Consider the following 207,008-nt stretch of genomic DNA (forward strand, 5'->3'; position numbering starts at 1 on the left):
GAAAAATAAATATACTTATTTACACAGTATGACTATTGTGCATGCTCTCTACATCAGTGGATCCCAAACCCTTCATGTGGGTTTCAAACACCACACAAAAAAGTTTAGGGAATAGCTCAGTTTAGTTTTTGATCTTTCTAACACTCTTTAAATCCATATGTCCATAGTATCCAGAGATTGGGCCATTTTCTACATGGTTGTAGCTGAACTAGTGATGTAGTCCCTATTCTGGGTCTGACATGGCAGCCCAAACAAAGACTGCAAACTCTGGTCTTAGCCAGTGAGGCTGGAAGTCAAGACAGACAGTACTGTGCAGAAGTTTTGAGCCACCATCGATAAATGTCAAATGTTATGAAATTCCAGGCAAAAGGGACCCAAATGCATGCAAGACAACAAAATTAACAAACCTTTATTCAGGCTGATTAGACAGTCCAGAAATTAAAAATGCAACTAACTACAACATATCATAAACAATCAGGGAACAACAGCACGTAAAACTGCTTATAATTCAAACACATTGAGGTCTAATGAGAGGAGTGGAAACACCTGGGTAACAAGACACAGGTGGAAACCGTCGAGACAATCAGGACTATCAAAGTAAAACAAGAAATGAACACAACAGAAACACCTAACACAGAGATCACCACTGGACAATGTGAAAAAAAATACAAGGGGACACTAGGAAGATAGGAGTCAACTGAAACAGAGAGAATAGAATATAAATTACAAGAAGCACTCAGAGAGGGCAGTCTTCTGCTAAAGGAGCCCACTCTAGGCAATATTTACTTGAATGTGCATGACCATACAACTAGACAACTAATTTTCACTATAGACGGTACCAGAGTTCACTTAATCTGATTGTTTTACATTTTAATTGATATCCAATGCCGCTAAATTGTTGTGTCCTAAATCCTATGCAGCCAACCGCCACCAGATCGACCATCTATCTTGAGAAACACCATAAATCTGTTAATCTATATATAATGTTAACACTATTATAATTAGTTCTTTTAAAGATCGTGGATACAAGTGGCAAAAATTAACTTTCTCTGAGGGGTGGATGGGCTTTCCCATTGGGTGAAAAGTTGAGTCATTTGAAAGGGGCGGACTAGGAAGAGTTGAGCCGCTGCTCTTCCACATCGAAAGGAGCCAGCTGATGTGGCTGGGGATGGTGTTCCGGCCGGGCACATCCTACTGGGAGGAGGACCCAGGATAGACCAAGACAAGATGGAAAGATGCTATCTCTCAACTGACCTGGGTACACCTTGATGTATCCCAGGATATGCTGGAAGGAATGTGCTGAGAGGGAAGTCTGGGCTGTTGCCCCTGTGACCCAACGTCAGATAAACAGAAGAAAAGGCTAGATGATGCGTAATTTTTTAACTGAACTTTTATTGAAGTGGTTCGAACAGTGTGCAGCATTCATAATGCATGGCACAATGTGCCACTCGTCAGTTGTAGTTTTAGTTTAGTTTTTCTAATTTGTCATATTTAATAATATATCTTTTCTAGTAGCATATTTTCATATCATATATAACTTTGGTTTATTTTAATTGTTTTCCTTCTTTATTGTCTGTTTGGATTATAACATGCAACATTAACAATGCATGGTGCGAGGTATTATAGGCAACATGATCAGTTTTTGACATCAATATGGTTCTTAAGTAAAACTTGATATCTGAGTGTTTCATAGTTTTAGACTAGTCGGTAAGTCTAATTTTTTTTTCCTCGTTTAGTCGACTAAGAAATTACTGGCCTGGAACATCTCTACCTACTATTAATGGAAGTGTTTATTACAGTGTTTTCTTTTTAAATGTATATTAAAATGTTTATAGTGCAGTAAAAGCTTTGGTTCTTTGCTCTGTTGAAACCCATTTTATTATACTTGACATAATTTTAAGTACAACTGTTTTCCATTATTTTTTTTAAATGTGGATATAGTCCATGTGTAGCATTCATTCCATTATTTAGTAAAATGTGCTTAAATGTTTACTGGAAAATATTAATTAGAAAAAGTTGTTGATCCTAAATTTAAAAAAAAAATATTCCATTCAATTCAATTTTATTTATATAGCACCAAATTACAACAACAGTTGCCTCAAGGCGCTTTATATTGTAAGGTATACCCTACAATAATACATACAGAGAAAAACCCAACAATCATATGACCCCCTTTGAGCAGGCACTTTGGCAACAGTGGGAAGGAAAAACTCCCTTTTAACAGGAAGAAACCTCCGGAACCAGGCTCAGGGTGGGGTGGCCATGTGCCGCGACCGGTTGGGGTGAGAGAAAGAAGACAGAATAAAAGACATGCTGTGGAAGAGAGACAGAGATTAATAACAAATGTGATTCAATGCAGAGGTCTGTTAACACATAATGAGTGAGAAACGTGACTGAAAAGGAAATACTCAACTCATAATGGGAATCAAGCAGCCTACGTCTATTGCAGCATAACTAAGGGAGGATTCAGGGTCACCTGGTCCAGCCCTAACTATATGCTTTAGAAAAAAGGAAAGTTTTAAGCCTAATCTTAAAAGTAGAGATAGTGTCTGTCTCCCGAATCCAAACTGGAAGCTGGTTCCACAGAAGAGGGACCTGAAAACTGAAGGCTCTCCCTCCCATTCTACTTTTAAATACTCTAGGAACAACAAGTAAGCCTGCAGTGCGAGAGCAAATTGCTCTAATGGGGTGATATGGTACTACTATTAAGATAAGATGGGGCCTGATTAAATAAGACCTTGTATGTGAGGAGCAGGATTTTGAATTCAATTCTGGATTTAACAGGAAGCCAATGAAGGGAAGCCAATATAGGAGAAATATGCTCTCTGTTTCTAGTCCCTGTCAGTACTCTTGCTGCAGCATTTTGAATTAACTGAAGGCTTTTCAGGGAGTTTTTAGGACATCCTAATAATAATGAATTACACTAGTCCAGCCTAGAAGTAATAAATGCATTAACTAGTTTTTCAGCATCACTGTGAGACAGGATATTTCTAATTAATATAGTTTTTAATTGGCCTTTATAGCATTATTGCCACTTTAGCCTTCAGATGAATCTATTGACCTTGAAGGAGAGGTCAGAGGTCAAGTATAAAAACTGTAGTTTAAATATTTTTTGGTACCTACTATTTGTTGACAATGCACACCACACTTGTAATAATCATAGTTTCTAAGGAATAAGGCTTTTTTCAACTTTCAACCAGTTGACCATGAAGACACTGGTGGACGTTTTGATGGATTGCTAACATGACCCCACTCTACAGTTTGTTCAAAATTCACTAGAATTCTTTTAAAACTATCCTGTCTACAGTCAGAATGACAAGCACACATGCAAATTCTACCAAAGGCAATGATGCTACACAGAAATTAGGATTCCAAAATATCAAGAACTAACTCTAGCTGCAATAAAAAAAAGAAAAAATCTCAAATATGAAAAAATGAGGACTAAAAACAACAACATTCACAGACCATGACATCACACAAGTTGCAGTTTGATTGATAAATAAAATTAATTAATTAAATCTGCATGTCTCAATAATTTGTGACTATAAACTAGACCAGCAAGTTTCATAGCTGATTAAAGGATGTCTGTCTTTTATTCCTTTAAAAAATAAAGTGTTTCACATGAATCAGATTCAGTGTGTCATTTCATGATTTCCCTGGTAAAAAAATAAATAAATAATGTGGCTGAACTGTTTCACACATCTTATAAACCTTCTGTAGAGCAGAGGCATATAGTCCTAACAGCACCATCTGACTGCCCAGCTTTCAGTGAGTAACCCTCTGATAGTACTAGCTGACCAGTCAACAGTAACAGCTGACTCCAACTGGCTGGCTAACAGGCACAGGCTGAGCGGCTAGCAAGGGTGACTGCAGCTCCTAGGATCTGAGAAAGGGGAAGACTGTGGGATTACAATTAAAAGCCTTTGTGCTATTTTTTTTTTTTTTGTATAAAGAAAAAAGCCTTTGTGCCTGAAGGTGGTCCTAAAGCCTGCCTGTAATTTTGTCCAACTTCGAATAAAATAATACTAGTTAACATATTTGGGAATTAATTGTGTCAGAAGCTAACATTAGCGCGCCAGATAATTGTTAATCCAAGTTTATTCCCATCATAGCTGCAAATGCTAAACTCTAAAGCTAAGCATGCCAAATGCAAAATAAATTCAAATATAGCCAGCTAAAGCTACAGATGGCAGTATTAAATGATACATATTGATATTTAGTCATATTTTGTTCAGTCAAACATAACGGTTGATACTAACAAGAATCTCTCCTGTGTCCTTACTGGCAAAAGTGGCAAAAGCATCAAAAAGTAAAAAATAATTAATTAATTAAAAACAAAAGCAATGCTTGATGTACATGTTGAGAAGTAAAAAAAATTAAAATGATACAAAAGCAGTGTCTGTCATTTGTCATCTGTGACCTCAGATAAGAAAATGAAACACTGACCTCTGCTGCATTAAGATCACATTTGGGCTTTTGTTCTGTTCCACATTAGTTTCTCTCCCTCTTTTTTTATTTGTTTTTTAAATCAAGTTGCACAGTTCTTTACTTCTCACAGCCCAAATGTCCTGGTACTTGTAATTTTTGTGTAATACCACAGTGTAGTCTGCCACAACTAGACTAAAAGCTAACAGACTTTCCAAAATAACAATATGTGTTTTGCTGTATTTATAGACAGGTGAGCAAAAGGACCCATCATGAGTAGAGCAAAGAAATATAGACTGCTCAGGGTGATCCTTGTCATTTTAAAATGACTATAAGAGACTTTAGAGAGCCTGGTTGGAGCTTTTCTGTTTTTATCCCATGTCCCACCACTGGGGCACACAAACCATGGAAACATATAGATTCAACATAACTATGTTAAGATGAAATGTAATTGACATTTAAAGCACAGCATGAAGAAAATATGTCCACCTAACAAAGCAAGGGTTCTAAATCCAGGATAAACACATGCAACCACTGTATTCTGCTGTTATCACCAGGATAGTTTGCATATTGGTGAAGCAGAAAATGTTAATACACTTTACTCCCAGCAATTAGCAAAAAAGGACATGAGTACAATCAAACTAGTTGATGTAACAACCCTGTTTCCCTGCTTTGTAACAGAGCTTAAATGAAAAACTTAAGATTAAAATAGAGTTTTTCCTCTGTTATAACTGATGCACTGTTATTGAATATTGTACTATAAAAGGCATTAATATGACACAATAATGAGTGAAAGAGTTCTTTTATTCTTACATTATTCTTATATTCACAGTTTAAAACTTTAAATATTACAAATGCACTTTGTAAAATTGAAATGAAAGTCCCAATTTTAATAGACTCACACTATTATGCACTGTTTGGATACAATATTGTGGTGATTAATGAGTGTTTTCATATTTTATAGATTTCAAACAATTTTAAAACAATGCTCAGGAGGAAATATCTCAGAGTTACCCCAGTGCGTGTGCTTCATGTGGTCCATGGTGAGTTAAACAGGAATTATTGGCGCCACCGGAGAAATCGGTTGGCCTCACTTCCTCTTTTGCTGCTGTGTCACATGACCTCTTAGTTTCTTGTTCCTTCATGTTGTTTCCTTGCACCATTAGTTTTATTTTGGTTTTGGTTTTGGTCATGTATTTACAACAATGTGAACTAGAAAGCACACTCTCCGGACACAATAAAATATTATCTGGAACTCAGCAGGTTCTAAAATTAGGTAAATAAAACCTCAGACAAAGGTTTTATGACACATGACATATTACAAGGTGGCATTATTCATTTAACAAAAACATGTAGGCAAAGTTCAAAAGGAGTGTGAAAAACTAAGTACATCCGTACTTATACCAAATGACGGTAAGCATCAGCCAGACAATGTTGCACTTGATAAACTGATCAACAGGAGGAAGACGTTTTGTCAGTTTGCTGGTCTGAAGCAGTCAGGTGAGTCTTAACACCTTGACAAGGATGAAAGACAAGAAAATGTTGCTGCTCATGAATCTGAGAAGGTATAAGTAATTTCCAAACAACTGCAAGTCCACAGTTTCCAGTCTTCCCAGGAGTGGATGACCCAACAACTCCACCCCAAGGTTAGACCGCAATGCTCAGAGAAACTGAGGCAGATGAGTAAATCTACAACAGAATGGCTGAAAAACAAAAGAACCAAAGTGTTGCAATGCCCCGGTCAAAGTCCATAAATGCTATGGTGGGACCTCAAGAGAGCAGTGCATAAACGAACGTCAGCAAACCTCAATAAACTGAAGCAATGCTGCCAGGCTTCCTCCACAACAATGTGAGAGACCAATCATTTTAGAACTTGCTAAGGACCAGCTGATTTTTTTTTTTACCTTATCCTGATAAAACAGGGGGGAAAAACCCTTAAAACCCTTTTTCTTTTTCACATAACTGTAAGTTGCTTTTGCTTTTGTATTAACTGATTATTGATAAAATACAGGAAAAACAATTTGTCTTGCCCTTTTGTTATAGCCTTATGAGCCACATTGTGACAGAAGGTAATAAACAAAATAGGGATTAGGATTAAAAACTGCATTTAATGAGAATTTTTACTGCTTAAAGACTGAAAAAAGGCTGTCAGTAAAATAGTCAGGTGACACCACTTGGTGTCTGGTAGAGTAGGACGTTCACATCATTACCATGATGCATTGTTTTTCCAAAATGTCCATTATAGCTCAGTCAATGAAAAGTTGATCTGGTGCTACCATGATCATAGTTTATTCGGTATTGCCTTTTTAGACTTTTAGACTGTAACTGATTGAGTTTTTGGAGGTTGTTTAAGGTGGAAGTTTTGTCCAGAGGTTAATTTCTGTGTCTGATTTTTTGTTGCAATAAATATAAATCAAGTAAAAGGCATAAAGCTAAGGCAGTGTGCCCATGCCGTGTTTTCCGTGGAGCAACAAAATGCTCCTAGTAGCATGTCTTGCCACTTGAGAGGCAACTTAATACTTACTTGTGTTGTTATTTTGAGACTTTTTTCTATATTAATTTTTATTTCATTGGTCACAGGGACATAAAAAGTCCATGTCTAGGATCACCTGTCAAATTTGATTTAAAGAAGGCATAAAAAGGTCTGCTAAAAAGCACATTTTTTCCACCTTAAAATACTCCCAGCACCACCTTTGCAGTTACATATTTCTCCCACAGATTTAAATTCATGATTCTTTGTGTGCCATGGCTCTCTACTATAAAATCTATGTAAAACGCTCTTAAAATGCGAAATATTGTTTTAGTAAGTGAAAACAAGAAATTACCCCTGAAGGGCTTTTTATGAAGGTCTTTGTTGCACCATCTGTGGTGAGCTGTATCCCACAGTGGGGTCACGGGGTCAGGGTAGGCTTTGTTTGTCTTACAACCTCACGGCTAGCCCATCCTCCCAAAGTCGGGGGTTATCGCAGTGGAGAGAAGGAAATCACGGCATTTTCACTTTTCTTTATGTGGTTAATGTCTTAGCAATGTGTTAAATGAGAAGAATGATAAAATGTGAGTTAAAGATGAGCTCATTTGGAGATTTCTTTGTGTATTCACTGTTTGCTGGGTCAAAACAAAGGAAGAGTGTTGATTATAACCGTTCCCACAAAAGGAGCAAAAAGTACCACAAACCCAACAAAAACTACTCAAATATTTCATGGGATGCATGATCAGAGGCGATAGATTTGCTAATCTGATCTAAGAGAAGCATGCTAACAGCAGCTCTTACCTAAATAACATTCCAGCATTTCTGTTTCTTCACACTGTTCCAGCTAATTTATTTTGGCCCTCAAAAGGAAAAAATGTCCCTGCTGCAACTGTTTCGTGACAAGAGTAATTGTAAAAAAGCAAAACAGCACATGTGGAAAAAAGAAGTGGTGTAGGAACAGAAGAAGAGAGGGATTGGTTATCGCTTTCAGCATAGGTTTTAATTTTTGAAAAGTATCTTTTACCCCATGAAAGCGCTCAGAGGTCAGAGACATGTTCCCTGACTTATTCTATTTTTTGTCCGAATAAAAAAAGGAAACTTCAGAATCCTGATTTGTTCGCTTTTCTACATTGCAGCCATCACATACTCCCTTAAAGGCTTATACACAACCTCACTCATTCATGTGTACACTTACACATGCAGACACACACACATGCACAAAAACATGAACACACACCAAATGTACCGCCTTCGATTAGATTGCATATACATCTTATTTTAATTTACACTGAACTTTGACTGTACTTGAGATTGTTCATATATTTTTGCATTTAAGAAAATGTTTTCTTTAAAAAATAACATTTTAATATGACATGTAAATGCAATCACAAAGTTTAGTTGTTTTTTATTTTAGTGTTGCTGTATGAAGAAAAACTTTAAAACACTTCAATTTCTAACATTTCTAAAATTCACATTTAATTTTCACTGGAAAACACAGCCAATGTTTATCTTCAGTCTATACATTGTAACCATATTCACACATATACGGAACATCATATCATATTAATGTCATTAATCATGTATATAGATTATTTTAGGGTGTTAAATAATTATCTTATATTTATTTTATTGCTTTAAAACACCTTTTACATTTACAAACATCATTATGTCCATAATCCTGTCATAGTAATGTTCAAATCTGTGACAAACTAGTTAAACTGCTGGACTGAATGATTTGAAGCCTTTGAACCCTGAAAAAAAAAAATCTAAATTCAGTCAGTAATAGCTGTGGGTCAAAGTGAATTTATCTCTTGGTTTATCCTACAGTAAAACATTTCTGCCCAATCAGTGCCAAAGATTACTGGAGCTGTTATGGCATATGGCAGCCCAGCACCTTACTAAAGCTTATTCACTGTAGCTATGAGTTTCAGACATTACCATTGCATTAAAGGGTCTTTAACCTGACTAATACAAAATCTGTAATGTAAGATTTGTCCCATGTGAGAAGAGTGCAGGTCATTGTTTGGAGAATTCAGAGCAAGCGAATGGGTGTCTTGTCTGGTCTGCTCTCTGTTTAACCCAGGCTGTACCCTAGCAGACTATTTAATGTAGTGAAAAAACATCTGAAGTAGATTATGTGTTGCTGCATGCTACATGTGAGGAAGGGCAGGACCTACTTGGAGTTAATGCCAAAACGAGCTAAGATTAAAATCAATAAGAATAACTTTAATCATCCCAGAAGGAAATTCATAAAGTTTTAGCTCCTCCCTTAAGCCAGCATTGCTCTGACTGTCTGGGATGAGCATATTAGGGATCTCGCTGACATCATGCAAAGTTAGAAGTAAAAAAAAAAAACTTTTTTAGAGGAGTCTGAAGTGTGAGCTTTTGGCTCATACCGATTATTTATATTCATAAGAGAAAAAATTATCACTTGTTAAATGATCCGGTTTTACAAAACAAAACAAAAAGAAAAAAAAGTGGAAATTGGACCGTTAATATACAGCACCATATTTGGTAAAACAACACAAAGCAACAACAAATAAAACACGGAGCAAATCATATGAGTACAAACACCTCGCACAAACTGTGAAGCACAGTGATTTGGGCTTGTTTTGGGCACCTTGCAGCCACTGAGTTGCCCGTGAACACCTCTGTGGACCGAAGTATTGTGGAATCAGATATAAGGTTGTCTGCCTGACACCTGAAGCTTGGCTCAAACTGGGCTCGGGGGTAAATCTGTAACACAATGGCTGAAAAGGAAAATAGTCAAGGTGTCAAAGTCCAAACCCTAACCCGACTGAAATGCAGTGGTGGGACCTTAAGATCAATACCTGCAAACCTCAGTGAACTGAAACAGCTGTAACAAAGTGGGAGACTGATAAAGTCATACAGAAAACAATTAGCTCAAGCATTTTTTTTTTTTGCCTTAGTTATTGTTAGAAAAATAACGGCATGGTGTAATGTATCTTATGTAGGTTAAACAATTTGAAGACTTCCAGATGACCAGATATTTTTTTAAATTTTGTCCTGATATGAAGAAACCCAGAATTAAAAAACGGTACACTTTCTTTTTCACATGACTCTACTATGCCACCTACATGATTTCAGATTTTGTCCATGAGCAGCCACCATCATAATCATATGCAGAAAAAAACAAGCAAGCTTATTGGTTGACTTTAAGCTAATTTATATTGGTTTTTTTTAACTGCAGTTTGTTAGCATCTGTAGTTAAATAGTTGAATTTCAATGTGAAAAACACAGTAGGTGAAGGAACTTCAGACACCATATTGTGATGATTTGCTCCGCAGAAATGGACTCCTGCTGTTTCGTGAATAAAATAGCAATACCGACAGAGCGCATGAACTATTACATGCAATCAACAGTCATTACAATAATAATCACTTAATATCAACATGTTTCAGGGGGGATGCTCAAAAGATCTCTCAGAAGAATGTGGGCAGAGAAGAGGGAGTAACAAGTGGTCTGAGAACGAGGAGGAAAAATCTGAAAAGGGGAAGAAAACAGAGACAAAGGTCAGCGGGAGCATTTAGGGGATAAGGCTTAAAAGGACAGAGCCTGACAGGTGCAATCAGATGTGCCACACAGCCGTTGTAAAGTGGATGTCAGTGGAGCTACAGGGGGCCGCCGTAAGCATGTCACAGCCAATCAAGAGGGCTGAATAAGAGCTGTGGAGTGTCTGGGCAACAGGGAGTGTTTGTGCCTCTCCACACTGAGCCTATTACAGCTGAGAAGTATCAGCGTGATCAAGGAACCAAATCCAGGTGGTGCTGATGGATCCCACACATGTTAGAGGGCAGTGGTTGAGTGCCTCGGCCACATGAAAATCGAGGTTTTTGACTGTTCAGATCACGCTTCGGGGGCTTTGCTGTGATGACTGTTGGCTTTTTGACACCCTGTGCTTGTTTATGGCTCGACTTGCAGACTTTGAAGCCACTTTGTTCGTGCCTGTCAATTTAGTAAGCAGATGTTGTGTCACAGATAAAGCTTTAGTTTATGAGCAGTGGTTAGGTCATGCACACAATGTGGCTTTGTGAGGTGATAACAGGCTTCCTCTGGGGCCCCTCGCAGCAGACAGGGAAGTCGCCTGAAAGGGAGGGACAGCGGGTACATAGCTTAAAGACTGTTGTGTAAAAGGGAGCAAGTCATAAATACACAGTTAACTTTTACTTCCTATTAACTGCCACATTTAAACCTGCAGTGAGAAGTTTTTGGGTGGGGCCACTTGGGGGCAGCAGAAACAAGAAAAGATTAATAACTCCAGAACAAACTCTTCTTTTAATCTGTTTTTGGTCTCAACCACCCCCTGATGAAATATCTGGCTCTTTAGCTGCTATGGGTGGTAGCATGTTGTAATGTGGTGGCCTGTGTGTAAAAATGGATATTCTTCCTAAACATTATTTATGCAGTGGCTTTGTTTACCCTCATTTAATGCTAACAGCCTGCATTCAGTCCCATCCTGACTGATCTACTGACAAAATTACAAAGAAACATTAAAAGCCCACTGTAATTGTCCAAAAACGTATGGGTCTATCTGGAAAAGACAATAAGTTTTGGTGCAGAACAAGAGTTTTCAATTCTCTGTTAGCCTGTTATTGATTATAGCTGTTTAAACACGAACACACACACACACACACACACACACACACACACACACACACACACACACACACACACACACACACACACACAGAGAGAGAGAGAGAGAAAAGGAAGTTTAATGGCTGCTACTCGCCTCATTTCTCCTCTCCTCGTGCAGTGTGCTCATCCACACCCCCTCATGGATTTGAACAGAAAATGACAGTGAGGAAAGTGTGGACACCCCCCACCCCGCTCCCCTCCAGCTCTCTAATTCCGTGTCAACCCGGCGCACGTGGGGAGGGAGCGAGCTCGCACTTCAGAGCAGAGAGGTCTGCAGAGAGCCAGGGCCCGTCATTGTCCCTCCCTCCTCCCCTCATGATTAGCCACAATCATCCACCCTGCATGGCCCATCGTTTCCTGTTACTTAGTTACCAGTTGCCATGATTTGCCGGGGCCGCTTGTGTTTCCATGGTGCCCGTTCTGCCGTCTCCTGGCTACCTCGCGGCTGCGCTGTCCCGATGGCCTGCCGCCACCCCGGACCCCCGACCCACTGCTCCCTGCCTCACCGCCTCATGGTCCCATAAGGACTGTCAGTGTGACCGTCACCACGCCAGGCTGGTAATGCAACTTCTGGCTTCTGTTCCATGTGGCGGCACACTGAGCAGACAAAGAGGGAATTGATATAATAGAGAGTACATGCAGACAGCCGGCTCCCTCTCTCCTTTACACAGCTTAATCTCATCCCATCTCAGCAGCGTATGAGAAGAATTAGAGACAAAACACTCAAAAAGTATAATGACTGAAGGAATAAATAAATCTTAGTCTTATCCGCTTTCAATAAAATCCCTTTTGAGATCCCTAATTTTTTGGTTTGAATAATACTTTTTATAGTAGCACTACTTGTCCCAGGAATCCATCTCAATGTAAAATATTGTGAGAAATTTGGATTAGGCTTTTTTGTTTGGTTATGTGATTTTTGTCATGCAGGTGTGTTTCCTGGATTCCCCCATCCCTCAAATAAATACACCCAAATAAATATTTTCTGGGTGTATTTATTTTTGATCATTCTTTTAGTCTAGGCTTTTTTTTCTCTTTTCTTTTCTTTTTTTGAAAAACGCAACCAATAGAAAGCATCAGAAATATCCAATCAGCTAATCACATGGAAGCAGCTCAGTCTATTTATGCCTGTCAAGATAACATTCTGATATTCAAACCGAGCATCAGGATGGGAAAGAAAGGTAATTTATGTGACTTTAAACATGAGATGGTTGTTAGTGATGCACAGGCTGGTCTGAGTATTTCAGTAAATACTGCCACTCACTGGAAAAAGCCCATGAGCATGTCTGAAAAAGCCAGAGGAGAATTGCCAGACTGCTTCAGGCTCATACTAAGGCAACAGTAACTCAAATAACCATTCATTAGACACAAGGTATGCATAAGAGCATCTCTGCACAACACTGAAAAAGATGCGGTACATCAGCAGAAGACCACACCAGGTACACGCCAAAATCACCAGTCTTGCCCAGGACATCTTTCTAGCACAGGGATTTTTTAATATTACCCTTTTACCTCAGTTGTGGTGAGAAGAATAAAAATGACAGTAGAGTTTCAACCCTACTTTTTACTTTTAAATCTACTCCATAAACAGTTTGCACCACAGGTTTATGATGCTAACACTGCAGGGGGGTAGAGCGCTGATGGCTGTGACATTTCAAACAATTACATTCAGCATGCAACACACAATGAGACTGAAGTTAAAATAGGTAAAGTAAAAAACTTTCTGTTTATTTAGGAAGCGACTGGTACGATCTGTGTATGTGGTGTCATGATCGGCTTATTTTGAGTTTTCCTTTATTCATTATTCTCTATGGTTTTGTACTGCCTGGTGTTTATTTGAGTTTCACCCTCCCATATCAAGTCGTTAGATGTTTCCCTGTTTAGTTACTTTGTGTTTTATTTTATTATATTTTATCATTTGCTTCTTGAATCTTGTGTTTAGTTTAACTTCGTTTTGTCATTGCATTGATTAATTTCAGCTGCATCTCGTTTCCCTGGTGTTTCCCTGATTGCCTCTTACGTGCATTTATAGCCTTACTTTCCCTTCAGTCTTTGTCAGAGTGTCTGTTATCCCTCCTTGTGTGTGTTACCAGCCAGTTTCTGGATTCTGTTTGTCTGCCCTTGTGTTTCCCAGTTTATGTCTTCGATTCAGTGGACTGTAGTTGCTTTCTTTGTGGATTTTTTTTCTCATCTTACAGATTTTGGTTTCCAGTTTAAATTAAAGATCAGTTATATGTTTACCTGTTCTGCCTGATAATCCTGCATCTGTGTCCTGTTTCTCACTGAACCATGACATGTAGAGAGGATATTACGTGGCTGTGTGGTCACAAGCATTGCGTAATCAAATAAGGTGTCAATTAAATGCATTAAAAATATGTGAGCAATTCACTTCTTGATTGTGATAATATTTCTTACTTTGTAAAGAGGGCCTGACCTGATCTCCGTGGTATGTGGAAAAAATGATGAACTGTGAAACAACATTGATGATTTAACCATGTTTACTAACATTAAAATTATTTTACAGTAAAAGTACACATATTGAGTATCATATTGAGTCGTCTTAAGAGAAAGTCCACCATTTTCCATTTCTAAGGTTTTACATTTAAGGGTATAATAAATTATATCATTAGTTATTTAACAAAAATTATAACTCAGAAGCAGTGTGTGAAAATCTTCATACACTTTTACTGCTACCATAGGAATTAAGCAGGTAAGTAGCAGCAAAGCGCTGCTAATAATTGATTAACTAATCATCAGCCAGCATGAGCACCTCTATAAAAGTAAAGTCTGGTAGTCGGGTCTGGAGCATTCAGGTGTGTGTTAACACAGCGCTGTGGAGTAAAGACATCAACAGCATCTTAAAGCAGCTGCTGCTGTCCATCAGTCTGGGAAGGGTTATAAGGTCACTTCCAAACAATTTGAAGTTCATCTTTCTAAAGGGAGAAATTATTCACAAGTGGAAAACACTCAAGACAGTTGCCAATCTTCCCAGAAGTGGACGTCCCAGCAAATTCACTCCAAGGTCAGACTGTGCAGTGGTCAGTGAAACTGCAAAAACCCCAGAGAGCAGCTGTTTATTTTAATGCAGATCAAAGTTATTGATTCATTAATGCATTGCTTTAATGTTGCTTTTGGAGATTATTTTGATTCTTTTATCGATTTATTTATAATAATAAAGTGTGCATAATAGTTAAAAAGATTTATATTTTAATAACGATGAAATTATAAGTAAGGATTCCCCTACGGTGTTTAATGCAGAAGTATAAATCCCCAAGTACATCATGTAAGTGGGCCTACTTACTTTAGAAGAAGTGTACAGACCACGATCCAAAAGCTTATGGAACCATTTTCAGCAGTAATAAATCTGAAGTCATTGTTTTCTGTATGATTTTTATCGCTCTCTCACATAATTTTGGCAGAGTTTTGGCCCACTCTTCTTTACAATGTTGCTTCAGTTCATTGGGGTTTGTAGGCGTTTGTTTATGTACAGCTCTCTTCAGGTCCCACCACAGCAATAACAGTCAGGTTGAGGTCTAGACTTTGACTTGATCACTGCGAGACTTAATTATTTTCTTTATGAGACATTCTGCTGTGTGCTGCCGTGCTTAGGATCGTTGTCCTGTTTTACAAGCTCAGTTTATGCCAGGCTTTAGCTGGATTATCAGAAATCAATCTTATGTTAGAGTAAAGGAAACTTTAATTAAGAAAGACAGTGATTTTCTTTTGGCTCAGGCTAAAAAAATCTTTGGTGGAGCTTTAAAAATATATCCATGCATGATATTCATAATACATTTAACAGAAAATATTTTTTACAATAACATACAATTACAAAACGATTATAGTGCAAATGTTTAAATCCAGAGGAATAAATGATCCAAACATTTGATTATCACATTTGTGCAGTTAGAGTCTTATAATTGTAAAGTTCATGGTATATGTTGTATTGTGGATCTCAAACAATTTAGGAAATATTCAATTTGATTTGATCATTCACACAATAATTTGGGACATTCTCACTTGCTGCTAATGTAAAAAGTGCAGTTTAATTGTTCCACCTCATTACAACAGACATGAGTTTTATCCTATTTTATTAGTTTTATTATTAAAGCTTCATCGTTGTGATTCCTCGTGTGCGTTTATCTCACTGTTCTTCTCATGCTGGCTTAATCTTAGTTTTTAATGCACTTTGAATCAGAGTTATTTTCTATTTTTCATCAAATTTCTTTCTATTTTGTTTTACAGTTAAGTTTCCTTTCTGGTTTAGTTTCTTTTTTTTTTTCTAGGGTGGGGTTTGTAATCACTTTAGCTCCAAACCAATCACCAATCTTGCTTTATATTACACTAACCTGTCTGCAAGGTGTGGTTAAAAACTCATTACAACCAGATGAGTTTCTGTGAGTGTGCAAACAGCCTACAGCAGCAGAAGACCGCACCGAGTGCCATCAGCTGAAAACAGGAAAGTGAGGCTACAATTCACAGGAGCTCATCAAAACTGGACAACAGAAGACTGAAAAAACTGATGACTTTGCGACATTCAGATGAATAACACCATATCACAAAGCTCAGTTAATCTCAAACTGGTATCCCGGACATGAAAATGAGTCCACTGGACTCAAATGGCCTTCACGGTCATCGGATCTGAGTCCAACAGAGCACCTTTGGGATATGGTGGAGCGGGAGATTCACATCATGGATGTGCAGCTGACAAATCTCCAGCAACTGTGTGAAGCAATCATGTCAATATGATCAAAATCTTAGAAGAATGTTGAATCTGCGCCATGAAAACTAAAGCGAGCTCTGAAGGATCAAGGGGTCCAACCCAGTACTAGCAAGGTTTGCCTAATAAGTAGGTGGTATAAACTAGTCCTGGTAAAACTGACTAAGCTATTTTCAGTACTTAAACCACCGAAAATAACGAAAACGAAATAACATTAATTATTTCCTTCAGTTTATTGTGCATGAGTGGAAACGCTAACCATTTATTCTGAAAGGGAACATAAAACATAAGAGTGATTCAATACAAAACAAAAACAATATATGATGATCAAGACACACAAATGAAGCAGTTGATCATTTGCGTGCATTTTTTTCTTTAACGTTTACATCTTATGTAGGACAGGTACGCTTCAGAATGGGGGACACAAAGAAGGTGCAGTTTTCAGCTCCTCCATCAGGAGGCACTAGCCATCAAATTGTCACTCAGACTTAATCACGCACGCAGATCAACACCGGCGGAGCAGGGTAAACTTGTCATCCTAACTGAGGCTGATTCACCATCACTCCCCCTCAGTGCGCCTGCCTCTCATCCTCTTATTCAGTCTCACACTCTCAGCTCTGTGCCGCTGTCTGTCTCCCCGTCTCTGTTTACTGTGAGGCCGCCCCCTGTATGTCCTCCCTTAAGCTCTGCTCAGGTTCATCCAAGACAGATTTTGTTTGTTTACGCTACAACTACACAAGAAATCTTGTTAGCAGTGCAAATACCCCCGAGGAGAAAACCTTGAATGTAGCATTCAGAGATACCATCAGTGCTTGCGATACCTCTGCTTACATGTTGTAGTGAATTAGAGTTTCCGTGTTCTCAACTTGAATATTTATATGAGTGGTGTAGCGTGAAAATCCGGGCTCCCTGAGTGGGCTCCCTTCTTTTTAAGTACATCTAGTGGCACATATGAAGAAGCTGTAACACCTCAACAGTCACATACCCCGTTTTTACTCAAGAAAAACCCAGATGAAGCATTTTGTTTTATGAAAACAACAGAAAAGATAAGAAATCCCTGGATACAGTAAACACACTTTTATTAAAAATAAGGATCTGTTTGTTGAAAGTCTAAAAGTGCTTACACCTGAAGCATGTCTGCTCTTTGAAAATCAATGGTCTCCTTTAAGACTGACATACCAGAAATAGCTTAACTAAGACTTTTTTTTTTTAAACCTTTTTATTTAAAATCTTCTTCTGCACAGACAAATTAAGGGAACACTCAATCCTCACAGTATAACACAAAGTCAGTAAAACTTTAGGTTTTATCTATCTGAGGAAGCAGAATTAGCTTCACGTGTTTTAGTGCAAATGAAAGTGACACCAGGTGCACTGGAGAGGCAACAAGGTGGTGGCTAAGGACAACTGCTCTCTCCTTATCCCGCTTGAGCAATTTGCCTTTAGTTTTACTTTTTGCTAGTGTCCTTATCTCAGGTAGCCCAGCTCCTCCATGATGGCACATCCACATGTGTCTTGCTGTGTCTTCCAGCACAGTCTCGAGAGTATGGAGGAGATATCACGAGAGGGGCCATTACACGAGGAGAGCTGGAAAGGTCATGAACCCAGCAGCAGGACCGGGATCTGCTCCTTTGTGTGAGAAGGAAGAGGAGGAGCATACTAAATGACCTCCAGCAGGCTATTCGTGCGTGTTTCTAGTCAAACTGTCAGGAACAGACTCCATGAGGGTGGAATAAGGGCCTGACGTACTTTAGTGGGACCTGTGCTCACAGACCAGTGCCATGCAGTTCTGTTTATGACATGATAAGATTACAATATAGACTGGATCTGTAGTGTTATGTTTTCTTATGAAAAACAAATGACTAGAACAATGACCCTCCAATAAATTCTGACAATCGTCTTCTAGGATGAGTTCTTACCACTTACAGCCATCTTGGTCACACAGCTGGATACATAAAAGCTGGATTTACGGAATCACCAGTCACATCAGATAAAAACTGCTTTAAATAGTTTGCTGACCTTGCTCCAGAATAAGGTTTTAAAAAGCTTTTCCCCTTGAAAATTAGAGGACCCCATCAAAAAAAGGTGTGTAAAAAACATGGATGCAATGGATTTCAAATGTCATAAACCTATATTTTATTCACAACAGAGGATAAAAGACATGCCAAATGTTTAAATCAAGACATTTTACTATTTAATGAAAAATGTTAGCTCATTATGAATTTCATGCCAGCAAAATCTTTTAAGAAAGTTAAGATAGGAGGCAAGAAAAGGCTGGAAAAGTAAGTGGTACTAAAGAGAAACCGCGGGAGAAGTTGGTAATATTGCTGGGTATAAAAACAGAATCTTAGAGAAGCACACTTTCTCAGAAGTAAAGTTGGGCAGAGGTTCACCAATCTGGAACAAAATGCACCTGCAAAGTGTGGAACAATTTTGGAATGCAAAGACTGAATATTTCATCACCTACAGTTCATGATATGATCAAAAGATTCAGACAATCTGGAGAAATCTCTGTGTGTGAGGGACAAGTGTGAAATTTAATACTGGATGCCTGTGATCTTCGGGCCCTAAGGTGGTCCTGCATGATAAACCATAATTTAATCACTGCATGGGCTCAGGAACACGTCCAGAAAGTGTCTGTGAACATGATTCATCCACAAATACAGATTAAAGCTCTGTGATGCAAAGAAAAATCAATATGTGAATATGATCCAGGCCAAAGCAAAGTGGAAAACTGTTCTGAGGTTCGATGACTCAAAATCGGACATTCTTTTGGAAAACATGGATGCTGCATCCAAATAAAGAGGACAGCAACCATTCAGATTGTTATCAGCGCTCAGTTCAAAAGCCTGCATCTTTGATTCTATGGAGGTGCATTAGTGCCCAAAAAAATCTTTAGCTTGCACATCTGGACTTGCACCAGAAAAGCAAGGTGCCAAAACGTATAAACAGGTTTCAGAGCGACATATGCTCCCATCCAGACAATGTCTTTTTCAGGGAAGGTGTCCCATGTTTGAGCAGAACAACGCTAAACTGCTGCTGTTACTACAGCATGGCTTCATATTAGAAGACTGCTGCTGAACTGGCCTGCCTGCAGTTAGTCCTCTTACCAACATTTGGAAACCAAAAACAGGACAAAGAAGACCCAGGACTGTTGAGAGGCTGGAAGTATCTATCAGACAATAATGGGACTACATTCCTCTCCCAAATGTCCAGCAGCTGGTCTCCTCAGTTCCCAGATGTCTGTGGACTGTTGTTAAAAGAAGAGGGAATTTTACTTGGTGTTGCTGCCACCAAATGTTTGGACTTGAATTCCACCACCGCCTTAGCAGTTACATACCTCTCACATAGATTTCAATTCATGGTCCTTTGAGTGCCATTTCTTTCTATTATAATGTCTCTGATTGTGAATCCTGCCTCCACCAGCGGATAGCACGCTGACAACATCGCAAGGGGCATTAGCAGGAAAGACTAATTTAATAGAGACAGCGCTGCGTGTGGACAGTGAGGTCGATAAAAGAGTCGAGTTGAAGCAGCAGTTATTGAGGTTCAAGCAAGGGTGTGAAAATGCTGTCATCCTGCCTGTGTGTCGAAAACTTGGGTTTTATTTTTGAACGTGAGGTATCTCAGCGCGAGACAGCCCTTGCTGTGGCCCCCCAGGACAGCAGCAGTCCACCTCATGGTGAACAGAAAGCGCTCAGTGGGAGATTGTGAGCATAATTACAGCAGTTTTGCCTCATTAGGAGTGAGGAGGCATGACCCTGCCCAGAGGTCCAACAGCTGACGCGCACGGATGGTGGCGCTGAGAGATGTTCTTGGCTCACAGGAAGCTACGAGGGCAATCTGAGTCCTGAATCCTTTAATATGTGCGAATTCTGCAGTCCTTTTTGTCACGCTGTAAAATTACAAGCTGTGCATTCATTATGTTACATATGAGTACAGATCTACCAACAGTTTTACCAAAAGAGCTCGAAATATAAACAGCAAGTACTCATTTGGACTTCCTGTGAGATAAAGCTACGTGTTTACCACTGTTTGCTCTTTCACACTTTCAGTTTCCAAGAATCTTTAAAGTATGTTACATACTAGATGATTTCAGCTCTCCAGGGCTCAAAACATCCTTCAGATAAGAAAAATCCAATATGGTAAAATCACAGGGTAATAACATGCCCTGTGTGGCTTAGCACAACACCGATGTGATTTATGGGTTAACAACCGGTCAGCTGTTTCTACAATAGAAGCTCGAGTTTAACCTCAAAACAATAAAAATGATGGTAAAGTTCTGCAAATATGTGCAGATGTGGAACTAAAACCTGTGAATGACACATAAGACAACATTCAGAGATAAAGCAGAGAATAACACACAGGCAAAGCAACCACATGTCCCTGTTTTTTATCCACAGGTGAACCAGCCTTGTTGCCTGAGCCCCTTTCGACCCAGGTTAATCTAATGCATGATAATATGAAAGGTTGGAACCAGTTATATTACTGGGATCAAGATGACCCAGATTCTTACTAATGTATGTACTAATGTACTAAAGCATCACATTTGATAGCATAAACAGAGACAAACACATGGCCTGCAGGGACAAATTGTGCCTCTGATGGTTTTGTAAAGTGTGATGAAAGGAAAGTGGGGAGAATTTTTTGTCTTTCGCTCAATTTTGCAGTTAAGGACAGTTTGTCTTCCAGTTTGTTCTTTTCATAAAAGCCAGAGATCTGAATTATTGTCAGTTTTACAGACATTACCTAAAGCCAGACATGTGAGACAGAAATAAAAGTTTTCTTTGTGATGACAGCACAGTGTGAGAATTTGTCTTTGCTTGTTGACATTAAATGAAGGGAAACATTTTGAAAGTGTTTTATCTCAACACCTCAGGTGAAATATAAAACATTACCATATTCAAAGTGGTGCAAAAAACATTAAGTTTAAATGAATCAAAAGAAAATAAATGCAGATATTTTGATAACTCAGTAATTGTTTTAGTAATTTTTAAGCAGATAAATAAAAAAATACCTGTGCTCATTTGTCTCACATGATAGGAAAAAATATTTCCTTTGTGACCTCTGATTCACCAGAATAAATATATTTGAAGATGTTCACCTAAACGGTGAAAATCTAGAAGTCTCACTGTTCTATAAAATATTTCTATTATTTTATTCTATAAAAAACTATTTTATAGACAGAATAATTAATTTAAAAAGAAAATCAGATTGTGGTAGATTAAAGTGACTGTTGCAGTCTCATGAAACAGCATAAAAATGGGGTGTAAGATAGTTTTCCACATTAAACTCACCTGTACAATACCAGCTGTTCATTGGTAACTGAAAAAAGCATACCTCTGCTATGCTTCTTTTCTTTTGTGTCTGTTTCGAGCAGGTTTAATAACATCACAGCCTGCTGATAAGATCATTTATAAAGATTTTACTCTCTCAGTTCTGATTAGGATGAAGTAAAAATTAAACTTTTTGCTGGAGTTTCTCAAAACGCACTCCTTGTGATGGGGACAGAGTGGCTTCACTCCTTTGTCCACTCTCACAACACCCTTTAATGTTGATGGATCTTTCCTTTGCAACATAAAGCACAATCAAGCCACTGTTGCTATGAATCTGTGCTATATATATACATATATATAAAAAACTGTGCTGAAGAAGTGCTGCAGAATTTCTCAGAAAGTTGCACATAAGAACCTCCACTCCCGGAGAACACCAATTTACTCCCTGGGTGCAAGTTTTAAGTAATAACAAACTGAATGTTTCTGTCCTAAACTCAGCATTTCAAAATAAAAGCCTGTGTTGAGACGTGGCGTCTCCCCTGAGGGATGGATGGGCAGCTCCCAGAGCGTATCCTGCATGCAGGCCAGTCCTGATAGAAGACACAGCACGAGACCACATGATGAAACGAAATGAAAGCTGGCGAAAGCCTCGGTCACTCAACACGCATGCATTCACACACACACACACACACACACACACACACACACACACACACAACATGTGAGTGAGCTCGTTTTTCTTTCTTTCCCTGTATCTGACAATCCGAGCTTCTCGTCATTCAGTCGTGGTGTGGCTTCTCGGCCCATGCAGCACACCGTTGTCTGAGTCAGGATGGAAAGATGAGGACGGGGCATCCCACTCACCCTCCGCACGGCCGGAGACACTGCTGCGCTGCTGTCATGGCAACAGCAGCAGTCACCACCGCCAGCATGGGCCTGTAATGCACAGGCCAGGAGGAGTCACACACAAGCGCGCGCGCGCGCGCGCACACACACACACACACACACACACACACACACACACACACACACACACACACACAAAGAGAGCACGACACACGGTAGAAAACTGCACCGAGGAGGAAACCACTGATCCTAAATGAGCCTGTTTTTCCTCTAACATCTGTAGACACGCGCAAGCTGGGTTGTTCAAACACTGTCACTAAACATAAAAGTCACAAATAATCTCATTATTCTTTGTTCGGAACACATTTTTCTTTCTTTTTATTGTTTTTGAAGATTTCATCGTGAATATAAATAATGTTCTTAAGCTGACTTCCAAAACATACATTGATATTTTATTCAGATTTAACGGCCATTTAAAAAAAAAAAAAAAAAGAACAAAAAAAAGCACTTTATACATTATTGGAATCTCACTCTGCGTAAAGTATTTCCTATTTAAAATCCTTCATCGGTGTTTTTTTAAAGAATGATTTCTGCCTCCACCCTCTTCCATCCTCCGTGTCTCCAAATCGGACATTTTCTCTGCGGCTGGGCAACATAAAGCTACTTGTAAACCGCAGGCTTTGCAGCAAATTACCAGTGTAATGCAGATTTGAGTGTGTGTTGTTTTTTCCCCCTTTACGTGGTAGAAAAAGCCCACAATGCAAAAGCTAATCCCATTCAAACAGGTGTTAGGAGCAGAAACAGTCCCAGGTGGCGCATGTTGATCGGATGCATGGCCATACAGGGGTACACTCTGAGCATCTTTGCGCTTTTTTCGAGGGGTTGAGCAACCCGCATCCGAAAATAGTGTTGTCTGTTAGAAAGTAGGTCGATAGGAACTGAGAGAGACGTTTGTTTCCACGCTTTTGTCTGTGTTCTTTGTTGTTTAGCGAGGACTGTGGGCTTTTTTTTCATAGCCTACCCTTGTGTGGAGCGTTTTACGCACAGGTGGGAGATACCCGCTCAGCATAGGACAGCCCCCCTTTCTGCTCCTCAGCGGATGATGTGAGGAAGTGACATTTTTCACTGCTGCGGTTCGGGACAGCACTGCTCCTCTGCAAACAGGTGTGCTGCTGTCCGGGTCAGTTTGACTGAGAAGCCACAGAGAGGTAGCGTCCCCAAACCTGAACCGAGCCTCCTGGACGCGGGACAGCGGGGACCAGAGGAGAAAGACATCCACCCGTTCAAGTCTGTTCTTTATTAGCCTGGGCTGTTTGAACGGTTTCAGACAGAGAGGGAGAGGGGGAGCAATGGCAACGAAAAAGGCGTGCGTGGAGGCACCCAAAAGGAGCCGGAGTCCGGTCGTTTTAGAGGCGGAGATGTTCAGTGAATTTCAGGACTGGTGTCTCCGGACTTATGGAGACTCCGGTAAAACAAAGACCGTCACCCGGCGAAAATACAACAAAATCATGCAGACACTGTTGCAGAACGACGAGTCGGATGGCGTTTATGTCGACAACAGCCACATCAACGCCAAATTCAAATTCTGGGTGAAGTCTAAAGGATTTCAGGTCGGGACCAACGTTTTGGGAGAGCACAACAAGAAAGGAGCTCCAGGGAAGCCCGTTTTATACGTCCCGGTCAAGTCAACGGTAAAGTGTGTATGTGTGTGTGTGTGTGTGTGTGTGTGTGTGTGTGTGTGTGTGTGTGTGTGTGTGTGTGTGTGTGTGTGCGTGCGTGTGCATGCTTGTGCATATGTGTGTGTGGCACAGAGAGGGAACGTGCGTGTACATGAGCATGAGGTGTCCCGTCGCCGCCTATAAGTTATCATTATATCAGGGTGCACACATGCACCTGTCACACGGATAAAACGCCAACTTGAAATGTTTTGTCGTCCCGTCTCGCCCTCATCCCTGCCGATGAAGCTTCACTTTGTCCACATCCCAACCAGAACAGCCCTACTGTCATCCCTTGCTGCCATAGCAACGCCGGTGCCTCCTGGCAATCGCATTTGAAAAAAAAAACAAAAAAAAAAAAACAGGGAGTCGAGGCTATCAAGCAAAAGCATCTCACCAGCGAGGTTTAAGTCCTGTCAGCGCTGCCGGGTGCAAAGCACGAGATAATTTACTTACTGACAGCATTTTGCGTGAACCTTGCAGTTCGGGTCTCGTGTAGCCCGGTATGGTGATGCTGTGCGCGCGCACGTGGATGCAGCGGCATGTTGGTGGGTCTGTGTCAGGTTGCTCTGGTGTTACCAGCTGAGAAGCTGCAGAAGCTTCTTCTTCTTTCTTTTTTTTAAATCCAAACTTAAGATGATCACGTTCAGCGTTTTTCATGCCGAGAAACTCAGCAGGTTTCATTGTCAGCGATTCATCAAAGGACACACGCACTCACTGTCCCATCTAAACCAAGAAGCACGCGCTGTGTCCGTGCGTCGACCTGGCTGATTTTTCTTTCTTCGGGAGGGCAAAGATGGGCTTCTAAAGTACTGAAAGAGGGGGCATTGTAACGAAATGGCACGGCGTGGCAAACAGCCCGAGTGTTTAGTCCCCACTTTTCATTGTCCTGGGCAGGATGCGGATCGGCTAACAGGCATTCGTTGCTCTGGCAACACCTGTGCAGCCCAGGACAGCCCGCCTCTGCCGCATTTTATTCTGTAGTCTACGATCCGACGTTAAGCTCTGTAAGCTCGTCTAAGATTATCTTCAAGAGAAACTCACTGCAGGTAATTTCCACATTTTAGCGGAGAGTATAAGCGGTGCGTAATTGGTGACCACGTGAGGGGCTGTGGCGGAAACAAAAGCGTCTGCTCTGGGCTGATAGCGACATACGCCCACAGTTAGTACTCAGACTTCACTTCTCCGTTCTCCTGGATGATGTGTGGCGATGTTTCGCTTGTAAAATGGAAGTCAGGTCAGTGAAGCTGCAGGTGCTTCAAGGGTTAAGTTTTATTAGGCCTATTTGTCGGACTGGCCAGATAAACATGTGCATGATGAACTGTCAGCCAGTGCCCCAGCAGCTTTTCCTGCACGCGGAAAACAAACACGCTGGCTGTGCTCACGCGCGCGCGCGCCCATGTCTATGTATGGTGTTTGGGCCTGCTGTGCCAGCACGGAGACAACCACCATTTTAAATAAGCGCCTTCAGGAATAATCTCCCCCACCCGGCCTGCTGGGACAGAGTCTCTCCGGACCTCAAAGAGCAGAAACACATTTCCTGCGAACAAACCGGAGAAGATTCTGGCTCCAGTCAGAGACAGAGTCCTTTGACTTTTAGCTGAATAGCACTGATCCCTCTACAGGTGTTTTACCTGTGTGAATGGACGATTTAGACTACAAAACTCCTCTAATCTCGGCTCAATATTGTGTTTCCCCCCTGAGCAGGAGGGCAGGTGTGATCTGACTCCGCAGGTGCAGATGGTGCCTGAAATGTGATGTTGATGAGCTTTTGTCTGTTTTTTTTTTTGGCCATTTCTAGTTGATACCAGTTTAATATATTGATCAATATAACCTGATCAGCTTTAAAAAAAAATCCATGTGAAAAGCAGATGAGCTGAAATAAAATCTGAACAAGGCCTTAAAAGTGTGGTTCTTTTTAAAAACAGGGTACCTTAATGTTTACTGGAGAGGAGTGTGCACACTTTTGTAGCTAATATCAGAAGGCAGGGGGAAACCTCCCCCTGACTCAGCTGCACTTGGGAAATTTAAACAACAAACAAAACATCAGCCAACAAAAGCTGCTTCTGATGATGAGTCAGAAGCCACAAATCAACCAATTCATGTGCATGTGACTGCTATAGAAAGCCCGATTTTTGATTCAGCTGGTCTTCGTGGGCTTTATAAATAGGCTGTCCGGTGCCACTGGAAAAGGAACACGCATACACATGTACAAACACGCACACACAATGGTCAGTGCCTGCTCGCAGGGCTGCAGGGCCGGGGACGTATCTCTGGAGCGCGAGCACTGGAAGCCCCTCTGCAGCTGCTCCCAGGGTGTGCCAAGTTTCTGTGTGGGAGCAGGCATGGGGCTAAATGACGGGAGGCTGGGTGGGGGTAGGGATGGTTGGTGGCTGATGTGCAGACAGAGAAGGTCTCTTCTGTGTGTCAGCAAAGCATACAAGGCGGCTTCAGTGTGTGGCAGGACAGAAAGACAGGGCACAGTAGCACAGACTCAGCGCTGATGCCTCTTTTCAAGCCGGGACACAGAATTATTTTCTGTCCTCCTGCTCCTGTTGTCTCGCCCTCTTTCTGCACATCTCAGAGCCCTGCAACTGCTCGGAGAATCCAGCAGCCCTCAGTGTGGAGATGCAACCTCGTTTAGCTCTCATTATGTCCTGATTAGAGGACGCTACAGAGGAGGAGGGGGATAGGACCAGAAACAGACACAGAGATGCACCACAGAATTTTACACAAAATGAGCACAAGCCTCTTCCTGAGTGAAGAAACGGGGCTTAATCGCCCTGTGCATTTCCTTTCAGCTGACATGAGCATTGTACTGAAGAAAATTTTTGAAAAACTGCGAGCTGTTGCTTTTTGTTGCCATGCCTACTGAAAGCTGTAAATATCTCTGTTCATGTCTCACGGCTTTGGTGGACATGCTCTCACACAGAGACACACAGAAGTACTTCACATGAAAGGGGCTCGAACTGTGCGCACAGGACATGCTGGCACAGACTGTGAACCAGACAAAATAAGTGTTCATTTAAGCCCATTTAACCGTTTAATAGACAAAAGAGAAACAAACGATGTAAAAACTAAGAGCCTATCAGCAGAAATCAGCATCTAAACAAGCAGAAAACAGTGAAACGTCATCATAGTCAGGATTGTTCTTTCTTTCTTTTTTTTTGTCCAAAGCAGTTGACTTCTGATCAATAAAGCTACAGATTATTGTCTGTCAATCAGCCTTTTCACCTTTTCTTTTAAAGAATTGAATACTTGTCTTTGTCTTTCTGCTTTGGGCTTCTTAAATGTGAGAATTTCCTGCTTTTGTTCTTTATTCCACTCATGTCGAGCTTTGCGCTGATAAAAGAAAGAATTTAAAAGGACACAACCTCGAGCCCCTTTCAAGATCTTCTGACATTTTATTGACAAAATCCCACATCAATCAATAGCTGACAATGACAATAAACATTAGTTACAGCCACAAAGTGACAGCACATGATCAAAGGAAGACATGATTACCACAGAAAGAGGTTTTCAGACTGAAGAACTGAATGAAGCTTTATTTCCTAAAATAAGGGTTTGTCTCGGGACGTCCCCACATTGTTAGTCCTTATCCATGTCTCGGAAAATGGGCACTAAATGTTTGCTCCTCGCCCACGTCAGATGGGATGAGGAACATCATCATTATTATCTGATTAATTAGTCCGCGTTTCCCCTGAGAGCCCGTCTTTTGTGGATGGGCCACAGAGTCAAAAGAATACTGGCCCTATTATTCAGCAGCATTTGCATTAATGCTATTTTTTGCATAGAGAGTCTCCAGCGCTTTTGTCCAGCCTTTTTTGTTTCATCCTTCTCTGGCAGCGCCTATTAGGAGCAACACATGGGCTCACGCTCGTGGGTTCAAATGGCAAAAGGCTCAGCAGCCCAAACAAGAATCAACGCAGTTGTTCACATCTCGTTCTTCATCAGAGCTGCAGAGAAATTACCCGAGCACAGTGATTTCCCTGTTCCTTTTATTTATTTATTTGTTTTAAAGGTTTTAAAGTGGCTGTTTACCCCCAAATCAAATATCATTATTTTTCCTCTGGCCTGTTTTGTTATTTATCCATCTAGAATGTTTTAGAGTCATCTACCCAGTATTGGAGATATCGAACAGTATAGATGTCTGCCTTGTCTTGAATATAATGAAAGGAAATGGCTCTGTGGTGTTCAAACAGTTTGAATATATATATATAAAACCAACAGCAATGTCTCTTTTCAGAAATCACAACCTGGTGACTAAGAAAAATCAAAAAAACAATAAAAAAAAATCAACAAACCTTTGTGAGGTGGGCAGTTTCACTTTGGGACTACTTTCTTTGTACTAAACTATCCCCACCAATCGTATCACTGCGCACTGATAACAGGCTCCTGCTTGTGACAGGAAGTGCAACATGTTCTTATCCCTGGGTGTAATATAATGCATTTTTGTCACATGTCACCCTGGGTCTTATTATTAAAAACAAGGTGTCCACGGAAATATTGGCAGAAGAGACACACAAAGTCTGCAATAGGAGGGTGGGAGCAGTCTCATAAGTCATTAGGAGACTGGGCTTCTTGTCTTATCGGGTCCTTTCTGTTTTGCACTTCTTCCTTTTTTTACTTGGTGATTGTTGTTCTGTTTTTCACAGCCTTTAACTTTCACTTTGACTCACAGGTTATGTTTAGAGACTGGAAACTGCTTGGTTACATTGAGTAAAAGATCCAAGTTTGGGGTAAAATGCATCTCTGCATGTTGAAAAATGACTAAATCGGAACACAAACGTCCAAGGACACCCTGTGTATTGAATGCCCATTAGCTGGCTGCAAACATCCTATTGTTTGTGGGTGCAATTCGAAAGAAAATAGTTCCTATATGAAACTGTTGGCTCAAACTAAGAGACAGGGAAGAAGTCCGAACAGGAGATTTTTGTAAATAAAAAATGATTTATTGCGAATAAACTAACAAAACACAAAGACCAAAGATGGTTGGTAGAAGGTGGAAGCAGGAGAGAGATCCTGGGACAGATTTTATCACTCCAGGAAGGCCTAGGCATTAGCTGCAATAGCTGACGACCCTCCGAGCATTTCATGTCACTGTTCTTTCCTGTTGGAGCGCCAAACGAGACGTCACAACTGCTGGCATGGTGCACTTTAGTGACATTTTGATTGTTGTGCACCAGGCTGGAGGCATTTCTATGATATATCAATCAGATGACGGAGAGGGAAATTGCTTGAACGTTTAGAAAAGATAACAAGGAAAAAAAGGAAGATTATAGTTATGGTGTCATAATGTGAACCAGAAATGACGAATGCATCAGCTGTAAACCCGCTTAAGTCAACTGTTGTACAAGATAGTCAAAGGGCTTTCACACTGGGTCATAATTTCTGGGAAGAGACGTTGCTGCTGAGTGTTTCGATTCCCATTTAGTACCGTTATAGCCAAGGAAACGCAGATCGTCTGCATGTATAAAATAACACAACAGGAGCTGAGGTGATTCTTCTTTTAGCAGCTGAGCATTTGAACTTCCGAGCCCATGCTTTGCTCCTAAGAGGGGCTGAACAAAAAAAACTGCCCTCAAAGCTGGAGATGTGTCTCATTGGGGTCTTCTTTGTTAAACAGGAGTCAATTAAAGATCCATAAAGAGTATATTTATGGCAGCATTTGTTCATGTGGTTATCTCAGACTTTGCTGCGTTACTGTGACTTACTGTAAACGGGTGACAAAATCCATACTGTGCGCGAGCGTGTGTGCTCGTACAAAGAGGGGGTCGCTGATCGCATGCTCTGTGTTTCCTCCCTTCAGCACCCTCTCTGTTGCCATGGAGAGACCGTTCTTTGCTTTCCCATAGGAGGAGAAATTAACACCATTTTTAACTGGCCCAGGGGCCTCCCCCCTGTGTGGGAGATAGTCTGAGTTGTGCTCCGCGCACACACACAGCCTTAAAGACGGCAATAATCTCCCTACCACACCGTTGCTGTCATTTTTAATACCTTTGCAAGGCCAACGTTTAACGAACTGGGACAGCATGATAATAGCCTGAAAACGGTTAAATGGACTCTGGGATGTGATGATGTATGTGCGAGTCATTTACATACCATTTTAAGTCAGTGACTGAAACGTCAACAGTGCCAGTCTGCTGGGGGCCAGAGGGACCGTCTGTGTCTCCGGCTCGGTGGGATATTGGGGATGTCACACACTCTATCAAATAATGTTCATCATGGGAGCAGCCGAGAGGGACGAGCACACACCGAGACACACACACACCCACACACACGGAGACGTCGGACAGAGGGGTTGAGCTCGGTGCACCTAATGTGGATTTAATGACGGGCCTTTATGAAATGAAGCAGACAGGAGAGGATGATAGTGAAAAGAAAAGAAATAGAAGGGGAGGGGGGCGTTTTATATTATAAAAATGGGGACAGTGTTGAGGTAAGAGTTTCTTTTATCCCAGTTTTTTTCCATGACAAACCTTTGTCTTGCGGTGTTGTCCCCATGACACACATACAGGCGCAGGAGGAACAAGGATTGGCCCATTTATGTACCCATTAGCCAGCTGATAGATTTACAGAGGGGAGATGGGACTTTAAAAGATGACCTGTTGTCACATCTGCCTTGAGATCATCTGAGTCATGAGTACTGTTGACACAGCCATCTCCCTGTGTTCTGGGTACACACACATGTAAACAGACACACACATAAAAGCACCTGAGCACATATCCCTGCACCATCAATTTACGCTACTAATTGTGCAACAATCCTGCAAAATAGAAGTTGCATTTCACTTTAAATGGGACCTATTATGCAGTTCCCTTTTTTGCCTGTCGCTAAAGTGGATTTCTTTTTTAAATAATGAGTTTTAAATAAGGAGGTCAGTGTATGTGCAACCATCCCGTGAGCCTAAAAGCTTATAACACTCGGGTTTAACACACCTGCTGTTTACACTGTAATATTCTGCTTGAGAGGGGCAGCCAATTAGAAGAAAGATGACTTAAAAGGAGTGGAGAGGCAAAAGCTGCAATTCTTCTGGTGGCCACTTGAGGCTTAATTCCAACAGTGAGTCAATATGCATAGACTTCAATGTTAAAACCATGTTTACAGCCTGGTGAAAAATATTTTGGACTTTGTGGATAGTTATCCCTATTTTTAAGAAAAGAGTCAGGCAGCTGGAGAGTCGTAAGCCTTAAAAATAGGGGCTGTTTGGCTGTTTTAACAGGTTTTAGCTAAGTTTACTCTCCAAATAGGACCTCTGAACCTCTTTTTTGTGCCTTTGGCGCCTTTTGAAGCATTTTAATCAAATTATAAATCAAATAGTATGACTTAGTGTGCAGTGTATACAATCCTCAAAGTCTCTTTTTGTATTTTATTAGTCTGTTGAATTAGCACCCCACCATTTTATCCAAGCAAGGTCACTTTTTGCTCAGAAAAACAACATGGTGGTTGCCAAAGTGATAACATGAGAGAAGAGAAAACAGTGGAGATCATCACAGCAGCTACATCTGTCTTTTATCTACAGTCTATTGTCTCAGGCAGTGGTTAAACCCAGCGACACCAGGACCCGGACTGAGAATAAGGCTTATTTTAAACTGTGAATCATGCAAAGCTGCACAGAGCTGGAAACCTGCAGGTTCACTTTAATTAGATTTCTGATTTTCAGATTTCGGCCTGTCCCACTCGTGTTTATCTGGTCGGCCATGGAGCTAATTTCTTGTGTGATACATCTCTTCTATCTTTGGCGGCCTGTCTTTGTGACCCAGCTGCTTCCCCTGAACCTCCCCCCACCTCCTCCTCTCTTCCTCCTCCTCCTGACCTGCCTGTGTGCAGGACTGCTCCTCTCTCCCCTCGGCGACTCTCGGCTACAGTTGGTGTGTGCGTGTGTGTGTGCGCGTGTGTATGTGTGCGCGCGACTGCCAGCGGGGGTGGGGGCAGTCGACTCAACCCCTCCAGTCTCCTAGCAACAGAGCGGTTTGGTGCGGGACAGGGGGAGGCGCAGGGGATGGGGGCTGGTTGTACAGTGACTGGGGAGAGCAAAGTCCTATGGGATTACAAAGATGGAGGGAAGGAGGAAAGGCGAAGAAGGAGGGTGAGAGTTTTGCTGTGTTGTTGCCGATTAGGGATGCTGACATGTCTCCTTTGCGCTTTAGAGCGGCATGTTGCTGAAGAGACCAAATATCTACAGCTCTGCTCAACAGCTGTTCTCCTCAGAGATGCTTCAGCTCTGCCCGGTAGACATATATACTGCGCTTAAACACACACTGAGAGCAGGCTGTGGTTAGAGGTGAATGTTTAACTCTCTGTTGACTAAGAAAAACCCAACTCATTGACGCAGGGAAGCCCCGAGAAGGGGCCTTCATGAAGCAGGAAATGCACTTTTAGCTCAGTGCTCTCACCAAAAACTGTATATAAAAGAGAGCTACAGCCACTGTGGGATCCTTTGGTTTCTGAAGCCCAGCTTTGAAGCCTCAGTTTTAGTACTTCGGCCAACGTTATGTTGTTTTTTTAAAACTCGAATGAGACACATTTGGGGAAGAAGGTGGAGTGCGCCGTTATCAGCTTGGTTAGTAATTAAACAGCTATAAACTGTAGGGATGCAAAACAGAGACGCAGATGCCTGCTAATAAACACTAAACAGCATAAAAAAAGAAAAAAAAAATCCAGCTTAACTCACCAAACTGGAGCACAGACTTCTTGGAATGGCTTTGGGGAAAATAAATAATAGAGGAGGCCAGATTATTTGACATATAAAGGCATCAACACCACAAAGATGGTAAACAAGTCCAGTTCAGGGATTTAGGTTAGTAGAAGTGACGCTGAGCAGGCTGATAAAACTGTCCGCAGCACTCACTAAGCAAACTTTACGTTTAAGGCAAGTCAAATGCAGGAGATATAAAAACAGTTACCTTACTTTATTTGTTATAAACTCAGTAATAGAACTGTGTAGACGCTTTGATACCAGGCTGTAAACTGGTTTATTTCGTTTTACCATGGGTCTGTTTGAAGGTTGAAACCAGCCTCAAGTGGCCACTACAGGAACTGCAGTTTTTTTTTATGTTGATTTCATTTATTCATTAATCTATTTTTTACCTTTTAACATTTAGTAGTTAAAGTTACTTTCAGCAGCTCTATTATTCGCAACAGCTCATCAAAGTGGATATCCCTGCAGGTCTCAGCCAGCAGATTTTTTTTTTTATCAAGTAATCTCTTTTTCCTCCTTCTGCCTAAATTTTGGCGTTTTGGCTGTCACCGTTTTGGTTCTTTGAAATCAGAGGTGATGACGAGGGCTGACGTAGTCCTGCCATCTAGCACAGCCGCTTTATTTCCCATTTGGACTCTAATGGACACCACTTTTTACAAGATGAACATTCACAGAACCTTAAACACGGGAAAGAATTAATAAACTCAAACTAAGCAACAGCCGAGATCATAGATCAAGTGAGGAGTCATTTATTTATTTTTTTAATACATGAGTCGCCCCCTGGTGGCCATTAGAAAGAATGTGTTTCACTTTGCAGACGATGTATTTTTGACATACAGTCGCCTAGTTTTTCATGATGAGGCTGACAGCACAGGCCCCCAGGTACAGTTTCTTACTTATCTATTTTTATATATAGACAGATAGACTTAATGTATGGGAATATTAAGTAAATTGCGACATTACAGCCGCTTTAAAATAGACACACTTTCAATAACAACAACAAAAGCTTGGAAAGTAAAAAGTAGAATATTTCAATAAAAGTGAAGAAACAAATAAAACTATCCCAACATATAATTTAAAATAAACACAACAAAATAATAATGTCTCCATATTTATTTAACAAGTTTAACAAACAGATCAGAAAGAGAGAAAATAATAGATGCAAAAAAACAAACAAACAAACAAACAAATGTTGGTTATGGTTCAGGCCCATGCAGCAGGTCTGACTGTGATGATCTGCAATATTTTCTGCGTGTGATTCTTTCAGGTCAGAGAAAACGCTCCCAGCAGAATATCCGGTGAGTGCTGTGGATATTTTGCAGTAGCAGAATTCAGTGCAGGATGCAGCAGTGGTGTGGGTGCACTGCACACCCCACAGTTGTGTGAGATTATCCAAATCCAGCGTGAATGGGCCGACACCATTGTCCCAAACAGCAGCAGCAGCAGCAGCAGCTTCAGTGGTGGCGGTGGCGGTGGTGGTGGTGATGTCACCAGGGGAAAGATGATGATACCTCCAAGTGCGATAGATTACAGCTGTGATGATGAGGCGGAGGATCGCTATTATTTCATTTATTATCATTACATTTAGCCCATGCTGACAGGGGAGAGTGGAGGGAGAGAGAAAGAGAGGGAGAGGAGGGCCGGATTAAAACAAACCCGCTCTGTGAGCTGGTTTTAGTTGCCATGGCAACGATCATTACCTCGCACTTGGGAGAGCAGGAGCAAGGAGAGAGAGGATGAGGAGGAGGGGAGACGGGACGGAGGTATGGGATGAAGAGATGCAAGCAGGAGAGAGGACGCAGTTGGGGGAAAACAAAAAAAAAAGAAGAAAAAAAAGGAAATGTCAGATCCCAGGAAGTGTGCAAAAATGTCACAGGAGAGAGAGAGGAGGAGGAGGAGGTGGGGTGTGCGGGGGAGTGTGATTCCTCGATGCCAGGGGGACAACTTTTTGAACTCGGGACCCTCCTCTCACTCAAACACGAAAAGATCACTCCCCAGCTAGAACCCAATCTCCAGGAAATGTCAGAGAGCCCGTCTCGTATTTGCCTGGAAGAGGTGGAGAAAAAAAAAAACTAATTAAACGTCCAGATCCATTTGTTCCATTTTACGCTCGCTGGAGGACTTTGCGTTCAAAAATATCAGCAGGTGCTCGGCTGTAACGACAAAATCTGGTGAAAATGCAAAGTGTTGAGTGTTCTGTATGAAGGTGTTGTTTAGAGGGGAAGATAAGGAGGAAGGGGTGGGGGTGTAGGTGGGGGGTGGGGGGGGGGAAGGAGAGGAAAGCCCCATGTGGTGCTGCGGATGGAGGCCGTTGTCCTGGCGATCCTACTTCTATGGTGTGTCACATGACCCTTTGCCCAGCACACCTGCCCGAGAGAAATCAGTGGCAGTTTCTATGGCGACAGGGTCAGCAGTACGGGAGGCAGGATGGCTGCCAGAGGTGGTGGTAGGAGGGACTGTTGGTCTTGTACAGTGTTATTTTTAAACATAGCAGAGATGAGGTGATGGTTGCAGACCCAGCCGGGGCCCAAACTTCTCCACCTAACGGAGACATTTAAAGACTGCAGGAGGTGAGCTGGACAGGGTTTTTTTTTTTTAATTTTAAACTGGGGACAGAAAGCAAGTCAGAGTGGGCCCATCAGAAATCTGAAATAAATAGCAAACCAACGTGCTTTACAAAATGGAATATTTGTAGGTTTGAATGATTTTTTCTTTACTTACAGTTATGTGGGAAAATAAGTAAAATCTGAAATGAAAATCCGTTAAGTGCTATTGCACATATTTCATAAGCCCATCTTTTTACAAACAGCCTATGTATCGCATTAAAACATAAAAACCCATGTATGCACACAATTTTATAGCCAACTTACCTAATTTATTATTTATTCAAACTATGACAAGAAGGAAAAATCCTTTTAATCCTAGTTTTCACCTTTGCTCAAAGCTTCCCACCCATGCTCATTAAATTAAATTCCTATGAATATTCTTTTCCAAAGCCCGACGACACTTCAAAAACATTTTAATTGTTCTGATGGTTTTAATTGTGGGCAGACCTCCTGCCTCCATAACCGTTTATTAGGAGACGTGGCTGCCTCGTTAACGATATCTTGGCTAAATTAAAGCACAGGATTTAACCCCGTAGCGATGGAGATGGCAGTGACTTAAAATCAGTGTCTCACACCTCCTTTGTTCTAAGTTCAGCTTTGCGAGGACTTAGAAAGTAGAGAATGTACTGAACTTTAAACTTTATGGATCTACTGTATTGGCGTCAGACCCGCCTTTTCTCCAACAATATCCATAATTGGTTGCTTTCATGCAAGAACACAAATTTATGGTGGGCCCTAGGTCGGCCTATCAAATTTCAGGCGGTGTAGAGCCAACCAAGTATCCCTGTTCATAGCCACACCTCTGCACACTTCCAGCTTTGTAGAAGACTCTCCAGAAGGAATGGGGCTGTATGGTGCTGCAGTTCATAAATGTAAATTTCTTGGGGTAAACATGGTTTGGCCAGCAATTCTCATCATGTGCTGTGTTTTCAACAGTGTGGATGGTTCATCTGAGGATGTAGATGGGCCATACTCACAGACTTTCAGCATCCTTCCTAAATCCACGAGGGCTTAGGCATGTCCTGCTATTAAACTGTCAAGTGGATTTTGAAGACTTGAAACACCTTTTTCTGTGACGTTAAACACAAGGGTGCAGTGCAGCTCTAGTTGTCCCTTGGACGATGCTCAAATCATTCTGTCGTTCATTTAAGTTCCTTGTGTGCCGTGAAGACAGTAAAATGTAAAATAAGAAGTCCTGAAGCTTGACTACATAATAAACTCCTGTCTCTCTGTGTTTTAGTGTTCTGATGGAAATTCAACCCAGGAGAACTCCTCCCTGAAGCGCGTAGCCGTGGTTGAAGACTTCTTTGACATAATCTACGCCATGCATGTGGAGATGGGCGCCGATCCCGGCAGAGCACCCAAACATGCAGGCCAAAAGAAGACCTACAAAGCGGTGAGTAAACACAACCAGGTGCCTGCAAGGTGCAAGTAATCATGCTGCTCCTTGCTGATAGTGTGTGGGCTGACAGTAACAGCAGCCAAATATTATATGAAGTCAATATAAACTCGGCAGTATTAACATCATATTTTATTTCCTCTTGTCTCCTCTGTTTCCTTACGACGAGCAGTAGTGCTGCTGCCTGTGGTGGGAAACAGGAGAGTGAGCATATTCAGCTCAGAAAAATGAGAGGTTGTTCACATGTTGAAGTTTGCAAGCTCCCAAAAATTTTATTAACAGAAATATGTTTATAAGATTCACCGTGCTTATCTTTAGAAGTATTTTAAAAGCTATAAAGACAAAGTGCAGCTGAGACCAATGTGTTTAGTTTTTATTTTAAATATTTGGTCAGTGAGTTTTGGATTATTCAAATTTTGACCACCAACATCAACAAAATTCGTCCTCTGGGGAAAAATTATGCTGAGACATGCAACATTCCTTTCACTAGCTGTAACAGGAGTAATAAGATTACATCTTCCAACATGTCCTGGAGCTGAAAGATCCCACGTCAACGAGCCTTACACCAAATACACAAACAGCAGAGTCTCATTGCAGCTGGTTCTTGTGCAAATTCATGAAGTGAGGAATTTGCCAGTTTTCAGAGCCAAAAAATCCCATTTTTAATGCTGAGGCTGGTGGAGGTGCATTCATTTAGACACTTTAACATGTAACTGATACACTGCTTCGTCTCTAATATACTTCAGTTTTTATTTATTGTTCGATCAGGATTAGGGTTTAAAAGGAATCTGTTCACTTAAAAAAAGAGTTCTTCTGCAGAATTAAACACACATTGAACAGCTCAATTTTCTGAGGGTTTCGACCCATCGCGAGATGACAACACTGCACATTTTACATGAATTTATTCACAACGCTGTCAGAGATAATTACCTTAACAAATTGTCTGTGTTTCCGTGGGTGGACATGTTAAAACGACCCTTTCATGTTGTTGTTTATGAACATATAAAACATAAAGAAGCTTATATGATATATACCTGAACATCTTCCCATCCAACGTCACTTTAATTCATGAAATTTTGTACAAGCATTTGTAGTTTCAGATACTCCTGTTTCTGCATCATTGTGCAGCACACTTGTTTGATGATTGACACATTCACTGGGACTGATGTACTACTTTGCCTTTTACATTCAAGATGAGTTATTTAACAGTAAAAAGATACTAAAAAAACCCCCAAATGTAGCATCAGTGCCTTCTAAAAACCTGCAGCTAGCAGGCATTGGCATAGCGATTGATATACAGTTGTGGTCAAAAGTTTACATACACTTGTAAAGAATATAATATAATGGCTCTACCGAGTGTCCCGTTATTTCTAAAACTCTGATTTTTCTCTGATAGAGTGATTGGAACAGATACTTCTTTGTCACAAAAAACATTCATGAAGTTTGGTTCTTTAATGACTTTATTATGGGTTAACAGAAAAAAGTGATCACATTTGCTGGGTCAAAAATATACATACAGCAACATGAATTAGCAATTTTGGTGACTTACAAAGTTGTCAGTGAACTGAGCTTCATAGCATGGCCTCTTAACTTCTTGTGAGTGATTATGAGTGACTACAGCTGCTGACTTCTCTTAGGCCAGTTAAATAGGGCTCATTGGATACAAACGCCCACAAACGCTACAATGGGAAAGTCAAAGGAGCTTAGCATGGATCTGAAAAAGCGAATTATTAACTTGAACAAGTCAGGAAAGTCACTTGGGGCCATTTCAAAGCAGCTGCATGTCCCAAGAGCAACAGTGCAAACAATTGTTTGTAAGTATAAAGTGCATGGCACTGTTTCGTCACTGCCAAGATCAGGAAGAAAACGCAAGCTATCACCTGCTGCTGAGAGAAAATTGGTCAGGAGGGTGAAGAGTCAACCAAGAATCACCAAAAAGCAGATCTGCCAAGAATTAGAAGCTGCTGGAACACAGGTGTTATTGTCCACAGTCATACGTGTTTTGCATCTCCATGGACTGAGAGGCTGCCGTGCAAGAAGGAAGCCCTAGTTCCAAAAGCGGCACCTTAAGGTTCGACTGAAGTTTGCTGCTGATCACATGGACAAAGATAAGACCTTCTGGAGGAAAGTTCTGTGGTCAGACTAAACAAAAATCGAGCTTTTTGGCCACAATGCCCAGCGATATGTTTGGAGGAGAAAAGGTGAGGCCTTTAACCCCAAGAACACCATGCCTACAATCAAGCATGGTGGTGGGAGTATTATGCTGTGGGGCTGTTTTGCTGCCAATGGAACTGGTGCTTTACAGAGAGTAAATGGGACAATGAAGAAGGAGGATTACCTTCACATTCTTCAACATAACCTAAAATCATCAGCACGAAGGTTGGGTCTTGGGCACAGTTGGGTGTTCCAACAGGACAATGATCCCAAACACACATCAAAAGTGGTAAAGGAATGGCTAAGTCAGGCTAGAATAAGGGTTTTAGAATGGCCTTCCCCAAAGTCCTGACTTAAACCCCATTGAAAACATGTGGACAATGCTGAAGAAACAAGTCCATGTCAGAAAGCCATCAAATTTAACTGAACTGCACTAATTCTGTCAAGAGGAGTGGTCAAAGATTCAACCAGAAGCTTGTGGATGGCTACCAAAAGCGCCTAATTGAAGTGAAAATGGCTAAGGGACATGTAACCAAATATTAGCACTGCTGTATGTATATTTTTGACCCAGCAGATGTGATCACTTTTTTCTGTTAACCCATAATAAAGTCATAAACGAACCAAACTTCATGAATGTTTTTTGTGACAAAGAAGTATCTGTTCCAATCACTCTATCAGAGAAAAATCAGAGTTTTAGAAATAACGGGACACTCGGTAGAGCCATTATATTATATTCTTTACAAGTATATGTAAACTTTTGACCACAACTGTACTCTCTAAACTGTAGCCGAGTAGGCGTCCGTAAAGCGTTACAAACGTGTTTTTTCTCTTATAGCATCGACGTACTCGTAATCCACTACACAGCCATGATTTCTGAATGGAAACGCACAAATTTTCACTCAAGCCTGCCTGCATTTAGTTTGCAATATCTGACTGTGATTGGTGTGCTTTTTAACATTTGAAACTCGTTGTGATTCTGAGAAAACAATACAAATAAAGATCTAAAATCTAGATATAATCTCCCTCCACTGGTGAAAAACTGTGAGGCCTGCAAGTGTAACTTTTCTACCACTGTGATTAAACTACTTGGGAAGATGTAGAGCACTTCATGTAGCTGTACTGGGTAATGTGAACTCATTTGTGCGTGAAAAGTATGAAAATGCACAATTCATAATAAAGTTTCTTCAAAGGAAAAAATAAATCCGTGCCTAATGCAGAAGTATTGTGCATTAGGCTAGCTCTAGCAGCTGTAATTTTTATCCAAAGTTAATAATCATCTGTCTGTTTCTCACCTGAATATTTGCCTGTGGAAGCTCTTGGAAATATTGCGTAACTAAAAACAGATTTTTTTTGGGAGACTATAAAAAGCGTGTTGACAACCTCTCTTTTCCTTTGTGTGAAATGTGGCCCACAGTTGCAGAGAGCTTAAAATAATCCCAATGTGATTAGTGGATTTGAAAAGAAGAGGCAACAAGTGAGGTCTTTGTAGGGGGTCCCAGACTCTGATCATCCACATGGCTAAAAGCAGGAGAATCAAAGAAGGCCAAATTTTGTGAGTCTGGGAATCATAATATATATATATATATATATTTTTTAGCTTTAAGTAAACAAAGTCGATGCGGGGATCAAACCACAAATGTTTTTTTCTGCCACATTATTCATCCTTTTAGAACAAAGAGCTTCTGTTAGTTTCTGCTGCAGACTGAGGTGTGGTCTCGGGCCGTGTAAGCTGTCCTGACAAAATGAGGGGCTTTGTCTGCAACCATAGAGGTGCAGCGGCAGCATTTATGGCTGGGTGGGTGGATGGGGGGGTTAGCAGGACACTGGTACCCCTCCTCTTCTGCCATCCCCCCCAGGAATAAAAAAAAAGTCATAAAGCCAGTTCCTCTTGCCCCGTAGAGAGGTCCTGTCATGTCTCATAGAGTGTACCCTTTTGAGCAGGCAGCATCACTGGGGCCGGGCATAATATGGAACTGTCACTGTGGCCTTCTGGGACGTGCACGCTCCTCTGGGTGGCCTTTCCCTCTCAGCTGCCTCTAGGGGCCGTGAGGGGTGGTGGGCACCCCCACTGCCTCTCCATGGTCACGTGAAGGTTGCATTTTACAGGGAAACGCCAGAGGGGGTGAGGAGGGGAGGGTGGCATGGCAGCAGTGGGGACAAACAGGGAAGGAAGGCTGAACATGAGAGGAGAGGTGTAGATATGAGTTAGCTGCTCCCCAGAGAACAGGAAGAGAAAGGGAATCGGAAAAGATGAGCACCACTTGTGTTTTACGGTATCAAAGCAGGAGTACGGAGGGGGGCTGCAGCTGGAATTAGGCCATCCAAAAGCACCAGCGATCGCCTAGAGGGAGGATTCCTCCTCATGCCATGTCGAGATAACACATAATCACTGACCCCATGCTTTCACACATGCATAGAGGAATTTAAAAAACAAACCAAAAAAAAAACACCTGCACACAGTTTGAGTTCAGCCACAGCCTGAGCCAAATCTGCTAACCCAGTGTCCTCCGCTTGCTACCCCGGCACAGATTGCAGAGACCTACGCCTTCCTGCCCAGAGAGGCGGTGACTCGGTTCCTAATGAGCTGTGGAGAGTGTCAGAAGAGGATGCACATTAACCCCAGCACTGCTGAGTTCAAAGGTAAAGGCACACACTAACCCAGAGACATCATTAACTGATGCACTATTTTTGAGATCAACCTTTAAGAGTTGTTAATGCTGAGATGCTTTGACACACTGACATGGAAAAGAGCTAATTACTATCACGTGATCATGATATTCTTAGATATACTGTGTTTTATCACATAGGACAGAGATAAGATAGAGGGGGTTGGCATCTGGATGACAGAAATTATGCTACATTGTCCTGTCAGACACTAAATATGAGCTGATATGATCTGAGGGATTTGTACTTTGAAGAGTTTTGAATCAAACCCTCATTAATAAAACATATGTGTGTATCCATCACTGACATGATGTAACAAAGACTCAAGAGGGCCGGCTCTCTGGGACCGTACACAGCCTCTAAAATGATCACAGAGTTCCTCTAGTGGTCGGTGTGGAGACTGCAGGCACCTTGCCAGACACATTGTTTGGTTTCTGGTGTTAACTACAGCAGAGACTTGGATTTCTTTTGCAGGGTATTGAAGCAACTCTGCTGTACACAAAGCATTTGTCTGCACGATTAACTGAGAGCTTTTAGAACTTCTCCACAGAGGGATTCAGCAAAGGGAGAAAAGCCAGTCCAGTCTTTGTGCTAGTTCTTCAAAACTATAAGAAAAAGAGATGATAGACAGATAAAAGAGGGGGGTTCACTGTATTAGACAATGTATAAAATGAAAAGACATTAAGAAGGGGTCAGAGTAAAAGGTGACAAATTATATTAAAAGAAACTGAACAAGACCCGAGGCTGTTTCTAGCCAGAATAGCAATACTGTAATGAAAATGGATATTAATAAACACCAATAAACTTTATTTTTTAAGCCCCAGAAAGCTGTCACTCACTAAGTATGACAAATGATGTTAAAACTAACTCGTGTACAGAAAGATAGTAGTTTTTCTGTTTTAAAATATTCCAAATTCCAGCAGGTGAGTTGTATTTTCGGAAACCGTGCACTTTTGTTGTGTTTTATTTTTCTTTCTCAAGTTTTATAGTTGTTTAGCTAAATAAATACTCTTTCAAGAGACAGACACTAATTGCTAGTACTGCAAACTGCAGTTGTTTATGTGCTGATCTCATTTCTGTTGTAGTTTTTGAGAATGTGGTAGTGTTACAGCTGACTGCATTACATCGTGAGGTTCTTCTGCTTTGACGTCCACGCTAGAGCATCACAGACAGAGATATAAAATCACAGAATCTGAGCTGACCCAGTGTAAATACAAGGATCTATCGCGCTTTTCTCTGATACAGTTAGAATGGTAGATGTTCATATTAAATATGGCCGAATTTTTAAATCTTAAGTATGCTGTATGCACAAGTAATCTCTGTGAGCCAGAAGCTAACGTTCTAGACTCCTCTAAACACTCTGTTACTCACAGTTTTTTCTACTCTTGGCTCTCTATGATGTAATTGAGAGGGAAGATCCCTAATATGGTCATCTCAGCGACACTTTCCAGTTGTAGCTTTGAACTGAAACACCCCTTAAGTCAGTCTTCCAATTCAGAAAGTCAGAGCAGTCCCACCAACCCGAACTTAAAAATGTAAGATGGCAGCAATTCACATAAACGGCGGTAAAACTCTAAAAGAAGTCATCTGTACAGCCACTGATGTGTGTTTGTGACTCGCTAAATAAGCCATACACAGAGCACTGATAAGGCTCTATCCATGAACGTACTTTATCTGTGTTTTTAAGCACAAAAAAACCCCCAAAACAACAGTGATGCTAGTGATGAATGAATGGCTGTACCTTGCTAAGCAGCATTTGCTTTTTCAAATTTGCTACTGGAACGCTCTCAACTAGAAGTAACGTCATTTCCAGCTCTGAAATTAAACCTCTGAGTGAAATGAAACACAACAACAAGTCTGCCCGTGAATGCAGAAGCTCCACCCACCCAGTGTTCAAACAAACTGCTGCGAGGGGCAACCAATCAGAAGAAAGCTAGTTAAAGGAGTGGAGAACTAAAATAGCAAAGTCAATATACTTCAAGTACCCCAAGAGTGATGTATTAACATGGGCTCAGTAGTAACTCATTAATGAATATTTTATAATGTGATCACATATTTTATATTTCAAAGTAGCAAGTAAGTAAATGTGGTGGAATAACTAATAATTAGTGTATAAATATTAAATAGTATAAATATTAAAGCACCTCAATATTATAATTACAGCAGCAACACAATTATAATAATGACTAGGTTACCTTAATTCATGCTTGTACTGTAATTACACAATAAACTGTATGTTTGTTATGCTTTCCTTCACCAGAGAACGACAGACCGACCTCGCTGGTCCCGGACCTCATCGATTACAACATGCCTCTAACTGCCACCTACCTGAAACAAATGAAACTGCAGTGCATGACTGCCACTGAAAGGGTAAGTGCCTCTCTCTCTAAGTGGATCTTTGTGAGGTGTGGGCAGAGATAAAAGCTTTTCCACCCCAGGTATAATTGCACCGACTGCACGAGTCACCTCGTTATTTTCTTTAGAGGCAGCAGGGAGACATGCTCTGTACGGGGAAAATAGGACGTAATACGAAACAATCAGAGGGGGGAGCAGCCCAGTGTGAAATGAGGATTAGTAAATCTGTGGTGACGTCATGTGAGAGACCACTCCCATGTGTAGCTGTGACAGAAACACTCGGGAACTGCTGCCACTAAAGTGCAGGGAGCGGCACTTGATGCTGATAATGTAGACCTCACTCACGCATAATTAGGATTATCCGGAACAATGACCCAGACTGTGATTCGCAGGTGAGTACAAATTAACAAACGCTCAGACTGTTGGTCGCATCTGTGCGCAGACAAGAGTGTGAGCAGGCCAATAATTTAATTATTAACCATCACAGAGGTTTATTTCAGCGTTGTAGTAATTTGTTCCATATCTGTGCAGCACTGGTTTTGGAGCTCAGAGCAGCAGCTGTTTCATAATGCAGCAGATCACAAGTAAATTCACGACTGTGTGTTTAGTCTGTTGGAGCTTCACTTCTCAGCTGCCTGCATGTTGTTTTGCAGAACTTTGTTGGCTGCTAACATTCATCTCTCACTTTCTGTCTGGTAAAGAAACAAACGGCAGATGTAATGAGTGAAAGAACATGCGGCAAAACCAAGTCTTTGATTTGTTTTCCACCCTTTTCATCTCACTGTTGTGCTCTTAAAGAGGCCATTTTGGTTTGTCACAGGCCTTCAAATATAAACAGAAAGTCAATGGTCTGCCATTAAATAGTATTCTAGGTGTGTTTCTTAATTGTTAAGTTGGTAAAATAGAAGATATTTTGGGTTGAGGTTGAGATATTTGCTCCAAAGACAAATAGATTTTTTTTTTGCAGATCTCTGCAGATTTCTGTCCATCTTAAGACAAACATCTGCAAGCTTTCATCTGCACTGTAAGCTTTACTATCTTCAAAGAGTGATGCATCTAACTTACAATGCATGAAGTGAGCCTGTTTTAAAAGTTAACCTTGCCTCTCTTTAAATTATGTATCTATTTCTAAGCACAGACATTAATGATGCTACACATTCAGCTACTTAGAAACATGTAATTAGGAACCCTCCCCTCTCTCTCTTTGATGCTCCACGGCTCACTTGGTGCCTAATAGAGCTGTCACTGAGCATTTTGGTCCTCCACGAACCCCCTAACAGAGTATTCCCAGGAGTTTAGGCCTATTTGTGTACTCGTGTGGGGGGGAATGAGATGACGAGATGCATTTCTGCTCCATTCACGACACACATTGGTAGTTGTGCTCCCTCTGAGTGAGACACATGACAGCGTGCATGCAGGTCATTTATGCGAACATGAATTAAATCGGCCTGGGTTGCACTTTGAAGCTCAGCTTTGGTATGAAATGTAAATAGGATTCATGCATTTAGTTTGGAGCCAACTCAGGACAGTCTGTGAATAGTTTGAGAGATTATTTAGCGCTCCTTCGCTTAATCCTCACCCTCGTGGCTTACTCATGTTTGTCTTACGCTAGAACAAGCTTCTTCAGGATTTCTGCATAACACAGTTAAAAATAGCAGTGCTCCAAGAAAAATATTAGTTAAAAGAGAGAGTCTCCTGCTTTATTCTGCTCTTTGATGTCATCACTTTTTAGCCAAAAAATATCCACCAAAAACATATGAACTGGAAGTTGGTGGCTGTGATGTTTCCTCTGAACATTCTGGGCTCAGTGAGACCTCGCTGGAAGAATTTAACCTTCAAGCCAGCAAATTTATGTATTTATATGTGCAATTCTGGTATTTTTAATCATAAAAATGCTTCCTACAGGAATGTTTACAGGAATTGGTGCAGCAGGTAATAATAAAAGGTTGTGTGGGGTCATTTATACATGTTGTACATATGTTTTATTTTAACATTATAGACTAATGTTATTGGAATTGGTAAAATGTTTGGTAATTATTTGATAATAAGACTTCCTAAGCAGTGTTGATATATTTCTGCAAAAAAATATTTGAAATTTTTCTGCAAAAAATATTTTGAATATAATAAGATGTTTGTTTAGATTTAGTTTGGAACAGAAACACGGAAGTAACAAATGACAAAAACAGTATGATGTAACATGATAACACCCATTTATCCCGTTAAATTGTACTGTGATAGACTCACACTATAAGCATCTTTTTTTCAGAGGATAGCTACTTTTAGCTGTTAGATTTCACAAAAAAAAAAAATTCCTAACGCCACCCTAATGGGAATTTTTTTCCTCCAGCTGGAAATGAACCCGAGACTTTTTTATTCCCAACTGAATGTGTTAACCTCTGCACTATGGAGACACTATAAGTACAGCTTTTATAATATTAAATAAAAAAACATTTGTTTTGTAAGCTCTTAGCATAATTTGCTTGTATAATTTTCCGCATTCAGTTCCCTTTTGCACAAGCATGTTTACAAACTATGACTAATGACGTTGGAATATTTTTGAATCTCTGTACTGGATAAAGGAAATGTTATAGGTATGATAAACACAAATAAAGCCATTAAAAGGTATTCCTGTATAAAATATAATGGGGTCATAAATTACTCCACTCAGTCATTTTCAGCGCTTGAAGCTTGAAGCAATTTAAATGGCCATCATTTTGCAAAAACAAGGATATTATCTGTGAAAAAAAATCCCCACCATCAATATAAAGCCTCACATTAGCTTCTTATAGAAACTGAAGGAAGGACTAACACAGGGCGAAGCACATATCGGTTTGTGATAAACTCGGTCGGTATCAACCTGTCCCTTAGCAGCAAAAACTGTAATCAAAGTTGTCAGAACTGTGAGGGACCACTCCACGCCCTCTTCCCTCCTGTTCACTTCTCTTTTCCACTCTCTCGCTGTCTTTCTTTCACGCCGCCTCCCTTCAGGATGACAGTTCGGTGAGCAGCGAGGACATGAACAACGCTGAGCCCACATGGGTCGCAGCTGAGCAGCCCCCAGTGCCTGAGTCGAGCCCACCGAATGGAGAGAGGGTCAGCAACCCGGCAGCCACCATTAAAGAAGAAGATGGTAAGTGGCTGCAAACCGCTGCAGCACAGTCCTCTCTTATCTCAGCATCATACTCCGCCCTGTGATTTTTTTTTCCCTTTTATCTTTATTTACATCTGGAAGGCTACAGATTGGTGTTATGCAGGAAACAGCTTGCCTTGTTCTTAGTGGACTAATCCACATAAATCCAGTCTTACAGAGGGTGGGACACCACCACAGCCCCAATCCACTCGTCACCCCGCTTAGAGAAGTAGGACAAAGGCCGATGTTAACCTTCACAGATTAGGAGAGAGAAAAAATTGGGGCAAGTCACTGAAAGGGATTGATTCTGTGTTTCGCCAAACCTAGGTGTGACACGTGCAGAGATCTTAGCAGTAACTGGCTTTAAAAGCTGCACACAGCAGGAAAAGAAGGCTCGCCCTCTCCCCATTGGTCCCTCCTCATCTCTTTCTGTTTTTTCCCCTGCAAAACTCTTAAGATTCCCTATTTTTACTCTAACTTTCATTTGTGGTGACAGTTGACCTCATTGCACACTTCCTTCACAATTTCATTATGCAGAGCACGAGGCAGGAAGTCCCCTCTCCTACTCCAACTCCCACTCTAAAATCTATTCCAGTAAACAGCCCCACATTAATGCTAAATTATGAAAACATCTGCACAGCTCATCTTCGTATCTGCGTCTGTGTCTCTTTCCCTCCCCTCTGCCAGATGACGACTCCTCAGAGAGTGGCAGCGCCAACGGGCTGCCGGCTCTGACCTCCCCGGAGGTGCTAGCCGTGGGTGGGAACGTCCCAGATGGTGGGGCATCGTACGGGGAGGTAGCAGAGAACGGGGTGAGCGCTCCCCTGGACTTCAGCACCACTTCATCTTCATCCTCCTCGGAGGATCAGCAGCCGGTGAATCTGAGCGACAGACTGCTGCCAGCGGGGAGCTCGCCACCAAACTCCTACCCTGCAGACCCCAACAGGAAGTACCCCATAAAAACCGAGTACACCAACAAGGTAACAGCAGAAACATGATGTGCACTGATCACGATAAACTCCCGTGTGTCTGTGTAATCCACAACAATGGATTTTTTTGTGTGTTTCTGTGTTTAGTCCCCTCCGTACAGCTCAGGAAGCTATGACTCTGTGAAAACTGAGCTGAGCATGAGCGCAGAGGACCTGACCTCTGCTCGAGCACAGATAATTGACGACGATGACGACGATCATGATGACCATGATGACAGCGACAAGATTAATGACGCTGAGGGGCTGGACCCTGAGAGACTTAAAGCCTTCAATGTAAGTAATATTTGCAGCAGACCTAAATTAATGTGGATGGAAAATACAGCGCAGAGCTGTTCATCAGCCTGTCAGCACAGATGTTAAATCATATGTATTATTACTCCGCGCACATGCTATTCTTCATTGCTTTGCTACATATTGAATCAGTCTCACAAGATGACAGCCTATGGTTTAATGATGTGTTTCCAGCACAACGGGGTCTAGTTTTTGTATTTTTTCAGTAGGTTTTATTTTTATTCAGTTTAATATTTTTTGCTTTCAGCTTAGTGTAGTTTGAAGTGAGGTAAATAATGTTTAGTTTTAATCATTTTCTTAATTTTTGTTTTTGCGATATGGGCGGTATTTGTCAGACAGAGATTTAAGAACATCACAAGAATAATTTTTTAATTTTATTTTCCACATTCAGGTTCGGTACCTTCTCTTCAATTTAAATTACAAGAATTTTAGTAATTAAATGAATTTTTCAGATATGGAACTTAAGTCACTTCACTGGTTAGTAGCAAATTTGTCTTTTGCAACAAAAATTCATTATGTCCATGCGCACTTTTTAAACCTCAAAGTCCGCCTCTTTGGACAAGACAGAGGACAAAACTCAGTAAAGATGCACTTGGAACAAACTGACCAGCAGTAAAACAGAACACCTTATTGCTTGACAATAACAGGAGACCTTACACAATAACTACACCATAAACTGTTCTCAGAATAAATAAAGATAAATATGAAATGATGTATTTAAAAAAATAGATATGAAATAAATAATTTGACTGTACTCGTCATATCAGGTATGTACAAACAACATAATGATAATTTGACCTGTTTAAATGTCACGTGATCTGATGTGTGTTTTCTGATTGGTGGTGTTATGGACACAGTGGCTTTCACTTTTAGGGGTTTTTGGCAGCAAATCAAGTTTTGGGAAAGGCTCTGTGCGGGACTTGGGGGGGGGGTGTAGATTATCTTCTACTACACGCTGAAAGCTTTCGCTTGAGATTGTTATCTCATTTGTGACAGAGGTGGAGTTTAGAGGATTTAGTTACCAATAATAACCTTGTTTTCAGCAATATACATTTATTTATAATATATCTTCTGCATTTGCTCTTTTTATTGTGAAAACAAACAAATAACAAAGGATGAATCATGGCAATCATGACCCAAAACATTTGTATTAGTACTCTTATTAAGTGGCTTCATGGTGTAGTAGTTTTTCACATTCTCTTAACAAGCAAAAGACCCCTGGTTTGATCTTGGGAGGAGACAAAAATCCCTAAAAACTCAAATATGTGGAGCTACCTGCTGTGGTAATGCCTCGTGAATAAGGGAGCAGCTAAAAGTAGCTTGTTAAGTAAATAATAATGTGGTGGTAGTAAGAAGGGTTGATAAAGGTATCAAAGAAGAAACAGACTGACAATTGATATTTTGAAATGTAGTTTTATGTGACACAGAGGGGTCTCTGCAGGGTTTGGCGCTCATTACACCACAGTTTCTACTGGTGCGGTGGAGGTGGGTGTGGGGCATGATATTTACAAGTTTTCTAGATGGGAAGAATTTGCATATACAAGCTTGTTCCAAACTATCCTATTTACTCTGTGAAATCCATTTTCTGTGCATTTCTGGTTTGAAAAGAAACCAGTAGAATAGCAAAAGTAGACTTCCAAATATGCCAACACAACCAGAAATATTGCCCTGGATTTGAGCAGTGACTCAATTTCCATCCCTCCTGTTGTCATCACCTCCCCCTCCCTCTTTATCCTCTCTTCTTCCACTCTACCTCTACTGCCCCCCCCAACCTCCTCCCCTGCCTTTCCTTCCCTCTTTTGTTTGACTCTCACACCCCTCTCTCTCTACCCTGCACCCCCACGATTTTTTCTGCTCTACATCCCTTCTCTCCCCTCCCCCTTCTCTCTCTCTCTCTCTCTCTGTCAGATGTTTGTGCGTCTGTTCGTGGATGAGAATCTGGACCGCATGGTGCCCATCTCCAAACAGCCCAAGGAGAAGATCCAGGCCATTATTGAGTCCTGTAGCCGCCAGTTCCCAGAATTCCAGGAGCGCTCCCGCAAGCGCATCCGCACCTACCTCAAATCCTGTCGCCGCATGAAAAAAGGCGGTTTTGAGGTACAAAGTGCCCCCAGATTAAGTGTTTTCTGCTCAGCTCATAACTATTCACATTCATAATGAAAACCTCTCACTCGCCCCACTGCCAGATACGACCAACACCTCCCCACCTCACCTCTGCCATGGCCGAGAACATCCTCGCTGCCGCCTGCGAGAGCGAAACCCGAAATGCTGCCAAGAGGATGCGGCTCGATGTCTACCAAGCGACGGTAAATGTCTTGGCAGTTGGTGTTCGTGAATCTGCCCAGCAGGGATTTGGGAATGTGCTCGGCTGGCCATGCGTCATTAACAGCAGACTGCACAACACAAAATCCAATGTTCTGCCTAAACTGAAAATATTTAATTTCTTGTAGGATGAGCCAGCCTCTATTGACAAACCCATCTTGAGGGACCCAGCCCCCGTGGCTCCTTCGGGATTTTCCATTTCCAGTGCAGCTTTTGCCCAAGACCAGCTCTACACCAACGGAGGCCTCAACTATAATCTGCGGGGATATGGGACGGTCGGCAGCACCCAGCAAAACTCTGATGTTGCGCAAACCAACGGTGAGTCGCTTTCATTGGATTGTATCATCTGCCTTCATAACTTGTAAAAGAAAGGGTCAAAAGGAAACCCACAGTATTTAAGAGACTGTATTTAATGAACTAGATATAAAAGCTAGTGTAAAAATACATGTATTCTTTTTTATGGCCAGCAGGGGGCATCACCTCTGGTTAGGAAACGGAAGCCACATTTTAAAGAGGCCTTTGGGGAAAAATGACCCTACTTCTCACTTTATTTATGACCCCTTGATCTGAAACTTGATCTTCATTTTGTAAACTGGGGTTTACTTTATAGTAAAATAGACAATAGATGTGTTTTGGGTGTGGCCTTCTTACAATCAAATGTTGCCATATAAGAGTTCATCGACTTTGGTTTCTCTCACCAAGTTACAAACAAACAAACAAACAAACATAGGTAGAGCCAAAAACAAATAAAAAAACCTTTTATATATGCTCCATGGCTGGTCTATTCACACTGAAAACACATATTCCACATTTTGTAGACTTTGCGCATGGTAATGAGGATGAATTTTTGTATGGCTATCTGTCATTAATGGAATCAGTGGTAATCAATGGCAAAAGGACTTCTACACATTTGCTAAGATTTACCAAAACTACCTAACATTTGTACATCTGTACCTTTGTGAAATAAGCTGCAGCTCAGAAGCCTGCTTTGTGACTTCTTTTAATGGTCACCACCCTGCCTGAAATAAACCAGTGTGACTTGGTAAGATTAGCATATAGATAATCTGAGACCTGGTGAGTTATTCTGGTGATGATGCCTTTCACCAGGAGCTTCCAGTTAGCCTGAGGATATACATATGAAGACTTCCTCTTCCAGTCACTGGTTAACGTTCATGGATTCAGATACATTTAAAAAAGCTAATAATAATAATAATCTGTGCATTGATACATAACATACTCCCACAATTTTCTCTTTAATTTCTCTGTTAAATACAATGAAGTGATTCCACCCTGATACTCTAAAGGTCACTTCTTCCTCCCTTAGACCAACGATGTCAAACTAATTTTACATTGTGGGCCACATATAACCCACTTCAACCTTAAGTGGGCCGGACCATTGAAGCTCCTGTTTTTGTCGCTATAAAGAACTTTAATCCCTCAGTTATCGACAAATAAGAAAAAAGTACTTCAACAGCATGTCTGAGTTTTTCTACATGATAGAGAAATACTTTTATAGTAAATATGAAATCTAGCAGCCTGACTTTTGGGACTAAATTGTAAGTAATAACTGCCCGATCGGATCTGTTAATGAAACAAAGTTTTTTTCTTGTTTTTTTACCCTCTGTTTTTTCTTTTTCTTATTAAATTGTGTGGAGCCACAAAATAGCAATTTCTATTGTAGATAGTGAAAAATATGAAACTTCTCGGTCATTTAAATGTTCATGTATTACTTCATTACTTTGATGTAGTATAAATGACGCTGGAGGTTTTCATCAGTAGGAAAAGCTGTAAAATTTATGAAAATACATGTAAAAGTCCAAAACCCATACCCTTCTTCACATTTCCAAAGTCATCCTGTTGGCCGTATTGGAGACTTTGGCTGTTCGATTCTGGCCCCTGAGCCTTATCTTTGACGCCCCTGCCTTAGATCTACAGGTATATATTGGGGCATAATGTGTCAGCATACACACAAAACTTACATTTACACCAAATGATGCAGGCTGTAATCTGCAGTATTTCCCTTTTGAGGACTCACTGTCAGCAGTTCTCAGGCCACACCTTCATCATTTCACTCATCCATTTCTTCTTATCTCCTTAATTGAGATTTCTTCTTCTTGCTTACATGTGACGTTCAACCAGCCCTCTGACTAAACAATTATATCTGGGGGAGGACGGCTACTTTACGTGTCCAAATCATCACAGGCTTCTTGACGCCCCCATCTCTCACTGTCCTTTACTTCGACGTCTTTACACTTTAACTGCCACTTCACCAGTTTCCATGGTTAGCCCATTTAAAGCATCATTTTTGCTTATATAATAGAATAGACTGATTTTTTTCAGTGATTTATATTAAGGTAAAGACCCCGCAGTAATACAGAGAAAACCCCACAGTCAGACGACCACCCTCCCACTGGTGACAGTGGGAAGGAAGAACTTTCTTTTAGCAAGAGGAAACCTCCAGCAGGCTCAGGGAGGGGCAGCTGTCTGTCATGAACAGTTGAGGGATTACAGATTTCTTTGGACTGTGAACCATCCAAAGCCACTTTAGTACGATCTAAAAATACAAAGATGAGGCTAGAAATGAACATAGAGCCACTTAAATGTATTTCCTGTATCGTCTGACTTCCCTAAAATATTCTGTTTGCCTCCGCAGGTCCCACAGATCTGAGTATGAAATCTGTCGGCCCAAACTCCTCCTCCTCCAGCTCCAACAGTCACGGTCAGGGAGGTGGCGGAGGCGGCGCTTCCGCTCAGCTCAGCCCTCCAGAGGTGACAGCGGTGAGGCAGCTCATCGCGGGGTACCGGGAGTCCGCGGCCTTCCTGCTCCGCTCAGCAGACGAGCTGGAAAACCTGATCCTGCAGCAGAACTGAGTCCGAGCCACACCGTGCCAGCTCCCTGCCCCCTCCTCGGCCTGTCCGTCTCGGGGCAGACTCTCACATACAAAGACACAGTTGTACACGAGTGATACTGCAGCGCACAGTGGGCCCTGTAGGTATGATACTTATCCCCACATGTTTATGTCTTTGGGCGGGCCAGAACATATCACAGGCTGAAAGATGTTTATTTATGCATTTGGTTCACTTTGACCTTATAGTGCCCTGTTATCTGTAGCCATTCATCCCATTCAATTCATCTTAGCACCTCAACCTCCATTTGTCTCAGGAAGCGATGATCTATGTGAAAAAAAAAATAGGAAAAATAGGAAAAATTGGTGCACAGACTGAGGTGTTGAATCAGCTTAACCACCGTAACGCCAAGTCAGCTCATTTGTGCAGACGTTTGGACAAATGAATAGTTTCCTAGCAGTGAATTAGCATCATTATTTCTTTCTATTTGTGTGTAAAATATGCTGTACAGTGGCGTGATTTGATTGGGTCATGTGAATCGAGTCGTTTCTAAATGATAACCGGATAACTGAAAGTCCACAGATGAATTGCTGCTAAAAGATGTGGCGATCTGCCACTTGACCTGTTAACCTCAACAGCTACTGTCGGATATGCTGACTTTCATATATATATAAATATATATATATATATACTCCAAAAAAATAATAAGATTGAAAAATGTTACAAAGTAGAGCACGAAAATATCAGCAGTGACAGTGTTTGACAGTTTTCACCTGTAAAGTTTGACCAAAACAAGCAGATCCATCAACGCGTGGTCAATATTATACCTCTGCTCTGCTCGGTTGGAGTGATTTCCAGACTACGAGACAAAGAGTCATTACCCAGCGCACCTTTTCGTTTTCACTTATCCTACTATGAATATTTCTATCACGGGCAGTTTCTCATTACTCAAAGGGAAGGAGGCTTTTTCGGAGGCCTGGGTATGCAAATTGAGGTCACAGACTCCTGTCAGGGAGAGAAAGGAGATGAATTTATTGTTTAGACTCTTGGTTTTATAACCAGAAAAGTGGAAAAAGGTGCAATATTGAAGATAATCGGTAATGGTTGCTGAAATGACTTGATGAGGCATTTTAAGAGGGTTAACTACCCTCCCCTCTTGCTGTTACTGTCAAGTTGTAAAAAGTAATGATATCCCATGCAGCATTGTAGCCAATTTCAATGTTGTTGTTTGTTGTGATTACTGATCTTTATCGCTAACCTCATAACTGAGGCACTTTCGTGTACTTGGATCAGTCAGTGACAAAAAAGGAAAAAAGGGACCTGGCAGAAAAAAACGGGACTTTATGTTGCACGTCTTTTTCAGGGGAGGGCGGGTTGTTTCGTGGAGGAAGTGTTTAGTGACTATTCTTACGTTTAGAAAAGGTACATAGAGCTCACATGCATCCATTAGAGACTGCGGCGGAGGCCGTGTGAGTGCGCGAGCGGGCGGGATGTTCAGACAAAAAGAAACTCCTTCGTCTGGGCGCGCGTCCGTCTGAATCGTCCCCTCTGACCCTGCATCACAGTCTCATTAAAAACACGTCTGAAAACACACAGTTTGAAAAGAAGCAAGAGACAATCTTTGAAAAAGATGTAATCACATCACAGTTTACTCTCCCAGCTCTCTGCTATGGTGTGTGTGTGTTTATGTTTGTGCATGTGTGTGGACTGAGGACACAAACGAGTACTCAAAGCCGATCAAGAGCACAGCCTCACAACTTTTAATGGTGAGTCACTCAGCACAAAGACAGTTCTGTATGTGTGTGTGTTTATGTGTGTTCTTTTAATCCTTTCTGTCGATGTTGACAGTGTGTTGATTTCCTGTTTGTGTATAAGTGGAGTGACGCAGTTTGTAAACAGCATCAATCTGTGACGATTTAATTCAGTAGGCTGAAACATTCCAGACAAAGACTCTTCGAGCAGCCGAAAGCGGCTCGCACCTTACTGATTTGTCAAAGTTTAGAGAGCTATATTTCTGTATGTATCACAAATCCTATCACATGTATCATTAATCAGTCTCTTCAGGGTCATTCACCTCTTTCTCGCCACCTGCAGGCCTGGCTAGTGAGTCGGGACCTGTGTTTTATTACCATGTCATGATTGGGCTGCATTCACATTTACATTCACATTTAAATTCTATTATCTATTGCAAGTTTGGAAGCACTTTATAGCTCAGGATTAAGGTAACACAATGATTTGAGTGTGTTTTTACCTCATTTGAATAATTAGCTTCAGTTCTGACAAATGATTATAACAAAGGATAATCTGACATAAGTCACAATCAGAGGTAGTTTTCATCAAGAAACAAAAAAACAAAAAACAAAACAGCAGACAGCTCCTTTATCGGAGTTTAAACTCATCAGTGTGTTCGGTCCATCTGAGTGGTGTTTCATAATAGAGGACAATGCTTGTTATGAAAGGCCTGAATAAGCCTTGTTGGAGACCATCCTTAAAGCTGATAATGACCAATCAGATTTCTTTCACTTATTCAGTTAAGGTCCCCAAGGGGCTGGAGCCTGTTTGAAGTGTCATACAGTGCTAACCACTGTGCCGCACCTAGTAATCTTAGCTTTGGTAAAGTCCGACTTCAAACTTTAGTTTGATTAGTTCATAGATAAGAAAACAGAAAAGTAGCTGTAACGTTCGTGGCTGAATAACCGTGAAAGATATATTAAAGAGATTTAAAAGAAAAATTTCAGCAAAGTTTAAAAAAAAAGGTTAGCAGTGGCCTCTGGGGCTGAACAATGAAGTCGCAGTTCAAGAGCTGTTCTGTCTTATGGCCTAGGTATAGTAAACACTTTAAAAAATGACTGAAAAAACATCAAAGCTAATCGCACTCAGCGGCCTGAAATTAGCAGAGAAATGTAAGAGTTAGTCTGAAATCTTTTCAGCTTTTATATACTTTAGTTATGATTTCCTTGACATGTAACCAAGGAGCCAAATTGCTTTCAGACTTAATTAGTTAGAGCTGGCCATAGCAATGAAATTTGTTATACAGCACTGAAACTGGGCTACAGCTTACAGGTGTGCCAGTCATCCTAATAAACCCGCTTTTTACAGAGTAGATGGTCATGATTGGCTAGAATGGGCAGAACTGGAAACATTTTAACCAAGTGCCAAAAACTGCAGTTCCTCTAGTGACCACTTGAGGCTGTAAAGCTCAAGGTTAGGGGATGTAATCAGAGTCTGCTAGGCCTCACCCTGGCTAATTTGTGTTATCGCCATGTTTTTGCTGTTCGTGCCTTTTGTAGAATTTTTTATGGGAAAATCTGAGACATTTTATTTTTTGCTGCGCAGTGCAAATATCCAGAAAGTTTGTGATTGGCACGTTAAAGTCTAGTGTTTTATTAACTAGATGAAAAGTGTCTATGCTTGGACTTATTTGGATGCAGTTTTTGTCCCAGGCTTTCTGATATCTCAGCAATCTGCCTTCTTATCCACATACGATCACTTCTGGCTCCAAAAATCCCAACATGTCTCAGTCAAAATGCTTAAACTGAGGCTTCACAAACCAATTAATCATATGAGAGCCATCTTTTATATGGAATTTATGGTTTAAGCCTCCTAAAGGTGAGTGAATTTGTGATGTTGCTGAAACAGCCTTGGTTTAACTGGTCATCTTACTTTATGAAACACCCCTCTGGCCTCACACAGACATAATCATAGATGTACACGGGACGTGAGTCCTCACACACGTCTTCCTCGTCTCCTCCAACCTGCTTGTTTGTTACTGTAGCCATAGCAGATCCTCCACATGTGACACCTTGTTGAACCTCGTCCCATCTTCACAACCAAACATTTGCTTGCAGATCGATATTTTGTCTCAAGTCTACGCTGAGCAACATTTTAGCTGTGCTAGAGTTACTGTGATCAACGACAACCATTAGTTGTCATGTTGTTGTTTTTGTTTTGTTCCGTTTTGGTTTCTTTTGATAATGCCCAATGGATTTTCTCTTTGTATTGACTGGACAATGTAATCTATTGGTGTTGATTAAAATGCCCTGGTAGCTTGTGGATTGCTAAAGTGGTCTGATAAATGTACTGTATAGCTGTACAAAGAGTGATAAAAGATGTTTTAAACCTTTTCTTTTTTCTGTGGGTACAGCGCTGTTTAAAAAAAAATCAAAGTGGTTTAGCCCTTGCCTGTTTTAACTTATCATTTGGTGGTGGTCTGTATTACTTCTATTGTTATTTATATTATTTCAATTGTTGCCTCTTCTGCACGGATAAGTGACTGTAGCTCTGTGCAGGAGGTTGTACTGTAAACCTGTGTGAAGCTTTGTATTTTTCCCCTCTGGTTTTGGACTCAGTGAAAGTGTGATGTTTACATGTACAGTTTTTCAGAATATTTTGCTTTTGTTTGTTTTTCGCGTTTTATTCCGACATATTTTTTGCCTCTCACACTTATTCCTCTCCTTCTAATCTGTGTACATTTGCCCAGGTATTTTCTTTTTGTTGTTTCATTGCATCAAGTGCAGACGTGACCTCTTTGACTACCTGGTCACATGGTCAGAGTGTGCCGTGACAACTGGCTGCTGTCGGCTCGGCGTTGTGGTGGCTTCCAGCATTTTAAAAGTTAATATTAAGTAAAACGGGAGCTTCGCAACTTCTCAAAGTGGACCAGCAAAGATTAATTAAGGATTTTGATTACTTTAATCAGCTGTTTTAAACGACTATTGTGGCCTAAACGGAGAACGATGGAGTGTAGGTACATTTATTTTCTACATGAAGTGCTCATAATCTTTTAATATCCCGGCCGCGTTGTCAGGGAAAACTCCTTGTCCTTAACCCGACAGGTGTCCTGAAAGGTACACTTTGACCTGTTGTAATATCTCCTCGGTAACATAAAAGCCATTCCCCTCTCCTGGCCTTTTAAGGGGAACCCATAAACCTCAGGTAATACTGAATCTCCAAGTTTAGTTTTTATCCGCTGATTTCCTCTGAAATGAGATTTAAATCTCTTAACGAAAACCATTAACATTTATATGAGATGTCTATTGTTTTGTACATTTATCATTGTGATTTAAAAGTGGAGCTTTTTCCAGTACCTGTGACTTAATTTTTTGGAGTGTTTATAGGTATGGATATTTATTATTATATGTGAAACTACAAAAAGACAAAAGAAAAAGGTTGAACCTGTTTCATTTGTATGTTTCATGCAAAACTGTCCAGGTGAGATTCTCTCTGCCTCTTACATATCACTAATGAGGGACCTGTGTTTGTTTGGAAATAGCGCTTTTTCAGTGTTGCATCAACGCTATGAAAAAAAAAAACACCAGTGGTTTACCAACAGCAGAGTTGCAAGGCTCTCCTCTTCTCCTGAGATGTCAGTAATTGAATAAAACAGTGCGATGAGCTATCAAACTGAGACCTCGGCTCGTGGTGTTTTACTTTTTTTCTTTAATTTCTGCAAAAATAAAGAGTCTCAGTTCAGTTCATTTATATAGCACCAAATCACAAGACCAGTTGCCTCAAGGGACTTTATATTGTAAATGTATTGTATTATATTTATATTGTGAGATTGTTGTAATCCTAACAATCAAAACACCTCCTATGAGCAAGCACCAGACAAGAGTGGCAAGGAAAAACTCCCCTTTAACAGGAAGGAACCTCCAGCGGAACCAGGGTCAGGGAGGAGGGCCATGCTATGGAAGAGAGCCAGAGATTATTAATAAGTAATTATTAAATGCGAAGTTGTGAATAAACACATAGCAAGCAAAAACAAAACAGTGCATCATGGGAAGCACCCAGCAGTCTGCACCTATTACAGCATAACTAAGGGTGGATTCATGCTGAACTGATCCAATCCTGAATATATGCTTTATCAAAAAGGAAAATTTGAAGCTATATCTTAAAAGCAGAGATGGTGTCTGTCTCTTGAGCTGGTTCCACAGACAAGGGACCTGAAAGCTGAGGGCTCTGCCTCCCATTCATCTTTTAATTACTCTAGGAACCACAAGCAAATGAGCAGTCTGACAGTGAAGTGCTCTATTGAGGTGATATAGTACTATGAGGTCATTAAGATAAGGCGAGGCCTGATTATTTAAGACCTTGTGGGTAAGGAGAAGAATTTTAAATTCTGAGTCAATGAAGAGAAGCCAGTATGGGAGAAATATGGTCTCTCTTTCTACTCCCTGGCAGTACTCTTGCTGCAGCATTTTGAATCAACTGAAGGCTCAAATAAAAAAAAAAATTAAACACAGAGCTGCTTCAACACTTACTCATTTTGTTCAGTATTAAGTATATTGTGCACAAGAGGGCAGCAGAGCCACAGAAAGCAGATGGAAAAGTAATGATTAACGTTTGCAAAGGAACCAAATAAATGCTGCATGTAGCACAGCCTTACAGACAGTAGTTCAATGTGTAAATGGTCATTTAAAGTTTCTTTATCACAAAAGTTTAAATACAATCTATAGGAAAATAGAAATAAAGCAAAACAGTTCAATAAAATGCACTACGACAAAACAAAATTATAAGTACTTAAAGTTTATTTAAGGTGCTTTTCATAGGTAAACAAATACAAATCTGCCCATGCCAAAGGCAAAGTGGACGGACAGAAGCCAAACATAAACATAGTAGTACAAAATTACAAACACTTAAATGCCTGTTTGAACAGATGAGTTTTGAGCTGCTTTTTAAACGATTCCAAGAGTCAAGTGAGCAAATACAGAGTGGTAAGCTAATCCATTGTTTTGGAGCTAATACTTAGAAGGCAGAATCCCTTTTTTAATTTTCTGATCATGAGAAGGCCTCTATCTGAGGACCTGAGAACCCCAGATTGAAGAAGAGGGGTGGAGCAGTTCCATGACACAGGTGGGGGCCTCAGTTTCTAAGGTTGTAAAAGTGACAAACCAGGACTTTTGAGATTTCTTTGAAATTGCAAACACTTTAATATTGGTTTATATGTGAGGACTGACGAGAATGATGAACAAACAAAAACCACAGAAGCAGGTGGATCAAGAGTCAAGCAGAAACAAGAGAAGGAAAGGACTTTAGATACTCAGAAGCTCATATTCTCCAGTCTAGTTGAGGACAACAAGACATGGTGGGAGGAAGGAAAACCAAAAAGTACACAAACAAAATTCTTTATCAAAATAAAAATGAAATGATCAGTCATCCTACACTGAAGCACAAACCCCCCCCAAATACTAAACTTGAGATAGGCCAGAGATAGGAGCAGATAAGCAGAAAAAGACTGCAAATCAGAAAACAGTGAAAGTACATTAACGAGAACATGGAGAAATAATCAGTGCTGTGACATCAGGATATCGTGAGTGTCAGAGACGTAGGGTGCTCACTGCTGGAAACAGTGTGCAGCAAGTGCTGCACAGGTAAAGCGTGAATGTTCCAATAATCAGCAATCACATGACAGACTATTGACACATGTTCTCTGTTATTGACTTTGTACTAGTGAGTACACTGACTCAGAACAAGTAAATATTCCCACAAAACAAAATAGAAGTCTGTTTACATCATTATACATGTCAGCTTATTCAACGGTTATTAGTATTTAAAGGCTTTACCTGGCTTAAAATGTTATTAGGAATTAAAAATAATCATTTGACAATCGAAAGCCAGTATTATGATGTAAATGTCTTCTATCACATGACAAACGCGCTCTATTGGATTGAGATCTGAAGACTGTGGAGTGAAGTGAACGCACCGTCATGTTGAAGACACCAGTTTAAGATGATTTTGTGACATAATAATAATAATGGATTTATATAGCGCTTTTCAAGGCACCCAAAGCGCTTTACAATGCCACTATTCATTCACTCTCACATTCACACACTGGTGGAGGCAGCTACAGTTGTAGCCACAGCTGCCCTGGGGCAGACTGACAGAAGCGAGGCTGCCATATTGCCAACAGCAGTAGGCGGTAGGGTAAAGTGTCTTGCCCAAGGACACGACGACCAGGACAGAGAGCCCGGGGATCGAAAACACTATGTGTTATCCAGCAGGATAACACATAGTGTTTTATCCTGCTGGAAGCAGTCATCAGAAGCTGGGTACACTGTGGTTATAAAGGGACGGGCATGGTCAGGCAGCAATACTCAGGTAGGCTGCAGGCTGCTGCAGTTGGGACCCAAAGTGTGCCAAGAAAATATCCCCCACATAATTAACCCACACACAGCAGCTTGATATAGGATGGATTGATGCATTCATTTTGTTTTATACTAATTGCTGACCCTTCCTACAGAACTCACAAGACCAGGAAACATTTTTCCAGTATCTGGCTTCCAATCAGCTTGAAGCAGTCGGATCATTTTTCTTTGACCTCTGACATCAACAAGAAATTTTCACCCAGACAACTGCTGCACACTTTTCTCTTTTTCAGACCATCCTCTGAAAATCCTACAGATGGTTGTTTTGGGGAAAATCCCAGTAAATCAGCAGTTTCTGAACTACTCAGATCAGCCTGTCCAACCAATAACTATGCCACATTTAAACTCACTTAAATCGTCTTTCCTCTGTGAGTTTCTGCTAGTAGCAGCTGAACTGGCGTATCTAAGTGCGTGAATGTTTTTTTGTTTGTTTTAATATTGAAAGTAACATGGTGGTCGTTGAGTCTATAACAATCAAACTGATCATTTGAACTATTTCAAATCATCGCCAGTAAAACAGTTAATGAGGCATTTAAATCTTCTAGTAAAGTCAAACATACATAATAGTATAGCCTCAAAGAGGCCATATGAAGTTCAAGTTACAATTTGACATGAGTGTTTTCGACCCAAGGTCTATTTTACCACCATTTTTTTTATGTTAATTTTATTTCCAAACACTTTATTGTTTTTTTTTTTTGTTACATAGAGTTAAGAATAAATTTCACTCAGACATTGTTGGATAAAAGACGCTACTGCAAAGCCTTTGAAATCATAGTGTTTCGAAATGCATTTTTCGGAGTGTCGCTTCAAATCAAAACAGATTTTTTTCAGTTTGCTAAACTTGATCCTGTGAAGAAATACTAACAAAAACACAGACAAACATCTGTGGCCTGTGGAGAAAATCAATCAGGATTGGATTTCAACATGAAATGTCCCTCAGTGACAGATGAACCCACGTTATAGGCCATGCTGCCAGTCAAACATAGACATAAAAAAGGATGCGAGCAGTGCCCCTGCAAACAGTATAAACCCTTTTACTTGAGAAGTCAAACAAAGCTGATTCCTGTTATTCCTGTTATCTTATCAAAGCAGTTTAAAGTTGTACATTTGTTGGGAGTCAGAGGCTGGACTTTGGGGAGGCATCGATTCATGAACCAGATACCTTTGCCCCACATTCCCCATTTATCTTTAGAGTGTCTGGTCTGGATGGGAGCTCTGCGGCCATGCCAGGCTCTTTCACTGCACAGAGTCAGCATTCAGAAAAGATATGATTTCCTAAACTATTTCACTGACATGCATCATATAGAGAAAAACATTCAGTCTGTCTAATAACAACATACTCTAAAGAATAACACAAACCTGAAGTAGTGTACTTCTGTAATAAATCCTTAGATGGAGGGACATCTGTAGGATTATATAAATGGGAAACCAAAAACCAGTTAGGCCTCTTAGGCCTTAGGCCATCTTTATAAATAGACATAATGATATAGTTTGATATTAAAAAGTGCAACTAAAAAGTCATATAATCAGAGATATTATAAGTGTTTTAAATCCATTTTTAAAAAAAGACAGCATATTTTATATTGTAAATTAGCCTGCTGTAGGATTTCTGCATGAAAAGAAGAGCTAGCATGATGATTTTGACCCATTTCAACAGACAGTTCTCACTCATCCTTCAAAGTTCACCTTTGCAAATTAAAGAAGTGAGAGAATGGTAGGCAGGGAACCAAACCACCACCACGAGGCATTTTCAAAACTTAAAGTAATTATTTTGCATCTATTTGCACAAAAGCTTTGGGTTTATGCTTTTATTGGTTAGTGGAGAAATGACCCAAGTTCAGTAAGCTCACGCTGGCAATGTTATCAACAATAAAACCAGCCTTTTTCAGCTGATCTAGAACTAAAGATGTGTAAAGTTCAATAGGCATAAACCAAACAGGGAATCCAGATAAGGGAAAATTGAGGTGAGGAAAACAATCACAAAGGAGGGAACTCAAGGCACAGCAGACATGGAGGGAAGTGTATTAACCAAAATAAAAAAGACAGTGGACATAAGGAGTACAAAGACACTAAAATAAAGACAAGACAGACAGAGGCAAAGTCTGAGAAACACTGGAGACAAATAGGAAAACAAAAACACCGAAAGAAGATTAATAAAGTGAATAAGCAACCAAAACTCATTAAATACTGCAGAAGAACATGGCGCTATGACAATAAAAGAGGATCTGGACACCCTGGTGTTTCTTGTATTTGCTGCTCCTGGATGCCCTCACGGGCTGTGTTGTTTTTGTTTAACCTCTTTAACCTGTATTTGTCCTTCACTCTGGTCTGTAAACTTTGTACAGAGAAACTCAAGATACCATGTGGAGTCACTAAAAAGACCAACACGAGGGGAAAGTCCCACGGTAGTGCATTGCCACAGGTTTGCTTGTGCTCAGCTGGGATCATGAGACATTTTTAGCCCTCCCTGACACACCGCCAGGAATAGGTCAGCTCTGGAGGGCATTGAGAACAGGTTGTACCAGTTCTGACTGCATGAATCATGTTTGACACGGCTGTAAATGATCAGCATAGAGTACTGGAACTGTTTGCATTTCTGGTTTGTCCAGATAGATTATCTTGTGAACAGGACAGTACTGCATGTAGACTTTGCTCAGTTTATTCTTAGTTGTCAGTCTATAGTTTACAAAAGCTTCTCTGACTTGTAGTTCAAGGAAACACCTATTGATCCTCCTGTTATCATTAATCTGTTACATAGTTATTTTATGACGATAGTCTTAATAAGAGAGCTACACAAGACTGGTTTTAAAGGAAATGTGCTATGGTGATAGTTCACAGTTCAATTAAAGTATGGTTGGATGTTGGCAACTGTTCTTCTCACTGTGTACCTGAATCCTTGTAAACAAGAGGAAAACAGGATGTATGATCGGTAAAGGCCTTATCAATCTTCCATGACTTGGTTGACTTAGTTCTGCATCTTTATGTTGCCAATTTGCAGCAGTAGCTCAGGTTGCATGAGCTGACCCCGATACTTAAATTAGTACCAAGAAGAATGTAACAATGCTCACGACAACCAATGAGGATCAGATTCAAAATTTTCCCCTCATTCTGTTTCAGAGAGCAGTTGCTAAATGCGGTGACTATGAAAGATACTCTACCAGGAATGATTTCTGTGATGATGATAATGCTGTGTAGCACTGCATGCATCAGCACAAGATGTCAAAGTAGCTCTTTTTAAAGCGTACAGTCCAGCACATTTATGGTTGAGCTGTGGAACAACATGTCATTGGGTAGATGATGAAAGCATTAAGGATTTTGTTTGTGACCAATAATGTTCGTCTCGTGATGCACAGAAAAATGTTGTGTATAAATTTAAGACCAAATTAATTAATTTCTGTAATATTCGCTTTCACTGAACACTCTAATGATTGTGGAAAAGCTGGAATAGACAACAGTCAATAAAATGCAGTAGTGACATATGAACCTGAAAGGAAAAGAAAAGAAATAAAAGGGAAGAGGAGAGTGGAGAATAAATATTGTGTGCATCACTGGATTTCTCCCAGCTGACTACATTTCTAAAGGATAGTTCAGAGTCACCCAGTCCAGCCCAAACTGTATGTTTTGTCAAAAAGGAAAGTTTAATCTTAACATCTTAAGAGGAGAGCAGGTCTGTCTCCATTCTAAGAACCACAAATAAGCCTGGACTCAGCATGAGTTCTCTGGTGGGAGGATGTGGTACAAAGAGGCCTGTCAATCCACTTTATGTGAGAAGCAGAATTTTAACCCAATTCTGGATTCAACAAGAACCAAAAACGAAAAGCTAGAACGCAGCTCATTACACCCTTTGACATGTGTTGCACTAAACTTCAAAACATTATTTTCTTAAATCCTTGCCGGCATATCAGGATCTAATCACCATCTTGAACTTCTTCTCTTACTAATCACATACTAATCCTACAATCACATTTCTAATAAAATGTGATTGTTAATTTAATTTGATTATAAGCACATCTCTTTGTCTTTTAATGTGGTATTTAGGTGCTTTCAAATATAAACGAAATCAACATTTATTCACAAACTGAGAACACATGTAGAATTTTAAGTCTTAAAGGATCACAGGGGAGCTTTAAAATCTCTCCGGTTGCAGCATTTAGAGAATGAACAGCTTGAATATTTTACAATAATGTGCCCGTCTCTGAAAACAATGGCAGCATGAGCTTTAATAGGAGTGCTGAGTGGGTTTTATGGTGGCAAACAGCAGCGGGTGCATGGCTGCTGTAGTAGGTGTCTAAACAGTGATTTGTTTTCAGTGAATTTATGCATCTACAGAACAAAACATGAATAAACCCGCTGCATTTTTATTTAACTGTTGATCATGCCCGACTGTCCTAACTTTTACTCTCTGCAGCAGTGTGTCTTCCAGGAGCTTGGTGACCCACATTCAAGCTAAGGTGAAGTGTTATATAAACTGTAATACCCCTTGTAATAATCATTTATAATCATAACGAAGTTAAAGAGATTAAGGTTGCTTGGTAAGCAGCGCGCCTCTCTCTCCCCCTACAGAAAAACATCCCATGAACCGCTGCAAATCTGAGGATTTGTCATAATGTTTCCTAAATAAAAGCTCAGTTTCTTTTGACAACCAGTCTGTAAATGTCAATAACAGAAAGAAAATGCGACACACAAGTGCTCACTGTAAGCATTTTATTAGTAGTACTGGTAATAGTATTAATGATAACACTGTCAAGTCATAAGAAGAACTATATGAAAAAACATTGTTTGTTTGTTTGTTTTTTTTTACTTTTGGTCATAACAAAAATGTAATAATTTATACAGGCAAACAGGAAAAGCAAACTCTACCGACTAAAAGTTAGAAAAAACACCCTCGTTGCCATCACCATTGTCATCTCCATCTCCATTGCTTGGACTATGGGGATGGACGGTCAAGCTGAGGGTGAGTAAGGTGCGAATGGGGTAACTGGAGGAGGGCTCATTGGTTCAGACTTCCCGTTTTCACTGCTCTCGCTGACCTGTCTGTTCAGCACCATTTGCCTGGCGATGCAGGTCACCTGGCCGTTGGCCACTGTGTAGGTACTGTTCCTGCAACACAGAAAAAGCCACAGTTTAAAAACCAACAACTACAAGAAAAAAAAAATCAAAGGTAACTGCCTTCCACAAATATTACAATGCTCACTTTTGATTTTCAGAGCTGTTCTGCATGCCGGGCTGGTTCTGTTTAGCAAAGAAAAACGAAGTCCACCAGTGGTCAGAGTCTTGCCGTGGAAGTGCTGCAAGGAGCAAAACTGAACGTTATCTGATGCGGAGAGAGGAAGATTTTCCTTTTTAAAAATTTTGCATATAAAATCAGGTCATGCTGAATACCTGGATGGTGTGGAATGGCCTCTCCTGTGTACTCAGCACTGCTGCAAGAGCTGTTACTCGATGTGGACCCGATGCGCCCTGGAGAAAACACAGTTTGGCTTTTTATTCAAGTCTTATTCTAGAAGAAAAAATTAATAGAAAAAATAAACTTACACAAAAATGAAATGTACATAAACCACATGGGACTCACTTCTGTAATAATCATGGGTGGCGATAAGGGAGCCACTTGATGGAATTGCTGCCATTGTTGCCGACCTTAGGTGGAAAACCGCTCAAAGATGGAAAATGGTAACCTAAAGGCAAACACAGAAAAAAAAAAGTTTATTTATAATTTTATTCCCTTCATGTTGTACCACAGAGATACTGCACATCTGTGCTGCACGTTTCCCTCTGTGCTTAGTTTAAGGGCCTCGAGTGCAGAGTGCTAAAACAGAAACAGCTGCTTCAGGGAGTATGGTTTCCCATGACTCAAATAACCAAAACATGTGTGAGGACATGTCAGCATGAGCTGGCTGCGTGACCACTGACACAGAAAAATCAGGTTGTTCTGTTAGGTCACAACAGAGGCCTGCATCCAGACTTATTATAGCTTCCTATATTAATTTTATATATATTTATTTAACTTTTATTTTTAGATGCCAGGTCAGCATACTGTTACTGGTTTCAGTTCATTTTTAGTGCTTTAAAAGGTTTAACTTTGTAAAAGTACTATTATATTATGACAAATGCAACACTTTCCCATTGATTGAGGCAGCTCAGTCACAATAAGCATCTGCAGGCTAACTAATGATATTTCTTCGCAATTAAGTTTATTTTGTAAGTGCATTTTTGTTTCTGTTTGTTTTATTCCACCAAATGAACTTACTATTAGTGGTAGTTAATTACTAAATATAGTATAGTAATAATATTTGTAGTTTTACATTTATTTATTTAAAATGACTCCTTTTGAAAAACACGTATTAACAGAGAACCAGCTGAAGGCTGTAGAGCTTAATACCAGGTGAGCAGCAGATGGCTGTAGGGATTTCATGAAGCAGGTACAGGTCTGCACCTGATAACCCAGATTAACATCTGAGCTGACGCACAGATACACCAGCAGTCCAGAAGGCAGTTTCACCTGCCTTCTTTAATATTTACTGCATTTGTAGACAAAAATGCACGAGATACAGATTTACATTAAAAAATACCACAAAAGTGTTTGTGTAACTGTGACCTTCACAGCCTTCTGCGGTAAGCGGGTATACCTTTAACAATAGTTTAGTTTGTTTTTCCTTTTCACTTTGGTGCATTAATGGCCATTATATTTGTGTTGCTTTGTACACAGAGAAAGCCAGAGTGTGCTCTCGGGTAATTAGAATAAAAATGTGCCTGTCCAGTGATGTGAGATGGTTTGTAGGCAACTTGAAAAGACTTGGAGAACACCTATGGGCAGAAATCTGTGCCATCAGAAACTGAATTTGAATGAGTTCAATTTGAATTTGAATTGCTCAGATTGAATCTGAATTGTAACTTGAATAAATGCTTTTGAAAACTGAATTTGAATTAGTCTAATTTGAAATTGAATTTATGGTTTGAAAATGATCATCACTAAACACCACCTTTAACTTACAAATAATGAACTAATATTCTATATTTTTCAATTAACATTTTTTGTTTTCACTAAGTTTACATATCAAGGTTACAATTAAACAAACAAATAATTAGCTGCTGATATTTTAACGCTTTTCTAGTGATGTTATTTGGACTTACCTGCAAGAGTGGGGTGGTGTCGTTGTCACCAGGTGCGGTTGTAAGGTGCGGATGGCTGGAACTAGAAAAGGTACTAGTTGTTTCTATGGCCCATTTGTAAAGGAACTATCGGTGATGACCTCGTCGGTCACTACTGCTGCGCTTCTGGTTCACGCAGAGTCACCGAGGGCCATTTTATACAAGCTGGGTTTGGCACGTGCCACTGTGGAACCACGGGGTGTGGCCTGTGGTAGCTCGAGGCCACTGAACGTGCGGAACCTTGTAATCGGTGACACCAGACTGAGGAGAAGGAGAAGCAGGCTTGGAGCGGCTTATGTTAACCCGCTGCTGGCACAGACTCGTGGGATAATCCACATTAGCCAGCCAGTTTAGAGGTGAAATGGGAACAGGCAGACAGTGCCAAGCCGTTTTCAATAACAGGTGAAATTTGAGTTAGTAACAAGGTAGCGGACGAGTGGTTTTTAAAGGGTTTTTCGGCCTTACGTTGAGCTGAAAGGCATTGTAAAAGCAGTTCGTTTGTAAAGACTCATTCATAAATTTCTTAACTCAGAGCATGTATCTAAGTAGAGATGGTAACCGAAATTATTACCCTTCCCGTACTGGAAACCACATGAGACAACAATGCAGCATTATTCTGTCTCAGTTAAAAACAACATTTCTTTGAGTTCGTAAAGCTGAAGGTCTCTTTTAAAGGGTCAGGATTCGCAAAAATGACTATCGCTCCCTGGTGGTCTAGTGGTTAGGATTCGGCGCTCTCACCGCCGCGGCCCGGGTTCGATTCCCGGTCAGGGAACAAGACATTTTGAGCTTTTAGTTAATCACAGCGAACATTTCTGGCACAACTTCACATGCTTACAAGGTGCGTGGGGAGGATGAAAAAATTCACAATGCAGGGACTCCAGCAACACTTCAAGGGAAGAGAAAGAACTTTATTGACTGACTAACGCGTTTCGGCTTGTGTCCTTCAACAGGGTCACAGTAACACATAGTAGAAGTGTGCTTAAATAAAAGGCAGGAAACAGAAAAAAATTAAAATTAACCAATCATGTCTTCATAGATAAACCAGCTGACTTAAAACAGGTTAGTATTGGTTAATTGGTTAAGCATCCCTGTAAGCCAACTGATTAGACTCAAACATATCTGTGAATTCCGGATGAATATAATAAGAGCAAAGAAAAGATGTTGAACAAATTTAAAGAAAGATAGTAGCCTACAAAGAGGACAGGTTAAGATCTGCAGAAGAGTAGGTGAATTCAATAAGCAGGGATTTCTATTTAGCAAGTAAGAAATCTCCAAAACTTAAACCTAAACTTGTCTTTTGTACAACCTTTGCACCAAAAACCAGGAACATTAAAGAAATGATTTTAAAACACTGGCATATCCTTTAAAATGACCCAAACTTATTAGGTACCTTTAGAGAACCACCAATGATAACCTATAGAAGAGGAAGAAATATTAAAAATAGGCTTGTTAGAGCTTCCCAGGACCCTATACTCCAGATAAAACCCTGATAAGCCATAACCTACAAGGTAATTTCATATGTGGGTAATGCATAAATTTTCAATATATCAAAAATGTTAAATAATTTAAAGATCCCATAAGTGACAAAACCACTGCCATTAAGTGCTTTATCACATGCAGAACTAAAAATGTAATTTACATGATACAGTGCCCATGCAATAAAATATATAGGAGAAACATCCCGCCCTCTGAAAGATCAAATTAATGAAGACAGAAGTTCAATCAAGAGGAATGATCTAACCAGCCCTGTTGCAAGACACTTCAATGATAAACATCCAAATTCACCTTTATTCTTTCTAGGCATTGAAGCCATTAAATTAAACCAAAGAGGTGGTAACATTAATTTTATCAGGAAAAAAGACAAGCATTTTGGATAGAGTCTGCACCCTAGAGGTATGAATGAGGATTTTTCTATCAATGAGATTTTGTGAACTGTACCCTTTTTACTGTTTTTATTCTTTTTTACCAGTTACTTTGTTTTGTCAATTATTCTCGCATGGGTAATGTTTATTTATTCATCAACAAAAGAAAGAGTAGCTTTCTAGACATCTCGTTTTAAGTCTACATTTTAAGTTTATATTTTAGAGATTTTACATGGACCTTACCACAAATGTGGTTCCATGTTATGATGTACTCTTGTTTTTTAATCTAACTGCTGCACTGACTCCTTTTTTCATGAAATACTTTCCTTTGTAATCATTTTATAGTTTTTTTGTATATTTGTAATATTTTTCTTATGTATTTCATACATGTATTATTTTAAGATGGTTTTTCTATGAAGACGTGATTGGTTAATTTGATTTTTTTCTGTTTCCTGCCTTTTATTTAAGCAAACTTCTATTATGTGTTACTGTGGCCCTGATGAAGGCCACAAGCCGAAAATGCATTGGTCAGTCAATAAAGCTTTTGGTTAATGTCATTAAGGCTTGCTAACATTCGTGGTTGTCACTTTTATGGCTTTTTATTTTCAACACTTTAATAAATGTTCCGTTATGATAAGCCAGGTATACATATTTATAATAACCTTTTGATCTATAAATGATAAATGATCTATAAATATTGGGTCCTTCTCTGTAGGATTTCATTTTTGGGATTGCAGCTTTTAGCTAAAGGCTGATTAAGTAAAGTAGAATGGACACAAAGTAGGTAGGCAGCATAGGTGTATCAATAAATTTGCTAAGTGTGAAAATTGCAGATAATAAATATAATTTAACTTTTTTTATGTTATTAGAAATATAAGATTAAAGTTTTAATAGTTTCTAAAACAAAGTCTGTCCCACTTGATTTCCATCTATGAGGATGTATGAGACCCTAGAATTAAAATGGCCTTGACACCCCTTGTGTATCTCTTGCACCACCAGAGGTTCATACCTATGAAGTGAAATCGTTTTATATTGTCCGTGATCAAACAATATGGACAATGTATTTTAACATCCATTTCAAAAGACTGCACACCATTCTATTAACTTTAATTGAAAAATGTTCAATTACAAAAATACTTATAATTTAAATTACAGCTGATTTCTGCATGAGTCTCTGCACACACATGTCAAAATAAATTACATCCATGAAACTGAGTATTGAATATTAAAAATGTTTTATGTCAAAATGAGCTTAAGTTAAAAATTTAACATATTCTATCAGACAATCGGTTTTAGATTACAGTCAAAAAACAAATTCATACAGACAGGGAGCAAAATTATTTTCTTTTATAGCTTTAGAAGTCATGAAAATAATTATTGACATTAGACTGGTTTTTCCTCATTGACTGTGGCGATGGGATCTTCTTTCAAACCCGGACGTGTTTCCATTAGTTGACGTGCTGCCAGTCACCTTATCCTATGAAACAAGTGACAGTATTCAAAACAAGAAGCACAGAGCTAACTGTTTTATCCACCTTCCTGCTGTTTACCTTCATATTGCCAACCATTTCCTCAAAAGATCTGAATGTAGAGGAATGCCTGAGGAAAGACAAAGGACATATTAAAAGATGAGCAAAGTTAATGTCTAAGCCATGCATATATGAAAAGATCTAAAGAGACAAAGAGACATGGTGTTTTACCTCATACTCGGCACACTTATGGTGTGGCTCAGTGTGCTGGGAAACAGAAAGCAGGACATTTAAGCATTAAAAAAGACAAATAAGCCTTAAAATTACAAAAAATAAATAAATACATTTTATTTTGCTGCAGATTTTGTAGATTTGTACAATAAGGGTTAAAACGTTTATAATAACAGTTTCAGATTAGTTCAGAAAGGAAGATCTATCTGTGATAATATATGTAATAATATAATCATGAATAATTCAACTCTTGTGGGATTAATTAGATGTTAGCGTCATGAAATTAAAATCAGATTATGTTTTCATAAAGTTTTGCAGGCTCATAGATGCCAGTGGGAAATTTTAGCCTGTTTGTAGGCGGTTGCTGGCCAATATGATGATGTCATATCTTATATAGATAAAAAGCACTTTTATTGCTCGGCTCTTGATTGTGTGGAAAGGGTTTTACACAAATCTTAATCTGTGTAACACAACTAAAAAAATATCTGAAGGGAGAAATGCATGTTTAGGCCATCATTGTGATGGCTACAGCACTATGGAGTCCACTTTGATAATAGAAAGTTTAACATATAGCAGATTAATAGCTTTCAAAAACTTTAAAAATAAAAAAGAAGACCAGTTTTAGTTTAATTTGAAAGCCCAGCTGTAGATGAAGTATAATGGTAAAACATCAGCGTGGGCAGTGAAAGCAAACAAATCTGTCCACGACACATTTTTGGAGTCAGTAGCTCAGTGGCTCCATATGTGTAGAGGATTGACCTTATATTAAAGATCTCTGGCTTAAGACTAGTAGAGGATCCAAACCCAGCCTCTGGGGCATCACAAGCATGCTGATTCTTCTCCTGTGGTGACTCGTTAGGAAATGGGAAGGAAGCTGGAGCACATTTTGAAAATGATGAGGTGTTTATGTGTCTGCATTCATGGAAACCACTGCTACTGATGTTCAGCAAAATTAACCAGATACGGCACCAGTTGATATCTAGATGTAGGCACATATTACACATTTTTATAACAGTATATTAATTATTTTATACTATTTATTTTTCTGTCAAAATCACAGGGAGTTGCTAAAGCTGGGCAACAGATCCACAGGCTCCAGACCTCTGGCCTAGACACTGGGTGGTGAAGTTACGGTCTCCTTTATCTGGGAATCTGCTCCATGATTTTGCCTCTTATCATAGAATAACTGCTAGAAATGCTTACATTTTACATGCAACAAATTTGTTCTTTTCTTTCAAACAATTTCTCCTTATTGAACTATAAATTAATTTAAGTCTTGTTCTCAAAATTCTTGAATTAGTCAAAAAATTGAGAGAAAAAAGGTGGAAAATAAGTTTTTGTTTAAAAAACACTTGACATGTCAAACATCTGGATCTAAAAAGATAGAAATGAAGAAAACCCCAAAACAATTTAACATCTTCTTTAAATCACGCTGATTATTTCAGTTCCATTACAGTGACTGCATGATGTGAAATGTGTGATGTTCTAACACTCTAAATCACCACTTTCCACTTTTCTTTCTTTATTCTTTTTAGGTCACACCCTCTCATGCAGCTCACTTCAGTCTTACCGCTCACAGATCTTACCGTGGTGGGCTTGGAAGAGGCAGAGCTCTGTTGAGTTTGCAGCATGAAGATAAACAGACAGACACAGATAACATCACATCAGCTTCTGTTTCCACAAGGATTACAACAACAGCTACTGCTGCTGATGGCCAGGTGCTCCACGGTGATTGGATTACAGCTGTTTAGTGGTTGAACATAAACACAAGAGGCACTTCAACCAAAATTTCGAGCCTGTCAGGAAGTTCTAAATCTACTTATTTGACATCTTTTAATAGTTTTCTTCAGGAACTGGCCCAGTGCTGTGGTATGGGGTCATAATATATAATTATTATATGTATTTTTTTTTAACATTACAGGCTTTGAATGTATTGTAACTATTTTGCATTGAGCCACGGTTACCAGACCTTGAATTTTAAGATCTACTACTGGAGAAGCTTTGGTTTGGAATTTTTCTGCATAAATCTTTCAAAAACAAGATGTTTGTAGAAATTCTGTTGGAAAAATAAGTTTGGAAGTAGCAAAGGATGAAAAAGCCCCACCCTGACTAGAATCCCTCAAGCAATCTCTTGTTCATCTAATCTGGGTTTTAAACCAATACCAGCACACTGTAAAGACATACCTCACTCAAACATACCATCACTTTAAAAGTTTTAATCTTCTTCTAGCATTGATAAAACAAGGAAAATTGATCTGGTAAGAAATAAAAATGCAAATGTAATTTTGTTTATATAATTTGTATTTTTGACTATTTTTTGCATTAAAATGATAATTAATACAATTATAAGATTTTTGAATATCTGCCACTGATGAAGGAAAATAAATAAGAAACACATATAGAGCCATTAAAAGGTATTTGGATATAAAATACAATTTACTCATAAATGAAACCACCATGAAACCATGACATACTCCCTACTGCACCCAGAGACTTGTAAGATAACTGATGAAAGACTCCCGGATTAGTGAAGGTCTAACTGACATTAACCTGTTAACAATCAGCTATTTTTATTGAATTTCTAAAAATCTGACAGACTCAAATGGAAATGTTAGTATCAGAAGAAATCCTTGTCATTTTTGAAAGGATGGTTATGAAAGCAAATTCTAGGGGTTACGACAGTGAAGGATTTTGTTAGTATTGATGTTTTTTTCCTGTGGAGTTTAGAGTAGCTATAATTGTGACTAATGCAGGATTACACGTTAGCAGCATGTATAAGGATTGCTTCCGTCTGAGTCTGTTCAGTCAGTACTCGGTACCATAATTTGAAACTTTACATGTGCGCTTAACATTATCAGTACCGATGTCGGATGTGAAATTATACAAGCTGTTTCAGTTGTGCAACATTAAACTCTAAACTAAGACAGAAAAGTGAATCCTAATGCGAGAGTTAGGATGTAAATACAGAAATAAAACTAACATAATCACAAATTAAGGAGCCCTTAACCTATCTTTGGGCTCATAGTTTCAGTTTGTATTAGTGTTTATTTTATTCCCTGTATCTTTCCTCTCCCATTCTCTTGTGTGAACTCCTGTATATCATGTTTCCGAAACAGGTCTCACTTACTTTTTTAATTTTGTAGAATTACTTTTCTCAAGTGTCTTTGATTATCTTCACCTTCATCTCGTTACCCCATTGTGTCCTATTTCCTTGTGTATTTCGGGTTGTGTATGCCCGCGGCACGATTTTGCCACTTTAACAATCAATTTTGTTTTGGACTTTTGGCATATTGGTGTGACTGAGTGGGTTGCCTTTGGTTCACTCATTCTATCTCCTGTTGATCTACATTAGGGGCCTAATTCCATGTTTCATGTTAGTGTTGATCTTTTTTTATGCCTTTTAATATCAGTTATATTTTATTTTCCAGTCCTACTTTTATTTATTGCTTTGATTGTTTTTAGCTGTGTTTTATTTGTTTCACATGTCCATCATTTCCCACTTATTTTTCATTCTCCTGTTTGCTCTCCTGTGTTTCCTCTCGAGTTTTACCCTGTGTTTTGAAAAGTGCTATACAAATAAAGTTATTATTATTTCTATGATTTTGTGTTTCTGCACAATCAGAGTAAGACTTGTTTTTCTGTTCACTATGTCTGCCTCAGTGTCCTGCATTTGCCTCCTCTCAACACCTAATTGCAATGCTTGTAACTTGCAGTCTTTGATAGTGTTTTCTAACATGTAAATCTGCCAAATCAAATATGCAGAGCCACCCGCTGTGGTGACATCTCGTGAATAAGGGAGCAGCTGAAAGAAAAAGCCACAGTTTACACTTCAAATCACCCTTTCGACATGCTGTCCACTTGTCATGCCTCTCTGTTGGCCTCCTATCCATCCATCTGTCCAGCTGAACTAGCCAAAGACAGCTTTTCCAACACCCCTATGATAGCCTTTGCACTGTGAACTCTTATCCAGCTGTCCAGCTGAACTAGCCAAAGACAGCTTTTCCAACACCCCTATGATAGCCTTTGCACTGTGAACTCTTAGTCCTCTTTCATTATGTGCAAGAAAAGCCTGGCATTTGATTTTTAAGCTAAAGGGAACTTAAAGGAAGTACAATCTTAACGACATTTATCCTATTACTTTTTACTCACTACCGAGTCATTTTTGAACAAAGCTAATTTAAAAAGTTTAAAAAAAAAAGCCTTTTATTATGAAGATTGAGTGGAGGAACTGACTATGGGTGTACCTCATCTGTGCCAGTCTCCTGGTGATGACCACGCCCACACTAGACATTGCAGCAGATGTCACCTGGCCTGCATGAGAGAGACTGTCCCGTGTCCTCACATATCTACAAGGAGAAATTAGCAGTAGAAGTCAGGATCTGAATTAAGAAAAGTCTCTCGCTATTGTAATATATTACATAACAGGCAGGTGCATACAGGGAGCACAAAGGTATTAACTCAGACGTCGTTAACAATAAGCTCATAGACGTCACTGGCGACAGTCCATCTGGCTGAAGCAGATCTCTCACTCTGTCTCTAATGAACGCTTCAGGCTGGTCCTCCTGTTTCCCGTTAATACTGCTGCTCCTTGTGCTAAGTCAGGCTGTGAGGCTATTAACGGGGCACCAATCCTATTTGACAAGGAAAATCCCATCCCTTGTTTCTTTGAAGAGATCCCTCTTTAGCATGTGAGTGCAGGACAAAACTTTGGAAAATCCCTGCGTCATAAAACATAGTAAGAACATTTATTATTTTGTGCATATAATGAGGAACACTCACACACTGGAGTGGCTGATGTCATCCAGAGTTGCAGAGGCTGTGAGATATCTGAATGGACAGAACATGCACAGGTTGACAGATTATTGCGCTGACACAATAGAGAGCCTACGACAGTCATTAGAGTACTTTCCATGGTTACGTAACAAAAGTGCACTAAGATATGTGTGGTAAGCGATCTATCACGACAGTGGTTTAGGTGTTTTCAATCAGTTAAACTATCAATAGTTTTCAAACAATTAGCAAACATTATTATGTTTATGGGGACCAAAGTGCACATACGGGGCTGAGGTCTGGACCTCTTGCCATCCTTTGGATATGCTCTGTTTGATGTTACCGAGCGGACTCATTCCTAGTTGCCTTCTGATGTCTGCTGCGTATTGTTCTTTGGCCAAAAGCACCTGCCTCAAGGCCTGAATTTCATCCTCTGTCTGCGAGAAAGAAAAAAAAAAGCTGATGTTACACATATCAATTTTTCTTTAGAGCAGGGTTTCTATCCCACATTGTCCCAAATACCCCCATGAATAACTTTACTTTTGTAAGTTCAAAACGTAGAGCATCTAAGTCCTCCTCTGTAAGATCTGTGGGTGAAGATCCATTTCCCAGTATGCTCGGAGAGAAGTGAACAGAAGCTCCACCAAAACCTTAGAAACAGCAAAGAGGAAAAGACCAGATAAATTAAAAAAATCATATAGATACTTTCCTGTTACCTTTGACTATTTTATTAACAAAATATTGGCTATTGTGGTGTAACTGAAGCCCAGGTTAACTTAGCTGGCTCTTATATATATAATGTATTTGTATCTGATTTAATATATGTTTTAATAGAAAAGGTATGCTGCATTAACCAAATCTACAAACCATAGTATTTAGTGCTTTGATTGTGAAGTAGACAGGCCTTTGAAAAACATGCAAATTAACAACAAAATGCGCACTGGATGAAGAGTTCACATTTAATTAAAAACACCTAAGAGAACATATTCAGTGAGAATAAAAAAACCCATCACGAACAATGAGGGCAATGAACTATAAGATAAAGCCATGTAAAATGGAAACACCTATTACATAACTGTTTAGTTCCTGTTTATTTGTACAGATAAATACATAGCACTCACCAGACATAAATATCATTAGCCTTCAGAACCTCATCTAACTTAGAAATGCCTTTAAAATGCATAAAACAACAACAAAATACACCAAATGTAGGTATAGATACAGAGTATAGCATATACACAGCTAACGATATAGCTAATATAGATGTTATGTACAAAAAGCCACAGAAAAGCCTTTTATAGATACATATGAAACTTCTGCATACTTTTAACACTTTTTGTAGACATATATAAACAGACACTGGAGCTGTCCTCAGTGCTGAACTCTCCTCCCCCTCTTCCTGTACTAAAAACTAGCTAATAAGTAGCTGCTCTGCTAACAGCTAACCTCACCTGTTGCACATTTGTTGCTGTTAGCTGATAACATGAACCTTTAAAGTAAATGCATGTCGGTGCTAATTTCACACATGGTCCCATACAGACATGGCGAGACGGTCTTACCTTGTCTGCTCATTGCTGCCAGTTTCACCTCGCAAGTGTTTGACTGGCTAGCTGCTGCCAACTGTCCCCACTGAGCTCAGCAGGAGGCAGGCAGCCAGGATCACCGAGGCTGTTAATGGGCTTACACCCACACACATACACACCACAGGAACAATGATGACCACGAGCAGGATTTTTTTTTAAAGAAACCTATAGCACAATTAAACCTTCCTTAAAACTCACGCAAAGGAAAAAGAAGTGTCCTATCTAATACGACTTTATTACATAAAGTAGCATTGAACGTTGTCTTGCAAATTGGTGACAAAAGTATTTAGAGTTTTTTAACTGAAGTCAAAGGTTTAACCATCAAAACATACTTAAAACAACAAAAGAGAAAGATAATTATTAGTACTTATGTTGTACAATAATATACATCCCCAATTCTAAAATAACTTGTGTCATTGTGTAAATGTCATAAACCCATATGTTATCAACAGATCATAGAAAGCATATCCTCCTGAGAGCCAGCCTATTCATTGTAGTGGACAACAGCTAAACTGAAATATATTTTTTTTCCCTTGGTTCTCAGGACGATATAAAATATTTAAACTGAGACAATGCTTCATTTTAAGAAAAGTAGTAGCTCATATTTAACTCATTTCATCAGTCAGATGATCTCAAAAAGATCATCAGTCTGCAAAAGCTGCATCTGCAAATTGTGGAACAATTTTGATAATATTCCTCAACATAAAATTGTGAAGACTTTAAATATATTTCCATTTACCCTTCATGATATCATCAAAAGATTCAGAGATCTTCAGGCCCACAGGTGGAACTGCATTAAAACAGGTATGATTCTATTAAGGAAATCATTGTCTGTGAACATGGTTGACCAGGCCACCCACACATGCAGATTAAAACCCATGCAAAGAAGAGGAGCAAGATGTTCACATATGCCTACTTTGTCCTTTAAATTAGTTTAACTAAAAACATGCTGCATCTAGCCTTATCCCCTGCACAGTATAGCTTCAAAAAACAAGGGTAAAATCACAAATAAAATCTATACTCATGTACATGAAATCAAAGTTTCAAATCAAATCAAATTGCTAGTTTGAACAGTTGAGAGATGTTTTAGTACAAGGATCCTGAGGTAAGTTGGAAGAATGACTTGTCTCCATCTGCTGGCTAAACAATCCACCACACTATGAAGGTAAGGGATGATTTATTTGGAAGTCAGATTACTTTGTTTTTTTTAATTAATATCCTTTTGCTTAAAAAAAATTGATTTTTAATTACAGTTAGATACATTTGTTTATCTAACAAATACCTTCACATGTGAGCAAAAATGTAATAACTGACAGCTGTTATGTTAGCATTTAGCATTAGCATTTCATTGTCAAAATTAATTATTAAATTTTTTTATTATTCTTTTTATATATGTGCAGTATATTTTAAATTAAAAGTAATAATATAATAATAATTTTAAAGACAAATTGGTGTAAAGGATTTCAACAGTGTTCATGCTTATTTTTTAATATTTAATATGACATTTATTTAGTTATTGTCATTTAGATGCTTACTTTTCTGCATGGTGATTGAAAATTTGACAGTACTTTCATATGTTACAGCAACTGTGAAAAACCAACAAGACACCGTCAGCTGAAATGCAGCTCCAAACTGATCGTGCAGAGTTTACAGTTGGCTGTAGACACTCACAGCTGTACCTCTTTCCTGACCGCCTTCATAAAGAAATGACAATGAACTGGGCCAAAGATTTTTTGATTTCATTGCTCCATAAGACCTGCTGCTGCTGATTTTCACTCCAGTTTGGCATACTTGAGCTTTTTCTTCTTGTTTTCCTTCCACTGACACTATTTCTGATGAGGCTAGATGGGCCAGTGGCCAAGTAGATGCATCTCTCATGTCCTGTATCAGGTTTAAAAAAACAAAAATCCTCTGAAAATGGTCATATATACGGAGCCCCGCAGGGGACATGGGAGAAAAAAAAATTAAGACGGACTTTTGCGAGATCTCACAAAACGAACTCGGGATCTCGCAAAGTCAGTCTTCATTTTTTTTCTCCCATGTCCCCTGCGGGGCTCCGTACATATACACCGACTGGACGGAAAAATTGGTGAAAAAGCAGCCATACCTTCAAAAGTCCAGACAACTATCACTCAAGACCTCTTAAAAAATTACAAATCTGGCTCCCTGGAAACAAAATATAAAGAAATGAAGGTTGGTTCAAGACTTGACATTAACTTGTTGGTTATTCGGCTTAAAACATTACCTGAGTAATATCATTACTACTACTGTAAATATCTGAAATCCGTGTCAAAACAAAAAACCTGTATGTAACTTAATTTGATAAAAACCCGAGTCAAAATGTTGAGGAACATTTATTCACCAAGAGCAAATGAGATCAATGATCCACTTGTTTTCTTCCAGACACACAGTTACCATGCTACAACATAAATGTTAAGGTTTATACTTTATATGGGCCAAGTGTATGTACAAGCGACCTTAACCATTAAACCATTCCTTGCAAAATTTAATGGCTACATTACAACACCATACCAGTTAAAATCATAATCGATCATCATCTGAAACATGACCAAGTATGAAATAAATAAAATTCCAAAAATGCATCATATAACCATTTCACTATAGTTACACTATATACTATATTGTCTTTTTATGGAGTCATTTCCTGATCATTGATCCATTACAATTTTTTTTTTAAACACACAGTGCATTCAACTTAGAACATTTACAGTAGCATTTTTCAGTATCTCAATGAAAAAGCCATGACAGGAACATTTACGTTTCATCAAGGGTTACAGGAAACATGATACAAGGGCCACAGAGGTCAACATCCATACCGTTAATAGCAGAGGGTGGGCAACGGGAGCTCACCAATTGTAAACCATTAAAAACACATCATTAGCAGTCATGAAACTGACAAAGTGGCGAAGATGTTCATGGCGATTTATGGCAAAAATGTGTGGCAATATATGCAAATTCAGCAGTATGTAAAAATCTTTTACTCTGAGCTGCCTGTAGCACTGGCTCACAGATGATATGCCTGATGAGCATGGATTCAGAAAAGTCGACAATGAGGAACGATCACACAGCATCGGACAAAATATCAAAGTCATCGGACAGTTCAAAACACAGGAATGAGTTGAAAATAGAAATCCTCCATGCTAATTATTTTTTTTATAATAATAACTCAAAAGAGTGTAACATGTTTTTTTCCCCTAAACCTTATCTAGAGTTAAAAACATGTCACCCTCCTAACCAGCACTGCTGCTGATAAATATCTGTTATTTCTACCTTTTAGCAGTTCTCATCAGAGCCAGCTGGATTACCTGGAGCTCCTTGGCTTCACGTAGCAGAAAAATAAAACTAACATAAAATAAAGGTCTCTCAGTCTTAGTGAGCTGCAGTAGCTCTAAAAAATAGTTTTACTATTAGTACAAATCTTAGGTAAGGACAGGAAAACAGAAGAGAAGAAGAGACTGGATGTGTCACCATAAAATAAATACAATCTATTGAAATGTTATTGTTTCATCTGCCCATTCTCATTAGTCGGGTGTCAGATAACGCTGTTTTGTCAAAGCCGAGGCTCATTTATGCACAAGGTGTCCTTTGGTGGCAGCTCACGATGCACCGGGTTATGGCACTGGTGACACAGAACTGTCACTTCCAACGTCATCAAGCAAGGCTGCTATTTTAAAGGGAGGCCAACCAAGTAGTTTTAGGGCTTAAACCTAACTGAGTGAAAGCAAAAATTAAAAGAGGAAAAACACAAAGTGCCATGGCCTCTCTCAGTCCCTGGTAGGATTCCGTGCACGAGCAAGCTAGAGGTGTGTCCTCTCCCCTGTTTGCTGAGCGGCAGGTTGGTGTACCTGTTTCCCATCAACTCATTACCTCCTGCACATAAAAGAGCCCATTTACTCATTGCCAAAGTGCTCTCTCCAGTCTGTGAACTCATCTCTACGAGATAAGCAGATGACTCCCTGTGCTCTAATCGCTGCTCTCTGTTGGACTGCTTACATTTATGTTAAAATTAAAGCTCTCTGAATCTGCTTTTTGGTTTTCAACTTGGTAAACCATGATGCATAAGTTCAAACAAGAACCAAACCAGGGTCTCCTCCATGACAAAACTACAACTTATGCACCTCCACCCCTTCAGCCTCCTAACAGAGACTTCATAGGTGTCTAAAACCAGACTATTAACTTTCACGGACTAACTATGGCCATTGCATTAAGGCACTGTCACCAAAGGACATTTTATCTTTAACCTGGAAACATTTATGGCATCTGACAAAACAACATTATATCACTCCTTGAGATAAGAACATGTTGGTTATGTATGATTTTTTTTTTTTTTTTTACTTTATGTATCCAGTGTCATCGTCAATTTGTAGCTGGTGATATGATGAAACAACAGTGAACTGTACCATGGGGTTGAAATGTGCCATATTTGATTTAAAATACATTAAAAGACAATATGCATTAATGTAAAGTAACAATTATAACAACCTGCTCAGTGCTGCTGGAAAAACAGGGGGAAGTAGTCTGTCCTGCGATGAGGGGCTTTCAGAAGGAAGGAAAATGCCAAAGCGAATTACTAACTAAAGCAGAAACTCTAACGTCAGCAGAAATCTATAGCAAACTGTCTGCAAATAAAGCTCTGTGCCTTAATAACCTCATGATTGACATTAAAAACACTCTGGTGGGGCGCACACTGCAGGTCTGACAACATCAGGTGGCATTTTCAACTGAAAGAATATCGATTGCGAATCACACGAGAAAAGTGTAAATATGTATGACAACTTAGTTCTTGGAGGTTTGATGATGGTACCGACCACCTAAGCCAGCAAGCACTTCTCCAACCAGCACCTCCCTGAGCCATGGCTCTCTGTTCCTTTAGCATAAAACATCTGGTAAACTTTATCCCCTCCTCATGTACTGTACTCATTTGAAAAAACTGCACCTGCATGATGGGCTTTGCAAAGTAAAAATGTTGCAAAGGATTAAAGAAAACGTGGAGACCTTTTTTTCCAAACAGTGCATGCTACACCATAATGCAAACTATGGGAAAGGTAAGGTAGGGCAGGCGACCTGTGTGAGTAAAGGCTGAGAGATACAAAAGAAGAAATAAAAGGGATTTCTTCTCGTACTGGCGGGGAAATACGTAGCGGACCGATCAGGGAGGGAGGTGTAAGGGATGCGAATTCATTAGTTCCTTTCATGGGCCATGCTTACTAGTCCCCTTCACCTCCGCATGGCTCTCTTTCTGAAGTGGAAAGATGTTTTGCCCCTTTCGTTCATCTCACTGAGGTGGAGCAGGGAAGCAGGCAGGACCGCAGGCCAGGATCGATGGGAACGGAGGGTTAGTTGAAGCCGGGGTCGGTGCGGTAGGAGTGGTGCCCATCTGATGTTAACTGGGTTGTCTCTGTCGCTGACGGCTGCAGCACTATAGGTTCACCACCAGCCTCTGTACGACAAACACAAGGACAAACACTACAATTCACACAAACTCACCAAGCTTGGACAATAGAAGACTGAAAAACATTGTCTGGTCCGATGAGTCTTAATTTCTGCTGCAGTTGGATGCTAGGGTCAGTATTTGGCATAAACAATGTAAAAGCGTAGCTCCATCCTGCCTTGTAGTTCAGCCTACCTGAGTGCTGCTGACTCTATGACCACAGTGAACTTGTCTTCAACTGGCTTAGTCCACCAGGAATCACAAAACCCAAATCATCTCAAAATATATGGTTTCTTGAATATAATAGTGTGTTTAGTGTACCCAGTGTGCAGCCAGCAAATCTCCAGCAACTATGTGATGCTATCATGTCAATATGGCCAAAAACCTCTAAGGAATGCTTCCGGCACCTTGTGGAATCTATACCAAAGAGAAATGAGGCAGTTCTGAAGGCAAAAGGGGTCCAATCAAACACTAGCAAGGTGTAAAATGTACAATGCTATTAATTAAAATACTTAAATAAAAATGATTCAATAGCCAGCAACAAGACTTCTTACAGGAAAAGCAAACATAATACACCAGCCTGAACGCCTTTGCACTGGCTTCCTCTTTGTTTTAGAAGAGATTTTAAGATTTTTCTTATTACATTTAAAGCTCTTTGCAGCCTGTATCCAGAAAACATATTGGAGCTGCTGTACCCATAACACCCCAAGTGTAGTCTGAGATCCTCAGGCAGGAGCCTGCAGACTGTTCCCACCCGTTTCCAGCAAGAGTTAGATTTTTTGGATTTTGAGTGTGTGTGATTTATGTGTTTTTGTGACACTCTTTGTAGCACTGTTATTTTTATAAGTGCTATACAAAAAAACGTACTTGTGAGAAGAAAAAAAACAAACAAAACGGTGCTCGTTCTCACCTCTCTCATCAGATTGCAGCTGAGCCTCCAGGTCCTCAGGGGACACATAAAAGTCCTGCTCCTGGCCCTCTCGAGGCCGTGGTTTACATCTTCCACAGCAGCAGTTACAGCAGCAACACAGGCAGCAACAGAAGTAACAGCCAGTGGCCAGGCCACACAATACAAACAGAGCCTGTAGGAAACAGATTCATGAAATAAAGGTTAAGACAACAGGTGTAAAAGGTTGTACAAGAGCAAACAGTAAACGATCCTGTCTTACCTTTGCCCACCAGCTAGAAAGGACAAAGTAAGTGTTAACATTCTCCTCTCCAAACTGCTCTGCCACATATAGGCCTAGAGAGCCATATTTATCGTAAATGTTACGCTTCGTGGGGTCATTCAGGATGGCGTGGGCGTTGTTTATCTCCTTGAACTTATCTGCGGCCTCTGGATTGTCGGGATTCTTGTCAGGGTGGAACTTTAACGCCAGTTTCCTGCAGAATGCATCACAGTCAGCTTTACAGGTTATCAGACCTTTCTGTGAGCTAAGCCAGGTGACCAGAGTAAAGCCTCACCTGTAAGATCTCTTTATATCGTCCGTCGTGGCCATCTTCTCAACTCCCAACACATGGTAGAGAGACTCACCCGCGGTGGACAGAGAGCGCTGCCTCTGCTGCTCACTCATGATGCCTCACGTCCACAGGCTGCACACAGAAATGCACAAAATTAAGAGGCACTGCTTGGACTGTTTTACCAGGATGTACATTCATTCAACTAAAGTGAGGCCCTTGTGATTCCATGCTCTCTGCTGCAGGCAGGCAACAGCTGGTCCTGTGCTGTCTGGATGAAATACAGATGTCCAGTACTTACTAGAAACACCCAGCTGTGTGGGAAATATATGGAAAAAAAAGTCCTGGAAAGGGGGAAAAAATAGTGAATTTTTCTCCTTTTTTTATTTTGATGATATAAATTTTAGATTTTCAGCAGGAGATAAATTCTCCTTATTGATTTTTGAAGGTGTGACATCTTGGCAGGACCCCTGATGCATATGCTGCTTTAAGTAAATCAGCAGCTGACACCCACAGAGACAACGCACTGCAACAGCACAGGCTTCATCAGGTGAAGACCAGAAAACACACTCTTTAAAGAAGACAGAAGCCTCCAAATGGGTGTCATCTCGACACAAATCAACATCTACTACGCTGTTTGAAGCCCTATAATGCCTAATTTCTTAAATTTTCATCAAAAACTACATGTTCAGTCAAACGGCTGTCAAATTTCCACTCGTCACGAATCGCATCCCGCTCCAAAAGATGTCTATAGGAAGGATTAGACTCTGGGTACGATGCTGAGAGCATAATCTCCGTGCAAGCATCAGCAGCAGCACTGCTATAGCGCACAGCATCCATGTTGGTTCGCTTCCCCGGCCTGCTCTTGATGCAAGACAGGGATGGATCGTCAGCAGTTATTTTCAAGGACAAGGACCAGAGTGTCGAGGAAGAAAGGAAATAATGGAAATGCAGGAGGAGGCTCACCTTTCAGTAGGCTCTAATGCGCTGCGAAGCTAACGATCCCAGCAGGTTATGATTTTAGACAGTGCAGCGTGACTATGGCCGCATCTCCTCGCACGTACCCGGACCTTCTCTGGCTCCCACTACACAACCATGGACAGTGCAGCAGTCCGCTGGCTCCGCCCCCCCCCACCACCCTACGACGACCCGACGTGCGCGTGCACGACGGGGAGGATGCTAGAGGAAAGATGTGCAGCTCCGCATTTGTCGTGAAAGCTAAAAACGGAGTTCCTTTAAAAAATATTACATTTAATTTACCCACTGGAAGTTGTATAAGAAAGATTTAAAATGGATACTGAGTTCTATGGAGGGCCAGGAGTGACTAAATGGATTAATTAAATACACCATCAAATAATTAGTTAAATGTGTAATTAAATTAAATTGGAATTAATTAATTAAATAAATATTTAATTAATTAATTATTGACACATTTAATTAATTATTTACCGATGTATTTAATTAATTCATTTTGGCAGTCCTGACCCCTGGCTGTTCATGAATTAGTTTTATCTTTCAGGGTGGCCCTCTGTATTTATATATATGTGTGTGTGTGTGTGTGTGTGTGTGTGTGTGTGTGTGTGTGTGTGTGTGTGTGTGTGTATATATATATAATATTCTGTAACTCTGTAACTTCTGTCGGTGCTGTGCTTTTTTGGAAATCGAATTTCCCAGAGGAACCCACCCGAGGGATTAATAAAGTTCTATCTTATCTTATCTTATCTTATCTTAAACTCAGGGGGCGGGGTTATCGCTGATCGAGTCAAAACTTTGGCCTGGTGGCCCCGTTTCTGCACACCAGCAACCCTGGCATGTAGAAACTAACTGAACTGTACTGAAAAAAACTGTTTGTGTGTCAGCAAACACGCTTTTAATATTTTTTTTTTAGCCGAGAATGTAGTGGTTTATTTTTTCAGATATCTGGTCGGATTGTCAAGATACAGCCTCTTTGCAAAATTGCTTTGATGATTTCGGATTGGGTGAATGAATGAATGAATGAATGTGATTGGTTGAACAGGTGTTCGTCATCTGTGTTCTGTGTTATCTGCATTTCCATCAGAGTAGGAGACTCAGCAGCAGATTAGAATCAAGTATAATAAAATTTTTACATTTAAGAAATCACCAAATTAATCATTTGGTGATTTTGTGAATAATCAATAACCAAATTGACAATGCAACACACTGTTTGTGCAGAGATTTACAGCACAATGCTCACTTACAACACATTCCCCCTTTTAAACACTTAAAACATGCAGCAAATAAAAGACTGAGTGAAAATGTGGCACTTCCTGCTGATTTTAAAAATCAAACCAGTTTAAGTTTGAATTCTCTCAGCTGCAGACTAGCTGCTGTTTAAATGTTTGAGAGTTAAGATTGGATATAAAACAAACGTCAAACATAAACTCAGTCTACATACACACTTGATATGAGGTCAGCAATTACAGTGTCTGTGTCCTGTTTTAAGATCATATATGTAAAATTGTTGTTTAAATTATAGTTTCGGAGTATCATACATAATGCCCACGTGAGGTGTGTGACTGTACACCACTATACAGAAATAAATCAGCTATTACTGAAATACACCTGCTATATAATAAACTATGATAAACATGTGAAGGTGTGATTAACATGTTTAGTTATAAAGGACAGCTTCCTGCCTTTAGTCTCATTCATGAGCAGTATTAGTTCTCTTCTAACATCCAGAAGTCTGCACAATGTGTTTCATAGTTTCTAACAAGCCTTTGAGAGTTAAAGGTAACATGACCGAAACACCAACATCAAAAAACAAAACAAAACACCTCACAAATCATATATTAACCTCATTTATTTTTATTTTACAGTTGAATAACTATTAACAAACAGATAATGTAATATTTCTGGACAGACAGGAGTCTTTCAGTATCCGAGGAGGAACCTTCTCGTTCCTCCTTGCATAAATTTTTTTTTTTTAATTCAAAAGTCACAGTTAAAAAAATCCAACACATATGAGCACCAGATGGTTCAGTCTAACATGTGCTCCAGTGAGACATTAAACTTCAGTAAAATTATGCAGTTATGAAACTTAACTGTAATCTGAGCCAAACTGATTTTCTCAGTTGTAAATAAAACAGTGAAGTAAATGTGACCCAACAGACAGAACCTGAGTGAATTATGTCCAGTGTTTAAACTCTACTGAGAGCTAAAACTCAGCGGAGGTTTTAAAGCTGTGTGCCGGTGATTGGATATCAGCCGCTCATAAAGTGGGTTCGCCTCTAAAGTGCTGTGCAGTTTTCTAAGTGTCCATCGCTCTCCGTTTAAATCCTGTTTGCCATCTTTAACCCAGGTCAGTCACTCTGAGGGAAACACAAGCTGCAGCAGCCCTGCGCGCAGGAAACAAACTACATTTTCTTAAATGGCTTAGAGAGCCATTTGAGCCTTAAATTAGAGTACTTTAAAATACAGGAACATGTTTAAAAGACAAAAATGAACATCCAACTTTGACTGTAGATATCTTTGACAGGATATCACTATTGGACTGTCTAACATGCCAACTTCCAGAAGGACTGAGACAAGTGACAAAAGAACAGAGCAGCATTCAGTGACCACCACACATGAGCATGTTCCTGCAACATTCAGCATCTGATTCTTGTTCATCTGTGTGCTTCTGCTATTGGTAAGTATACTTACCTAACTACAGTAACTATAAAGCAGTCACTCTAAACACATGCTGCCATCCAGTTCTAACTACCTGGTTACTTGGTATCAGTTATTTGGTTTGTTTGTTACTCACAAATATCACCAAACTCAGACATTTTGCATTCTGTATGTCTTTTCATCTTTACCAGCCACACTCTAACTGTAATTAAGAGTTTATTAAATATTAAAGGGGTGCAGATAGAGCCAGCTTTTGAATTTCTATGAATTACTATGAACACTTACCATATTCTACCTGCACAATAGCGAGCAGAACTAACACTGGAAAAATACACCATCACATAGTTCATCAAACTCACATAGATAAACCTTATTTATGATATAACAAGGTAACAAGGTGAACAATGAAACAGTAACAGTCTAAAAAAGTGGATTCTAAACTCCAATTCAGTCAATTCTATAATTCAGTAGAACTGCAGACCCCCAAGTCTTCATCATTAAACCTCTAGTTGCTTCATTTTTCTGTTTTATATCAGATATCAGGTTTTAGTAAAGCTGCATTACCATGGTGAGGCAAAGTGCTTTTGTGTGTGTGTTGTGAATGGCTATGAAAGGCCTTTTCTTAAAGACCAAAGTTGGGTTTGAATTCGAGTTACAGCAGACAGTCGCCACTTTGAAATGGAACGCAGCCCTCCAAAGGCAGACGGCTAACATGAGGAATTGAACGCGCCGTCCACCCTAGCCCACAGCAACCACCATAGCAACCGCCTAGTGTATGACCTTAAAAAACATGTCCTTTCTTCATAACTGTCAAAAATATGAAATAATTTACAAAGAGTGAAAGTGTTACAGCTGCAGAGGGCTTTGGCGGTATCTTTGGAATCTGTTTAATAATATACAATATAATGTAACCATGGAGACAGAGTCAGTCATGTGAACTAGCGTGCGTGTTTACTGCAGTGAATGAGGCGATTGTGTGCACAGCGTCCACACACTGCACAGGGTCAAGACATGACTTCAATATTGTTTTATACAAAATAAAGTTGTTTACAAAACATTCTGTGTCTCCCAAATAAGCACAGCTGTTCACGTTTGTCATTACATGTTTATTTGTAAGAAAAATGATGAACTTCACATTGTGCACCTAATCGAAGCACATTTGATAAGTCTGTTTCATTCCTTTGCATCATGAGAGCTGGAGTAAACATATATCCTGACAATTAAAGTTGAGCAAACTTCAGTGAAATCATAAAACAGTAGACACAGGTAGAAATGGGATCAGATTCATCTCTGCATAGTCAAAAGCAGATACCTCCTGTGTTCAGTCCATCATATGAAAAAGGAAACTGTAGCACAGTCCATGTGCTTTTGCATCCATGGCTAAAATGTTCTCAAGCAGGTCAGTCTCAGAAATGTCTCTAAAGTAGACATGTACAGTGTAGTGTAAGCACTGAAAGATCATAGAGGAAACTCTACCATTAATGTCAAACTAATGTTGGAGAAACAAAACACAAAGGCTATGTTTGGTTTTAAGTGAACTGTACATTAAGAGGGCGACAAAGACAACATTTATACAGGAGTGAAAAAAAATTAAGAAATGCAACATATGTGGAGACAAATTCAAAAATGAAAAATGCAACAAACATCTCAGTTACAGTTTGGATTTTGTGTTTCACTTAACATTTGTGTTTATACTCTTGTAAATGTGTTGCTCTCATATAACACTGTGCTTTTTATTTTCAAGGCAAAAGTGAAAGAATTTTTTGGCAAATATGTAAAGCAGTTTACAATGTCATGTGCAGAAATAGTTTTGTAAATAAAAATAATCATGCAGAGCAGCAGCCTATGGGAGGTTGTTTCTGCCACTGAGGAAGTATACATAACCCAAGGTTTTATTTTATGGATGTTGTTTTTCAGTGGCAGAAACAACCTTCCATATAGCATAATAGCTAATTGCATACAAGAGCGTGTATGTTTGATTGAAAGCTGATCTTTATGAAGTGTGAAAGTAATGGTGAAATACAACTTTAAAGCCACTACAAATGAAAGATTCCTCTCTACTTGAGTTTGCAGAATTTAGTGGTTTTGACACCTGAGAAAAGCCAAAATCCAGCATAGAGCGGCTGACTGAACGTAGTGTGGACTCTGTGGAGAAGGGTCATAGTTTCAGATACACTGTAGAAGGACAGGATGCCTGCACTGTGATCCAGGTACACTCCTATTTTGGAGAAGTGAGGACCTGAGGTGGAAGTGTGGCTGTTGTTGTGCCAAAATTCATATGCTTTTTTGTGACAACTCAAAGCCCAACTTTTCTCATTGCGTCCAAATTTACATTCATCCCCCCACCCTGCTCTGCCAATATTTTTGTAGGCGACTGCAATGTGAGATCCTATCCCTATCCACTCCACTTCCCAGTAACACCGTCCAGTCAGACTCTCTCTGCTCAGAACCTGAGACCATGCAGTGAATCGATGTGGATGATTAGAATAAGACTGCTGTTGGTTCATTAATGTTGCCTTTCTGTTCCCCTCTGATAAGAGCAGCCATTTGTTTGCTGTTTTTGGATCCAAGGTGATTGCACGTGAATAGTTTAAGAATCCAGCTCTGGTCGTTGGCTCTGGTTTTGGAACTGACAGTAAAACATCCACTTGAGTGACTATGAGTGAGAAGTTTGACCATGTCTCACTCAGGATATCCTGTAGCTTCTCTCTGGTTTCTGACACAGCTGCTTTCACATCCTCAAAGTACCTCAGAGGACGGATATTGATGCTAGATGAGTCTGTAGGCTGTCTGAGTGGTGACAGTAAAGGATGGTTGTGCAGAAACAGATTGTGATCCTCTGTGTCTATGAGCTGCTTCAGCTCAGCATCTTTCTTCTTCAACTCAGCGATCTCCTGCTCCAGCTTCTCCTGAAGCTCTTTGACTCGACTCACTTCAGTTTCTTGCTGGGATCTGATCTGCCGCTTTACATCAGAGCTTCTTTTCTGGATGAGACGAATCAGCTCAGTGAACGTCTTCTCACTGTCCTCTACCGCTTTATCGGCGGAGAAACTCATTGCCCTGACCTCCAGCTCAAGCACATTCACTTCTTTCTCTCGGTGCTGGATTCTTTGCTGGATTTGCAGTCGACTCACCTCGAGCGCTCTTTGCCTCTCAGACCTTTCTGCTACAGCTGAAACCGTTTCATGGCCTTTATGTTCATCTAAAGAGCAGACATAACAGATACTCTGCTGATCAGTACGGCAGAAAATTTTCATCACCTCACTGTGAAGAGAGCAGATGTTCTCCTGGAGCCTCTTGAAGGGGTCTGCCAGTTTGTGTTTCTTTAAAAGAGCCACATCATAATGAGGCTGAAGGTGCTGCTCACAGTAAGAGACCAGGCACACCAAACAGGACTTCACAGCTTTTAGTTTTCTTCCTGTGCAGAGATCGCAGGCTACGTCTTCAGGACCAGCACAGCCCTGATAAACAGAAGCAGCTTGGAGTGCGGTCTTCTTCAGCTCCTCCACTAACTCTGCTAACATTGTGCTTTTCACCAGGAGAGGTCTCGGTGTGAAGGCCTGCCTACACTGAGGGCAGCTGCAGATTCTCTTCTTCTCTTCATCCCAGTGGGTTTTAATGCAGTCCATGCAGTAGCTGTGTCCACAGGGAATTGTGACCGGATCCTTTAGTATATCCAAACAGATTGAACAAGAGAAGCTTTCTGGGTGCAGCTGAACTCCTTTCTGTGCCATTTTACCTCTCAGCATCTGTGCCTGTGTGAGTTTCGTTTCCTGAGAACTTAAACTGCTCTGACCACTGAATGTAAGAATCGTGTTTGCGCAATACACGTCACCACATTTTGGTTACGCCCATCTCTAAAGTGCAGGTCCAAAGGGGAGGGAACACACAAATGTTTAGACAGAGAGGAGCTCCGGTATTTAAAGAAGAAGTGTTAGAAGCTGTTTTTCATTCCAAGAAGAGGAACAGTACTCTGTGTTTAGGCTGTACTCAGTTAAATGTCATATATAGTCAAGTAAAGACAGCTATAACATTTAAAACAACAGCAATTGACCCAAAGTCAGATACAGACACATGAAATAAACTGCATTTCCCATACCAGTCACACAGAACGGGACACACAGAACACATATTCTTTTTTAAATTTTTGTTCCTATAGTTTCTTGTCATAACAGAATTTTATTATATTAGTACATATTAGTATTTTAATAAATATTAATAAAGTCCACAATTTACTAGCAGTTTACTATTGCTAAATTCTCAGTTGATTAAAAATGAGGTAGGGGCTTGATTTCACAAGTTAATATTTTTATATTATGACATGTATCTGTCCATCTTTTCTTTATTTTTGCCTGTATTGTTCCTCTAAATGTTTGTATAATTTCAAACTGAACCTATGGGCGCATTAAATAAGAAAATGCTGTCCGACTTTTAATTTAATCAGTAGTTCCGGTTGGTTCTTCCACTAGTAATGTGTCGGTCGCGAACGAAATGGCTCTTAGAGCCGACTCTTTGAAGTGAACGATGCGATCCAACTCCTTATTGGGAGCTGTGTTTTTTCTTTCTTTCTCTCACCCTCTCTCTCTCTCGCACTTTTTTTCCGCTTCGCTCCTCGCGAGCGCTGAGCAGAGGGGGGAGGGGCGGTAGTTATACTTGCAGTAGCACAGGAACAGTGTGGAGGGAAAGAGAGAGAAAGAGAGCCAAGGACAACAACATCATATTAGAAAGGTAGAGTAATCATCCACAACAATTTTTAGTTCAGGAAGTTTATTCATGCAGGCCTATATGACAGATCTTTCTTTTTGCATCTTCTTTTTGTTTTGTATATTTTAATTTATATTTAATTATGTTGTGGTTTTCAGTGTTTTGTGTTGTTTCACTTTAAATTTGTTTAAAAGGATAAGCTGAAAATTTTAATAGTTAAATTTAATTTAACAGTTAAAAGTTGAAATATAAATAGTTGTATGTAAATTGTTGTTTTTTGCATTATATGATTTATTTACTACATTTTATGTGGAGTGAATAAATACAAGTATATTTACGGTGGCCCATAGAGACAAAGCATGTACAAACTCCAAAACACATACAAACTCCGAAGCATGTACAAACTGCAAAACACGTACAAACTCAGAAGCACGTACAAACTCAGAAGCACGTACAAACTCTGAAGAATGTTGTTTTTTGCATTATATGATTTGTTTATTACATTTTATGTGGAGTGAATAAATAAAAGTATATTTATGGTGGCCCCTAGAGACAAAGCACGTACAAACTCCAAAACACATACAAACTCCGAAGCATCTACAAACTGCAATTGGATATTTACATGTAAACATATATAAATAACCACATTTTTTTTTTTTTTTTTTTTTTTTTTTACATTAGTACAGTGAAACCCCGACTTACAAAATTAATTTGTTCCAGAGGGTCTTTCGTAAGTCAAAATTTTCGTAAGTCGAAGCACCTTTTTCCATCACCTTTTGAGTGAGGCGATGCTGGCTGAAGACGAAGTTCTTGGTGGAGGAGGAGGTGGCGGAGGTTGAAGAAAGCATGCGTATAAATGCATACATACGTATGTGCACATGTACATAACATTATGGAATTTAATTTATTTTTTAAAATTTTTTGCATTTTATCTACTTCGTTACGCAGGCATTTTGCCGTACCACGGGCAGAAATATTGCTGTTAAGTGCCTTCGTAACTTGAATTTTTCGTTAAATGGGGTCTTCATAAGTTGGGGTTCCACTGTAATTCCTTTTGTGCATAACTTTATATTGTTCTTGATAATAAATTAAAGCAACAAAACAACCTGAAGAGTCGGTTGGGAGTCGAAAGACTCGACTCTTTTTAGTGAGACGAGCCGAAAGAGTCAGTTCTCTAAAAAGAGTCGGAATTCCCATCACTATCTCCCACTGCACTCACCGTTACTGTTCCTCGGCAACCGTGACGTCACACCTAGCGCCAATCGAAGAGCTCGCAAGACCGACGCATCTATCGCGAGGTTATCACATTAGCTTGGTTAGTTAGCTAGCTGCGGAAACCCTGAACGTGTGTCCGTTGTTTATGATTTTATTTTATTCTTCTAAAGCGCTGAGAGGGCTGAGCAGTGCTTATTGATTATTGATTCCTAACGCGTGCAGGAAAGCATAATCGCCGGACCTTGTGTTTGCACGGTAAGCCATGAAAACGCTCGCTGTCTGCTAACTGGTCAGGGCTGTTGCTCAGGAGGAAATGGGTTTGTTTTGAAAGCCTCGGAGAATTTTCCCGTTATGTTTTAGCAAGATTTTCAATCGTGTAAAACCAATTTAGGCATCAGAAATGTTGTGTTATTAATTTTACTTTTTAACCCGTTGCGTGTTTGATTTCTGTGCGTGTTCATTTTGTAATATTGGTCTTATTTGCACGGTTGTCCCGTCGATCTTCGTGTAGGTACAAACTGTGACCAAGCTGTGTCAGTCTTGCTCACGTTTACAGTATTTGTTTGTTTGTTTGTGTTTTGTTTTGTTTTTTGTTTTTTTAATACTTTTCAGGATCCAATGATGAGTTATGCCGAAAAGCCAGAGGACATCACAAAAGAAGAGTGGATGGACAAATTAAACAACGTTCACATACAGAGGGCGGATATGAATCGGCTCATTATGAATTACCTGGTGACAGGTGAGGCATAGATTGAAGATACAACCTGTAAGTTGAATTTACAAATTGTAAAGTCTTGTTTATCTCTTTGTGTCTGTCTGTGTTTGATTTAAGAGGGCTTCAAAGAGGCAGCAGAGAAGTTCCGGATGGAGTCTGGTATCGAGCCGAGTGTGGACCTGGATTCTTTGGATGAAAGGATAAAGATTAGAGAGATGATCCTGAAGGGCCAGATTCAGGAAGCTATTGCACTCATTAACAGCTTACACCCGGAGCTGCTCGACACCAATCGATACCTGTATTTTCATCTGCAGGTGCGTTTCCGAAAAGCTGTGCAGGGCTCTAATTTTAACGTTGGAAATAACAGTAAGACATCTGATGTAGGTCTGCTCTGCTTTGCAGTGCATTTTCTCTAATAACCTATCCTGCCATTGCCTGTGATGAGATTATGTTCTTTTTCTCCTCCCACAGGAAAAGGAAGTTATTGTGATATTAGATAAAGTTTGACAAGACAAAGCCTGAACGTCAACACTCACTGCTTCGTTTCCCCTCTTGCAGCAGCAACATTTGATTGAGTTAATCAGGCTAAGAGAAACTGAGTCAGCGCTGGAGTTTGCTCAGACACAGCTGGCAGAGCAGGGGGAGGAGAGCCGAGAGTGTCTGACAGAGATGGAGCGAACGCTAGCCCTTTTGGCATTTGACAACCCAGAAGAGTCACCCTTTGGAGATCTGCTCAACATGATGCAGCGGCAAAAGGTGGGCAGGCTTTAGTCTGACTGTAAAGCTGGCCATCTATTTGACATTTATGTTGCATGCATCCAGTATTGTAGACTCTTGTGGATCTGAAATTGGAATAAGAGATCCAGCAGCCAGATGATGATCATTTTATTTATATAGCACATTTCATCACTTGAAACTCATTGGGCTTAACACATAAATTAAAGAAATTTAATAACTGTAGGTTTACAATCCCTTAAGGCAATGAAACCAGCAAAACAGAACAAAACCATATGAAAGAAAAGAAAAATGCATATAAACTGTTAGCCTGTGTGAATAGAAAGGTTTTGAATCTATTTCTAGATGTACACACAGATATAATTGATCTCAAGTCAGCAGGCAGCTTTTATTAAAAAAACAGGACTGCAGTAACTGAATGCACACTCAGTAGACTGAGATCTGATTCTGGGACCAGTTAAAAGATCTGAAGCTGATGACCCGAGAGGTCTGACTGGGTTGGAGACACTGTCAGAGATGTACTGGGGGCCAAACCATTGAGAGCTTTGTGAACTAATAGAAGAATTTCAAAGGTGATTCTGTATTGTACTGGAAGCCAATGGAGGGTTTGTCCTGTCAGGATTCTGGCTGCTGCATTTTGGATAAGCTTAAGATGTCCTAGTGGTGATTTAGACAGGCCTGCAAATAGTGTTGCAATAATCTCACCTAGATGAATGCACGGTACATTTTCTCAGTGTTGGTTTGAGATGTGAAAATTCTAACCTTAGATGTATTTTTAAAGTGACAGAAGGCAATTCTGGTAACCTTAATGTTGTGGTTATCAAAACTGAGATCACTGTCCAAAATTATGCCACGGTTCCTGACTTGCTCACTGCGTTTCAGAGAAATGGATGAAAATATGAACAGTATTTTTGGTCTCTGACTTTTTGGAACAACAAGCTTCCTGGCTTATTTCTTTTAAGTTCTAAAACGTTTTGAGACATCCAACAGTTAATGCCATCACATTATTATTTTTTGAACAGAGGTTAGATAATCACAGCTGTGTTTCATCTGCATAAGAATGACAGGTTATATTATTATTCTTTATGACAGTACCAAGTGGGAGGTGGTAATAAACAAAAGATTGACTCTTGAGCAACTCCTCAAATACTTTGCTGAGAAATGAAACATAGAAATAGGTTATTATAATTATTAATTACCAGTGGATAGAAGTCATTTCTATGGTCATGGTGGGATTACAGTACATTTAAGCAATTAATAATATTTCCTAAATTATTTCTAAATGGTGAGACACAGATTTGAATAGTTTGATGGGGATGGGGTCAAATAAAGAGGTGCAAGGCTTTAACTCTTAAATAACTTCTTCCAGATCTTTAGAATTTACAGGTGACAAAGTGGACATTGATCTTGTGGCAGCAATTTGATCAGAAAGTGAGTCCATCCTAGAGCAGGGCGATATGACCAAAAATATTTATCACGATATACATTTGAAAATTTGCGATAACGATATAACTGACGATATAATTAACACTAGACAAAATACTTTACAACTCCACAACTTTATTAGTGCAAAAAAAAAAAAACAACAACCCATCAATGTATTTTTACTTAAACAAGCAGCTGTTTTTTGTGTGCATTAAAGTTATATAAAAATTTAACAGTACAAATGCAAATTCCTTGCTGACAGTTTAACCAAAAGGCATTTCCAGTGGAAATTGGCCGACATATCCTCAGCATAACCATGTAGAATATCCACAAAACTTAAAAAGAGGTTATACACACACAATATGGTAATATTATGTTGAAGCACAGTACGTATCACTCCGCGAGGCTCTTGCCTACGATAGCCGTAATGCTCCGACAATCCATCAAGCGGTGCGGGTTCATAGCTTAGCAAAGTCGTACTAAAACATTTGACAGATTTTCGAGCGCCGTGTACCACATAAAATCATTTCAAGGTCAGTAAACACAACCAGAATTCATACACAAGGCATACGGGATTATAAGGAGCACTGTCCATTTTCAGAAAACAAAGGATTGATTTTAAGTGTGCCGTATTTTCCAAAAAAACACGGTAATAACACGGTAATAACATTTTTGCTAGCATGCTTTAGCAAAAATAGTGCTTTGTTGTGTATCTGATGGACGAAAGCTAAGCCAGTTCCACACCACTGAAGTTGCAGCATTTTTACAAACCAATTCTGGTTCATCCGTTTCATTCAACGATCCGCTTTCGCTCTTCTCATTCTCCGTCGCCGCCATGCTTTTTCCGCCATGTGCGTATAAAAACAAAGGCACTGCGCATGCGCGTTTTACCCATATTCTATTGCGATATTTCATTTTCTTATTGTTGCCCAACATTATACCGGTATTACCGTGAACGGTATGATATGGCCCAGCCCTAGTCCATCCTAGATAAATTACTTTGAAAGGCTGAGATGTTACCTTTTCTTGTAGAAAGATGCAAATTCATCACATTTATTTGTTGAAACAAATTCAGTTGGTATGGTTTTGGGGATTAAATAGTTTATCAATGCATTAAAATGAAAAAGCAGAATTAGACTGGCTATTGTTGATCAGTTGGGATGTGAAGGGTTGTCTGGCTGATTTGGTTTCATTGGTGTAGCAGTAAAGGGCATTTTTATAGATTACAAAATTAATTTGTAATTGTCTTTTGTCTGTATTTTCTCTCAGATCTCCTGGAGATTCTTTTTGCCATCTTTACCTTTTAGCTGTTTCTCCAGGGTGCTTTTGACAGGAGCAAGGCAGTCAATAATTTAAGAAACTGTATTTTAGAAGTTGTCCATTTCATCACATGATGACATTTTTGGTAATGCACACTTTAAGAAAGTCACTAATAAATGTGTCAGTCATCCTGGCAATGACATGATGCTTATTAATAAATCAGCTTGTATTTGTTTTGACAGATAAACAAACTTCTGAAAATAAGCTGTAATGATCATAAACAGCAACATCCAGGACATTTGTGATAAATGTTGTTTATATTTTTACTCCTTTTTTCTTTGTCTTAAATTGTTTTCCCACGTCTTGGCATACAGGGAACAAAAAAAAATTCTAAATGGCAGATATAAAAAAAATTATTAACTTAAAAAATAGTCCTGACTTTCTTCAAAATATGGTTGGGGTTGCCAGGTATGCTGTCTCAGAGTGTTTTAATTCCTGTTTTGTGGAGTCATGTGAAGCTGAATATAAACATTAAGAGCGCAGTGAATGCCAGCAATAAAAATTTGTTTATTTCAATTTGACTATCGCACACATCTCGGTGCACAGGTGTGGAGTGAGGTGAACCAGGCTGTGCTGGACTATGAAAACAGGGAGTCGACACCCAAACTGGCCAAACTGCTGAAGTTGCTGCTGTGGGCTCAAAATGAGCTGGACCAGAAGAAGGTGAAATACCCCAAAATGACTGACCTTAGCACAGGCACCATCGAGGACCCCAAGTGAACACAACAGACAAGAACCACCACTTTCCACTTCCCCTTAATTTATGATCAGTCAGTGACTGTGTGACAACCAGGTAACATATATGTAAAAACAAATGCTACAGTGTTTCTTTTTTTTCATGTTTCATTCATGAGAGGTAAGACTTAACTCATTGTGCAAACTGTAAATTGCTGTATTTGCAAAGTGGCAGAAATTATTTAGTTTCAGTACAGAACCTGGATTTTTAGGTAGCTCTCAGAGACAACAAAATTTAAATTGCTGTTTTATATTTTGTCTTTTTAAGCTACGATGGTAGTATTATTTATCGTGAACATTTTCCCCACCAGACTTTACTTTGCCAGGAAAAGTTGATGGTGTGAATGAGCACTGTTGGTACTGTGCATAGAACGGGGAGGGAGGGGGGGATTGAGACTCTTGAGACTGGTGAAATGAGAAAAAGTGACTATTTTTCAAATAAATGGAAATCTACACTTTATCTAATTTTAACAATGTAATATTTATGATTTTATTTACTCTCATTTTTGTTTGCCTCTTTTTTTTGTCAGCTTTAAAATCAGCCACATGCTTTTTACGCCGTGAAGTTTGATTGTACCTTGTGTCTATGGGATGCCTTGTAAATTCATTATTTAAGTGTTTGAGAAGGTGAAGGGAGTCCAAACGGAGTTGGTTTCTTACTGAGTTGAGGCCTTTTCTGATATCTACAGTGTGCACTGCCTCCAACATGCTCCAAATGGTTTTTCCTGCTGCACAGGTTTAACGTTCTGGTTAAGTTCAGCCAATCCTGCATGATGATCATGCAGGATTGAGAGAAAGGGCTCCTGTATCTGGATGATGGAGCTGTCAGTTATGGCTACTGTCTAGTTCAACCCCCTCGCGTATGAAATTAATTCAGACGGGAGCAGTTTCCTTTAGTCAGTGGCTTTGTTTTAGTAACTTAAAATGACCCAAAGCTGATACTTTTGGTCCCTAAACAGGTATTTTGAAGAGTGCTATCATTTTTCCACTTTTCAAAGCCATTGGTACTTTCACTTTACCTGCATGTAAGTGTCCCTTTTTTTTTTTTTTTCCAAATGGGGGGGAAAGTACTTGTGCGTGTTTATTTTTGTTTGGTTTGTTTATTTTTATAAAAAGAAACAAACTTGCTGCTAGTTGTCCATCCTTAATTTCTTTTAAGGTTGTGTTGTCTTTATAGAAACTGGCTTTGACCCAGAAAGCTCACATCCCTTTTATTATTCCACATTTCTAAGCTCAGATTTGCAATTATTAAAATAAACTTTTGTGAACCATAAACTGGTTGTTTTGGCATTTTCTGAGTTTAGAGTGTACATGTATGTAAATTATAAAAAGATGCAATAATTAAAGTTAATTTAATCAGATAAAAGTTCATTGAAGATTTTAAATTACCTGGATTTTGATTTAAAATTCATATCGAAATTCATCTGCCCTTTATAGGGGAAACATGCAAATGTTGTATCCACTAAAACCACCAGAGACCTCTGCTGTCTGCACTGCAAATCACAACCAGGTGCATTTGAGTTTTCTTCAAACAAGTTTGACCTGTTAGGCTCATCTGCCTGAGGCTGTGAGGTTCAGCTAAATGACGCTTCTTTATTGCGGAAAGGCTGCAGAGATAACAGATACGGCAGCGTTCTCTGAATGGCTGACAAACACACATCAGGAGCCGACAAGAAGGACTCTAATGGTTCTTTATTGGATCCTAAGATTTGTGAGCCTGATGAATGTAAAGAAGAGGAGTCGGGAGACCGAAACCTATGGCCAAGGTGAGACGGCAAAAGATTTGACTAAGAAAACAGCTAATGACTAGATTGTAGTCTGTCAGGGTATTACTGAGAGCTCACTTGAAACATGTACTCATTTGATACACTAAATGGCTGTCTTAACTCACAATGCCTTTTTTTGTTTGTTTTTTATAAGAACAATGGCAACTGGATACTAAGTGACAAAAGAAATTACATGTGTACTGTAACTATTCACTAGAAATGTAAAGACCGATATGATACACAGTAGTAGTGAAAACAAAGGTACTGGTAGTTCTTTATCTTTTTTAGGTATGTTATTTAGTTTGGTGTGTTTTTACATGTTCATCTGGCTTTGTCCAGGCTCAAATGTCTCAGCAACTCCCAGATGAACTGAGATTACATTTTGCTAAAGACATCAGCTTAATTTTATCACCGACAAGTGAAATTTTTCACTTAGAAGTGGAGTTTCTCAGCATCTACCAACTAGATGTAGCACCAACAAATTGACATCAGTGTTTTTAAATATATTATTTAAACTTCTTGATTATTGCACAGACTGCTGTGAAGCCCTGTATAAAGAATTATGCTGCACCTGAGATGTAATGACTTTTGTCTTTGCTTTACTTGCAAAAATATTGAGATGTCCATGAGCCTCTGGAGTGTTTTGTGTTTAGTACTAATTAACAAATATTAGCACGTTAAAGCACTAAACCAACATTATCACACCAGCACGTCAAACACCATCTCTGTGAGGATATTTACTTGCCAGTATGAGCATTTGCATTTGTCCAAGTGCAGGTGCACACAGTGGCTATAGACTCTTTGTTTAGTGCTGCTGACATCACTAGACTGGTTTTCGCTCACCCAGTTCGCTGGAAGCAGTTTACTGCAAAATCTGACTATATAAGCAAGAGCTGTTTGCCTTACAGATCCCTGGCTCGAAAATGGATCGTGATGCTGTTTATGGGCACCTGCTTCCTCTATTGTGCGCGGATGGCCATGCCTGTCTGCGCCGTCTCAATGGCTGCTACGTTTCATTGGAGTAAAATTGATTCCGGGGTGGTTTTGGGTGGATTCTTCTGGGGTTACTGTCTCACACAGATCCTGGGAGGACACGCGAGTGACAGGTAAGGATGTGATGCGTTAAAGCACACATGACTTCGCTTAATGAGCAAATAACCTTCCAGGTCTGTTTACTGTGAAGTTAGATTTTGAGTTTCAGGATGTTGCTCTGTGAATGATTGTTGTTTATTAGAGTGGGAGGAGAGCGTGTCCTGTTCTTCTCTGCATCATCATGGGCTCTGATCACAGCTGGCACTCCTCTGCTGGCCCATCTTGGCTCTCACACCCTGGCTCTCATGACTGTGGCCAGGTTTCTCATGGGAATATCACAAGGTTAGTATTCTACCAGTGATTATGTTCTAGTAAGAATGTACAATTCATTTATACAGATCAAAATCCCAAAGCACTTTACATTAAAACACAAAAAATATACATAACGGTGCAAAGCAATACAATATAAAACAACACATTTATTAAAAACTTGTCTGTGCAAAAATGTCAATTCCAAAAACTGGCAGGTAATAAACCCGTGACGGGGGCCAAAGTGTGAAAAACGGTGTGGATCATTACTGTCACCGGATGAAACCTCGGTGAGACATTGTCCCACCCCACCATCCTGTGAGCTGTTGGGGTCACCAAGGTGCGAGTGGAAGAAACAATCTCAAGCATGGATTGTGGGTAGCCAAAACATAGTTGCCCCTGGTGATGATAATGACCCATGCCTTTTTTTCACGCACTGGCTCGTGTAAATCACATGATCAATAGTGGGTTAATGACCCAACCCTCAGGACCACCTCCAAAGGGGTCGGCCCCTACCAGGGATTTATTAAAGAAGCCTCTTTGGTGACAGAAGAAGTCCAGTTTGTCTTTTTCACACAGGCAACTGAATTAAACTAAACTAAAAAAGTGTAAATTTGCATGTGTACAGAGAAAAAATCGAGCCAGGGTTAAGAGTTTTACGCTGCTTTGCAGATAGTTAGGCTGAAAAGTCAGTGTCTTGATCTGTCTCCCCTTCTGTGGTGCACTGAAGAGTTGGACAGCCCAGCAGACAAAAGACTTCCTCGATCTCAAAGTAGTACAAGACAGCCACAGGAGTCTCTTACTGAGCAAGCTCATGACAGACAGCTGTCTATTTAGTTCTTTTTTTCAACCACTGATGCAAGGGCTTAAGCTGCATGCCATAACTGCAGAGCCCATTGTCCTAACCAGTCTTTCCTAGTCCCTCTTAATGCTTTCCAGCAAATCACTGCATTGAAGAGAACACTCACTGGAGATTACTGCAGTCCAAGCTTGTTGCCCATCTTCAGTCTCATGCTGAACATTGAATAAGACAAAAACACTCTGATGCCTGTTCAGTAAATACAAAGTAGTGAGAGAGACTGGAAACAGTCAGTTGGTGGACGGTGGATCTGATAACCCATAGCTGGTGATGTTATCATAACTTTGTAATCAATGGTAGTCCTGGGCCATCATGGGAAATGACCAATCATGTTACTGTGATGTCAAAAGTTTCCAACAAAAAAGAAGAAAAGCTTTCAGAAATGGGCACACTGCTACAGGTCACCTGGTTGAGCAGGCTACCTATGAGTCAAAAGTTAGTCATGCATCGTCGAGCTGAGTGTTTTTACCATCTTGGTGTTATGAACCCAAACTTGGTGAGCGAGCTGTGGCTCTAACAATAAAAGAGAAGACGTCGCATGTTAGAGTTCAGTGAGCATGCTCTGCAGAATCTTTTTTGACCATAATTAGCAAAACAGACCCAATCTTTTATCCTGTTTTGCCTAAATCCAGTGATCAAACCCATTAAGCAATCAAGAAAGTGTTTACCGAGGTCACAGCTTAATTCCACATTTATACTTCTGGTTTCCTCTGACACACAGAACTCAGTCCCATGGGTTAAAGCTCTTTGTGGTGGACAAAAGGATAAAACAATCGTATCTTTAAATATTATATTATAAAATGAGCCACACTTTAGTCTTGTTTTTCCAAGCTGCAACTATGAAATCACAACTCTGTGACTGGTCTGTTGAGATGAGCAGCATAAATAGTGTGATGAAAACAACTCCAAGTAGCGAAAAGCTGCAGCAATTAAGTTGTTTTATCCAGTTTGTTAGCTGCTCAAAACCAAAGTATAAAAATGGGAATTTGTGGTTTGTTTGTTCTCTTGACTGAGAGCAGTTGCTAGGCAACAAGCATAAATGTTAGGAAGTGAGTGTTCCCAGTCAGAAGTGCGAGCAGGCAGATTTTCAAACAGAATTTTTGACTTGTTGCTGGTTTCACTTTCAAAAAGTACAAAACATATCCAGCTGAGTGTTGTGCCATTTTAATGCCATTAACCTTCAAGTGTAGCCATGCCAACATACTGGTTTTGTCAGGCAGAGTAAAATCACACAAGTTCAACATGGTGTTTTTTCTTTTGCTTGCTTTGTTTTGTTTTTAGTAATTGCGTGGCTATGACCCGTTACAATGACAGATGCATGTTGAGCTTGCTCTAGTTTAAGGAAGCTGGTTCCTGGTACAGATTTCATGCTACCACTCGGGGAATGTGATTCATAATGTTTAGCATAAGTTTTCCAAAAGTAAGCGCAGCCATATCTGACCACAAGCTGAACTAGTCCTTCAAATAAAACCTTCAGTTCTCCAGGTTTATTAAACATATTGTAGATGGGGTAGCTCAGGCTCACAAGTTCCTCCCCCGAGTTCTGCAGGGTTCTGCAGGTGTCTTTTTTTGGCTAGCATACATGTATAATAGATCTGAAACGACAGCAGTCCTTTTTCTGACTGTAAATGTAGTGAACTTTTGTGTGCACAACTGTGGGTGCAACTTCACCAGCTTCCAGTCCAAGAGGAAGAGGACAAAGTCTGGAGAGGTTAATACTCCCACACTTACACTACTTTATTGTTTGACTGACATGTTTTGGCTTGTGGCCCTCACCACTATAACACCAGAGTTTTTCTTCATTTCCTGTATGTTGATATGTGCCGCATGCTATCAACACTAATCCTGGATATAAAGGATCCTGACCACCCTATGCCAAACACCAGAATTCACCTCAGAGGGGAAACGCCCAGTGGTCATGTGCTTTTAATGTTGTAGCTGATTGGTGAATACTCTGTGAATTTAAAGTGTCTTGTAATTTCTCACAGGTGTTTTTTTCCCATCTTTGGCCAGCCTGTGCTCACAGCGTGTTGTGGAAGGGGAGAGAGGGTTTTTAATGAGCACATTGCAAAGCGGTACACATCTTGGGTATGTTTTACACACATAACAGCTGACATATGAATATACATTTATCTCTGATGGCATGCTTTTGTCTTGATCTCTGTTTCTCTTTCAGAACATTGTTAGCTGGTGGGTTGGGGACCCTGATGCTCGACCGCTATGGCTGGGAAAGCATGTTCTACAGTATCGGTTTCCTGTCCGGACTCTGGGCTCTCATTGTTTGGCAGTGTTTACTAAAAGGTACAGCAGTGAATCATGTATTCTTAAATAACAAAGAGGCTTAATATACTGTTTTTCTTTGACAGATAGTTCAAATTTTTTCATTTATTTATTTATAATTTTCAATCACTTTTTAAAGAAAACAAAAGCAGTTTTGGTGTCACAGTTCCATCCCAGATTTTATGTTGTACCTGGCTGGTTGAATGTATTCCCTGAAACAGCACTTGCCTCTGAAAGCTGCCCATCATCCACACAGAGTGGTTTGCTCCGGTTTCTTGGATGTACTTCAGGAAGTGTCTGAATCTCACCCTAGGTCTGTTAGCAAGTCTGTTCACTGAAAAACATTCCAATGAGTGATTACAAGTGGAAAATTAGAAAATAAAATCAAAGCTCATATTAAAAACAGAAGATTAGGAGTAGATTCAAAAACATCATGATAGGAATCAGTTGCCCAAATGCTAAAGTGGTGCATGGAGAAGCTGTTTGTGGCAGCTGCTCATTTCCTGAGTTCACTGGCATAAAAGTTTATGTATAAATTCATGTCTAATGACTTTAAGTGTAATGACTTTGGGACTTTTAATCTGGCGTCTCTATGATAGGGATCCTTTTTTTGGATTGACATATATTTGTCTCCTGGTGATCCCTAGGAGATTTTTTTTAATCTAGAAGTTCCACAAACTGTCTGATTTGATATGTTTGATTTGATGGGCCTTTATGTTTATATGCACTTATGCAGATAAATGATACATCCCTGCAAGTTCCTTTATAAATGTAACCTTGTTTTTAAAGAGCTCGAGCTACTTTTCTTCAGTTCTTGTGTTTAAAAATACTTTAAAATCTTCCAAAATTACTGAAAGCTACAAACAGAATTTGAAGAAACGCCTGCTATGTCTTTGTCCCAAACATTTAAATATTGTGTTGAAGAGAGATATTAGGTGCAGTTGCACGTGAGGCCCCTCTGTGTCGGGTTTGCATGAACTCGCTGTGCCTGTGCTTCCTCTAACAGTCGACATTAATGTTAGGTTAACAGCTGAATCTAATTTGGCTGTAGCTGTGAAAGAAACCATGAATAGTTTTACGCCCCTCTGTGACAGTCCTGTAATAGACACACTACACTGCATTCATTCTTCTATTTATTATGGTGCGGAAGGTGATTGGCTGTAAGATTCCAGCCATTTCCTTAATAACACTGCTTCTTTTTGTCATAAAAATTTGCCTGATGAAGGTCTAGTAGTGAAACACTGAAAATAAATATTTCTGCAAGTTAGCCAGTTTATGGAAATCAGTCTTCAGCACTTGTTATGAAACACAGGTGCTGAAGACCGATGTGTTTTAAAGCGTTTTTGCTAGTTTTATTTACTGATATATTTATATCTCTATCAATCTCAAATGTAATGGAAGATGGTAGTTTAAGCTCATGCTCAGTGTATGTTTTAGGTGAACTTACCCCAAAGGTGATGGAAACAAAGAAGAACTCAGAGTGGAGTCTGTCAAGAATACCCTGGCTGAGCCTTTTTAAGAAGCCGCCTGTCTGGTACAGCTTATAAAGTCTTTTATTTTTTCATAATTACCACCTCATATTTGTGTGAGTCTCCCAGCCTCACCGCATCTCTCTCCTCTGCTCTCTCTCTGGTCGCTATCTTCTTCTCTCTCTAAGGGCCATGGTGTTTGCTCACATGTGTATGTGCAGCACATCCTACACACTGTTATCATGGCTGCCAACATACTTCAAAGAATCATTTCCTCATGCCACGGTATTTCCACCATTACTGCTACTTAGCTAATAAGCATGGTGCACTGTTTCCTGGACCTACATGACAACCCTCTGAAGCTGTCTGTTCCTGCAGGGATGGGTCTATAATGTTGTTCCATGGCTAACTGCAATCCCATCAGCACTCGTTGGAGGATACGTTTCAGATTTCCTCATTAACCGAGGTATCAAAAAAAGGTCGCTCTTCTACTGTGATGTTTGTTATGTTGCAGTTAGAATATGTTTTATTAAAGATGTATGAAATGTTCTGGTTTGGTATCTGTAGGATATGGTGTAGCATCTGTGAGAAAGATAATGCAGGTAAGTGTGAGAGCGTAGCTGTTGTTTGAACTGATAAAAGCGTGTGTGCGGTGAGAGATTTGTCCTGACTAGTTACTGAAGTGTTCTTTGGGAATTTATGCAGTCTGTTTTAAACATGTATTTACAAGCCTGGCAGCTTTCATAGAACTGTTTATATGCCAGTGCTCTAGATTACTGCTGCATTATCTGCTCTGTAAGTGTAAACTTGTGTAAAAACTACAAAAAAAATTCAAACGCTTGTTCTTTATGTGCACAGTTTTATTATTCTGACCATCTTGAAGTACAGCTATGAACATGTGCATTGCATTAAGTATTGACATAATCAAACCATTAGAAATTTGCTCACCCGGCTGTCACTTTTGTTCATCTTTAGCCTGTGGACTGTGCCTTTAAATACTCACCTGTATGTCTCTCTGTCTGATCCTCAGTTTTTTGCCATGGGAGTATCAAGTATGTTTATTTTACCTCTCTCTGGAGTTGTCACATTTCCTGCAGCTGTGATTTACATTTGTGCTGCTGTGGGTCTCACCACCTTCACCAGCGGGTAAAAATGTCCGATTTATACTAAATACTCAGACCAGCTACTAATAGGTTTCTCAGGCACTTTTTACATTTGATGACCTCATTCTCACATCAGATCCTGGCTTTCTCACCATCCTCATTCTCCTTGACCTCAGTGCTGCTTTTGACGCTAGATGAGAATAGGTTATAATATGGTCAGTAGACTCTGTGTGGAAAATGACTCCTGTTAATCCAAACCATCAACCAGGACTTATGTGCTGTGTTGAGAAAGAAAGGGGTGTGTTCTAGAAAGATTAGATAGTGGTCTCTTGGTTCATGCCCTGGTCACCTCATGCTTGGATTATTGTAACTTCTTATATGAATCTACGAGAGTATCAGAAGTAAACAAGTCACCATTACTGCAGTGGCTTCTTGCCAAAGAGTGGAGAGACATTTGTTAGAAAGGGTAAAAAATATTCAGAGAAAGTCATTTATTTTCAGTGCTAAAATTGGTTAAAAGATGAGTCATGACAACACTTTCTTCACACTCAACAGTTAACACAGCATATTTAATTGCCCTCAGTAGAAACACCTTTTAATACACAGCCCAAAGCCCATTACCAGCTTTAGACACTGAATCTTATGTGGGCCATGCTGTATATGCAGAGTGTCAGTAAAGAAAGAAAAAAAATAGATTTGTGGCTCTGTGAGTCAGCTGGGTTGTAGGTCTTCGGCAAATGGTCCTGAAAATTCAAAATGTATTTCTGTTTTCAGTAGCAAGGCACATTTGGTGCAACAGCATGACAGTGACTCAAAATAAACTACAGTGCCCACATTTATTACCATGTGACTCAGAACAACACTGCATCTCGCTGGTGTCTTATTTAAAAATATTGGTGCTTGACAGCAAAGCTTTGTGACACACAAAAACCAGATAATGTACCAGGTTGTATTTGTTAGTTTTTATTGTTTAGTTTCATGTTGGGTTTTAGTGCTTAGAATGAATTTGTAAAAGTTATGTCAAGAGAAGTCAATGAAAAGCCATAGTTAACCTATCAAAACACAGTATTTCATTGAAATAACACAAAAGACTCAAGTAAACCCCCCACAAATCTAATTTGTTCAGTAAGTTCAACTATAGATGATTGCTTAAAAACAATACTTGTGAGATTAGTTTTTATTTTTTAACATTAGTTCCCTCTAAGCAACAGATGTGGTAAATCCTATCATACTGGATAAGAAGCAAAAACCAAAAAATCACAATAGTTTGTTTTTAAACAGTAGCTGATGTGTTTGCTCCTGCTGTAAATCTTTGTTAAAATTCCTTCAAATTCGTCTGCTTCTTATTTTTCTGTTTTAGTGGTGTTTCTGTGAATGTACAGGATCTGACACCATCGTGTGCAGGCGCCCTGTTTGGTGAGTTTCTGTGGTTTTTAGGTTCTTCAAGCTGGCCCAGTGTCTGGCTTTTTCAATGTCTAATAAAATTTTCTTTCCTGCTTCAGGTTTTATGAATATGATGGGCTCTTTTGTGGGTATGTAGCCAAAGTCTGACCTTTACTGTAGAAGTGTACATTGCTGAGCACAGGGGGTGATATCTGATGGCTGATATCTTTCTGTTTTGCACAGGGGTGGTGCTGGTGTCTTTATCAGGATACCTGATTGAAGTCACACAGTCATGGTCCGTGGTCTTTGCCCTCATCACTTTAGTAAATGCCACGGGTCTCGGTGTCTTCCTCATCTTTGGAGGTGCTCGCCGTGTGGACCTAGTGGAGTATTCCAGGATTATTGAGATATGACCCAGAGTAATTTATGATAATTACGTTTTTCAGAACATGTTAGTCTTTATTTATTTATTTATTTATTTATTTATTTATTGATGAATCAGGTAATACACAATACATCGCACAAAAATGTTTATCTGTATGTATGTTTGGCCATGTTTAAAGTTCTACTTTTGGATAGTTGCAGTGCAGCCTTTGAATGGTGAGCACATGTCCTTAGTTATCGTGCAGTTTCCCCCCCACCCCCCCCCCAATTTTGTGTGCATATGAGTCGAAAACTTTGTCTATTTGACAAAATAACTTTAGCCACTCTTACCAAATAATATATTATATTATATTATTAAGCAGCAGATTTAGTGTATTAGAAAGTAGAGCATCAAGAGGGTATAGAGGTCATAATTTGTCACAATAACCTGTCAGGTTATTTAAACTTTTCTGAGAGGCAGCTGGACTCCTGGGCTGCTTTCAGGGTTTAATAGAAAATGTAATATGTGATGGGAGACTTCGGCCAATCACAGATCTTTTCAGAACAGGTAACAAAAAAGTGTATATAAAAACAGGTAGAGTATGCATCAGGTGAAGGACTTTTACCTGGAAGATCAGGGTTCAGGATCAGGGTCTTGTCTAGTGGGAGGAGCTTATAGGAGGAGTTTCAGGTTATCTGTAATTCCTTTGTTTTGTTTTGTTTAAATGTTGCATACTTTAGTTTTAACCAGCACTGAAGACCTAATGTTAAACTTTAGCAGGATTAATAAAACAACTCTTTTATATGTATTTATAATGACATTATAAACATCTTTATTCAGGTGTTTTCAATGGTGCTGTAAAGTTTGGGTCGTAAAAGTGTTTTAAATGTTTATACTTGATCTGTGCAGTTGTTGATATTTAACATCTACAAAAAGGTGTTTTGTTTTGTGGGTGTTTTTCCTTTAGTTTCTATTTAAATTAGGTTTTATTTAAAACATAATAGTGGCTTTTTACTTTCACCATTGGTTTACAATATTAGGAATGTGTATTCAGCTGATTTTAATAATGTGTCATTTGGTTTGTAAAAATGTTGCAGTACTTTTTTGAAAGCATAGGCTTGTATATGGCTTGTATAGGAACTTTTAGTCTTGTAAAAAAAGTAACATAAAAACTACTTTTTTAATGTGTCAGGCTTAAATTGGGAAAAGTGCACTACAAAAGTCCACTTCTATCGTGAAGAAAAAAAATTATTTTTTTTGTTCCATAAATAAAAATATAAATTTAATAAATAAAGGGGCATACATGTCTTTTTATTTTATTCTTCCTGTTTAAAGGGAGTCTTTCCTTCTCACTGTTCCCAAGTGCTCATAGGGCGTCCTCTGATTGATGGTGCCTCTCTCAAATATCGTAAGGGCCACAACACATTAAGGCAGCAGTTGTATTGGTCCTCCCGCTTTAAAGTCAGCTCTCTTCTGATTGGCTGTCCCACACAAACATGAGTTCAAAACAGCAGGTGTGTGGAACATGTTTTCACATCTTGTGTCTGAGATAATTGCTCTCTGTGACATCATAGAGAGCCAGTAGAACAAAACCTGTCTGAAACAGAGTGTTTTTGGTTCAGAAAGTTACCTTAACATTCAATAGCAAAGTAAATTTACCTTTTTATGCTTAAATTTGAGCGGGCACTCTGGACTTCTGGAGGTCAGGAATTAATAAAGCATAACATTCAAGAACTAAAGTTATTTTTAATTGTTCATGAATGCATGTAAATAACTGTAATTTGGCATCTTGATCATAACAGCTATGCACTTTATCATTTTCAGCTATAAATCAGCACTGTAAATCTGAAAATCCACGGATAACCACAATAAATATAACAATATAATATCATATAACTATTGTTTTTGTACCGACCATTGCAAAAATATAAAAATGATTTTGTTAATTACCAATACTGTTAATTTAAGGCAGCTCTGGCATAAACCTTACACTGGGTGGTGATCTAATACATTTAAGTACTGTATGTCAATAAAGAAGAAAGAAAATAAGGCAAAAGATCGTTGGTGACGCAAATATGAAAATCAATAATTCTTGTTGCTGATGAATGAGCTGCACATTATTCTGTTTCTTGTTTAGTGACGTATCTGTGAATGGATCTCACCCGGCGTGTTCAGGCGCCCTCTGCGGTGAGTTTATATATTTCAGCTTCATCGGAACTGGACCATTGTTGCGCTTTTTAATTTCTCTTCCATTTCAGGTTTCATAGATATGATGGACAGTTCTATCTGTCGGTCTGTATCCTGAAAGGGAATCAGACCCTTAAAAATACACATTGTTGAGTCACTGATAGCCGTTGTTCCTCATGTGTTGCACAAATGCTGCGAAACGGCATATTTTATGTTTTCATTTTTGTAATTTATGCATTTTCGTTATTTATCACAGTCGTGATATTTTCCATTATTTGCATAATTAGAAATGTTGCATTTGTCTATAGGATGTGTGAATGGTTGTCCTCAAGGAGCAGCTTCTTCTGTGATTTTAATGCGGTTACAGCGAAGAAAATACAACTTTATAAACTATTAGATTGAATATATTTAGGGGATGAAGCTGTATAGAGGCTCCTGTGCGGTTAACTGACTCCCAGCGGGTCCGCTTTCAGCACCCTGGTCAGCGCATGCGGATCTTTTCCTGCCCACAGAAATGAAAACATTGCAGTACCGCTCGGCATCGGGTCCATATATTTTATTAACACGCTCTGTAGACGCTTTAATGGGGTCAAACACTTTGCGTCTCATAGCGGATCCACGTCATGACGTTACTGCTTCAGCTGTGAACACCGGGATATGAAAGACGCACGCAAATCAGGACGGGGGCGGTTTTTGCTGTAGAGAAATGTGAAATATCCAGAAAACCGAAAATATCTGTCAGATACTTAAACCTCGGAGTCCGGAGGGCTGACGCAGGTTTTTATTTCCTCTGACTCAAAGCCTGGCTGAGCATCACCAGTGGGCTTGCCCGCCCGCCTCGGACTGTGGACGGCATTGTCTGGCCTGCTTCACCTCCACACATCCATCACTGAGAATAAAACAGGACAGGTGCTGTGTCACGGAATGAAGACGCGCCGGGGACGATGGACTGATAATTCACTGTCGCGCAGGAGGGAAAGAAGACGAAGGCGCGCATTGTGTGATGTGTTTTAATTTATGTTGATGGTTGGTGTGAAATTCAGGTCATATTTTCAAGACATGTAAACGGCGATGCAGAGTGATGGCGCTCAGGCCTGTCGGGTTATTTGTGTGTTTTTTCTGTCTGTGACGGTCAGAAGCTCCAACTTTCCTCGATAAGGGAGCCAGGGTTGCCGCTCCTCGTGTTCACGGCGGACCTTGATTTATTAGCCATACAATTAAGGCACGCGGTGAATGCCAAGAGAGGAATCAAACTCTGCACCATCCCCGCATCATTCACGGAGACGGAGGGCTGCTGAGACAGGAGGGAGCGCATCTGCTGCTTCTCATCCCATCGCTTTTGATCAAAAATTAACCACGAGTAATAGAAAATCATTTAATCTCATTTTCTATCGGTTTAGAAGTATTTTTTTAAGAACCCGTAACCACAAAATACTCATATTCAGCCTGTCGCTGCTTTCCTATCAGTGAGGATGAATCAGTTCATTACTTTATGTCAATAAAGTCCTCATATGTGTGTTTAACCGTGTTCAGGAGGAAAATAAACACAAACAGCATGACGCAAACTGGTATGAGCTTTGTATTTATTATGTTAAAGAGTACAACAGCTTTATCACTTGATACCTTAACTGAAAACTAATTTTTTAAAAACAACCAAGCAGATAATGAAATAAATTTGAATCACATTGTCCACATTAAGAAAAGATTTTAATGTAATTATACTTCCAGTATTACTATTTACGGGTACTTTCCTTTTCTGAACTACAGCTTAAATAAAAACACTGATTTTTGTATTTCAGACCATTCATTTTAGAGCTTTTATCACATTATTTCTTTTATTACTTAACGAAATAAAACTCTACTAAGATGTTAGGCTGTAATACTATAGATGACGTTACCTATAGAATGTAAGTATTATGAGTATGAGTATTATGCAAAGATTATAATCCAGTAATCACACATATGATACAGTGATTTAGATTTTTGTATTCTACTCATATAGGATTTACAAGAGTGGTAATAGTTGCCTCAGTAGACCCTGAAATTTGTGACTATTTCCTGCATCTGTATTTTCATCTGATTAAATATTGATTTCTTCATGTTGTTGTTTTTGGGTCCTCTCGTTAAAAAAAATCCTGGAAACACCTCTGCATTCCAGTGATCTTCATGGAGACATCAGATAAACAAGCAGCTGATATACTGTAAATAATGTATTTGCTGATTCAAACATGAACTTGTAAAGATCGGAGGTGTGTCTGAAGGAGAAGCTGGGAGTCTTTAGCCAATAAAGCACACCCCATGCAGTCATCCTTTCTGGCTGTAATAATAACCAGACAAAATCACCTTTATGTTGTGTTAAGTAAAACTGGTGCCGGAGGCCATAAACTCGTTAGGAAAGTGTTTACTGAGGTCACAAGTTAAATTTATAATTTTGCTAGACTTTTATGTAACCGGACCTTTTCAAACTACAGATGCTGCCCCCTGCTGTTCATTAGAAAGATGGAAGGTTGAAAGTATTTCTGCTGTGGCTTCAGTTTTGTGACCTGAAAGCTACGCTCATCTTTTACATACAGTCTATGGTCCTAATGGTTATTGAACCATGCTTTTCTGATTTCCCACAGCACCACCTATGGTTCCTCTGTGCCTCTGTTCTGGTCAGTAAAGCCACTAAGCTCTTTTCCTCGCTACCTGAAATCATGGGCTGAGTTAGAAGCAGGGAGCTAAAACACCTTGTTTCAGAGGGTGAACTGAAGAGCTAATGCTCAATATAAGATAAGGACTATTTAAAACTGAATGATGCAAAGCTAGCATCGAATAAATAAATATTTGCAATTAATTATTTTAATCAACATTTTATAAAATGGAATTCCTCCAGAAAACAATCAATGCAACAAGCAAGTCTCTACACTTGGAAGCTTCTTCTTAACACTTTTTTTGTTTTTGCTATTCCTAAGTCAAAACTTCGAGTTAGTAAAAATATCAGAGAAAGTTGAGATGTCAAAAATATAGTCAAAAATTTTAAATAATATAAGAAGTTTTCACTTAACTGTGCCAGGAGAAAAAGTTTTTGTTTTGGTGGAAACAAGCATCCATACTATACTTTCTGTTCTCAAACTTGTCACATGTGCCTGTTTCAGCTGGAGGTCACTTCCTGTTAAAGAAGAGTTCTTTCTTCCTACCGTCACCATGATCAGTGACTGAGAACCTCAACTGGAGACGTGCCGTATCGATCTCTGAGACGTTCTAATTTTGTCCGCGAAGCTTTTGTGGCAACTTTTTTTATTTTTCAGAAACAAACTTCCTTGAATGGTCATAAAAACAGAAACACAAACAACAGATAAGTATGTCTTTAATAATGAATATGATCAAATCTAAGAATGTGATAGTGACCTCTGATACAATAGATATTTAATTCAAGGGTGACTTAAAACTTTTTTTTGCATAAATTTTCTATATTCCAATACCATTATATAATTCTGATTGCTCCACAGTCCCTCTCTTTTTCTTCCACTCGCACACACACACACCCACGCACACACCCACATCCACACACAATACAGCAAGCAATTAAAAAAAGAAAATAACAAAAAAAAAGTCACAAACATATACCATATAGGCTAGTCTCTGCGTTTTCATACACTTGACAATAAATCAGTTAAGTATAATGCTACAGTTAAACATTTTGAGGCGATCTCAGTTAGAAATGCCAGTACATTAAAGCTTACATTTTCCGAGGATGAAGGTTATAGTGATGGAAATGATGAAAAGATTATTATAATGTTAAGAAAGAACAAATAAAACTAAACGACGGGCCTGGCTTGAGTTCTAAAAGCAGTGCATGCTACATTGCCCAGAATTTCATAAACAGAGAAAGGGGAAAGAAAGCAGATCCTGTGTTGATTTAAAAAAAAAAAAAAAATCAACTTAAACAGTATTATTTGAATTTCCATCGTTAAAGTGAGAGCAGGACCACCTTTACGAGCGTTTGATCTTCAGACTTATTTTCCCTGAATCTCTAGCTTGAAAAAATAAATAAATAAATTGAGGTACAGTACTGGAAATAAAAAATATTCCACACTACCGCTGCAAAGAAACGTTACGGCTCCACCCTGTAATGACAAAATCGCACATTTTCTCAACATTACGTTAAACCTGGTGATACATCCTTCAATATATTCTTATAATATTAATGCCTTCTAATGCCACCACCTTTGCACAATTATGTCTATGCATATAGAAACCTTCAGAGACCCCTCACATGAGGGGAAAAAAAAAAAAAAAAAAACAGAAGGAGGAGGAGGAGGGGGCATGATAGAAGTCATTATTTTGTCTTATGATAATACAAAATACAACTGGCCACATACAGATAGCAGACATTTGTCAATAAAGTTGTTGTTCACTCATTAAGATAAAGCAATACAAGCACTTAACATTTCTCCAACACACAAACCACAAAGTGAACAGTCACTGAATATCAGCAGCATGTTGTCGAGAGATTTTTCCAAACAGACGTGCAGATATTTAGAATTAGTTACCAATTTCAGATGTTCGAGGGTAGCGATAGAGATTTATAAGGCTAAAAAATACAGAAAAAACAAGAAAATAGATATTATTGAAGCGATTCATCTGGTGGAACGAGCTTCATCCCTGCACGCATATTGAAGACTGGAACCGGTGGCTCAAATAGTTTGGTCGCAAAAATTAAATAGAAAAAAAAAATATTCGTTTTCAGATATTTTTTTTTGTGTTTGTTGGTGTCCTTGTGTTTTCTTTTTAAACCTAGATTTCAGCATGTCCATTCAAACACAACCGTCGGCTGAGCTTTCAGAAGAGATTTCTATAGCTTACTTCTGACGGTCCTGAAAGAGAGAATTAAAAAACAAACAAAAAACAAACGAATCGTTATCCATGTTTCTACAGAATTCATATTCTCATTCCAACTTTACCCCCACCTGAGAGAGAAAGAAGTAAGATAAGCTTTACCTGATCGATTCGGGATCGACTCTGTATTGAGGCAGGCTCGTAGCTCTGTTAGAAAAAAAACACATGAAGACTTAATGAAGTTCTCAGCAGAGAATTATGCTAGGAAGCATCTCCTCAGTCACACTGGAGTAGAAATCTCCTCACGACTAGAAAAATTCAGTAGTTGCTTGGTGATTTACGGTCAGCAACCAGTTGCAAGTAGTCTGGATGCCCAGAGGTTCAGGATGATGAACCGCTGGGCAACCAATTTCAATCACAAGAAGTTCCCTTTACTTCATTAGAAGTGCTCATCTGGTGGCAGGCAGCCTGTCTCCAAACAATTGCAACCACTCAGAGAGATTGTTGAATGTTTGCAAACAATTGCTGTCTGTTTATAGACGCACACAGGTTGCCTACATGTTACAATCAATCTGAGTCTTGACTGCAACGTAGTTGTTTGCAGTAGAAGACTTTGAATCAGCTGGTTTAGCTCTGGTTGTATTCCTATAAAAATGCAAAGTCACCAAACACCTGTGTCATTATGCAGTTAAATCGCTGTGCTTGACCTCACCCAACTGAGACCAGCACCCCGACTCTCTCATTGATTTTTAAATCACCATCTCGAGGCACCAAAGTTGCTTTGAAGACAGCAGTTACTGTAAGTGCTGCAGACTTAGTGCGAGTCTTCAGAGTACGCTTATCGCAATGGGTGGCAATAATTTTGGTAGTGTTGGGATCTCCAACCACTGTTTTCACTAGTGGGACTGTAGCATAAATGCTATAAATTTTGCAACAAAACTTTTATTTAAAATATAATTACCACGCAATAGGTATTATGATCCACAATAAAAACCAGGAAAAACCATGAATCTTTACAGCATAATTTACGCAATACATAATAATAGGCTTGTGCGTGACTAGTTTATCAGTGGGCTGATAAACTAGTGACAAACTAACTGTGGACACAGGTGGAAGCCTCATGGCTGAGTAGTCGTTCCAGTTATACTTTTTTGAAGTACACCGCCTGAGGTGCATGCAAATCCCCATGGTCACACACAAAAAAAACCAAAACAAAAAAAAACATTGATATCCACATGAAATCTTGCGCTCACCATCTGATGATGAAATTTATATAAACTGGGACTCGGGTGAACAGGGAAGTATAAATGAGGTTTAACCAAGAGCAACAGGTCTCCATTCACACCCACAACCATTTCAGAATCACCACTTAACCTACTATACATGTCTTTTTGTATTTTTCTCATCTATGACACAACTCATGATGAGCTGCATCTGTAGCCACCAAAAGACAACATCAATCAGTATAGATAAATGCACCTGTGCTTCAAACCTTAATAGTTTATCAACCAACTCACAAATCAAGCTTGATTAGTGTTAGCTGATAACTCAGCATGCAACTTTCTAAATATGGTCACTTCTGACTTGTTCCTGATGACTTAATGGGCTCAGTTACTAGTTTCAGGTAATATTATGTGGCTATGTCCATCTTTATATAAAGTCTATGGTTAGTTAACATAAATAACTCCATATAAGGCAACATCATAAATCAGGTCAAGTACACGTTTTGTGCACCTTGTTGTAAGACATTAAGAGTCGGTTAAGGTGCACAAGGTTCAAGGTTCAAGGTCCTTGAACCTTGAGCACCTTGTTGTAAGACATTAAGAGTCGGTTTCGCAGTCGGTGATTGAACGCAGTCCTAATCTAAAAAGAAAATTCAATGTCGACTACAATAGGAAGTTGTATTTAGTCTAGGATTAGGCATAATCCATGTGTAAGAAAGTAAGTCTACAATAGGATTATGGTAGGGGTGTTGTAGTTTTTATCTGAAGCAGTTTTTACACCTGAACCTCAGACACCGTCACCAGAATCAGGTCTGAGCGTTGTGCAGAGCTGTCCTTTCTCACAAGCAGCACACAGCAGGAAATAACCTGCGTCAGATGGGTTCTCACTGCTGGAAATACTATTTTTGGTTTAGGCAAGAGAGCTGACTGAACAGAGCGTGCAGGAGGCAGAACACATGACGCCCACTCGCTTGTTGTGAATTCACAGGACAGTTACCTGCATTGTTCTCAAACAGGCACTATCAGACATCACGCAGACCTGGAACTATGAAGCTGGCAGGTTTAAAACCGTTTGATGCCTGATCTGACTGCAGTTGCACAGGTTCTACTGCTGCTCGATTATGGAAAAAAATCCCAAATTTTCTAGTCAATTTTTACACCCGTGAGGAACACCTGTCAAGAAAACTAAAGACAAAAACTGTATTTTTATAAAGAAAGAAATCCTGTTTCTCACTCACTGCATGTACCCACAGGCTCGAGTATGGTGATACTGTTTATGTGCGCGCTTCTTTGGCCACTTTGAGCCTTCTCACTCTGCACTGCATCACTGGGAGACAAAAGTGAGATGGTCTTCTTTAAATAGCAGATGACAGCAACAATGTCTGATGTTTCCATGCAAGGTTGTGCTGCAAAGATTACCTGGTCGCATGTGCTCTTTGTTTAAAACACAGCACTTGCAGTGCCCAGAGGGCAGTTAAATATTACCTGTACCCTTATTTTCACACAGATTATTTATATGTATCTGTCACAGCTATTGTAGGTGCTGTTCTTAATTTGCACATTAACGAATAATGTGTTGCTGTATCTGTCTGTCTTAAACTGTCTTGAACTAAATAATGTAACTCTTTTGTGCACCTCAATGAGAGAAGGTCTTTAAATAAAGGATTTATTAATGAGCACGGTGGCACGGTGGTTAGCACTGTTGCCGCACAGCAAGAAGGTCCTGAGTTCAATTCCACCATCAGGCCGGGGTCCTTCTGTGTGGAGTTTGCATGTTCTCCCCGTGTTTGCGTGGGTTCTCTCCGGGTACTCCGGCTTCCTCCCACCGTCCAAAGACATGCAACTTGTGGGGATAGGTTAATTGGATAATCCAAATTGCCACTAGGTGTGAATGTGCGAGTGAATGTGAGTGCGAATGGTTGTCTGTCCCTATGTGTTGGCCCTGCGACAGACTGGCGACCTGTCCAGGGTGTACCCCGCCTCTCGCCCTATGACAGCTGGGATAGGCTCCAGCGCCCCCCGCGACCCTGAAAAGGATAAGCGGAAGCGAATGGATGGATGGATTTATTAATGATAGTACTGAGATCGTGATTATTCATTATGATTTCCCACTTTGAAAACATGGATTTAAATAGCGGCTTTATTACCTTCTTGATTATCTTGATTTGCTAATCACAAGAAATTAAAATCGGATCAATTGCGAAGCTCTAGTAACACACAGGACATGCTGTAGAGCATGTGTGCAAACAAAAGTGAAAAGCAAGGGTCCAAAGAAGATATTTTAGTAGAAATGTGAACAAAACATTCTTCCCCCACATTAACTTTTTTCATACAGCAGCAGCAAAACCTTAACAGATTCATTCATTTGTATTTAATATCAAAGACATGTCTACCTTTTTCACCACCTCCTCTTCCTCTTGCTTCTTCTCGTAGTGGGAAAAGTCATCGAAGATGGAGGTGGTGTGTTTGTACTGGGCAATAATCTTGAGCACCTGCTTTGCTTTTTCCAGAGGAACCTCTTGAGTGTCACGTGAGTTGGTGACCGGCTTGTTGTCGTTGTTTTCCAGGCGGATGTGGCGCAGCTGGCTATTAGGCACGTCCTTAACAAACAACCAGTTCACATCAAACTTGCCCTTCCACTTGTCCTGCGCCCACACACCTGCGCTGGTGCCGTAGTCCACCGGCGAGCGCATCTCCGCCACGCCGCAGAAATGCCCGCTGCCATTGACGCTGAACAGCAAGTAGACGGGCCCTTTAGAGTTCATGGCTCTGTAGGCTGAGTCTAGGCGCTTGTTGCCGTGCTCTGTGCTGCACCAGATGGAGTACTTGATGGAGCGGTGGATGTCGTCCTCGGAGTAGCTTTTAATGATAAACACGCGGCCGTTTTTCAGGTTCCAGTCAAACTCCTTGGGGTTGTAGCTATGGGCCGCTCTCAGTTTCTCCAGCACAGGGTGGGACTCTGATCCCAGGTCTGGAGGCCCCACCCCACCCCCTCCATTACCAACACCACCGCCGTTGGAGGAGCCGCTGCTGTCCAAGCTTCCTCCACCGTAGCACAAGTTGCGGTTGCGTGGGGCTACCCAGCGGGTCTGAGGTGTGGGAGCAGAGTTGTGGTTCTGGTAAGAATGAGGCGGAGGCGGACCCTGCAGGGTCATCTGCTGCACCAGGGACTGGGCAGAATGCAGGGATTGCTGAAGGGGAGGCAAGAGACTGGGAGCATGGGAGTGAAGCTGGGGCTGGTGCTGTTGGTGGTGGTGGGGTAAAGGAGGGGCCATCTTGGTCACAGTCCCTTTATTGTCCCACGTATCAATGTCCATGCTGTGTTTGATGGGAGGTGGAGGCAGAGGTCCTCCGACTATAGGAGGCTTGTTCTTGGTCTTTTGTTGCTGCAGCTTGGCAGGTTTACTAGCGATTGCAGCCCACGATGTCGGCTTCGGAGGGGGCATTCCCATTGGTGTGCCACCGTTGCCTGTGGCAACAGCAGCCGCTACACTGCCGCTGCCACCGATCACGGAGCCTGCACTCTTCACACCTGAGCCACTTCCAGTCACGTCCCCGCCTATTTTGAGGCCCAACATGCCCTGCTCTATGCTGTTCATACCTGGGGCCTTGCTTAGGGTGTCACTATGGAAACCTGTCTGGCCATCAGGGACTAAGGTGCCTCCAAGTGAGCTTGGTGGGTAGCTGTAGCTCCCCCCGTAGGCTGAGCTCTGAGTCTGCTGTCCCTGAGAACCACTGGTGCCCCAGGCAGAGAACGCTGGATTCTCTGGGAAGAAGTTAAACCTGTGAGGGTAGATGCTGCTGCTGAGCCCGCCCGGCTGCCCAAACACCGTGTCGTGCATGAAGTGGTGGTCTCCATTGCTGAGCGGGGCATAGGGTGTCAAGTAGGGAATCGGTGGATCACCTCCTGTAGACCAAGGAGCCTCACTGAGAGGATAAGGAAATCCAATAGAGGGGGCATAGTAGCTGGACAGGTAAGGGTCTGTCATGGACTGATAACTGTTATTCTGCAAAAAGAAACAGAAAAAGATCCTTTTAACAAAATCAAAGTAAATGTTTTGCTCTTTCACCCTTTTCTCCACACTCCACTGTCCCCTACACCTTACACTCTGTTATACTGAACCGCTTTAATCACCTGATAATTGTCGTGCTGATTCCACTCCATTTAGTACGCCTTTTAGTAAGGTACTTTATTTTGCTTTGTTGAATTTGAGATATTTTACTTTCCTCTTCTCAACTTGACTCACGGATGCAATCATGACTCATACGTGATAATAGGAAACACCACTTATAAACCCACAGGTCACGCTGTTGAACAAAGCAAACATTATGTCACAAAACAAACCAGCATCCTCCTCTGTCACGCCAACTTTCTGCATGTCCTCCGTCACTACATTCTCTTTCTTTTACTGTCTTCTTCGTCTTTTCCTCCTGCTCCATATTCAGAACCCATCTATCCAGTCTACCCACAATCCCTCTACTGCACATGTCCAAAAACCATCTCAACTTTGCCTCTATAACTTTGTCTCTGAACCAATCAACCAGAGGTGTCCCTCTATTCAATTCCAATGAAAACCTTACTTAATGACACCACTGAACAGCATGATGGGAAGAAAATATGCTAATCAAGGCTAACTGGCGATTTTACCCAGAGACAGAACAATTTATGCCACAAAGTTGGGAAGAATAATTTCAAATGGTTTTTATTTGAAAGCTGCATTTAAACATTAATGCTAATGAGCTAAACAATCATTGTTTAAAGACAGCAGCCCAAAAAAATTATATTAGTTTTGACTGTATAGTCCAAATACTATTTTTAGGTATGAGAGTCTAAGATCAGACTTTTTGTTCCTTTGGTCGTGCTGTTTCATTTTATTTTATTTCTTTTTTAATGATGACATTAAAGAGTTTTATATTTTTTTATAATGTTAACAAAATTCACCAGATTTTTTGGTCATACTGCCCAGCGCTACACTGATTCAAAGTTATAAGAGGATAAACCTTAAAATCCTAAAATCATTTTATTTATAAGGTCTCCAAAAAGTTAAAAGAAACAGTGACCCCACTGTTTTCCCTTTCAACAGATCGAACATGCATATGTGCGCACATGTATATTTAACCAATGTGATCATATGTTAATTCTTTTACTTCCTAAAACTCAAAGACTAGTTTGGTTATATTACATTGTTATTATTCAGTGCTTTCCATCTCATCACTACTTTTGAGCTGCTGTAACAGGTGAATTCCCCCCTGTGGGATTCAATAAAGTTTTCCTACCTGACTGGACTGGCCGGTAAGATAGGGCTCAAAGTCATTATCATGGACAGCATCCTTCTGATGGAGGGAGCCATTCTGCACCGAAACTGAAAAGGCTGCAATAAATAGAATCAAAGCTGCACACGGGAACTTATACACACACTTTGAAAGAAAAAAAAAAACAAAGCTAAAAAAAAAGAAAAATACCCGTTTTTAATATTATGACACCTCATGATATATTCACATTGCAGTTAATAATGATACAAACTAAACACCAGCATGTATTCACTCTAAATGTACAAATAGGTTTCCAAAAGATGTGCACTTTGTGCTACACAGCTGTAGACAAATGAGAGGAGGTCAACGTGAATGATGAGTACCGAGAATTAAAATGGATTTTTCTGTCTTCCTGATTGATAAATATAGCATTTAGGAGCTGACCTTTTGAAATATGTGAGGTACCTTAATTTTAAAAGATTTTTGCAGTGGTTATCACTATTACAAACCGCTACAGAAACATGTTCCATATTAGGTGGTGATGCACTCAGTAATAAGCCTGCCAGGCCAGTTTGTCCCCCTCTAGATACAGAAAACATCTAGAGATCCATCATCTCTTACCTTTGCTTGCATCTTGTCCTTTCGATGTCTTATCAGTCGTTTTGGGAGGATGAAAAAAAAGAGAGAGAGAGCTTGTGTGGGTCACGACTGGAAAATTCAGAGCATTAAGACATCACCCTAGCCTCACACTGAGATGTATTCAGACATTTCCTCCGAAAAACCTCACTGACACATAAAAAGCATCAGCGCTCGGCGATGTGGTATGTTAGGGCCACTCTGATACCCACTGGGAGCTGTGGTCCAGGCCTTGGTTTGTTACCAGCAGTGAGTAGTTTTCCAGCTATCCTTAGCTTGCAGCGGGGGCATCGTCTCCAGAGAGGGGTGCACACCATGCTCATCTCTCCTTCCTGCAGAAATATAAACCCGAAGCTGAAGGTATCCCCCTGTTTGCTGCTTACCTGAGGGTCAATGCTAGCGGCAGACATCATTCATTCACCAGGTGCTGTGTTAGACTGGAGCTCCGATGAGACGTGCCGTGTGTAAGCTGCACACTCCGCGGTGTGGAGAGGCTATTAGCCGGAGAAGCTGGCTGCTTGCTCTGCGTTACTTTGCTGCTAACAGTTAAACAGAGTTAGCAGCAGCTTTTAGCCGGTGTCTCTACTCGACCCGGACTGTTTGCTCCTCGTAGCCCTGCTGGCACTCCGCGCTGCCCTGTCCACATTAATCCAGCGGGGCTGCGATCCGCTCCGACCCCCCTCTCTGCTAAATTAAAACCCAACCAGCCTCGGTGGCCCTGCTTCACTTGCCCCAAACGGCAGCTTCATCCGGGGTCTGCGGGGCGGAAATGACGCCGCTAATGTGAAAAACGCGTCCAAGGCTACCTAGCAGCAGAAGTAGCAGAGCGAGCTCATGTCATTAATTTCATTTTTTTTAATTAAAAATAAATTAATTGATTAAATCATTTCTTAAAGGTATGGAATCTAATTCTAATTACGGCTTTTTAAGAAAACATTTTTTCTAGGAATGGAAGTTTTTTTTCTGCCACCGATTTTTTTTAAAACTTACTAATCATAGGTCAAAAATTAAGTTAATTTAAATAAAAAAACTTCTCAGAAGTTATTTGGATTTTTCTCGGACGTTTTTAGTTAAGTCGAACCATTTGAGATAATGCTACGGAATCCTGAAATATGCATGACAAAAATGTTTCTGTAGGTCCAAATTTTGGGGATAAATAAATCAGTATATCTTATCTTTAAACACAAAATATATCAAAATAACCTAAATAAGTGGAACAGTATAAACTGTAGCTCAATAAAATACAATCCAGTATGACAAAAGAAATCTCTTAAGGGGAAAAAATATTTGAAAGCAAACAACAAATAAATAAATAAAAAATCAACTGAAAATGGTCCAAGAACACTATACTATAACACTATGTTTAATAATAATAATTTCCAAAATATGGGACGAATAATCAAATTACAGTCACTTACATTCATAATGCTTTTTTGTGCAGTAGTGGTACAAAATCATCTAAAGTAAATGACAACATTGCTATATTACTTTATTTTTTACTCTTTCTTTTATTACTGTTTGGTAGTTTGGTGATAAATGAAACATATTTTATAAGTTCACATAATTAATTTTAAATGTAGCTAGCATTTAAAGCTGTCAGTGTAACAAGTGCAACATTTTTTTTTAATCTAAACTGTACACGAGACAAAATTGCACACAAAGAAATGTAATCTTAAGTAATGTACAGTACTTGAGTAAATGTACTTACATTTCACTAATGGAGGTAAAACTGTATATGAATGAATAAACATTAGATGAACATTAGCAGTAATCCACTATAAGGCAAATTGTGGACACAGTTTATTCCACTGACTGATGACACACATTATACACGTCGGGGTCCTCCCTTCTTCTAATTGAAATTACACATAATAATAATTTGTACATTTTATGAAACATCAGAAAGAACACCAGCTGCATATGTACAAATTTAGAACCACAGTATTCTGTCAGACAGCCGAACCTACAAACAGTCTTTCACATACATGCTGAGAGGTAGCGTTACTACTGGATAAAACTAGAAAATATCAACATGCAATAGACTGGAGACTCCTCTTTTGAATCAGGCCACAGTGTGAGAAATGTACACAGTGAGATTCGGCATCTCTGTGTGAGTGTTATTGACCATGTCAGAGATGACGCACTATCAGACTCTGCAGAGTTGTTTGATCTTCTTCTTAGTTCCTTCTCAGCTTTTCACTTTTTTTATTTATAATCTAAAAAACAAAAAACATAGGAAATACATTGTGCAGCAGAGGATGGGCCTAGCTTAGCTTACATGAGTGCAAACAAATGTGGGCTACTTACCAATGGATTGTAACACTAGAAAAGCAACTTAGAGGGTTTGGATGGATGGTGAAACTCACCAATGAAGTTAACTAAAATAAACATAAAACAAAATGAATGAAAGGCGTGCATAAACATGCCGTTTCTTTGTAATGGATTGTTATCCAATAAATTAGATAATGTAAGAAAATGAGATTGTATTTGACACTGATCAGGAGGACACTTACAGCTGTCATCCTCTTCTGAAAATGTGCTGGCCACATAGCAGGCGTAAACAAATCCCGGGAGCTGTAGGATTATCACAAAAGCATAAGAAAAGAACAGCATATTTTAAAATCTTCTGTCTTTTAATATTAACGCAAAACACAAAGCAGACAGTAGACTTTGCTGAGAGCGAAAGATTTTATGAGTTAGTGGGAAAAAAACATGTAAATAATAACTTACCTCTTAATTCCAGTTAGCTATCTTATTTGCATTCCTACTCAGAGAAACTATCTGTCTGTAGATGTACTCTTAAAATATTACACAAGAAATTGTTTTAGATATTAATGGTTTAAAATCTCTGCACACCTGAATGAACAACAGGTGCGTAGGAAGAAAGAATTAGTATTGAAAAGATTCATTGTAACCTCTGCACTACGTCTTGCTTGCCATGACTTTATTAAATCAAAACCTTTTTCTCCAACTGACGTTCATCAGCTAGAAGAAATTTTCACATAAGGACTCAAACACAGTTTAATATACATGTTCACCAGCATACACCTTAAGGCGATTTATACTGTACGGTAAGGACCCCACAATAATACAGAGAAAATATCAACCAATCACATGACATCATGTGACCAAGTCTTCAGTTTAATAGTGATTGGGTCTTCAATATATGGAGTACAATCAAAAAGTTGCCATTGAGCTGCCAGAAATTTGGCTATTCTTAACTTTCTACCTTTATGTTCTATTAGGACCACTTGCTCGTGCATTTTAATGATTTTTAGCATGCACCTCAAAATAGCATCCACTTTTTGCATCAACTTTTATGTTTATCACTGCTAATACTCCTGATACTCAGAGAGGAAAGAGCAGCATTCAGTGGAACAGTTATGTTTCAAAGTGTGAAGGAAGCACAGACATGAGTATACTGGTCATTTTCATGATATTCATAAAGGTTTTGACCCATGAATGCACCCTGCAGTTTCAGACTGTTGTGTAGATTTATGCTTTAGTCCCCTGAGGTGTTTGAGGCTTTCATGCCTGCTCACAGGACACTGAAGACTTAATCTTTGTCCACCTGCTCTACTTGCAAGTACAGCTTCTTGCAATTCTACAGTATCTCCTTCATCAACATGAAATTTAAGTTGAGCACAGAAGGAGATCACAAATGCACAAGTGCAAGTGGCCAAAATAGGAATGTGTGAGGACATTACTAGAAGTGAAGATCTACCAAAATCAAATCAGAACTATATTTTTCTTTTTATCAATGAAATTAAGGCACTTGTAATAGAGTCCAGAACACCACAACCAACTACTGGTATTTCAAAAACACAACCTTTCCTAATCATAAGCAAACCTGAAAAACACGCTTTATAAAAGCAGAATTTATGGCAGAGCTGCTGTGTTGAGTGTGTTTAGCATATGCAATACTTTGTGTAAGGAAGTAGGCCTTCATCAGGGTCCCCTAATGAAGGCCACAAGCCAAACCATGTTGGTCACTTAATAAAGATTTCTATTACTTTAAGTGTCGCTGGAGTCTCCACGACATCTGATATCAAACAGACTCAACCGTCAATTTTTTTATATTCTGTTTGAAGTGAATAATTAAAACTACTTTTAGTCACGTAAATTAACCCAGTGTTGACCAGAGAAATGAAGTGCTGTATAAAAAAGACATAAATATAGATTCATTAATTGAACAAAATTGAAATAAATCACACCCAGCAGATTGAACTGGCTTCAAAATGTTTTCAAAAACAGGACCTAATATCGCAGTAATTCACTTTTGTAGATAATACACAAACTGAAAGTGTGTACCAGCTCTCTCTAGTGTGATAATATGATGTTATTCTTAAATATCGGCTCTGTTACTAATCTACAGATTCTGTTGCTAAGCAACAGTTAGTTCCCAGGTGTACTGATGCATGCTTATTACAATTAAAATGACATTAAATAATATATAAATACAGTTATGTCCATATGTTTTGGGGTAATGACACATGTTTTTTTATTTTTGCCATACTATTTTATTATTTGGTTTTGTTGTCATGGGGTGACATATGCTGATCTTATTTTTATGGATTTCTGGACCAGTGTAGCTCTAATGACATGAAAAGACAGCTTTTCCACTTCACTTTTTAACCAGCCCTTGCTGTGAAGGCGACATCTGGCAATGGTGCCATTTTAAAGTCTTGTTAAATGAAGTGTTGAACAAAACTAAAGACTCACTGATACGAGGAGCTGGATGATGCAGTGCAGGATTTCTATGTACTGGTATTCCAGCCAGCAGCTCAGCACTGTGGTAAGCTCTGGATTTTGCTGGTTCTTCCATCCAGCAGAGGGAAGTCTCTCGCTTTCACATCCCGGCCCATTCTCCTTCCACCAGGAATGATGTGAGGATACACCGAAGGACAGAATATCACCATCCTTAAGGGAGCAAACAGACAGGTGGTAGTTCATTTTGTTAATATTATTAAGCCTGAAAAGCAGCACGATATCCATAAAATTCAGAAAACATAAAAAACTCAATGCAGTACAAATTTTATTCTGACTTTAGTGAAAATGAATCCATGCACTAAGAACCAAGTCTTATTTCACCTAATTTTACTTTTTGTCCTTTTTCTTTATGCACCAGTCACGTAAGAGTGTTGCTACAAGCATATACTTACCAGAAATGTTATTAGGTACACCTTGCCAGTGCTAGGTTGACCTTTGCCTTCAGCCCAGCTTTAATTCTTCATGGCATAGCTTTAACAAGTTACTGGAAACATTCCTCAGAGATTTTAGCCCATTTTAACATGATAGCATCACACAGTTGCTGCTTTCATTCTACCACATCCCAAAGGTGCTCTTTTTGTGATCTGTTCACTGTTTAAGTACAGCAAAATGAATTTGAGTTTTGTAATATGGTGCGTTATCCTGCTGGAGGCAGCCATCAGAAGATGTTTACACTGTGGTCATAAAGGGATGGACATGGTCAACACTAATACAGAACCGGTAGGCTGTTATTTATTTATTTAATCAATGGTAAATTGGCAATAAGGGGTCAACGTGTGCCAAAACAAATATCACCCATAACACTACACCATCAGCAACCTGAACCGCTAATACAAGGCAGGATGGATTTATGCCTTCATATTGTTTAACCTAAATTCTGACCCTATTCTGAATGTTTTGGCACAAATAGAGATGGGCAACATTCTTTTAATCTTCTGTTGTCTGGTTTTGGTAAGCCTGTGTGAATTTTACCCACATTTTCTAGTTCTTAGCTGACAAGAAAGACACCTGGTGTGGTCTTCTGCTTCAAGGTTCCACATGCTGTTCATTCAGAGATGCTCTTCTGCATATGTTGGTTGTAACAAGTGGTTATTTAAGTATCTGTTGCCCTTGTACCAGCTCAAAGCAGTCTGCTTATTCTCCTCTGACCATATTGTCTTGACCATGTCTACATGTGTACATACATTGAGTTGCTGTGATGTAACTAGCTGATGAGACTTGCATTGCTACATCTTCAAATTGATATAACAGAGTAACACTAATAAATATTGCATAACTGTAGTGATCCAGTTATGAAAACACTACACAGGGATGATTTGCAGGAGAAATGCCTAAGAAATGTTTTACTCGACCAAATGTTACATTTTAAATCAGTGAACAGAATCCAACCATCATTAAAATTAAAATACAGCATTGTTTGTATTCGGGGAGCTAAGACAAGATTGAATGACTGACTTGAAAATTATTCTGAACAGTTTTATTTTTAACATTTGTCGTCATTTCCCTAAATTATAATTAGGGTTTGGTCTTCCCGAGTGCAGACAGTGTACATAAACAACTTAACGAGACTTGTTTGCGGCTGAGGATAGGCACATTGCTGTAAGGTGTCTGTCACTCTGAGTCTGTAATTGGAGGCAGATCTTGAAAAGAGTGACATGGACAGAGCTGAACATTGTATTTAGGAGCTCTTGGTCCCTAATTACCTGACACGTACGTGACCATTAAAGTTACCTTTGAAAGCCCTCCCAAATCCAGGTAGAGACAGCTCACAAAGACATTCCAGCCAACCCACAACAACATCCACAGCAGGTACTGAGAAAATAGAAGCACAGAATTACACTGGGAATGACAGCATGGACTGAGGTTGAGGTTGGCTGGGCTGAGATGTAGTGAAATATATATAATATATATATATATCACTATATAATAAAATGTATATTTTTTTCCTGTTAAATACAGTAAAGTTATACTACCATGACATATTCAGCATAATCCAGATCAACCCAGCTCACTGCTGCTTGGTGTTATTATACTACTCAGCTTTCTTACAAACTTAACATGAGATGGTTTTGGTCACAAACACCATACCATACACTACCAGCACAGTTAATGCTGCATAGCACAGGGAGCTGCTTTTTTCCACTGACTACCTGATATTTTGTGGGGCTTTTTTTAAATGCGTTTCATTATGTTTTTTTAATGTCTTACCCTTTTTTGTCATACATTAGATGGAAAACAAAGGCTGAAAACCTCTGTCTGTGCAGAAAATACTGATCATTTTAGTGCTTAGCTTGGTACAATGACATGAAAATGGGAGAAAATAGCCTAGATGGCACTTCAATCTGCACTAAACAAACTGCATCTTGTTTTTGTAATTCTCGCAAAAAGGAAGTGTAAAAGCCATTTTTAGTGGTTTTTTCTAGTATGTTGTTTTCTAGTAGGACTCGTTTTGGTTATTGGCTGTGACTGTGTATAAAAGATGAGTATAGCTACAGTTGCATTACCCATTTGTTTCTGGACTGCATCTTGAAGCATCTGGCTGCTGTTATATTGTTTTTTAGAGCTAGAATTAAAACATATTTTAATGAGAAGAGCAAAGTCATCAGCAAGATAACCATTAAATATCACTGTTTATCATACATATATATATGTATATATGTATGTACATACATACATACATACATATGTATGTATGTATGTATGTATGTATGTATGTATGTATGTATGTATACATATATAAGATAATATTGTGAATAACTGTGCAATTGTTCTTTTTGCAAAGCTTTTCTCAGTTCTGGCTGGTGGATTATCTCTTTGTGTTCGTACACTTATGCTTGAGTGCAATTTATTACTGAACTAAAGCATAAACTAAAATCAAAATAGATGAGTTATAAATAACTGATACACACTGCAGTTGTTATGAAAAGGGGAAAATACCTATAGGGACATTTTTTAACTTTTAGGCTTTAAATACATCAATAAAAACATTTTAATATGGAAGTCAAAGGGGATTGATATGCTTTTGGAGTCAGCGTCTAGTGGTCATTGGAGGAACTTCAGCCTTTGCACAACTGAATTTTTCAGCCCTGGAAGTGGCCACTCATATATATCTCACATATAACCAGCACTGGCATAATAGAGAGGCCTCAGCAGCTCAGACGAGACCAATAATGTCACTGTGCCCACTCAGCTGATCTCTCCTGATATACTTCAGCTGTAAGTTACACTGATTCATAACAGTTTGGTAATGAAAAACTTAAACACCCATAAGACAGATATGTTTCTGCAGTGCTAGCACAATTTAATTATTTGGTTCAGAGTATCTTACTGTTTCTGCAGCAATTGTGGCAACCAGTATGACAAAGGAGCACACTGAGCGGACAGGGCATGTGCAGGTCAGATTTTGGAAAGTAGCCCTGATGTCTCTTAAACTAAAAAGAGGTCAGCTTGAGCTGCTTGTTTTAAAGCGCGACCTTTGTGCTGAAGATATTGTGTGCTCACAGTCAGCTGCCCCAGTGTGTGGGGAGTTCATTGACCTGTTTCTGCACCTTGAGAATTTGTCCCTCCTCTTTTCCCTCCTGCATTGCCCCTGAAATATAAGACAGATAATTTTGCACTCTTCTGACTCCTCTGTCAAAGTTGGTTGCCTTCTAGTTCACATGGTCTGCTGCCAACTCCGGATATAACATATGATTTAAGTAGCTGTGGAGATGCTGGTAAGTCTAAATAAAGTTAGCAGTCATTATATTGAGCCTGACTACTGTGTATTCACAGTACTGATCTTCTTGATGGGAAGCTTGAATGAACTTTTTTATGACAAACCAAAAACAGCTGTTTCTTATGAGACAACACTCAGTATTAGACATACCATTATAACGTAGCGTGATCTGTACTGGACTGCACCAAACAGGCCGAGGATGACCATGATGATGTGAAAAAAGTTGATCATGATGGGAGCCCACTGGTAGCCCAGAAAGTCAAACACCTGCCTCTCCAGCGCTGTAATCTGCAGGGCAGAGTTTTAAATGAATTTTAAAACAGCAGTGAGTGTCAGTTGAGCCTATGCTGCCATGGCTTGTTAGACCATGATCTTTGACCTTGTTTTCTTTTTATAAGTTTCCAAGGCAACTGAGCCATGGGAGACAAAGCATTCTCAGGGAAATACAGCTGGTTTATAGTGTCATGTCCTCTGGGGTCACAGTCCCAGTGAGCCATACAGGGGGCAGGGTGGGAAACACAGAGGAGGAGGGCAAAGTGGGAGCAGCCCTTTATTGTGGTGGTGGTGGGCGGTCACTGCTATTCTCCACCTTCAACTAAAATTGCCCGCTACAGAAAATAAATGATTTGCTGCAGTCAACAAGTAGTAGCCTACTATTTTCATTACAGCCTATTCTGCTAATTGTTTGATCTATAAAATGCCATAATGCAGTCATTTTCAACTGGCCGAACCAAAAGTCCCAAATAAATTGACTTTACTGTAACAGAAGCGCTAACAGAAAAAACAAAAAACAAAACGGCAAATAATAAAAGAGCAGTTCGTTTAGGCGTTTCTGCTTTTTAGATTTTACTAGCAAATTTTACTATAATTTAATTTATTACCAACTGTTGCGGTATAATTGAATGACAAACCTGAGTTAATGTGAATGAAAGAACATGCGTAAAACCGTTTAACCTGCTTTTGGTCGCAGTTTGCCTTAAATGGTCTTAAATTTAATATAGTCTTAAAAAAACTGAAGCCTTAAAGCTTAATGCTGCGGAACTTCTTTCACTATAAACAACAAAGAAATGATTCAAGCATAACAGTCATTAACATGCAGTTTTAAATAGCATTTTTACTGTTGTTGTTGTTTTTTTTTCTTTCTTTTAGGTTGCTTTGAGTTATTAAAGGGGATAGACAGCAGCTGGCCTGATGCCTAAACAGATGTGTTTATGTCGAAGCATCATGTGCGAAAAGCTCTTACCAGCTGCAAACAACACAGGAGGATCAACATGCATCGCGCCGAGCAGCACCCCATCTTCTTCTTCTGCTCCCTGCCCCCGCTGGTTTGATGATGGTGGTTGTGGGGATGCGGATGTGGATAATAAGGATTTTTTTAATCCGCTCAAACACAACAACCAGACCTGTGAAGCTTCACACCCAGTGGCAGACTCTGTGAGGATAGGTACCTTTACTCCACGAGTAAAACACGGAGGCTGCTGCGCGAAAACTACGGAGAAGGGGGAGGGCAGGCTGATGTATAAAGGGTGAATAGTGCCACACCAAACTTTTATTTATGTTTTTTTGGCAGAAAGTGTCTGTGATGCTCAGTGAAACTAAAGACTGTGTTTTCATCTTTTACTGCTGAATTTATTTCATGTTGCTGTTGGTTTTCAATTCGGTTCAACCTCAACCTTGTAAACTGCACAATATGCCATATGTAGATTATGTGATACAATTGCACATTTATTTGCGTACCTGTGGTATGTTTAGGTAAAATAAAAGTACTACAGATGCTTAGTAAGTATCTTATATTGTGACAATGATTTAAAAAAAAACAACAACAAAGAAAAATGGAAAAAAATGAAAATGAGGTTACATTAAAGAAAAGTTAAAAACAAAGTAAGGATGATATTGTGCAGAAGGGTAGTAAAAAATGCATGAATACAGTGGGGCAAAAAAGTATTTAGTCAGCCACCGATTGTGCAAGTTCCCCCACTTAAAATGATGACAGAGGTCAGTAATTTGCACCAGAGGTACACTTCAACTGTGAGAGACAGAATGTGAAAAAAAAATCCATGAATCCACATGGTAGGATTTGTAAAGAATTTATTCGTAAATTAGGGTGGAAAATAAGTATTTGGTCACCTCAAACAAGGAAAATCTCTGGCTCTCACAGACCTGTAACGTCTTCTGTAAAAAGCTTTTCTGTCCCCCACTCGTTACCTGTATGAATGGCACCTGTTTGAACTCATCATCTGTATAAAAGACACCTGTCCACAGCCTCAAACAGTCAGACTCCAAACTCCGCCATGGCCAAGACCAAAGAGCTTTCGAAGGACACCAGGAAAAGTATTGTAGACCTGCACCAGACTGGGAAGAGTGAATCTACAATAGGCAAGCAGCTTGGTGTGAAAAAATCAACTGTGGGAGCAATCATCAGAAAATTGAAGACATACAAGACCACTGATAATCTCCCTCGATCTGGGGCTCCACGCAAGATCTCATCCCGTGGGGTCAAAATGATCATGAGAACGGTGAGCAAAGATCCCAGAACCACACGGGGGGACCTGGTGAATGACCTGCAGAGAGCTGGGGCCAAAGTAACAAAGGTCACCATCAGTAACACACTACAACGGCAGGGAATCAAATCCCGCAGTGCCAGACGTGTTCCGCTGCTGAAGCCGGTGCATGTCCAGGCCCGTCTGAAGTTTGCCAGAGAGCACATGGATGATACAGCAGAGGATTGGGAGAATGTCATGTGGTCAGATGAAACCAAAGTAGAACTTTTTGGTATAAACTCAACTCGTCGTGTTTGGAGGAAGAAGAATACTGAGTTGCATCCCAAGAACACCATACCTACTGTGAAGCATGGGGGTGGAAACATCATGCTATGGGGCTGTTTTTCTGCCAAGGGGACAGGACGACTGATCCGTGTTAAGGACAGAATGAATGGGGCCATGTATCGTGAGATTTTGAGCCAAAACCTCCTTCCATCAGTGAGAACTTTGAAGATGAAACGAGGCTGGGTCTTCCAACATGACAATGATCCAAAACACACCGCCCGGGCAACAAAGGAGTGGCTCCGTAAGAAGCATTTGAAAGTCCTGGAGTGGCCTAGCCAGTCTCCAGACCTCAACCCCATAGAAAATCTGTGGCGGGAGTTGAAAGTCCGTGTTGCTCGGCGACAGCCCCAAAACATCACTGCTCTCGAGAAGATCTGCATGGAGGAATGGGCCAAAATACCAGCTACTGTGTGTGCAAACCTGGTAAAGACCTATAGTAAACGTTTGACCTCTGTTATTGCCAACAAAGGTTATGTTACAAAGTATTGAGTTGTATTTTTGTTATTGACCAAATACTTATTTTCCACCCTGATTTACGAATAAATTCTTTACAAATCCTACCATGTGGATTCATGGATTTTTTTTTTTTCACATACTGTCTCTCACAGTTGAAGTGTACCTCTGGTGCAAATTACTGACCTCTGTCATCATTTTAAGTGGGGGAACTTGCACAATCGGTGGCTGACTAAATACTTTTTTGCCCCACTGTAAATAATATGCACACTATAAATCTGAGAAACAGCTTCTAAAAGTGTAGGAATCTTATGCCTGACGGTTTTGAAAAGAAGGTGGGAACGTTTTCCTGAAACGGGGTTGAATAAGTCTGAGGGAGACGGCGCTCTGCTGCCTCTGTTGTGGGGCATGGAGTGGGTATGATGGAGAGCAGTTTGTTCAGTGACTTCCCGTCCCCCACTGACTCAAATGCCTCCAGATTCTGGCCAATGATGGTTCCAGACTTTTGAATTAGTTTACTGATCCTGTTGGCATCTCTGGCACTGATCCTGCAACCCCAGCAGACAACAGCAAAGTAAATGGTACTTTCTACCACAGACAAACAAACAAAAAGCAATGCAATACGCACTGCAATATGTTCAAATACAGGGTATTAAAGCTGACTGTAGCTTCTCTCTTATTAGCAAGGGCCCCAACTGTTCCCTCTAAGCTGAGCGCGTGAGCAATCGTGCACTGCTGACACAGTCTCCGCGCACAGAAAATCAGCGAAATAAAATAAATACATGTATTTACTTTAATTCCAATTCAGACTGGATTTTTTTGTGTGTGCAGCGCAGATTTTCTGTGTGGGGAGACCATGTGAGCGGTGCGCGATTGCTCACTCGCTCAGCTTAGAGGGAACCACAGCGGGTAGATCTGCATATTTGATTTGGCAGACATTTTTCTTTGTTTTTAAGCGAATATCGTTCCAGAGACAACTCCAAAGGGATTTACATTGCCTCCCAGGACTGAACGGCTTCACATTGTAGCCTAAAATATACTGTAAAGCAAGCAAAATCATTTTTGTAGAGGCCAAGAATAAAAAACAAAAAATTGACATAACAAGCCCACATAAAATATGATATGTATGATTCAAAGTTCAAAATAATCCATATTTATCTTCTACTGTACCCTGGTACTGCCCCTGGGTTCATCCAGGAAGCAATTTTCATTCTTTTCCTTATAAATCAATGTTCTTCTGCCAGAACCGAAGCACAGCAGATGCTGTAATAATTCAGTTTGTATAACTAAAATAGTAAAATAATATTAACACCGCTTAAAGTAAAATAGCACTTAGACTAACCTTGATACATCTTAGTTTTAGATAAAAACTGGCACATTTTAAAAGTGTAAAATAAACTCTGATGCGTTATTTCTCATTCCCCCCACTCACTCATGTTTTTTTCTAATCAAAAGCAGGATGTCAGTCAGAGTTCTAAAAATCTCTGCTTAAAGAAGCTGCAAAAACAAATTGGTCAGGGTTTGAGGAAGATGAGTACTTAGAATATATGCTTAGTGCCAGTATGAAACACAAACAACAATTAGACATATGAACTATTTCAGGACATTTACTGAACTTCCAGTGTTAAAGTACCTGTCCTCTACGATCCTCTGTGGCACGGATCGACCCTCATACAGCAACACCGTCTACTGCGCCCTGATTGGCGGTTGCGCTTCCACAATGCTCTGAAAACACCAGCAGGTGGTGGTAGTGGTAGAGGTAAAGGCTTCAAAGGTCTGCGTATGGCAAGGTTACGCCAAACTACACCAGTGAAAAATCATCACTGGCCTACTTTTATATCCCTTTATTACATCACATTGGACATAAAATAACTTTAGGGAAATGTGATATATCTCATCTCATCTGCCCTGACTCCAGCTTTCACCTAAGTGGATAGGGTAAATGTATCTCACACTAGAGGCTCTTATAGGGGTCATGATCGTGCTGTGAAGCTTATGTGTGATCTCACGTCCAGGTTCAAATTTTTTTTAAATTGGTCATGGCAGTTTTTCTGACACTAAAGGTTTTACTGTAGGCTGCCATAAACCTTGCCTCACACATCAGCCATTTAAACAACCCCAGAAAAGTTATTTCTAGGACAAAAATACTACTCCTTAAACTATTTTTGTTCATTTTCAGCAGTACACTGCCTATAATTCTGACTGAATTTTCCAAATTTTTTGATACAGATCAAATTGTATTTTTTCTGCATCAGAATTAACAGAACCGTTGATTTGATTTTACAGCGGGGACTGAGAAACCCTCCTAAACTCTCCTAAACCAGGGTCACTCCATATATTAGACCTCCACCTGCACTTCCAAGTCCTGCCGAGGGATGACGCTAGAATCAAAAAGACAAAAATCATAATTGGGGGGTCTCCAGCTCTGCCTGTGTCACATGGAAGCACAGTAGCTGAGTCGAGGGGATGCGAGCAGAGATGGAGGGGGCTTGAGGAACTGTGGAGGAAAAACCTGGCCCTTGGAGATAATAGTGGAGATACAGCCGCGGCAGCAGAAAGGCAGGTTAACACTTCCCAGCCTCCCTTCTGGCTGGGGAGCAGAGGAGCACGGACAGGGCGCACGAGGGGGTCAGCGGGCGCTCGAAGGATGCCACATGCAATATGGTGCATTCCTGTTTTGTGAAGCCCAGGAAAGCCAAGTTATCGCCTTTGATTGATTATGCTCGCGGGGAGCGGCCGGTCCGAGGGGAAGCAGACACTGAAGGAAGCGACCGGGGTTGACGCTGCGCCTCCCAAAATCTCTGAGCTGAGTGAGTACAGGGATGCTATAGCGCAATGCTCTGTGCCCGTGGCTGTGTGACAGGCTGGAGGGAGGAGGGAGAGAGTGAACGGAGGGGGTCATTGATATGTGACTATACATTCAGCTCGATAAGCTGCACACGTACTCAACATCCTTAATTCATCCAGGGTCTGTAGCCTGTGCAGCTTTTCTTGTTTTTCTTTGTGCCCGACCTGCCGTTTCTTCATTTCCCCTGGTCATACATTTAACACAGAGACACGTGTGCACCCACCTCAGCGTTACTGCGCTGTCTTGCGTGATTTAAACCCCGAAATTAAGGGATTCATCAGAGAACTTAGTAGTGATTTGACGAGAGAGGGGCACAGGAAACCTCCGATCACGCGTTTTTCTCTGACTGTAAAGCGTAAAAGATCATTAACGTTAGACCTGCCCTTAACATTTGCAGCCCCCCCCGTCTCCCTCCCTTCTAGCACTCGTAAATTGGGGAGCAGGGGGTTGGGGTGGTTGTGGTGGTGGGGACAGGCTTTGTCGTGTAAGTTACCACCTGACCTCAGGGACACAACATCCTTTACCATCCTCACTTTGATCTGGAATTAATCGGAAACGCTTTGATGATTAGAGGAGAAGAAAAGGGAGGGAAAAATGAGCTACAGGCTTAATGAAACCACGATAAAAGCACACTGCATCAGCCTGACATTTTTCATTTTCTATAACCGCCTATAGCATCTACCTGCACGGGCATCTTTTCCTTTCTTTTTTTTTTTTAACCCCCTCCTCCACCTCTCCTCCCACCCTAAATAATCCCCGTTCACACCCTGCATGGTTTTCGGTCTCAGGCGGCTTCATTTGAGTCGTGGTCTGTAACCTGTTGTCACCAGCATCACTGCAGTTTGCCAGAGCCGGAGGCGCGGCGAGCCGGGCAGCCAGCAGCCGAACCGTCACCCAGTGTGTGATTGATGCCTGCTGAGTGGGTGCCATCATGAGCCACATACATACAACCTCCCCTGAGACACGCACGCACTCAAGCCCTTCGTGGAGGGCTATCATTGAGTGTGAACACACCATTTCTCCAGCATCTCACTTCGGATAGGATGGCAATCATATGATCTCAAGAAATTATTTTTATTCTGATTTGATTTAGATAGGAAAGTGTCACATGGTGTCAGAGGCAGGGGTAGCCACGGATAAAGACGGAGCCTCTTCCACACGGGCTTCAGCGTTCTTCCTCACAGGGGCATGGTTAGTCGTTGTTGCAAGCAAACATTTGACCTAATTCACATTCTCACACAATAGCAGACTCCTCTCCCTCCCTCCCTCTCACACACACACACACACACACTGCTGTTATTTGTGTCACACAGAGGGTGAGGGTTTTTTTTTTTTTTGCTCCACATGAACTCCCAGGTGGTTTATCAAAACCTGAGCAGATTGGTGGAGAGGCCACTGTTGGCTGGCTGGGCTTGTTTGAAAGGAGCTCCAGGATTATTAATAATGAACAAACATGTGAATGCAGTGCATGTGTGACACCGGAGCGGAAAGGCTGATTATGTTTCCAAGATGGTTTGTGTTTTTTAAAAGGAAGGAAACCTTCCTCAAAGCGGGCAGAGCAGTGGAGCCGCCGAGGGAAAAGCACACAATTTAAACTGTAAGATTAAAAATATAATTTATTATGTTTAAATAGTTAAAAATATAAAATGAATTAAAACCTTGGCCAAGGGAAGACAATAAAAATCAATAACACACAACATTAAAAGTCCAGTGGAATCCACCACGGCCTAAAAGTCACAGAAAACTAAGAGGTCCAGCGTAGTATTAAAAGAGGGAAACCCAGCGGAGTCCTCGCCTTCCTCCCCGCATTCCACGTCCTGGTGCACTGAAGAAAGGGAGGGAGCGGCAGTCACTATTCCTTTGGCAGTTTACTTTATAAAAAGGATAAGTCAAAGACTTACCCGGGTGGGCAGAGCTCTCAACTCCGCCCGCCGCTTCCTTAAACTGGAATCGGTACCGCTGTCTCACTGCTTCTGTTCTCCCGCAGTGCACAAGCTGGCTCTTGTCGTTATTGCCACTTGACTGCCGCTACGCGTCCCTAGTCACTGGTAATCTCTTTTCCTCCCCAGTCGCTGGTCATCTCTCACTCTCCAGTCGCTGGTCATCTGCTTCATCTGATCATCTCTACTCTCTGATCGTCTGTGTCTTTCCTCTGTCTGTCTCGCATTCTTCGTGTTGCATCCTCCGTTGAACACCGGCTCCAACCCTTTTATGTGTCATTGAGCACTCTGTAAATTACCTTTCCTTTCCTCTTCAGGTGTGTCCAATTAGTCAAAACGGGGAAAAGGGCGGAGTCTCTCCAGGACAATTTGACGATAACTAAAACATGCAAACTAAATAAAACACTGCACAAAATATAACCAATACATGCAATATAAAAAATAATAAGTACACTTCACATTAAAATACAGCACAGCAAAACAACATCCGTCCTTCCCTGGATGACACATGTTCCTAGAAAATTAAAGGCCTACTAGTATGACTTGCTTCTAGCGTTAAATGTATTCCTGAAGATGCATTTCTGTGGGTTTTACACCATAATTCTGTATTTTATCCCCATGGGCTTGTTTTATGCCACACATAGAGAAAATGAGCATGTTATTTTTTGAAATCATGTACATGTTAAAAAAAAGGGTGAAATTTTATGGTTACAGAGTATGAGTCCACATCAGTCCTGTAAACCATCCCTCTTCTTCTGCAGCCATTCCAATCAGGTCCAAGTCAACAGGTGACCTGCAGCTATCGACCGCTTTTCTGATTCACGCTGTGGTCCGTAAAACATCGGAGATCAGTGCAAAATCTCCTGTTTTCTCAAATATTTTTGCGTCATCTGATAAGCACTCTAAATTTTTGCCAACCAGTTTATCATAAGGTGGAAATGACAGGAATGCAATAAAAACACAGCAAAATATTTCACTATTTTTATTAAAACATGCCATCAGTTTGACTCACCAGAGTCACCGCTTCATGACTCCTCATAGTGGTGCTTATCAAATGAATGAAGGTGAAGCTGAAGTCAGCTTGTGGTGAAAAGAAGAAACTGTTTTAGATATACTGTTACATAATGAGGTCAGTGCATTTCTAATCCCTGTGAGATGAAAGTTCAAACGGTTCTACACACTGTTTCAAACAGTTTTTTTCTACTCTTGACTCTGGATGATGTCACTGAGAGCAGATATTCCTGATAGGGTAATCACAGGCACAGATCTGGCTGTGAGAACAGAAGCTCCATCCACATGCTGTTTAAACTTTCTGCATATGAGGGGCAGCCAATCAGAAGACAGTTACCTGAAAGAGGGAGCTAAAACAGCTTGTTTCAGATACATGATGAGTTGAGTCCCAGAGGAAGAGAAACAGGGTTTGTTTTGAAAGGGGAACCATGCAAAGTTTGCCAATTAGACTCCAAGAATAAAAATATGGAAATGAAAATGAGCATAATGAGTCAGCTTTAAGTAATATGTGGAGTTTAGCTTTTTTTTAAGCAAAAAATACAATATTTTCTTCTTTATTTACACAGTAATTGTAATGCATCACAGATGAATAGCTTGCATGTGTTGTAGAATTGCTGTATTGTGATGCCATCATTATTGTGGTGAATGTATGATATTGCATTGTAGTAATATCGCACTGTCACTTTTACTCTTTCCTTAGACCAAACATAACAAATCCTCTCTGTGAAAATTCAACTCTTAGTCAGTCATCAAATCAGTTTTCTGTGAGTCAGTTAACTGAATAATCGCTGCATTCCCACAGTCAATGCGTTATGACCATGTGATCAATTCATGTTTTAAAAATATTTTGAACAAAACAGGCTATTTATTGACATCAATGAAACGGTGTCAGATATTTTTAACTGTTTTTTGTCTTTATCGACTGACTGCTGCGGCGCTTGCAGCCTTTTCTCCCCTGATGCGTGCAGAGATGAAGATATACAAAATATGAAGACAAAACTGGATCCAAAACCTTACGCTCTAGCCTTGGGAGCTTTTAACCACATCAATAGCGTTTTATTACTCCCAAAAGTCAAAATCGCGCTCCCATGTGATATTTTGAATCATCAAAGAACCACATTTGTCAAAACCAATACTGATCAATGATGTTCCAGTTTCCTGGTCACATACGGTCTCATCTCATTTGTGATAAACAGTCAGGGCAACACCTGGCAAATCCACACCTGCAGGTATTGAAGGATAGAGCCCGTGGTTTGTAATGAGCACACTAAGCATCACAGACAGGAGGGAGGGTGGGCTTTGTGTAGCATAAAGGCAGCCAGTGGATGGCCATTTCTTGCTCTGAGCACTACGTTCAATTGGTTGGCTCATACGAAGCAGCTCTAGGGCCAGAGATTACACTGCAGTGCTGAGGCGTCACTCTGGCTCAACACCGCAGGCGAAGGCAAGGGGATAGAGAGAAAGAAGAATGGCCAGAGAGGTGTGGACACACTCACTGACACAGAGGAGCAAGAGGGAAGGAAGGAAGGCTGGGAAACCTTGTTAGGAAATGTGACAGCCTCTTTTCATCATCTGCTTTCAGTGTTTTCAAAAACACCTGCCACAAGACTCCCACACATGTCTTCCTCCCTCCTCTCTCTCCTTTCTATTCCTCCACACCTACATCTTTTCCCTTTCTTTTCTCTAATTATCTTCTCCCGCTCCATATCCACTCCTCTGCTCTGTTGTCAAATCTGCACACATATAATTACTCTATGAATTAACTGGTCATTGCCTCCTAGGTGACTATGGTTCTTTAAATCCAACATGATGTTTCAGACTACTTACTCTGGAAGTTGTTCAGCTAAGGCGTAGCACCGGTAGATGATTAAGAGGCATTAAAAGCAGGTCACAGCCAGAATAGTTTTGTCAGATGTGCTTTGAAACCAGATTCCTGAGACACACTCAGAGAATTTAAAAATTGCATTTTACCCACTGTGGGAAAATGTGACATGGATCTTACTAATAACAATCACTGAAGAAAACAAAGCTCGTTAGTGTAGCGCTCTGGTTAGATCACACTGAACTTGCAATAGAAAAATTAACCAGAGCGCATAAAAACCGATCAACACGACCGTGTAGGAAGTTTTGTGCAAATTAGATTTGATGGTGGGAACAGTTGAGTTCATCTCTGGATTTCTACTGGAACAAATGCAAACTAGCAAAAGTCTGCAAAACTCCTACAATACCATAGAGACATTCAAAAATGCCATATGTTTGTACTTTATGTGATTAACTGAGTTAAACAATATGTTCTGAGCAACCGATTGGAGGAAAGACTAAGAAAGCAGGAACTAAAATAAATGTTAAAAGCCCCTTTCTGACATTATGTCTGCCTTTAAAACTTGGGTCACTTTTATTTAAATGTTCTTCATAGCTTCAAATGTACATTCCCCCAACATGGAGACACATGCTCATGCTTTGTTAAGGGCTGTGGGAGAGATGAAGGTACATCAGATAACATGAAATGTGAGAGATTAGACTTGTTTTCTTGTTAACTTGGGATAAATGTTAGCATGAGCCACGGGAATCAATAATAGTCATTGTAATCAAATATTGTGGGTTTACTGCAGCGACCATTGATATAAAAGCGAGAAGAATCCCACCATTCTCTGAGTTGTGCAAAGTTTCTCAGGCAACTTTAGAAACATTTGACTGTTTTTTGTTTTAAACTCAACACTTCACGCAGCTTTTTTTCATGTGGCTAATACTCAGTCAACATTTCCTTCACAGTACAACTCCACTGGAGAACAACAAAGACTTTTATTGTGAAGAGGCCACAGCAGAGTTTTTTTTAATTGAAAATAAATATCTGATAGAGACAGCCATCAAATTTGGTAAGATTTTCATAATATTCCCAAAGTATACATTTTACTGGTGATTCCCTCAATTTTTTATTCATTATTGAGTAAAACAGATCAATATTGGCTGAAACCTGGTTTATGTTTAAAGTTTTTAGTTTCCACTTATTACAGTATATAGCCGCACTCAATGGATGTATTGCCATAAAATTTGGTAGTGGTAATTATAATTCCCGTAAGGCAAATTTTGTCTGGTGATTCTCCTGTAGGGCCATCAGAAGGTCAAAGTTTTCATCATCAAGTGAAATCTACCAACATTTAACAAAATATTTGACAAACCATTTCAGGTTCTCATTTAGGGTTTTAAACAAAATCTTCATCCCCAGTCAGAATGAATTGGAATAACTGTTTGTTTATAGGGATCTATCCATCCGTGTTCTTTCATTTATCCAATTCAGGATCACAGGGAGCTGGAGCCTAGCCCAGGTGCCATGAGGCAAGAGGCACACCGTGGACAGGTTGCCAGTCAGAGAGACATGCAACCATTCACACTCACATTCACACCTTTGGGCAATTTAGTCTCACCAATTAACCTAGCCCCACTAGATGCAAATCTTTTGGCTGTGGGAGTAATCTGGAGTACCCAAGAAGACACAGGGAGAACATACAAACTCCGCACAGAAAGGCCTTAGCCAGATGGTGAATTCAAACACAGCACTTTCTTGCTGGGAGGCAAGAGCAACCTTCCCACAGGGAGACACAGGAGACCAAAATTCAGAACTTTTAACTGGTTATATACAGGTGTTTAGTTAGAGAGCGGAAACAAATCTATCAAGATAGGCAAATGCTCAAAAAAAGCATAAATTACAAATAAAACAAACAAAAACATTCATAAGTCGCCAAAACAGGGGACAGTAAGAAATGGCATGAAATCCTGAATGGTGATAACAAATCGGGCAATCAGTCAACTTGGAGGAGTTATGTAGGAGTTGTGGCATGAAAAGGCGGGTAAAGAAAGGAGTAACTGATGTTCATAACAAACATAGATTTCAAAACAAAACAGGAAGTGACTAAACAGTAACTCGACGTCATGAGAACTGTTATTATTAATTAGCTGCCTGCCTCCACTATCCTGGACTGAAGATGATGATGGTAGTCCTCCTTCTGTTCTGAGATCTGTCGTAAGCTGGACTGGCCTCTAAAAGCTGAACCTGTGGCAGGTGGATAACTGGTTCTGGTTCATGCACAGTGATCCTAACAAGGAACAAGGACTGTAGTCTAAGACTTGATGAGCTGGATGAGAGACTAATTAGTAATTTATTTGTTACCAGGTACTTGGTACATAAAATATTTGTGGACAGAATCACCAGAAATACAGTTCAAATCTATGACTGTCCCAAAGAAAAATGAACCCCAAACTGTATTCAACCAAATCACAAGGTGACAGTGAATGTGCACAGGTACAAGGAAGAATGAAGAAGAGTATAACAGCAATTCACACTTGATCTGAATCCTTATTTGGCCTCACACTCAGAATGCAGTGCGAGGGCTGAATTACCGGAGCCGCTTCAGGCTGATGTGTTTGTTTCTGAAAAGCCCAGTGGTAATGTGGTAGTTCCTCCTAAAAACAGCCCGAAGGTGTTCAAGGCTTTAGTTAACCTTCAGAGAGGATACATGTTGCTCACAAGACTCCAGACAAATTGGTAAAGTAATTCAGTCTGTGGTGATTAAATCTTGAATAGAAGGAAATTGTCTGCGTGGAATCCAAAACTAAATTACGTTGTTTAAAGAGGATGCCCATACGCAAACCTTACAAAGAGTCTGTCTAAAAGGACACAGTCCAATAGATTGTGTTGCTTAAAAAGAAATCCGTAGCTTTAAACTGAATAAACAGATAAGAATCAGATACATGCAACTTCAGTATGTTTCCTGCAGTCTGCAGCGTTTTTGCTGATAGACAAGTGACAAACACGCATTAACACACATGAAACGATGTTGTCATAGTAGACAGATGGCATAATTTGACAGAGATTAGGCTTGTTTGTTTGGTCTTTTTGTTATAGCTCCGTGTTTTTTATTGTTTACTTGAAACATATTATGCTGCCAAATGTGAAAATTGTCTGCCAAGCACCAAGCAGCAGAGAGGAAGAGGGAGAGATGTGTGTGTCTGCTCGCTCTGCTTTCACACTTGTCTCCTTCGGTGTTTCAGGTCACTCTGCATGCTGGCATGTTCGGCTTTACTGTGACTCATTGTACCTCCTCAATATGGAAGTTTGTTCATGGCAGAACAAGCAAAACAGGGAAATTTACATTAACCATTTAAAACAACCTGAAAAATAGCACGGTGTCTCACAAAACTGCTCAGATTTTTTTTTTTTTAGTTAGAACAGTGTATTCAGTGACAGGGGGGCCTATTATGTTTGTTTCAAACTTTATGTTTGCATTCTTGGACTTTTCTAGAGTAGTTTTGTATAATTCATGGTTCTAAAGAGTTTATCTTATTCTGGGTCTTCTTGCAGTCTGTCAGTTCATAGACTTTCTTAAAAAAAAAGGCTTCCTTCTCCTTCCTTTTATAACATCCTTCTAATTGGCTGGCCCTCACAATTTAAAGATTAAAACAGCAAGTGTGTGCACATTTAGTGCTAACAGCCATAAGTGTTTGGGCTGAGATGGCCATGTTAAGGATATCTGCTCTGTTTTTTTTCCATCATGCAGAGTCAAGAGCAGAAAACAAGTGTTTGAAATTGAGTGTTCAGAGAAGTGTGTAGCCTGAGATTTGCCGACTCAAGTACTGCAATCTTTTTGAAAATCTGGCTATACATCCTTTTTCTGCTGTGTATCCAAGTCTGGGTGACCAGAGCAGCAGTCTAAAGCTGAGATACCCAGACCTCCCTCTCCCCAGCTACCTGCTCCAGCTCTTCAAGAAGAGAACACTTATTCATTCCCAAGCCAGCCAAGACACATAATCTCTCCAACGTGACCTGGGTCTTCCCCGGGGTTTCCTCCCAGTTGGACAGTGGAGGCACCCAGTAGGCATCCCAATCAGATGATCGAACTACCTCAACTTTCTCCTTTGGTGCAGTAAAGGAGAGACTCTCTCTGCCAGAAGTCCTCCCACATTGCCAAATACTCTTCATCTTACCCTTTTGGCTGAGCCCCGATACCCTTTGATGGAAGCTCACTTTTGCCGCTCATATCCACCATCTTGTTCTTACAATCACTACTCACAGATCTTGGGCAATGACTGAAAGGTAGCAGCTGAAGGCAGGAGCTTGTTGTTCTGTTCCTTGGCTGCTCAAATTGGTTTAGGGACAACTTTGGTTGAGTTTTATATGTACTCACTGCTGAAAAGGGAAAAAAACGTAAAAAAAATTGTAGGTCCCGTTTAAATGTATTGTTGGATCGATGCGGTAATGTTTAGACATAGATGCTATGCTGCCGAGCAGGTATGCTGTTGATGTCTATGTAGGTGTGACACAAAGCTCGGTAATCCCCCAAACAAGGTAAAGCAGAAGCACATGCCTGAGGCGTAATGTCTGTTCACTTCAGTGCTTCATCCTGGATGGGAATTCACTCTCTCTTCAAACTGCTGCTCTCCTTCTGCACCGTGAATATAATATTTTGGCTCCGCTGCTTTGTTAACGTACTTAATGTTTCGTAAAGGTTAGATCACTTTGTAATTAAGCACCGCTCTGTGCCTTCTCCCTGCAGATCCCAGTGAGACCGTGGCACTTCCCGGCGTGCATGAGTGTAAGGGTGTGAGTGTGAGTGTGTGTGAGAGCAAGTGAGCGCCAGCGCTCCCACATGGCCTCCATGCAGGACGGGCTGAACTTCACGGCTCCTCCCTACGGCAAGGTCCTGCTGCTGGGTGCTATCGCTGCTGCCTCAGCCTTTGTAGTTACGATCCTTATTGTGGTGCTCTGCGTGGGCTGCCAGAGGTGAGCGCTATGCACGCATGAATGACCGTACACACATGTTCAGAATCAGGATGTTCATTTTTAAGATCTGTATATTGGTTGCTCTTGGCCTTTTTGAATGATATTGGTATATTGGTGGATGAGTTTAGATTTATGGATGCCAGTTACTCATATTTGTCAGTTATCGCAGCTAAAGATTGTGTGATACGAGCAGAAAGACTTTAAAACAAGTCAGATATTGCTTTAGAAAGATTACTTTATTTTGCTAGAATCAAAGAAGAATTAAACAACAAAAACAAAATATAAAGACTAAAAACAAATTGGTATTGGCAGCATCTTTAGACCAAATTATGATTCCCTGCGAGTCACAATCAATGAATCCCTATTTCAAACCTTTTAAATAAGCTTCAGCAGAAGTGCCAGTAAAATAAAGTAGAAGCTCTATTCCACTGGCAAAATCCAAGCTGGAACTACTTTTACCTACTTGAGTGGTTTAATCCTGTGGTTTCAAGCATAAGTATTAGGCCCCCTGCAAAGGGTCAAAAGGCAGAAGTGAGGGTTCATAACACGATTAATAACAAAAAAAAAAGGTTTTAAACTTTGAATTTCTTCTAATCTTTATTTTTGATGCAAAACTGATTTGAAGAGGAAAAAAGCAAAAAGGTTGACATGCCCGGTTTAAAGTTTAACAACTTGCTGTTTAAAAAAATGCATATTAATCTGAAATCTGGTTAAATGTGGTCGAAGGGCTCTTGTAATCTAGTAGAGAACATCAAACCTGCACTACAGTGCTCGAGTGCTCAGTAATCCTCCACCACTGGTATGCACATGTGCAAATGTACTTTGAATGTCTCTCTCACATATGCACAGTCATAGGATGACTCAGCCGCACACAAACAAGGCTCACACACACACACAGTGTTGAATCGTGTATGACAGAGTGGTTGTGTTTGTCACAGGAAGGGGAAGACACACAATGTCCCCGGCGAGGGTGGAAAACACCGCCTCATGGACATGGTAGGTATCAGACAACATGCTCCTCAGTGTTTTGTTTGTATTGCAGCAGAGGTAGCTGAATAAACTCAATCCAGCAGGGCGCACTATCATTCAGAGGGCACCTCTTCAGTCTTAATTAGTGTTTAACTGGCCCCTGTGTTTGTCTGTTTGTGTGCGTTTGTGTTGTCAGGGTATACTCAGGCAGTCGAAGCTGCGGTCCATCAGTAAATCAGACACTGAGATGAACAAGATGAACTGCAATGGCAAAAGTGAGTGCATCTTTTACGTACTAATCCTGACCTGGGCTTTTTATATGGTACGCCGCTGGTGTCAGACGAAAACCTTGCATCGCCATGATATCAGCTCTTTAGGAGCCGACCAGCTGCATGACAAAGCACTTTTGATATTATGCAGGGGGGTTTGGAGGGAATTTTCAGAGGGATGGGGTATTTCATTTTTTCCTTAGACACATTAGAAGCTTGTAATTGTTTTGTTAATTTAAATCCGTGTCAGTCACCAAAGCTGGAGATACACTAGAGCGAGAACAAATTTGTGCATGAAATGGTAAAACAGAAAATAATTTGAAAAATGTAACAGCCAATTAACAGCATAACAAGTAGAAGTACTATAAATAAAATGTAACCACTATCTGTTCTGTTTTGGCTTGTTTAACTTTATAGTTATTATTTATACATTTATACAAATATCCAGTTTTGTAATCATGTATTGGTAAAGAAGACCTTGGAAAACTGCTGGACACAAGTCTGGGTCAACTCCAAAAGTCAGTCAGATTTTAAGAAATCTTCAAAAGCGAAACACTTGAAAGGACTTTAATGGATTTTTTTTATACATATATTTATCTGTTTACTCATTTTGTCCTCATTTTCAGCCTCCAGGTCACAGTCTGACTCAAACAGTCATCTGAGACTGAAAATTCCCTCCCTCCTGAGACTTGTTTGTGATATTGTTTTGAGGTCATCACGATGACATCTCCAGATTTTTTCTTATTTCAATCTGAAATGTATTTGTGAAGCTATGATGTGAAAATGTCCAATTTTGCCCTATCTGGTAAAGAATCCTCCCAAACTTCCTGGATGAAGAGCTGGATCTGGATTGACTTCAAAAGTTAATCATCTCTGGTAAAATTTCATGCACATCCATCCGTAACCTTTAGAGTAATCCTGCTAACGAACCAACAAAGTAAAAATTAAAAGAAAAGAAAGAAAGGAAAAAAAAGAATTAAACCAATCACATAACTTCCTTGGCGGTGATAAAAAAATTAATGTAAATATTGCAAATAAGTGCAACATTTTTTCTCCACATCCGTACTATCCGATCTGGCCCTAAATCCACAAATCTTCTTTTCTGAAAAGATTTGAGGACATATTTGCGGAGAAATTTACCCTGAAACAGAATTCACATTACATTTACAACTCAGCCTTATTCCACTAGACGGTTCAGTCTTGATTTATGAACGTGCATCTCTCTCTCGCTCTCAAAGACACAAATCACAGTGCCAAGATAAATCCTGGAGCTACATCGCTGACAGTCAACAGGGGAACTGTGTTTGTGGGCACTGTGACAGTAGCCTCAGAGAGTTTGAAGAAATATAAGCATATGTCCTGCTTCATACTTGTCCTGCTTCCACTGCAGTGGAATGAAGCCCATTTGGATGCATATTCTCAAACATCTATGTCAGTTCCCAGTTTACTGTCAGCTTCAGATTTCCTCTTACCAGTGAGAGATTTATTCATGTTCACAAATGTTTGCTGAACCTTCCGGTAAAAGAGGAGCATAGTTTGTGAGTTCTGCTCCCTAGGGGGGTATCGGCTGCACGGACGGTAGAACAGCAGGCTGTATGTGCCTTGCAGAGGCATCTAAAAAGAAAAGGCTAGCCAGCACGGACCTTCTGCTGCTGCCCAGCCGCCGGTCTAACTCTGACCTTCGTTCTCAAGGCAGGCAGCTTCCCCAGATCCCCTCTGGGACTGGAGAGGACGGCGAGCACACTTACTCTGAAGTGGGCCGGCGCTCCTCCACTTCACGTACTGATGATGCCCTCTACGCCATGGTAGGCAGGGCCGGGCAGACAGACACTCCGGCCCCTCCGGCCGTCCCTGCCAACACCCCGGCGCCCCCAGACCCAGACGGCGATGTGGAAGGAGGGCTCCCCGAACCTGAGGCCCAGGTCATGACACCCCCTCACCCTCCGGAGACGGCCGAGTACGCCTGCGTCAGGAAGCTGAGGAAAGCAGATAAGGCGCCTCAAAAGAGGGACAGCGGGACGGATATGGGAGAACCACCGGCACCGCCTCCAAGACATGCCCCGCCTTCACATCCAGCTCCTCCTCCACCACACCCTCACAGCACCAAGTTGCCCCGTAGAAACGTCGAGGCCTTCAATGTCCCGTCCTTCCCAAAGGTTGGTAGGGTTAAATGTTTTGCATGCTGAAAACCTAATCTTTATGATCTGATAGGAAGAGTTTGACATTTTAGATTTGAAGTTACCGTGTTTGGATCAGAAGTTGGAGTAATCAGCTGGTTAGTAAGATGCATTTGTAGACTGTATGAAGCCAAGTTGCAACAAACCTCAAAAAAAGATTGATGCAGCAGAAATGGGTAGCTATAACAAATAAGTCATAGAGAATAATTACAAGTATACTTTCCATGAAGGAGGAAATTTGCTAGATTGACCTAACCCATATTTTTTTGTAACTATGCTGTGTAAAAATGGGCATTTTAACATTAAACTCTAAGCTTATTGACTCACTTTTGAATTTGGCTTTAAATGACCAAAAGAGGAACTGCAGTTTTTTGGCATTTCTACGCTGAGATTGCCTTTATTTAGACTTTAGACTTTATTTCATTCCCATTAAACTTCCTCCAGAGGTAAAAGAGAAAATATACAACAAACAAAACATAGGGTTATATAATACATATCATCAATAATCATCGTTAACAAAAAAGAAAAAAGAAAACTGTCAACAAATCACCCACATCCAAATACAGATACAATTTCTTTACTAATTTTTGCAAGTTTAGGCAGTAAACTATCCTAAGTATTAAACAACTATTCCAAACCTTTGGTCTCAACCTAAAATACACAGGCAGATATTTTTGACTGCATTCAAATAATGACACTCATCTCCAAGTTTTTCCAAGCTACAAAGGTCACATAAATGTTTAATATGTTCAACTCCGTAAAATCTGCCCATATCTACTGGGAAACCACTAACATGCTAAATAACACCGACTAGAATGATCTAAACTACACAAATAACTTTCCAGTTGGAGCTCTCGCTTAAATATTCTCTAATTTCTACAAAGACTATTATTAAACATTTCAGAATTGTTTGTCTCACAATATCAGATATCCTCATCTCAATTACTGCTTTTATATACCTGTCGTTCACCACTCAGGTATGTTCCCATATATAAGAAAGGCTTGCTTTAACGCCAATCTTCACCACAACTTAAAAACACCTTTATTATATTGATTTTTCAAAAAACTAAACATGAGAAATGATCATAAATAATGATTAATAATAATTTGCTTTAATAAACCTTCAGTTGTTTTTAAAGTCAAACCGAACTCCACTTATGAGAAAATAAATCAGCTGAACAGTTTCAAAAAGCACATTGCTTCTTCCTGCAGGTCAGGATAAAAACCAAGCCATAAAGTTTAAGTAACTTTGTAGACTTCCATGATAAAAATGTGGTGAAGTATAGATCAACACCATTTCTAAAGCTTCGAGTGCCCCCAGGAGTACAGTGGATTCAATAATTTTGAGAAGGAGGAAGTTTTTGCCACTAAAATCAGCCAGAACGAATGGGATCAGCTGTCCAAATCCAGGTGTACAAAGCCTTCAGAGACTAACCTAAGACGATTCAATGCTCTAAAGGATGCCAGAGGGGCTTTAAAAAGCATTGAACTGAGGGTCAGAACACTTTTATAAATAAGCTTTCAATTTTTGATCTCAATAAGTTTGCAACAAAAATCCAAAGATCTATTTTCACTTTATAATTTTTCCCTTTCAAATGGAATCTACAACACAATAATAATGGATTGCATTTATACAGCGCTTTTCGAGACCCTCAAAGCGCTCTACAATTCCACTATTCATTCACTCTCACATTCACACACTGGTGGAGGCGAGCTACAGTTGTAGCCTCAGCTGCCCTGGGGCAGACTGACAGAAGCGAGGCTGCCATATCGCGCCATCGGCCCCTCTGGCCAACACCAGTTGGGTGGTAGGTGAAGTGTCTTGCCCAAGGACACAACGACCAAGACAGACAGAGCTGGGGATTGAACCGGCAACCTTCCGGTTACAAGATGAGCTTCCCAACCCCTAATAAGATGCGCAAACAGCTTTTGAGTACTTTCTGAGGTTATTACACATTCAAGTTTAGAAAAATAAAACTTTCTCAGGCACATTATAAAAATACTAACACCTGAACAGCTGGTGTTTGCACCTGGAACTAGAGAACTGATTTGAAAAAGAGCAATTTACAACAGAAGGAAAGAAATAGAAATAAAACCATTCTTTTTCTCCTGCTGTTCAGTTTTATCAGTTTTAAGTGGGAATTTATCAAATTAGATCAAACAAATTAATTAGTGAGCCCTGATAATAGGATATTGTTACTTGTGGACAGAGCTAAGCTTCAGATTTCCGTTAGAGACATGAAAGCAGCAGAAATCTTATCATCTAACTCTTAGCATGAAAATAAGCACGGGTTGTTTCCCCAGATGTTAAACTATTCTTTTAAAACTTGTCACAGGTGTGATTTATACTTGATGCTGACTCCACATGACTTTTAGACGTGGTTTTTATACAACACTCAAGTGATCATTTTAATGAAAAGAGGGAGAGATACTTTAAAAATTCAATTTAATCAAGATAATTCTTAAAAATAACTTCTCAGGTACAGTGTAGTAAAATTTGCGCCCTTCTGATTTCTTATTTTTTCATGTTTTATATTATATAAATATATATTAGACAAATTCTAATATTAGTCAAAGATAATCCAAGTAAATAAAAGAAGCAGTTTTTAAACGATGATTTCATTCTTTAAGGGAATAAAGTCATCCAAACCTATCTGACCCTGTGTGAAAAAGTAATTGCCTCCTAAACCAAATAGCTTGTGCCACACGGCAACGAGAACTGCAAGTTCTTTTAGGGGCATTCAGAGGTGGACTCAATGATGTGGTTTGGATCATTATCCTGCTGCATAGCCCAAGTGTGCTTGAACTTCTGGGCATGAACTGATAACCAGTGGTAATACACGAGCGGTAAAGGAACACAGACTTTCCAAAAAGTTCAGCTTTTGTCTCATCAATCCACAGAATATGTCCCCAATAGTCTTGTGGGTCATCAAGGTGTTTTTGGCAAATGTGGGACGAGCATTTGTGTTCTTTTCACTCATCTGTGTTTATTTTTCTCCTTCGAACTCGCTCATGATGCCATTTTAGCCCAGTCTCTTTCTAATTGTTGAAACATGAACCCTGACCTTAACTGAAGCAAGCGGGGCCTGCCGCTCTTTAGATGTTGTTCTGGGTTCTTTTCCGACCTGGATGAATCATTGATGCGCTCTTGGTGTAATTTTGGTAGTCCAGCCACTTCTGGGAAGGTTTCATCACTGTTCCAAGTTTTCTCCATTTGTAGATAATGGCTCTCACTGTGGTTCACTGCGGTCTCAAAGCCTTAGAAATGGCTTTATAATGCTCTCCAGACTGATGGATGTCCATGACTTTGTGTCTCAGTAGTTCTTGATTTTCTTTAGACTGTGGCACGGTGTTGTTTTTCTAAATATTTTAAATCATTTTATCCAAAAGGATCTGTTTGAGTAATTTCTCGATTCAACAGGTCTGGCAATAATCAGGCCTTAGCGTGGCTAGTGAAATTATACTTAGCTTGCCAAAACATGCAGTTAATTACCTTTTCTCATATGATAGCATTGTCACATTTTGCAGCTGGGTGGCAAAACTTAGCAGCACTTTGCTGAGATGCACACAAGAAATGAGAGGACAAAGACTGACGGATATGCCTCTCTACAAATCATCACGATACTTAGGAAAACATGTAATATTTATCATTTAAGCAATAAATGCAAAGTGATTCCTAAATAAATAAAACCCAAAGTAATGTTGATGCCTGACAGCTACATATTTCTGTGCAATAAGCCACAGAAACACAGCATCACCTTAAGTGGTCGGTTTTATGAACTGAAGGAAGTTAAGGAGGATGTCTAGAGGGAGAGAAAAAATTATCTGCTGAGTTTTTAGTGTCTTGTGCAGATCAGCCTTGGATTTTTTTCCACTCCTTACACTGGAGCTTGGTGCAGTATCTCAGGTCATCCACTTTCTAAAACAAGCAGTTTTAGTCCCTCCTCCTTTAACCCCCTTTCTTCTGATTGGCTATTGCTCTAAACCAGAAGGTTAGGCCAAGATGTGGGTGGGGTTTCTGTGCTCACAGCCAAAGCTGTGTGCCTGAGATGTCCACATTAGTGATATCTAATCTCTGACACTGAACAGAGCCATGAGAAAAAAAATCAACTGTCTGAAACTGATCGCTTAGAGCAGTATGAAGCCATGTATGAGCAACTGCTATTGTACATATAGACATGACAGAAGCCAAGTAAACGGATAACAAGTTTCCATAGAACATGGGGCCATCAGTTTCTGTTTGGACAGAAATGTCAGAAATGTCACTGTGATCATTATTTCATTCTGTTATTCTCTGTCAGCAGCAGTACGACGCATTAATATGCAGTTTGTGGTGCTGTGATCAGGATCTGCAGAGTATTTCTTTCACAGTTCCTGTTGATACTGCAGAGGATCTGCTCGGTTGTAATTGTGCCAGTGTTGCAGTTTCCAGAGCACTTGGCTACATCATGCATGGTGCTGTGATATGTTAGAATTTCTTTGAAGTCTAGGCGCTGAGCGGTGTTTATTTGTCGAAGAGTTTTTGGTGATAGTGGGGTATTTCTGCTCTCAGCAGTGTCACCTCCTCCATATGTTCGCAGCAGCAGGAGTGTAGGCAGACTGTCTGCTATTACTGTGGCTGTAAAGGCTTTGTGCACCCCTCCAGGTAACAGTGGGAAACCATTTGCTGCCCCGCGTGAGGTCAGGGGGGTCGCTCTATCTGCTGTGACCTGAGTTCAACAGCACGCACAGTTCACAGGCTTACATGTGTAAGCAGTTTGCTCACAGGCCTGTTCACTGCTGATTTTCCCGTGGATGACGCAAGGTGTTGAAATTGAGTCATCCAGAATATAAGCAGGCTCCACCTTCCAGGGAAAATCTATTCACCCCTGTATGAAATCCATCCAGTATGTTTTTATGTGCCGCAGGATTCTTAAGAGGGGTTAATTTGCCATGCATCCGCCCTGTTGCGTCTGTTTAGTAAAATCCGCTTTTTAAATTCATGAATGCTCATTTCTTTCAGTGCAGATTCACGCATGACCATGTGACCAGCTCTGCCCCAAATGTGATTTATTGTTCTGTTGACAGGAAGTGATGTTTATGGGCAACGGAGAGCAGTACATCTGGAAGCCTCCAGAGGATGATGACATGCTCATGCTCCAAAATAAAGCCCTGGGCCCGCTGAGTGCTCACACAGTGGAGAATATACAGCCGTCTGCTGCTGCGGTAAGCTGGGGGTTTCTATTTTTTCCGTCTATGGATCATCCCATTTAGAGCTCCCCATTCCCTCTTAAATGAATGCTTAACAAGATGTTTCACGCACATTATTTAATTGATTTAATCATTTAAAAACTGGGTTTTCCTTAGAAGTTAGGGAGGATGATCTCCTCCTATATGGGTTACTAGGTCTGGCCTTGGAAAAAAAGAGTTGTCAAACCTCGCATTTAATGACCTATACTGAGGTTTCAAAACTCATCATTAAGGGTATAGGGGAGGTTGTCTTTATGGGGTAAAGAGGTAAAGGAGCCATGGCTTTCTTACCAAGGGTTACGAGAGACTACCTCATATCTGCAGGACCCAGGAGACACATAACTGAGCATAAATGACAGGAAGCAGCTTGCCTGGATCTGTGTGCATCCTGACTCCCCCAGTGTACAGATAAGAAACTTAATTGATTAGTCTGTTGGAAAATAAAACTGTGTATGCTGCTGTATGACCAGGACTACTTCTTGTCTGGGAGCAGTGATTTTTTAAAACCCAAAACTCTTACTTTTTTCTTTGGGTTTCTGTAAGGTTTAATAAATGATGTAAAAGAAAATTGGTGAGCTTTAGACGTACTAATTCCCTACCTGTAGTGGCTCTAGCATATGGGCTGTTTTTCCTTTATCCATTACTAAACATTGTCCTGTTGAAACACCCAATTCTGTCCAAGTTTCCACCATGTAGCTGTTAATTTGAGGTGATACTGGACCGGCAGTAAAATAACCCAAGAGCATGATGCTATCACCACCATGCTTGACAGCTGGTACAGTGTTCTTAGGTTTGAAAGCCTCACCTGAACTGCTCCAAACATACATCTTGTCACTGTGGCCAAACAGCTCCATCTTTGTCTGACTGTAAAATATTTCTCCAGAAGGCATTTGGTTTGGCCATGAGGGCAACTTCAAATTTCAGTGGAGCCTTAAGGTGTCAGATTTGTTGCAGTGGCTTTTTACTTGGTCAGCACCCTTAGTCCATGATGATGTAAAACTCATTTCACTGTGGACAGTGATGCTGGTGTTCCAGAAATTTCCACTTCATGGCAGGCTTGAGCCTTGATGGTTCCTGAATATCCTTACCAATTTCCTCTCATCTGAGAGTGACAGCTTGGCTCTTGAAGGTCTTGAAAAAGTGGTTACACATCTTAATAATGTGTATTTATCACAATATTTTGAAATGATGATGTTGGATTTCGCAGTTTTTTATAAGTGGCTCCAAGAGACCTTCTCAAGTTGTGAAAATCTACAGTTCTCCTTCTTGGAGCTTCACTGAATTCCTTGGACTTCCTCACTGTTCCAAATATTAATCCAACAAGTGCTCTCAAACAAATCCTGCTGGCAAAGAGCGCTGTAGTCACTCGTGATCACTAATGACAAGTTATTAGGCCTTGGCCCTATCAAGACAATGTAGAAGTGCTAACAAAGAATTTCAGTTATCAAAACTAAAAAACTAATGTGTTTGACAGGCTCTACCACTCAGAAAAGCACATTACTTATTGTGGGGCGATCATGGCTCAAGAGTTGGGAGTTCGCCTTGTAATCGGAAGGTTGCTGGTTCGAGCCCTGGCTTGGACAGTCTCGGTCGTTGTGTCCTTGGGCGAGACACTTCACCTGTTGCCTACTGGTGGTGTGTGCGTGAATGGGTGGATGACTGGTTGTAAAACGCTTTGGGGTCCTTAGGGACTAGTAAAGCGCTATACAAATACAGACCATTTATCAGATGACTGCAGATTAAAAGCTTCCAAAGGTCAACAATATGTGTGAGAAGTACAAATGCAGGGACTCAAATTGGTAAAGGTGAAGTCTTGCAGAGATTATAAGGTTTTGGGTGCTTCTTGCTGGCTTTATTCTTCAGCTCTGGAGGTTTACGCAGCTTGCCTAACACAACTTTTAGCTATAGTGTGAATAAAATGGCAGGTTGAGTGGGTTATTTAAAGTCCTTTTTACAGAAGATAATCTCTGAACTTGTTTGATTGCAGGTGGCCGAGATGTACTCTAAGGTGTGTAAACCAGGAAAGAAGAAGAGAGCTGTGCCGGGGTCTCCCCCAGCCAACCTCGGCTTCCGGACCTTGGGTCGAGGTGACCGGGACCGAGACCGGGATGGGGGGTTTAGTGTAGTGGTCAAACCCCAGACGTGGGCACCTCAAGAGGGCAAAGCAGTTGGCGGGCCCCTTGACGACCACTGCTACGAGTCCATTGGGACAGAGGAGTGTGATCTGGCCTATGAGAACATGGAAGGCGGAGGCGCCTGGAAGCGAGAGAGACCCCCTAACATGTGTGCCACCCTGCGGCCAAGGAGGAAGAAAGCCCAGCAGCCCTTGCAGCAGCAGCAGCCCCCTCCACCGCCACCAACGCAGCAGACACCCAAGTTACAGCACCTGCCTGCCAAAGCCCTTCTGCTGCCGGGGGAGAACCTGTACGAGAGCATCGGCGACCTGAAGCAGGGCTCTGCCACCTCCAGCACCACCACCATCTTCACCTTCAACGATGGCATGGAGATGTACGTAACAGGGCTCTGAGGCAGCGGCTGCACTGTGACCCCCTATCCTTCCAACACAAGGAGCTGAGCTAATGCCACAAGGAGTGACGGCTGAGCCCCTGTCATGCTCACCCACACATACTGTTTACATTCAAGTCATAACGTCAAGCCTTTCACGGGCTCCAGAGGCCTTGAGGTAGTAAAGTTGCTCTGTTATGACCTGGGCTGAATAAAAAGTCCAATTTATTATCCTTATAAGGAATCCAAAGGTAGTGAAAAATAAATGAGCACAAAACCATTGCAGAGCAATCTGTAGGTAACAGTAGCACTTCTATTTTACTGATACATATGTGCAAAGCACAATAAAGTAAAAAGCCTAAATTCTTCCTCAATTCTAACGGGTAAAAAAAGTCGCATATAGTAGGACTCCTATTTGGGGGAAAAAGGCAAAGCATTGTGTGAAATATTTTGGTAGCACTCAGTCTGTTGTGAACAGACCTTCCCTGTAGTTGGTCAAGACGTGATTCAGGACGGAATTTAAAGGATATAAATGAACGAATTACTAATCAAAATACTTGAAAGCTCAGGGACCAAGAGAAACAATTATGAGAGTATTATAAATTAAATAAAAAATTTGCACATATTTTGCATTCCTCCTAAAAGCTTTGACTAATTTCGACCGTTTTCACATTTTAAAAAGCCGACCAGATTCTTCCCCTCCGTCATGTTGTTTCATTATACATGGACTGAACACTGTCTCCACTGCCGTCTGTAAATGAAGTGTTTTACTTTGTTGATCCTGTTTCTGCACTTTGCCTGCTACAAGTTGCATGCTAAAAAAAAAAAAACCATGAAAAAAAATTAAGCACTGTCATGTGGTACCTCTATATGAATGTTTTTTTTTTTCTATTGTCGTTGGTTGTTTATTTTTTGTTAGTGTGTTGCTTTATTTCTCTGTAGAGCTCAAAGCCAGATAGATTAAGGATGTCTTTGGCTCAGTGGGACTCTGTGCAGCAGAGGGGAGGATTATTTTTCTCTCCTGTACCTGAAAGAGACACAGTACAGATGTAACAAGACTGAGGAGAACTGCTCGAGTCCTAAAGGTGGAGACAGTCCACTCAACCCCACCCCACACATACGCACACAGAAACACATACACACAATCCTCCCGTCTGTTCAGTCCTCACTCATATCTGTGGACTGTTCATCTACATAGTACCCTCCTCGTGGTCATACGAGTCTGCTTTGGTTTCATCATAGTGCAGTATGGAAAGCTCCACTAGAACTGATGTGTATTAGCAAAACGTCATGTCTCATCATCACCCCATCGACGAACTCTCTCTCTCTCTCTCTCGCTCTCTCTCCGTTATCAGTGTTAAAAATATTGCAGAAATGTGAAGCAAATGGTTGGCTAAGCAGCATCACCCCGAGGACACCGCACAGAAATTGCATACAAAGCCTGGACAGTAATGACAAATTCATTTGACCAAATATCCCCAGCAAACAATGTGATTATACTGTATGTTGATGCAATGTGTATGTACATGACAAAAGAGAAAGAATAATAAATATATCATCAGTGTCAAGAAATCTATCTTTTTCTATTATGTTCAGTTGTGTTTTTGGAATGACTTTATCTTGTGACACAAACTGCAAAAACAGCTGCAATGTAAATTTCAGTGTATTCTGTTTGTTGTTTTTTCGAAGCCGTGGAGCTACGGTGTGGTCTTGGAAAGCCCTGCTAAGTTAAATGTGGCAGCTAATGTTGTGTGTTTGCTATTCAGACTACAGGGTCTTGTACTCAAAAGCGTGTAATTAAGTGCTAAGTGCAAAAGATTGTAATGTTTTATATCAAGATTACTATTCATGAAATGTCAGTCAAGTTTATACTTTTGTAATAAAGTGGCACTTTAAAAAAAAAATGCTTTATCTCATAGTCTCGGTTATTAAAACGGACAGAAAGCAGAATTTGCCAAGCACTGCTGATGATGATGGATTTCTCTAACAGTTGCCATCTTGTGATCTTAAAAGCTGCCTGTAGATTCAAGTATTTAGGCCTAGGAAGGAAAGAAGAAATATCTCTAGAAATGCATCCCAATAATTGTAATGGCCCTTTAGGGAAATGATTTATAAACACATAATGTTTTCCCACTGATTTAAATCTAAAGCTGTGCATTTTGTCCTTTGCTTCTTCTGTGCACAACCTTGCAGACCTCATTGAGGAGCATGTATGTGCATGTGTGTGAGTAGCATTCCCATCAGTGTGCATGTCTGTGCGCACGTGCACATGTGCCAGAGTAGCGGGGTCTGCGTCTGAGTGGCTGTGAAGTGTTGGGGAGGGAGGGGGAGGGAAAAAAAATAGGTCACCCCTTAAAACAAAAAGCTTGCAGTCAACAGCGCAACCGTCTGCTGAATTTTCATTGGTGGGCTTGTCTCCATGGTAACAGGTTAACCTTGAGGCAGTAGTCACATGGCTGAGCGAGTCTTCTGCTGTCTTGGAGAATACAGCGTGCGTCGTATGACATCCGTGATCACAGTGTCACCCACTCGGCGAAGAGCTATCACAGGAAGGAAAAAAGGAAAACAGCCCAAAACAAACGAGTAGGAGATTCTGTAGGTGTGAAGATGATACCACGTTCACAGCTTATGTGATGTGATAATCTCGCTGTGAGGAGCATGAATGACTGAATAAACATGAATGAATGAGGCCGTCAGATGCAGTCAAAGTGCATGATGGTGAAAAAACAGAGGATCAGAGAGAGACAGAGGAGAGATAACACTCAGCATAAGGTCACAAAGTGGCTCCAGAAGGATCAAGAGACGCGAACACGACAGGAAGGTGATCTTTTACTGCTCATTTTTAGCCCTGAAACATTATTATTTACATGTTCACAAGTGAGCATTAACACACCGCACCCAGCAACAGATCAGTCAGTTAAACTGAGAAGCACAAGGATGTTTCCAGCTGCTCACCTCAAACCTCTAAATTGTGATTCAGGTGAGTCCGTGTGCATTTCCTGTGCTGTAAAATAACACATTTCTCAAAGGTAATAAACACACTATAAATCATACTGGAAGAAGCTTAATGTGAGCTATACTGACCCCTTCAGGCCTTAAAGTGCATTGCAGAGAGGAGCAAGGCGGCCTGTGCGTGAACCCTGAGAGGAGCTTTTAAAGTATTCAAGCATGAGCATGTGACCGTCCGTGACCCAGCACCTTACAGACACACAATGTCAAACTCCAGCAGTAACTTGGAGTGGTGGATGTGAGGGATGAAAACTGAATCTGTATCAAAATCTCATGTTTTTCATACCCTGAATCCAAGATTTATATGTTTTACATTTAAATCCTTATCTAATCCCTCCTCTTATGTGACTTTACTATAAATTAAAACAACAGCTCTGCTTCAGACATAAGTTTATCCCATTTCATACAGAAAAATCCTTCTAGAGCAGTGTGAAAGTGTGAAAGTTCACTGAACACTTTCTTGTTGCACCAGCTATTCATAAACTCAGACTTGTTTCCTTTGTAACTATGTATTTACAGTAAATTTTAATACTTTAATTTGATTTATAAGACACAATAAACCCTACTGGATAAAAAGTGCTCACCTTTTTTACTTTTTGCTCTTTTTTATGTCGAGGACAAAAGAGAACTCTTTTCAGTTGAAAAACAGTAGTGATCTACAACAATGTTATTTCCAATATTTAATTGGTTTAATTGGCATTGGTTCAAATTCACTGCCCGACTGGAACCCTTCCTCTGCCTGCGTGGGGTCCCTCCAGCACCCACGGCTTCCTCTCACAATCCAAAGACTTGCATGTTAGGTTCTGCATTGGCTGTAGATGGTTGTCTGTGTCTCTTAGCCTGTGAAAGACTGGTGACTTGCCAGGGTGTATCCCACCTCTCACTCCATGACAACTGAAATAGGCCGCAGCCCCTCTATGATCCTATGAATTGGATATGTGGAAGAAAGGGGATCAAATGCTGTGTAAGTGTAATTACACTGTGTTTATGCCATTACTTTTATATGTTCCCAGTTCCTTTATCCATATTTCTCTCTTAATGCTGTTTTTACCTTCCATGTTTTACCTCTGTTTTGTTAATCCACCTGCCTGAACTGGAAAGCACTTTGGGTCCAAGCCAGTTGTTTTTAAATGTGCTATAAAAATACAAGTGACTCAACAACTACGTGCAAATGAACATATCCCCAATTTATAACAGGCTTCACCACACTAACTTTTATAGCCTGTAAATCCTATACATCACTGCTGCGTTCTATGTGAACCAAATACCCAGAATATAATATTAGCCTGAGCCGTTCAGATGAGTGCAAAAGAGTTAATTGGTTTTAGTTTGCTGCTATCAAGATATGGTTGAATTACATTATAACAGTAAAGGTCTAAAATTATGCTCACAAAATGGTCAAACTAATGACCAAACACGTGACCTATAATGGTGGTAGGGTTCATGCAATCAGACGTTTCACACTCAATCTAAATTGTGTGAAATGTCTTTCTTCTTAAAAACACACATTTCTCCAATGGAGCATAGTCAGAGCTACGTTTAGACACAACTGGTTTTATCGATAGAGATCAGTTCATCTGCGACTTCAAGAATCACACAAATACCTTCAAGATTGTCTGTTGTGCTGTTCACCCCCAAAAAGAAGCACCTCTAACTTTTCATCTAGCACCACCATGAGGATGAAATTTATGGGGTTTTTTTTAAATGTGAAACTTCCAAACAATTATAAGATGAATTACATGTATTCATTAATGTCCATTAATGAAGAAAAATTAAATTATTTAACCACTTCTACAGCCACAGACAAGTTCACCAATCACCAGTTAACCTGACAAGCGTGTCTTAGAACTGCGAAAGGAAACTGGAGGAAAGCCCACATGTCTGCAGGCTCTCAGTCATCCAGGTCATGGTAGTCTTAAGAGCTTCAAAAGAAGGCGACTGGACTTCAAGCTCGTAAGAGGAAAGCCACCACACGCACAGGGAGACAGCCTAGCAATCAGCAGAAATCGAGCCTAGAAACTTCTTACTGTTGGTGATCTCCTAATTTTTATTCAAATAATATCATATGTGAGCTTTTCTTTGGTCCAATCTGCTGTACTTTGGCTTGGTAATATGTAAAACTGAGACTGTGAACAAGGCAAACATTACCTGCTACTGTGGGCATGTTTCCATACTGATGCTGCCTCACGGTGCTGCTGTATTGAACTGGAACTCCCTATATGCATGACAGATTTACACATTACTACAGTCAAAACTACTGAAGACATTCACTATATTTTAATTGCCCAACTAAATTTAGTACATTACTCTTTGAACTTACTCCTTTACTCTTTGGCTCTTACTAAGTTCTGGATTTAATAACAGCTGGTGCAACCTGGACCCATTTAGTAACGTTATTGGATTATTGTTTTACTGCACCTCAAAGGCAATGGCACTGCTTTACTGTTCAGTATTAAAATATTTAAGATGAGCAGAACAAAATATCCCTCATGCACAAACCTGGACTCAGACATCATCTTCAGAGGAGTAAAAAAAATAAAATTTTACAGTACACAAAAGTAAATATAACAATTTTTTTTTGCTAGTCTACACCTGAAGAGGAGGATGCACAACAGTTTTCAAGTAGTTTGTGTTTTCTTTCACAGAGTCTCACAAATGTTTGAGTCAGTGTGGCAGCTGCTCCTGGTCCTCTTCATCACTCCAGCTGTCGAAGCCATCAGTCCCAAAGTAACGGTCCCCAAAGTCCCCTAAAAAAACACACACACAGCAGTGCACTCAGAGCGGAGCAGACATCGCCCCCGAAGCCAGGCAAGAGAAATATGTAACGATAAGACACACTGAAAAACACAGTGTGAAGAGATAGTAAAGCTAAATAGCTGTCAGGCGGCGGCTGTGTGAAGGCAAGAGAGGACCCAAATGCACGGCTCTAGACACACGGGGATGAACTCAAAGGCCGGTCTTTATTAACAGGAACATAAGAAGTCATATAAAACTATACTGGGAGCAACTAAAAGCTGAGGCGCTGGGAAGACACGGAAAATGCACACAACCTAGAGGGACGACGCAACACAGAACAAAGGGACACTCTGACATAAATACACAGAAGGTAACGAGGGAAGTGGGAACACACGGGGAACACAGCTGAAGACAATTACTCATGGCCGAGCAGGGAGGACACGAAACTGACGATACTGACACCAAGATGTGGACCTTAAACACAACACAGTATACAGAGATGAGCACGGAGAGAGAGAGGCAGAGAGAGAGGCAGAGAAGAAGGATGAATACGAGGGGATGAGGAGAACACAGAACACATAGGATGGGAACACGGTACCAGAGCAAACACCACAATAAAAACATGGACACAGGGGGAATCCAAATACCAAACCAAACAATCCAATGGACATAAGAAACAAAATACAAAACTACAGAAAAACTAAGAACACTGGGTCAAAATGACCCAGGACCATGACAATAGCAGCAAAGGTTGAATGAAAGTTTAAACTGAATTTCTGCTTTTCATATAGATCTCTCTCTTTTTTCTTTTTTTTTTACAAGCAATGGCTCAATAAGAGAAAGCTATTTTTCCACTGGTATTTTTCAAGGACGTTAAATTGATTTTATGTTCACTTTTCACTTTCTAATTAAACTCGACTCGCTTCCTACCTGCTTGAATCTAAACAACAACTGCTTGGACGGACATCAGTTTACACACACAACACTCAAACATTCAGGAGACTCTCGACTTCCACATATGTGCTCGGTTACAGTGATCAAATGAAGAATTTCTGGTAAAAAATCTGTGCTTCTACAGATATTCTGTTATCAGTTAGATGAATAATAAATCTTCCAACAATACACAAATGCTACAGAATAGCACCTCATTAAAGCATCTTGTTGTTTTAATTTTATGACCTTAACATCTAATTTATATCCACAAATGTTGAATTACACGTGATATATTATGACACCATCATGCTGCCTAGTAACCGCCTACCCACAGGCTTTAATGACCCATTTTGAGCATATAAAAACATCAACTACCCCTATTTTTTGTCTCAGTGTGATTAAAAATATCAGTTTGCATAAACACACAGACACAATACTCTATGTATATAAATACATATGAAGTTGCACTATTTGATTGAACCTTATTATGCAGCCCCAAGACTTGCTTCTTTCAAACTATACACATTTGACCCATAGTTCATAACGAGTCTAAATTGATAGGTAGAGATTTATGTTACATCTGCAGATTTGACTGAATGTTCACAACTACTAGCCTGCACAAGACTATCTGTTTTTTCCCCGGTAACTATAACATTTATAAACTTGTGCATTTCCCTGTTTGCATTTTCTTGCATGTGCTTTGACCTTAGAGGCCGCCATATGTTTTAATTCTTGTTCTTTCTCATTGAAAGAAAAAGTGCAGACCAAATTGTTCTTTAACTTCCCTTTTTTATTTAACAGCTAAACAATATCACCTCTGCAACTCTTTTGGACTCACTGCAGTCCTCGGCAAAGCTGAACCGAGACACTCCTGATTTTGGCTAAGCTGAATGGTGGGATCTCCAATATGTCCACATTCGGCACTGCTGTCCCTAACTGCATTTTCACACATGAACTTCAAATAGCATTGCTACGATCAGGCTGTGATCAGGTTTCCACAGCTATCTTTTCTGATGTGCATGCTTCAGGAAATAGTCAGCTTCAAACACACTGTCACTACTAGAAATACTCTGTGTGGATTAGGTGGGGTGCTGCCAGGATGGCGCAACTGGAGGCAGGACAAAGGATGACCACTCATTAGCAGCAAATGTACTAGACGATTAGCTACACCATTCACACATTGGTGCAATCTGATACCAAATGGATCCTGTACTAGGGAGCAGGCAGATTAAAGACCGGCTAAAATGCAATGTGAGTGCATCGGACATTTGTGTTAACACTTGTCCCTTTATCAGGTAAGTGTGAGAAAAGTTCAGGACTGCAATGCCTTTAAGCAAATGAGTTTTATGAGATTTCAGGTGTAATCTTATACTTCCTATACCTGCAAAAAATTTTGTGCCATCACGTCTAGTACACCTCAAAAAACAGCTGCAGTATTTTCACTTGTATTCTCTGTAGGACAAGTTACATAATCACATGTAAGTATTTCTGTTTGTAAAGCTACGAGTGGGCCATCTGATGTTCACGTTGCTCACTCACTCAGTAGCGACAGAAAGAGAGGTTTGCTTCAAATCTAACATGACACAATCATAATATTACAAACTGCTGGTACAAGAAATTAAATTTGTCAACTAGAGAAACAGATGCTTATTATCTTTTTGTCTGCTGCTTTTTATTTCCTGCACAAAGCTAAAATCATGAACCCAACACCTGCACGCTGAAGGCGGTGTGGTAAGCTAATGAAGATTTATGAACTTGCATTAAATTTTTATTTTTATACGTCAGCTATAATTCAAAAGTTTTCTCCTGCTGACTCCAAACTGTAAAAAAAAAATACTTCAGGTAAAATGTGTGCACAGGTAGGAACACAGGCCATCTGAATTTACAAGACAGTACGTGAAAGAATGAAAAGATGCATGGAAGTGCTTACCGATACCAGGAATTACATGTAAAAAATCATCCAGGCCCTTGTCCACAGCAGTGGTGATGATTTTGACCTTTGGGAAGGCATAGGCCACAGAGTGCACCCCGAGCTCTGCCATCAGCAGCGACACCAACATGATCTTATTCTCCTGCACCTCATGATCCTGCTCAGTCACACACATCACAGCAACAACAGTTAGTGGCTTCTTGATCACTTTAAGAAGCTCAGTAAGTGGAAAGGATACATTTGAGGTTTTCCTTGCAGGAATAATACAACTCAAACTGCACCAGAGAAAAAGAATAACATCTACTCAATGCCCACACAGATGGGTAATAAAACACATGTGACTGCCCAAGAGGAGAGGGTCCCTACTGCTGCCTTATTGCAGGGTAATGATGCTAATTTCCACCCACCAATAGGACTCGAACTGCCATCATGGCAGCAGCGCCGGTGGAGACTGTGCTGTCCATTAGGATGACATGATCTTCACTGATGTCTTTGGGCAGACGCAGGTAATGCAGCTGGTGAGGCCAGAGAGGAGGAGACCAGTTACCATGGTTACAAAAGCAGGAAGGGTAGTTACCACGGAGACACACATCATGTGGAAGGGAAAAAAAATTAAAAAACAATCAAAACATTTTCATCTTTTGTTTGATGTGATTTTTGAGACACACCCAGGAGCGCGTGAAGTCTGGAAAGCAAAGCACGCACATGGATTTGATGGTAAATGACTCATATTTTTCTACCTCTGGCTCGCCTGAGTCGAGGTTGGTCTGGATGAGGATCTTGCCGATGCGGACGTCCTTGCACACGGCCCTCAGGGCGGGCTCCATGGTCTCTCCTGCACGCAGGATCGACACACCGGTGATCTGAGGAGACGAGGCAGCAGAGCGAGCATGATGACAGAAACCCTGAGGTCATATTCGACTGGAAGCTAGCAAGACCTTGTAAAACAAGAACATCACTTACCCCTTTACCGTTGTAACTGCAGCCCTCGTAATCATGGCCCTGTGGGGTCTGAACTGAACACGGCTGCAAAGGCAGAAGAAGAAATGATGTTTTATTACACACCAAACACCCCACAAACAAACACACCGACATAAAAAAGTGGCACTAAAGAAAAAATACACAAATATAAACCTGATCTTTAACACAAACACTACATTTGCACAAGAGTTCTCAGATTTATTTATTTATTTATTTTTTGCTGTAATGAGTATCATAGTGACGTATTTAGTTTCTTTTTCAGTAGGTAATCCCTATGAATCAAAATCTCAAGCTTCACACACTCAGTGTAAGGCAGTTTTCTTTTTTTTTCGTCACTCTGTGTGATGGCAGTGAAAACAGAAATCCCTGACATGGTCATCTCATGCACACAGCTCTAACTAGCAAGAAGCTTTGGTCCGCCCAGAAGCCACGCCCACCTGATATAAAAGATTTTGTTCACAAGGGGCAGCCAAGAGAGAGTAGCTTTGAAGATTTGAGCTGCACCTAGGCTCTTCAATCCCCTAAAAAAAGTTTATTTTTAAAATGTGAATTATGCAAAGCTACTCCTCAGAAATCCAAATATAAAAACCTGGAGGTGCAAATGGGCATAATGGGGCCACTTCAAGTTCTATCATATTTCTGTGTTGCTTTCCTTGCCAAAAAAAAGAAAAAAGGAAAAAAAAAAGAAAATCCCCAGTGAAATTAATTGTTACTGTTTTATGTGACTGAGGAGAAGCTAATAATATCAGCTCATTATGCAGAAAGGTAAAGTCAGCAGATTTAGAATGTGAAGTATGAAACATGCCCTCTGGATAATATGACTAACATGCATGAGCTAACTGTGAAGGGGGCTCTAATGAGGTGCTTTACTCAGTAAGCCTAACAAGTTTTATTACAAGAGTTCGCATCAAAAAGGGCAGCTTTTCATTCCTCAATTCAACATTAATAGTGTTCACTTAGCTTTAACACAAGTACATTTTCAGAGAAATACAGAGAAATAATTATATGTTCTGTTAAGTGGTTTTGGTTGTTAACCGCTAGGCAAACAGTAGAAGGTATGAGGATGAAAAAAGTGAAAACAGGGTTGTCTGCAGTTCAGTGAATCAAAGATGTAATAAAAAAAAATCTTAAGAAAGAAAAATAATCGCAAAAAGCTTTACAGCTGTTTTGTCATGATAGAATATGAAGATGAAGTGGTTTTCATACACAGTATGTGGAACATAACGCTATAGTTACAGACAAAACTTCTTATTTGCATGACAGTGACAGGCATCACTGAAATTTGGGAGCCGACAGGGTTCACCATGGCTTACTTTACTTTTTTAATTGATACAGCCGACTTACGAAACATGAAATGTAAAATTCAGATTATGTTTTAATAACATACTTAGTTTGACTATTTAAAGGAACACATGTATTGCACTTTCATACATCCAGCAGGCACATTGCAACTTTGTTGTTGTTGCTGTGTTTGTGTCCATTGAGGGGTGCAAAAAACTGCAGTTCCTTTAGTGACCACTTGAGGCTGGGTGCAAAAACGAGTAAATCCCCATACACTCCCATTTTAAAATGTCCAACTTTACAGCTTTAAAAAAAGCTTTTTGGGCTCTACGGATAGTTTTGACTCTTCCAAAAACTCTGAGACAGGTGAGTTTTTTATAAGTCACCCACCAGGATGATTGAGTAAAAGATGTGGCTGCGCTGATTTACAGGCAGCCAAACGGTACCTGTCAGACTCATCACAACACTTCGCTTCACTGTGTGTGCCGTTGGTGACTTTTGGAGCATTTTGATTGATAACCTGACTAATGTTATGGCTTGCTGTGTAGTCAAGAACATCCCAGTAGTTTGTTATTCAGGTTTGGTGAGTGTATTTAGGATTAATTATCTGGTATGTTGTTTCTCAAGCCCTTTTATCCATGCAAGGTAACTTGTGGCTCTAAAAAAAACCCAACACGGTGGGGGCCAAAACGCTAATGTTAAAGCTTCAAAATGCAGTCAGCTTGAAACCAAAACTATGAATTAAAATATGAGAAACTCAAGAGATTTGGAGGGAATTAATTACTGTTTTTTTGTTTGTTTTGTTTGTTTTAATCACTATGAGCAACTCTTTTCATGCAAGGGTAATCATATTAATAAAAAGTAATGATTCTAGATATTCAAACCAAGATTACTCACCTGAGATGGTAGAAATGTTAGAGCATGCTCTATGAGAAGCCGCATTAACCTCTTTGAGTAGAAGATAAACTCGTCTCGGCTGGTTTCTTTGTTCCTGCGGCGGAGGGAATCAAAACGTTTTTAAATTTCAAATTATAGGACTGCAGGAAGGACATCATGATCACATGTCACTACCTGATGATGGTGTGCAGGCCCCTGACCTGCGGCGTACTCTCGAGGACACTGAGCGTCTGGGGCAACGGCTGCGTCTGCTGGGCAGAGGCCAGGAGTGCCCTGAGACAAAGCAGATCAGATCAAAAGGTTTAACTTTGTTAGTCCGACACACTATCAGAGAAAAGAGATTCTGAGGCGGCAGGGAGTTTTCAGAGAGGGCAGATGGGGCACAGTGTGGAAGCCATAGAGGACACAGTTTGAATATAAAATTTCCAATTACAATAAGCCGGCCAAAGTCACAGAAGTGAAAATATGTATCAGCATACCTGACACTGAGTTCACGCTGCATAAAGGGAGGACAGAGAGAGACGATAAATGAAAATAATAGTAGAGGAAAAAATAATGTTTCAGAAGATAAGGATGGTGATGCTGTTTTTCCTATTTAAAAAAAAAAACCTTTTAATATCCTGCCCTGACACTACTAATGCAGCAAAAGCACACTTGGATAGAAAAACCAAAATGAAACACTTTCAGTCCTGGATCGGCCTCCCCACAGCCGGGACCTCAACACTACCGAAGCAGTGTGGAATCATCTTGACACAGAACAAAACAAAAGGCTGCCAAAATCCAATGAAGAGTTTTGAACGTCCCTCAAGAAGCTTGGAAAACTATTCCTAAAGAAAAAGCTTCAGGAGTTCAGGCTGTGCTCAAGAATAAAGGTGGTCACACCAAATATTTTGCACGTGCATGCATTAGAACTGTACAAACTCTATTTCTGCCTTATATACTGTATGTTTGCATGTTTCAATAAATCACTGCAGCTCTTTCGCATTTAAACACAAAAAAGATGAGGGACGGCTCAAGACTTTGGCAGAGTCCTGTATGATTTTAGTTGGTTTCCTTCTGTCTTTGCATTTTGATAACTAAAATCGACATTCACATCTAGTCTTTGTTTTTCGTTTTAGTTACTGAGTACATTTCTTCCTAATTATTTTTTTAATTGAATAGATAATTTATTAAAACAGCAGGGCACTGAGGATTTTATCATATGTGACTCAAACACATATACTGCTTTTACTGGTTTCAGAATGAGCCACATTCGACTGATTCAGCATGTTCATCACAATAAAGGAAGATGTCATCCACTACAACTGCAGGACTTTTCACTGGCTTTTGAACAACAGTAGAGGTCACATGGCTACACACATAACACTTGTAAAATCAACAAATCTCAGGTTTTGTGTTTTTAATTCAGTTTGCTGGCAATATTTTTCAAAGTTAAAGGGTTAAAAATGTGAAAGCTTGCTCGATGTATTTTCTTCTGATGCCACTTATCCCACAAAGAATTGGAAGTCTGCATGTTTCAGCCTTCAGACACATGGTGGCACCATGCTCTCAAGTATACGGAGCGATTTGGTGACTCACCTCCTCCAGCTGGCTGTGAACATGCTGGACAATCAGATCAATGGCCACCATATTCCCACCACCTTGGAGGGAACAAAAAGCCGAGAACAGCCAGTGTTAACAAATATGTCCAAACATTTTAGTTTAGGTGGTCTTTAGGAAAGACGAGGTCTGTCTGACTCACCTCTTGGTACAACAATATCTGCCAGCCTCATGGTGGGTTCGATGTACTGCTCAAAGGCTGGTTTCACAAACTTGTTGTATTGCTTGATTACGCCTTCAATGTCCCGTCCACGCACTGTGATGTCTCTGCGGAGCCGGCGGACGAGCCGAATGTCTGAGTCTGCGTCCACAAAGATTTTCATATCCAGGAGCTGCAGGTGCGAAGAGCCAACAGTTCAATAATGTTCATTTCAGCCAAGCAGCTGCACAAACAATTCCTGGTGATGATTAGTCTGCTTCACTCAAGAATTCTTCAAAAGAAAGGAAATAAAAGAATGCACTGTCTTACCTGAAGAAGCTCTTTGTCTGCAAAGGACATAATTCCTTCAAAAATGATCACACTGGCACCGTACACATTTTTCTGCAAGAAGAGGGAAAGTCGAGTCTTTAAAGAAGAAAGCAGTCGTTTGAGCTTTTATAAGATTAAAGGTGCAGTGTGTCACTTTGACACATAGTTTTTAAAAATTTAAATTTCATTTAAGTTTAATACATTTTCAGCTTTGAATGCTGCCTCAACACTGGGGTTCTTTCTGGTCCATCTCATCTTTGGCATAATCAACACTGAGGTTCCTTTAAAGCAATAAAAACCAAACTCACCCAGTCTTTATGTCTCATGTGTGTGGTGAAATCATACACCGGGATCTTCACACTCTTGCCCTGCTTCAGTTTTCTCAGGGTGGAAACCAGCAGCTCAAAGTCAAATGCTCCCGGGTGGTCAAAGTTGTAGTCGTTCTTTGCGGCCAGAGCCTGCTCCTCGGGGGATAAAACCTGAAAGACACAAAATAAAGATGAATTTCAGAGGATCTTCCTCATTAACTTGATTAACTATTTAAAGATTTTAAATGAGGGTTTATTTTATCATTTAGATCAGCTTATTACCACAAATATGAACCATTAAACTCCTGGGCTGAAAATGCAGTTTTATTATAATGCTAACAACTGCACTTCTTCTAATGGCCAATGACTTCTTTAGGCTCTGCAAACAAGTCAGTCCTCATAGACTCCAAAGTTAAAATACGGAACTTGACAGAATTCAAATAATGTTTTAACTCTGGCACAAAACACAGCTTTGATGTTTTAAGTTAATGTACCCATTTGTGACAAGTGTAGTGAGGGTGAATTTTTCAAAAACTGACCCGTTTATCCTTTGCTAACGCCTAAAGTTAGGAACGTGGACCATCTGACTGAGACTTCATTTCAGCTCAGCCAGTCACTGAGATGGACGTCTCAATTGCATTGGTGCCTTCTTATTAATGCAATTATCTGACAAAAACTACAGATTGCTGTGTTGTTAATTGTAACAGCAGATTTTCTTCTGTGAAGTTGTGTTATTACTTTTAGATTATATTATTAATTAGCTGATACCTTTGTCTGTGAATGCAGAAGAGAGAAGTAAGACTTCAGCATACCTGATTTTGTCTTAATTTACTGATCCCACTAAACATTGGACGTCGGATAGACGTTCAGATCTATATTGGGTCCGTTGGTCAACAACTAGTTCTGGACAACTACACACAACCAAACTAGGTCTACAATTTGGACGTCCAACCATGACCCAGCTTGGACGTCAACATTTGAACCTTGGACTTCATCTGGACGTCTATGATAGGTGCAGGAAATTTATATGATTAATAAATGTAAAGGTAATAATAAAGGTGTAAACAAAAATCAACTGGTAGCCTATCCTCCTGACTACCAGCAATGCAAATTTGTCCTCTGTAGAGCACCTTTCTAAACCTGAATATCTCCCATGCACTGCATACTACAGAATTGCCTCCTTTTGGTATCTACAGAGGACATTTAGGGCTTTCCAATGATACCAAATGTGAAGGGGTGGAGCTTTGGGAACTTTAGTTTTTTCATTAAGGAACATGGCGGCCATCGCTGCAAGCACATTTTATGGGAAGAAGAAAAGTAAGTGCATAAAACTTCTTATTGAGCAATTTTTAGCTATAAATGTTGTTAACATATTTTAAATAAGTCTCTTAATAACACGTTAAAACATAGTATGCTTAATTCTAACTTCATTTTAGTATAGTATTGAAGTGTTTAAAAAATGTCCACAAGATGGTCTAAGAAAAACAAAAGGTTTGTCCATGTGCCAAGTCCACTGGCAATTGCTGAGTACACTACCAACATAGGTGACGTGGACCTTGTTGCCGAATGTTGAGTTTCTACAGGATGGTCTCTCGCACTCAGAAATTGACAGTATGTGCAGTTCTCTACTTTTTGATCTGGCAATCACCAACTCATGGCTTCAGTATAGCAATGACTTGCAGTTTTGGGGGAAGAAACCACTACAGTTCCTTGAGTTCAAACTTCTCCTTGGTGAAGAGTTGAAGCAAATATTTGCCATCAAAGTTCATTTTTACATGTTTTGCCTTCCAATGTCCTCTGCAGTGGACATGTGATATCTAAAAAATGTAAACTTTTTTTTCCCCAAAAAATTTTTTCAGTCTTCTAATTACCTTACAAACATTGGGGGATTTAAAAATTTTTTTGATTGGACAACATTTTTTTTCCTGGTAGTCAGGAGGCTATAGAAAACATGTCCTCCACCCTCTGGACACACGGGACTAAAAAGCCTTAAGATGCAACGAAAAAAAATGCCGTGTAAAATGTGTCTAAGTTTGACGTTGAAACGTGGTCCACAATGACCACATCGGGACTACAAATAGACTGTACACGAAGGTCCTATGGACATCAACACTACATGTTCAGTAGATGTAGAAAAAAAAGACGTTGCCTGTCATTACAAAACAACTCCTTCAGTGGCCCAAAATTTGACATCCAAAATTGACACATAAAAGACGTCACTCTGATGTCACTTTGTATAGTGGGAAGATTTGATGATGTTGATGAGATGAGATAGCCTTTATTTGCCCACAACTGAGATGACAGACCTTGCCGACCGTGGCATAAAGACGGGAATATTATTTACTGGGCTCAAAAATCCAAATTTAATAATCAATGGCACTGATTTAATGCTGGATGGCAGGGGTGGTGGATTAGCTCAATTACCATTTGGAAAGTTAGTGGTAATTAACATTTTCTATGTATTTTATTTACGAAATAAACTAACTAACTACAATTTTTCTTTTACTGATCTTTTAAACTCTACAAGACAACAAACATTTGCAGTTTCTAAAATGTTGGACTCTATCAACAAAAGATGAAATTATACTTTTGATACATCTTCTTGGCTAAACCACATTTTAAGATGTTAAACCTGATAACAGTTTATGTGATTTATTCAAAATGATTGGTTCGTGTCTCTGTGATGGTGATGAATATTTTTTTTATTATGTGGTTCTGAACACTGGGACAGAAAACATAAATATTAACATTTCTCTTTGTAATTTACTAACTTAAGATTTATTTATGTGACAAATTTAATTGAGATCAAGAGTTCCTTTGCAGCAGAGCAAATAGTTACACTCTTTCACTCAAAAAAACACCCACAATGCACAAAAATAATTGGAAACATGAGCAAGATTTAAAGTCTTATAGAGGACTGAACATCTCGGCTTATGAGTGTGCGGCTTACAAGAAAAAAGTTGGTCTGAGGAACTTGTTATGACTCTCTATCTGTAATGATTATGTTTTCCCAACTGATCTCAACTAAAGAAGTTGAGTCTATGAAAACAAACACAGATCACAGATCAGTGGGTGCTTTCTGGACTGTTGACTGTGTAACTCACAGCTGGTGAGAGCCGTAGCTGTCTGCAGTAATGAATAGCACGTGACGCTGTGGTAGAGCGCATCCAGTGGTTTATAGCATTAGCGACAGCATGAACCTACAGGATAGGTCCATAATCCTGTGTAGACAGTATGGTGGATCGTATAATGACTTGTTTTGGCTTGAGCATCAAATGGGAACTTTCTGTGTTTGAACAAGATGGAGGACAATCTACTGTCTAAACAAAATATGCAATGTTTCTGCACTGTATCAGTTACATGCCAGTTTAGAGCATGGATGGAAATTTTCAATTAATCTGACATCTTTTCTGAAGATTTAACAAACAGCCTAATATGTTGGTTTCCTGCTGGGACTCAAATTGATTACCTCTACCAAGAAAGTTATGCGATTGGCTCTGTTTGTTGTCAGGATTACACAAAAAGTTCTAAAACAAATTTACATGAAAATTTTATTAGTGGTGTAGCTTAGTTTCACCTAGAAATATGGATTCAGGGTTTTGTTAATGAGACTTCTTTACACATATTAAAATAAAAAGTGAGAGATATACTTTTGGATCCAGAAACTCAATTCACAAAGGCTGTGGAGGGAATCTTTAGTCTTGGTGGAAACCTCAAACTCTTTCTTGTTTAGTATACACTGGGTGATTTAAATGAAGTTTAATTGATGTTCTTACAGTGCATTTTGTTCCAGGTTCCGCCTAAACAGAAATATGTTACTCCATTGTTCTCTGTTCCTTTTCCCCTGCAGGTCTCTGTAGGTTCATTTTCACTGCTGCGGCACATGAATAGTCTGTCATTCGAAGGCTGTAATTTTAAGGCAAAACCACAACCTCTTATTAAATCAAGTGACAGCAGTACAGTGATTACTTCGAGTCTGTGATGGAAAAGCTCCTAAGATTACCGAAAGATTTTCTCTGCACATAGATCATTTCTTCCTTTAACAAGCCAACAGATAATCTGTAATAATTACCAAATCGATAAAGACAAAAAACACAAACAGGCATCACCTTGTAGAAAGAATCCATCGACAGTAGCACAACCCACGGCACATCCAGGGCCTCAATGATCTTATTGGCTACGGTGGTCTTCCCTGAGGCACTGCCCCCACACAGCCCTGCAGATCCACACAGCATTTCAAAGGCCCATTATTTGTGTTTTTCAGAGTGTGTCTAATGCTGTCTGCTGGTATGCATGTGTGATAGCACTAAAATGTTTATGGGTATAATATGAGAGAATAGGACATTAAGGACAGCTTCTGCAGCTCAAAGCCACGACTTGGCAGTCTGGAGGACCAACAACATCATCAGTGAGTGTCGTACCAATGACAAAGGCCTCTTTTGACTGAGCGCCGTGCTCGTCATACCAGGGCGGGCGGCCAGCGGTGTAGATGGTGCGTGTGCCTGTGCGGAGCAGAGGAGGCTCTGTTTTACTCAGCGAGGTAGCGCTCTTCCTGCGAGGGGCCCCAGCCGAGGGCAGGAGGCGGTCCAACGAGTCCTCCCCGCTCCCACTGCAAAAACAGCAAACAGCAGGGCAGGTCACAGCCTGAACAAACGATCCATGGAAGGAACAGGAAGGAAACTGTCACAGCTAGGCCTATGGAGTTATTATAGCAAATGATGTCGTCTGCATTCTCTGATTTCTAATGCAAATGTATATTTATTTTGAAAATACTTACTGGGCTTTTCTGCATGATGCAGCTAATTTACAGTCACACACAGTGCTAACACTAACATCACTAACACGTATTTTTTTGTGCTTATGGTCTTAAGAGTTAAAGGTTAGCTAAAACTTATGGCGTCTTCAATAGAGATAGATGGATTGAATTGATTTGGTCTGTATCTTTTGACTTATTTAAGCTAGCTTACTAAGTCTTAATGTAGTAAATAGAGGACATCTTGGGCTTTCCATGATATCTCATGTTTTTGGGTGGCCTCTCTTAGCTCCAAAGAGGAAGGAAATCACAAAAAAAGTTAAAGTTCCTCAGTTCTCAGGAGGATATTTTAACTAATTGTACAGAAGCAACTCAAATTTATGCTTGAATAGAAATGCAACTGGCCCGTATACACATACATGTACATTCATACCTACGCATTCATAGGAATACAAACAAACACAAATTAAATTATACATTTATACATATTAAAGTTAATTAGTTCTTTTCTTCCAATAATTCTGAATTTAGAAAGCATTAAATCTGTACCATAGCCAACCATCCTTAAACATCCTGTTTAAATATTTTACTAAAAATGTGGAGCTCATGGTCAAAAACAACAACAGAAAGACACAATTTCTAGAATGCCAACACCTGCTGTGCAAGCAGAAAAGAGTTTTGTCCCTTTACGCAAACACATTACTGTTTATGAGCTCTGCTGTTGATCACAGAGGATGTAAAATCTCATATCCACATCCAGTTTTTCTGCAATAGCAGTTTAAGGACATCTGCTGCACTTTTGACTGCATGACATTTTGGCACAACTTTAAAAAAAAATACAACTTTCATTACAATACAAATCAAGAACATTTAAAAATGTAACCCAGAACTTTTCTGTCTATCTGAGCACTCTAAGCACTTCATACAACATGCCTCATTCACCCGTTCTTTTGTATGTAAGTGCTTTCTATCTAACGTTCTCACACATTCATACTCAGGCTGATCAGAGAGGAACTTGGGGTTAGTATCTTGCCCAAGGACTGGAGGAGAGTGGATTCTCACATTGCAAGAAATCACAGCTTTTCTTTGTATACGGTTACAGTAAATGTGAAGTTTAGACTATTCCTCATATATAACAAGACATATTAAAGTGAGAGGGTCTTGTGGCTCTGGGGTGTTTTGCTGGTAGGTTTTTTAGGTTTGCTTTGACTAAAATTTCACTGTTGTGACTGCTCACCTTTATTCTTTGAGGAAAATCTCTATGCTGATGAGAAGGAGCTCTTTCAGTACTAAGATGATATAAATCATATGCTCTGAGATTTACAGGAACCACATTTAAACATAAGTGAGCGTTTCTGGGAGACTTTACACTGACAGTTTGTGCCACCATAATTAAGAAGAATGGCGTTTCATCCCTCCAGTGAAGTTCTGAGTCTTCAGGAATTACACATATGAATTACTGGAGCTTTTCTAGCATGGTGGTATGAGAACACTTTATTAACATAAAGAGATAGTGGTTTATAGTAATGTATACTTTATTGATCCCCGTGGGGAAATTCTTCTCTGCATCTAACCCATTCTCTCAGTGAAGCAGTGGGCAGCCATTGGGCACCCGGTGAGCAGTGTGTAGGGACGGTACCTTGCTCAGGGGTACCTCAGGGTAGCCAGATTCGAACCCCAACCTTCCAATAATGGGGCCAACACTCTACCTACTGAGCTATCCCTGTCCCTACATAGGATGGAAATTTGCTACTACTGTTGTGCATTTTACAAATACAGAAATAAACATGCTTCAAGAAAGTATACAGCCGATTAATCCACAGTGAATACTGTTCCGGCTCCACCTCAGCAAGCTGAGAGTTTGAAAAGCTAACGTCACTGTACGCTCAAGATAGTGAATGCCAAGTTGATCCATAGGCATTTGTGCACATAGATAAAAAGTGTGCGTGAGGGTGACTGCAGCTTGTAGTATAAAGGCATTGTGAGAGCTCAGTAGGAGTGGAGCTGTATTATTGTTATCGTAACAATGCTATAAACACATGCTGTGATTCTTTCTCTTCACTATTTTAAGTTCTGATACTGTAGCCACAAAACAAAAGCTTTAAGTTACATTGTCATTTCTTTTACGGTTATGGTGCAGTACTGGCATAAAGAATATGAATACTGCTTTACCTATAGTGTAGTAGTAAGACTGTAAGGTAATTTATTAGGTACACGGCAGCTTAGATTACAGTGATTTAGATTAGGCTCACATCACCGTTAACTATGGAACATGGAAAAGTCAGCTTAGCTTTTGCGTCATGCTCTCTGGGGACTCTTTCTGGACTTATACACTCCCACAGGCAATAATTAGAAACTAAATCGGTACCCTGCTTGTTTTGGATGTGATGCACTACTACAGCGCATGCATACTAAATGGGACAAATCTTGAATGGAAGTGAAGACTAATGAGTGTTTTGCATATTCGAGGTCATTATAAATGTGCAGTAATGACACATTTCAAGCAACCCAAATAAACCCAGCTCTCACACCAAATCACTGCAAACTAATCCGGATACGGCACTCCCTCTGACCTGTCAACAACCCCTGGTTGCAGACTATTTATAGCACTCACACATGTATCCACAGTGTGTATGTGAGCTTTGTTGGGGGAAAACCAGCAGGGTGTCTGTGTTGAGAGAAAACAACAGCAGCAACACTGCAGTCAGCCACATCTTACCTGCGGTCAGACCTCAACGACCAGCAGCCGGAGATTCTGGCTCCTGTGCAGTCCAGCAGAGTCATATCTGCTTCGGACGACAACCTGTTACCCTCCAGCTCACCCGTCACTGTGGCAACCTCCCCAAAAACAACAGCAAGCGGCCCTCAGCACTGACCGAGGCCGTGAACGTGTTAAATACAGGTCTATTTCTAGTCTGTTTTCACTTTGTGCATTCACACGTCTGTGAAGCCTTAATCATCTGAAAAATCTGCTCTTCTCTCCGTGTCCTGCTTTCTCTCTCTCTGCGAGAGAGTGAGTGACAGCGTCTAAGAGGATCACTGTAACACTGACAGCAAAGAGCTGCTTGGCTGGTATTAATAGAGCCACCTCTAAATAAAAAGAAGCCATGATGGATGTCTTCTGTTGATCCTTCCTTTCAGTTCACCGACCTGATCAACAGAAACACTAGAAAACCAAATGGGGCAAAATGATTTCTTATGATACACGTCATGTGAGAAAACAGCGAAAACTGTCAGTCTCAGCCCTTACAGAGGGAGTTCGGCTGACCAACAACCCAAAGGACAAAGACAGAAGACAGACAGAAAACTGAAAACTGTAAAAATCATTCGTTATCATTCGTTATCTTCAATATCGCTTCACCATTCTAATGCTTATGGTGTCTGACCACTGGGTTGAGTTTTGAGTTTTTTAATATTCGTCTTTACGATGAATCTTGTGACACTGAGTCTTTGTTGGCTGTTGTTATTTGATCGTTATTCTTGTTTTTTTTTGCGTTTTAATTTTTATTCTGTCCATTATCATGTCACGTGTCCCGTCACAAAGCTCAAATCACCTCAAACTTGTTTCATGAACATGACCATGAGTTCACTGTACTCACAGTCACCAGATCTCAATCTAATAGGGCACCTCTGAGATGTGCTGGGACAGGAGATTTGCATCATGGATGTGCAGCTGACAAATCTGCAACAACTGTCTGGCGTGTAGTACTCTGATTACATTCATAACAGGCTAAAATAAGTTTAACGAGCGCCACCTCAAACTTCTCCAACAGAAAAAATGATTAAGGTATTACTTCCTTGCTAATGTTTGTAATAAAGCTTGAAATGCAGAGGTTTATTTATGATCACAGATTGAACTCGTGACTTCAGAGACTGTGACGCACGACTGTGTCAGCATGCAGCTCACCTATTTCTGAAGCGCATTTGATGCACCTTCATCCCCCATCGTGATGATACTGATCAGTTAATAACTAACTAACAGAGACAGGGTTTAACGGAATGGTGTGTAAACATCTGTTTATAGGGGGTGAAGGAAGGAGGAGGAGAGGAGAAGGGGCGTCAGTGTGGTTAGCGTTATACAGGACGAAGCTGCTGCGGACTATAAAAATGTGAATAAAATAAAATAAAATAAAAACTGCATTAATTATTTCAGGATTCAAAAAAATTCAAACACAGGTAAAAATACTGATAGCATCGTGTACCTGTCCGAGCGGGACGTCATTATTTTTACCGCACTTCGCCTCCGCTGGGATCCTGAGACCTCGGAGCCGGTAGCGGCTGGTTAGAGCCATGGATAGTTTCTTCGTAGCTGTGCGGAGGGATTGTGGGTAATGTAGTATCTTACCCAGGCAAAGGAACTACACACCACTCAGCTCAACAGAGCCTAACGACTCGCAAAAAAACGACTAAATTTTAATATTTGTATTTATTAATTTGTTTTTCTGACATTAAAAAACGTTTCAAAGAGAAGAATGAGAGGAAGAGACGGTAAGAGAGGAACAGTAAATTAATAATTAATCACAGGCGGCAATAAATTGATAAATGGATTGTCATGATGCTTTTTCATCACAGTTCATTGTCAGTCTGTAAAGATGATATCAGTTTATCGTGCAGACAGGGAATGAAAAGCTGCCAACTTCCAGTTAACAGCTTTATTCTGGAGACCACAGCTCGCTGGATGCACATATCCTACAGATCTGATTCACATTTCATGTTACGTGATTATATGTTCTCTGACTCCGGTGTTTCCATCATCCAGCTAGGATATTCTTCCAAAGGACCCTGCAAAACACAGAACGATGAACACTTTTCAGATATTTTTTTTACTTTTAATAGCAAGTTTTTTAAACTTTTTTTTTTTTACAGGTGCAATAATAAGCTTTCACCGCTCGATCTCACAGATAAGTATAGACAAAGATTTTGTGTTGGTCCCTGCTGGTTATTGGAACAATACATCACTGCTGCCACCATATTGTTCAGTGGGAGCTGGACCATGTAATCCGTACATATCCCAAACCCTCTGAATTTACAAGTGATTAAACTGTTCTGGTTAGCTATAAATGTCAGAACTGTACAAAAGGCTTATATTCTGTTGATAACTGTAATATTTCCACAACATAATTATAAAACACAATAATAACTCAATATTACAGCTCTCTGCAGATGCTTTTTCGACCAACAGGAATACTCCCATACTTGTCATGTCTTGAGTCTGTTATCTTCAGTGCTGTGGTTCATGAATGGCTTTTAACTTTATCTTTTGGGAATCTGCAGACAAAACAAGTCCATCTGAACAACACTGTGGAGGTCTGACGGTTTCTGTAGATACAAATCAGGAATATATGTCAGTTAGCTGTTACTGAGCTGTTAGTACCATGAAAAATACTTAACAGTCAGATAATTTAGGACAACTTAACACAGTAACACAAACTGTGACAAATACCATTTTGTGTCAGGATAGTCCATGCAAATTAAGTCAGTTTTAAAAACAGACTGCTTATTATGACTATTGCTTTTCTTTCACTAGAGCATAAAAGATCAGCACAAGCATTTATGTTCAGTCTAAAGAGACACATGTCACAAGGCCTGATATAGCATGTGTCTAAGGGATATCATCAGAAGATACCAATTCATATCAAAATTCTCAAAATATGACAATAATTGTTTAATGTTTGTTTTTAAACCTTTCTTTTCTACAAGCTTCAGCAAGCAGAATCATGGTCTGAATGCACTGATGTGCCAAACATATTTGATTTGCCAAGAGGATCTATAAACTATCAACTCTGTATAGGCTCCTTTTGCTAGCCAATTTCTTTTTATTTAATTATTTTTATACATGTATGGTGTAATAATGCCTGAGCCGACAGCTGGAAGTAAAGAGAATACAAAAGAAAATAGAAAAGGGGACAAACAGGAGAAAAGATAAGATCACAGGTCAAAGCACAAAGAAAGCAAAAGGACACACTGTCGCTGAAAGAGAAGAAAAACAAAAAAACAGATACACAAACAAACACACACCCATCCACGTCAAGTTTGTTTTGTCCTTTTATTACATCTACCATAGACAGCATCTGTACCGAGGCTGCAGGTCTGGAAGTGACAGAGGCACCATAATTTTAAATACAAGGAACATTCAGTTTGTTTGTTTGCTCGCTTTTTTGTAACTATGTTATCTAATTGGGTATCAACAATCATATAACTAACACTGATATTAGTACTGACTACTACATTTCTACTATCATAACATCCCTAACGCGTCTATATCTACATTAGACGACAACCAGCCGTTGGCATAAAGTAGCTTAACATAAAGACAGGAATCACCTGAAAGCAGCTAGCAAAAGAAGCACCTACCAGCACTTCTAACACATAACACTGTTTAAATGTAACACCAACAATCTGCTGTTAATTAAAAGGGTGCTGTGAGTCAAACTCTTTCTTCAGGCATCCATCCATTCCACCTAAACCCCCACTAAAACAAATAACTGGGACTTTCTATACTTTAGCTTTTACTTCCTTTTTTTAAATGGCCAAAGACTGAAAAGGCACAGCCAGCCAAGAGTTTCTGATAAGTTGTTTAACTGATTGATTTTCATTTGTTCTGCCAATCATGTACAGCTAAGATGCAACCACTTCTACTGGGCTCTCATGTTTCTAATTAGGAGAGTTTTATGAGCTGTAAGCAGCGACTTTGTGCAGGCAGAGGAAACTAATGTCTGTTGTTTAGCTTTGGGACTTCAGCCTTACTGTCTTACTTTGCTGCCTAATACAAGCATGGTAGAAAATCCTCTCTGCTATCTCTCTTAGCTCTAGTTTGAACAGAATTTTGACTAAAAATGTCACTGCATGATTTAAAGACATCGAATCTTTTCCATTAATCTTAAAGCCAAGTTACGTCAAACTCCACTGTTGGCTTATAACAACTGCTAGCATTCAATTATTTTCAATGAGAAGTCGCAGTGCTTTTAGTGTAGTTCACAGACATGTGAACAAAAAATTGGTTTAAGAAACAAAGAAAACCACATCTTTTACTGAACCCGTGTGAAGGGCTGACCCATGCACTGCTTGCAGGCTCCATCTGGCCAGTCACCATGGGCCACCAGGTGCTCTACCCCGAGTACCCCACAGGGTGGGGCCCCCGTCACAGTGTTGCTTTGTATATTAAAACCACAGTAGTCTCATCTGAATAAAGTGAATGGGAATACATAGAAAACAGACCCGCTTATTGTGTAAGTGTTGTTTGTTTACATTGCTGTTCTCATATTTACATCACAGAGAGCCATAACACTTCCCTGACCCCAGACAGATGCAGGGCTGGTGGCGGTGGACACACAGCAGAATGCCTCCCATGTGAAAAGCCCCTTTGTTTTGGAACTGCACCCACCAACATTTTTCCAACGTTATTCAACCAAGAAGTGAAATGTATCCTTGGCACAGATACGCATAATTACAGCAGCAGGTTTTACAAGGACAGGAGAAAACAGAGTGGAGAAATCTCACACAAGCATAGAGAGCATGCAAGTTTTAACTTGCCTGCCTGCCTGCCTGGGTTTGAACCTGGACCCTCCTGCTGTGGGACGGCAGCACAAACTATGGAGCCATCGTCAATATTTTTTTTCCAGCTATCTTCATCATAAAACATGTAATTTTAGTGCTAAGCTAAACCACTGCTAGCTAAAGATTAATTTTTAATTGACAGGAATAGGAGTCAGAAATTTTAATGTGAAAAATGTCAAACTGTGTCTTCAAAGTCAAGGACTGGGAAGACTGAAAACACACACACTCTCACCTCTGCTGAGCAGCTGCAGGTTGCGTCCCTCCTCCTGCACCTGGAGCTGCAGCACTTGTTGCAGCAGCTCCTGTCGAAGTGTCTCCTGCACTAAACCCATGCGCTCCAGCTTCTCCCCATTCAGGCGCAGTAACGCTCGGCCTTTAAGGTGATGACAAAGTAATTTTTTACAATTAAACTGTAATTCATGAATTCACTAGTGGAACTGTTTTTCTACTATCTCAGACCTGTGATGGCGTGGTGGGAGAACGCTTCCACATAGGTCAGGTAGTTGTGTGGACAGTGTTTCTTCAGCCACTTGCACACATCTTGTTGAGACCAAAGAACAACAGGACGGATCAGGCTGGGCTGTGTTGGGCTTGTGTGATATATCCCATAATTGTCACTGGAGCGGTACTGTAGATAAGAAGGCAGACAGGAAAACATACAGATAAATGGAGAGGGTTAGTGATATAAGGGGACATTTAATGCTTTTTTTCCCCTTATGTCTGTCATATGTGTACCATTGGAGTAGAGGACATTCACATCAAACTTGGGTAAAGCTGCACATATTGAGGTCAGAGTATGTGCAAATTAATAATAATAATAATAATGGATTGCATTTATATAGCGCTTTTCAAGGAACCTAAAGCGCTCTACAATTCCACTATTCATTCACTCTCACATTCACACACTGGTGGAGGCAGCTACAGTTGTAGCCTCAGCTGCCCTGGGGCAGACTGACAGAAGCGAGGGTGCCACATCGCGCCATCGGCCCCTCTGGCCAACACCAGTAGGTGGCAGGTGAAGTGTCTTGCCCAAAGACACAACAACCAAGACAGACAGAGCTGGGGATCGAACCAGCAACCTTCCGGTTCACAACCCCCTGAGCCATGGTGAGTGAAACCAAAATCTCAGGTTTAAAATGGCACTAAATACACAACTTCAGAAAGTTTTTCTACTCTTGGATCCAAATGATGTCAAACAGAGTGCATATACCTAATATTGTTATTACCAGGACACACACTGGCTTTGAGCACAGAAAACCATCCACCACCTTTTAAAATCATGTGTTTCTGAGGGGCAGCCAATCAGAACAGGGGCAGGTAGCTGAAGTAGCTTAACAGAAGAAGAACACAGAGGCTACAGCAATGCTCAGTCTTAGATAAAAAAGGATTATTTTGAACTTTAAATCTTGAAATCTACAGGCACCAACCACAGAAGACGTAGCTGTAGCTCAGGCGGTAGAGCAGGTCATAGGTTAATTGGCAGGATGGTGGTTTGATCCCTGGCTGCTCCACTCTGCATGCCAAATCTCCCTAGGAAAGATACTAACCCCAAGTTTTTCTCTGATGAATGTGTGTGATTGATAGACAGAAAGCACTCAAGCACAGAAAAAAAGTGTTTGCGTGGGTGAATCAGGCTCCTTGGTTTGCAGCCATCTCCCTTGTTGCTGTGTTTAAAAATGCCAGGTTGATTCTTGTGAAGGAGTTTAACCTGGTACGAGGTACTGCCACCAAATGCAAAACCCCCAAAATGGACTTGAATCAAGCTGAGCATGTGCTAGTGAAAAAGAGGCTTAAGGAGATTTTTCAAATAGAGAGATACTAAGATAAGTAAACAGACAGCATTTTTCAGAGGTGAGATCTGTTCAATGACTCAAAGTCCTTTGCACTATTACTACACCAATGTAAAGAGCTTGGAAATATAAGCAACTGAACTTCTTCAAGTCTCTTGAAGACATTTCCCCTCTTATCCGAGAAGCTTCCTCAGTTCAACTGAAAAGGTAAAATGTCTTCAAGAAACATAACAAAGTGCAGTTGCTTTTCTTTCCACGCTCCATAGTTGACAATGACCTGGATGCCTGAGAACCTACACAGATATACTACTACACTACTTCCACTTCTTTGGGTTCAGTATTTAGGTCTAAGACATGCCAACAGGAGGAGCCAGGGATTGAGTTAGTGAATCATCCTTCAATTAGCTGAAGGCCAGTTCTACCTCCCTTGTGCACACTAGAGACTTGTATCCCTTAATTTATCTTTTAAAAAAGAAAGTTTTAAACTTCACACTAACATGTTCACACAGGGGACATACTGTACTGATGTGCTTTGTGCTGAGATAGATAACCTACCACAGGCATATCTCTCATTAACTGCCAAAGATATTCAGTTATCGGTGGCATTTGACTGCTAGGAGATGTCTCCCATGAAAATATATCCAGAGGAACGGCACAAAATTCAGACTCCATTTAAAACCTGAATGAACCTTAAAGCTCTTTTAATCTTTTCGCCTGCTGTTGCCGCTGTGCATCCATACAACCCACATCTATCATGCGCTGTGTACAAATCTGCACACTGTCTTTTATTCGCTGTACATAACATGTGCACACAGCCAATTAAGTGAGCATCTGCTGGGAGGATTATAAGATGAATATTGAGTATCACATTTCATTTCACATGCCTTATATACATCAAAAGATGACAAGTTTGGGCCTCTACAGGGCTAGAACATGTTTCAGCCTCATTAAAGAACACAGGGGCGATCGTTGCCATATGTATAGGCAGTGTAGGCACATCTGTGTAGCTGTGAAGTTCCCTAGAAGAGTGGCGAACAAGCAGCAGCAACAGCAGCAGAAAAAGCACACAAAGACATGCATGTAGGCCAGTGTCATGTTGAGATTCAGCTCTTTTATCTTATAGATGTACAGGATGCAAAACTGGAGTTGTAATCAAGCTGCGCCTTTGATCAGCCAATCACTTTTTAAAAATGTAGCAAGTTCAGCAGTTCATTTGCAAGATAAAAAATATCACATCTGGCTGATGTGCAAGAGTCAGTGGAGCAAATGTTTTGCAGGAGGGTCTGCCTGATATGTCAGGATGCAGTGGTGTTAAAAACATTCTTATTCTCAAAATAGAACCAAAAATGGTGAGTTTGATATATTTTTTTAAGCATGTTCATCACTTCACCAACAATTTTTTGATCCATAGGATGTCAGTAATGATTCATTTCATTAAAATATAATATTAGTAATAATATGAATAATAGCAAGAAGAATGAAAGTATTCAACTCCTTTTTTTTCTTTTTAGCCATCAGAATTACTGTCTGAAGGCCAAGAAAGATGCCCAACGGATTTACTTTACCAAGTGGATCATCACGGCCTTGCCGTAGTGGTCCATTTGATTGACCTTTATTATTATTTATTTATTTATGTATTTTTATTTTCAGTTGTTACAGACGGGACAGTATTCCACTCCTGCATGAATCACAGACTCTGGAGATTTTCCATAACACAATGGTGATCTGCACTAAAAATCGAAGTAACTAAAAAAGAAGTAGTTTGCTTGCTTTTGGTTTTAACACCGGAGTGTAGTGCAATCATACAGATACTGAAAGTATATCAACAATATCCATCCATTCTCCTCCTTATCAGGAAGCCGGAGTACACATGCAAACACAGAGAAAACATGCAAACTACACTCGGCCAGATGGAGGATTTGAACTCAGGACCTTCAGTAGTGCTAACCACCACACCACCATGCCACCCTGCTTATTTTTAAGTCTCCTTTATTGTGATCAGCAATTAATTTGTGATGAAATATACAAATGCCTTTGACCTGTTCACAAAACTGATACATAATGTGAGTATTCTTCTATTTATTTTTGAGGAGAATGAATGACATTGGGCTTCGAGCTGTGAGCTGAAACAAACAAAACATTAATGTTTTGCGAGACGTTTTTAATCAATAATCACTTTTGGGTTGTTTAATGTAATCTAATATATAATGTTACACAATTTTTAAAGACATAGAGGAGTTTTAACTGTGCACGATGTCCTGTGTGGTTTACTCGCACACAGGGCGACATTTACAGTCTTTCTGTCACGACATTGTAGTCCTCAGTGTGAGCCTCACCTGGTGAGAGTTTTCAGATTATGGTAATTATGGTTTTTAGCTGGAATATGCTCTTCACCAACAATAAATAAGAAGCCAGTTATTCTGTTTGTTTTTGTATTTGGCATAGCTGAACACTCAATAGAGGATTTGGGGTTTGGAGCCGAGTGCACTCAGTTTGTTTTCCCCCCCTGTGTAAATTTTGTTTAACACAAAGAACAATAATTTGTCTTGAGGTTTTCACACAATAAATCAAGCAGCTAATGATATTAAACTTTTATTTCTCCAAAAACATGCCATGCTGATCAAGAAAGTGACCTATTCTGCTTCACTTCAGAGTGTTTACTGCTTTCTGATTACAGTTTTGTCTCACTGGGAGGTTTACTGCCGAGTCTTTTTGTGAACGGGCATGTCGGACGTGATGTGCATCATTTTCACTGACATGCTGCAGATACTGTTGCTGTGGCAATGCAGTTAATGGGGATCTAAATAACAAAGAAAGACACATTCAGAGTTTGAATCAAGTATTTTTCTGGCTCTGACTGACTTCTAATGCACCACGAATACTTTTATGGTGAGCTTTTATCTTTAGACTTCCTTCTCACCCTCTGGATTTCCTTTCATCACTTCCATTTATGCAGCAAACAGTTTTTCCTAACTTCACACCCTACCGTTGTAAAAACCTGAGCCCTCATGTTTGGCTTGTATATGAATAAATGTGGTTGGAGTGATCGCACAAAGGATTTCTACTTATTGGTATTTTTTAAACATTGTTTGATTAGGAGTGAACATTTCCCTTAATTCATTAAAAATAAAATGAGTCAGATGTCCTTCAATATGCAAAACAATCCCCCCAAATCCCAAAAAGCTCCATTTCTAATTTGGCTGCAGGTTATGATTTTTCATTATTAATTGTTTTGTGAATAAAACGACTGTTTGCCCAGTAAAATGTCAGAATATGTGAAAATTGACCACAGTCATGTAAAGTAGGAGTTGTAAAACTTTTTGAGGCCAGAGATCCCTTAGAGGCAGAACAAGAACCATCGCAAAATCCTAGCAATGATTTAGTTGGATAAGGGTCACTTGAGGACTAATTTAAATACACTCACTGACCACTCTGTTAGGTATGCATCTTCAACTGCTCGTTAATGCAGATATCTAATCAGCCAATCACATGGCAGCAACTTGACCTCAACGACCTGCTGAAATTCCAACTTAAAGCATGACGTGGCTGTTGGTGCCAGACAGGCTGGTCTGAATATTTCAGGTCAGAGGAGAATGCCCAAACTGCTTCAGAGAACCAGTCGTTAAAACCAAGGTTTGCAGATGAGCATCTCTGAATGCACAACATCTTGAAAGCACATATGCTACAGCAGCAGAAGACCACACCAGGTACCACTCCTGTCAGCTAAGAACTGCAGCTGACAGGTTTAAATAGGTGAGTTTTGATACCTACGTATTGTTACTGACCATCCCCATCCCTTTACAATATACCCATCTTCCGATGGGTATAACGCACCATGTCACAAAGCTCAAATAATCTCAAATGCTTTCATGAGCATGAGTTCATTCTACTCAGATGACCTCCGCAGTCACCAGATCTCAATCCAATAGAGCACTTTTGGGATGTGGTGCAGCAGCAGATTCACATCATTGATGTACAGCTGACATATCTGCAGCAGCTGTGTGATGCTATCACGTCAATATGGACCAAAAGTTATGTATTTATATGTATAGCTATGTATATTTTCATATTATTTATATTCTAAATTGTGTTTTAAGCTCTGGTTTCTTATTGTTTAATTTTTAGTGTAGTGAAGCCTTTATTGCAGTAGTAGTTTAATATTTTAAAACCTCAAATATGGGCCTATTTCTCATGGGCAAAACTTAAGAAGTATATCTCAGTAAACACATGCACCAAAGCCTCTTCTCGCTGGTTCTATTAATAAATCTAAACAGGTTGAGGAATACTAACTCTAAAGACCTTTTATTAAGGCATATTAAGCGCACGCATTGAGCGTTTAGAATCAGAAGTTAATATATAGTTTATATTCTCACTAAAAATTCTCACTAACCCACACACATAAATTATGAAGTCATTACCAAAAACATTCCAAATAATTTTCCTTTCAGCGGTTACTATATGTATTTTGCTGCTCTGAGTCCACAGCTGTGAAGTATAAAAACACTATAGAGACCATAATGAGTGTTTGGATGCCTGTGAGAGGTGGCAGAGATGCATACTGACAGAGTGAATACGAGAACAGCATGCCAAAAAAAAAGTAAGTGGAAAAACTTAACAATGGAGGAAGTGAAAATACTGTAAACACATTACAATGCAGCACAGACACACAACACCGATTAAGTTCATGTGCGTCGAGACAAAAATAAACAGACCACTACTTTATGTGCATCCAAGAGGATTGAAGCAAAGACATAATGCATTGCATACAACTATGTTATCAGCCCAGCCCAGTTCTATGTTTGCAGCTTTAGCTTCAGCTTGTAACAGCCTTTTAAAGAGCCTTTCATGGGGTGAAGACAAAGGCATGGGCTCTCTGACTTGTAACCAAGAGCTTTAAATGAGGCCAGCTTACAGTATAAATGGATTGTCTCTGCTGCCCAAACTGGCTGTGTGAAGAGACAATGCTGTATCAGATAACAAAAAACTATTAATTTATACCGGAACAGAATGACTAGTGGAAGTAGATATGAGGACGTTTTCACGCGAGAAGATCTATAGAAATGGCTAACTGTTTATTATCCTGAAACAACAGGCACAGGCTGGATACTATCAGGCAGTTAGGATCAAAATAAATTCAACTTTTCTCTGCTCTCAGTCAACAAGCACAGTGGTGGTGCAGCATAGTGTGAGCATAGGAAGACCTGTGCTATTTAAAGCTAAAAGGCTGTTAGAGCTCACCAACCCGCTGGGGAGAGGGCAACTTTCATTCTCTACTAACAAAGTGTCCATTTACAACAATAGATGATGACCGGCTGCATTTGTCAGACTATGAGGTTTTTTTTATATTTCAGACTTTTCCGTGGAGAAATCTGAGAGGAGAGCTGCCAAACGGCAGCAGGGGTTTTTGCATGTGCTCATATATTGCTAATGCAACAAACACAGCAGTTTCTTGTATGAGCAGTGCAACTTTTTCATATCTGCATGCAAGAAGTCAGTGGAATGGAAAATAAAAAATAAAACCAGAAACACATAACACCACTAATTTCTTGATATCGCCATTGGTGCAGTTTACATAAATCACAGTAGTTATTTTTAGTGAAATACAACAGTGCTTAATAGCCATGGAAACTGAATGGCTATAAATGGTTATTATACTGACAAGTTATGTAGATGTGGATTACCCTCAATTTATTAAACATATTGATGCATTAGTAATTTGAAAAATCTCCCAGGCACAGGCACTGGCTCAGGTCCAGGAATTATGTCTTTTAGTAAATATCAAACAGTGTGTATGATGTGCAGAAAACAACCAGCAGAGAGTACACACTCCAGCGTGTTCACTGCAAGGCGAGGACATGACGTTGTAAACAAGTTTAAGTATCTTGGACTCAAAATGAACTCTATTTAACCTTTAAAAGTCCTACTAAGTTATCTAACATCATAAAATGCAACGTTAAAAGATTTTGCTACCTGGCCACTAACAGGTGGAACAACACTTTATTCAGTGCAAACATATTTCAAAAAAGCCACTAAAAGCTTTGATTTTCAAAAAAGTAATTTTCATTTCATCCTGGTAGCATCAAATAACAACAACAATATTTTGATCTTAGTGGATTTTTAAAAATGTATATGCTTAAAAACATAGGTGACTGTGAAGTAGCTCATGTCAGTAAAAAGAACTAAATATTTCCATTGCTTATTAATTGTAATAAAGCAGAATTCCTACTTTTAATCCACATTTCAAACAGCACATTGTGGCAAACCAGTTCTATAGTCGTTTTTAACTTTGGATGATGCAGGACTTGGATTATTCTTTTGACTTTGTGTGTCTTTGTGTGCTTTTGAATGCAAGCTACCCAGGGGATGCGGATCTAAATTAATCCAGCATAATTACTTAAATAAACGATCTTATATTTTCCTGCTAATGTTCATTAACATGCACTGTCTCTGTTACATAAACATATAAAGTAAGGCTTTCTGTCATGAATCGCTGTGCGGCAGGCAGGAGTTGGACCCAAAATGCAGGACTCAGGGGGAGTCCTGCATTCAGCCCCCCGGAGACAGGAGGCTGAACGGGCCCCTCGGACCCTCCAGCGGAGACAGGAGGCTGAACGGGCCCCTCGGACCCTCCAGCTGACGAGGCGTGAGGCTGGACGGGCCCCTCGGACCCTCCAGCGGAGACAGGAGGCTGAACGGGCCCCTCGGACCCTCCAGCTGACGAGGCGCGAGGCTGGACGGGTCCCTCGGACCCTCCAGCAGAGACAGGAGGCTGGACGGGCCCCTCGGACCCTCCAGCGGAGACAGGAGGCTGGACGGGTCCCTCGGACCCTCCAGCAGAGACAGGAGGCTGGACGGGCCCCTCGGACCCTCCAGCGGAGACAGGAGGCTGGACGGGCCCCTCGGACCCTCCAGCGGAGACAGGAGGCTGGACGGGCCCCTCGGACCCTCCAGCGGAGACAGGAGGCTGAACGGGCCCCTCGGACCCTCCAGCGGAGACGGGCGGCTGAACGGGCCCCTCGGACCCTCCAGCGGAGATGAGGAGGTGCTGGCTGGGCTCACTGGAACCCCCAGCGGACGAGGTAGATGGCGACACGGGAGCCGCGGAGTGCTGGATGAGCTCATCCGAGCTTCCAGCAGGAGCCGATGTAGAGCCAGAGAGAATTGGGACCCCGGGCTCAACGTTAAGCTGGCTAGAAAACTGCACTGCTACGGGGAACTGGGCCAAAGGTTCAGGTGCGAGCTGAGCTGCTGGACACACAGGGACCTGAGCTGCTGGACACACGGGGACCTGAGCTGCTGGACACACGGGGACCTGAGCTGCTGGACACACGGGGACCTGAGCTGCTAACGGTGGAGAAGTAAATGACTGCACAGGGGACTGAACTGATGTCTGTAGTAACGGTGGTGGTGAGAGTGGAGTAGGTGGTGGAGTTAATGACTTCACAGGGGAATGAACTAGAGGTAGTGACGGTTGTGGTGCTGGTGGTTGAGTGGGTGACTGTGCTAAAGGAGGCTGCACTGGGGACACTGGAGACTGCACTGGGGAAAGCAGGGCTGCAGGAGGCTGCACTGGGGACACTGGAGACTGCACTGGGGAAAGCAGGGCTGCAGGAGGCTGCACTGGGGACACTGGAGACTGCACTGGGGACACTGGAGACTGCACTGGGGACACTGGAGACTGCACTGGGGAAAGCAGAGCTGCAGGAGACTGCGCTAGAGACTGCAGTGATGGTTGTAGTGGAGGTGTGACGGGTGGAGGAGTGGCTGAAGTGGCTGCGGGTCGGGCGGCTAGTGGCTCAGCTACAGAGCATATTAACGGCAGGGCTATGGGTTGAATGTCTGACTGAGTAGCAGCCTGAATGGCTGGGTGTAGTGATGGTGGTGGTGGAAGGGAAACAGGTGGTAGTGTGGATGACGGAACTAAGGGCGACTGAGTGGCAGACCGAACTGATGACTGAAGCGATGGTAGAGGTGAAAATGGAGCGTGTGGTGGAGTTAATGGCTGTGCTAGCGGGGACACAGGAGACGCAGCTTGTAGCTGGGCAGCTAAGAGAGCTTCAGGAGGCTGGGCAGCTGATAAACTGTTCACATTACCGTCCGTAGCACAAAACACAGCCCCTGAACGAATAGTTCCACGGTTCGACACAAAAAAAGAGTCCTTACTCACCACAGCCGGCGATGTACAAGTCTGAATGTCCGGCTGTGGGGTGGCGCGCTGGCGGCGTGGTCGTCGTTTCTTTTTAGATGATGGCTCTGACGGGCCGAGCGGCTCCACATCCGGCCCTTCAGGCAGGTGGGCAGTAGCAGCTGGGGGATGAAGGTGGAGCTCATTTTGGATTAAATCCTGTTCGAGTGGGTGGAGCGCACTGAGTAGCCAGGGAAGACCAGAGATTAAACGCTGTAGTTTGGTTTCCACAGCACAGCGAAATTCCTTCCCCTCATGTTCGAGCCACAGATGCAGGAGTCTTTCCACGGAGTAGATTATGTCCAGACGCAGTTCTTCTGGTGGGTTGAGTGCTGCTGGGTCCATATCTGGTGACGTCGTACTGTCATGAATCGCTGTGCGGCAGGCGGGAGTTGGACCCAAAATGCAGGACTCACAGACTCGAGGGAATGAACTCAAAACACAGCTTTATTTGCCGGTAGAACAAACATACAAACTAAACTAAACTGGGAAGCCACAAACTAAGAACTCACAGCGAGACACAGGGAGATCCACACACAGCATGAGGGACGACGTCACGCCGAACAGAGGGAGACGCAGACAGAAATACACAGAGGGTTAACGAGGAAAGTGGGAACACACGGGGAACACAGGTGACACTGATAATCATAACGAGACAGGGCGGGGTGAACTGAACATGACATGTACGGGCGTGAGAGTCACAAAGTAAACAGGAAGTGCACAGAGGTTCAGACAGGAGGAGAGAGAGCACGGGGAAAACACAGACATAACGGGCTGGGGAAACATGAAACAACCACAAAGGGAGACGAGGGCTCATAAATACACAGGGCACACAGGGGGGGGGAGAGAGAGCACGGGGAGAACTTGGACATAATGGGCAGGGGAAACATGGAATAAAACATAAGGAGAGACGAGGGCTCACAGATACACAGAGGGGCACACAGGGGGTAAAAGCCATGAAGGGAAAACACTTAGGGAACAACACAACAGGGCAACTCAGAAAACATGGCCTAAATAAGGAACAAAATACAAACATACAAGAAAACTAAGAACACTGGGCCAACATGGCCCAGGACCATGACACTTTCATATTGGTCTTCTCTGAGTCCTTGTGGATGTTACATGTTATTACAACACCTGTAAGTCATCCACGGTGCGTTGAGGTGGTTATCTCCATGTAGTGAACTGTGTTACAAAAATCAATGCATTTGGAATGAGATACAGAGAGAAGTGTATATATCCACACACATTTATTTTGATGCCTTCAACACAGATCAGCAAAGCCACTGGGACAAATAGGATTGTAACATCATAGACATAGTGTATGGCCTACAAGAAGCTCTACATCTATGTCCAGATAGAGTCTGTTTATTTGGCTAAAGGTGCTTAAATGCTTGATTTTCTGACTGGCCCTCTTGTTTACATTTCACCACAGTCACATCTGTGACCATTAGTTTAAGCAGTCATGCCTGCAACCAGCTAATCATGCCCAGATAGGTGGCCGTGTTTTCAGATAGGCATATACAGTAGTTCACGTGAAAAACTTTAGTCGGAAACTTGTCATTATTTTTCTCTGCAGTATCAGAAAAACCTCTAAAATGAGTGAAAGAGTAAAGGTTTCAATGTCTGACCTGAGAAACTATCGGCACAGGACCTTTCTCCTTTTCTTTGATTAGGTTTGCATTCTTACATTTCTTGTTAATTTTTTTAGCAATTAAATTAATCTTTAACATATTAGAATTCCAAAGTAAATATATATGGTTTTCCTAACTCTGGATTTGTGGCAAACATCATCAAGCTTAATTAGGCAGAAAGAAACATATCACCCTGAGCTGCAAGAATAAAGAAAACCTAAGGGGATTATGACAACATGCACCAGGTGCGCTTTTCGACATGCTGAAGTCATGTAGGTGCTCAGTACCTGCAGGGCCTCGGTCCCCGGCTGCTGTAGCAGCTTCACTGTTCTGCCTCCCGCTGTTTTCTGTCCACGGCCGTCATGCCAGGTCAGGTTCCCACCTGTCCGTCGACTCAGCTGGTGCTTAAAGTCCTCAGGCAGAGCCCTGTACTCCACAGCTGGCCTGCAGAAACTGAAACTGGATGCAGCTGGAGAGATAAAGGGAGGGGGTATAATGATTAGACAGGCAGACCTGCTGACAGTGTAAAAACAGCATGGGACTACTTCCCTACTCCCTTGCTCTGCATGACTTGGAAACAAAAGGCAGGATTGAAACCATATGGATAACCTGCCATTCAGGAATGGTCTCCTTAGCAAATTTCTGCAAATCTGCTCTATTGACACAAACCAGGCTTGAGTTAGTTATCTGAGCCTTGATAAAATCGTAGATGAATCCTGGAAGTCAGCGTTCAGGTACCACAATTACTTTGTGAAAAGCTTGTAGAGTTGTGAGACATGCCACTTTCTCATCATTAGGATGAGGCCTGCAGGCAGATATCCAAACTGACTCAACAGCAGGTGGCTTCCCAACATCCAGTAATTAAAGAGTGTGCAACTACAGTAAACACGCTGTTACTGGCACAGATTCTGGCAGAAAGCCACGGGTCATTACACATTCATGTGCCAGATTGGAAGGATTTTCTTACCACGTTTGAAGCTCCGTGTGCAGCTTGTGTTTGCGTGTGCGCTAATGTGCATTTTCAATATCTTAAGTTGACTAAGAGAATTTGAAAAGAGGACAGAACGAGAGAGGCTGTCAGGGGGAAACGAGGTTTTGAGGAGATGAAAGAGTGCCTTCGTTTCTCCTGCTTTGTGCTTCTCTTTTCTGTCATTCACCATCTCCCACCGAGAGCGGAGCCATTCTGCGTCCTGCAATCATCAAGGCAAACCAGCACTATCAGGTTATTACGAATAAAACTTGGTGTGCGATTTTTGGTTTCTTTGAGGTTTTACTCGAGGCATGTACGAACCCTCCTTCAGAGTGTTACTCACCCAGGCTGCCGCTGTAAACACAAATGTGCCCCTTTCATGGATGTAGTATGCATAATTAAGACTATTTGTCAGAGCCTTTTCCCTTCAAATGGAGAAAAAAAAACCTTCTCTTTAAAAAGTGCCAGTACTGGAAAGGAAACACTTTCATGATCAAAATCCTTACTAAACAAATTATGAAGTATCTGGCCTGCCTGCAATATCTTTAATCCTGTATTTTGGATGAATATAGTTAAATTAAAGCTCTTATTTGGGGTATTTAAAATTTTGACTTGGCACACATCTTTACCTATCAGAAATATGCACATCAGGACTTCAGAAGCTGGGAGTAAATTCAATTAAGAGCAAGCCAAGGCAGAAAAGTGACCACAGCAACAGTCACACTGATGGTGGCGATGCTGGATGCGCTGTCCATTTCAGCACCGTGTCACTGACCATCAGCGACCCCCTTCTGTTCCTTTCTTATGCATAATATTCTTATAATGTCTGAATGCATGTATATGACAGAGTCTGTTTTTAATAGATTTAATGTGGCAGCGTTTAGCTGCACTTTATTTCAGAGAGCTCTTTCCAGCTGAGGCCACTTACGTAACAGATAAACTGGTTTAGCAAGTAATGAGTTAAAGTAATGGAATCAGCGTGCTTTAGATTTCGGCGGAATGCGAGTCGGACTATTTAGAAAAGAGTTACTGATTATTATTATTAATAATATTGAAGTGTAACCTTCCTACCGTCTACAGCCATGATGTTTTCTCGGAGACAGCCTAGTGGAAGTCTCCCATCTTCTCCGGTGACCGACACACGGGCTGCGGGTCCAGCTCTTCCCCTCTGTGTGCGCTCCGCTCACCGACAAAAGTTTCACTGAGGTCTGGCAGGAGCAGCGACGCTCCACATCCTCTGACCTGAGCTGCTGGGCTAAGTGGGGATTTAAAAAATAAACAAACAACCACGTCTTAAAACCAGCTCACGTCGTCCTCAGTGTCACTGGCTGCTGCTGTCTGTGAAGCCGAAGTTGCAGAAGACTGGACAAGAATGTCCCCGAGCAGCTGGCTGACTGGTTCCGCGGGCTCAGGCGGGCGCGAGCATGTGCGCGCGCGTGCGTATTTGTGTGTGGTTTTCGTCCATGTCGTGAGAATCAGATGCGCGGCTTTTTCTCAAGAGCATGCATGAGCACAGCGAGCTCAAAGTGCAGCCCCGGGCCCTGTAATTAACGCAGCCAGTGGAGACTCTGAAAAACAGCCGGATGAAAAGGCTTCTCATAGCTGCAGCATCCACCATAAGGAATTCCCCTTTGCCTTTTCTTAAAGAAAGGGAGCTCTGTGCGCGCCCGTGGGCACTGCGCCCTCCCTGTGATGGACCCTCTATGTCGGGTCTGTGCAGAAGAGCTGCAGGACGGTGACTGTTCCTGCTCACACCTGCCCTTGCACTCACTTTATTGGCCACATTTGGCCGCAGAGTAAAAGAGAGACCTCCGTAGGAGCAAAAGAGCACAAAACTTTAAGCATCCAACATAACTCAAAATACAATCAAAGCCATGGAAAAGACTATCTGTCTTTCTTTCTTATTTCTCTCACTCAAAACAAAAGGAATACGAACAAGATTCAACAGTGTGGTCTGTACAGACATGACAGCATCACTCTTGTTACACCATCACCAGCCTGAAGACTGACAGAAGGCAGAGTTGCTCCTTGCTTTCATGCTGTTTACACCAGCCATTTGAATATCAAACAACAGAAAAAATACACCATAGAAAAAACCCAGATTACTGCTGCTCACTGGATATTTTTCTCTTTTTTAGATTAGTACCTGAGTGGGATGCTTGTGTTTGAAAATCTCAATACATCCTAATTTCTGAAATATTCAGACCAACCTGTTCGTCAGTAACAACATGCTTCATTCAAAATCACTTAAATGACCTTTCGTTTTCATTCTGATGCTCAGTATGAACTTCAGCAGGTCATATTGGCCTGAACACATTGAGTTACTGCCATGTGATTAGTTCATGATCATTCAGTCACAAAAAAGAGAGAGAGAAAAAAAGAAAGTTCAGGTGAGAGAGCCCACAGAAGAGGCGTCATTAACCACAATCAGAAACAGCAGGGTGGAGGTGGGTTGCAAAGTAGCAACCATAGGCCGTCTAAAGCACCTTAACCAGTGCATGCTGTGTGAGATTTGCAGATAGGATGTGTAGAAGTGTTCCAGCTTAGCCATCATCTCATATAGGCTGGCACTGAGATCAACCTATCAGCCAAAATTGCAGATGAACCTGCCTCTGTGACCTGCCCAAGAGAAAACAAAAAGCCGTACCAAAAGCACCTTTAAACATATTCGTGACCCTCCTGAATCCCTTCACAAAATGAATGCACACATGTTGATTTCTCTTTAATGTATGCACATGCTGAGGATAGATGATACAACAGCACAAAGCTTCACTTACTCTAAATTTAAGTGCACGAAAAATCTTTTATTTTGTATTTTTAACTCATCCCTCTTAATGTTAAAGACTGTAAAATATCACATTCTCATCAGGGTTTGGTTAATAATTGTGTTTAGCCTCCCTGTTGTTTGAGGATATGATGTTTGGGTTAGTTGTCAGAGTTTTAGTTTTCATCTTATCTTTTGTTTTAGTTTGCGTCTTTTATCAATGTTAATGGTATTAGTGTTTCCCTAAAGTGTCATGTCTGTGTTAATCTCTTTAGTTTTTCTTCCCAGTTTTACTTTGAAGGTTTGTTTTCTTTTATGTCCTGTGTCAGTTTTGTTTTTTTCCAGTTCTAATTGTTTTCACCTCCTTCACTTCTCTCCTGCTTCATTCAAGTATTTATAGTCCTTTGTCCTTTTATAGGTGTTGTGTTGTTTGTGTTGCCTTGCTGCCTTCCAGGTGAAATTCCCTGGTGTTTTTGGTCCCCATTGTTCTTTTTGCGTCTAGCTGTTTTGGATTTATGTTTTGGACTTTGACGTGCCCTTCAGTATTAAAAACTTGTTTTTTGTATAAACTCTGCCTTTTGCATCCTACACTTTGGGTCTTCTTCACCTCCACAATCACCACAGAGCCACCAAGCTGTGACACAATCAGTCCATCAATCAATCAATCAATCAATCAATCAATCAACCAACCAATCAATCAATCATCCATCCATCCATCCATCCATCCATCCATCCATCCATCCATCCATCCACCAATGCATCCATTTTATTTCATATTCTAACCTCAACTCAATGTATTGCAGTTCCAGACTGTGGTGTTTTCTCATAAAATATTTACATAACCCCCCAAAAGGAACTAAAAACATGAGGATAAAGTGAATCTTCTTATGCTCTGCCTTACTAGAGCTTCAGGAGATAGCTGAGGGATTGCCCCCGAAGGTCTCGACTAGAATTTCTTTTGGTTCTCATTTGTATATTTATAAATATTTCATGCTTTTATATCAGGCTGCTCTGGTTTTATAACGGTTTGGCTGAACTCTACAGAACATCAGGAAACAACCCACTCAAATCATGACACTGTACTCATTTGACAGCACAAACAAATACAAATGAGTGCTATCAACTTACAAAAGCACAGATTAAACTGAGTTTTTTTTTTAAATCCTCTATCATAAAACATGATTGTCCTGCTGTTTCAGTGCTGTAGGTGTGTTAATGAAAGCAGATTAGAGAGATCAAGGTAGCACAGGGGTGTCCATGGTGCTTGATCAGTGAAATATATACCAGGTATTTATCACTGGATAATCTGCATAATTAATTAACTTTAAAAAGATCTGATAATATGGCATTTTTAACCTCAAAATGTTTCAAAAAGGAGAAAAAATGGGAAAATGTGACAGAAATAATAAAGAAAATCTAATCCTAGAATCTGCACACATAAAAACAAATCATTTGAGTAAGTAAAAAACTAAATAATGAAAGAAATATTGATTCCACAACAAAAAATGTGTCCTCATTAAAAAAATCGAGAACAGAGACATATTTTTAGTCTGGTTTAAAAGGAGAATGTTGAGCAGATGTAAGTTTGTGGAGAATTCAGACAATCAAGGAGTGCTCCATGAGCTGGTTTTGAATTCTACAGCAAGCAGACAATTAAATGATGACCCAACTGATCTCTAGACTTATATTTTTAAAGTAAAAGATGCTGTAACACAGTCATTTCCTAACTTTGGGGATAAATAAAGTGCTTTGTCTTATTGTTGTTCTAAAGATTTGGATTCTGTACTTTTACTCCATGTGTCTTACACATTATCAAACACCATTTCAATTCAATTTTACTTATATTGCACCAAAATTTGAAAGCAGAGATCTCAAGTAATATTAATATATATATAATGACAAAAGTTGGATGGACACATAAAATATGCTACAATTCTTTCTACCTGAGATTAAATTCAAAGAATGTCTTTAAAATAAAAATAAAGTTTGACATTTTGGATTTTGAGAACAAAGTTTACTCTCTTTATAGAGAGAGTGATTTCACTGCCTCCATCTCACTCTATCACAATCCCTTACCATATCCTCTTTCATTACATCCATGAATCTTTTCTGTTCTTCTTCGTTGCCTCCTGCCTGACAGCTCCATATTCAGCATTCTTTGTCCAGTATATCCTCTATCCCTCCTCTGTGACTGTGTCTCCAAAATGCTAAATCTGAGCTGTCTGATGTACTCATCCTGGTCACTCCAAGTTGAAACCATAACATCTTAAACTGTGCCTCCTCCAGCTCTGCCTCCATCAACACCTCAAAGTGTCAAAATATTGTAGTGATGTTAATGAGTTAAGTCCCGCATGGACAAAAACAAATTCTCAGTTAATGCTGTCAGTTTTTATAAGGTCATGTGATATTAATTAGGACTATTATCAGGAGACTTCTTATTCATGTTTGGTAGTTTAATCAGTATGTCTTTTTTTAATCCGTGGTTTTTATTTGACAGAGATTCTTAAAGAGCTCAAAGGTCTAATCCATTGAATGCATGTGTTGGTGCAGAGAGCTTTCATTTCCCAATTATAGCTTCCAAAAAACGGTAGCCGTGTAGAAGGCTTTCTTCTCTGATATGTAGTGAAGTAGGGGTATTAGACTGTAAAATCTGATAAGCTGGCTTTGCTTAAAACATTATGCAAACTCGTTACCTGAGAAAATAAGTAACATCAGCTTAAAAGGGGTGATTTATAATAATGTGTTTACTTTGAGCATGCAGTATTGGAGAAGGATAAGTCATATAAAGTTTTTATGGTACAACAAAGCAATGAATCTCTTTAATATTATGTTAAATGCATTCTATACAACCTCAGTTTAGCATTTTTTTTATTAGACAGGAAAAAAGAAAGCTGGTCTTCTTCACATTTAAACACAAACCCTGAACATGAACATTGACTGCGAGTCACCGGTTGCTACTAATATAAAATGTTGTTGCACAAGAATTAAGGACTAAACAATGCATGACTGAAATAATGATCAACTCTATTAAAGATTTAAAGTCAAACATTAACAGCTGCATGTGCAGAAGTGTTCTAGACTGAGAAAATGCGCTTTAAACATGTATATTATGGCATTATTGTGACATCGTAGAGCGTCATATTAAAAAAATTAAAGTATGTTGTACAGCTCTCTACATTCTCTTTCAGATGCTTTATTACTCCATATGTTTCTTTTTTCAAGTTCAACTGTGACCTTGGGTGCTAACAATAAAGGTCTAGGTCAAATGTTTAACCAGCCTAGGTATTTATGCCTTTATGCCGAAGGTCTCTTTCTGTTAAATGGAAACTTTTTTCCTTCGCCCTTCATTGGGGTTCTGTCTATACTATTCCAGGGTCTTTCTATTATATTATAAAGCACCATAAAGTGCTTTGAAAAGCTGCACTGTAAAAGTAATTAAAGGGCACCAAGCAACCCAGCTAAAATGAATTTAACATTTTGAAACTCCCTTGCTTATTCAGTCAGTCAGTAAGTCTGACAGAGACACGTTGTAAGATAAGATAAGATAAGATAAGATAAGATAACTCTTTATTGTCATTGCACAGTCATACATAGTACAGTAGTACAATGAAATTGGAAAAACTGTCCTACGTCGGCACTACATATAACACAACACGACACGATATGACACATCACAACGTAACAAACAACACAACACAGTATATTAACTTAGTATAAAAAAGAAGAATAAGTGTATGTGTATTGCACACTGTTGTTATTGCACATTAATTATTATTGCACCTTGTTATAAATATAAATATTATTGTTATCGTTTTAAACATTGTTACCTCCCCCTAAAAAGTCCAGGGAGGTATCCAGTCAGGTCAGCTATTTACATTGATCAGGGCTATTGCCCTGTTGTAAAAGCTGTCCTTGAGTCTATTTGTTCGGGACCTCAGCAGCCTGAACCTCCTGCCAGACGGCAGCAGCTTAAACACCCGGTGCTTTACTTGGTGAGTTTAACAGGTGCAGCCAGCACCCGTCACGTAGTTTCCACAGTTTCTGGTCTTTAAGCTAAGTTGCAATTTTTAATCATTGCCAAAATAAAATTTTAACAGTGTTTCTTTAAAGGCAGGTGTGTCAAACACAAGGCCCGGCTCCAGAATCGACTGATCAAGGTCTCTACACTGGGAATAAAATTTTTGTTTGGCAGCTTTTCCTATTGATGAAGAGCTCTCCCAATGCTAGTAATACTAGCAAAGTACTTAAGTGATAAATAAACAATTATATGACACAACATTTCCCATTTTTTCACCACCTACAATAAAAATGTCTATTTTCTTTTACAATGCGTAGTTCATATGTAGTTAAACTTTCTTAGAATGATGGATTGGAGAGCTTCTTTGGTATGGCACACTTAAGATCAAAGTGAGGTGTGTACTGTGCATGTGGCCCACAATGTAAAATGAGTTTAACATCTATTCTTTAAGGCATGGCAAAAGACATACAAGCATTTCACGTTGCATATCAAAACTGAGGATGGTTGCTTAAGGACCCAGAGGTCCCTTCAGTATATAGTGCCCTTTATTCCTAGCTACACAGTTGTTCACAGTGACAGCTGCTCACAGTGATAACACGCTCTCTCTGGGTTTATTAGAATCAAAAGATGCCAAGGATGTATGTAAGGAGGAGCCCCCTGCTGTTTTGTTTGCTGTTGCATCATGTGGTTGATGTTTATTTGAAATGATTGCACGCTAGATGACAACATCTGCCAGACATCCTCCCACTATCAACACAGTGTTCTTCAAATTCACTGCTGATGATCGCTGCCTGGCCTGATTTTTCAAAACCCCGGTCCAAAGGAATGGCATTGTAATTTATCTAGACTATAA

General features: G+C 40.3%; 12 protein-coding genes and 1 non-coding gene across 23 annotated transcripts; 5 read left to right on the top strand and 8 right to left on the bottom strand.

Moving 5' to 3' along the window:
- Positions 1 to 23,291: 23,291 nt before the first annotated feature.
- nol4la (nucleolar protein 4-like a) lies at positions 23,292 to 58,968 on the top strand. 2 transcript variants are annotated; one of them, XM_085259075.1, is made up of 11 exons: positions 23,292 to 24,078; positions 36,651 to 36,806; positions 41,492 to 41,603; positions 43,888 to 43,997; positions 46,971 to 47,112; positions 47,800 to 48,092; positions 48,189 to 48,374; positions 50,301 to 50,489; positions 50,579 to 50,698; positions 50,843 to 51,032; positions 53,368 to 58,968. In XM_085259075.1, the coding sequence occupies exons 1-11, from the start codon at positions 23,737 to 23,739 to the stop codon at positions 53,583 to 53,585; spliced, it is 2,058 nt and encodes a 685-aa protein (XP_085115201.1). In that variant the 5' UTR covers positions 23,292 to 23,736; the 3' UTR covers positions 53,586 to 58,968. The 2 variants fall into 2 exon arrangements, with proteins under 2 accessions (XP_085115201.1, XP_085115202.1); XM_085259076.1 differs by lacking the exon at positions 23,292 to 24,078 and adding an exon at positions 30,548 to 32,192.
- Positions 58,969 to 66,395: 7,427 nt separating this feature from the next.
- Positions 66,396 to 68,998, bottom strand: ppdpfa (pancreatic progenitor cell differentiation and proliferation factor a). Of its 2 annotated transcripts, XM_085260501.1 has the most exons (5): positions 68,837 to 68,998; positions 67,278 to 67,380; positions 67,088 to 67,165; positions 66,900 to 66,993; positions 66,396 to 66,805 (listed from the first exon to the last, which is right to left on the bottom strand). In XM_085260501.1, exons 2-5 carry the CDS (start codon positions 67,330 to 67,332, stop codon positions 66,649 to 66,651), a joined length of 384 nt encoding a protein of 127 aa, XP_085116627.1. In that variant the 5' UTR covers positions 67,333 to 67,380; positions 68,837 to 68,998; the 3' UTR covers positions 66,396 to 66,648. The 2 variants fall into 2 exon arrangements, with proteins under 2 accessions (XP_085116627.1, XP_085116628.1); XM_085260502.1 differs by lacking the exon at positions 68,837 to 68,998 and having other exon boundaries at positions 67,241 to 67,358.
- Positions 68,999 to 69,557: 559 nt separating this feature from the next.
- trnae-cuc (transfer RNA glutamic acid (anticodon CUC)) lies at positions 69,558 to 69,629 on the top strand. Its single transcript has one exon. It is a non-coding gene; the product is annotated as a tRNA-Glu (tRNA).
- A 2,180-nt stretch (positions 69,630 to 71,809) lies between these two features.
- On the bottom strand, positions 71,810 to 78,903 carry LOC146550668 (tumor protein D54-like). Its single transcript, XM_085260411.1, has 9 exons — positions 78,749 to 78,903; positions 77,730 to 77,839; positions 77,478 to 77,626; positions 77,199 to 77,246; positions 76,664 to 76,765; positions 74,006 to 74,032; positions 72,420 to 72,455; positions 72,270 to 72,318; positions 71,810 to 72,196 (listed from the first exon to the last, which is right to left on the bottom strand). Exons 1-9 carry the CDS (start codon positions 78,759 to 78,761, stop codon positions 72,119 to 72,121), a joined length of 612 nt encoding a protein of 203 aa, XP_085116537.1. The 5' UTR covers positions 78,762 to 78,903; the 3' UTR covers positions 71,810 to 72,118.
- A 2,207-nt stretch (positions 78,904 to 81,110) lies between these two features.
- dnajc5aa (DnaJ (Hsp40) homolog, subfamily C, member 5aa) lies at positions 81,111 to 86,805 on the bottom strand. Its single transcript, XM_085259910.1, has 5 exons — positions 86,649 to 86,805; positions 85,689 to 85,817; positions 85,394 to 85,607; positions 85,135 to 85,306; positions 81,111 to 84,233 (listed from the first exon to the last, which is right to left on the bottom strand). Exons 2-5 carry the CDS (start codon positions 85,796 to 85,798, stop codon positions 84,130 to 84,132), a joined length of 600 nt encoding a protein of 199 aa, XP_085116036.1. The 5' UTR covers positions 85,799 to 85,817; positions 86,649 to 86,805; the 3' UTR covers positions 81,111 to 84,129.
- A 3,601-nt stretch (positions 86,806 to 90,406) lies between these two features.
- Positions 90,407 to 93,091, bottom strand: LOC146550670 (tripartite motif-containing protein 16-like). Its single transcript, XM_085260790.1, has one exon. The coding sequence runs from the start codon at positions 93,062 to 93,064 to the stop codon at positions 91,373 to 91,375; it is 1,692 nt and encodes a 563-aa protein (XP_085116916.1). The 5' UTR covers positions 93,065 to 93,091; the 3' UTR covers positions 90,407 to 91,372.
- A 2,178-nt stretch (positions 93,092 to 95,269) lies between these two features.
- LOC146550671 (glucose-induced degradation protein 8-B homolog) lies at positions 95,270 to 101,439 on the top strand. Its single transcript, XM_085259651.1, has 5 exons — positions 95,270 to 95,489; positions 95,847 to 95,973; positions 96,067 to 96,263; positions 96,508 to 96,705; positions 99,976 to 101,439. Exons 2-5 carry the CDS (start codon positions 95,853 to 95,855, stop codon positions 100,147 to 100,149), a joined length of 690 nt encoding a protein of 229 aa, XP_085115777.1. The 5' UTR covers positions 95,270 to 95,489; positions 95,847 to 95,852; the 3' UTR covers positions 100,150 to 101,439.
- A 190-nt stretch (positions 101,440 to 101,629) lies between these two features.
- LOC146550672 (voltage-gated purine nucleotide uniporter SLC17A9-like) lies at positions 101,630 to 112,020 on the top strand. Of its 3 annotated transcripts, XM_085259649.1 has the most exons (14): positions 101,630 to 101,674; positions 101,771 to 101,930; positions 102,839 to 103,036; positions 103,165 to 103,304; positions 106,119 to 106,218; positions 106,307 to 106,431; positions 107,848 to 107,944; positions 108,068 to 108,164; positions 108,258 to 108,345; positions 108,447 to 108,481; positions 108,910 to 109,025; positions 110,343 to 110,398; positions 110,485 to 110,514; positions 110,609 to 112,020. In XM_085259649.1, exons 2-14 carry the CDS (start codon positions 101,806 to 101,808, stop codon positions 110,776 to 110,778), a joined length of 1,377 nt encoding a protein of 458 aa, XP_085115775.1. In that variant the 5' UTR covers positions 101,630 to 101,674; positions 101,771 to 101,805; the 3' UTR covers positions 110,779 to 112,020. The 3 variants fall into 3 exon arrangements, with proteins under 3 accessions (XP_085115775.1, XP_085115774.1, XP_085115776.1); XM_085259648.1 differs by lacking the exon at positions 101,630 to 101,674 and having other exon boundaries at positions 101,713 to 101,930; XM_085259650.1 differs by lacking the exons at positions 101,630 to 101,674; positions 108,447 to 108,481 and having other exon boundaries at positions 101,713 to 101,930.
- A 4,228-nt stretch (positions 112,021 to 116,248) lies between these two features.
- Positions 116,249 to 125,600, bottom strand: ythdf1 (YTH N6-methyladenosine RNA binding protein F1). Of its 2 annotated transcripts, XM_085259149.1 has the most exons (6): positions 125,233 to 125,600; positions 124,835 to 124,862; positions 124,238 to 124,332; positions 121,354 to 122,967; positions 117,900 to 117,944; positions 116,249 to 117,775 (listed from the first exon to the last, which is right to left on the bottom strand). In XM_085259149.1, the coding sequence occupies exons 1-6, from the start codon at positions 125,260 to 125,262 to the stop codon at positions 117,761 to 117,763; spliced, it is 1,827 nt and encodes a 608-aa protein (XP_085115275.1). In that variant the 5' UTR covers positions 125,263 to 125,600; the 3' UTR covers positions 116,249 to 117,760. The 2 variants fall into 2 exon arrangements, with proteins under 2 accessions (XP_085115275.1, XP_085115276.1); XM_085259150.1 differs by lacking the exons at positions 124,238 to 124,332; positions 124,835 to 124,862; positions 125,233 to 125,600 and adding an exon at positions 123,096 to 123,984.
- A 622-nt stretch (positions 125,601 to 126,222) lies between these two features.
- Positions 126,223 to 134,828, bottom strand: nkain5 (sodium/potassium transporting ATPase interacting 5). 3 transcript variants are annotated; one of them, XM_085259151.1, is made up of 7 exons: positions 134,581 to 134,828; positions 133,488 to 133,625; positions 131,351 to 131,431; positions 129,572 to 129,769; positions 127,363 to 127,423; positions 127,157 to 127,227; positions 126,227 to 127,065 (listed from the first exon to the last, which is right to left on the bottom strand). In XM_085259151.1, exons 1-6 carry the CDS (start codon positions 134,632 to 134,634, stop codon positions 127,172 to 127,174), a joined length of 588 nt encoding a protein of 195 aa, XP_085115277.1. In that variant the 5' UTR covers positions 134,635 to 134,828; the 3' UTR covers positions 126,227 to 127,065; positions 127,157 to 127,171. The 3 variants fall into 3 exon arrangements, with proteins under 3 accessions (XP_085115279.1, XP_085115277.1, XP_085115278.1); XM_085259153.1 differs by lacking the exon at positions 131,351 to 131,431 and having other exon boundaries at positions 126,223 to 127,065; XM_085259152.1 differs by lacking the exon at positions 127,157 to 127,227.
- Positions 134,829 to 139,063: 4,235 nt separating this feature from the next.
- LOC146550675 (uncharacterized) lies at positions 139,064 to 162,245 on the top strand. 2 transcript variants are annotated; one of them, XM_085261055.1, is made up of 7 exons: positions 139,064 to 139,425; positions 148,966 to 149,192; positions 150,131 to 150,188; positions 150,358 to 150,436; positions 152,123 to 152,586; positions 157,675 to 157,812; positions 159,824 to 162,245. In XM_085261055.1, exons 2-7 carry the CDS (start codon positions 149,059 to 149,061, stop codon positions 160,361 to 160,363), a joined length of 1,413 nt encoding a protein of 470 aa, XP_085117181.1. In that variant the 5' UTR covers positions 139,064 to 139,425; positions 148,966 to 149,058; the 3' UTR covers positions 160,364 to 162,245. The 2 variants fall into 2 exon arrangements, with proteins under 2 accessions (XP_085117181.1, XP_085117182.1); XM_085261056.1 differs by having other exon boundaries at positions 152,240 to 152,586.
- Positions 162,246 to 162,983: 738 nt separating this feature from the next.
- On the bottom strand, positions 162,984 to 183,654 carry uckl1a (uridine-cytidine kinase 1-like 1a). Its single transcript, XM_085261054.1, is given in 16 exon segments — positions 162,984 to 166,097; positions 168,950 to 169,106; positions 169,357 to 169,464; positions 169,690 to 169,812; positions 169,913 to 169,975; positions 172,109 to 172,202; positions 172,283 to 172,381; positions 172,588 to 172,604; positions 173,687 to 173,748; positions 173,850 to 174,039; positions 174,177 to 174,248; positions 174,485 to 174,655; positions 178,594 to 178,700; positions 178,906 to 179,093; positions 183,440 to 183,465; positions 183,467 to 183,654. Coding segments are annotated over 16 exon segments (1,623 nt in total). The 5' UTR covers positions 183,530 to 183,654; the 3' UTR covers positions 162,984 to 166,014.
- On the bottom strand, positions 183,645 to 200,935 carry samd10a (sterile alpha motif domain containing 10a). 3 transcript variants are annotated; one of them, XM_085261058.1, is made up of 6 exons: positions 200,445 to 200,930; positions 198,691 to 198,872; positions 187,254 to 187,422; positions 187,027 to 187,167; positions 184,434 to 184,556; positions 183,645 to 184,019 (listed from the first exon to the last, which is right to left on the bottom strand). In XM_085261058.1, the coding sequence occupies exons 1-5, from the start codon at positions 200,455 to 200,457 to the stop codon at positions 184,459 to 184,461; spliced, it is 603 nt and encodes a 200-aa protein (XP_085117184.1). In that variant the 5' UTR covers positions 200,458 to 200,930; the 3' UTR covers positions 183,645 to 184,019; positions 184,434 to 184,458. The 3 variants fall into 3 exon arrangements, with proteins under 3 accessions (XP_085117184.1, XP_085117183.1, XP_085117185.1); XM_085261057.1 differs by lacking the exons at positions 198,691 to 198,872; positions 200,445 to 200,930 and adding an exon at positions 196,752 to 198,569; XM_085261059.1 differs by lacking the exons at positions 183,645 to 184,019; positions 184,434 to 184,556 and adding an exon at positions 184,568 to 186,863 and having other exon boundaries at positions 200,445 to 200,935.
- Positions 200,936 to 207,008: the final 6,073 nt, after the last annotated feature.

This window comes from Mchenga conophoros, linkage group LG20 (genome assembly GCF_057382185.1).
Source record: "Mchenga conophoros isolate Kocher_MC1m ecotype Shallow Benthic linkage group LG20, M_conophoros_male_GT1.1, whole genome shotgun sequence".
NCBI classification, from domain to species: domain Eukaryota; kingdom Metazoa; phylum Chordata; class Actinopteri; order Cichliformes; family Cichlidae; genus Mchenga; species Mchenga conophoros.

Coding starts and splice junctions, on each gene's coding strand:
- nol4la (XM_085259075.1), top strand. CDS start 23,737: ATGGCAACGAAAAAGGCGTGCGTGGAGGCACCCAAAAGGAGCCGGAGT. Junction 43,998..46,970: donor GCATGACTGCCACTGAAAGG/GTAAGTGCCTCT, acceptor GCCTCCCTTCAG/GATGACAGTTCGGTGAGCAG. Junction 48,375..50,300: donor AGAGACTTAAAGCCTTCAAT/GTAAGTAATATT, acceptor TCTCTCTGTCAG/ATGTTTGTGCGTCTGTTCGT.
- ppdpfa (XM_085260501.1), bottom strand. CDS start 67,332: ATGGCAGCAATTCCATCAAGTGGCTCCCTTATCGCCACCCATGATTAT. Junction 67,166..67,277: donor CACCCATGATTATTACAGAA/GTGAGTCCCATG, acceptor TGTTTTCTCCAG/GGCGCATCGGGTCCACATCG. Junction 66,994..67,087: donor GGCCATTCCACACCATCCAG/GTATTCAGCATG, acceptor TGCTCCTTGCAG/CACTTCCACGGCAAGACTCT.
- LOC146550668 (XM_085260411.1), bottom strand. Junction 72,319..72,419: donor ATAAGTGTGCCGAGTATGAG/GTAAAACACCAT, acceptor GTCTTTCCTCAG/GCATTCCTCTACATTCAGAT. Junction 72,197..72,269: donor AAATGGTTGGCAATATGAAG/GTAAACAGCAGG, acceptor CTTGTTTCATAG/GATAAGGTGACTGGCAGCAC.
- LOC146550670 (XM_085260790.1), bottom strand. CDS start 93,064: ATGCTGAGAGGTAAAATGGCACAGAAAGGAGTTCAGCTGCACCCAGAA.
- LOC146550672 (XM_085259649.1), top strand. CDS start 101,806: ATGGCTGACAAACACACATCAGGAGCCGACAAGAAGGACTCTAATGGT. Junction 101,931..102,838: donor GACCGAAACCTATGGCCAAG/GTGAGACGGCAA, acceptor TTTGCCTTACAG/ATCCCTGGCTCGAAAATGGA. Junction 108,346..108,446: donor AGATTTCCTCATTAACCGAG/GTATCAAAAAAA, acceptor TGGTATCTGTAG/GATATGGTGTAGCATCTGTG.
- dnajc5aa (XM_085259910.1), bottom strand. CDS start 85,798: ATGAGTGAGCAGCAGAGGCAGCGCTCTCTGTCCACCGCGGGTGAGTCT. Junction 85,608..85,688: donor GATATAAAGAGATCTTACAG/GTGAGGCTTTAC, acceptor TGCATTCTGCAG/GAAACTGGCGTTAAAGTTCC. Junction 85,307..85,393: donor TTTCTAGCTGGTGGGCAAAG/GTAAGACAGGAT, acceptor TGTTTCCTACAG/GCTCTGTTTGTATTGTGTGG.
- LOC146550675 (XM_085261055.1), top strand. CDS start 149,059: ATGGCCTCCATGCAGGACGGGCTGAACTTCACGGCTCCTCCCTACGGC. Junction 149,193..150,130: donor CTCTGCGTGGGCTGCCAGAG/GTGAGCGCTATG, acceptor TGTTTGTCACAG/GAAGGGGAAGACACACAATG. Junction 150,437..152,122: donor GATGAACTGCAATGGCAAAA/GTGAGTGCATCT, acceptor TTCGTTCTCAAG/GCAGGCAGCTTCCCCAGATC.
- nkain5 (XM_085259151.1), bottom strand. CDS start 134,634: ATGGGGTGCTGCTCGGCGCGATGCATGTTGATCCTCCTGTGTTGTTTG. Junction 127,424..129,571: donor TCATCCAGCTCCTCGTATCA/GTGAGTCTTTAG, acceptor ATAATCCTACAG/CTCCCGGGATTTGTTTACGC. Junction 127,228..127,362: donor TTCAGAAGAGGATGACAGCT/GTAAGTGTCCTC, acceptor TGTTTATTTTAG/TTAACTTCATTGGTGAGTTT.
- samd10a (XM_085261057.1), bottom strand. CDS start 197,114: ATGGACCCAGCAGCACTCAACCCACCAGAAGAACTGCGTCTGGACATA. Junction 187,423..196,751: donor CTTGTACATCGCCGGCTGTG/GTGAGTAAGGAC, acceptor TCTTATCTACAG/TACCGCTCCAGTGACAATTA. Junction 187,168..187,253: donor CTCCCACCACGCCATCACAG/GTCTGAGATAGT, acceptor ATCACCTTAAAG/GCCGAGCGTTACTGCGCCTG.
- LOC146550671 (XM_085259651.1), top strand. CDS start 95,853: ATGATGAGTTATGCCGAAAAGCCAGAGGACATCACAAAAGAAGAGTGG. Junction 95,974..96,066: donor TATGAATTACCTGGTGACAG/GTGAGGCATAGA, acceptor GTTTGATTTAAG/AGGGCTTCAAAGAGGCAGCA. Junction 96,264..96,507: donor ACCTGTATTTTCATCTGCAG/GTGCGTTTCCGA, acceptor CCCCTCTTGCAG/CAGCAACATTTGATTGAGTT.
- ythdf1 (XM_085259149.1), bottom strand. CDS start 125,262: ATGATGTCTGCCGCTAGCATTGACCCTCAG. Junction 124,863..125,232: donor CCGCTAGCATTGACCCTCAG/GTAAGCAGCAAA, acceptor ACGACTGATAAG/ACATCGAAAGGACAAGATGC. Junction 117,945..121,353: donor AAGAGGAGGTGGTGAAAAAG/GTAGACATGTCT, acceptor TTTTTCTAACAG/AGCTACGAGCCTGCCTCAAT.